The following is a 288358-nucleotide window of genomic DNA, read 5'->3' as shown; positions in this document are numbered from 1 at the left end:
TAGCTTGTGTGTGCAGCGTGACTGTCTGCAATTCTCTCGCCACACAGAGAGAGCCTGCATGGGGAGTGGGGGGTCACCGAGCCTGGGGCTTGTGTTTACTGTGTGTGTGTGTGCGTGTGTGTGAGCAACCCAGTCTCACATAAAAACGTACCCTGCCTACGTTGGTCCAAAGTGCAAAAACGTAGAGGGGCTACAATATTAGCCCTTGAAACGTATATGGGTGATTCTTCAATTAAGGGAGTTTTTCTGTCCCCAGGGTAGATTTTCAAGAAAAAAAGATTTTTTAGAAAAAACAATTATTGCATTTGTTAAGGTTAGGTTATAGCAGCTATGAAAAAATTAACTGTGTCTCAATGATGACATTTTAATACTTTTTCAGTGTGTTGAAAATTGAAATGTGCAAGAATTTCACTGTTTTGGGTTTGTCCCCAACCCAGACTTTTTGACATCCCCTCTATAATTGGAGCTTAACAAGCGAATTTCGGGAGCAGGACCACGCCTCAACCACGCCTCCTCCGGCACCACGCCTCTTCCGGCAAACCTTCAAATACCAGCCTAACCCTCAGATCATCTTCGCTCTCGTCTCTGCAGCACGTTCGCTCTCGTTCTCCGAACCAGAACCGCAAGCATGACAACACTACTACACGCTCGTATCTCAGATCGTTACTCACCCGTTCAGGCATGGATCTCGTGTCATTATCGCCATCGGATGAGACTTTTTTGCAGGGGATCATCAGCAAACACTAGCTGATCAAGATCCGAGAAAAAACTTTCAGCCATGCCTGAAGCGCCGCTGGTGCGCAATCCACCGATCCCGGCGTCGCCTCGCTCCGGCGGGGTCCTCGACGGCCGGCATGGATCTCGTGTCGATCACCATCGGACAACGATCAGCTTGCACGGGATCATCAGCAAACACCAGCTGATCGGGATCCCGAGGAGAGAAAAACTTCAGCCGTCGCCCGAAGCGCCGCTCTCCCGGGCGGCCGCGGGGCCGCCCGAGCCCAGTCTCCTCAGCGGTCCGCATCCGGTCCATGTCTCCTCAACATCCGGATCGTCGCCGCGGGGTCCCGACTCCTCTCCGGGTCTCCTCGCCTTCAACCCGAGAGCGCAGGTTGCGCCGTCGGCTGCCGCTCTGGCTGCGGTTCATTCTTCCGCTGTGCACGTGTTTCTCTAACCCTTTTTTCTCTCTCTCAGCCACGCGCGGAGCCCGCGGCTCCAGCGACACACACTCAGAAACGAGCTGTCCATCCAGTCCGATCCATCTCTCCTGAACATCCGGTATTGCGGCAGCCCGCCATGGCGTCCTCCCTGTCTCCTCCCTCGCCGTCGACCGCGGTCTCGCCACGCCCGGCGGGGGCCCCGACGGCCCGCCTTCTACAGGTGCTTCACCTGCTCTCTTCCGGATGACGTCATCACGCCAACTCCGACGGCGCGCCGTGACGTCGACCCCCAGTTCTCGCACTCAGAAGATTTCCAGTGGCCAGCCGCGGTACTGCGCGCAAAAAAAAAAAAAAAAAAAATGTAAATGTATCCCATGGGGCCCCGAAAGCTTTTCCCATAGACCGCAATAGTAAAAGAGAAGCGATCGTACAAACCGGACGTTGAGCATTACCTTTACTCACAAGGTCTTTTATTAACATTCTCGTTAAACATAATTTCCGAACAACGTTGCCTCATTGCAGGAACCTCACCTACATATGAGCGGTCTTTCACCTTAAGCCCTCCGCGTGGAAACATAAACGATTCCATCGTTACACTGCCCACCTCCAGCAAGTACAACAGCAAACTTCGGCCGGGCTTGCTAGCTCCCACCTCAGCCCACCCCCAGCAAGTACAACAGCTAACTTCGGCCGGGGTTGCTAGCACCGGGTTGCTAGCGCCCACCTCCAGCAAGTACAGCAGCGATCCGGCCGGGGTTGCTAGCACCGGGTTGCTAGCGCCCACCTCCAGCAAGTACAGCAGCGATCCGGCCGGGGTTGCTAGCACCGGGTTGCTAGCGCCCACCTCCAGCAAGTACAGCAGCGATCTGGCCGGGGTTGCTAGCACCGGGATGCTAGATCCCCCCCCCCAGTCCACCCCCGGCACCTACAACAACTAACTCAGCCAGGGTTATTAGCACCGGGATGCTAGAAACCCCCGCTATGCTCATTCAGCAGCCTCAACCGCCAGCGCTAGAAGGGGCTCTTGGCACCGGGTTGCCAGGATCCTCTGCTTCCCAGCTCCATCAGTCCCAACAGGTTACCTCGGTTGGGGGCCACCGACATCGTGATGTCGGTACCCGGCATCCCTCCCACCGCATTTCAACCCAGTTTCCTTCCTCAACCCGTTCCGGCCCCGCAGGCAACTACTCATTTCACCCCGTCCACAGCTAATCCCGCCGTCCGTCATCCCAACGCTTTCGCTTCCCGCCGTTCCCCAGTTCCGGCCAGTGCCTGGCCTCCCTCCCACCGCATTTCGGCCCGGTTTTCTTCCTCGACTCGTTCCGGCCCCGCGGGCAGCTGCTCGTTTCGCCCTGTCCGCGACTGGTCCCGTCGCCCGTCATCCCAACGCTTTCGCTTCCCGCACTTCTCCGGTTCCGGCCAAACCTGCGCAAACAAACCTACAACAGTTAACTTCGGGGCCGGGGTAACTAGCACCGGGTTGCTAGCCCCCCCCAGCCCACCCCCAGCACCTACAACAGCTAACTCAGCCGGGGCCACTAGCACCGGGATGCTAGCACCCCCCTCAGCCCACCCGCGGCAACTACAACAGCTAACTCAGCGGTGTTACTAGCACCGGGATGCTAGCACACCCCGCCATGTTTCGGAGGAGGTAAACTCCTCAGCCGCCGCCGTGCCCGAAACACCGCTCTCCTGAGCCCGACAGCCGCCCAGAAACTTCTGTCTCTTCAGTCGTCCACATTCCACCCGGTTCATCCCTTCTGAACATCCGGCATCACTGCAGCTCACCGTCTTCCAGCCTTTCCAGCCCACCTCCGCCATCGGAGGGAAGAGGACGCGGACAATCCGGATCAGCCCATAGCCGTCGTCGCAGGTCGGATTTCCACCCACACCAGCAATCTCCTCCTTCCCTCCCCAAGGTCCTTGGCACCGGGATGCCACTACAGCAGCTAGATCCGGCTGGGGTTTCTGGCACCGGGATGCCACTACAGCAGCTAGATCCGGCTGGGGTTTCTGGCACCGGGATGCCACTGCCCCCCCCAGCCCACCTCCACCAACTACAGCAGCTAGATCCGGCTGGGGTTTCTGGCACCGGGATGCCACTGCCCCCCTCAGCCCACCTCCACCAACTACAGCAGCTAGTTCCGGCCGGGGTTTATGGCACCGGGATGCCACTGCCCCCCTCAGCCCACCTCCAGCACCTACAACAGCTAACTTCAGCCGGGGTTACTGGCACCGGGATGCCACTGCCCCCCCCAGCCCACCTCCACCAACTACAGCCGCTAGATCCGGCCAGGGTTTCTGGCACCCTCTCTCATCGCCACCCGCTTCCGGGCTGGTGTACTTCAGCGTCCACTGGCGAGGTGCATACTACTTGCAGTCAGGCTCACCTTCGGCCGCAAGAGCAGCCCCTAACTTTTCGACACCTTCAGAGGCCCTCTGCTGGATCCTCTCCAACAACCACGGCATTCCTTCCTCGTCCATCTCTTGAATGATTCCTCATCGTTACCACTCTCTCATCGCCACCCGCTTCTGGCCTGGTCACCCTGACTTCCGTTTTCTCCGAACTCGGGGTTCCATTGTCCGCTGAGAAAACGGCGGGCCCCTCCACCTACCTCGAATTCCTCGGTATCACTCTCGATACGGATCTGTTTCAGGCTTCTCTTCCAACCGAAAAGCTCAACCGAATCGGTCTTCTTATTTCCTCTTAGCCCCAGGCTGCACCAAACGCCAACTCCTCTCCCTCCCGGGCCACCTCAATTTTGCCATGCGCATTATTCCCCAAGGGCGGGCCTTCACCTCCCACTTGCCATCCATCGCTTCCGCTGTTCCATCTCTGTCTCCCATCTCCCCAGACAACTCGAGCCGTGCCGAGCTTCGTTGTGGCTCAACCTCCTTGCCACCTGGAAGGGGACCACTTTCTTCATGATGACCAACTGGCTCACCCCCACGACATCAATCCATACACTGATGCTGCTCCTTCAATCGGTTTTGGGGGCTTACGATGGCAGGTGGTTCGCAGCAGGATGGCCCTCAGAGCGTGCAAACGAATACCACAACGTATCGACCGAACCATAGATCATCATCGTCATTGCCATCGTCATTGCCATCGTCATTTGCATCGTCATTGGCATCATCATCGTTATCGCCTTCGTCATCGCCTTCGTCATCGCCATCATCTTCATCACCTTCGTCATCGCCATCATCTTCGCCATCATCATTGGCATCGCCATCGTTATCGCCATCTTCATCGTCATCGCCATCATCATCGCCATCGTTATCGCCTTCGTCATCGCCATCATCATCATCGCCATCATCTTCGCCATCGTCATCGGCATCGTTATCACCATCGTCATCGTTATCGCCTTCGTCATCGCCTTCATCATCGCCATCATCATCGTCATCGTTATCGCCTTCGGCATCGTCATCGTTATCACCATCGTTATCGCCTTCGTCTTCGCCTTCGTCTACGCCTTCGTCTTCGCCTTCGTCATCGCCATCATCATCGCCATCATCATTCATCGCCATCGTTATCGCCTTTGCCTTCGTCATCGCCTTCGTCATCGCCATCATCATCATCATCGTCATCGCTATCATCATCGCCATCATCATTCATCGCCATCGTCATCTCTTCGCCACCATCATCGCCATCATCTTCATATCGATAAGTATCGACATAATTAATATAATATAAATATAAATATATAATAAAAAAGGACGCTCCAACTCCACATCCATCATGCCGTTCATGCGCCGTCTAGTCTGGCACTCAGCCATACATACATTTATCCTCCATGCAGCACATGTCCCCGGTCACTCCACCACCATCACCGACTCTCTTTCTCGTTTCTCATCCCCGAAGACCAATCACCCCTGAATACTTCGAGACCCTGGCCAACTACTTGTCTTCCTGGAAAACACAGAGCACATCTTCAACAGATCCTTGCGTCCGAGTCAGGACAGTCGTCACCAGTTCTGGTTTCACCATCGCTTCCGCCATATACTCCTTATCTGGCATCTCCCCAACGCACTACTCCGGTCACTCCTTAGGATTGGAGCCGCCACTTCAGCCTCCTGCTACGTATCCCAGAGCACCTCATACAGCCCATGGGCCGATGGTCCTCCCAACTATCATCGCTACATTTGCTCAGATCCGCTCAGTCTCATCTCCTTAAATAATCCACGGTTTTGGGGGTTCGTCGTTGCCCGGGCGCTGCGGCGGATTCCCTACCAGCTTCCCCACAACGCATCGACCGATCCATAGATCATCATCATCGCCATTGTCATCGTCATCGCCATCATCATCACCATCGTCATCGTCATCATCTTCGTATCAATAAATCATTTAAACGTATCCTGTTGATGGCGTGGTCCTTGCTAGTGAATTGGAGCTTAACAAGCGAATTTCGGGAGCAGGACCACGCCTCAACCACGCCTCCTCCGGCACCACGCCTCTTCCGGCAAACCTTCAAATACCAGCCTAACCCTCAGATCATCTTCGCTCTCGTCTCTGCACCCCTCCCCCCCACCCCTTTTCTCTTCTCCTTCTTCCCTCTCTTTCTCTACCTCATAGATTCCTAGGGGGTTCGTCGTTGCCCGGGCGCTGCGGCGGATTCCCTACCAGCTTCCCCACAACGCATCGACCGATCCATAGATCATCATCATCACCATCGTCATCGTCATCATCTTCGTATCAATAAATCATTTAAACGTATCCTGTTGATGGCGTGGTCCTTGCTAGTGAATAAAGCAATAAAAAGTGCCAAATTCGTTAAAACTTTACTTTGCATTTCCTTGTAACAACTTAAAAAGGCATTTTTCAAATTCATATAATTTATATTTGTTCAATTTGTAATTTATTTATAGCTAAATATCGCTGTCCCTCGTACATCTGTCATTACCATCACACTCAACATTTTAGAGAGCAATAAAGTTTTTACAAACAGTTACTTACATTGTTGCATGCAAATTAGATGCTCCAAAGGAACATTCCCAGACATGAGGCAGAAGCCTGATTTTTTGATGCTCACATATGTAAGTAATTTGATGTTTTATACACCCTGATCTGAGAGTAGGTTTATTAGGCGTCATTACCAAACAAGTCACTAGTTGAGTATTTTAAGTCATTAATAGGAAATTTCACTTTATTTACATATATTCAGTGTACAGTGTGCTTAGCTAACCAGTTAGCTTAGCTAGTCAAAAGAATTTGCCAACATTTTCTGCAAAGAGTGAGAATTGTCATTACCATCACGTGTCATTACCATCACAAAAGTGACTGTGATGGTAATGACTATCAGTGATGCTAATGACAATTTATCTGTTTATTACCTTATAACTAGAATATATTAGCTTAATTCACCATGCACTACTTTACTATGATACATCATTGAACAGTGACAAACCATAATTTACATAATTTTTGTTTGAAGATGTCAACATGGCCCCAGCTAAACCAGCTTAACGGTCAAAAAAATACAGAGACAAAATCAAGGAAGATCCTGAGAAATATCAGCAATACCTTGAAAGAGAAAAAGAGATACAAAAAAAGAAAAGAGACAGGAAAATTGAAAGCCATCTCACAATTTTCAAAGCGGGAACAAAGATGCAGGAGACGACAGTGGAAAGTTAACCAAAGAAACAGTAGGGCCAGTAATAATTCTGCAGTGTCTGTACAACCGCGCCGATGAGCCATCCAGTGTGATGTGGCTTCTACGAGCCAATAAGATTTGGCGCGTTTTCGTTACGTAACCAAAATGCAAACCACGCCCACAACTATAAAACCGTGTAACTGCATGCGAGCGTCCGACATCGCACTTCGCACTGCGTGACATCAGATGCTCTCTGTCCATCTCCCTCTAGCAGCTGCCACTTTATTGAGGTTTTTGTAGTGAAATGAGGAGGAATCATAGAGATAACTTCTCATTTCAACTAATTGGATCAGCCGTTCCTCATCCGTGACTGTTTCCTACAGCGCTTTCAACCGGCTTTCAATGCGAGCGACAGGAAGAAAATAGAAGCAGGGCGTCCAACAAATGTTCAGCTCAAAACGGCACGCTGCGTCGCTGCGGCCAGTTAGGACAGTCCAATAGAAAATAAAGCAATGGAATTGATTTTGTCGCTGACGCTCACTCGCATCGCATAAAGCCTGAATTATGGTTCCGCATTAAATCGACGCAGAGGCTACGGCGTAGGGTACGGCGTAGGGTACGGCGTAGCCTACGGTGCGCGTCTGATGCTTTGAAAAAAGCATCATAATATCAAAATGATCATGAAGTACAATCAAAGCTATGCTAAGATCTTTGTTCCTTACCAATTGATAAACCTTTTGAAATAGAAAAAACAGAGATTAAAGAACTTTTTCTTTTCAAAATTCCAAAAGTCAAAAGTGCCCCGAATTGAAGAATCACCCATAACTGTTACATTTTGAAACGTATAACTGTTACATTTTTCTGCCTATTCATTTTGCGTCCAAGTCACGTGACTTAAGATTCTGGCCGTGACAGCAACAAACATGGTGGATATTTTTCATTTTTGAGTGAAATAAATCAATATTTTGAGTTAGTTTCTGCATAGAAATATATTCATAATATTCACTCAGTGAATTTACATAACCACTTGCTTGCTCGTGGTTGCAACGTTTTTTCAGATCTCGTCAGAATAATGTAAAGCGGTAACGTTTTAAAAATGTGAAAAAGTAACATTTTGGTTGTTGGTGCTGTGAAAAAAATCTATATTTTGATGCTTCCTCGTTGTTGGGAATAATTTTCAGATCTCGCCAGAATAATAATTTGAAATTGCAACATTTTGGTGCTGGGATACGTGGCCGTGATATATACACGGCCACGTACAGTATGCCGGCGGGGATTCCCCCCCCAAACCAGATTTTGATAGCGGAGCGAGTCAGCCCACAGAAAGCAGTTTTATTTTGAAAACCAACCGGTTTTCTTGCATTCCAAAAGTCTGACTTCCGGCCCGCCAAAATAAAAGATACAGCCAGACAAATGAATGAAAAAATGAAAATAATCCCTCTGGGATCCCCCTATACGTCATAGTGGACACGTGACAGATGCCCCCGATCGTGTGCCGGTTAATATTTAAGATAGTTAAGTTAAGAGTAACTAAACTAAGTAGGGATGCTGTTATAATAATAATAATAATTAAAGCTGCAAGCAGCGATGAACGGGCCCTCGCACTCACGGCCACCACCCCCCATAAGCATATGAGAAACGATACCACCCACGACTTCCTATGTCAAACCATTCAAAAGTTATAGGAGAACAAAGGAACAAACAATTAGAAGAAGGGGCGGGGCTAATTCAGGCCAATGAAGGTCAAGGACTCCATACAGAATCTGATGACACCACCCACGACTCTCTATGTCAAACCATTCCAAAGTTATAGCAGAAAATCGGAACAACCAATCAGAGGAAGGGGCGGGGCTAATTAAGGCCAACAAAGCTTAAGAACTCATTACAGATTCCCATGACCCCACCCACGACTCCCTATGTCAAACCATTCCAAAGTTATAGCAGAAAATCGGGACAACCAATCAGAAGAAGGGGCGGGGCTAATTAAGGCCAACGAAGCTTAAGAACTCATTACAGATTCCCATGACACCACCCACGACTCCCTATGTCAAACCATTCCAAAGTTATAGCAGAAAAAAGGGACAACCAATCAGAAGAAGGGGCGGGGCTAATTCTGGCCAATGAAGGTCAATGACTCATTACAGAGTCCCATGACACCACCCAGGACTCTCTATGTCAAACCATTCCAATGTTATAGCAGAAAATCGGGACAACCAATCAGAAGAAGGGGCGGGGCTAATTAAGGCCAACGAAGCTTAAGGACTCATTACAGAGTCCCATGACACCACCCACAACTTCCTATGTCAAACCATTCAAAAGTTATGGCAGATAAAAGTATTCTAGGGGGCGCTGTTGAGCCGTTAGGCCACGCCCATTAATGCAAACCATGAAATATCAAATTTATCGCCAAGTCTGGCTTGCATGCAAAATTTTGTGACTTTTGGAGAACTATCAAATATGGACCAATCACATGAAGGGGGGGGCGCACCTTTTGGCGTCTAGCGTCGCCACGGTAACACTTTTGAAAGAGAAAAGTAATGCGTGTAGTCGCAGGATGTAGACGCACATTTTGATGTATAACACACCTGGGTGCACGTTACGGTTCGGGCTGAATTAACTGCCGAAGGAATGGCATAAATTTTGCCAAAATGACACAATTTATTCAAAATGGCCGACATCCTGTTCGGTTTCGGCCATGGCTCCAAGAGACTTTTCTTTAAGTTGTGCCATGATACAGGTGTGTAGCGATTTTCGTGCATGTACGTCAAACCGTATTGTGGGGCTTGAGGCACAAAGTTTTCCGGGGGGCGCTGTTGAGCCATTTTGCCACGCCCATTAATGCAAACCATGAAATATCAAATTTATCGCCAGGCCTGGCTTGCATGCCAAATTTGGTGCCTTTTGGGGAACTATCAAATATGGACCAATCAGATGAAGGGGGGGTGCGCTTTTTGGCTTCTAGCGTCGCCACGGTAACACTTTTGAAAGAGAAAAGTAATGCGTGTAGTCGCAGGATGGAGACGCACATTTTGATGTATAACACACCTGGGTTCACGATACGGTTCGGGCTGAATTAACTCTCGAAGGAATGGCATAAATTGCGCCAAAGTGACACGATTAATTCAAAATGGCCGACTTCCTGTTCGGTTTCGGGCATGACGCCAAGAGACTTTTCTTTAAGTTGTCCCATGATACAGGTGTGTACCGATTTTCGTGCATGTACGTCAAACCGTATCGTGGGGCTTGAGGCACAAAGTTTTCAAGGGGGCGCTGTTGAGCCATTTTACTACGCCCATTAATGCAAACTATTAAATATCAAATTTTTCGCCAGGCCTGACTTGGGTGCAAAATTTTGTGACTTTTTGGGCATGTTAAGGGGGGCAAAAAGGCCATCACTTTGTCAGAAGAAAAAAAATAATAATAATAATTAAAGCTGCAAGCAGCAATGAACGGGCCCTCGCACTCACGGCCACCGCCCCCCATAAGTATCAGAAATGACACCACCCACGACTTCCTAGGTCAAACCATTGAAAAGTTATAGCAGAAAAAAGGGACAACCAATCAGAAGAAGGGGCGGGGCTAATTCAGGCCAATGAAGGTCAAGGACTCCATACAGAATCTGATGACACCACCCACGACTTCCTATGTCAAACCATTCCAAAGTTATAGCAGAAAATCGGGAAAACCAATCAGAAGAAGGGGCGGGGCTAATTAAGGCCAACGAAGCTTAAGGACTCATTACAGAGTCCCATGACACCACCCACGACTTCCTATGTCAAACCATTCAAAAGTTATAGTAGAAAAAAGGGACAACCAATCAGAAGAAGGAGCGGGGCTAATTTAAGCCAATGAAGGTCAAGGGCTCCATACAGAATCGTATGACACCACCCAGGACTCTCTATGTCAAACCATTCCAAAGTTATAGCAGAAAATCGGGACAACCAATCAGAAGAAGGGGCGGGGCTAATTAAGGCCAACGAAGCTTAAGGACTCATTACAGAGTCCCATGACACCACCCACGACTTCCTATGTCAAACCATTCCAAAGTTATAGCAGAAAATCGGGACAACCAATCAGAAGAAGGGGCGGGGCTAATTAAGGCCAACGAAGCTTAAGAACTCATTACAGAGTCCCATGATACCACCCATGACTTCCTATGTCAAACCATTCAAAAGTTATAGCAGAAAAAAGGGACAACCAATCAGAAGAAGGGGCGGGGCTAATTAAGGCCAACGAAGCTTAAGGACTCATTACAGAGTCCCATGACACCACCCACAACTCTCTATGTCAAACCATTCAAATGTTATGGCAGAGAAAAGTATTCTAGGGGGCGCTGTTGAGCCGTTAGGCCACGCCCATTAATGCAAACCTGGAAATATCAAATGTATCGCCAAGTCTGGCTTGCATGCAAAATTTGGTGACTTTTGGAGAACTATCAAATATGGACCAATCACATGAAGGGGGGGCACGCCTTTTGGCGTCTAGCGTCGCCACGGTAACACTTTTGAAAGAGAAAAGTAATGCGTGGTGTCGCAGGATGTAGACGCACATTTTGATGTATAACACACCTGGGGGCACGTTACGGTTCGGGCTGAATTAACTGCCGAAGGAATGGCATAAATTTCGCCAAAATGACACAATGTATTCAAAATGGCCGACATCCTGTTCGGTTTCGGCCATGGCTCCAAGAGACTTTTCTTTAAGTTGTGCCATGATACAGGTGTGTAGCGATTTTCGTGCATGTACGTCAAACCGTATTGTGGGGCTTGAGGCACAAAGTTTTCAAGGGGGCGCTGTTGAGCCATTTTGCCACGCCCATTAATGTAAACCATGAAATATCAAATTTATCGCCAGGCCTGGCATGCATGCCAAATTTGGTGCCTTTTGGGGAACTATCAAATATGGACCAATCAGATGAAGGGGGGGTGCGCTTGTTGGCGTCTAGCGTCGCCACGGTAACACTTTTGAAAGAGAAAAGTAATGCGTGTAGTCGCAGGATGGAGACGCACATTTTGATGTATAACACATCTGGGTTCACGATACGGTTCGGGCTGAATTAACTCTCGAAGGAATGGCATATATTGCTCCAAAATTACGCAATTAATTCAGAATGTTCAAAATGGCCGACTTCCTGTTCGGTTTCGGCCATGGCGCCAAGAGACTTTTCTTTTAGTTGCAACATGATACAGGTGTGTACCGATTTTCGTTCATGTAGGTCAAACCGTATTATGGGGCTTGAGGCACAAAGTTTTTTCTGTCGAACCAATCAGATGAAGGGTGGGCGCGCTTTTTGGCGTCTAGCGTCGCCACGGTAACGCTTTTGAAAGAGAAAAGTAATGCGTGTTGTCGCAGGATGGAGACGCACATTTTAATGTATAACACACTTGGGGGCACGTTACGGTTCGGGCTGAATTAACTTTCGAAGGAATGGCATAAATTTCGCCAAAATGACACGACTAATTCAAAATGGCCGACATCCTGTTCGGTTTCGGGCATGACCCCAAGAGACTTTTGTTTAAGTTGTCCCATGATACAGGTGTGTACCGATTTTCGTGCATGTACGTCAAACCGTATCGTGGGGCTTGAGGCACAAAGTTTTCAAGGGGGCGCTGTTGAGCCATTTTGCCACGCCCATTAATGCAAACCTTTAAATATCAAATTTTTCGCCAGGCCTGACTAGGGTGCAAAATTTGGTGACTTTTTGGGCATGTTAAGGGGGGCAAAAAGGCCTTCACTTTGTCAGGAAAATAATAATAATAATTAAAGCTGCAAGCAGCGATGAACGGGCCCTCGCACTCACGGCCACCGCCCCCCATAAGCATATCAGAAATGACACCACCCACGAGTCTCTATGTCAAACCATTCAAAAGTTATAGCAGAAAAAAGGGACAACCAATCAGAAGAAGGGGCGGGGCTACTTCAGGCCAATGAAGGTCAAGGACTCCATAAAGAATCTGATGACCCCACCCACGACTCTCTATGTCAAACCATTCAAAAGTTATGGCAGAGAAAAGTATTCTAGGGGGCGCTGTTGAGCCATTTTGCCACGCCCATTAATGCAAACCATGTAATATCAAATTTATCACCAGGCCTGGCTTGCATGCAAAATTTGGTGACTTTTGGAGAACTATCAAATATGGACCAATCACATGAAGGGGGGCGCGCCTTTTGGCGTCTAGCGTCGCCACGGTAACACTTTTGAAAGAGAAAAGTAATGCGTGGTGTCGCAGGATGTAGACGCACATTTTGATGTATAACACACCTGGGTGCACATTACGGTTCGGACTGAATTAACTGCCGAAGGAATGGCATAAATTTCGCCAAAATGACACAATTTATTCAAAATGGCCGACATCCTGTTCGGTTTCGGCCATGGCTCCAAGAGACTTTTCTTTAAGTTCTGCCATGATACAGGTGTGTACCGATTTTCGTGCATGTACGTCAAACCGTATTGTGGGGCTTGAGGCACAAAGTTTTCCGGGGGGCGCTGTCGAGCCATTTTGCCACGCCCATTAATGCAAACCATGAAATATCAAATTTATCGCCAGGCCTGGCTTGCATGCCAAATTTGGTGCCTTTTGGGGAACTATCAAATATGGACCAATCAGATGAAGGGGGGGTGCGCTTGTTGGCGTCTAGCGTCGCCACGGTAACACTTTTGAAAGAGAAAAGTAATGCGTGTAGTCGCAGGATGGAGACGCTCATTTTGATGTATAACACATCTGGGTTTACGAAACGGTTCGGGCTGAATTAACTCTCGAAGGAATGGCATATATTGCTCCAAAATTACGCAATTAATTCAGAATGTTCAAAATGGCCGACTTCCTGTTCGGTTTCGGCCATGGCGCCAAGAGACTTTTCTTTAAGTTGCGACATGATACAGGTGTGTACCGATTTTCGTTCATGTACGTCAAACCGTATTATGGGGCTTGAGGCGCAAAGTTTTTTCTGTCTGAAAGAATCAGATGAAGGGTGGGCGCGCTTTTTGGCGTCTAGCGTCGCCACGGTAACGCTTTTGAAAGAGAAAAGTAATGCGTGGTGTCGGAGGATGGAGATGCACATTTTTATGTATAACACACCTGGGTGCACGTTACGGTTCGGGCTGAATTAACTTTCGAAGGAATGGCATAAATTTCGCCAAAATGACATGACTAATTCAAAATGGCCGACATCCTGTTCGGTTTCGGGCATGACCCCAAGAGACTTTTCTTTAAGTTGTCCCATGATACAGGTGTGTACCGATTTTCGTGCATGTACGTCAAACCGTATCGTGGGGCTTGAGGCACAAAGTTTTCAAGGGGGCGCTGTTGAGCCATTTTACCACGCCCATTAATGCAAACCATTAAATATCAAATTTTTCGCCAGGCCTGGCTTGGGTGCAAAATTTGGTGACTTTTTGGGCATGTTAAGGGGGGCAAAAAGGCCATCACTTTGTCAGAAGAAAAATAATAATAATTAAAGCTGCAAGCAGCGATGAACGGGCCCTCGCACTCACGGCCACCACCCCCCATAAGCATATCAGAAATGACACCACCCACGACTTCCTATGTCAAACCATTCAAAAGTTATAGCAGAAAAAAGGGACAACCAATCAGAAGAAGGGGCGGGGCTAATTAAGGCCAATGAAGGTCAAGGACTCCATACAGAATCTGATGACACCACCCATGACTCTCTATGTCAAACCATTCCAAAGTTATAGCAGAAAATCGGGACAACCAATCAGAAGAAGGGGCGGGGCCAATTAAGGCTTACGAAGCTTAAGAACTCATTACAGAATCTGATGACACCACCCACGACTCTCTATGTCAAACCATTCAAAAGTTATAGCAGAAAAAAGGGACAACCAATCAGAAGAAGGGGCGGGGCTAATTCTGGCCAATGAAGGTCAAGGACTCCATAAAGAATCTGATGACACCACCCAGGACTCTCTATGTCAAACCATTCCAATGTTATAGCAGAAAATCGGGACAACCAATCAGAAGAAGGGGCGGGGCTAATTAAGGCCAACGAAGCTTAAGGACTCATTACAGAGTCCCATGACACCACCCACAACTTCCTATGTCAAACCATTCAAAAGTTATGGCAGATAAAAGTATTCTAGGGGGGGCTGTTGAGCCGTTAGGCCACGCCCATTAATGCAAGCCATAAAATATCACATTTATTGCCAAGTCTGGCTTGCATGCAAAATTTGGTGACTTTTGGAGAACTATCAAATATGTACCAATCACATGAAGTGGGGGCGCGCCTTTTGGCGTCTAGCGTCGCCACGGTAACACTTTTGAAAGAGAAAAGTAATGCGTGGTGTCGCAGGATGTAGACGCACATTTTGATGTATAACACACCTGGGTGCACGTTACGGTTCGGGCTGAATTAACTGCCGAAGGAATGGCATAAATTTCGCCAAAATGACACAATTTATTCAAAATGGCCGACATCCTGTTCGGTTTCGGCCATGGCTCCAAGAGACTTTTCTTTAAGTTTTGCCATGATACAGGTGTGTAGCGATTTCCGTGCATGTACGTCAAACCGTATTGTGGGGCTTGAGGCACAAAGTTTTCCGGGGGGCGCTGTTGAGCCATTTTGCCACGCCCATTAATGCAAACCATGAAATATCAAATTTATCGGCAGGCCTGGCTTGGGTGCAAAATTTGGTGCCTTTTGGGGAACTATCAAATATGGACCAATCAGATGAAGGGGGGGTGCGCTTGTTGGCGTCTAGCGTCGCCACGGTAACCCTTTTGAAAGAGAAAAGTAATGCGTGTAGTCGCAGGATGGAGACGCACATTTTGATGTATAACATATCTGGGTTCACGATACGGTTCGGGCTGAATTAACTCTCGAAGGAATGGCATATATTGCTCCAAAATTACGCAATTAATTCAGAATGTTCAAAATGGTCGACTTCCTGTTCGGTTTCGGCCATGGTGCCAAGAGACTTTTCTTTTAGTTGCGACATGATACAGGAGTGTACCAATTTCCGTTCATGTACGTCAAACCGTATTATGGGGCTTGAGGCGCAAAGTTTTTTCTGTCTGAACCAACCAGATGAAGGGTGGGCGCGCTTTTTGGCGTCTAGCGTCGCCACTGTAACGCTTTTGAAAGAGAAAAGTAATGCGTGTGGTCGCAGGATGGAGACACACATTTTGATGTATAACACACCTGGGTGCACGTTACGGTTCGGGCTGAATTAACTGCCGAAGGAATGGCATAAATTGCGCCAAAGTGACACGATTAATTCAAAATTGCCGACTTCCTGTTCGGTTTCGGCCATGTCGCCAAGAGACTTTTCTTTAAGTTGTTTACTGATACAGGTGTGTACCGATTTTCGTGCATGTACGTCAAACCGTATCGTGGGGCTTGAGGCACAAAGTTTTCAAGGGGGCGCTGTTGAGCCATTTTACCACGCCCATTAATGCAAACCATTAAATATCAAATTTTTCGCCAGGCCTGACTTGGGTGCAAAATTTGGTGACTTTTTGGGCATGTTAAGGGGGGCAAAAAGGCCATCACTTTGTCAGAAGAAAAATAATAATAATTAAAGCTGCAAGCAGCGATGAACGGGCCCTCGCACTCACGGCCACCACCCCCATAAGCATATCAGAAAAGACACCACCCACGACTTCCTATGTCAAACCATTCAAAAGTTATAGCAGAAAAAAGGGACAACCAATCAGAAGAAGGGGCGGGGCTAATTCAGGCCAATGAAGCTCAAGGACTCCATAAAGAATCTGATGACCCCACCCAGGACTCTCTATGTCAAACCATTCCAATGTTATAGCAGAAAATCGGGACAACCAATCAGAAGAAGGGGCGGGGCTAATTAAGGCCAACGAAGCTTAAGAACTCATTACAGAGTCCCATGACACCACCCACGACTTCCTATGTCAAACCATTCCGAAGTTATAGCAGAAAATTGGGACAACCAATCAGAAGAAGGGGCGGGGCTAATTAAGGCTAACGAAGGTCAAGGACTCCATAAAGAATCTGATGACACTCCCCACGACTCTCTATGTCAAACTATTCCAAAGTTATAGCAGAAAATCGGGACAACCAATCGGAAGAAGGGGCGGGGCTAATTCAGGCCAATGAAGGTCAAGGACTCCATAAAGAATCTGATGACCCTACCCACGATTCTCTATGTCAAACCATTCAAAAGTTATGGCAGAGAAAAGTTTTCTAGGGGGCGCTGTTGAGCCGTTAGGCCACGCCCATAAATGCAAACCATGAAATATCAAATTTATCGCCAAGCCTGGCTTGCATGCCAAATTTGGTGCCTTTTGGAGAACTATCAAATATGGACCAATCAGATGAAGGGGCGGCGCGCTTTTTGGCGTCTAGCGTCGCCACGGGAACGCTTTTGACTGAGAAAAGTAATGCGTGTTGTCGCAGGATGGAGACGCACATTTTGATGTATAACACACCTGGGTGCACGTTACGGTTCGGGCTGAATTAACTGCCGAAGGAATGGCATAAATTTCGCCAAAATGACACGACTAATTCAAAATGGCTGACATCCTGTTCGGTTTCGGGCATGACGCCAAGAGACTTTTCTTTAAGTTGTGCCATGATACAGGTGTGTAGCGATTTTCGTGCATGTACGTCAAACCGTATTGTGGGGCTTGAGGCACAAAGTTTTCCGGGGGGCGCTGTTGAGCCATTTTGCCACGCCCATTAATGCAAACCATGAAATATCAAATTTTTCGCCAGGCCTGGCTTGCGTGCAAAATTTGGTGCCTTTTGGGGAACTATCAAATATGGACCAATCAGATGAAGGGGGGGTGCGCTTGTTGGCGTCTAGCGTCGCCAAGGTAACACTTTGGAAAGAGAAAAGTAATGCGTGTAGTCGCAGGATGGAGACGCACATTTTGATGTATAACACATCTGGGTTCACGATACGGTTCGGGCTGAATTAACTCTCGAAGGAATGGCATATATTGCTCCAAAATTACGCAATTAATTCAGAATGTTCAAAATGGCCGACTTCCTGTTCGGTTTCGGCCATGGCGCCAAGAGACATTTCTTTTAGTTGCGACATGATACAGGAGTGTACCAATTTTCGTTCATGTACGTCAAACCGTATTATGGGGCTTGAGGCGCAAAGTTTTTTCTGTCTGAACCAACCAGATGAAGGGTGGGCGCGCTTTTTGGCGTCTAGCGTCGCCACGGTAACGCTTTTGAAAGAGAAAAGTAATGCGTGTGGTCGCAGGAGGGAGACGCACATTTTGATGTATAATACACCTGGGTGCACGTTACGGTTCGGGCTGAATTAACTGCCGAAGGAATGGCATAAATTGCGCCAAAGTGACACGATTAATTCAAAATGGCCGACTTCCTGTTCGGTTTCGGGCATGACGTCAAGAGACTTTTCTTTAAGTTGTCCCATGATACAGGTGTGTACCGATTTTCGTGCATGTACGTCAAACCGTATCGTGGGGCTTGAGGCACAAAGTTTTCAAGGGGGCGCTGTTGAGCCATTTTGCCACGCCCATTAATGCAAACCATTAAATATCAAATTTTTCGCCAGGCCTGACTTGGGTGCAAAATTTGGTGACTTTTTGGGCATGTTAAGGGGGGCAAAAAGGCTATCACTTTGTCAGAAGAAAAATAATAATAATATTAATAATAATAAAAATTCCTGCAAATACAATAGGGCCTTCGCACTGCAAGTGCTCGGGCCCTAATAAAAATTCCTGCAAATACAATAGGGCCTTCGCACTGCAAGTGCTCGGGCCCTAATAATTAAAGCTGCAAGCAGCGATGAACGGGCCCTCGCACTCACGGCCACCACCCCCCATAAGCATATCAGAAATGACACCACCCACGACTTCCTATGTCAAACCATTCAAAAGTTATAGCAGAAAAAAGGGACAACCAATCAGAAGAAGGGGCGGGGCTAATTAAGGCCAATGAAGGTCAAGGACTCCATACAGAATCTGATGACACCACCCATGACTCTCTATGTCAAACCATTCCAAAGTTATAGCAGAAAATCGGGACAACCAATCAGAAGAAGGGGCGGGGCCAATTAAGGCTTACGAAGCTTAAGAACTCATTACAGAATCTGATGACACCACCCACGACTCTCTATGTCAAACCATTCAAAAGTTATAGCAGAAAAAAGGGACAACCAATCAGAAGAAGGGGCGGGGCTAATTCTGGCCAATGAAGGTCAAGGACTCCATAAAGAATCTGATGACACCACCCAGGACTCTCTATGTCAAACCATTCCAATGTTATAGCAGAAAATCGGGACAACCAATCAGAAGAAGGGGCGGGGCTAATTAAGGCCAACGAAGCTTAAGGACTCATTACAGAGTCCCATGACACCACCCACAACTTCCTATGTCAAACCATTCAAAAGTTATGGCAGATAAAAGTATTCTAGGGGGGGCTGTTGAGCCGTTAGGCCACGCCCATTAATGCAAGCCATAAAATATCACATTTATTGCCAAGTCTGGCTTGCATGCAAAATTTGGTGACTTTTGGAGAACTATCAAATATGTACCAATCACATGAAGTGGGGGCGCGCCTTTTGGCGTCTAGCGTCGCCACGGTAACACTTTTGAAAGAGAAAAGTAATGCGTGGTGTCGCAGGATGTAGACGCACATTTTGATGTATAACACACCTGGGTGCACGTTACGGTTCGGGCTGAATTAACTGCCGAAGGAATGGCATAAATTTCGCCAAAATGACACAATTTATTCAAAATGGCCGACATCCTGTTCGGTTTCGGCCATGGCTCCAAGAGACTTTTCTTTAAGTTTTGCCATGATACAGGTGTGTAGCGATTTCCGTGCATGTACGTCAAACCGTATTGTGGGGCTTGAGGCACAAAGTTTTCCGGGGGGCGCTGTTGAGCCATTTTGCCACGCCCATTAATGCAAACCATGAAATATCAAATTTATCGGCAGGCCTGGCTTGGGTGCAAAATTTGGTGCCTTTTGGGGAACTATCAAATATGGACCAATCAGATGAAGGGGGGGTGCGCTTGTTGGCGTCTAGCGTCGCCACGGTAACCCTTTTGAAAGAGAAAAGTAATGCGTGTAGTCGCAGGATGGAGACGCACATTTTGATGTATAACATATCTGGGTTCACGATACGGTTCGGGCTGAATTAACTCTCGAAGGAATGGCATATATTGCTCCAAAATTACGCAATTAATTCAGAATGTTCAAAATGGTCGACTTCCTGTTCGGTTTCGGCCATGGTGCCAAGAGACTTTTCTTTTAGTTGCGACATGATACAGGAGTGTACCAATTTCCGTTCATGTACGTCAAACCGTATTATGGAGCTTGAGGCGCAAAGTTTTTTCTGTCTGAACCAACCAGATGAAGGGTGGGCGCGCTTTTTGGCGTCTAGCGTCGCCACTGTAACGCTTTTGAAAGAGAAAAGTAATGCGTGTGGTCGCAGGATGGAGACACACATTTTGATGTATAACACACCTGGGTGCACGTTACGGTTCGGGCTGAATTAACTGCCGAAGGAATGGCATAAATTGCGCCAAAGTGACACGATTAATTCAAAATTGCCGACTTCCTGTTCGGTTTCGGCCATGTCGCCAAGAGACTTTTCTTTAAGTTGTTTACTGATACAGGTGTGTACCGATTTTCGTGCATGTACGTCAAACCGTATCGTGGGGCTTGAGGCACAAAGTTTTCAAGGGGGCGCTGTTGAGCCATTTTACCACGCCCATTAATGCAAACCATTAAATATCAAATTTTTCGCCAGGCCTGACTTGGGTGCAAAATTTGGTGACTTTTTGGGCATGTTAAGGGGGGCAAAAAGGCCATCACTTTGTCAGAAGAAAAATAATAATAATTAAAGCTGCAAGCAGCGATGAACGGGCCCTCGCACTCACAGCCACCGCCCCCCATAAGCATATCAGACATGACACCACCCACGACTTCCTATGTCAAACCATTCAAAAGTTATAGCAGAAAAAAGGGACAACCAATCAGAAGAAGGGGCGGGGCTAATTCAAGCCAATGAAGGTCAAGGACTCCATACAGAGTCTGATGACACCACCCACGACTCTCTATGTCAAACCATTCAAAAGTTATAGCAGGAAATAGGGACAACCAATCAAAAGAAGGGGTGGGGCTAATTTTCACTAATTATGGTCAAGGACTCAATACCGAGTCCCATGACACCACCCACGACTCTTTATGTCATACCATTCAAAAGTTATGGCAGAGAAAAGTCTTCCAGGTGGCGCTGTTGAGCCATTTTGCCACGCCCATTAATGCAAACCATGAAATATCAAATTTATTGCCAGGCCTGGCTTGCATGCAAAATTTGATGACTTTTGGAGAACTATCAAATATGGACCAATCAGATGAAGGGGGGCGCGCTTTTTGGCGTCTAGCGTCGCCACGGTAACACTTTTGAAAGAGAAAAGTAATGCGTGTAGTCGCTGGGTGGAGACGCACATTTTGATGTATAACACACCTGGGTGCACGTTACGGTTTGGGCGGTATTAATTGCCGAAGGAATGGCATAAATTGCGCCAAAATTACACAATTAATTCAAAATGGCCGACATCCTGTTCGGTTTCGGCCATGGCGCCAAGAGACTTTTCTTTAAGTTGCGACATGATACAGGTGTGTACCGATTTTCGTGCATGTACGTCAAACCGTATTGTGGGGCTTGAGGCCCAAAGTTTTCCAGGTGGCGCTGTTGAGCCATTTTGCCACGCCCATTAATGCAAACCATTAAATATCAAATTTATCGCCAGACCTGGCTTGCATGCCAAATTTGGTGCCTTTTGAGGAACTATCAAATATGGACCAATCAGATGAAAGGGGGGGGCGCGCTTTTTGGCGTCTAGCGTTGCCACGGTAACACTTTTGAAAGAGAAAAGTAATGCACGTAGTCGCAGGATGGAGACGCATATTTTAATGTATAACACACCTGGGTGCACGTTACGGTTCGGGCCGTATTAATTCTCGAAGGAATGGCATATATTGCTCCAAAATTACGTGATTAATTCAGAATGTTCAAAATGGCCGACTTCCTGTTCGGTTTCGGCCATAGCGCCAAGAGACTTTTCTTTAAGTTGCGACATGATACAGGTGTGTACCGATTTTCGTTCATGTACGTCAAACCGTATTATGGGGCTTGAGGCGCAAAGTTTTTTCTGTCTGAACGAATCAGATGAAGGGTGGGGCACGCTTTTTGGCGTCTAGCATCGCCACGGTAACGCTTTTGAAAGAGAAAAGTAATGCGTGTTGTCGCAGGATGGAGACGCACATTTTGATGTATAACACACTTGGGGGCACGTTACGGTTCGGGCCGTATTAACTGCCGAAGGAATGGCATAAATTGCGCCAAAGTGACACGATTAATTCAAAATGGCCGACTTCCTGTTCGGTTTCGGCCATGTCGCCAAGAGACTTTTCTTTAAGTTGTGTACTGATACAGGTGTGTAGCGATTTTCGTGCATGTACGTCAAACCGTATTGTGGGGCTTGAGGCACAAAGTTTTCCGGGGGGCGCTGTTGAGCCATTTTGGCACGCCCATTAATGTAAACCATTAAATATCAAATTTTTCGCCAGGCCTGACTTGCATGCAAAATTTGGTGACTTTTTGGGCACGTTTAGGGGGGCAAAAAGGCCCTCCTTTCGTCAGAAGAAAGAAAGAAAGAAAGAAAGAAAGAAAAATTCCTACAGATACAATAGGGCCTTCGCACTGAAGGTGCTCGGGCCCTAATAAAAATTCCTGCAAATACAATAGGGCCTTCGCACTGCAAGTGCTCGGGCCCTAATAAAAATTCCTACAGATACAATAGGGCCTTCGCACTGAAGGTGCTCGGGCCCTAATAATAAAAATTCCTGCAAATACAATAGGGCCTTCGCACTGCAAGTGCTCGGGCCCTAATAATAATAATAATAATAATAATAATAATAATAATAATAATAATAAATAATTTGAATTAATTATTAATTATATATCAGACTTAACCTCCAGAAATTAATTAATAGGGATGGCACTTCACTGTTCTGGTGTCTAAACCGTGCAGTATAAAGTAAACAAATTTTGGCATAAATAAAACAAAAAAAAGTCACAAGCTCAAAAAGTTGTATTTTTCTACAATACTGCAATAGTTCGGCTTTTTGTCCAGCGCTTTAAAAGCTGAGGGAAGTTAGTGAACCAGGTTGCCATCTGTGATCCCGTTTTCCACGCATATTAGCATATATAGCAGTGCGTCGTTGACTAAGTACAGGCGGAGTTGTCAAGTAATGCGTGAAAAACGCTGACAATAGCAAACCTGGCAACCACTAATATTGAGTTTTTTTAGCCACTTACCCAAAAACGCGGTCCGATTAATTTTCCATGGATGATTGCAATTACTGTAGAAACAGTATATACTTTATCTAGACTTTAGGTCTTGAATGTGTTAACAAACACTATACTTTTGAATCTAAACTATTCATCAGTCCGACCATCTCTTCTTCTTAGATTTTCAGATTTAGATTTATTTATTTGCACAGTTAAACATTACACAAATAAAAGTACCAACTTTACAAATTAAAGTGCAGGAAGAGGCGAAAAACGTTACCGCTTTACATTATTCTGACGAGATCTGAAAAAACGTTGCAACCACGAGCAAGCAAGTGGTTATGTAAATTCACTGAGTGAATATTATGAATATATTTCTATGCAGAAACTAACTCAAAATATTGATTTATTTCACTCAAAAATGAAAAATATCCACCATGTTTGTTGCTGTCACGGCCAGAATCTTAAAAGTCACGTGACTTGGACGCAAAATGAATAGGCAGAAAAATGTAACAGTTATACGTTTCAAAATGTAACAGTTATACGTTTCAAGGGCTAATATTGTAGCCCCTCTACGTTTTTGCACTTTGGACCAACGTAGGCAGGGTACGTTTTTCGTTTTTATGTGAGACTGGGTTGCTCACACACACGCACACACACACACACAGTAAACACAAGCCCCAGGCTCGGTGACCCCCCACTCCCCATGCAGGCTCTCTCTGTGCGGCGAGAGAATTGCAGACAGTCACGCTGCACACACAAGCTACGGTGCTGCTCATGCATGCAAAGTTTAACAAAATAATGGTCGCGGTAACTGCGCACATTATGGTCCATTAATATTTAAAAAGTATTAAATAAAATCTTTTCTTTTTTTTTCTTTTTTTTTTTTTAATATATATAATTTGCCTGGGGTCCGCCGGTCCGGACAGAGGAGGCCGGCGGTCCGCGACCGGATCGCGGTCCGCCAGTTGAGGATTAATGGACTATAATCTCGGGACCCCCCACCCCCTCCCCCATTAGCCATGCAAATGAAACAACAATATGGCTGCCATTTTCTAAAATGGCTACAGGCAAAAGACGAGAGGTTTATATGGTTTTTGACCTGGATTGTGATTATATAATTAGATTTTGATTGTTTTGGTATCAAATTATACAATTTTCTGTATCACATTTTTTTCTAATCGTCACAATTGCAGGCACACAGCTGTGTGCACTGGAGGCCAAAACAGTAGCACTGGCATCTTCCGCAACATTCCTTTTTGCACTTGCCCTTCGTGAGTTGTTCACAGCTCTGGGCAATTGGTGGGAGTGTCATCCACACTACTTGCCAAGTGGCATCTTTTCCTTGCCACCCCCAGTTGGCAGGGTTCTCTGCATGCATCTGGCATACAGTTGCCTGACTCCAGACACAAGCAGCTTGATAAGTGGCACGCTTCACATGCTGTGCAAGAGATAACCTTGAAGGTGGAATGGCATCGTATGACCTCTGCTTCCGTGCAAACAGGTCAAATCTTGCATTATCTACCCCATCAACCGTGCCGTTCTTGTCATACATAGTACATACAAGACTGGTTCTCATGTTTGAAGAACTCTAGAAGATCACATTCACGGGATTGACATGATATGAAGAGCTGGGAAAAGAGGCGACAGTCATCCTTTAGCACTAGGACAAGAAGATGCAAGTGCTAAAGGATGACTGTATAGTACACAATAAAATGTATAGGCCTATGAGATGTTGGCTTATGAATATGAGTAATAACTTAAAATTTGTGCATTGACCAATGTTACTCCTGCCCAACATTGTTTTCATTGATCAACTATTTGACCTCTTTTCAAGATCCTAAGCTTTATAGTAGGCCACAAAGACAATTGAGCCCCGAGTCATATCACCCCGTTTGTTTTTCATAATGACTAAGTTGTACAGTTAAGCAGTGCAGTGTATATTAGTCTACATATATGGCAATCATTAATGAGAAGTGTTTTGAAAAAGACAAAGGCTAATGCTTTAATTGTCCAAATCAAAAGCTTTATTTTATATATACTATAGCAATTGATCGATTTTACGTCATATTTTTACTAATTCATGCTTTTGTGAGGAAAGCGATTCAACCGGAAGTGCACTCGCGATTTTATTTTGAAACGTATCCCGTGCATTTCCTGTCCTGATAGTGACGGTGGCTTGAGAGTAGCCTGCGGTGGTAGCGGCCTGACAGTGGAGGCGTCCTGACAGTGGAGCATGCACCGGAAGCGACCTCACAGTGGAGGCCTGCAGCCAGGACCTCTTGCATTATTTTGGGCTGACAGCACCACATACATAAGCTCGTCCGAGCAGTTCTCCTGTCACTTGCATTATGTGGACGCTGATTTGTGTCAACAAAGTGTCTTTCTGGGATATTACAGTGCACCAGACTCAACATCAGACACTTTGTTCAGGTGCATCTGACATTTATATATTATAGGCTAATAGACCTATGTAATATGTGTGACTTAAATTGGATCTAAAGTTAAGATTATTACATTGCATGTTTATCCTGTTCTGGATCGTGGTTTTACGCACAGCTTTTATGCATTAATTGTTGCTCTGTGCCAGTATACGATGACTGCTTATAGTTTATGACTAAGTTGTGCCCTTCCGCCCCTCAGGTAGGTGTCATTTGATGTGGTTTGTGACTTCTTTCATGGTCACCTACACAGAAGTCCATACACACAAATAAATCAAAACATGGGGGCATCTTGAATCACATGAAAGGTGCAGCCGTTGAGAGAATCATAACAAACTTTTTGTTGAGTTGTTTACACAGCAGCGACTGCAGCCAAAGTTTATAGAAATGCAACCTGTGGAACTAGTCCTTTCTTACTTAGCAAGATGGAGAGAGCCTATTCAGTGCACGACGCTTTGGACATAGTGATGGAGTCTGATTTTGATCGCGAGCAAGAGGAATCTGACACAGAGAACACAGATACTACAGATGAGGAACTGGTGTCTGAATCCTCTTCTGAGAGCTTGGATGTGTCCTCTGACAGTGAGGAAGATGAGACAGCAGCGGCCACGGGATGGACTTCCAGAAGTGGGGAAATTCAGTGGGCCCCCACCAACACCGAGACACAGCAATATACTCCTGCAGCCACTGGAATGGTACAGGGACCTACCCGTTACGCCACCGCCATAATCAGCAGCTGGTCGACAGCTTCAATTTGTACATCACAGATGATATGGATAATCTGGATAAGGTATGTACCATTACGCATACACATTACACATATATAAACCTTACACTGTAGATTCAGATTACTTTATTCATTCCAAAAGGGATTATTTAATTTTTATGACTTATTTTATTTTGAATTCATGTGCTGTCTGAGATGTTTACTATTGCAACTGTATTTGTGTATGATGAGGAAACACATTTTTATTCACTTTTGTCATTAGGGCCCGAGCACTTGCAGTGCGAAGGCCCTATTGTATCTGTAGGAATTTTTTCTTTCTTTCTTTCTTTTTCTTCTGACGAAAGGAGGGCCTTTTTTCCCCCCTAAACGTCCCCAAAAAGTCACCAAATTTTGCATGCAAGTCAGGCCTGGCAAAAAATTTGATATTTAATGGTTTGCATTAATGGGCGTGGCAAAATGGCTCAACAGCGCCCCCTTGAAAACTTTGTGCCTCAAGCCCCACAATACGGTTTGACGTACATGCACGAAAATCGCCACACACCTGTATGGCACAACTTAAAGAAAAGTCTCTTGGAGCCATGGCCGAAACCGAACAGGATGTCAGCCATTTTGAATAAATTGTGTCATTTTGGCGAAATTTATGCCATTCCTTCGGCAGTTAATTCAGCCCAAACCGTAACGTGCACCCAGGTGTGTTATACATCAAAATGTGCGTCTACTTCCTGCGACACCACGCATTACTTTTCTCTTTCAAAAGTGTTACCGTGGCGACGCTAGACGCCAAAAGGCGCGCCCCCCCCTTCATGTGATTGGTCCATATTTGATAGTTCTCCAAAAGTCACCAACTTTTGCATGCAAGCCAGACTTGGCGATAAATTTGATATTTCATGGTTTGCATTAATGGGCGTGGCCTAACGGCTCAACAGCGCCCCCTAGAATACTATTATCTGCCATAACTTTTGAATGGTTTGACATAGGAAGTTGTGGGTGGTGTCATGGGACTCTCTAATGAGTCCTTAAGCTTCGTTGGCCTTAATTAGCCCCGCCCCTTCTTCTGATTGGTTGTCCCGATTTTCTGCTATAACATTGTAATGGTTTGACATAGAGAGTCCTGGGTGGTGTCATCAGATTCTTTATGGAGTCCTTGACCTTCATTGGCCAGAATTAGCCCCGCCTCTCCTTCTGATTGGTTGTCCCTTTTTTCTGCTATAACTTTTTAATGGTTTGACATAGGAAGTCGTGGGTGGTGTCATGGGACTTTGTACTGAGTTCTTAAGCTTCGTTGGCCTTAATTAGCCCCGCCCCTTCTTCTGATTGGTTGTCCCGATTTTCTGCTATAACTTTGGAATGGTTTAACATAGAGAGTCGTGGGTGGTGTCATCAGATTCTGTATGGAGTCCTTGACCTTCATTGGCCTGAATTAGCCCTGCCCCTTCTTGTCATTGGTTGTCCCTTTTTTCTGCTATAACATTTTAATTGTTTGACATAGGAAGTCGTGGGTGGTGTCATGGGACTCTGTAATGAGTCCTTGACCTTCATTGGCCTGAATTAGCCCCGCCCCTTCTTCTGATTGGTTGTTCCTTTTTTCTGCTATAACTTTTGAATGGTTTGACATAGGAAGTCGTGGGTGGTGTCTTTTCTGATATGCTTATGGGGGGCGGTGGCCGTGAGTGCGAGGGCCCGTTCATCGCTGCTTGCAGCTTTAATTGGTCTTGTTTTTTTCCTTCCTTATACAGGTTGTCGGCACCTACAGCTGCAGGAGGATGACCAAACGATGGCCCCTCGTACTCTTCTTCAATCTGCTGGATGTCAGTGCCTACAACGCTTTCATCCTTTGGACCACCGTGGATCCCTCATGGCAACGGGGAAAAGGTTACCGGAGCGTTCATTGGGGAGCTGGGGAAGACTCTTGTGGCTCCACAAATGGCAAGGAGACGCCACCTTCCCCGCACACCAGCTGCTGCAGCCTTGGTGTTGGATGCTCAACTCCAAGAAGGCCCAGGTCCAAGTGCAAGCCCATCCCCACACACCACCCAGAGGAGGAGGCAGTGTGTGTTGTGCACCAGCAAGAAACAAGTCTACTCCACCTGCAGCAAGTGCGACAGTCCCATCTGCAAGGAGCACTACCAAATTGTTTGCAGCTCCTGCTTCACCTGAACTGACACACACACACACACACACACACACACACACACACACACACACCGTTGGCGAAATCGCATACTGTACTACTAATACGTATTGATTTTGCCAAAATGTAGTACGCAGCTTTACCTTATATTAAGGTCGAGGGTGGGCTCGTTGGAAAGCTAGAAACGAAATGCGTTTGGAGTAAGCAAGTTCCAAAGCTCTGGGACCTTCCTATCAAAAGTTATTAAAAAAAAAAAAAGTTTTCCCATGATCCTTTGCTCCAATCGCAAAAACGACACCGTGAGCGAGGTAGTCATAAGCCTTATTAAAGTATTTTATATATAGAGTATAAAAGTGGAAACCCCACAGACAGGGCTCATTCTTCCCTTGACCACCAAAGGGACAACATCTCTCATACACTAACTTGCCTGCTTCATACAACACCACACTAACTTACCACACTTATTTGACTCTCCCCTATCATCTCCTCCACTAATATAGCTGGCTACCTTGCAACACCACCATGACAAGGCAGTATTGGCCCAACGACCTGGACATTGTGGGAAACATCAACAATGATGCCCTGCTCGAGTTTGTAAACTCATACAATTCAATGTCCCACTTCCTACATGCCAACTTCCGCATGCCAGTTCATGCAACGGAGGTGTTGGAGCCCGGTCTTCATCTGAACTTAAGCTATGATTTAGATGGGGTAATGATGGAGTTAGACGCCATGAAGGGGATACTGGGTGGCATCCAACATCTTAAAAATGCCACAGCTGAGGTCACCTACGCTGACCAAGCAATACCAGTATCTCAAGAAGCATATCCCCCTTCATCAGTGCTCACCAGAGGGGCTGGTTGCATTAAAAAATGCTGTCGGTCGCAATATTGCAGATGTTGATGGGGGCTATGTCTTGTCTCTTGTAGTCCTCCCTAAGAGCCTTACAAACCCGGATGTCACCTTAAAGAACGCCGCAACATACAGGGTACTTGCTACCTCGGTGCTGCAAAAGGTCTTTGACCACTTCAAAGACCAGTTGCAGGGGTTGCCGGTGAAGGACATGTGTCGGCTGACCGTCCAGTGTCAGGGGTCCACTGACACGTCCAACTACAGGTTTCTGAGAATGGATGTCAATTCCATTCTATGCCTCCTGGACTTGGCGGTCGACAAGTCCAATGAGGGGGACTCATTGAAGGTTGTGGTGACTTTGGGAACTTTTGGACAGAAGGGTGACGAGGTGCTGGATGTCTCTGACATTGTGGATCCCAGCTGCATCACGGCCATCTCTGTCCACCTGGCCATGACTCTTAGAGCAAAAAGTCAAGACACCAGCTTGCTCTTTGCCAGGCATGGGCTGGATGGCCTGGTGGGGAGCAGGGGGTCACTCTTTTCATGCATGGGTATGCATGAGGGAGTGAGCTTCAAATCAGTCAAATCCGAATAATTTGAGGATGGATGTGAGCCAGGACCTGATGCGTGTTTTTTTCCGATCAGGGCCTGGTCACCTTCATACAGTTGTATACAGACACGCCCCACAGCCACTACACCCAGCCATTCAAGCACCCAGTGAGCGGGTTGCTTGTGACATGTGGGCTCAGCCACCCTCAGCACCAGCCAGTGGTGTACTTGAGGGCAGCCCAGTACATGAAACGGCCTGTGGGCACCGAGAACCGCGAAGGATTATGGGTATTGTAGGACTTCCGCGTTCAGGACACTACTGCGCATGCTTCTATCGTCAGCAATGCTAGTGCGCCTGCTCTACTGACACTCGCAGAGCAAACACGTTGCCGTTTGAACAACAGCGCGGATCGCAGAGGTGCAAGTATGGAAAACTTGGCGCCAAGTTAAAAGGCGTGCGGAGACGGGCCCAAAATAATGTGGAACCAGATACGGAAGAGATGCCCGTCGATTTAACTAGTTGTGAGTAACTTGTTTCCTTTCGATGTCACCATGTACAGTCTAGACGATAGATTCATTCAATAATGAACTTTACTTTCTATTAGGTGTGCCCATTGCCCCTACAAAAACTACTGGCAGACAAAAAAATTGCAGATCAGTTGGAAATGTGCAAGCTGAAGGCAGATTGGCAACAGAAGAATATTGATGAGTTGACCAAGGAGAGAGATTATCTGAAAGAACAGTTGGCTGCAGGTAAGTCAGAAGACACAGTATGTAATAAAATTAGAGTAGCCTCTATACAGTTGGGTCCAGAGTAATTATAGTGTTGTATGCCTTTTTCATTCAATTTTATTTTGTTTTCTTTTCAATTCATTATTTGCAGTTAGTTTCCAGAGTGGGTTTGTTCATTTCAGTTTGGTTATTGTTTAACTTTAGTTAGTTTAGTATTTATTCATTTGAGTGGTGTTAATTATATTCTGTGAACTAATTCTATGTTCTCTCAATTGCAGCCCAAAACCCAAACCAGGTGGTGGTACAAAAAAATACTTAAACTGTTCAATAAAGGAGGGACCATGTCTGCTGCTTTCAGCCGGTTCAGCGTGGACCGCAACACAGTGGTGGCCAATGCTCCAATAGCGGAGCGAGACTTTTGACACTGAACATTTTTTAGGAGAGGTGATTTATTAGGTTTTCACACCTGCTCAGATTTTTTTTTTTTTTTTTATAAAGATTTTATTTATTTATTTTTGGCACTTTGTTTACATGTTTACAGTACAAGAATGTTTATTTTATTTCCCTTTCATGTTTATAGGATTCCAGATTGTTTATTATTTATTTTCATTCAGTACGAAAATGTTTATTTTGTTTTTAAACTGCAAGGGCAGTTCATTGTTGCAATAAAAATTGACATTTTCTATATCACTGCTTCTTTCTCATTTATAAATGCCTTATAAGGCATAGATAGTCCTCACTTTAGATGGGCTCTCGTGAAACACTTAACTAATGAGTAGTAACTGCCTTAATAAATCGTTCATTGAGTATGAATAAGTGTTTATAAAACATGTATTAACACTTTAACCATGTACGCATAAATATACATACAAATGGTTCGTATATAATTTACTTAGACATTCTAAATGATCTTATGAACCATTAACAGACATATAATACTTATTTATAAATGGTGAACCTATCATTTACTAAGTATGAGAATCCAGCTATACAAATGATAAATTCATGATCAATTAAGCATTTTACTAATACTTAATAGTGTATAGTTGTAAGGTTTATAACTGTGTTTATTAATGCTTAGTAATGTATGAATAATATTTTGCTAATGATGAATTCATGATGAATTCATGATCAATTCATGATGAATTCATGATCAATTAAGCATTTACTGATGCTTAACTGATGTAGTCGAGGCCAGTGACCTAGGTTCTACCTCTGCAGATGTTGATTTCCTTGCTAGTAACACTGCTGATTTGTTGCATTCAGCTTTAGATGAAGTTGCTCCTTTGAAAAGGAGGGTTTCTAGCCACAGGAGCTTAACTCCCTGGTATAATTCAGATATCCGCATGTTGAAACAAAACGTGCGTAAGATGGAAAGGAAGTGGTACTCTTGTAGGTCTGTAGACTCTTATTGTGAATGGAAAGATATTCTAATAGTATATAAAAAAGCCATTCGCAAAGCCAGAACAGCTTATTATTCAACGTTGATAGAGGATAATAAAAGTAACCCACGTTTTCTGTTCAGCACTGTAGCCAGGCTGACAAAGAGTCACAACTCTGTTGAGCCGTGCATTCCTGCAGCTCTCAGTAGTGAAGACTTTATGAGCTTCTTTAACAGTAAAATCACGAGAATTAGAGAAGAAATCAACCAGCCGGTTGTAGGTGTTTCATCAGCTTTAGCGACTTCCCTACGCTCTGACTTATCTCTAGACTGTTTTGATCCTATAGACCTCCCTGAGCTGACCTCACTCGTCAATAGAGCTAAGTCAACCACATGTGTTAGACCCCATCCCGACTCGACTATTCAAACATATTTTTTCTCTTATTGGTACGACAATACTGGACCAAATTAACCTATCCCTAAGTTTAGGATATGTACCACAGGTTTTCAAAGTCGCAGTAATTAAACCTTTACTTAAAAAACCTTCTCTTGACCCAGACACCTTAGCTAATTATAGACCAATTTCCAACCTTCCATTTGTATCTAAAATTCTGGAAAAGGCAGTTTCAAGCCAGTTATGTGACTATTTGTATAGAAATGATCTGTTTGAAGTCTTTCAGTCAGGGTTCAGAATGCATCATAGCACAGAGACAGCACTGGTTCGAGTTACGAATGACCTCCTTATGGCCTCAGATAAGGGATTAGTTTCCATACTGGTTCTACTGGACCTCAGTGCTGCTTTTGACACTATAGATCATGGCATTTTACTGCACAGGTTAGAGCATGTTGTTGGGATTAAAGGGACAGCTCTAGGTTGGTTTAAATCATATCTATCTGACAGGTTCCAGTTTGTTCATGTACATGAGGTTTCTTCAGAACAGTCAAGGGTCTGTTATGGTGTTCCGCAGGGTTCAGTGCTAGGGCCAATCTTGTTCAGTTTATACATGCAGCCATTGGGAAGTATAATCCAGAATCACGGCATACACTTTCATTGTTATGCTGATGATACGCAGCTCTACTTGTCTATGAAGCCGGATGAAACAGAACCGTTAGTTAAACTTCAGGCATGTCTTAGGGACATCAAGGACTGGATGTCCAGAAATTTCCTGCTTCTAAATTCAGATAAAACAGAGGTTATCATTCTTGGTCCAGAGCATCTTAGGAAGGGACTAGATGGTGTTGCGATGGCTTCCAGTGCAACTGTGAGAAACCTTGGTGTTATTTTCGATCAGGATTTGTCGTTTAAACCATATGTCAATCAGGTTTGTAAAATAGCCTTTTTCCATCTCCGTAATATTGCAAAGATTAGGAAAATCCTCTTGCAGAGTGATGCAGAAAAACTAGTTCATGCGTTTGTATCTTCTAGACTAGATTACTGTAATGTGTTGTTAGCAGGATGTCCAAGTAATTTGCTGAATAGGCTCCAGCTGATCCAGAATGCAGCAGCACGAGTGCTGACAGGAATCAGCAGGAGAGACCACGTCTCTCCAGTGTTAGCGTCGCTCCATTGGTTACCCGTAAAATTCAGAATCCAATTTAAAATTTTATTACTGGGCTTCCGGTTGGTGAGCAGATGGAGTAGACGTGTTTCGTGAGTGCTCCCATGAGTGCCAAACTTTTTAAACCACCAAGCCCTCAAACTTTCAAACTTTTTCCTTTAAAAAGGATTCCCTGTTGCTGTTTTTCTTTTTTTTTGTCTCGAACGAGCCCACTTACCTCCGAGATGGCTTCGAAGAGCGGCAAGTCGGGCAAGAAGGACGATGCTGGGGCTGTCTTAACCCTGGCGGCCATTACCACGCTGCTGGAGGAACACCGAGCTGCCCTGGCCGCCGAGTTCAAAAATACTTTCAGTCAGCTCGACTCCAAACTCGACCAAACGCGGCTCGCGGTCGAGGACCATGGCCAACGGGTTTCGTCCCTTGAACTCGCCACAGAAGACCTCAGCCAGCGAGTTACGGACCTTGAAGGCATCTGCTTGACTTTATGGGATGATAATGCTCGGCTAAAAGCTAAGGTCTTAGATTTGGAAAGCTGAAGCAGAAGGCAGAACATCCGTATCCTGGGCTTACCGGAGTCGACCGAGAGCGGGTCTCCTGCGGCTTTCTTCTCCAAGCTGCTGTGTGAGGTGTTCGGGAATGATACGCTGCCGTCACCGCCAGAAATAGACAGAGCGCACCGCTCGCTCGCCGCCAAGCCGGCCCCCGGACAGAGACCGCGTCCGGTCATCCTCCGCCTTCACCGGTACCAGATCAAGGATCTCCTCATCAGGGAAGCGCGCCGGAGAGGAAAGTTGGAATATCGGGGCCACCCCATCCGGGTCCTGGAGGATTACAGCCCCGAAGTTGCCAGCCAACGAGCGGAATACAGCGGAGTCATGTCGGAGCTTTACCAGCTGGGTCTGAGGCCGGCTCTGCTCTTCCCCGCCCGGCTCACGCTGTCCGGGGGAGCCAGGAAGTGGATCGGCTCCGTGGATGAGGCGCGCAAATTCATCACGAGTCGCAGCAAAACTTCAAACCCGCCGTAACGGGACTGTTGGAGGCTTTCACGGCTCCGCCTGCAGCCCGGTGCGGCTCACTGACGCTCACGGACTGACTTTTTTTCTCTCTCTTTTTTTTTACGTGAGCCACATTATTCCTGAGGGGAGGGTGAGTACCCCGCGACAACCAGTATTTTCTCTGTTGTTAGTTTGACTGCCCCTTTGCAAATATTATTAATTTGCAGTTCTTTTTGGCTATTTGAGGGAAGGGGAAAAATAAGTGGTGAAGAGGGAGAGAAAAAAAAAAAAAAAAGTTTTTCCGATTTACCTATAAGTTTTGTAATAATTGTAAGCTGTTAACCTTACTTTTACGCTGCTTAAGTCGGACGTTTTATATTTTATATTTTTGTACAAATATTTCTGGGCTCATATCGGGACTTCCAGGTCAAGATTTGAGAGGGTATTTCTTTTTTTTATTTATATCTACACGTTTTAAGGTGCTAATATGTATACACCCATGATACGGGAGCAAAAGCTATTAGTGTGTGGGATAGGAAGATGCGTTATTGCACTTTGTTTGTTTTGAAGAGCTTGCTGCTTTTTTTTTATTTTTCTATAGCAGCTGTCTTAGTGGGGGTGGGTGGGTCGGGGGGATATGTCACTGCCAGAAACTTTGCATTAACTCTTTTCAACTCATTACTTAATGTGGGTCACATTCAACCTCCTTTCCGTTTTCTTTTTTTTTGCCTAGGTCATTGTGCTCACCTAATTTTTCTTCTTAGATATTATGAGTAGATACTTGAAGTTGGTGAGCTGGAATGTTAAGGGTCTGAATCACCCTGTTAAAAGGAAAAGGATCTTCTCACATCTAAAACACCTTAAAACAGAAATAGCCTTTCTACAAGAAACTCATATTCGCAGTTCTGATAATAGCCGCCTGTTCCCGAGGTGGTCAGGGCAGAGATTTCATATGGCGTTATATTTATGTCATTAAAGGAGCGAGCGATAACACATGTGCACGCGCGCATATTTCTTTGCGCGAGTGAATTATTTCGTGTCACGCGCGCAGATTTCAATAGCCGCGCGCACTTGTTTGATGTTCGCGCATATATTCAGCAACCGAGTGGAGCAGAGGGAAGTGCGAGCGAGTAAAAAACGCTGCTTTGCGCGCGCTGGATTGCTCCTGCTCTCCTTCTCTCTCCCCCTGTGCTCTCGCAGATGGAGTTCTGCTCGCTCGAAGCAAAGAGTTTTGACAGTTTGGGGGCGGAGACCAAGGATAACCCCCGGCCCTCTTATGATTGGTCATTTTCCAGCCCCCCCCCCCCACATGACATCTATTACTTTCTCTATCTATCCATCCATCTATCCATCCATCCATCTATCTATCTATCTATCTATCTATCTATCTATCTATCTATCTATATGTATGTGTGTATATATATATATATATGAGATTGATCAATACAATTTTTAGAATATATCTTTATCAAGAATAAATCACATTGTCAATCATTTCATGGAAAGAGGTAAAAAATATTGTATTCCAACTTTACACACACACATAGATGGATGGATGGATGGATGGATGGATGGATGGATGGATGGATGGATGGATGGATGGATGGATGGATGGATGGATGGATGGATGGATGGATGGATGGATGGATGGATGGATGGATGGATGGATGGATGGATGGATGGATGGATGGATGGATGGATGGATGGATGGATGGATGGATGGATGGATGGATGGATGGATGGATGGATGGATGGATGGATGGATGGATAGATAGATAGATAGATAGATAGATAGATAGATAGATAGATAGATAGATAGATAGATAGATAGATAGATAGATAGATAGATAGATAGATAGATAGATAGATAGATAGATAGATAGATAGATAGATAGATAGAGAAAGTGATAGATGTCATGTGGGGGGGGGGGCTGGAAAATGACCAATCATAAGAGGGCCGGGGGTCATCCTTGGTCTCCGCCCCCAAACTGTCAAAACTCTTTGCTTCGAGCGAGCAGAACTCCATCCATGAGAGCACAGGGGGAGAGAGAGGGAGAGCAGGAGCAATCCAGCGCGCGCAAAGCAGCGTTTTTTACTCGCTCGCACCTCCCTCTGCTCCACTCGGTTGCTGAATATGTGCGCGAACATCAAACAAGTGCGCGCGGCTATTGAAATCTGCGCGCGTGACACGAAATAATTCACTCGCGCAAAGAAATATGCGCGCGTGCACATGTGTTATCGCTCGCTCCTTTAATGACATAAATATAACGCCATAATTTCACTCCTCCTTTCAAGCTAAGGCCCGAGGAGTTTCAGTTCTGATCAGTCAGGATGTTTCATTTGAGCAGCACAATGTGATTTCTGACAAGTTTGGTCGCTACGTGATCGTTTCTGGGAAATTATTCAATACATTGGTCGTACTTGTGAACGTTTATGCCCCTAATTCAGATGATGCAGTCTTTTTTGAACGACTGTTTTCACTGCTCCCTGACCTTAATACATATTCTCTCATACTGGGTGGTGATTTTAATTGCTGGCTCGACCCAGTCCTAGACCGATCCTCTACCAACCCCGGCACAGCAAGTAAGTCAGCCCGTCTTATTCAGGCGTTCCTTTCTGACTACGGTGTTTGTGATGTGTGGCGTTCTTTACATCCATGTGACAGAGAATACTCCTTTTTCTCACAAGTGCACCACACATACTCGAGGATTGATTATTTTTTTATTGATAATCAACTGATTCCCCTGGTTCATTCCTGTGCTTATCAGAGCATTGTCATTTCCGACCACGCTCCTGTGGTTCTAACCATGTCCCTTCCTGACCTACCTCAGAGAGACAGACAGTGGCGATTCAATTCATCTCTGCTGTCGGACACAAATTTTGTTAAATCAATGGAAACGGAAATAGCCTTTTTCCTATCCACGAATATGACTCCAGGAATGTCTAGTCTAACTGTCTGGGATTCCCTCAAGGCTTATCTCCGGGGACAGATTATATCCTACACTGCTAGGGTGAGGCAAAAATCTTATAGGGAGCGATCAGACCTTGCCCGCCAAATCAAAGAGGTCGATGAAGAATATTCTCGGACTAAATCCCCAGATCTTTACAAAAAGCGGCTAGAACTTAAAACTAAATTTGACCTGCTTACCACTCACCCAATTGAACAGTCACTTCTGAAAAGTAAAACCAGGTTTTATGTTTATGGAGACAAATCTGACAAATTATTAGCCAACCAACTTAAAGGCTCTAAGGCTAAACAAAATATTTCTAAGATTCGATTACCAAATGGCCATGTAACTACAGACCACTTACTCATAAATGGAGCATTCAGGGACTTTTATACCCAGCTATACACCTCGGAATCTCAGACTGATCGAGATGAGATTGCAGACTTTTTAAATAGTCTTAGTATTCCCAGTCTTTCACCAGATCTAAGGAAGACATTAGAAGAACCGATATCCCTGATAGAAATTACTCGAGCCATTTCTTCACTGCAGTCGGGTAAATGTCCTGGCCCTGATGGCTTCCCGGCGGAATTTCTAAAGAAATTTTCTACTCTGCTTTCCCCATTGCTATCTACAGTTCTTTCAGAATCCTTCAGCCACGGTTCCCTCCCTCCTTCTTTTTCTGGGGCCTGCATCACCCTCATAGCTAAAAAAGGGAAGGATCCTACTGAATGCGCCTCCTACAGGCCCATCTCCCTCTTAAACACAGATGCTAAAATCCTAGCTAAAGTCCTAGCCCATAGGCTGGAGAATGCCCTCCCCACAATTATATCTGAAGACCAAACTGGCTTCATTAAAGGTAGGCAGTCTTACTTCAACACAAGGCGACTGTTCAATATTATCTACTCTGCCTCTGAGGCTATCCCTGAATGCGTTGTCTCTCTGGATGCGGAGAAAGCATTTGATCGCGTCCAATGGGATTATCTCTTTGCTGTGCTGGACAGGTTTGGTTTTGGTCCGAATTTTGCTCTGTGGATTAAACTTCTCTATTTACACCCAACAGCCTCAATTCGTACTAACTCTCAACGGTCAAAACCATTTAATCTGCATCGTGGAACCCGTCAGGGGTGCCCCCTTAGTCCCATGCTTTTTGACATGGCTATCGAACCGCTTGCCACAGCGTTCCGATCTTGTGAGGATGTGTCCGGTATCTGGAGAGGTGGCAGGGAACATAAGGTCTCGCTTTATGCCGATGACCTCTTGCTTTTCATCTTTCACCCTCTGGCCTCATTACCCCCTGCGCTGTCACTTCTCAGTCAGTTTTGGAAACTCTCAGGCTATAAACTGAATCTCAGCAAAAGTGAGCTTTTCCCTACCAATCTCGAATCGCATGCTTTAGACCTTTCCAATTTTCACTTTAAAATCGTAAATGACAAATTCTCCTATTTAGGCATATCTGTGACAAGGAAACACAAAGACCTGCTCCAAGAGAATCTTATCTCATTGTTAAATGAGACCAAACAAACCCTTACACAATGGTCACCCCTGTCAATGTCTCTTGTGGGTCGCATCAATTCAGTTAAAATGACCATTTTACCTAAATTTTTGTACCTTTTCCAGACCTTACCACTCTTTATTCCTGGTTCTTTTTTTCAGTCCCTTGACTCAGTTATATCTTCATACCTATGGCGGGGTAAACGGCCACGTTTGAACAAAACTCACCTTCAAAAAATTAAGTCTGCAGGTGGTCTGGCCCTCCCAAACTTTCGTTATTATTATTGGGCTGCTAACCTGCGCTGCCTTGCATTCTGGTCCTTCTACTGCGACGGCGCTGACCGCCCTGACTGGGTGGCGATGGAGTTACATCCAACTGATGACCTGTCAATTCCTGCCCTACTCGGCTCCTCACTTCCACTTCCTTCACTTAAATCAATCAAAAACCCAGTGGTTAAACATTCTCTTAGAATTTGGGCCCAATTTAGGAAGTTTTTTGGTTTTCACAGCTTCTCTCTTCTTAGCCCCATTGCATCAAATCACTCTTTCAAACCATCCCTTGAGGACCCCACCTTCCAGGAATGGCACAGGAGGGGTATGATTCGTTTTAGAGATATGTTCATAGACGGCACCGTGGCATCTTTTGAGCAGTTAAGTAGTAAATTCCGCCTTCCAAAATCACATTTCTTTAGGTATCTTCAGGCTAGACATTTTGTTCATTCCCAGACACCCAGCCCTGGTGCATCGATAGGCTTGACCAAAGTTGACAAAGTTCTTGCCACAGACCCATTCAAAAAGGGGCTCATTTCGTCTTTCTATGGCATGTTGCTGGATCTTAGGAGTGCCCCTACAGATAAACTCAAAGCAGCATGGGAGCAGGACTTAGGGCTTCCCTTATCAGAGGATACCTGGGAGTCCATACTCAAACTGGTTAATACAACCTCCCTGTGCGCACGTCACTGCTTAATTCAGTTTAAAGTGGTACACAGGGCTCATATTTCCAAAGCAAAGTTATCCTCCATGTACCCAGAAATTAGTCCATACTGTGTAAGATGTAAGGTAGCAGAAGCCTCTCTCATCCACATGTACTGGTCCTGCCCATGTTACTATTTTATATTTTTTCATACTGTTTAATTAGGGCCCGAGCACCTTCAGTGCGAAGGCCCTATTGTATCTGTAGGAATTTTTTTTTTTCTTTCTTTTTTCTTCTGACGAAAGGAGGGCCTTTTTGCCCCCCTAAACGTGCCCAAAAAGTCACCAAATTTTGCATGCAAGTCAGGCCTGGCGAAAAATTTGATATTTAATGGTTTGCATTAATGGGCGTGCCAAAATGGCTCAACAGCGCCCCCCGGAAAACTTTGTGCCTCAAGCCCCAGAATGCGGTATGTTGTACACGCACGAAAATCGTTACACACCTGTATCATGGCGCAACTGAAAGAAAAGTCTCTTGGCGTCATGCCCGAAACCGAACAGGAAGTCGGCCATTTTGAATTAGTTGTGTCATTTTGGCGAAATTTATGCCATTCCTTCGAAAGTTAATTCAGCCCGAACCGTAACGTGCACCCAAGTGTGTTATACATCAAAATGTGCGTCTCCATCCTGCGACTACACGCATTACTTTTCTCTTTCAAAAGCGTTACCGTGGCGACGCTAGACGCCAAAAAGCGCGGCCACCCTTCATCTGGTTGGTTCAGACAGAAAAAACTTTGCGCCTCAAGCCCCATAATACGGTTTGACGTACATGAACGAAAATCGGTACACACCTGTATCATGTCGCAACTAAAAGAAAAGTCTCTTGGCGCCATGGCCGAAACCGAACAGGAAGTCGGCCATTTTGAACATTCTGAATTAATTGCGTAATTTTGGAGCAATATATGCCATTCCTTCGAGAGTTAATTCAGCCCGAACCGTATCGTGAACCCAGATGTGTTATACATCAAAATGTGCGTCTCCATCCTGCGACTACACGCATTACTTTTCTCTTTCAAAAGTGTTACCGTGGCGACGCTAGACGCCAACAAGCGGACCCCCCCTTCATCTGATTGGTCCATATTTGATAGTTCCCCAAAAGGCACCAAATTTGGCATGGAAGCCAGGCCTGGCGATAAATTTGATATTTCATGGTTTACATTAATGGGCGTGGCAAAATGGCTCAACAGCGCCCCCTAGAAAGCTTTGTGCCTCAAGCCCCACAATACGGTTTGACGTACATGCACGAAAATCGCTACACACCTGTATCATGTCACAACTAAAAGAAAAGTCTCTTGGCGCCATGGCCGAAACCGAACAGGAAGTCGGCCATTTTGAATAAATTGTGTCATTTTGGCAAAATTTATGCCATTCCTTCGGCAGTTAATTCAGCCCGAACCGTAACGTGCACCCAAGTGTGTTATACATCAAAATGTGCGTCTACATCCTGCGACACCACGCATTACTTTTCTCTTTCAAAAGTGTTACCGTGGCGACGCTAGACGCCAAAAGGTGTGTCCCCCCTTCATGTGATTGGTCCATTTTGATAGTTCTCCAAAAGTCACCAAATTTTGCATGCAAGCCAGACTTGGCGATAAATTTGATATTTCATGGTTTGCATTAATGGGCATGGCCTAACGGCTCAACAGCGCCCCCTAGAATACTTTTATCTGCCATAACTTTTGAATGGTTTGACATAGGAAGTCGTGGGTGGTGTCATGGGACTCTGTAATGAGTCCTTAAGCTTCGTTGGCCTTAATTAGCCCCGCCCCTTCTTCTGATTGGTTGTCCCGATTTTCTGCTATACCATTGGAATGGTTTGACATAGGGAGTCCTGGGTGGGGTCATCAGATTCTTTATGGAGTCCTTGACCTTCATTGGCCTTAATTAGCCCCGCCCCTTCTTCTGATTGGTTGTCCCTTTTTTCTGCTATAACTTTTGAATGGTTTGATATAGGAAGTCGTGGGTGGTCTCGTTTCTGATATGCTTATGGGGGGCGGTGGCCGTGAGTGCGAGGGCCCGTTCATCGCTGCTTGCAGCTTTAATTGTTTTTTATATTTTGTACACTGGTGTATGCTATGATTAACATGCCCATGCCTACTCAAAATATTTGTAATTGACATGCAGCATTTCACCTTTTTTTACTTTGTGAAAATTTCAATAAAAAGATCTTGAATTAAAAAAAAAAATGTTATTACTTGCGTATAAAGCCCAAAACGGCTTAGCTCCGCATTATTTGCAAGACCTGATAGTGCCTTATGTTCCTGTCAGAGCTGTCCGTTCTCAGAGTGCAGGTTTACTCGTAGTTCCTAGAGTATCCAAATGTAGATTTGGAGGGCGGGCGTTCTGCTATCAGGCACCACTACTATGGAACCAACTTCCAATCTGGGTTAAGGGGGCTGACACCACCTCCACCTTTAAAACTAAACTTAAAACATTTCTGTTTAGTAAAGCCTATAGTTAGTGTTTAGTAAACCTCTAGCTGGTGTTGGTAAATCTCTAGGTAGTGTAAACTTTAGTGTGTCAGAGTCGCTCCTGTAGTTTCTTGTGCTGGCCCCCCCTTCTCCTCCCTTTTCTCTCTTTTGTCCATGTTGCAGCATCCTTTGCCGGACACCGGAACCTGCAGGTGGTCGTGGTTGGCTTGTAGCTTGCATTACGGAGCACAAGTCTTTCCCCGACCCTGCACCCCAACCTGGGACTTGCTGATTGGGCCGGAGCTTCGGGAGCTGCGTGCTGGCCTGCGGTCCCCACCCCTGGTCATCCCGTTGCTGGCCCCCCCTTCTCCTCCCTTTTCTCTCTTTTGTCCTGCAGGTGGTCGTGGGTGGCTGTAGCTTGCATTACGGAGCACAAGTCTTTTCCTGACCCTGCACCCCAACCTGGGACTTGCTGATTGGGCCGGAGCTTCGGGAGCTGCGTGCTGGCCTGCGGTCCCCACCCCCGGTCATCCCGTTGCTGCTTCCACCTGCCTGCTGTGCTGTTGCCGTCCCTGACCCACCAGTCTGGCCCTCGGCAGGAGGGTCCCCCCTGATGAGCCTGGTCCTGCTCAAGGTTTCTTCCCTCCTAAAGGGGAGTTTTTCCTTGCCACTGTTTGGCTTAAGGTTTTTCTCCCACCAGGGGAGTTTTTACCTGCCATTGTTTATGTAATAACTGCTCGGGGGTCATGTTCTGGGTATGGGTCTCTGTAAAGCGTCTAGAGACAACTCTGTTGTATTAGACGCTATATAAATAAAATTGAATTGAAAAAACTTAACTAATGCTTAATAGTGTGTAGTTATTATAAAGTGCTACCATGAAATTCAATAGACTGATATGTTAATTTTATTTATTATTCATTTTATTATTCATTTGTCTGATGTACAGACAGAGCAGCAGCGCTGCTTCTGGGGTTCCAGTAAAAACATGAAGCTTCACTTTATATTCAGACAAACCAAATGTTGCAGCTACAACTGTTAGATTTCATCTATTAAACCAAAATTTATCTTCCTAAATTATTTATTTCAGCCACAGAGCTGCAGGTCAGTTCGTTGGATCACTTTTTCCCCGGGACGACGGTGCAGGTTGACCCGGCGATCACGTCTGTACTCCGGCCGTGAGCTGCTGCTGCTCCCGAGCTGACGGCTCTTCTCATCCCCGAAAACATCCCAGAACATTTATTAACAGGCGTTATTTGGATAAACCGAGCCCAGGTCGGAGATCTAAACGGTTACTTTTATGCCTGAAAAAATATTAAAACTTAATAAAGTGGCATATTAACAGCGCTACAGCGGAAATTAAAACAGCTTTTAGCTCTGGGCTTCCGCTGTCGTTTTGGTGCGAAATGCATTCTGGGATACTTGGCTGCTACTGCTGTGTGAACGGTCTGTTGGAGCGGTACTGAATCGTTCATTTAGTATCCAGTATATAGTACATACTGATGCAGTATGTAGCATGTAGTACATTAGTATGCGATTTCGGATACAGCCACAGTCTCTCTCTTTCTCTGACACACAATTTTGTTGTTATTGAATGTTATTTAGTCAGTTTTGATGTTCCTGGCACACTGTTCCTCTCTGAAGCACTGTTCATTGCTTCACTACTGGATAAAAAAGTATGTGTGTGTATGCATTTTTAAATGCATAAAAAATAATAATGCATGAAAATCAATGTTGCTGCTCTGTGTTTTCTGTGTTTTTCATCTAAAAACATGGCATCATGGCAAAAACCTGGCATTTAAAAGGTTAAAATCTTTAAGAAATCATGAATATTTGATATCAATAATTAGGTCAGATGTAAGTGAAGAAATTAGCTCAATGAAAGTAGAATATAATAATAATGTATAGTATATTTTATAGCTACCGTGTGAAGTGCGCATTTTTTGCGCTGAGGGTAGGGTTGCCAACCGTCCCGATTTAGGCGGGACATCACGCATTTGAGCCAAAATGAGCGCATCCCGCACGGGACGCTCTTTGTCCCGCCGCAGCGGCCGCACGGGTAAAGGGAGGATGCATATATTTTGGCCAGCTGAATCCTAAGGGCACTAGGACCGCTCAGTATGCAGTGCTCACGTGCGTGTGATTCAGTCTCTGGGTGTGTGTATGGGCGTGCGCGCGGTGTGGGTGTGCTGCGTTGGTTTGTGAGGAAGTGAAACGCATGCCAATATTTATATCTAGTCTCGCACGGAAAAATGAGCGCTGCTGCAGGAGCGCTCATTTCTTTCTTCTCAATCAGTCAGGACCAATCTGTCACAGACACCCCTGCTTCCCAATGATGGACACTTAAATCTTAAGGAGAGACAGAGATAGGGAGAAGGCAGACACTGTCCGCGGTGCTGTTGTGTGTGTGTGTGTGTGCAGTGTTGGGTGTAACGCGTTACAAAGTAACGCGTTACTGTAACGAGATTACATTCGCCAGTAACGCAGTAATGTAACGCGTTACAGTTGTAATTTGGGTAATCCAGTTATAGTTACTCTAAGACAAGAAAAAATACGTTACATTAGTTACTTTAAGCTTTTCAGCTACATGTAGAACGGGAGAACAGAAAAGAAAATCAAACTTGCCTTTCATGCGTCTTCACGTGTTGCGCTGCAACACTTGTCTGACTTGAGGCTGATTTATGGTTCCGCGTTAAATCGACGCAGAGCCTACGGCGTAGGGTACGCGGCGATACACACCGCACGGTGCGCGTCGCCGCATACCCTACGCCGTAAGTTCTGCGTTGGGCTTTAACGTGATCTTACGGGATTTTACGGGATTTTACGGGACTTCTGGTGCTGATCTGGGCACTGCAGTAATAAAGTTCCAACTAAAGGACTGTCTCAGAAAATTAGAATATTGTGATAAAGTTCTTTATTTTCTGTAATGCAATTAAAAAAAAAAAAATATATCATAGATTCTGGATTCATTACAAATCAACTGAAATATTGCAAGCCTTTTATTATTTTAATATTGCTGATTATGCTTTACAGTTTAAGATTAAGATTCCCAGAATATTCAAATTTTTATATTTGAGTTTTCTTAAGTTGTAAACCATGATCAGCAATATTAAAATAATAAAAGGCTTGCAATATTTCAGTTGATTTGTAATGAATCCAGAATGGATGACATTTTTAGGGCCCGAGCACTTGCAGTGCGAAGGCCCTATTGTATTTGCAGGAATTTTTATTATTAGGGCCCGAGCACCTTCAGTGCGAAGGCCCTATTGTATCTGTAGGAATTTTTATTATTATTAGGGCCCGAGCACTTGCAGTGCGAAGGCCCTATTGTATCTGTAGGAATTTTTTTTCTTTTTTCTTCTGACGAAAGGAGGGCCTTTTTGCCCCCCTAAACGTCCCCAAAAAGTCACCAAATTTTGCATGCAAGGCAGGCCTGGCGAAAAATTTGATATTTAATGGTTTGCATTAATGGGCGTGGCCTAATGGCTCAACAGCGCCCCCTTGAAAACTTTGTGCCTCAAGCCCCACAATACGGTTTGTCGTACATGCACGAAAATCGGTACACACCTGTATCATGGCGCAACTTAAACAAAAGTCTCTTGGGGTCATGCCCGAAACCGAACAGGATGTCGGCCATTTTGAATTAAACGTGTCATTTTGGCGAAATGTATGCCATTCCTTTGGCAGTTAATTCAGCCCGAACCGTAACGTGCACCCAGGTGTGTTATACATAAAAATGTGCGTCTCCATCCTGGGACAACACGCATTACTTTTCTCTTTCAAAAGCATTACCGTGGCGACGCTAGACGCCAAAAGGCGCGCCCCCCCTTCATGTGATTGGTCCATATTTGATAATTCTCCAAAAGTCACCAAATTTTGCATGCAAGCCAGGCCTGGCGATAAATTTGATATTTCATGGTTTGCATTAATGGGCGTGGCCTAACGGCTCAACAGCGCCCCCTAGAATACTTTTCTCTGCCATAACTTTTGAATGGTTTGACATAGAGAGTTGTGGGTGGTGTCATGGGACTCTGTAATGAGTCCTTAAGCTTCGTTGGCCTTAATTAGCCCCGCCCCTTCTTCTGATTGGTTGTCCCGATTTTCTGCTATAACTTTGGAATGGTTTGACATAGAGAGTCCTGGGTGGTGTCATAAGATTCTGTATGGAGTCCTTGACCTTCATTGGCCTGAATTAGCCCCGCCCCTTTTTCTGATTGGTTGTCCCTATTTCCTGCTATAACTTTTGAATGTTTTGACATAGAGAGTAGTGGGTGGTGTCATCAGATTCTGTATGGAGTCCTTGACCTTCATTGGCCTGAACTAGCCCCGCCCCTTCTTCTGATTGGTTGTCCCTTTTTTCTGCTATAACTTTTGAATGGTTTGACATAGGAAGTCGTGGGTGCTGTCATTTCTGATATGCTTATGGGGGGCGGTGGCCGTGAGTGCGAGGGCCCGTTCATTGCTGCTTGCAGTTTTAATTGTTTTTGTAATTGCATTACAGAAAATCACAATATTCAAATTTTCTGAGACAGTCCTGTATATGTTGTTCATTGGCAATCGAGTTATGGTGCCGCTCAGGTCAGGTGATATTGCGGAGTAATCCAAAAGTAATGTAACTAGTAATGTAACTAGTTACTTTCAGCAACCAGTAACTAAGTAGTGTAACGGATTACTTTTTTTTAAAGTAACTAGTAATATGTAATGGATTACTTTTTTGAGTAACTACCCCAACACTGTGTGTGTGTGTGTGTGTGTGTGTGTGTGTGTGTGTGTGTGTGTTTGCTTTCAGTGTTATATATTGCACCTTGTTGATTTGTTGTTCAGAAGATTTTGCAATTCTGATTTTGCACTTTTTTTGTTGGGAAAAAAAAGAAATGTTAAGTTACTGTAAAGTTAGTAAGTTTCAAATAAGTAGGCTAGGCAATAACCTAAAACTGTTTGCACAACATGGTTGCACTAGTGGGCCTACGATTTAATTGATTATTGCTGTTACACTGTTTACATTGTTTTAAACTGTTAAAACACAAAAAAATGAGACAGCAATTGTCATCTTCTTATTTTGCACATTGTGCCACCGGGAAGAGAAGCTCAGCCGTCGCTAGGCAACCGCAAACCGCCGACAGCCGCACTATTCAACATCATTACGTTAACTTTTACATTAAATTAACCTAGATTAAGGCGGTCAGAAATAGATATTTCACCTACAATAAATTCAGTTAAGCTGGAGGAACCAGACACGAAACAACAGGTGCGCGTTGCGTCTTCAGAGGTAAGATTTATGGCACTTTTTCATTTCATTTCATTTCGTCAGACTAACGGCTGCCATCACGCGTTTTCGCCCCATCGTTGAACTCCGGGACACTTGTCATGTGTCTGCAAGCAATTTGTACCAGGACATTAATACAAACGACATTAACTGGCAACACACTGTGTCTAAACTTGTCAAGACAAATGAACAAAGCAGCTGAAGAGATCCAGAAGCTAACAATAGGGAGTTAAACTGTTGGCTGGGAATTGGTTGGTGAAAGTGATTAAAAAAAGATAAGAACAAAAGTTGTATTTTATTTAAATTTGTTTTCAACAAAGCAGGCTAATTTTAAATGTGAACAACCCATAAAAGAAGCTGCAGCCGAACCAGGACAGTCCTCTGAATCTTTTGATGATTGTTGTTCTGTTTAATCTCCAGTTTGTTTTGCTCCTGTGAAGCACAGCATTATTCTTTTACGTTGTTTTCACTGGTTGTTAGTCTGATGCTGCCATGGCAACCAACGGTCGCCAGTAGATGGCAGCATTGGACCGTTGGTTGGACCGTTATTCGGCAAGACGCTCTTAGCAACGGTAACGCGATCCAGGGAGAGAGCGTTTAACACCTCAGAGCCTCAAGATTGCCTTTAAAGCATCGTTGGTATGTTTTTAATTGCATTTGTGGATGATTTTAATGCTGAGAAATATTCGGGTTATTATTATATGGTTATAAATGTTACATAATCCACATCATTTCTCTGTTAAGGTAAATAATAACCTGACGTCACTCTGACGTTACTCTGACGGACTGTATATAATTTAAGTAGGGTTGCCAACCGTCTCGATTTAGGCGGGACATCACGCATTTGAGCCAAAATGAGCGCATCCCGCACGGGACGCTCTTTGTCCCGCCGCAGCGGCCGCACGGGTAAAGGGAGGATGCATATATTTTGGCCAGCTGAATCCTAAGGGCACTAGGACCGCTCAGTATGCAGTGCTCACGTGCTTATGTGCGTGTGATTCAGTCTCTGGGTGTGTGTATGGGCGTGCGCGCGGTGTGGGTGTGCTGCGTTGGTTTGTGAGGAAGTGAAACGCGTGCCAATATTTACATCTAGTCTCGCACGGAAAAATGAGCGCTGCTGCAAGAGCGCTCATTTCTTTCTTCTCAATCAGTCAGGACCAATCTGTCACAGACACCCCTGCTTCCCAATGATGGACACTTAAATCTTAAGGAGAGACAGAGATAGGGAGAAGGCAGACACTGTCCGCGGTGCTGTTGTGTGTGTGTGTGTGTGTGTGTGTGTGTGTGTGTGTGTGTGTGTGTGTGTGTGTGTGTGTGTGTTGCTTTCAGTGTTATATATTGCACCTTGTTGATTTGTTGTTCAGAAGATTTTGCAATTCTGATTTTGCACTTTTTTTGTTGGGAAAAAAAAGAAATGTTAAGTTACTGTAAAGTTAGTAAGTTTCAAATAAGTAGGCTAGGCAATAACCTAAAACTGTTTGCACAACATGGTTGCACTAGTGGGCCTACGATTTAATTGATATTCCTGTTACACTGTTTACATTGTTTTAAACTGTTAAAACACAAAAAAATGAGACAGCAATTGTCATCTTCTTATTTTGCACATTGTGCCAAAAATAAATACATACTTGAACTATAAGTGTCTCACATGTATACCTCAAATACAAAACTGATCAAACTGATCATGAGTTGTTATTACAATCTTGTTACTGAAAGTGTATTTAGTGTAATACAGTAGCCTAATGTGTTTGTATAGTCTGTTATAGGTATTGTGCCAAAATGCTGTTATTTATGCGTTTTTGACCCCCAAAAACCCCAAAAATGAGTTGCGAGCAGCCGGGAGGTGTCCCTCATTTGCAAATCTGGATGTTGGCAACCCTAGCTGAGGGGTCAAAGTGTGAGTATTTGACACTGTACAAAAAAAAATCCATCCATCCATTATCAATACCCGCTTTATCCCTTGCGGGGTCACGGGGGTCTGCTGGAGCCTATCCCAGCTCATTTCAGGTGAGAGGCAGGGGTTACACCCTGGACAGGTCACCAGTCCATCGCAGGGCCACATATTAACACACAAACCATGCACACTCACGCTCACACCTACGGGCAATTTAGAACCATCAATTAACCTAATAGCATGTTTTTGGACTGTGGGAGGAAGCCGGATTACCCGGAGAGAACCCACGCAAGCACGGGGAGAACATGCAAACTCCACACAGAAAGGCTCTATCGGGCTTGGGAGTCGACCCTGGCAGTGTCAAATCACTTCCTCCTTCTAAGCAAGACACTTGAGCTGTGTTCCAAATCGCCCCCTATACCCTATATAGTGCACTACATAGGGTGCACGCCATTTTGTAGTGCTGTTCCAATTCTCTTCACTACTTTTCGTCCACTACCTCATTCACTATAAAATACCCACAATGCACCGCAAAAGTTAGTGTACAAGCCATGTACCCTACTTTTTACTCCCGTATACCACAATGCAATGCGGTCATGTTTTGTCCGAGGAGAAGAAGAAAAAAGAAGAAGAAAAAAGAAGAAGAAAAAATGGCAGCTGAACAGGAGGCGGGGGAGCGCTTTACTTACTTATAAATGTAAGTAACGTTAACGTACCCACATGTACTATAGTGGCGTGTTTATATAAACCCTTTAACAATGAGCATTTACAGAGTAGCCTGTGTCATTAACAGTAAGCATTTGTAGAGAGTAGTCTGTTTGTAACTGTCAGCTAACGCTACGTTATAATGTTATGTTTGTGTGTGTGTGTGTGTGTGTGTGTGTGTGTGTGCGCGTGTTCTCTTCACAATTTGCGACTTGTTATAAAAGTATATGCTTGTCTGTCATTTTCTAAGGGACAGATGATGATGTGGAGGGCCTGATAAAGCTGCGTATGCAGCATAACAGGCTGTTCTCGGGGCGGCGTAACGCAGCGTTTCATGGATGGGAGTAAGCGAACACATTTCAGTGATAGCATTATGTTTTTCCTTAGTGGATTTTATTTTGTCATATTATGCTAGTCCTAACCTCGAATTACCTGTGTAAATATGTGCATTGTACTCTGTAAATCGTGCCAAAAGATGTAGGGAAATCTAACAATTATGAGGTTGATATGATGTTATTAAACCATGTACATCCGCTTACCCTGTTTATAAGCATCTGAGAAAAAGCCATGGCATAAAATGTCATGCTTAATTAAATTACACTTGCATGGGAGCCCCTATGGTGTGCAGACGTTTTTCTTATTTTTCGTTGACATGATGTTATACAATTTAAACAGTAACACGTAGGTATATTTGATATTATATTTGATGGATGCATGAAATTAATACTTGTCTTTAATTTCTTAGGGTTGTCTTAAAAGAAATGGGGCTGGAGGGGGTGATATGCCCAGCCAGGGCTGGGAAGAAATGGGAAAATTTAAAAAAAACGTACAAGGTAAGATTTGTCTCTTTTGTAAAAAACATTCTTAACTTGTAATACGTTTGCTTTTCTAAGTATACTCCCATAATTTTAAGGAACTCAAGAAGCCGCCAACTGGCCAGAGCACAGAGTCGGGGGAAGACACAGCGGCCTCCTGGAAGTGGTACCCCCTAATGGACGAGGCACTTGGCGGGAGGCCGTCCATCCGGCCTCCTGTCCTTGTTGCCTCGGCCTGGGGGGAGAGTTCCAGGGCAGCTGCAGTGTCCTCCCCCGATGCCCAGGAAGCAGGGCCAGGAGAGAGAGAAAGGCCAGGAGAGAGAGAGGGGCCAGGAGAGAGAGAGGGGCCAGGAGAGAGAGAGGGGCCAGGAGAGAGTCCCCAGCGCAAGAGGCAGAGGACAGACCCTGTCCTCGAGTTCCTACGAGCAGAGAGTGCCAGGGCAGAGGAGAGGGCCATCAGGGAGGAAGAGAGGGAGGAGAGACTGTTGTCTCTACTTGAGAAAATTAGTGAAAAAATGTAGATGATCAATAAATGAATTGTATGTATTGACCTGTAAGTAAGATGTGTCTGTGTATATATAAAGAAAGAAAAGGGTTACCAACAAAAACATTTTTTATTTTACAAATAATTGAAGAAGGTAACTAGATAGATGAAGAAATAAAACTAGATCAATAGTAAATAAATAAATAATTCTCTAACAGTAAATCCTAACCCTAACTGATTGCAAAATCTAACATATATGTATATAAATAAATAAATGATTCTCTAACATACTAAATCCTAACCTTAACTGATTGCAAAATCTAACATATATATATCTATAAATAAATAAATGATTCTGTAACATACTAAATCCTAACCCTAAATGATTGTAATGTTTAACATAACATACTAAATCCTAACTTTAAATGATTGTAATGTCTAACCTATATATATATATATACAATATTTACAAATAATCATGATGCTCCAGGGCTGCCACTGGGCCATCAGGAGCAGAAACGGCTGCAGCCATCCTCTCCCGGATGCGATCCCCACTTTGCTGGTCCTGGTGGTGATGTGGCTCCCCAGCATCTTCACCAGGCCAGTCATCTGCTGGCTCCACAATGTCGCCGTTGGCCAGGCAGATGTTGTGGAGCATGGCACAACAGGCGATGATCTGAGGTGCAAAACAGGGTTTCACCTCTAGCGCCTTAAAAAAAATGGCCCTCCAGCGAGTCTTCATGCTGCCAAAAGACCGCTCGATGATGGACCTGGCTTTGGCGTGGTGGTGGTTGAACCGCCTTGCTGTAGCCAGGTGGACTGGCTCTTTGTATGGTGTGATGAGGGTGATGGGGGCAGACAGACAGGGGTACCCACCATCCCCAAGGATAAAAAATCCTTGGGGTGGATACCGCTGCTCTGTGTAGAGAGGGCTGTTTTTGAGGACCCTGGAGTCATGAACAGACCCTGGGTAGCCTGCAAAAATATCCAGGTACCTCCCTTTGTGGTCACAGATGGCCTGGAGCTGTATGGATGGGAACAGCTTCCTGTTGATGTAACACAGGCCATCAACGGATGGTGGTTTAATCCGTATTTGGCACCCATCAATGCTGCCCACTACCCTGGAGAATGCAGGGGAGCCTGAGAGACGGGCAAACCCGTTCCCTATCTCCTCCAGCTCATTAATGGATGGTAGACAGATAACTCTTGGTAGGATTTTTAAAAGCTTTCCCGACATGTTGTGAACCATGTTAAAAATGGTTGTGCGAGGGATGTCGAAGCTCCTCGAGACTACCCGGTACGAGGTGGCACTGGCAAGCCAGAACACAAACACCAGCACCTCCAGGTAGTGGCCCCATCCGTGGTCTTGCTGGCTTCTTGTTATAGCAACCAGGTTGTCCAGGGAAGCTCTGGTCAGCCGATAATCTGGCTTCAGATCTGCCTCCTCATCCAAATACACTCGGATGACTGGCATGTGGATGTTTAGGCGGCAGTACGTCTGTGGTTCCAGCTAAAATTATTAAAAAATATATTATTATTGTTATTACATTTCACATATTAAAAAAAGTAACATAATTTAAATGATGAGGACACTAAAACCATTTTGTTCATTCTAAAAAACACAGGTTTGTAAGGAAGAAGCCCTTCAAAGGCCCAGTCTACAACTGGAGGGAGCTCAAATAACAAAAAGTTTTGCAGGGTGAGTAATACAATAGTGATCTGTAGTGCCACAGATCTCTCTTTCTGTTATACTTTATTCATTGGTGATATCCAGTTAGTGCAAACCTAAAGTGATAAGTACACGCCTGTGATATTCTGTTTCTATTTTCCTCACAAATGTGTATTGTGTTTTACAGTTGCTGTCATCTCCAGCTCCCTCCAGAATGATTCCCTTGGGTGGGGAAGACTGTTCTTAAGACCTTTTTTATTGAAGCTTTTTTCAAAGTAATAAATAATGAATTAAAAATTGTTATTGAATTCATATTTGTCTTTCCTGGTTGAAATGTTACTTTTTTTTATGAGTTTAAGTTTGTTTTAAGGTATATGAATACAGGATGCTGCAGGTATTTTAGATGATTTATGAGTTCATTGCTTACATTATTTATTACTATTCAATGGTGATTCATTACGCTTACATTTTTTTTATTTATTTGTTTTAAAATGTTGCAATGGAAAGCAGAAATGATATATTCAAATGTACAGTTACTCACAAGCCAATTCCCTGTCAGGATATGAGAAACCATTAAACACTCCTAACAAGCTGAAATTACAGAAGTATTTTTGCAAGTACTCGAACAAATTAATTAATGATAACCGCAGTTGGTGATTAATGTAATAACTGGTTAATTAGTAAATTAATTTAACTTGTGTTAAATATAAATACATTGGTAATTTGAGACTTTTATAACTTTGAGTTGATGTAACTGGAGTTATTAAATGAAATTCGAGGACATTTCAATGTTATTCAATGGATACTTAACTAAATAAATCAAAACGTTCAAAGTGACACTAGGGGGCAGCCCATACCTGCTAGCATGTCAGCTAACATTTCTTTCGGTTATTTACCAGTGGACGTTGGCGAATCAACAAATTGGGTTGTAAATAGAGAAGTCCCGATCGATCGGCCTCCCGATCGATCGGGCCCGATCACGTCATTTTCAAAATATCTGAATCGGCAAAAAAAATATCGGGAAATATTTATTTATTAAATATGTAGCAAACTGTTTAGTGTTGGCTCCAAATGTGGTTCTGTTATTGAAGGAGGGGGAGTGTTTTGTCCTGTCCTTGTGACGTAGTTCCCTTTGTTCTGGGGGGGGCGGAAAAGAAAAATAAAGAAGCGGTGGCTGGGTTTATATTGACGATGTCTGGAGTATGGAAACATTTCAAAGTAGAGAGCGAAGGCAGCCCAACAGCCAAATGCAATTATTGCAGGGGGGAAATTCCGCGTGGAGGACAAAACAGGGCTTCATTTAATACAACAAACCTTATTCGCCACCTGAAGAGCAAACATAAAGACGAACACAGTCAGTATGTTGCAGCAACAGGGGCAGCGGCTGCACTGAGACAACCGACTCTTAAACCGACTTTTAAAAAGAAGGAACCGCTGGCCGCGGACAGTGAAAGGTCCAGAACCATAACAGCCGCGATAGCTGAATTCATGGCGTTGGATGATCAGCCGCTCTCTGTGGTTGCGAACGTGGGGTTTCGCCGGCTCATGGAGATCTTGGAGCCACGTTATGTGTTGCCTTCTCGTCACCATTTTACCAAAACGGCTCTGCCTGCCGCTCAGAAAAGGCTACGCGACCACATGCAAGACAAGGTAAAAGATGTACCTGCTTTAGGATTTACCACAGACATATGGAGTTCTTCTGTGTGTCCAATGTCACTCCTTAGCTTCACGGCACAGTGGATCGACCCCAGTTTTAATTTACAACGTGTGACGTTGCACACTCAGGATTTCAGAGGGTCTCACACGGCAGAACGTATTGGAGAGGCGATCGAGGGGATGCTTAACAGTTGGGGGATAGATAAGTCAAGGGTCCATGTGATTGTGCGAGACAACGCGCGTAATATGAAGAAAGCCATGGATGATATGGAGGTAAAGAGTGTGGGCTGTCTCGCACACACACTCCAGCTTGCAGTGCACGAGGGTCTACTGTCTCAGCGCAGCGTCATTGACACTCTGGCCACCGCGAGGAAGATTATTGGCCTTTTCAAACATTCCCCGTTGGCCTACTCCCGTCTGGAAGATATCCAGCGTGATCTGAAGATGGACGTCAAGCGTCTACAGCAGGATGTGCAAGTGAGATGGAACAGCAGCCTCTATATGTTGCAGAGCATCCTGGAGCAAAAGCGGGCACTGTTGCTTTATGCAGGTTCCTATAACCTCCCAGCCAACACTGACAGCCAGTCAGTGGACCCTGATGGAGAAGACAGCTGAGGTGCTGGTTCCATTTGAAGAACTCACAAAGGATGTGAGCAAGGCCACTGCATCTGCAGCTGATGTCATCCCGGCAATAACAGGTTATTTTATTTGTTATAATAATTATTATTTGCACTTGAACATTTTAACTTAGTAATACTACAATTAAGAGAATATTTTATTTTAATAAAATTATTTTACTTAACCACTTGAAGTTGATATGGGTACCCGGAGTCCCTCGGGGCTCAATACTAGTGTATTTTCTGTTTTCTGCTATTGTCAGGAAAGCTTCTGCTGAAAATAGCTGATCTACAAACTCGCAACGTGACGCATCACGTTGTGAGCTTGCCTATCTGCAATTTTCAGCAGTTTTCTCACAATATTCATGCTGGGGTTCAAGAGGTTAAACCATCAATTCATTTAATTCATTCAAACAGCCCTCCGACGTCTGCTGTCTCAGGAAAAGACCACTGACCAAGGGGTCAAAACAATGAAGAGCACGCTCCTAGCCGCAGTGGAGACCCGCTTTGCTGCTATAGAGGAGGAGCCACTGTACAGCATCGCCACTCTGGTGGATCCAAGATACAAAGACAGGCAAGTACAGTAAACCACTGTACTATTGAATGCAATAATTCATTATTCAAGGCAATTTCTATTCATCTATTAAGTTAAATGTAGGTCTGTTGTGGTCTTAATGGTTATATTTGTGTTATAGTTGTAAGGAAATGTATCTGACTAACCGTTGTGCTCAGCTCATTAGTTGACTAGTTGTGGTAATTTTTACATTTATCTATTTTTAGATACTTCAGCCAGTCTGACAACCTGAGGACTGCCAAGGATAAGCTCATCCAGGAGGTAGCGAAGATGGAGGAGAGAGCAGCCACTGCTAGTGAAGAACCAGAGGCAGCAGTAGCAGAGCCTACGGGCAAGAAGAAACGCAAAGAAGGAAGCAGCAGCCTGGGCAGCATCTTGGACGAGATCTTGGAGGAGAATACACTAGAGGTCCAGTCTGTGAGTACGTCAGCTGAAGTCCAGGTACAGACCTATCTCTTAGAGCAAACCATCAAAAGGAAATGCAATCCTCTACAACCGTGATTCCCAACCCCCGGTCCCCGGACCGGTACCGGTCCGTAGAGCCGTTACTACCGGGCCGTGGAATGGCTTGTGTTCCGATCATAATTAGGGCTGCAACGATTCGTCGACGTTGTCAACAAAAAAGCGATAATCAAAATTGTCACCAGACGTTTTTTTTTCCAATGGAGTGAGGCATCTCACTTCACTTCACCTCATACAATCTCTGCCCAGAGCCGCGCTGCAGGACGTCTCAGCGGAGCCTTTTTTTTTTTTTTTTTTTTTTTTGCGCCCTCCCAGCGCAGCTGCGGGTAACAAAACTTCAAATGTTCGGGAGCATTTTAGCCTGGATACGGCGAATAAAAGAACACTTGCAAGTAGGGTTGCCACCCGTACCGTAAAATACGGAATTGTCCTTTATTTGAGAAGAAAATGTTGCGATTTGTCCCGTATTTTCATTAACGCCCCATACACACGTCTGTCACACACACACATCAACACTAAATTGATCAATAATAACACAAATAAAACACAGGAAACATTAAGGCCAGCAAAATCTTTGTGACGGACCTGCTGCGTCTGTGCCCAGATCTTTCTATGTGCCAGACAGCGCTGCGGGGAGGAATCGGGCTTCACTTCCAGGTAGGGGTTGGGAATTGGAATTAAAAGTTCCGTATTGAACCAATACGGACATATATTATGCCAGGCCCGGTTCTACGAGGGTGCATAAGCAAGCATTGCACCCTCAGTTTGTGTTTGCGTGCTCAGTTGAAAAGACTAAAAGAAAAAGAAAAGAAAAAATCGTTAAGCCTGATTTATGGTTCCGCGTTAAATCGACCGCACCGTACGTTCGCGTCTCCGCGTATCCTACCCCGTAAACTCTGCGTCGGTGCAACGCGAAACCATAAATCAGCCAGTGTCCGTCACTCATCTCCGTGCAGCAGTTACCTGCAGCAGCAAGACGCTGCTCTAGTTATGGCTCACAGTTTATGAAAGCCCCAAATAAAAAAATAATTAGAGAATATTTTATGAAATCAATAAACAATTCCATCATCAAAATTATAACATAGGTTCAAAATATCATGCTTTGCATGTAATTAGACTAGGTAATATATTAGTTTCACCTTTTAAGTTGAATTATTGAAATAAATTAACTTTTACACCAAATTCTAGTTGAATTATTGAAATAGATTAACTTTTACACCATTCTAGTTGAATTATTGAAATAAGTTAACTTTTACACCATATTCTAGTTGAATTATTGAAATAAGTTAACTTTTACACCATATTCTAGTTGAATTATTGAAATAAGTTAACTTTTACACCATATTCTTCACCTGAAGCATTTTTTTGTCATATAATTTCAGCCAAAACTTGTATAAATCGAAATGTGTTTCTTTGAGTGGCAGCCCTGTCATGGCTTGGCGGACAATAAGTTCTGGTACCCGACTGGACTGAACAGCGCCATGCACAGGTGCTGTATGCAGGTTAGGTTCAGTCAGCTGCAGAGATGAGCGGACCTCAGCAAACCTCCATGAGCCGTTTCTTTACTGGTTGTTCGAGTAAAAGAAATGGTGATGAACAAGTGGAAAATCCTACCAAAAAGAAAAGCAAAAGCTTTAATCGCAAGTACGACATTATGTATATAAAATACGGATTTGTTGCAATTGGCGATTTGGAGGCGCCAAACCCACTATGTTTTTTATCAGGAGAAACGCTCAGCAACGAAGCAATGAACCCATCCAAGCTTCAAAGACACTTAAATACAAAACATCCTTCTCTCAAAGACAAACCAGTGGATTTTTTCGAAAGGAAAAAACGTGAGTTAGATTTGCAGAAGCAAGTTTTAAAGGCCACAACATCAGCTAACGTCGCTGCAACGAGGGCTTCATATCTCGTTGCTCACCGGATTGCAAAAGCTAAAAAGCCCTTTTCAATTGGAGAGGAGCTAATACTGCCCGCTGCAAAAGACATCTGCCTCGAACTTTTGGGGGAAAAAGCAGCTGGCAAAGTGTCGCAGCGGTCTGGCAATTGAAATAGGCTGTTATTTTCGTAAAATGAGTCGCCACCTGTTGGTGGATAAATATATGCACCTGAAACCATTGTAAAGTTAGTAAAACAATGATAGCCTGCATTTTAAAATGCATTGTTTTTTTCTAAAATGTTTATTAAAATTGACATAAATTGTCAACCGGTCCCTGAGCTTTTTGTTTATACTTCTGCTGGTCCTCGGCACAAAAAAGGTTGGGAACCCCTGCTCTACAATACTGGAAAGAAAATGCTAAAAGGTTCCCCCCACTGGCTAATGTTGCAGCCAAGTTTCTCTGTGCCCCCTGCACCTCTGTGGACAGTGAGAGACTCTTTAGTGCGGTTTCCAATGTCCTTGATGAAAAAAGGAACCGGCTCTCAGCTGAGAATGTAGAGATGCTAATCTTCCTAAAGAAAAATCTCCACTTAAATTTGCCTGAATATAACGGTGAGAGTGAGAGTGGGAGTGGAGATGAGAGTGGAGACGAAGAGAAGTAGGAGGTAGAAACCTTCCCTTGAAAAAGTATATCCCATGTTTACATGTTCTGTTTGAACTGTTGTATATGTTCATGTTGCATTAAGCTGCTGCACTAAGGCTAAGCCAAAATTTATTTTATTCTTTTATGTGATTGAGTTTTTGACTGAATGTCATTCAACTTTTATACCTAGTACATAGGTAAACTACCTCTTTTGAAGATAATTTATTTTTGTTATTGCACTATTCTGCACTTGATTTGTTTTATATATTTTGTGGGCACCAGTGCTGATAAGCTTTATTGTTTTGATGGGTACAGTGAAAAGATGTCCATGTTGGAGAGAAATAAATAAAAAGAAACTTGGGACAATTTAATTGAGTTTTATTCCCCTTTTTTTTTCTTAATGCATTGCCAAAATGTATCTGATCGGGAAGAATTATCGGAAATGATCGGAATTGTATCGAGAGCAAAAAAAGTGATCGGATCGGGAAATATCGGGATCGGCAGATACTCAAACTCAAATGATCGGGATCGGATCGGGAGCAAAAAAACGTGATCGGGACAACCCTAGTTGTAAACCCCTCAGAAGCCTCTGTCTTTGCCTCCGCCGGTGCCTGACAAGCAGGAGTTGAGCAAAAAGCACCCAAACCACCACAGGAATCATTTTTCTTTCAGATTCTTTCAACCGTCGGTTAAATGTCAGTAGCTGTCAGTCAGAGCTGTCAGTCAGTAGCTAACGGTAGGTTGCACGTACTAAATAGGTTTTAGTGCAATGTCGTGAGCAGTTATAGCTGAGGATTGGAACACACAACAGTAGTTGACAAAAGCACACTTCTACACCATTAATTTTCAACAATTTATTGACAGAAGTATCAGATCCCGGAGATGTTCGGAGTGTTTACATGTTGCATGTAAAAAAAAAAAAAAAAATGTTGCATGTCGCGTCCGCTACGTCACAGGAACATCCGTACGTTGTAGTGTCCGAAATCTCCTCTGGTCATCCCCTACGTAGTGCACTATGTAGTGCACTATGTAGTGTACACTATGTAGGGAGTAGGGAGTGAGTGAACGAGTGGACGATTTGGAACACAGCTATTGAGGGAGAAATGGAGAAATGCACAAAGGACACACAGAAAAAAGGCTACAAAGGTGCCACTGTCGTTTATTGTTCAGTGTTGTTCTGTTAATTCATTCATACACACTAATTTTTAAGTTCATTCATGATTGATGTGATTAATGTATGAATTTTACATTATTATTGAACCATTATATGAAGTTCATATGTAGCCTGTTTCCACAGTTGTTGTTTTTGTATTGAATACAACACTTTTTGAATTGACATATTGTGGTGTGGTGTTTAGTTCTAAACATGTGAACTACAATGTTCTGTAACTGTACAGCACTTTGATGGAAAGTGCTCTATAAATTAAAATTATTATTTCTATTATTACAAAACAAATTTTAAATGTCATGATTGATGTGATTAATGTATGAATTTGACATTCTAATTAACTGTTTGCTACAAAGGTGTCACTGTCATTCATAGCTCAGTGTTGTTCTGTTAATTCATTCATACACACTATTTTTTATGTTCATTCATGATTGATGTGATTAATGTATGAATTTTACATTATTATTGAACCATTATTTGGAATTCATATGTAGCCTGTTTCCACAGTTGATTTGATTTTGTATTGAATACATATAAAACACTTTTTGAATTGACATATTGTGGTGTGGTGCAGTTTATCATGTGTGTGACAATCATGTCATTTGGTGTGACACTCATGTCATTTGGTGTGATGTTCACAATTTTGAAAAAAAAACCCAGCTTTGTTAGTGATAAATCATGAAAATATCAATAGAACACAAGGGAATTAGTATCAGCAAGACTCTCAAGCATTTTCTTACAGTTGTCAAAAGGTTTACCAGAATTAATCTAAAGTATCTTGAAATATTGAGGAGTGATGTCCTCCTTTACATGATGGTATAGAAAAATAAACCAAAATATACAAAATTCTCACAAGGAAATGTTAAATATCAAAGCAGTAATGATTAAAATGTTTGATGAATTGAATTAGAAAAAATATAAGTACTCCATTTTCATTTTATATTAAATAACTTTCACGTCACACCGCATGACAGTTTAAGGCACAGATATAGCGAATTCATGAAAAAAATGCATATTTCAACACTAATCTAAAAGAACACATATATATTTGGAAAGTTAAGAGTTATAACAACACAAAAAAATAATTTTCAGGGATAATATTTGAAGTTTTTGAAAAAATACTTTTTTGGCTTATTCGTCAACTACCCATATATACCCTCCTGGAGCTCCGTCACCGGATCTTGGGTTACTGAAAATTGGTTTTAAATAAAAAGTGTTAAAATGAAATCACCAATGAATAAAAAAATAAATAACAAAAATGCTTAATAAAAATAATATTAATAAATAAAACGATTTTTTTTATGAAATAAACAGAAAGATGTTTTTAAATCGAAATAAGCAACTAAGGAAGGTGTTCCAAATGTAAAGGTTTGGACCGTCTCTGGGTCTTCCTCAGGCCTGAAACAGTAAAACTGTGAACAGGTTGCTAGAGAGAGAGATGTCGTCGCTCCGAATGCCAGAAGCAGATTGAGCCTCCTGGTGGCTCCGCCTTTTATACCCTCTGTTTTTAACCGTCTTTACCGGCTGTTTTACCAGGAACTTTACACATAAATGATTTAGTGTCTTCTTAACCCCTTGAAAACTGGATAAAAAATTGTTATTTTATTATTTTAAACCTTAAATAAAATTAATGTAATGTTTATTTTAATTACTAATTTCAAAATAAAGAACTTTAAACCTTGTTTTTTAAATAAAACTAATTAAAAAAAAATAGTGCCATACCTTTTTTAAGATTAAAATCTTTTTAATCCTGTTTTTAAATTAAATAAATCTAAGACTTCAATTTTAGACGAATGGGATTAAGGTTAGGGTTAGGAAAAGGAACCTGTCCCCCATAGACAGGAGGTGTACGGTCTGTCCGGGCAGCTCCCAATGACGCTTGTTCAGTCATTCATCACCATTAGGATATTTTTATATAATGAAAAAATAATTAGGAAAACGAAAAAAGTGATTAAAAATACATAAAACAAATGTGTGCCAACTCAAATAAATGTGTGCGTTCAGAGTCCTTTCAGAGTTCTTTTCAGGCAAAGGCACAAAGAAACACTGGCTCAGAGCTGTGAAGCACGTCTGCACTGTCCGAGAGCAGAATGAATATAACATATATTAATATAATAATATATTAATGTAAGCTCCTCCTGCTCTATTTATACCCTCCTGCTGCTCCGTCACCGGATCTTGGGTTACTGAAAATTGGTTTTAAATATTAAAGTCAAGTAAAATACAATTTGAAAAAAAAAATCTATTTTAAGGTTTTCTAAAAGGTGATTTTGTAATATCTATTGTCTATGAAATTTTTATTGACTGAGATTTTTTTTGTTTGTATTTATCCAGAATTGAAAAGAAAAGAAAATCAACTGAGTTTCAATGTATTCTGTTGTTTTAATATGAATTTGTTTTAACCATGAATGTGTAGGGTTAGGATTAGGGTCAGGGTTAGGGTTAGGGTTGGTTAGGTGAAGGAAAATAAACCAGTCCTGCCGAAAGAGGACTACTTTCTGACTTTCCCTTACGTCCTTCTAATTAGTGCTTTTTTCTTGTCTTTTTGTCCCATTATTTTTTCTTTCTCTTGGGTTCGTGCACGACGTTTCGTCTTATTTTAGCCTTTATCAGGTGTCTCTGCCTGTATTTCTTCCTTTAATTTAGTTAGGCACCCCCTGTTCTTTTCCCTTAATTTCTGTCTGTTATTGGGTTTGGGTTGATGTGCTTCAGTTCTTAAAAGAACCTTCTTCAGGCTTGTAGGGTTTTGGAAGGTTTGAGAGCAGCTGAGAGGTCCATGCTTGGTTTCTGTCAGTGTTGCCAACTCCTCAGTAAGGAAAGTAGCTATTGGCTCTCCCAAAAGTCGCTAGAAGTCGCTAAATGACGTCATCGCCTAATTAGCATAAGTGGCAATTTGCATATAACTGTAATGGACGCTGTAGGAGAGAGGAATAACATCGTGGGAGAGACAAAAGTGAATAAAAAACACCCTAAATATGTTTAGAACTACAAATGTACAAAAATAATTTCAACATTAACAACATTTACTGACTTTAATGCTTTGTCTAGATCCACATTACACACATCAGTTTTGTCCTGTATTGTTAAATGTTATAACAGCAAATTTAATCAAAAGATTGTTATGTAGGGTGAAATTGCTAGCTCTAAAACCAACCCTCCTCCTTTATCCGGGCTCCGGACCGGCAAAGTGACCCAAAAGAAAAAAGAAACGTTTACATTTACATCCCGCTCTGCAAGCCAGCGGCGGCTTTGCGTAAGCGCATTTCATTTGCAGTCTGGACGCGGAGTGGTGAGGGTCTCCTCTCTGCTCTGCTCTGCCCACCAGATAAGTCTCCAATAACACCAGAAAAAGTCGCTAGATTTGTCGCTAGTCGCTTTTTTGAAAAAAAAGTCGCTATGGGGTCTGAAAAGTCGTTAAATCTAGCGACAAAGTCGCTAAGTTGGCAACGCTGGTTGCTGAGTTTTTTGCTCTCCGTTTTATATACTCCTCCCCTGCTCCGGAGGGGGAGGGGGGAGCGTCCGGTTGGTCCGGAAAAAAAAATAAATAAAAAAATGAAATAAAGAATAAAAGGAAGCCCGGTCATGATGGATTATTTTAGCCTTCCAGGTGTCTGTTGCGGTTATTCCTGTTTCAATCATCCCGGTTAGGGTTAGGGTTTGAGGTCAGGGGTTAGGGTTAGGGTTAGAGGTTGAGGTCAGGGGTTAGGGGTTAGGGGTCAGAGGTTAAGGTTAGGGGTAAGGGAAAGGAAACCCTTTGTTGGAATATCAAGTTGGTCGCCCCCATTAGAAGGGAGATACCTGACTGGGATCCAAATTTCAACTGGAATGATGCCGTCACCCCGAGGCTCTGGACCGATCTCCCCCCATCTCCACGTTCTCTGGACTCCATCGATGCTTTTAAGAACAAACTTACAACCCCCCTGGTTCTCCGAGCTTTCAAACATCAGTAGTGAGACGGTTGTTTTATGACCTTCATTTTGATGTTATGTACTTTTATTCTAGAAGCTTTTATCGGTATTGTCTTGTTTTTATCGTATTTCTATTTTCATTGTAGTGTTTTGTGTTAGTTTTGTGTTAAAAACACTCTCAGTAGGGACATGGAATGTCACCTCGCTGGTGGGGGGAGGAGCCGGAGCTTGTGCGGGAGGTTGAGAGATACCGACTAGAGCAGGGGTCAGCAACCCAAATTGTTGAAAGAGCCATATTGGACCAAAAACACAAAAAACAAATATGTCTGGAGCCGCAAAAAATGAAAAGTCTTGTATAAACCTTAGAATGAAGGCAACACATGCTGCATGTATCTATATTAGTTAGAACTGGGTCCTCGGCTGCAAATGTAGCATGCTAATGTCTTTCACATGACTCTTTTTGTTATTGGACAATTTCTCACTACAAGGCAAACATTCAGGCGATGAATGCAAATTATTCGCTCCAAGAAACGTTGAATCCTCTACGGAAGAGTATTAGGGCCATGCGGGAGAAAAAATATTTGAGAGAGGAAGTTTTTTTTTTGCACTTTGAGAAATAAGTCGAAATGTCAAGAAAAAAGTTGAAATGTCGAGATTAATGTTGAAATACAATTTCAAGAATTAAAGCTGCAAGCAGTGTTGATCGGGCCTTCGCACTCATGGCCACCGCCCTGCCTCCAGGTCCCCCCAAAAAGAGAATATTCAAAATACGATTGATAGATGTAAAAAAAAAAAAACTTAAATAACTGGCTGCAAAGGGGCTTAACGTTGTTTGGTAGAACATTGTTAACCAAAATTTAATCATTATCCAGGTTAATCTATCCAGCATACTCTCTTGCAATCCCACCAAGGATTATAAAATAAATTAATAGAATAAATCTTAATTTCATATGGAAAAATAAACATCACTATTAGGGATGCACCGATCTGATATTTGGTATCTGTATCGGCATCGATATTGAAAAAAAAATAGATTGGGTATCGGTAACAATGGGCCGATCCATAGGAACAGATCTATTCAATTCTAATTCTATGTGTGCTCTGTGAGTATCGTCACGCGCTAGTCACGTAATGTCAGCACGGAATATGGAATATGGAATATTTTCACATTACCTCAGCCAGCATTTGCAAAGTTAGTGTTTCGAGAGGAGGAAGTAAAATGTTTTTACTTTTAAGTTTAACAGCACACTGGATGGTTTAAAGCTTCGTGCCACACAGTGCAATTCTAAATACAACCGTTATCTTATTTCTAAAGATAAAGGAAGCTCTGAAAACCTTAACAAACAATGGTTTAATATAGAACCTAGGAAATCCGCTTTAAAGGAGCCGTCTGTAAGAAATGGCCAAAACTGGTACTGCAGTCACTTTCAAAATATTGTTGAGCGGCGTGTACCCTCCCCCTCTTCCCCCCCGACCAAGTTACCAGGTAGGCTGCAGAATGCAGCAGGAACGTAGGCTGCCATGGCAAGTCCTACACCCATCCATCCATCCATTGTCCACCGCATTATCCGAGTCCGGGTCGCGGGGGCAGCAGTCGGAGCAGGGATCCCCAGACTTCCCTCTCCCCGGACACTTCCTCCAGCTCTTCCGGGGGGGACTCCAAGGCGTTCCCAGGCCAGCCGAGTGACGTAGTCACTCCAGCGTGTCCTGGGTCTTCCTCGGGGCCTCCTCCCGCTGGGACATGCCCGGAACACCTCACGAGGGAGGCGTCCAGGGGGCATCCTATACAGGTGCCCGAGCCACCTCAGCTGGCTCCTCTCGATGTGGAGGAGCAGCGGCTCTACTCCGAGCTCCTCCCGGGTGACAGAGCTCCTCACCCTATCTCTAAGGGAGCGCCCCGCCACCCTGCGGAGGAAACTCATTTCGGCCGCTTGTATCCGGGATCCCGTTCTTTCGGTCATGACCCAGAGTTCATGACCATAGGTGAGGGTGGGAACGTAGATCGACCGGTAAATCGAGAGCTTTGCCTTTCGGCTCAGCTCCTTCTTTACCACGACGGACCGATACAATGACCGCATTACTGCGGCCGCCGCACCGATCCGCCTGTCGATCTCGCGCTCCGTTCTCCCCTCACTCGTGAACAAGACCCCAAGATACTTAAACTCCTCCACCTGAGGCAGGAACTCTCCCCCGACCTGGAGAGTGCAAGCCACCTTTTTCAGGTCGAGAACCATGGCCTGAGACTTAGAGGTGCTGATTCTCATCCCAGCTGCTTCACACTCGGCTGCAAACCGCCCCAGTGCATGCTGAAGGTCCTGGCTCGAGGGAGCCAACAAGACCACATCATCTGCAAAAAGCAGAGATGAAATCAAGTGGCTCCCGAACCGTACCCCCTCCGGCACTTGGCTGCGCCTAGAAATTCTGTCCATAAAAATAATGAACAGAACCGGTGACAAAGGGCAGCCCTGCCGGAGTCCAACACGCACCGGGAACAGGTCTGACTTACTGCCGGCAATGCGAACCAAGCTCCTGCTCCGGTCATACAGGGACCGTACAGCCCTCAGCACAGGGCCTCCGACCCCATACTCTCGGAGCACCCCCCACAGGATGCCACGTGGGACACGGTCGAAAGCCTTCTCCAAGTCCACAAAACACATGTGGACTGGTTGGGCAAACTCCCATGCGCCCTCGAGCACCCTGCAGAGGGTGTAGAGCTGGTCCAGCGTTCCACAGCCAGGGCGAAAACCGCATTGTTCCTCTTGAATCCGAGGTTCGACTATCGGCCGAATTCTCCTCTCCAGCACCCTGGAATAGACTTTCCCCGGGAGGCTGAGGAGTGTGATTCCCCGGTATAGTAGTTGGAACACACCCTCCCTTTTTGAAGAGAGGGACCACCACCCCGGTCTGCCAGTCCAGAGGCACTGTCCCCGACTGCCACGCGATGCTGCAGAGGCGTGTCAGCCACGACAGCCCCGCAACATCCAGAGACTTGAGGTACTCAGGGCGGATCTCATCCACCCCCGGTGCCTTGCCACTGAGGAGCTTCCGAACTACCTCAGTGACTTCAGCTTGGGTGATGAATGAATCAACCTCTGAATCCTCAGCCTCTGCTTCCTCGATGGAAGGCGTGTCAGTGGGATTGAGGAGATCCTCGAAGTATTCCTTCCACCGCCCGACGATGTCCCCAGTCGAGGTCAACAGCTCCCCTCCTCCACTGTAAACAGTGTTGGCGGAGCACTGCTTCCCCCTCCTGAGGCGCCGGATGGTTTGCCAGAATTTCCTCGAGGCTGACCGGTAGTCCTCCTCCATGGCCTCCCCGAACTTTTCCCAGACCCGAGTTTTTGCTTCCGCGACCGCCCGGGCTGCAGTCCGCTTGGCCTGCCGGTACCCGTCAGCTGCCTCGGGAGTCCGCCGAGCTAGCCAGGCTCGGTAGGACTCCTTCTTCAGCTTGACGGCATCCCTTACTTCCGGTGTCCACCACGGGGTTCGGGGATTGCCGCTGCTACAGGCGCAGGAGACCTTACGGCCGCAGCTCCGGACGGCCGCGTCAACAATGGAAGTGGAGAACATGGTCCATTCGGACTCAATGTCTCCGGCCTCCCTCGGAATCCGGTCAAAGCTCTCCCGGAGGTGGGAGTTGAAGACCTCCCTGACAGGGGAATCTGCCAGACGTTCCCAGCAGACCCTCACGATACGCTTGGGTCTTCCAGGTCTGACCAGCTTCCTCCCCTGCCAGCGGATCCAACTCACCACCAGGTGGTGATCAGTTGACAGCTCAGCCCCTCTCTTCAACAGAGTGTCCAAGACATACGGCCGGAGGTCAGATGACACGACTACAAAGTCGATCATTGACCTCCGGCCTAGGGTGTCCTGGTGCCACGTGCACTGATGGACAGTTATGCTCGAACATGGTGTTCGTTATGGACAGACTGTGGCTAGCACAGAAGTCCAATAACAAAACACCGCTCGGGTTCAGATCGGGGAGGCCGTTCCTCCCAATCACACCTCTCCAGGTAACACTGTCGCTGCCCACGTGAGCGTTGAAGTCCCCCAACAGAATGATGGAGTCCCCAGTTGGGGCACTTTCCAGCACCCCTCCCAGGGCCTCCAGGAAGCCCGGGTACTCTGCACTGCCGTTCGGCCCGTAGGCCGAAACGACAGTGAGAGACCTATCCCCGACCCGAAGGCGCAGGGAAGCGACCCTCTCGTTAAGTGGGGAGAACTCCAACACATGGCGGCTGAGCTGGGGAGCTATGAGCAAGCCCACACCAGCTCGCCGCCTCTCACCATGGGCAACTCCAGAGTGGAAGAGAGTCCAACCTCTCTCAAGGAGTTGGGTTCCAGAGCCCAGGCTGTGCGTGGAGGTGAGCCCGACTATCTCTAGTCGATACCTCTCAGCCTCCCGCACAAGCTCAGGCTCTTTCCCCCCCAGCGAGGTGACATTCCATGTCCCTAAAGCCAGAGTCGTCGTCCGGGGATTGGGTCGCCGGGGCCCCCGCCCACAGCTGCCACCCAAATCACACGGCACCTTCCCCTTATGAACCCTCCCGCGGGTGGTGGGCCTACGGGAGGGCGGGCCCACGTCGCTCGTTCGGGCTGCGCCCGGCCGGGTCCCGTGGGCCAAGACCCGGCCACCAGACGCTCACCTGCGAGCCCCGACCCCAGGCCTGGCTCCAGGGTGGGGCCCCGGTAACGCCAGTCCGGGCAACGTACACTTCCTTGCTGTTTTCTTCTTCATAAGGGGCTTTGAACCGCTCTTTGTCTGACCCGTCACCTAAGACCTGTTTGCCTTGGGAGACCCTACCAGGGGCATTAAGCCCCGGACAACATAGCTCCTAGGATCATTCGGGTGCTCAAACCCCTCCACCACGGTAAGGTGGCGGTTCAAGGAGGGGTCCTACACAGTACGTTTATTTTCTGTATTTAATGCTTTATGAAAGATCTTTTGCGAAGTAATAATGTACTGCAAAATTTACGAATGGTGATTAGCCAAACAGAATCGTAAATGTTACCACATTTCAGTCGGAGCATAAGTTTTCAGTTAGTTACCCTGTTAAAAATGTCTTTATTAGGCTAGTGTTGCGATGTAAAGCTTTTTATGAACGCATTTGAAAAATCCATGCAAATTCTAATTTTGGGCTATGCAGTAATTTAGTGTTTGGTTGGAAACACTATAGGCTCATATCGATGGTAACTTTTTGTAATGTCGACAATACCACATGTAAAGTCGAGGGTAATTTTCCTAAAATACATCAGTCATGTAATGTCTACACGTCATGTAATGAAAAATTACATGACGTGTAGAATTTGAATCAAAAACACGTCCAAAAGTTCCATGTATGTGGACCAAATTATGCGCTTTTGGTATTGAGGATGTTGCAGTGGAATTACGCCTGATACTTCCAAACTAACACTAAATTATTGCACAGGCTAAAAGATAGAATATGCTTAGAATACACGTTTATGTCAAGGTAGCCTAGCACTTGTACCTGATGATCTTTGCTTGTACTGCTCTCACTTGTTTCAGCCTGATTTAGACCTCACTTTTAAGGTACCCTCTCTTGAGGCTGATGAGAGCTGGGCAGGTGAGAGGAGGCGGAGCAGACCCAGGAAAAGAAGAGGGAGAGGGACAAGAGAGGGTGCAGGTCTTGGTCCAGGAGACAAAGCAGAGAGGAAAGAATCTAGAGGGAGGAGATGGACCAGCTGGCAGAGACCAGAGAACTGAGAGAGAGAGTGCAGATCATGTTTCAGGTGGAAGAGGAGAGAGGGCAGGCCCTGCACCAGATGACCGAGGCCAAAGAGGTGGAAGAGGTCAGAAAGGTGGAAGAGGACAAAGAGGAGGAAGAGGCGAAAGAGGTGGAAGACGACAGAGTGCAGGTCCTGGTGGTGGAGGTAATTCAGGTCCCAGTGCTGGAGGTGGTGGCAGAGGAAGGAAAAGGAGAGGAGGCAGAGATGCAGAGGAAGAGGGCAGAGTTCAGGTGCTCCGAAATGACCGTCGAGTACAGACAGAGGTTTGTTTCCAGAGTAGGCTATACTAAACATTTGATAGGCAGCAGTAAAATTATGACTTGTAATATCACCATCTGTATCTATGTCAGCATCTTATGTAGTTTTAATCAAATGTAAATGCCAAATGCTATTTTGTGGTTTGTTCAGAATCAGAATCAGAATCAGAAAGGGGTTTATTGCCAAGTTTTCACACGAGGAATTTGTTATGGGGATTGGTGCAACACAATACAAATATAAAAACAAATATATAAGAGATAAAATAAAATAGAATGAAATGTATACACAATAAAAAGTATAGACAGTAAAATAAAATGTAGACCGGAAATGTACAAAATGAGGTTTTAAAGTGCCGGGTGAGTCTGTACAAAAGTGACTTAGCAACTTAGGATAGGTAAAAAGTATAGACAGAAATGTACAATGAGGTTTGTAAAGTGCCGGATATGAGTCTGTGCAAAAGTTACAGGATTGGAGTTTTTACGTTAATGTAACGTAGAGTGGGATGGGGGGGCAGTCCGTGGTAGTCGGGGGGGGGGGGAGGGGGGACCGGGGCCTTGTTGATGAGAAAGGCTGCAGACGGGAAAAAACTGTTCTTGTGGCGTGAGGTTTTGGTCCTGATGGACCGCAGCCTCCTGCCAGAGGGAAGAGTCTGAAACAGTTTGTGTCCGGGGTGGGAGGTTTTAACTTAGGAACTCATTCAAAACATGAGTGAAATGGGGCTACGAGCACTCGCAACCCGGATCTTCTCCCGGAACCCTGGATTGGTTTTTGATACCCTGCCTCCATTGGATAGCACCACTCTCCCACCTGCAGCTGCTCTTCCACGGTGTACCTGTGGGAACTGCAGGGAGATGGCCACAGATGCAGAAAGGAAATGCTGTGGCCAGGGGCCTGAGCACTGCATAAGCAAATTGCCTCATTTTGAGCTTTACTGCTTGGAAGATGGCTATTTGCGTATACACAGATTCTACAGGAATGATGTGTTGGTGGTAGCAGAAGTTACAGAGCCAGGTGATGATAATAGGCAGTTTAGATATGCTGCTTATCGCCAGTACACCTTTTGGCAGCATGGATCACTGGGCCAGGGTAACCGTCGTGTTATCCCCAGCTGCTGCATTTGGAGAATAAGGGACAAATACCCTGACCCTCAAGGCCAGTACAATGGCTTTCTACCCACAATTTGAACAAACTTTACCAACTCCAGTTTACTTGAAGTTACTTGTTGTATATACTTTGTTTTTACAAATTGTTTGTTTTGTTCCAAGTTTGTAAAGAGACTTCTTCCTTGTTCAATAAAAAAAGTTTATTTATAATAACAATGCTTTGCTTTTTACGATATAGAGGAACAGTAAAAAATAAATAAATAAATAAAACGAGGTATAAACAGTATAAATAGTATAAATAACTATTGAGCAATTAGCTGCTCTGTACTGTGGAAACTTTATGAAATGGTTTAAAAGCAGCCTGTGGCAGAAAATGGAAATGACAAGGGCTGAGAGGCTCTGGAAACGGGTTTCACTGGTCTTCACTCTGGAATGCTGACACTGAGGAGAGCAAAATAAAAACAGAAATTAGATTATTTTAAAAATAAATGTAATATACATTACATCTAACTTGGTGTGTATTTAGCCGCAGATGCAAAAGAAATAAACTGGTATTCTACCTACCAAGACCTCTCCTGACTTGGGTGCGAGGAGTTCCTCCTTGGTTGGTGCCGGCACAGGGGGAAGAGGGCCGTACTTTCTGGGGTCATCAGGCCGAAGACTCCTCCGCCTGGGCATTCCCTTGCCAGTTAGCCTATTTTGCTAAATCTTTGTTTGCAGTTCTGGGATGTAGCCATAGGTCTTCGATGTCTTTTTGGTGTACAGCATATACCTTTGGGCATTTTTCTTGTACAGCCTCCTGTACCTAAAATAAAAGCAGAGAAAATAGATTGTTTACATTCCAAGGGGCCATGTTTTACAGTCAGTGTTTCCCCTACCATTGAGCCCCCCCCCCCCCCCCCCCCGCCAGGCCTAAAAAAAAAGAAATATGCCAAAAATAAGCGGCATATCCATTCATTCATAAATCAATGATCATTTACGTTTAGGAGCGCCTGTGCAGCGCTGTTCTGCAATGTGAGTTAACCTGCTTCGTTGCCTAGTAACGATGTGAGTACCGCTGCTGAGAGAATTAATGCGACTTTGACGTCACTTGAGAGCGACCGTTGTCATAATACTGCGCTGGCGGGGGCGGGAGTCATTCGGAAGCGATCGGAAAAGGTCAAGGCAAACATGGAGGATAGCGGCGACGGAGCTAATCAGTGGAGGGACAGTGAGGTCTTGGAACTTATAAGTATTTGGGGGGACACTACTATACAAGCTAAATTAGAGGGGTCTTATCGTAACCGGTCCGTTTTTGAGAGCATATCAAAAGAAATGTGCGAGCGCTGCTACAGAAAGACGTGCCTGCAGTGCCAGAGGAAAATAAAGAGCCTGAAAGCTAAGTTCAAAGAAGCTAACCCTGCATTCACACTGAAAGCGTCACGGGCGTCCCGACACCAGCATCTCGCCGCTTGGTGCATTCACACTGAAAGCGTCAGTGCCTGCAGCGGGGCGGGAGTGGGCGGGTTGTGGGCGGGGTTTCAAGCTGCGCTGCAGAATTGGAGGGAAACAGGTGCATAGAGCTTATATATGTATTGTTCACATCTTCGGTTTCCTCTTTCACCATGGATCACACTTTAGGAAAGCTTCTTTGTATTTCAGCAGTTTATTCGCTGAGTAAACGCAGGGCCCAGCGCCGTCGGTCCTTCTGGGTCCACAAAGTGCTGCAAACCCGTGAACTCCACAGAGAATTTCATCATCTGATTTCGGAGCTACGTTTTGACGATGCTTGGTTTCAGCGTTATTTCCGACTGAACAAGAGTGAGTTTGATGCTCTCCTTAACAAGGTTGGTCCGCGGATCAACCGGATGGACACCACTTATCGGCGAGCCATCGGTCCCGCTGAACGGCTGGCAGTCTGTCTGCGGTGAGCACCGCTGACACACACACCACACACTGGGTAGTAGCCAATTTGGTCATATTATTTAAACTGTGTTTTCTGATTAATAAACACGGTGTTTCACATTAACAGTTCAGGTAAAAACGGCAGTTAAATCTGCAAAAATGTCAGTTTGCTGGATATTAATTCCTGAAAAAAGAACTTTAGTGCACAGCTATGCTCGTGTATGCATGTGAATGAGTTTGTTGACATTAGTAAAATTAATGCATTGATGATGAATCTAATCTGTAGATTACAGACCAGACAGTATGTATGGGATTGAAAATAAAAGATAGTAATAAAAAAAAATAAAGTAATAATAAAGCGCACCTGAGCAGCACCTGGGCAGCACCTGAGCAGCACCTGAGCAGCACCTGAGGCTACCATCAGCCAGCCAGCAGCAGCAGAGGCTACCACCAGCCAGCCAGCAGCACCTGAGGCTACCACCAGCCAGCCAGCAGCACCTGAGGCTACCACCAGGCCAGCAGCAGCGGCTACCACCAGGCCAGCAGCATCAGCGGCGGCTACCACCAGGCCAGCAGCAGCGGCTACCACCAGGCCAGCAGCAGTGGCTACCACCAGGCCAGCAGCATCAGCGGCGGCTTCCACCAGGCCAGCAGCAGCAGCGGCGGCTACCACCAGGCCAGCAGCAACGCGGCTTCCACCAGACCAACCTACAATCAGTCCCCCATTTTATTGGGGGTCTGCGGGTACGTCTCGCTCTGTTGATGCTACATCCCTTCCGTTAGCTCGCTAACACTGCGCATCTGGAACGTGGGGAGCTGTGTGTTGTTTAGCCTACTTGGGCAGTCTAACCAGCCAAGCTCTTATCCCCAGAAACGCCTGCCCGGACCAAAGGATGACAAAGACAACAGTAGCCCAGGGTTTGACAAAGCCACTGGATCGCAATGGCAAAGGAGCATCGGCTGGGAAGGCAACTTGTCAACTATGCCATATCCCGGAGGGCAAAGAATCCAAGGTACTGGTCTGTAAGCGCTGCAAGAAGCATTATTGCATATCATGCCTAAAGAAAGATGAAGATGAATATGCAGTGTTGCGGAAACAAGGCTCTGGCGTTATGTGGTTTTGTCAGGACTGTGAGGAGGGCGTAGAGAAATGTATCGCTGCGGAACAGATGATTGAGGAGAAATGCCAGATAATCACCCAGCAGTTCAAAGAGCAAATGAGTGAATGGGAGGCAAAGCTGGAGGTTAAATGTGACGAGAAGAGGGTCATCAAGCTTATACAGGAGAGTCTGAAGTCTACGACGCAGGACGGAGTAAGTTATGCCGAAGTAGTGCGCAATGGTGAGCCAAAGGAACAATCTATTACATTCAACAATGTCCTAACGGAGCTAGACGAGAGGAAATCAAGGGAGAGAAATATCGTGGTGTTTGGTATGGATGACCAGGACTTGGATGATGCAGAGGAGCGACAAAGGTTGGATCTGGACTTTGTGAAGGAAATGTTCAAAACGTGTAAGGTGCGAACGACTACAGCCTCGTTTGTGCGAGCGAGCAGGCTGGGGAAATTCGTAAGGAGTGAGGACGCAGAGGAGAGAAGGAGGAGAGGGAGACTTCTGCTGCTCACATTGCAGAACATGGAACTTAAGACCAACTTGTTCAAGAACATCTCTTTGCTGCACCAAAACGACAAGTTCAAGAAGACCAGTGTAGCAAATGACCTCACAAAGGCGGAGAGGGAAAAGGAGAGGGAGTTATATGAAGAGGCAAAGGAGAAACAGAAGAAGTCGTTATCATGGTCATATCTTCAGAGTCCGTGGCCCCCCCTGGGCTAGGCGGGTGGTGAAGATGTCAAAATCTAATGAGTGACTGCCCGCTACATCCAAGGTGCATAGGGTCAGCAGAACACCTGCATTAGAAAACATTACATGCATGTATACAAATGCTGATCAGTTGTTTAACAAAATGCATGAGCTCACTGCCCGTTTGAAATCCATGGCTCTCATACATATTATGGGGATTACTGAGGTCAAGCCTAAAAGCAAGAAACAAAAATTGAACCCAGGAGACTTTAGTCTGGATGATACTAATGAGTATAATATGTTTTCAAGGAACATTGAGAATGATATTGGTAGAGGCCTGCTGCTATACACACACAAATCCCTAGAGGTCACTGAAGTAACATTCAGGACTGAATTTCAAGAAAGCATGTTTGTTGAGATTAAGGGCCCGATTTACTAAGATCCTAAATAAAGAGTACTAAATTGCGTGTGCACTGAAAAAGTTTGCGCGTGCAGTTGTTGCGTGGTTTGCGGGTGATCAACTAAGATTGCGTGCGCAATTGATAACAGGTGCAAACCGCAGTATTTAAATGAGGTGTTGCGCGTCTTACGTTTGCGCCATGGAGAGTCTGGATGGAAAGCACAGTCACAAGTCACAAGCGCAAAATGAAATTGAACGAGTTGGAGTTAGAGATATTAGTGGAAGAGGCAAATAAATACATTCATGAACTACAGCAAAGAAATTTAAACATTACCAAAAGAAACGCAATATCAGAGAAAACCTGCGATAGAATAAATGCAGTTGGTAACACAAAAAACAGAAAAACGTCTGGTTTTTCATATTTCAATTTTAGGCACAGATCAAAAATACGAAATAGAAAAACGGGCCACAGGACCGAATTTGATTTTAATATTGAATTGGTCGGGTTTGCGTGAGCCGGCGGTGCTCGGCATGATCTGAGGAGAAAAAGACAATTCAGACACAGAGCTGGAGAGCGCTTTGATTCATCTATTTATGAGTTAAGTTTTTATTCAGATGTCCACAGTATATTGCAAATATTATATATTATATAGCAAACACTGACAGTAAATGTGTGACAGACGGGACCATCATATGGCCGAAAGAAGAGAAGTGTTCAGAACAGCGCACAGCGCACACTACAGGCTGATTTATGGTTCCGCGTCACACCAACGCAGAACCGACGGCGTAGGCTAAACGCGGCGACGCACCCCGCCCGCGACCCTACGCATCGGCTACGCCGTCAATTTAACGCGGAACCATAATTCAGGCGAAGCTGCAGTCTCTGCGCTGATCCTGACACAGCGGGTCGGAGCGGATTTGGTCATGATGTTCAACCTGTGTTTTGTGATTAATAAGCACGGGTTTTAATTAAATGTAATTTACGAAGGATGATTTCACGTTCAATAAGATAAGTAATCAATAAAATACAAAGTTTTGGCACAAAGGCTTGGCCTGCTTGTGGGCGAGTGGAGGGGGGCACAATAAAATAAGGTGGCAAAGATATAAGGCAAAGAACTAAAGAAAAAGTGGCCTTTAATAAAACTTGTGCAACCATTTTTAAAATAGCATGCAGCAGAATAAAGACTCTCTCTCTGCGTATTCTTTGATTTTGGATGTCGCCTCCTTGCCACAATAACGGCAGCAGCAGATTAGCACCTTCCTTTCGAACGTATTAAATACAGACGCAATCACAATACGCGCAATTACTTTCAGGCTTGGTAAATCTAATTGCGCGTGGTAAATGGAGCAATTTGCATCTTCCCCTCCCAGTATTTAGCGCTCTCTGGCGGTTACGCCCCATATTGATTATTCATCAGGGCAAAAGTACTAACTGAATTGCGTGTGCAATTTTGCGCATTTCAGAGACGCAGTCCTCTTTGCACGCTGTTAGTAGATCAGCTGGCACTTTGGTTTGCGGGTGCTGTCAAGTTTGCACACGTTTTAACACACGCAAACCTTTAGTAAATCGGGCCCTAAGTGTGATAAACAAGAGGCTATGCTAGTGGGTTTAATCTATAGGTCTGACAGTGGGACTGAAGACAACAATAATAATCTATTGGCTCTAATGGAGGAGGTTGTAAATAGAAAGTATGTTCATAAATTAATCATGGGAGATTTTAATATGCCAACTATAGACGAATCCGGCGACCGGTTTGTGTGCGCCGCCATCTTGCGGCGGCGCCATTGCTGCGGTGGCAGGTGTCAATCTGCCACCGCAGCGCTGTTATTGTAACCTGACGCTCTACAGCATCATTATAGCTGGATTGATGATGTTAGACAGTGGCCTTCCATAAATAATGAAGGTATCTTAAATTAATGCTGATGTTAATTTATAAATAATGATTTGTTTGAGCGATAAGCAGGAAAGAATAGAGGAATAGGGAGATAAGGGAGTGTATGATTAAACACTGTAATATAGCTCTCTCCACCTCCTCTCCTTACGAGGCACGTCTGCACAATTAAATATTACCTGTGTATGTTTTGTTTAATTTTAGGTATCCAAGAATATTTTATTGATCGCCTGGCGTCCGATGACGAAAAAAAACGCAATTACAGGTCTCTAATTGAAGGGCAGAACTATCTCAGCTCCGGATGATACAGAATACATACATACATAACCCCAATCTGCAGATAAAACTAGTTTGTTGAGGAAAAAATATTAACTCTATTTGTAGCTGCAGAAGAAAAAAATAATCTCACGAGGAAAACAAAAATATTGCTCATGTCTCGGAGCCTCTTCAGCATAAAAAAAAAGAAAAGAGAAGTAAGAGTAATAAAAAAGATGTACTGTATGTTGTACTATTATACTAATTTATTGAAACACATGGCGAGTCAAACATCTACCAAAGCAGCTGTCAAACACTAAACAAGGTAGTAAGACGTGGGTTGTGCAGAACTGCGGCAGTAAATCCTCATCGGAGCTCCACTAGTAGTGATTTCATATGGATCAAACCGTTAATAAATCATTATTTTCTCCATATACCGCTCCCTGGCTTCCTTGTTTAAGGTATCCAGGTAAATTCCAGTTCCTTTCCAGCAGTTTAACATCTTTTTTTTGCGTTCCGTCTGTTCACTTGGTGAAACAGAAAAGTGGTTTTGACAGTCCGTCCCGTCTTCATTCACTATCAAAACAAATGCACGTGACGGGACAGGAGTTTTCCGATGATACAAATACATTAAGAGAGCCTGGCAGGGAGCGGAGTAATAGATCCATACGTATATATGTCTATGGGCTGGAGCGGAGGAGCGGAGCCGCCACCGCAGTAATGGCGGCCCGCTCGACTTCCGGGTTTCGCCGGATTCGTCTATAGATTGGGATCTGTCTGATGTGAAGGTCAATAATCTGACATCACTAGACAATAGGTTTTTGAACCGTATACAGAATGAGCTGTTAACCCAACATGTATTGGAGCCAACAAGATGGAGGGGGAAGGACACACCATATGTGTTAGACCTGATAATCACAAATAATGAAAATATGGTCGAGGACATTCTGTATTTAAGCCCCCTAGGCAAAAGTGATCATAGTGTTCTGTTGTTTCAGGTAATCTGTTACACAAAGATCTTGTTAACGGAGCACGTAAGAAAAAACTATAATAAAGGAAACTACGAAGCTGCATGCACTGAGTTAGGAGCTTATGATTGGACGCAGAACCTTAGTAATAAGGATGTTGACACAAAATGGAGACTAATAAAGGGTAAACTGTTAGAAATGGAGGATAAGTATGTACCAAACAGTAAAACCAGGCCTAAGAACAAGCTCTATAAATTCCCTCTTGATAATACTACAAAAGATTTAATCAAAGAAAAGAACAAACTAGCAAGGAAGGCAATTAAAAATAAAAACCCTGAGATTCAACAGGAGTATAGGAGGGTGAGAAATGCAGTGAGACTGAGGACACGCTACTTGAGGAGGACTCACGAAGGGGATCTTGCAAAGGAGGCAAAGCTGAAACCAAAGGTATTATGGAACTACATTAATAAGAGGACTAAGATTAGAACAACAGTAGGGAACCTATATAAAGACCAGAATAACATCAAATCCCTTAAAACGGAGATTGATTCAGAAAAAGCTGATATTCTGTCGGACTATTTTAGTAGTGTATTTGTGGAAGAACCGGATGGGCAGGAACCTGAACTACCGAAAATAGAAGTTGAACAAGTAGAACTACCTATAATAAGTGTGGAAGACACTAAGAAGCTTTTATTGAATATTAACACTAACAAATCACAGGGGCCGGACAAGGTACACCCTAGAATACTGAAGGAACTAGCTGAAGTAATTGCTGAACCTCTAACAGCGCTATTTAATAGCTCGCTAGATGCAGCGGCTCTGCCATCAGAGTGGAGGGGAGGCAGAAATTAGTGCAATTTTCAAAAAAGGATGTAAGGCATTAGCAGGAAATTACAGACCAGTCAGCCTGACGTCAGTAATATGTAAATCGATGGAAAAACTAATAAGGACGAACATAGTTGAGCATATGAAATCTAATAAGCTTTTTAGTAATAAACAGTACGGGTTTATATCTGGTAGATCAACTACACTTCAACTCCTTACAGTTCTCGAAAAATGGTCAGCAGCTGTAGAAGGAGGTCAGTCAGTGGACTGTATATATATGGATTTCCAAAAAGCGTTCGACACGGTTCCCCACAGAAGACTCATAGCGAAACTGAAGGCTTATGGTATTGATGGGAGAGTCGTAGACTGGGTAAGGGACTTTTTAAGGGATAGGAGACAGCGGGTAGTGGTAAATGGAGCAGCCTCACAGTGGAGACGAGTGACGTCGGGAGTTCCACAAGGCTCCGTGTTAGGCCCTGTGCTCTTCGTCATTTATATAAACGATCTACCCAGTTCAGTGAAATCAGATGTATATGTTTTTGCAGATGACACAAAAGTATTCAGAATCATCACAAATGACTCCGACAGAGTTGAACTCCAATCAGATCTTGACAGGGTGAGTACCTGGAGTGATACTTGGTTACTGAGACTGAACCCTGAAAAGTGTAAGCATCTAAATATTACAAAAAAAGGTAACAGTAATGTAAACTATAAAATTGGAGACATAGTGGTCAAACAAATACAGGAGGAAAAGGACTTGGGGGTCACGATTGACGGTACATTAGAATTCCAAACCCACATCTCAGATAAGGTCAAGAAGGCCAATTCCATGTTGGCTATAATAAAAAGAACATTTTTAGATCTTAATAGTGAAGTGCTGTTACCATTATATAAAGCTCTGGTGAGGTCTCATTTAGAATATGCTACCTCTGTTTGGAGCCGTTACAAAGTTAAATACATTGAAAAAATTGAGGGTGTTCAGAGAAGAGCTACGAAACTAGTCCCAGGTCTGAAAGGGTTGTCCTATGAAAAGAGACTAAGAGCTCTGAAACTGCCAACCCTTGTATACAGGAGACACAGAGGGGACATGATCGAAGTATACAAGCTTGTACATGAGATATATGATGCCACAGCTGAACCTATTGTTCAGTTCTGGACCAGTACATATGAACTGAGAGGAAACTCTTTGAAGTTGTTCCCACAAAAGTGTCACTCAGAGAAGAGGAGGAACTTTTTCACATTGCGCGTGGTCAAAGAGTGGAATGAACTTCCAGAGGAAGTCGTGCAGGCCCAGTCTGTGAACTCTTTCAAGAACAGACTGGATAGGTTCTGGTCAAACAAAGACTTTTTGTACGATTTTAGAGCCGATAGGTGATGCAAAATTGAATTAATTAATCTGTGTGTGATTTTATGAAATATTTTGAATGTAAATTTTACTCCTATGTATTTATTGTAAGTTATTCTTGATACCGATGTAAAGGACACATGTCCTGTATCAGTGAATTTATTAAACTTTATTAAACTTTAATAAAATAAAAATATTAATAAATAATATAATAATAAGGCTGCCTGAGTATGGCATGTTACATAATCAATATATTCTCATTCAACAGATACCTTGCAACTGGGGATTCGTTTCGCACAATAGCATGCAGCTACCGTGTTGGGCTTTCCACAGTGTGCAGTATTGTGGCAGAAGTATCAAGGGCAATATGGGATTGCCTGGTGGAAGACTACATGCCTGTTCCATCCACCGAAGATTGGAGGGCCATTTCAGCTGACTTCTTCCAACGCTGGAACTTTCCAAACTGTCTGGGGTCGATAGACGGAAAGCATGTAGTGATCCAGGCTCCAAGGAACTCTGGATCACTCTTCTACAACTACAAGGGGACATTCTCTATTGTCCTCTTGGCAGTTGTGGATGCTAAATACTGCTTCCGTGTGATCGATGTCGGTGGTTATGGGAGGACCAGCGATGGAGGGACCCTGGCAAACTCCACCTTTGGTCAGGCACTGATAGATGGAAGGCTTCAAATCCGTGAAGACGCCCTGCTTCCAGGAGCTGAGCACTTGGGACCACAACCCCATGTGTTTGTTGCAGATGAAGCCTTTCCCCTCCGCAGGGACCTGATGAGGCCTTTTCCCGGAGCCAACCTCTGTCCCGGGAAAAGGGTCTTCAACTACAAGCTGTCTCGAGCAAGGATGATTGTGGAGAATACCTTTGGTGTTCTGTCCTCTCAGTGGCGCATGTACCGGCGGGTCATCAATATGAGCCCTGAAAATGTGGAGGCATGTGTGAAGGCTACCTGTATCCTTCATAATTTCATCAGGAGAAACAGCAGGACCAGGAGGGAACCAGTGCCAGGACCAGGACCAGGACCAGGACCAGGACCAGGACCAGGAGGGAACCAGTGCCAGCGTCAGAGGAAGATGTCTCAGTGCTGCAGGGCTTGAGAAGAGCAGGGAGCAACAATGCTGCGCGGGAGGCCATCCGTGTAGGGAGGTCTACGCTTCCACTTTTCAGCTGAGGGTGCAGTAGCATGGCAGCCCAGGGAATGATCTTCCACCAAAGGTTCTTTTAAGAACCATCCCACAAAAGGTTCTTTTAAGAACCAACCACATTAAACTAAGCAGCATATTTTCCTATTTGTGTTGGCAATTGTTTTGGTTCCTCATTTGTGGTTCAGAAATATTGTTCACACCATAATGTAGTTTAGCATTGTTATTATTAACATGAATACAAGATTATTACCACAGCTATGTACGGAACATTTTGTCTTCTACATGCTTATATTGTCTCATTAATTAATTTACTCACTCTTCCATTACTCAGGTGCTGTATTGACTAAAATAAATTATATTTGCTGTTACCACATGCCTGAAAAAAGGAAGCATTCAGTGTTGAACATAAAACTATTTATTTAAACATTATAACCTGAACTTTGTGAAAAAAAATGTATAAACAAAACAAAAAAAAAAAACATTAGCCCTGCAGCTCTTTTGCCTGTTGGCAGGTTTCTTCGTAGATCATCCGGTGGAGTTCAAACTTTACCCGGTTCTTTCTTTCCACATTTAGGGCCTTGAAGTCATGGAGTACGCCTTCGAAAAAAAAGCTTGTCGGGGTCCGGGGGGGCTGAGGTGCTGGCTGCTGCCTGCTGGCTCACCACCTTCTCCACAGCTCCCATAAGCTGCTTTTCAAAGGGTGAAAGGCCCTCAGCTGGCCTTTTCTGGGCCCTAGACCTGCCCCTGGAGGCAGATGCTGTGGCTGATGGGCTTTCGGACTCTGGAGGTGCAGGTTCCGGAGGTACAGGCTCCAGAAAGAGGGTGAAAGTCTCCTCATCCTCTCCATCTGGCTCTGTCACCTGGCTGGTGCTGGCAGCATCATCCTCTCCCTCCACCTGGCTATCACTCATAGCTCTGTCCTCCAGGAAGGGGTCGAGGAAGCTCATTATTCGGCTGTACTTCCATGGCCGGTGGACTTCTGCCTCTGCTCCGCTCCTACTCCTTTCCTTCTCTCTTTTCTTCTCCTTCCTATATGTGTCCCTGACGCTCTTCCACCTCCTCCTACAGTCGTCCACTATTCACAACACACAGAAAAATAAATACCTGTCCATCTGCATATATACAGTATAAGATTATGTGTCAAGTATAGGGTTGCCACCTTTCGGAAATAGAAATAAAAGGGAGAACCGATTTCAGGAGCGCAGGCGCCAAAAAAAGGGACATCCCCAAAGCTTCTAAAATGCATAGAAATGTATGTATTTTATGTGAAAAAACAAAACACTTTGATTTAAAGTTTAAAGTGCTTTAATAGCACTGTACAGACAGACAACCATACTAGCAACTGAAATAGCCTCCTATGCTATGTATGTCCACATCAGTCCAGATTTTTTATTTTTTATTTGGGGTTTTCATAAAATGTGAGCCATAATCACCAAAATTATAACGAATAAAGGCTTGAAATATCTCACTTGGAGTGTAGTGGGAAATAATATATTTGTGTCTGTGTCTGTATTGGTTCAATACAGAACGCAACTTTTAATTCCCAATTATGGAACAATTACGTATTTCAAGGGACGGGTGGCAACCCCAGTCAAGCACAATCACAAGGAGATTTATTTGATATGTAGACCTACATTAATCTACACTTATTTCGTTTTTTTTCCTTCAGCCCTTCACTCACCAGATATGCCAACAGTCTCTTGAGACTTTTTTCCAAGCCTCGGTTTTCTTTTTGACATCTCTATACATGAATAGAGTGACATCATACAGCTCTGGGAATCCATATACAGCGATCACCAATTTTTCCTCCATCTTCTGCGCTTTTCTATTGTCTTTTTCCCGCTTTGGGCAAGGCTTCTCGCTTCGGGAATCCCGGTCTGTGATTGGACCCTGCCTCAGTGCGGGAATCCCGGTCTGTGATTGGACGACGCCTCGGCGTCGCCACTGCTCATTTGCATAAAGTTCAGATTTTTCAACTTTAAATTGACGCGCCGCGCCCGCCGCCCCGCCGCTCCCGCCGCCTCTTGACGCCCGTTTTTCATAGACAATGAATGGCAGCTAGACGCCTATGACGCCCATGACGCTTTCAGTGTGAACGGGGGTAAGGATTCAAATCGGCGGAGCAGTCGTGGTCGCATAACCTGCCCGTTTTACGAGCTGGACCGTGTGTTAGGCGATAAACCCAGCTGTCAGCCGCTAGAGCTGCTTGATAGCTCTGTCGACACAGGCGAAGAGGAGCCTGAAACCCCGGAGAGCAGTAGTGAGGGAAATTAAGTCAGGTTTTTAGGAGAATCGTTCACTTTGTGAGACAAGCACCAAATTTTGCATGAACATTGCCGAGTACCTACTTATGCAGAAAAGCCCGTTAGCCACCTGAAAATCCAAGATGGCGGCCGTTTTTCAAGATGGCTGTCTTATGAAAGCTAAAACCAGGTTGTCAGTGTAGAACTTGAATTGCTGAACATATTTTATCCATCCATCCATCCATCGTCCGCCGCTTATCCGTTCCCGGGTCACGGGGGCAGCAGTCTCAACAGAGATGCCCAGACTTCCTTCCCCCCAGACACTTCCTCCAGCTCCTCCGAGGGGAGTCCGAGGCGTTCCCAGGCCAGCCGAGAGACATAGTCTCTCCAGCGTGTCCTGGGTCTTCCCCGGGGTCTCCTCCCGTTGGGACATGCCTGGAACACCTCCCTAGGGAGGAGGGACATGCCTGGAACACCTCCCTAGGGAGGAGGGACATGCCTGGAACACCTCCCTAGGGAGGAGGGACATTTCTGGAACACCTCCCTAGGGAGGAGGGACATGCCTGGAACTCCTCCCTAGAGAGGAGGGACATGCCTGGAACTCCTCCCTAGGGAGGAGGGACATGCCTGGAACACCTCCCTAGGGAGGATCCAGGAGGATCCGGTACAGATGCCCAAGCCACATGTGAAGGAGCAGCGGCTCAACTCCAACTCCTCCCGGGTGACCGAACTCCTCACCCTATCTCTAAGGGAGCGTCCAGCCACCCTGCGGAGGAAACTCATCTCTAAGGGAGCGTCCAGCCGCCCTGCGGAGGAAACTCATCTCTAAGGGAGCGTCCAGCCACCCTGCGGAGGAAACTCATCTTGCCCGCTTGTATCTGCGATCTTGTCCTTTCGGTCACTACCCAAAGTTCATGACCATAGGTGAGGGTAGGTGCGTAGATTGACCGGTAAATCGAGAGCTTCGCCTTTCGAGTCAGCTCCTTACCGGTACACCGACCGCATAACTGCGGACGCTGCACCGATCCGTCTGTCAATCTCACGCTCCATCGTTCCCTCACTCGTGAACAAGATCCCGAGATACTTGAACTCCTCCACCTGAGGCAGGACTTCTCCACCCACCTGGAGAAGGCACGCCACCCTTTCCCGATGGAGAACCATGGCCTTGGTTTTGGGGGTGCTGATTCTCATCCCTGCCGCGTCGCACTCGGCCTCAAACCGCCCAAGCACATGCTGAAGGTCCCGGTCCGATGAAGCCAACAGGACAACGTCATCCGCAAAAAGCAGAGAAGAAATCCTGTGGTTCCCAAACCGGATCCCCTCCGGCCCCTGGCTAAAAATTATGAACAGGACCAGTGACAAAGGGCAGCCCTGCCGGAGTCCAACGTGCACCGGGAACAAGTCTGATCTACTGCCGGCAATGCGAACCAGACTCCTGCTCCGATCATACAGAGACCGGACAGCCCTTAATAGAGGGCCCCGGACTCCATATTCACTGACCCCCCACAGAATGACACGAGGGACATGGCCAAATGCCTTCTCCAGATCCATAAAGCACATGTAGACTGGTTGGGCAAATTCCCATGAACCCTCGAGCACCCTGCGGAGGGTGTAGAGCTGGTCCAGTGTTCCACGACCGGGACGAAAACCGCATTGTTCCTCCTGGATCCTGGATCCCTGGCGTAGACTTTCCCCGGGAGGCTGAGAAGTGTGATCCCCCTGTAGTTGGAACACACTCTCCGGTCCCCCTTTTTAAACAGAGGGACCACCACCCCGGTTTGCCACCCCAGCGGTACTGTCCCCTTCCTCCATGCAATGTCGCAGAGGCGTGTCAACCAAGACAGCCCCACGACATCCAGAGACTTGAGGTACTCAGGGCGAATCTCATCCACCCCCGGTGCCACTGAGGAGCTTACGAACCACCTCAGTGACCCACCCCGGGCATCCCGCTGCTGCTTCCACATGCCTGCTGTGTGCTGCTGATGTCGCCGACCCTCCCAGTCTGGCCCTCGGCAGGAGGGCCCCCCCTTATGAGCCTGGTCCAGCTCAAGGTTTCTTCCCTCCTAAAGGGGAGTTTTTACCTGCCATTGTTTATGTAATAAGTGCTCAGGGGTCATGTTCTGGGTCTCTGGAAAGCGTCTAGAGACAACATCTGTTGTATTCGACGCTATACAAATAAAATTGAATTGAATTGGATGACACTCCCACCAATTGCCCAGAGCTGTGAACAACTCACAAAGTGCAAGTGCAAAAAGGAATGTTGCGGAAGATGCAAGTGCTACCGTTTTGGCCTCCACCGCACACAGCTGTGTGCCTGCAATTGTGATGATTAGAAAAAATGTGATACAGAAATTGGAGGAGGGAGGGACTATAATTTGATGCCAAAACAATCAAAATCTAATTATATAATCACAATCCAGGTCAAAAACCATAGGCTATAAACTGTCTTTTGCCTGCAGCGATTTTGGAAAATGGCAGCCATATTGTTGTTTTATTTGCATGGCTAATAGGGCAGGGGGTGGGGGGTCCCAAGATTATAGTCTGATGTCAGAATAATCAAAATTGGATTTTCCAATCACATTCCAGGTCAAAAAACATATAAAAACGGCTTTTGTGGCAGCCATTTTGGAAAACGGCAGCCATATTGTTTTTTTTTTGGGTGGCTAACAGGCTTTTTTGAAAAAGTAGACCTAGAACATACAAAATTTGGCGCTTGTCTCACAAAGTGAACGATCGTTTCACTACTGTGCCTGGCTACAGAGCTGACACTCCGGGGAGCGGAGCTACCTTTAGCCCAACATGGAGCTCTGAATTTGATGATGAAACAGGTAAGTGAACTAGCTGTCTCTCAGCTGTCCAACTAAATAAGCCATTATTATTTATTATTTAGCGATAAGCGAGTAATCACAGAGTAGTAACTTACTGTGATTAATCTGTTAAAAAGGTAATACGGGCACTGAGTCACTCCCATCGACATCTGGAGAAAGCTCATCATCGGTACCTGCTACAGAGACCAGTGGAAAGGAGTCAACAGCCACCAAGTTCTCTGGAAGTAAGAAACCTAAAGTTGTGAAATCACTAATAAACTGTTGATTGTTGAGCTGAATGCTTAACCCCCCCCCCCCCCCCTTCAAAAATGTGTGTTCCTACAGTTGAATGTTTGAGCTTCACTGTGCAGAATGATTATGCAGAGTCTGTTTTCACATTCATCTGCTGAAAGTTAAAATTTTCTCTGAGCTAAATTAAAATCAGATATTAATAGAGTGGGCCATGAACATTATTTGTGACATCACAGATAGATTGGAGCTAATACTGATCAGATATTCAACTTACATAAGTATGATGTGGAAACTTGAAGCCTCCAGTGTACAAACATTGAGAGTGGACTTTACAGTGAAGTAGGAAATATCGTGTGTCCAGCAGTTAAACTTAAATATTTGCGTAGTATATATTCTGGATTTTTTAATGATGAAGGATATGTGATTCCAATGATTTTAACAAGATAATTGAACTTTTTGTGGAAAAATCATATCAGACACATTATTTTTCAAAGTAGAGTGTTTGATATACATCTTAATACATGTCTAGGGGGATCCTTACCTGATCCCTCCATCACTGTTTTGTACACTACTGTATTCTTTTATTACTGCACTGTATCACTGCATCCTGTCTATTTATTTCTAACTTCCATTGCATACCTAAGTATTTATTTTTGTAATTCTGCTAGCTTTTACCAATTCTGCTACAGTAGCTTTTACCAAACACAACAACCCTTGAAGTCTTCGCTGAAAAGATCAGCACTGCCCTCAACACAGACAACACTGATCTTCACTTGAAGATGCAAGCAGCACAACATGAGCATGAGCTCAAACTGTTCTCAATGTTCACACAGTTTCTTGAAAGGTCAAACCAATCCACACGTCCACCTTTCTACCAGGCACCAGTCCAACATCAACGCCTTTACAACCCAAGTCAACAGCTGCCTCAACACTCCTTCCATAACTTCACCATGGCCCCTCCACAGCCCATGGCTTCACCTCAGTTTCCGTCATTCCCCGAGACATCCAACCAGCCTCAGTCTTCCTACAAGATCTGGCTCAACCTCTACCCTTCACCATACCAGCCTGCACCCTTCATTCAGGCCTCAGCACATCCTCCATTCCACCGACCTCCAGAGGATGAGGAAAACTAAATCACTAGTTTTCATAATCACAATATTGTGAAATGTTTTCAGTATTGCAGAAGGATAAAGTTTTGCTCAGTTATTTTACCTTGAAGTATTGATGTTGCTCTGTAATGTTATTACACCTGCAATAATAAGAGTTGCACTATGTAAACATGTTAAATTTAAACATTTAATTTTGAACATGAGTTAGCCATTCCAGAGCAGAACTGAGGGACAAGCAGGATTTCTAAAAATATATGTAATCCCTTCTATGGAGAACTATTTATTTATTTATTTTTTTTTCGTAACAGAACACAATTTCTTTGTGACAAATTGTTTAGTATATTTTATTTTCCACAATGATCGCAGGTGTGGTCATGAACTTTGGGTAGTGACCGAAAGGACAAGATCGCGGATACAAGCGGCCGAGATGAGTTTCCTCCGCAGGGTGGCTGGACGCTCCCTTAGAGATAGGGTGAGGAGTTCGGTCACCCGGGAGGAGCTCGTAGTCGAGCCGCTACTCCTCCACATTGAGAGGAGTCAGCTGAGGTGGCTTGGGCATCTGTACCGGATGCCTCCTGGACGCCTCCCTAGGGAGGTGTTCCAGGCATGTCCCACCGGGAGGAGACCCCGGGGAAGACCCAGGACACGCTGGAGAGACTATGTCTCTCGGCTGGCCTGGGAACGCCTCGGACTCCCCCCGGAAGAGCTGGAGGAAGTGTCTGGGGTGAGGGAAGTCTGGGCATCCCTGCTGAGGCTGCTGCCCCCGCGACCCGGTAACGGATAAAGCGGGAGAAGATGAGTGAGTGAGTGAGTGAGTGAGTGATCGCAGGTGTACATGAACACTTATTCTTTGCGGTAAAGTTGTAAATACAGAGCATTGTTACAGTTTTTATGTTGACTGTTTACATTAAAGAAAAAAAAAATCATTACTCATTTCTATATTTTTTTTTTTCTGAGCCACTAAAGAAGGGATAAAGAGCTGCATGTGGCTCCAGAGCCGCAGGTTGCCTACCCTTGAACTGAGGGAAAATAGTGGTTTTGTGGCTCAACGTTGGCTGTAAAAAAGTTCTGTCAGCGCCTCTCTGACCCTCATTGGCTGAACATCTTGTGCAGCCCCTCCTTCTGCCCCTCTGTCGTCCTGAAGAACAGCTTCACCAGGTTCCTCGTAGGCCTCACCGTGCTTCTCGCACACGTTGTGAAGAGTGCAGCATGCACTCATGACGGTGGGGACAGAAGAGATGTCCACATCTAGGCGTTTCCCCAGGCACCTCCACCGCCCCTTTAGTCGGCCGAACGCGCACTCAACAGTCATTCTGGCCCTGCTGTGGCGCTCATTAAAGTATCTTTGCGCATCTGTCAGGGCCCTTGCGTCAGTGTACCCTTTGAGCAGCCAGCTTCGCAGGGGGTAAGCAGGGTCACCGAGCAGCATGATTGGTATTTGGACGCCGTTGATCTCTTCGGAGTCCTTAGATGATGGAAATATAAAATGAGTTTAATTTATTTACCAGGGATATTATAATGTGTAAGTCTACCCATTTCTATTCACCCTATATTGTCACAAACTGCAACGTTAAAGTGACATTATGTGCTTTGTCTCCAAATAGAGGAGAGGGGTTGTGTTTCAGAAAAAACTCACTGGTGGAAAAAGCTCCCCTCTCTCTGCCATTGCGTAGATATGGGAATTCTTGAGAACCATGGCATCGTGGACACTTCCAGGCCATCCAGTGTACATGTTGGTGAAACTGTTGAGGGGACATGGAATGAATTGATCATTTCATACTTAGACCAATGCAAACAATTATGAAAATAAGTATATCAATGATTAATGTTTGAGGCAATAGTGCACTATGATATAACATTTAAGTAATTTTGGCCAAATGTTCTACTATCAATGAATGTAAAAACAAAAACAAAGAAGCATCTAGATCTGGGGTCCGCAACCAGCGGACTCCGGTCCGGATGCGGACCCAAATGCCATCCCATCCGGACCCTGAATGAATCGTTAAAATATTTTTAATTTTGACGAGAGAATTTATTTTAAGCCGGAGCGTTACTTTTCCCCTATCTGACACAACCGTGCCTTTAACGGCACTGCAAATAGCAAGGATTGGAAGCTACAAACCAATCGCATGCGAGTCATAGTACACATGGTTCAACTAGCCAATCACATCGCTCTGAGATACTTAGCTTCTCGGAGCTACTTAGCTTGAGCGAAGTATCTGGGAGCGAGCAAACTGAAACCGAGGTTTGGAGGCAGGCACAGACATCCACGCAGTGTGATAAATGAAAGAGAAGGTGGCGAACGAAAAGCGATTGAAGCGAGAAACACAGTGAGAAGATACAGGAAGACAGGTCGTGAGTTACAGGCAGAAGAGGGCAAACACTATGGCACTTTCAAAAAAGAGAAAAGTAGACGCCGAAAATCGAGCGTTCAACACGGAATGGACTGATTCATACATGTTCATTCTTCCTGCCGGGCGCACGAAACCAGTGTGCCTCATATGCTCCGAATCCGTGGCACTTATTAAAAGTGCCAATGTCAAGCGTCACTATGAGACTACCCATACGAAAAAGAAATACATAAAACTTATAAAAGGATGAATACAAAAGTCTTATACAAAACCCTTACTGTCAGAAACACATATGGCTATGAAAATTTTATGTGGTACATATCACAAAAGTGGCCCATTTCATATTTCCCTCATGTAAAGCACACATCTACATGAACTGACTAAGTAAATTATACAGTGACATATACTTTCAGTACATGACAGATGTAAATTTTAGAATATGTTATATAACGTTTTAATATTATTCCTATATGATAAAACACCATTACAACCAGATTTGTGCATGTAACACACATGAAATGTATATAAAAACAACGCAGTCTTCATATGGTTTTGATAAGATTTTGATATTAGAAAGAAAAAGTATATACATGTTATACACATGTACACACTAGTTTTTGTATGTGTTTGTCTGACATATAATACATGCTTCTTATATGTGAAGCATATGTTTTTCATGAGTAATATTGTGTTGTTCATATATGATAGGCCACCATTACTGATAGATATGTGTATGTAACACAGATAAAATGTATATAGAAACTATGAGGTTTTTATATGGTTTTGATAAGATTTTGAAAGGAAATTATATATGAGTAATACATATTTACACACTGATGTTTCCTATATGTGTCACATATATGTACAATATATGCTTTGTATGAGTATCATTGTGTGATTAAAGAGCAATACACAGGGATTTTTACCAAATTTATTTGAAACCTCTACTGACAAATAGTTCCCTTGCACTTCTACTAACTGTATCTACTATTACTGATCCTATCAAAAACATGATGGTTAGGCATGTCGTTATGAAAAAAAAAAAAAAGTTCAACATCAATGGCAGACGTTGCAGCTTTCTGCCATTCCCACAGTTTAGGAGATAAAGTGCCATTTTAAGTGGTGTAATGAACTCATTCATACCGTCCATAACTGTACGTAATATTTATGAACTGAACTGTGATATTAAGAACAAAACATACATTTCAATGTTCTCATTTCTGTTGCTTAACTTTATTCCGCATCTCTGTTATCTTCCCATTGATGCTGCTCCCTATCAGCGACAGAGGGGTACCCGGCCATCTCTCCAGAGTTGCATCTTTAACAAACAAACCCAAAGAATGCATAAGTTAGTAGGCTATACTTGACATTCACAGCAGAAATCAGTATCATAACAGCTATTGATAACACTGAACCTACTGTAGATGGCATCAACTTTGGGCTTCTCAAGGGGGAGACGAGCCTCTCCCTTCCCCTTGTTGGTTCCCCGAAGATTACTGACTAGAAGCACTTCAGGGGGAATACAACTGGGGAATACAGCTGTAAGCAGTTGTCTTACAAATGTTGTACATGAATTTGCATTAACTGCGTAAGCCCATGCAAGCTTATCCACCATGACACCGCTGCCTTTGAAGATCTCAACCTTTAAAGGAAGAAAAAGGACAGGTGTTAAACAAAGGGCTTAGGATATGAAAAAACTATATAACTTGGTAAATGTATGTATGATTTTGTATATAAAATCAGAATGTAATGGCCTTTAAAAAGGGCTTCCACTAACACAACCTATTTGTCTTATATAATGTGTTAATACTGGGCACAGAAAGAAAACACATAAAAGGAGTGCACGCACACACACACACACACACACTATACATACAGTATAATCACGATTGCCCTAGACATTACAAGCATGCCTGTATTGAGCCAAATCAAGGCCAAAAGTTTTGCTAATTTGAAAATAAAATTTGAACCTGAAAATTCTTTTTTACAATTTCAATTTTATTTTTTTCAGTATCAGATCTTTTTTTCAGTTTCAAATCTTTTTATTTCAGTTTCAAATCTTTTTTTCAGTTTCAAATCTTTTTTTTTCAGTTTCACGTCTTTTTTTTTCAGTTTCACTTCTTTTTTTTTCAGTTTCAAATTTTTTTTTCAGGTTCAGACTTTTGGCCCCGATCTGGCGTGGGGGGCGTGGCATCATGAGTGACAGCAGAACAGAGAAGGCGGGGGACTTTCCTCAGTCATGTTGCCTTCAGGAAACGTAGGTTGCAGTTATCAGTAGAAGTATGATTCAACACTATATACACACCATATTCACGTGATTGGCAGTGGAAAAAAATGATATAAGTGACACATTTCTGTTTAAAAAGCTGTTTTAGACCGTACTTGGTAGTATGTGGAAGTGGGAAATGTCAAACTTTAAAGTGTGGCTGTTGAACTGTACAGTCTGGCATAGATTTTTGCTTTTATACTGCGATTGGTGCCAAGTACGGTCTACAGAAGCAAGTATGCTTCTGTAGAGACAACATATACTTACTGATATAGTTGGATAAATAAAGTATATGTGCCGAACTCATAACAAGCATCCTAAACAATTCTCTATCATGTATTAATTTCAAAAAAGAAAATCACCTTTGATGACTGGGAGCTGGCTGAAGGGGAACTAGACTGTGTTGAAACAGTAGATGAGGGGCTGGAGGTGGGCTGAGTGAAATAGGGAAGACACTGTGAAGGACAGTCCTCTGATCCGGGCGTCCTGGGAGAGGCAGGCTGGCATATAATCTTCTTCATGCCAAAAATGAGTCCTGGCACATCTAGACACAATGACAGAATAAATACAGGTAAACAGAATTAGCTATCACTGATCCTTAAGAAAAAATGTTCTACAACCAGTACATAATAAACAAGATACCTTGAAGAACCAAGTCTTTCCACTTTTGGCATTCTTTCTCCAAGTCTATGTTTTTCTGGGTCAAAGCAGAGACAGTTTTTTTCAGGTTGTTGATGTCATCTGATGAAGTTTGTGGTATCCCACCATATATCTTCAGAAATCAGAAATCAGAAACTCATTTGCAGGATCAGTCTGGGAGACTTTTAACCTCTGGTCAAAACAGAAGCTAGAATTAATTAAATAGAGGCTGCTGCAATAATTGCAACATGCACAAACAGAATCAATAACTAACATGTGAATCATGTGAATCAAGAATGTACATCCGCATCAGCTTTGAAAAACTTCAATGAGTGATAGTGAGTGTGCCACAAACACTCCACATGTATGTGCATAGCTTTAAAGTGCAAATACGGTGTAAATCGATTAACTGGCCTGCTGGAGGTTTCCATTACTGGAATGATGCTGTCCCACATCACTGGAATGACATGATCAATATAACCTGATGGCAAATTCACACTACCTTATCTGTTTGTTGAGGAACTTCCGTGTCTGTGTCATCTGATTCTTCCCCATACTTCTGGGGGGGCACCGAGATCCTCTTTGTTTGTGGGGCTGGCTTATTGCTTTTTGTTAGCTCATTCAATTTTCGTGTGACCTCATAACGAGAACCTAGAGAGGGAAAGACAGTCACATACAAAATAAGGACACAACATGATTTTACAATGACACCATGATAATGACATCTCTGAACTGTAAACTGCAAATCTATCTGTAATGGCAGAATTTTATCATGGGTACAATGACAAATGTGACCCTCCACGGCAAAACGAGTCGCTTTAGTAAAATTTACAAAATGAAGTTATTGTACTCACATGGACGGCCATAAACTAAGCTTTCCAACGATATGTATATCGTGTGGTGGAATCTGATTTCATACTGCAGTGTTACTTTATTTTGAAGGTATTACACAAACTATCGCTAAGATAACCGCATTCAAAGTTGACATGGTTCTCCTGTCACGATATTCCAGAAGAGGAAAAAAATACCTTTTTAAGCGGCGTGAACAACAGGAATGACTACTAATGTGTTGAATCTTCACCGGGTTTAACAGTCAAAACGTATGTTTTTCCGTGGAATTTCTTCACAATATGAAACTGTAGACTGAATACTGTCGAATTATGCGAAAACGGGAAATTCAACATTTTAACCCGGAAGTTTGTTTATTGTGGATTTTCTCAAAATAGCATCGTGCGACAAGCGACTGGTTTTGCCGTGGAGGGTCACAAATGTCTATTAAAAATGTATATTAAAGAGTATAATGTGTATTAACACCTACTGATTAAATAATAGTCTGTATCTTACCAGTCACAAACTTCACATTAGCTGCATAATGAGGATAACCTCCTTGTGGCCTCTTCCCACGTCGCCACTCAACTGAAGCGAGATACGGGCTTAAAGGAAGCCCATCAGGGCCCATTTTTGTGTCATCATAGCCAATGATGGCATCAGTTTTGACATCACTTAACTTGCCATTGTCATCACCTTCTGACCATTGTACCACAGCAAACTTCCTGGCTGGTGTTTCTGCCACTAAAAGAATGGAGGAAAAATGAAGAAAGGATATATGAATAAGCAGATAGATACGGTAGTACATATTTTATCAGCATGTTCACACCAATACCTGTAGTGAAATAATAATAATAATAAATAAATAACTTTATTTATCCGTTAGGAACTTCATTTGTGGAAAAGCATCAGCATCATTGCGTGTACAGATAACATATGCAACAGGACAGTACAGAAACAAACCAAACAATCAATAAAGCAACATACATTGGGCAATCACAAATACTGCTGGACTTGGATGCTGTAAACCATAGCATAGATAAAATACGAGAGAGAGAGATAAAAAAAAAAAAAAAAAAAAAAAAAATATAAGTCCCCCGTTAAGTGCGTGATAAATACAATGATTTTTTTTTTTTAAATATGTATAAAAGCGGGTACAAAAGTGAATAGGTAAGATCAGCTGTTTAGTGCACAGGTAGTGCATGGTTTTGGTCTGTTTTTGTCTACTTGTTATCAGATTAGGCAATTTAGACCATGTAGTATTTTTTTATTTTTTTTAAGTGGTTGATTTTCAGGGCACACAGACCTTTCAGTTGCCATTTCCTAAAACTACATAAGAAATACTTGCCTACTGCAAGGCCACTTGCTGTTACCAGTACTACTAAGAAATTGGACTGTTGCTTAAAGGAGCATGAGGCTCCTTTAAAGAAATGAGACTCTCTAGCGCCACCCTTCACCACGACGGCCGTTGGGGGTACTGCAGCCAACAGTGAAGCCGACACGGGAGAACGGGGAGAACGCACATGCAGCGTCATTTGACATCACATCCGCAGCCCAGCGCGGGAAATTCCGGCCCGGAATTGTAGCACATTTTGCAGCACACAGCCTGTTCAAGGCAACGGAGAGATACGCTAGAGGGCTCATTCTTTTTGGTTTGGAACGCTTCATCTGATATTATTACTAGAAAACTTAAAACGTATACAAATTGTTTTCATAAATCCTGCCTCAAGCTCCTTTAATGTGCCCCAAATATCAACAAACTTTTCTTTTATGAAGCGCTAGTAGGTGAATAGGCTCTGTGCGCAGAGAATGAAAAGTCCCAGAATGTCGTTTGTCTCAGGATAGAACTTACGAGTTCTAAAGAAAATATCACCAAGAAAATGTGATACCTAGGCCTACTTCTGTTTTGACTAGGTTGTTTACAAGGTGTGATTGGTCAAGAAGACTGCAAACCCGTGCAATTGTTTGCGCGAATTATGGGTGCGACTTCCGGTGCTGCCGGAACCGGCGTTTGTTTACATGCTGAGTGAACGCGTTAACCCTCTTTCTCCGAGCGTAAACATGTGGGAACACCATCTATCACAGCTAAAACGGGACAATATAATCTTACCTCTGCCTACTGCTATTGAGGGATGGGATTATTAACTCGATTATTAACTCGGTTGCTTCAGACGGTGAAGCGATGAACAATCTTAAAAGCTCTGAAGCGTATCAGTATCTGCATAGTAATAAGGTCGGTCGCGTTTTATTAAAAGAGATGGGACACAGTCTTATGTACCTTAAAGCAGACATAGAGCCCAGCCAAAGCCTGTGGTGACCCACATCACCAAGCCTGGGTTTTAGTTTCCACGACAGGGGAAATACAAACAGCAGGGTGTTCATGTATCGCAGGGCAAGGCAGATCTTGCAGCCACGCGGCTGCAGTACTGTGGAAGGTAAATGTTGATTGTTGTGGTGGTGTTAATAATCATTTTCATTGCATTTTGTAACGACCGTGTGCAACTATTGTTTTATATTAGTGAGGTCTGCTCCAACTGCCAGCTCCTTTAAATCAGGGTTAAAAATATTACTGTTTACTCAAGCTGGAGTTGAAGGGGGGGGGGGGGGGGGTCTTTGGCATCCCCCCCTGGAATAAAAACGGTCCAAATCATCCCCTCCCCCCAAAATAAAAACAATAAAAAATTGTGTTCAACTAAGCCCAGCTCAGGTGGAGAAGTTGCCCGAAGAGACCCAGGTACAGAGTGCATCACAACTGTGGCATGATGCCAGGAAACTGCGGCTGATTGCGAGCACGGCAAAGAGAGTGCCCAAACGGAGCACTACTAACCCACAAAAATTCATAAAAGAACACCTGCACCCCACCTTCACAGGCAATACTGCAACTAAGTTGCAGCTGGAAAAGAAAATGAGGTCAAAGCCATACAGCTCATGGAGGCTCAAGGGCACACTGTGGAGCGGCGAGGCCTGGTGGTGTGTCCTGACCATCCCTGGTTTGGAGCAAGCCCAGATGGAATTTTGGACTCAGCACAGCTCCTAGAGATCAAGTGTCCCTTCAAGAGCACCATGTCACTTGCAGAGTTTCTTTGTCGGCCAAATGGTGACATCAGATGCTCAGAAGATTGGGACGTATCTCATTCTTCCCAATGGGAAAAGTGGATACTACCTCCAGGTGGGTAAATATTGTTACTTATAATCTATGAACTAATGTGACAGGTACTTGTGAACCGTCAAACAAACTGTAAGCCATATTTTATATTTATTCTTTCAAGTCCAGCTGACAATGATGTGCCTGGGGCTGCAGAGCTGCAAGCTTGTTATGTGGACACCAACTGAGCACATGGAGTTCGAAATTCCGTTTGACAAAGACTTTACAGATACACACATGAAACACCTCCAGAATTTCTACTTTTCACACATGCTACCAACATTGGCAGATGAGTTTGAGATGAAGAAGATGCAGCTCTGCCCCAAATATCTGGATATCTTGAAAATAGAGTAAGAGTAAGGAAATAACAGTGTGTTATACAGGACTGTCTCTGATAATTAGAATGTTGTGATAAAGTCCTTTATTTTCTGTAATGCAAAAATGTCATACATTCTGGATTCATTACAAATCAACTGAAATATATTATAGGGCAGCACGGTGGCTTAGTGGTTAGCACTGTTGCCTCACAGCAAGAAGGTCCCCGGTTCGACTCCCAGGCCCGGCAGGGCCCTTTCTTTGTGGAGTTTGCATGTTCTCCCTGTGCTTGCGTGGGTTCTCTCCGTGTACTCCGGCTTCCTCCCACAGTCCAAAAACATGCATATTGGTTTAGTTGGTGAATTTAAATTGCCCGTAGGTGTGAGCATGGTTTGTGTGTTTATATGTGGCCCTGTGATGGACTGGTGACCTCTCACCTGAAAATAGCTGGGATAGGCTCCGGCAGACAGTATTTTGCAGAGTGATGCAGACTCGCTTTTGTATACAGGGATTCTACTCCTTGAGTTTCAGACACTGGTATCCTGCCTACAACCATTTGCTCCTGCTTCATCATCAACGCCTGTTGTGGACCAAATCCTAATGACTTGTGGCAAGGCTGGGGATGGTGTACTCATTCCACACATGATGGTGGGCCCTTTTGAATAGGTGTGGTCCTCCATCACTGGGTCTGACCACTGTGTTTGGGCATCACACAGCTTTGGTGTTGAGCACAGTTCCTCTTTCTGATCCATCTCGTCAGGCTCACCTGAGGGGAGCAATACAGTACACAATTATTAAGATAAGATATGATACATTAGGGTTTTCCCCATCATTATAACCAGTACTCGAGTTGTAAAAATAAAATCAGGGGAGATGGTGGATTTTATCATATGAGGACAGATAATTTTTGCTGATTACAAATAATATAATATATTACAAATAATAGCACTGACCAAAACACCTGCAGAAATACTGCAGAAATGACATAGCAGCAGTTAAATGCAGCCTTCTGTAAGCTTGAAATATCCACTGGGCTTACATCAAATACATCAAAACACAACAATAAAAAACACTTTTCTGAACTTATCAATATGACTCTGTCCTTCAGGAAAAGGTTGTCATTACTTGACAAATAATCATACCTGATGTTCCCGGGACATTCCTGTCGAAGCCGTCGGAGGATTCGGCATCTCTTCTCCAGGGGTTTGTCGTATCCCAGCCACAACGTGGGATGCGGGTTTTCCTCAGTTGGCCTTTTGTCGACAAAGTGAAACGAACATACATACAGCGTTTTGGGTGGCTTCTTTAAGTTCAGATCTTTCAGCCACATTCTTTTTGATTCCTCATCTGTAGGTAGGCGATGAAAACTGTACCGCTTCTCACAGGAACACTCTCTCTTTGTTTTGGGTGCATGTTCAACACACTGTTGTTGAAGCCACAGATTTAGCTTGGTTTGGTTGTTAGTACAGTCACGAACAGCGCAACACGTACCCGACCTCCGCAAGGACATTTTAGTAAACGCAATGGTTGTTAAATCTCTTCTAAAATGAAACAAATTGCTTTCAATGGTTTTACGCAACTTCCAGCGTCTCACCGGAAGTTTCACCCATAACCGATTCTACAGTAGAGCCTCCAGGAATAAGGTGGATAAAGACTGGAAGCCACTGGGCATAGTTATGATGGTCGAGAGCAAAGAACAGAGGAACAAGCTTCTGCAGGGTTGTGACCATGAGTTCGATCTTCCGTTCGCGATGTGTTTTTTTACTGTGTTCATCATAAAAGGTTAAAATTGTCCAAGGTCTTGGTGTTTCTCTGGCATGGGAGGGTGGGCTTGGAGCATTTGGAGACAGAGAAAGGACTGTTCACTCAAGCTCAATTACACCTCAAACACGCTTTTTGTAATGCTGTGTGACATCGGAATAACCACTGCCTCAATTGAAAAAACATTGTGTTCTTCTTTATCTGTATTTAAACATTAGACATTTTTGCTAATTTCAGCTAGCTGTTTATTTTGTGTGCGCACAGTCACATGTTTTACTACTCACTGTATCTGTATTCGTCTACCAGTGGCTTACTGTTGTTATACTGCCACCTATCTGTGACACCTCTGTCACAGATAGGTGCACCTTTCTTGGAGGGACAGGCCCCGACGCTCTACGCCCAACGTCACTAATTTGAGCGTGCACTTCTACAACACAGACGCGGGCAAAAATATCAGTAGGCTCATAATTTGTCTCTGCTGAACAATAACTATGGATGGCGATAGAGTGACTCTGTGGCGCGGGACCACAAGTGTCAATGTTCGGCACACGGACTTGACGACGACCAACATTGCACAGATTTTTAAGGTAATTCTTATATTTTATTCTCATTACAGTTGCTGTAGCCTAATTAGCCTATATGACAAAGCCCCTGAATCAAATCAATAACATCTTATTTAATGATTGTTTCAAAATGGTTAAGGAAGAATTAATAATTATATTCAGAGAATAATCAAAAAGTAATCAAATTTAATTAATTATATTATTTTGATAAAGTAATTGAAATAGTTACATAGCTATTAACATGTCAAGAGAGTAACTTGTAATTGTAACCAATTTCATTTACAAAGTAATCTTCCCAACACTGGCCAAAAATGTAATCAAAGGGAATCTTTTAATGTCCTACTTGATTTATCTTGGGAAAAAAACACTTTTTTGTAACCTAAAAGTCTTTCATAGTGACAATTAATAGCTTCTATTTATAGCTTTGAGCCTGGCATTAGCTAGTGGTCAGGGTAAAAAGCATATAAAAAAACCACCCCCTACCTACCTAACTACATATTTATTTACTCTTCACCTGTTTATTGCACCCAGTTGACACACAGAAAGAGAAAAGTTGTGATTCTGCCACAAACAGACAAATGCAATGTGATACCAGCCAGTAACACATTCACTCCAACATGACGGCCAGGTATACCATTAAGGAGCTGGGGGGACAGTGAGGGAATAGAAAACAAATATGGAAGTGGGACTGTGCATGCATGACAGTGTATCGAACTTCAAAATGTCATTGTTTTCCTTCAGCTGATCCCATCCACCATCTACTTGGTTAAGGACAGTGGGGATATCTTCCTGCCAAGCCCCACAGGCTTTTTGGATGGCTACGACATCCTCGGTAGATGTGAGGTCTGTGGGGATGAGGAACGATCCACCTCAGTCTCAGAGGCGATAGGTAGGGCCAAAGCAAATGACTATTGCCTTTGATGAATCTGTCTGTTATTATCTTTATTATTCTCAATTGTTTTGTCTACATCTTCATGATATATTCAATTTACTGTTTTAGAGGAACAAAGACACTATATTCACTTCTAAGTAGCTTATTTATATCAACATGCTTGATCTAAGCAGTTTGCCACTAATCTCATTAAAAAAAAATATATTTCAGCTCCTCCTCCAAGACAGACAGCCTTCGCCTTCATGGCAAGACAATCTACTTGTACTGGGCATGCTGGACCCCCCCATCCCACGTCCTGCTAAACTTTTCACCAGGTTCGAAACCACGGAATCTTTTTTTGTTGTTTTTCACTTACAGGAAATGAACAACAAAAACTGATAACCCTTTTATGAATAACCAACAAAACATTCTTATCATTACCATATCTGTGTCTCTCTCCCCTTTCTGTCTTTGCATTGAAAGGAACATATTACTTGGAAGGGTGGAGAGAGGCAGCGTAGTTGTCGACAGCGCATCACTGATTGTGGAGTTCAGCCAGGCTGACACCACAATGCCAGCAATGGCCGAAAAGGTCAGAAGGGAGCTGAGGAGTGATGCCGAAATTGTTCTGTGCGATGGCCACGGGAACAAGCTGTTGGAGTCCAGTGGAACAACTGGTATGTTGTGTTATGATTTAGCTTTGGCGCAATGCCTTGTAACTTAGACTTCCAATACAGGAGGAACTAGAGATTCAACTGCTGCCTCCTGACTCCAGGTCCTTCGCCAATATGCCAAAGGCAATGTGCCACTCCTGTCACACCAGCTATCCGTTACAGATCCTAATGCTGCATGTTGAAACATGTAAGCCTTCAGATACTGCACAGGAGGTATGTACAGACCCATTGTATGGATTCTGTATGGAAAATTCTCTCTGAACACCTTGACCATTCATGACAAAAAGCAAACATAAAAATGTCAATCTAACCCCATAGGAGTCACTTTTCCCCCCTGACACTTTGCACCATTAAGCTGGAATACAATGTTTAAAGAGAACTAAGGCTCATCATTACAGGTTGGATTTAGTAATAACTTTTATAGTGGCCAATTCCACCTGATATTATTTGGATTTTTAAGGTATTTAAGCTATATTTTCAATGAGGCTGTATTAATTAATGAACAGTTTATGCAAAAACATCTGCTGAAAGATGAATAACAACAGATATATGCAATCAAGCAAGATCAATATTGGCATCACATCACAATACCCTTATTATTGTCTTTTAAAGCTGATGTACTTTCTATTTTTTCATTCCTCTTGACAGCCTACGGAGGAAGATGTTATTGTGTCCTCATACACAGGAGGTATGTTATGTCCTGCGTGAGTGTATTGAGGTATTATTGTCTCCACCTTTCATGTTAAACATTTAAGTGGTTCCAGTTGCAGACAGTGTGCCCAATCTGTGGGCAGAATTTTCCTCCCAGTGAGCTGGAGGCACATGCGAGCGAGTGTGAAGAGAGGTAATGGAATCTTTTAGCACAATTTAGAAAATAGATATTGTAGCATTTTAGTTTTGGATATCCCTCGAAGCATCTGTCTTCCCACCAATGGATTGATGTATTGACCAGTTGGATTTAATACTTTGAAATTGACTGAGTTGTTACCATAAGGGCTGACTGTGCTGGTCGTCATATACATTGGCTTTCAACACTACACACGTTTTTTTGGCTATTTCTTTGGTTGTGTCACTGTTGCCATAAGATTTTTATTGATCAGTAAATGACCATAACAAAATTACTTTCTCTCAAAAAGTCCACCTTCAAACTTTAACTTTTATATGTGACTTATGTACTGTATGCATTTTACACCTTTTTACATTTGAGGTCAGAGGATATGGTTTCACTCTCAACTTCATACTTGCATTTTGTCATTTCAGCAATGATGAGTTATTTCCTTCAACATCAAAACAGAGGATGAGTATTTCTAGGTGTGTACGCTTCTATAGTCGCCTTCAACAGTCAAACTAAGGCTATCAAACTTTTTGGGCCAAGTATCTCTTATGTCAAAGAATCCAGAATCCAAGAAACCTGTAAGCTATTACCCTACAGAAGCAACAAAAACGTCTATGACATAAATGTGCAAATACTTACACACAATAGAAAGCTTAAGTCACATACATGTACACATACACAACACACAGTTTGAAAACCTCTGACCTAAAGGAATAAACACAGACAACATATGCTTTCCAGAATCACACTGTCTAACAGGCATTTATTTCTCCCTCAGCCTTGATGACGTACTGCAGACCATCTCCGCTGCTGTGAACAAAGAGGAAGAATCTCCTCTCACTGTGTCAAGATCCCATGTGGTGGAGCGGGGGCTTGCTCAATGGAAGCGACAAAAGAAGGCATTGCCTACCAGTCAGTTAAAGATCAACTTCATAGGGGAGATGGGCCTTGATACAGGGGCACTGCGGAAGGAGTTCCTCACAGGTACACATATTTGAAATATGACTTAAAATACATCTAAAAAAAGTTGCAGTAGAAGTGACAGTAGTTACATGAATGGACTGATTCTTTGTGTTAAAAGAGATGGTTGCAGGCATAGAGCGGAAGCTGTTTGAGGGTGACCAGACTGGAAAATGTCCCAAATATTCCATGTTGGATCTTGATCAAACAAATTTCAGGTATACCATCCTTACATACAGTGAGGTCCATAAGTCTAAGTCATCAAACAAGATTTTGTTTACATGTTATCATGGCAATGATTTTTATGTTCAGTAGGCTAAATGTTGTGGCTTGTGATCTTTACACAGTATGTCGTAGTCTTAAGGACATGACTATGTTACTACTAAATTATTCTGTAGGCTATCTTATCTCATAAACTAATTTGTTTGATCTCACCTTCTTCCACCAGTGTCATAGACGACTCCACCGTCTCCAACATGGAGGAGCTGGTCCTGCAGCAGAGCAGCTGCCAACCAGAACCCAAGCTCTCCAGGACCTGGGCCACTTTGCCATGGCCAATAAGCTAACAACAATCACCTTGACAGATGAGGAGGTGGCGTCTGTCAAGGCCACATTCAAATGTGTAATCTGCAGAGGTGTGTAAGATAAAACATAAAAGAGGTTGTTTAAGATTTTGGCAAATTATTCTACTACAATAACCTCTATATCCAAATTGCGAATTTCCCCATTGTGGGACTAATGAAGGAATATCTTATCTTATCTTATCTTATCTATAGTCACATGAGTAGGTTAATTTCCTGTTATTATCAGTATGTGTTGTTGTGTTCACTGAACAGCTCACGTCTGTTCCACAGATTTTAAAACAACAGACTGATAATTAAAGTGTCTGTTGTACCTACTGATATAACAATAGGGATTAAGGGGATAGATGAATTTCCTATATTTTGAGGCATCCCTGCATGAATTTGTGTATTGTCTATGAAATATGTAATAAGCCCTGTAATGCAATAACGAGATTTCAGTGAATATTGACATGAAGATACTGATATACAATTTTCATTCTTCTTCTTCTTCTTGCAGATCTAATGAAGGAGCCTGTAGTGGGTGCATGCTGCCGCAGCCTCATTGGTTGCAGAACATGCATTGATGAGTGGGTGACTCATGAGCCCAGTTGCCCCAAATGCAGGGATGGGGAATTTCGGAAGAAAAGCTTCATCCTGACCGGCATTGAAGACACTCTGAATATTTTCAAAGACACTATTAGGGGATAAATAGTTTTTTTCTTAAATTTTTTTGGTTCATAATAGTTCATGTTTTATTTGGTTGTTTGGTTATTTTTGTTAATCTGTTCAATTTATTTGTGTTCATATTAATAAATTAGAATTTGTTTGCACTCTTTTGTTTACTGAGTACTCTGTTTCCTGAATGGTTGTTTGGGTTGAAGTGCTAGTTGTATTGGTTTAACACATCCCACGCACACATACTGTACATACAGTTTTGTTTAAACACATTCAAACCATTGAAATGATTCTCTACTTTGTCAATACACCTGCAACCTTTTGGCTGTTTTCAAATTGGCAAAATGTAAGGTCACATTACAGGGTCGGACATATTAACGTTATGTCAGGGTGTATTTTACTGCAATCTGTAGCAATCCACGGGCCGGCCCAACTGTGAGGAGGACCACCGCATTATCCGTCCAGAGTCCTGGCGAAGAACAGACACCAAACTGAAGACCTACCACTCTTGTATGGAGAGCCTGCTGGCATACGGTATGGCAGTATGGTATGGGACCTGCACTGAGGCCACCAGGAACAGACTTCAGGGGGGAATCAAAGTAGCACAGAAGATTGCCGGGTGGCCTCTTCCCTCCTTGTCGAACTTTGGCACCTCCCGCTGCCTCAGCAGGGCACAGAATATAATTTAGGACGGACAGATCCCATCTAGGTTCTGAAATGTTTGACCTGTTGCCCTCTGGCAGTTGCTACAGGTGCATCACAGCATTCACAAACATACTTAAAAACAGTTTCTTCCCCAGAGCTATAATCACCCTCATCTCTAATATGCACTGACACAAATGTACACACACATGCAATATATTGAACTGTGAATGCTGCTAAAATGATGTTTATTGCTTTGTATTTGTGTTTTTGCACTTGTCGAGCCACATTGTCATGGGAAGCTCCAGCCCCTACCCCCTACAGGGCTTTGAACTGGACTCAAGACCTTTTGTTGTGACTCCAGTTTCCTACCCCATGTGAAGGTCCCGACACCTCGGAAGTTGGCTCAAACAGACAACTGGACTCAACACCTTTTGTTGTGACTCCAGCTTCCTACCCCCGTGCAGATCCCGACACCTCGGAAGTTGGTTCAAACAGATTTGAATCACGAGAGCACCCTATGGGGTGATTTGGAGGTCTGTGACAGTCATGGCAAATGTCTGATAATGACATTTGGCCCGAGACACATCCGACTGTAAATTACTTTTTGTCTCTCGCCTGATTTGTGTATTCTTGCTTTAACTTCTTGTATAAAAAGCTTGTTTCAATTTCACTCGGTGTCAGCCCACCGAACGAGACACTGTCTGTATCGGTCTGCTGAACGCCGGCTAGAATAAAATCTCTCATCCCACAGCGGACTCTTGAACTGGACTTTGTAATATTCTTCAACACACTTTAAAGCCTCCAGAGATGCATAACGGTAATAAAGACTATTCTATTGTCGTCTATTCTGAGCAGCCTAGTCTGGCTTAAAAACGAGCACATACACAATGACAAAAACATATTACGCCTGTATCAGACTCATTTACTAGACACACACAGACCATGTCGATTGATCCTCGTGCCCTGACACTGATCAGCTGTGTATCCCCTCTCTACCTGTCTACAATCCCCCGTCTACCTGTCTGTCTATAAACTATGCCATGTTTTTCCTTCCTCAGCATTGCAACATAACAAACTGTGATATGAATCAATCCGAAATAATGAGAGATTAATCAAGAAAACCTTGCAAATTCATGCAAAAATAATGTCATGGAAATGCTACTTCTGTGGCAGTCTAATACAACGTTGACCATTGTTAACATGCATAAACTAAACTTCGGTAGGCTATCTCTGTGGCATCTGCCCCAGAGAGCGGCATCAGCCGTGGCATCTCTGTGGCAGTCTGATCAGCTGTATCATCTGTCTACCTGTCACTAATCATCACCTGTCTACCTATCACTAATCATCACCTGTCTAAAAGGAGGCGCGGAGAAATTAAGGGAAAAAAAAGGCAAGCTCTTCAGGCAGATACTGCCAAATGTGTGAAATTAACACAGATGTTTGGTGGAGCAGGAGCTTCTACATCGGCAGCATCAGTGTCCGCCGGTGCTCTGGCATAATGGCGGGGGTGGCCGTGGCCGTCAGGTGGAGGAGAGACCCGTGGCTGCTCGTGGAGGGGGATTTGAACGGAAGGTAAGAAAGCGACAACTGCAGTCTACCTGCTGGGTCAGATATAAACCATAGCTGTGTTCGAAATCATCCACTCGTTCACTCACTCCCTACTCCCTACATAGTGTACACTACATAGTGCACTACATAGGGGATGACCAGAGGAGATTTCGGACACTACAACGTACATTTTTTTAACGTGTTTGCGTCAGTAAATGCGCCAGATGTTCCTGTGGCGTAGCGGACGCAGCATGTAAACACTCCGAACAGCTCCGGGATCTGATACTTCTGTGTCAATAAATTGTTGAAAATGAATGGTGTAGAAGTGTGCTTTTGTCAACTACTGTTGTGTGTTCCAATCCTCAGCTATAACTGCTCACGACATTGCACGAGCTAAAACCTATTTAGCACGTGCAACCTACCGTAAGCAACGGTACCGTTAGCTACTGGCTGCTGGCATTTAACCGACGATTGCTTTGATACATCTAAGAAATATGATTCCTGTGGTTGTTTGGGTGCTTTTTGCACAACTCCTGCTTCTCAGGCACCGGCGGAGGCAAAGACAAAGGCTTCTTAGGGGTTTACAACCCAATTTGTTGATTCGCCAATGTCCACTGGTAAATAACCGAAAGAAATGTTAGCTGACATGCTAGCTGGTATGGGCTGACCCCTATTGTCACTTTGAACGTTTTGATTTATTTAGTTAAGTATCCATTGAATAACATTGAAATGTCCTCACCATCTGTGACCACACAGGGAGGTACCTGGACATTTTTGCAGGCTACCCAGGGTCTGTTCATGACTCCAGGGTCCTCAAAAACAGCCCTCTGTATACAGAGCAGCGGTATCCACCCCAAGGGTTTTTTATCCTTGGGGATGGTGGGTACCCCTGTCTGTCTGCCCCCATCGCCCTCATCACGCCATACAAAGAGCCAGTCCACCTGGCTACAGCAAGGCGTTTCAATCACCACCACGCCAAAGCCAGGTCCATCGTCGAGCGCTCTTTCGGGAGTATGAAGACTCGCTGGAGGGCCATTTTCTTCAAGGTGCTAGAGGTGAAACCATCTTTTTCACCTCAAGTAGTCGCCTGTTGTGCCATGCTCCACAACATCTGCCTCGCCAACGGCGACATTGTGGAGCCAGCAGATGACTGGCCTGGTGAAGATGCTGGGGAGCCACATCACCACCAGGACCAGCAAAGTGGGGAGTGCATCCGGGAGAGAATGGCAGCAGCTGTCTCTGCTCCTGATGGCCCGGTGGCAGCCCTGGAGCATCACGATTATTTATAAGAAGAGAAACAATTTGTAAATATTGTATATATATGTTAGACATTACAATCATTTAGGGTTAGGATTTACTGTGTTAGAGAATCATTTATTTATTGATATACATGTTAGATTTTGCAATCAGTTATGGTTAGGATTTACTATGTTAGAAAATTATTTACTTATTGATATGTTAGATTTTGCAATCAGTTAGGGTTAGGATTTACTGTTAGAGAATTATTTATTTATTTACTGTTGATCTACTTTTATTTATTCATCTATCTAATTACCTTCTTGAATTATTTGTAAAATAAAAAATGTTTTTGTTGGTAACCCTTTTCTTTCTTTAAATATACACAGACACGTCTTACTTACAGGTCAATACATGTATTTTATTTATTTATTAATTATTTTCTTTTTTTCATCTACATTTTTTCTGCTATTTTCTGAAGTAGAGACAACAGTCTCTCCTCCCTCTCTTCCTCCCTAATGGCCCTCTCCTGTCGCTCCCGGCTTAACTCTCCGACGCCGCTGTGAGCGTATGGCTGGGTTGGAGGAGGTTGGGAGGAGGAGCGGAGCAATGATTGACAGGAAAGGGGGAAAAGGAAGCGCAAACAAACACTGTCATAAAAAGCCAGGAATGGAGTACTAGAGTGAAGTTTTTCTTGTTACACTCTTTTAGACACATTTGAGGGATGTTGGCCAAGACTTTTAATAGTGTTAAAAGCATGTTAAAAATTATGTCACAATAGATTTTTTTTTTTTTTCGGGCTCTAGTGGCCCTTTATTGAGATGCAGACTGGAAAGGGGTAGAGAGAGAACGGGGAAGACACGCAGCAAAGGTGCGCGGGCTGGATTCGAACCCACGACCGCTGCAGGAGGAGGACTGTAGTATCTCAGTATATGAGCCGCCGCTTAACCCACTGCGCCACCGAGCGGCCCAATGTCACAATACCTTTAAGAACTTTTTTGGAGAATATGACTTCTTCTCTTCTTTCGTCTTAAAGGTATTGTGACATCATTTTTAACCCCTTTCCTGTCAATCATTGCTCCGCTCCTCCTCCAAACCTCCTCCAACCCAACCATACGCTCACAGCGGCGTCGGAGAGTTAAGCCGGGAGCGACAGGCGAAGCACGGAAAAGCAGCAGGGCGAACCACAGCAAACAATCATAAAAATAAAGGCTTGCAAGCAGCAGTGTCCCCTTATCTTAAGTACAGTCAGTGGCCGCGGGTCTTCTTAGCAGTTGTCCTCCCGGTGATGAGAACAAAAGAGGCTCTAAACAGCTCCGTGTTAAGCTTGATTTATGGTTTCGCGTTAAATCGACGCAGAGCCTACACCGTAGGGTGCAGCATACGGTGCGCGTCGCCGCGTAACCCTACGCCGTAGGCTCTGCGTCGGTGTAACGCGGCCCATAAATCAGCCTTTATGGTGCGCTGGAGAGGAGAGGAGGCAGGGAGCTGGGTGGAGGGGGCGGTGATTTAGCGGAGCGTGACGTCACGCTCCGCCACCAAACCAGATGAGCCGTTTTTGCATAGTTATGCGGAAAATCCCAGAAAGCACACAATACACTGAATGTTAAAAGTTCGTTGTTTTTTGGGTGTAATTGATGTCAAGACACCCAACAAAACACAAAAAATTAAGAAAAATGTGTTTTTCATGTCACAATACCTTTAAGACTGAACTTAAGAAGATTTTTTTTCTTAAGAATGTTTTGTGAATCCGGCCCCTGTTGTCTATTTTTTAGTCATTGAACCTGGAGTCTGTAAATAAAGATATACGTTCATGCAGTCAATAAATCAAGTCAAAAGTCAAAAGTGAGAAACATGAGGTCATTACAGGTAGGAAGTAAATAGAGACAAAGCATGACATTTACACACACTTAGCATTTTCTGGTTTTACAGATTTCCTTTGGGTGATGTGAAGAGGCTGCGACACTGGTTGGACAATGTGAGGCGGAAGTCTTGGGCACCAAATAAAAACTCCAGGCTGTGTGCACTGCACTTTGAAGAGGAGTGCTTTGTTTTGAGCGGTGGAGGAAAGTTCCTCTCTTCAACAGCTGTGCCCACAATTTTTGACTACTCACTAGAAGGTAAGGGATTGTCAGCCCCCCACAAGGTAAGTGCAAGACAGACACATGTCACTGATCACGGTTACGCACAAAAACACACACCAAATGTGGCAGAGGTCTTGGATAAAGACAGTGTCATTGTGATACAGGATTCATCCAAAAGCCAGATTGATCAATATCCTGAACTCCAATCGCTGAGGATTATGCATGGCCCCCTATAGTATTTTGAAATGTGTGTCTGTATGTATTTATGTTATATGTTTTATGTTTAAATGTAATGTTGGAACCTGTACCAAGAAGCTGTACTGAGACCAAATTCCACCAGCCTGGCTGTGTGGTCATTAATAAATTATTATTATTATTATTGTGTCTGATGTCCTGCATCACAATTACGCTGAAAAACCGGTAGAATGTTTTACAGAGGAAATTGATGAGCCAAATCATGATACAAGTGCATCAGTGGAAACTACAACCACAGAGCACAACTATATGCTGAGGGAATCCCCAAAATCATTAAAACGTAAATTTCAGTCTCAATTTTTTTTCAATGGAGGAGAAATTAGACATTTGTCGAAAAAAATTGAAACTGGAAAAAGAAAAAAACAAAAAGACTCAGGCAAAGAGTAGATTCCCTGGCAGAGGTCATCAGCACCCTGAAACAGAAAAGCCTGATTTCTTCTGGATGTGCAGAAATGTTAGAGAATTTCTTTGGTGGACTTCCTAAGGAAATCCTCACCAAAGTGGAGCATGGAAAGAGGTTCAAAGTATCAGATGAATTGCAATCATTTGCAATGACTCTGCACTTCTATTCCGCCAAAGCTTATGCTTATGTGCGTGAATGTTTTGACCTTGCTTTGCCCCATCCTCGTACCATCCGGACCTGGTACAGCAACCTCTCTGCAGACCCAGGATTTACCAAGGCATCATTTTCTGCATTACAGGCTAATGTAGAGGACAGGAAAAAAGAGGGCAAGGAAACAATTTGTGCCTTGATGATGCATGAAATGGCCATCAGAAAGCATGTGGAATATTCTGCAGGGAAATTCCAGGGATATGTAGATCTTGGCTGTGGCACAGTTGATGACAGCTTGCCACCAGCAAGAGATGCATTGGTTATTATGGCTGTTGCTGTTGATCAATCCCTGTGGCATATTTCTTAGTCGATGCACTGACTGGGGAGGAGCGCGCAAACATCATCAACGAATGCCTCCAACGACTTCACATTGCTGGGGTACGTACAGTGTCTTTGACATGCGACGGACCATCTTGTCATTTTGCCATGTTAAGAGCACTAGGTGCTGATTTAAATGTAAATTCAATGAGGCCCTCATTTCCTCATCCTGCTGATACCTCTCAAGTTGTTCATGTGGTTTTGGATGTGTGCCACATGATGAAGCTGCTCAGGAACACACTGGCAGATGCAGCTTTACTACAAACGCCATCAGGTACAATCAAGTGGCAGTACATTGTGGAGTTCAAACAAACTTCAAGAGGCAGAAGGACTGAGATTAGGAAACAAACTGAAGATGGCACACATACGGTGGGAGAAACAGAAGATGAAGGTAAGACTTGCAACTCAAGTTTTCAGCAGCAGTGTGGCCGATGCTCTGGAGTACTGCAACAAACACCTGCATTTGCCGCAGTTCAGAGGATGTGAAGAAACAGTGGACTTCTTGAGAACCATTGATGCTGCTTTTGATGTTCTCAACAGCAGGAACCCTCTGGGGAAGGGATACAAAGCCCCAATGAGAACATCAAACCAAGAGCGAACAGAAAAAATCCTGCTGAAAGCAGAAAAACTGCTAGTGGATCTCAAAGATGCCAAAGGAGTACCTGTACATGATGGGAAGCGACGGACATGCATCATTGGCTTCATCGCCAGTTCAAGAAGTGTGCGAAACATCTTCCATGACCTGGTGGAAAAGCCAGATGCCCCATGTCGTTATCTCCTTACGTACAAGCTCAGCCAAGATCACCTGGAGCTTTTCTTCTCCACTGTCAGAGCACGTGGTGGATTCAACAACAATCCCACTTCCACACAATTCACTGCTGCTTACAAGCGTCTTCTGGTTAAGCATCACGTCAAGATTGGACCAGGAAACTGTCTCCTTTTGGATGACACTAACAACTTGGGTGTAACACCTGCATCAGTAAACACCATGCGTAGGTTTGACCTGAACCCTGTTGAACTACCCCAGTCTGACCACGATTACCCACTCTGTCCAAATGTTGAAGCAGTCTCTGAATACAAAGAGGCTGTTATCAGTTACATTGCAGGCTTTGTGGTGAAAAAGATCAAGGAAAAACACCACTGTATTCCTTGCAACGATGCCCTAACCAGTGACTCCGCCGTCCATCCCTTCCTTCTCTTGAAGAATCGAGGAGGTTTGCAGAAGCCATCAGCAGGCATCATTGCTGTCTGCACAGAGTCAGAGCGTTGTTTTCAAAGTATTTTGAGAAGAACCTCTGGCAAGCTTCTCCAGGGACGTGGCTTAGCATCAGATGTTACCAAGGAAGTGCTAAGCTACAGTGCTGAGAAAACTCTCTTCCCAGGGCTGCATGACCACATGTTTGAAACCACTGTTGAAGACAATCATGTGCACTACTTGGTGAAAATTGCATCCTCCATTTACTGCACCATCAGACTCCACCATTTGGCAAAGCGAGAGACTGAGAAATTGAAAAAAGACATTGTTAGACATAAATTTACCAAACTGATCCATTTTCACCATCAGTAGTGTGCTTGAATTAGGACTGCAGTGTATATACAAGTTACAAGTCATTTATCTTCTTAATCACCTAAATGTTTGTGACTGTTCAAGTCAACAATCTGTCTGAAGAAATATCATGTATCAAGTTAATTTGTTGTATTAGCAACTCAGAAAATCAGATTGTGCTGGAACTAACAAACTTTGCATTTAGCGCCACACGTTACACCTCACTGTGTGTTGTGTGTGAATCCAATAAAGTTCAAATATCAGAAGAATCAGAATCAGATTTATTTGCCTGTACAGACATACAAGGAACTTGCCTCCGGTTTACGTACTCACTTGTACACACATAAGAAAGACATGGAAATAGCAACAAGAACTGAGCAATAACATAAAATGGAGAACAGGAACAAGTACAAACATAGATAGCTGGTGGGTTCAGGTGGTCAGTCTGTAGTGCAAAAAAAAGAGGTAGTAGTGCAATGGGATAAATAATAAAAACTGGATAAATAATACATGTGTGTGTGTGTATATATATATGTATATATTAGGGGTGTAACAGTATTTGTATTCGTCCCGTCCCGTCGGTACGGGCGTCACGGTTCGGTGCACGCAGTCATACGGCGAATACGTCTGACTGAGTTAAAAAAAAAAAAAAAAAAATCAATCATCGTTTTTTTCCCCCTTATAAATATCAACAGTCACGTTCCATTACAAACCTAAATGTGTGCTAGTCTGTGCATATCAATAAATATATGTGCAATTCATATATCATCATAAATTGTAGGCTATAATAACGATAAAATGTTCTAATTCTTAATTTACAACTGTCCTGAACGCATGGGGGCCGCGAGCCAACGCGGATTGGGTGTAAAGCCTGATGTATGGTTCTGCGTTAAAACGACGCAGAGCATTCGCCGTAGGGTACGGCGAGGTTATGCGGCGACGCGCAACCTTCGCCGTAGGCGCTGCGTTGGTGTAACGCGGTACCATAAATCAGCCTTAACAGTCACAGCAAATTTGCCGTGAAGGAGATTAGCGCTAAAGTTTAAAAGAGGACTAAATTTGTACAAAGTTTTGAATGTTACCCCGTTTTCCACGTTACCTGGATTATTTTGGGTTATGGAAGAGTCAACTGCCATTGGTGAGTGAGTGTAACCTTCATAAATAATTTATTTATCAGAATGTTGTGTAGCTTTGACCAGCTGCCTATTTGAATGAGCTTTGTGTTGTTGTCAACTAGACTAGAGTCTATTCTCTGTTATAGAGCTCAGAAATGATGTTATAGACCGCTGTGTCTATCTATCTAAATATATGGCGTAATTTTACACCAGTTATGTTTTTTTTGTATTTAAGCTGTATCAAAGATGGAACTGAGTCAGTCCGTGACTATCTGAGTTTTCAGCGCCATGTGATTGACAGCTGTCAGGCCTGTGTGTGTGTGTGTGTGTGTGTGTGTGTGTGTGTGTGTGTGTGTGTTCTTCTGAACAAGTTTGTGTCTTTACTCTGCTTTCTGCAGCATAGGCTTATAGGCTTGGCTCAATAAAAGTGAGAATAAATGTAGTTTGATGGGCAGGATGAGGTGTTGTTGAACGTTAAAATGACTATCATAAGGGCCCATGGAGAATGCTCCGCCCCCAGACGGCTCTGCCCATATGCAGCAGTAGAGGAGCCCGGGTTCAAGTATTTATTAAAAGTGCTCGAGCCTCGTTACAATGTCCCATCCCGCGCTCACATAAAAAAACATAAAAAATTAAAAACACTAATGCACAAGTTAAATGTTTTATTCTATTTATTTTACACTTTAATAAGAGATGCTTTTTAGTTTTGTAGCCAATTGAACAAACTTTAACTTTCAAATGCTATGATCAAAATAAAGGAAGAAAAAACTCGTCTTATACATTTGGGACTTTTTGTATTTTTTTTTCTGTTGTACTGAACCCGTACCGAACCGTGACCCCTAAACCGAGGTACGTACCGAACCGTGACTTGTGTGTACCGTGACACCCCTAATATTAATATATATATATATATATATATATATATATATATATATATATATATATATATATATATATATATATATATATATATATATATATATATATATATATACATACATACATACATACATACATACATACACACACACACACACACACACACACACACACACACACACACACACACACACACACACACACACACACACACACACACACACACACACACACACACACACACACACACACACACACACACACACACACACACACAGTGTCTGTCCTGTTTGGTGGCTGAACCAAACCAGACAATCAGGGAAGTGCAGAGTAAAACTGGATCAGCAGCTCCAGATGTAGGTTGACCTTCCTGTGCCGGCGCAGGAAACGCATGCTCTGCTGGGCCTTTTTGATAACGCTATCCATGTTTGATGTGGTGGGTGCTGGGAGATAGTGGTTCCCAAGAATCTGAATGCATCTTCAGTAGCCACAAGTGATGGGGGGCTCCTCCAAAAGTCCACTATCATCTCTGAAGTCAATGGCCGGGTTTCCCAGATCAGTTAAGTAGTTCTTAACAGCGAAAGACTTCTTTCAAACCTTCTTAAGGAGCCTGTGAAAGAAAATCGCGTTTCCCAGAGTCGCTCTTAGCTTAAGTATCTCTTTCATTAAGAAGGAAATGAAAGATGCTGCTGACCCAGTCTTTACAACCATCTTAGTGAACAAAGACTCACAGATCCAGCCGCGTCAGGCAAATCAATATCACACCAAGTAATGAGATATTAAAACAATGCACCCCGCACAAATTTTGATCTATTTTATACTTTAGATTTATATTGTTTAGCATTTATTGGTGACAGCAAAGGGGAAAAAAAAAGAAAAATAAGGAATAACAAGTGTGTTCCTGTATATGCTTTATGCTTTACGCACAAATAAAACGATCATCATGAATATCATTTATTTGATAATTTGGCTGCTATACAGCATGTTCTCGCTGCAAATCAACCGCATCGCCGTGCGCGAAGCAGAACTGTTTTTATGAACGCATTGGTGCGTCAGCACTTCAATCCCCTGGACGTGCTGTCGGACCGGGCTGTCAGGCAGCCGTGACACCTGCGCCGTGCCCGAGCCCGAGCGCTCTATGTGATGACAGGGAAGCAGCAGCTGAAGAACGAGATCCTTTGATGAATCGTTCATTACAGTCTCAAATATAATCAATGGTGTCGGTTTATATTAAAGAATATTTTTGCCCAGAAGAAAAAAGAGCGAAGACAACGACCCATAACTATTTTCTTCTCTTGAAAAAACCCACCTGCCGACTCGCGCTGTATACAGCGCGAGTCGGGATGCCGCATCATTCAGAAGAGGAGGAATAGCCTACGTGCGAGGCGGGGATGATCTCTGCAATCTGAAGCCCTCTATAATTGTAAAAAGAATTTTCACTTGACGGTCAGTGTGTGGTACATGTTATAGTTTAGCATTTTGTTTTATGATAGAATACTAAACGGCAGTCCTTGCAGAAGACGGAAGGGATCATCAAGGCTGGTTCATTATCCCAAGGTGCAGAGGATGCTGTGGCCCCACTTCCTCCTTGGGTTGTGAAGAGTGGTTTCGACATGGGTGCATCTGAGGAACAGTTAGCAGCCCTGCAGTTGAAAGAGCTGTTTGTGCTCCACGTGAAAGGAGGTGCCCAAAGTTTTATGGCGATCAAGACTCACTTGATGGCATTGGTCTGGAGGATTGGCTGGAGGAAGCTGAAGCCTGTCTGGAAGGGCGCCTATTCTCTAACAGTTTAAACACTGGCACCTCCAGGGATGACTGTGTGTGTGGAGTACAGTTTAAACACTGGCACCTCCAGGGACGACTGTGTGTGGAGTACAGTTTAAACACTGGCACCTCCAGGGACGAGTGTATGAGTGGGGTACAGTTTAAACACTGGCACCTCCAGGGACGAGTGTATGAGTGGGGTACAGTTTAAACACTGGCACCTCCAGGGACAACCTGCTGTAAGGGCAGGATGGACAACCTGCTGTAAGGGCAGGATGGACAACCTGCTGTAAGGGCAGGATGGACAACCTGCTGTAAGGGCAGGATGGACAACCTGCTGTAAGGGCAGGATGGACAACCTGCTGTAAGGGCAGGGCATCCAGGAAGTGGTACACACTCATGGATGAGTCACTGGGCCAGGGGCCGAGCATTTTGCCCCCGGTTACCATCGACTCATCCAACCAGGATGTGGTGGTGGTCTCTCCTCCCTCAACCAGGGAACCCCCCCAGGTGGATGAGGATGGTCCCCCTGCCAAGAGGAGGAGGGAGCCGGACGTGGTCCGGCTGTTTGAAAGGATGGCAGAGAAGGATGAGGAGAGAGAGGAGAATGCAGTAGACAGACAACAGCTGATGGAGAGAGAGAGGATGGAGAGGGAGGAGAAAATGGAGAGGGAGAGGATGGACAGAGAGGAGAAGAGGGAGAGAGAATGGGTTGAGAGGAGGGAGAAGGAAAATGCAGAAAGGGAGGAGAGGAGGGAGAAGGAAAATGCAGAAAGGGAGGAGAGGAGACAGAAACAGATGATGGAAATGTTCGAGAAAATGTTGAAAAAATGATTGAAGAAAAAAATAATAAAGAAAAAAATAAAGAAATACAAGCAATTGAAGTGTGGTTTGTGCTCTGAACCTTGTAATCAAAGAAGAACAGATATTGCAGGGACACAAAAGAACAGACATGACACAAAAGAACAGATGTTGCAGGAACTATGTACAAGAAATGTCAAACGATAGAACAATTCTTTTTTACTTAATTATTTACAGAAACATGACCAATATAGTCATGCTCCTGCAGTGCAGGAATGGCAGCACCAGGAGCAGAAATCTCTGCAGCCATCCTGTTCTGGAGGTTTTCCCCAGGCCTTTGGTCTTCTGGCTGGTCGTCCCCGTCATCGTTCAGGACTTGTTCCTCCTCATCTGGCTCCACCATGTCACCGGTAGGGGTGGGCGGTACACCAGTGTCATAGTCATCACCCGTGTGACACTGCGCCACGACATGGATTTTGCAATACCGTCAATACCATAATAAATCAATTATAAAATAATAAGCCTAAATAAGGCATTACATTTTCTTCAAACGTTCAGCTGTGGTCTGAATACCTGTCCTTATATACTACAGGCTATATCTTGTTGCAAATAAAAAAATAAAACATATTTGTATGAGCTTTGCAGCTGGTAAAAAGGGAGTGTCCATTAAATTAGCGTGAGGAGCACTTAACCTGGGCAATCAATAAAGAAACGACTGGTGAAACATCATAAAAAAAAGATCGAGATACAAGCAACCTGTTTCATCACTTAAAAAACACGCACGCCGTGAATATGAAGAGGCAACCCGGGCCAAAACGAGCGCAAGTGGGACCAGCAGCTGGTCCCAAGACTAAACAGCTTTCACTGCAGGCATCGTTTACTGCTGCTACACCTTACGACAAGAGTAGTAAGAAATGCAGGGCTTAAAGTATTCCGGCACCGTGCCGGATCTCCGGCGTACAGAGTTTTTTTTCTCGGCGTGCGAGTTTGACTGCTTTAAAAAAAAAAAAAAAAAAAAAAAAAGTTTGAGTCAATCGAGTTCGTCTACCAATGGAATGAGAGGAAAGCAGCTCTGGCTCAACCAAACTAACACTAGCCAATCAGAAGTGGAGCTGGGCGGGTCTTTGACGGCAGCAGGGCGCAGAGCGCTGTTTCAACCTGCTGGAATACCAGTCACCGACTTCAAGATGGAGAAAAAATTAATGAATGTCGGTTTATAAGACAAAGAATCTTTTTGCCCAGAAGAAAAAAAGAGTGACAAAAAAATACCCATAACCATGTTCTTCTCTCGAAAAAACACACCTGTACCGCGGGCTTTAGAAGAAAAAGACGCTACAGCGCGAGTCGGGATGCAGCGGCTCAGAAGAGCAGTGAGATACGTGCGAGGCCGTGCTGATCTCCGCAATTTGAAGCTTTGTATAATAATTGTAAAAAAAAAAAAAAGGGTTGCTACTATGCGGATATCACTTATCACTTTTTGGAACGTAACCCCCACAAAAACAACGACAGACAGACAGACACAGACAGACACTATATATCGCAAAGGACATGGTGCCCATTCAAACCATGGAGAGAGATGGCTTTAGACATGTGGTTCACACTCTGGACTCAAGATACCAGCTGCCTGGTCGGAAATTTTTTAGCCAGAAGTGTCTGCCAGAGCTGTACACGGAGTAAAAGTACACATTATTACACTGTTCTTGTGTTACTAAACTGCTAATTTTTGTTTTGTTGTACACTGTTAAGTAAGATCTTTAGTTTTTTTGCCAAATAAATATGTTGAGAATGCATAATACTCTCCCATGTCTCTTTTTGATAAAGATACCTACCATTTACTTACCGGTATTATATTATAAAAATATTAACCTTATTCACATAAAGGGACAGGAAAGGCTACTCCTCCCAAAACGTACCAAAAAATACCGTGATATTATACCGTCACCGTTCAAAAGATGAAAAATACCGTGATATTAATTTTAGGTCATATCGCCCACCCCTAGTCACCGGTGCCGACACATATGTTGTGCAGGAAGGCACATGAGGACACCACCAGCGGCACAAAAGTAGGTTTAACCTATAAGAATAAAGAGATGTGTCATGTAACTGCACGTTATTAATCCTCAGTCATTTTCAATCCTTGTTAATTAGATAGATAGCCTTTATTGTCCCATGGGGGCATTCGTCTTCACAGTCTGTCAAAGACAATACATACACCAACATTCACAATAAAACACTTGCACTTCGTGAGTTGTTCACAGCTCTGGGCAATTGGTGGGAGAGTCATCCACACTACTTGCCAAGTGGCATCTTTTCCTTGCCACCTCCAGTTGGTAGGGCTCTCTGCATGCATTTGGCATACAGTTGCCTGATTCCAGACACAGGCAGCTTGATAAGTGGCACGCTTCACATGCTGTGCAAGAGATGACTTTGAAGGTGGAATGTCATCGTATGACCTCTGCTTCCGTGCAAACAGGTCAAATCTTGCATTATCGACCCCATCAGCCGTGCCATTCTTGTCAAACATAGTACATACAAACTTCTCAAGCATGCTGAGATCTGCGTCACAAATAACTGGTGGGTATTGACTGAGATTCTGGAAAACAGGGGACACTTCAGGCAACACTTCCCAGGTTTGCCATGCTGTCTTTTTTCCTTTTCCACGGAAGGCTGGAACGACATCGCATCCAGTGAAAGCGTGGAAGAAAAGGATGCCATTGGACTTTTCAGGGCCTAAATTGTTGACTAAATTGTGAACTGGCAACCACCTGATAGACTTTGCGAAAACACTGATTGCAATGGCAAGGATATCTGTGTCACAGGCCTTGATCAACACAGATGTGTTATTTTTCTCAACTGCATGTAGGGCATGCAGGAATATTCTGGTATCGGCCTCTTCGTGATTGCAAGGACATAATCCCTCAGTTGTGTTGCAAAGAGCATCTTCTCCTTTGGTCACAATTACTATATTGTCCGGACACAATGTCACAATTTTGTCAGCTAAAAATCCAAATAGCTCAGTCTTGTTTGAATTGTCTCGTAGGAAGCTTTTCCAATTAGGTGGTACTTTATTTTTGTCTGTGACTCTTTGTCTACCCCCTTTTCCTCGCTTGGATCGGGTTTCTGTCTTCAGACTGGAATCCAAGTAGACGTCAAAGACGATGTCTGTCCTGTGATATTTTGACGAGTAGGCCTTTATCTTGGGAACAACATCTTGGACAGCATAGTCTTCAAATGTCTTTCATGTCTTTGGAGACAATGAATAAACAAGAGCAGACCCATCAATGATGATGGCATCACATTTAGGTTCTGTGTCTGGAGGAGAAATACCGGTTTCCAGAATGTTGTTATTTTGCTACATTCTTTCTGAGAGTTTCTTCTATGCCACTTCCATCATCCAATCGGGACAGGTTGAATCTGATTGCCAGCTGGTTAATTTCTTTAAAGAGTGGTACATTTGTGGCATCATCAAATAACCATCATTTTCAGGATTACATGCATAATGAGTTGGAGGGGATTTTAACTCTTCCTTTTTATCAGTCTGACAGAGACAACACTTTCTCCAGACAGTTTGATCTGCAGAATTTAGTGGATTAGAAGTGGACATTTTTAATACATTTAGGACGTTTATGCTGAGAGAGGCGGAATCCTTTTACCAACTTGATAAAAGGACTCAAAAGACACTCAACAGGTTTTAATGGTGGGGGAAAGGGGGAATGGAGCCGGCAAAAATCTTAACCGTGGACAAGCAAATGGTCAATGAACGAAGGCAAAGGTACAGTCAAAGGGCTGGGCAAAATCTAAAAAACGGTGCAAATGCAAAGGTCAGTATGAATTCAAAAAGTTCAAAAACGCTGGAGAGCTTGGAGTACACACACAAGGCAATCTGGCAAAGACTGGTGTGAGACTGGGGCTTAAATACTGCTGGCATGATTGCCAGTGATTGTATGCAGGTGTTCACACTTTACAGGCAGGGAGCAGAACCAGACACACCCACACCCAGGCCAGACTGTGACACTGTAAGCACTTTCAGTGGTTCTCAAACTTTTTTGACCGTGACCCAAAAGATAAATTTGAAGATTGCACGGGACCCAAAATAATGAAAACAGCAGATCTACAAGCTCACAGCGTGTCACATCGCATTATGAGCTTGTAGATCGGCGATCATCATAAACATTTTTTATAAATGTTTTTTTTTTAGATTTTAATCCGGTTTAAATTTAGAAACTTCATTTCCGATCGAATTGCAACAGAAAACAGATAATATTAGTCAAAATTGGCCCACCATCTTGAAAACTGGAAGCCATATTTCATTTGTATTGACATCATAGAATTTGTTATGCCAAAACACATGCATTTGCATAAAGAGATCATTAAAATATGTTCAGCAATTCAAGTTCTACACTGAGACAGCCATCTTGAAAAACGTAAAAAAAAAACGAAAAACATCTTGGATTTTCAGGTGGCTAACCGGCTTTTCTGCATAAGTAGGTACTAGGCAATGTTCATGCTAAATTTGGTGCTTGTCTCACAAAGTGAATGATTCTCCTAAAAACCTGACTTAATTTCCCTCACTAGTAAAATGTTTTTACTTTTAAGTTTAACAGCACACTGGATGGATGAAAGCTTTGTGCCACACAGTGCAATTCTAAACACAACCTTTATCTTATTTCTAAAGATAAAGGAAGCTCTGAAAACCTTAACAAACCATGGTTTACTATAGAACCTAGGAAATCCACTTTAAAGAAAAACAAGCTCTATAAATGAAGGTTATCCCTCTTTAAATAATTTTGAACCACTAAAGCCTTTGGAGGTACTTGATATTATTAAGAACCTTAAAACTTCTTCTGCTGGCCATGATGAAATTACAGCCTATCTGATCAAAAAAGTCACACCTACAATTATTGTTCCTTTAATGTGTATTTTTTCTTTGTCACTTGAATCTGGTATTATCCCACAAGATTTAAAACTTGCCAGGGTCATCCCACTGTTGATGCTAATGATCCATCTGTATTTTCAAATTATCGTCCTATATCAATTCTCCCTTGCTTTTTTAAGATACTTGAGAGGTTGGTATACCAGAATTCCGAAGCATCTCGATGCCAACAGCATTTTGTATAAGCATCAATATAGTTTTAGAAAAAAAATCGTTCTACCTATATGGCTCTCTTGCATCTTAGAGAAAAGATTTTATCTGCTTTTGAGAAAAATGAATACGCTTTAGGAATTTTCTTAGATTTATCAAAAGCTTTTGACACAGTTAATTATGGAATTTTATTATCAAAAATGTCTTGTTATGGTTTTAAAAATAAAGTTTGCAATGGGTTGAAAACTATTTGCGCAACAGAGAGCAATATGTCATTTCTAATTGTCACAGCAGGATGTTCTAAAATGTGGAGTTCCACAAGGGTCCATTTTGGGTCCATTGTTGTTTTTGATATACATCAATGATTTACCTAAAGCATCTAGTATTTTGTCACCTATCTTATTTGCTGATGACACCAATTTTCTTGTTACTGACACTAACCCTGACTCAATCATTGATAAGGCAAATTCAGGGCTCATTCACTGTGCTCAGTGATTTCAATTAAACAAACTATCAGTTAATGTTACAAAGTCTAATTTCACCATCTTTAAGAATAAAAATACGAATTATAATTCAGCAAATGCTAAAATTTATATTATAAGTATCAAACAGGAATCCTGATGTATAAAGTCATATGCTCTCCATTAACTTTACCCAGACATTTTCATAATTATTTTGAGTTTAATTCTTATTATCATTCATACTCCACAAGAAGAAGGAATGATTTGCATATCCCCTTCTGCAGAACCGCAGTTGCTAAATTTTCATTTATGTATCAAGGTGTTGTGCTGTGGAACAGTTTAAAACATCTAAGTGAAACATGCTCAACATTATCTGCATTCAAAAGAAAGCTGAAAAAAAAGTTTATAGATTTTTTATATATCTGTGTTTTTCATTCACCATTATTCAAATATATTTCTAAGCTATTTAATTGTATTCTGAAGAATCGTATAACTCTGAGTTATCAGTTACACTGTATACGCCTATGTATTGTGCTTATATGGTTTTGTGAATTATTGTTTTTAGGAGGGGGGGAGTCGCATATAAGCCCTTCTGGTTTTTTATGACCTCTCCTGCTCATCTTTTCTTAACTTTTTGCATCTGTGCAATGTTCCCCCCTCGGTAGTCAGGAATTTCTTATTTTCCCCACACACAGGCCGCTAGCATTAGCATTAGCACACAGCTCTGTATCTCAATTACAACATATATTCGCAAAACGTTTGTCAGATCAACTTGTACCAAACAATCTGGCAAACGACAATAAACTCTATTATGTACACTAATATAGTATATTTAAAAGTATATTTACCAGTGATAGAGAATAGTAGACATGTCTCCCAGTTTCCTTCACGGCAGGAGATGACTTCTTCTACGTCCTAAGAACCGTGACTATCCTGTACCACCAACGCGATGCGCCACCTAGCGGCTTGGGTGTGAAATAGCAGGGGAAAAAAAAAACACTGCTGCTTTCCTCGCTTAGCGAATTATCACCGTAAGGACATGCCATACATCACCAAAAAGCTCTCGTTCTCTGCTTTCAGAAACAATTTTTTGAATTGCATCTATGGTTAAGGAGTTACGACGGATAATCTGGTTTGTGATTGGACGGCCGTACTGCGGAAGTTCCGGTTGCAATGCATGATGGGATATGCAGTTTCAACGGTCTTGCTTAAATCTCGACTATATGACAAATGTATGTTTGCTAAGTGTATGTTAAAGCTACGTTGCTGAAATCCACAGGAGGTTTTACATCACAATAAAAAACATCTTTACAACGTTTGAAGTTAATTGGACATGGCATGACCAATTTATGTTAGAGTTATGATTTATTTGGATATAAGTTCACTCACTCATCTCACTCATCTTCTCCCGCTTATCCGTTACCGGGTCGCGGGGGCAGCAGCCTCAGCAGGGATGCCCAGACTTCCCTCACCCCAGACACCTCCTCCAGCTCTTCCGGGGGGAGTCCGAGGCGTTCCCAGGCCAGCCGAGAGACATAGTCTCTCCAGCGTGTCCTGGGTCTTCCCCGGGGTCTCCTCCCGGTGGGACATGCCTGGAACACCTCCCTAGGGAGGCGTCCAGGAGGCATCCGGTACAGATGCCCAAGCCACCTCAGCTGACTCCTCTCAATGTGGAGGAGTAGCGAGTAGGAGTAGTAGGATATAAGTTCCTAATTTGAAAAAAACAGAGTGACAGATTCCTCAGACACCATGTGTTAAGAGTGTAAGATTTTTTTTGTCCTGTCGAAGGGCATCTCATACTGAATTTACACTGTCCTAAGACAAAGCACTTATTTTTTAAGATTATTTTTCCGGAAATCCAGACTTCCGAGTCAATGGCAAATGATGTATGGAGGATTTTTTGTGTCAAAATTAAATAAATAAATACATCATTAATTAATTAAAATGGGAATGAAATATATCATTAATTAATTAAATGTGTCATTAATTAATTAAAATTAGAATGAAATATGTCATTAATTAATTAAAATACAATTCATTTTAAGTAAAAATATATATTTATTATTTCAGCATTTAATTAATTAATGACACATTTAATTAATGATTTCGTGTTGCGTGTGAATCATGAAATGTAAAACTGCATTTAATTAATTAATGACACATTTAATTAATGATTTCGTGTTGCTGAATCATGAAATGTAAATGTAAAACTGTCAGTTTCACTCGTCAAACTCAGTGGGCGGATTCCAAACACCTCATTGGTTCCCCTGCACATCAAGTCAAGGCAAATCGAATCCACATAATGGATTGTTGCAGGGCTTGTGGACACATTCCGATAAACTAGGTGGCGCTATTCACCTCTATGTTGGTTTGGATACTCTACTCCAAAATTTTTACTCTACTCCAAAATTTTTACTCTACTCCAAAATGTTATTGGCAACCACTGAAACCTTGGTCCTTCAACCATAAATGTTGAAACAGCAAGGTGTACAAAATGTCAAAATCCTGCCCAGAGCTGCTGAGAGAAGCAGCGAGTTTAATTGAAGAAGCTCTGAGCAGAACTCCTCCAGCTCCAGCGGCTCCGTCACAGCAGATACCTGCTGCTGCATCACGCAACTCTCTACAACACGCAACTCACAGCTGTCATGTTTAGAAAGGATCCTCTTCTACCTCCAGTTTCAGACCAAAGCAGTGGATTCCACTAGATTTGCGTTAGCTCCGCCCACTGAGTTTGACGAGTGAAACTGACAGTTTTACATTTACATTTCATGATTCAGCAACACGAAATCGTTAATTAAATGTGTCATTAATTAATTAAATGCAGTTTTACATTTCATGATTCACACGCAACACGAAATCAATAATTAAATTTGTCATTAATTAATTAAATGCTGAAATAATGAATATATTTTTTTACTTAAAATGTTGTATTTTAATTAATTAATTAATTAATTAATTAATGACATATTTCATTCTAATTTTAATTAATTAATGACACATTTAATTAATTAATGATACATTTCATTCCCAATTTAATAAATTAATGATGTATTTATTTATTTAATTTTGGCTCAAAAAATCCTCCGTAATGATGGTGCCTACGTTTAAGTTTGAAATACGACACAGTCAATAAGGACCTTTATGACAATAATATGTGTGGATTTTATTGTGATTGGATGAACGAAACAGGAAATAAGAGCACATAATGTGATGAAAAATGTATACCTGACCAAGTGGTGGCGCTATAGACCCTTTTTCTGTTTGTAAACAATGATGACGTAGAACGTATGTGCGCGCATTTTGGCAACGGAAGTATGGCGGAGATGAACAGCTTGTCAAGCTATGCAAGGGGATTATCAACTAAAGATCGGGAATTTTACCTTAACAAGTTGACTTTGACAAATGTTGTCCGACTTCCAGATCTGTGTTCTATTAATGAGTGGGTTGAAGACGTTAGCAAGTGGCCAAATGGGTTGTCGTCCCAGGGCGGTCCCTCCCCCCTCACGGCGGAGCTGCGGAGCCTCCAACCCGGACTGAGAGGGTCATGAGCGGCCAGCGGATCCACGAGCTCCCGGAGCGGCTCCCGGAGGATCCGGAGCGGCCCCCCGAGGTTCTTGAGCGGCCCCAGAGGTTCTGGAGCGGCCCCCGGAGGACCCGGAGCGACCCACGGAGGTTCTGGAGCGGCTCTGGAGGTTGTGGAGCGGCTCCCGGGGGTTCTGGAGCGGCTCCGGCCGGCCCTGGAGAGCCTGCAGCGGCGGGCGGAGCGGGTGTGCGGGGTCCCCCCCGGGAACGGAGACCGGGTCTGGGGACCCCGCCGGCTTCTCCGACCGCTTCCTCCTCAAGTTCCTGCGGGCCAGAGACTTCAATGTCCCGCTGTCCCTGAAGGTACGAGCCGCCGCAGGAGCACCGGTTGCTCTGAAATGGTTGTGATCCTGTCGGAATCCTATAAAACTTTAGTCCGCCGGTGGAATAGCTATTCGTACAACCGTATACGCAACAACCAGACATGTTGATGCTGGGAACAGTTTGTTAAATGCTTGCTTTCAGTCAGAACTGCTGGAGAACAACGCCACTTCTGTTGCCAAGATGCGCGCGCAACATTATGTGACGTAGGCTGAAAAAGGGTCTATGGAGTTCATCCAAGGTTGTCATATCCACTTGTTCAGAATGGAAGCCTGATTAAATGCACAGATTTTGAGTCAAAGTATGTGCAAGTTAGAACAACTTTTATGTTCATAGCGAGACACCGAAATTTAACTACCTCTAACGGCGACGCCCTTTGATAAAAAGTTACAGTTTTCACCGCCAGTCATCGTCAATGTCTTACCTACTGTGTGACCAGGTTTGAGATGCATCAGCCCATCTCACTTGGAGCACGGATGCATAGTACAAGAAATGACAATTCCTGGTGCCAACAGGTGGCGCTACAACCGATCCTGAATATTCCACCATAGATGTCTTCAGGCTAAGTCTACAATCATGCACATTTATTTTCAACCAGACCAAATAATGTATTACTGAGTTACAGCCAATTGGTGTTTCATGGCGAGCCTTAAAAATGACCTCAAACTTCGCCGGATCATTACGGTGTAGCCCTCTGGTAAAAACTTAAAAGCTTCGGAATTTAGCATCGGCCAAGTGTCTAGATTGTACAAACGAAGTTATGAGCCAATCCGATAAAATCTCTAGGAGTAGTTCAAATATCTATCAAATATCGACCAATCAGAAAAAGGGGGGGGGGGTCTAAATCATGCCAATGAAGGTCAAGTACTCAAAACCGAGTCAGATGACACCACCCACATGTCTTTATCACAACCCGTTCAAAAGTTATGGCAGAGAATAGGGACTACCAAATATTGACCAATCAGAAAAAGGGGCCGGGCTAATTTGCACCAATTATGTTCAAGGACTCAAAACCGAGTCTGATGACACCACCCACGACTCTTTATGTCAAACCATTCAAAAGTTATGGCAGAAAGTAGGAACTATCAAATATGGACCAATCAGATGAAGGGGGGGGGGGGGTGCTTTTTGGCGTCTATCGTCGCCACGGTAACGCTTTTGACTGAGAAAAGTAATGCCCATCGTCACAGGATCGAGACGCACAATTTTATGTATAACACATCTGGATGCACGTTACGGTTCGGGCGAAGAAACGGCCGAAGAAATGGCATAAATTGCGCCAAAAATTTTTTTTTTTTTTTTTTTTTTAAAGATTTTTTTGGGCTCTAGTGGCCCTTTATTGGAGATGCAGACTGGAAAGGGGTAGAGAGAGAGAATGGGGAAGACACGCAGCAAAGGTGCGCGGGCTGGATTCAAACCCGCGACCGCTGCAGGAGGACTGTAGCCTCAGTATATGGCCCGCTGCTTAACCCACTGCGCCACCGAGCGGCCCAAATTGCGCCAAAATTACACGATTAATTCAAAATGGCCGACTTGATACAGGTGTACACGTCAAACCGTATTGTGGGGCTTGAGGCACAAAGTTTTCTAGGGGGCGCTGTTGAGCCATTAGGCCACGCCCATTAATGCAAACCATTAAATATCCAATTTTTCGCCAGGCCTGGCATGCGTGCAAAATTTGGTGACTTGGGGCACGTTTAGGGGGGCAAAAAGGCCCTCCTTTCATCGGAAAAATAAAAACAAGGAAAAAAAAAATTCCTACAGATACAATAGGGCCTTCGCACTGTCAGTGCTCGGGCCCTAATAGTAATAATAATAATAATAAACGCTACAGATACAATAGGGTCCTCGCACCCTCAGTGCTCGGGCCCTAATTTACTGTATTTGGCGAGAATTGATCATTGCTTTATTGGGTCAAAATTATTTAAAGAGGGATAACCTTCATTTATGAACATACAACAATATTATTTAAATATTGTTGTATGTTTGTTTGTCTTTTTTAATGGACCTGAGTCTAAATAAAAAGATTGATTGATTTATAGTTAGAAGGAGAACCATGAACATTTTCAATATGTTTTGCAAGACGTGGACCCAAATTTATAAAGAAATCATTGAATTTATTAGCAATTTGTGTATGCTCTGTTATCATTAATGCACCCTACACATTACATTACCTCAGCCAGCACATGTGACTGCAACTTGCAATATTTGCAAAGTCAGTGTTTCGAGAGGAGGTAGTAAAATGTTTTTACTTTTAAGTTTAACAGCACACTGGATGGATGAAAGCTTTGTGCCACACAGTGCAATTCTAAACACAACTTTTATCTTATTTCTAAAGATAAAGGAAGCTCTGAAAACCTTAACAAACCATGGTTTACTATAGAACTTAGGAAATCCGCTTTAAAGAAAAACAAGCTATATAAAAAGGTATTTACAAAGTCTTAGTCCTTTAAATTGTGCTACATACAAAAATTATAGGAATAAATACAACCACCTTATTAGAAATAAATAAATAAATGATTTGCACTGTGTGGCACGAAGCTTTCATCCATCCAGTGTGCTGTTAAACTTAAAAGTAAAAACATTTTACTACCTCCTCTCGAAACACTGATTTTGCAAATATTGCAAGTTGCAGTCGCATGTGCTGGCTGAGGTAATGTGAAAAAATTCCATATCGCAGATCCTTTAGCTCGCTCCATTTTGAAAAGTGTAGACTTCCGCACGGCGTGCTGACATTACGTGACTAGCGCGTGACGACACTCACAGAGCACACATAGATTTAGAATTGAATAGATCTGCTCCTATGGATCGGCCCATTGTTACCGATACCCAATCTAGAGTTTTTTTCAATATCGATGTCGATACAGATACCAAATATCAGATCGGTGCATCCCTAATAGTGATGTTTATTTTTCCATATGAAATTAACATTTATTATATTAATTTCTTTTATAATCCTTGGTGGGATTGCAAGAGAGTATGCTGAATAGATTAACCTGGATAATGATTCAATTTTGGTTAACAATGTTCTACCAAACAACGTTAAGCCCCTTTGCAGCCAGTTATTTACATGTATGTTTTTTTTTTTTACATTTATCGTATTTTGAATATTCTCTTTTTAATGGGACCAGGAGGGAGGGCGGTGGCCATGAGTGCGAGGGCCCGATCAACGCTGCTTGCAGCTTTAAGTTTACCTGAAATCTAAAATCACTATCACATCAATTATGACTGGAAACAACAAATCAAATCATTTAGTAGCTTAGTAGTAGTTTTCAGCAAGGGCTTTTTGATCAAAGGTTGTGTTCTCTGCTGCCTTAGACCCACTGAAATGAAACTGAAATCTGATGTAATGTTTTAATGAGCAAACGTCTTTGTACAAAGGTTTACTGGAACCTTCAATTCAATTCAATTCAATTCAATTCAATTGAACAGGTGATCACCGCGAGCGGTATCCTCATTCCTCTTTATAAAAAATGCATATACTTCAATTTAAAAGTGTGGTTTGATGACATTTCTAGCGAGAAATATGCATTTTTTCCCCACAATCTCTCTTCAGTGAGTGTATATCATGCATGGTTTATCAATTATTAAGAAGCATTAAGAAGCATTAAGAGCAGCAGCGAACGCACCACGAGATGTTGTAGTATCGCGAGAAGCTACGAGACAGCAGAATCCAACATGGCGAGGTAATACTCTCGTTTTCAATAAATGCTTTAAAAACGATTATATACTCAGATTAAAATAACGAAAGGGTAGTTTATAGGCAGATTATATAGTTACGAACCCAGCCTGGAGCAAAGCGAATCTTTAGACGCATCCATAGACGAGTATTTTGAGAGATTTGTCATGGTGAAGAAGTCCGGGGGCGCGTCCTCCACGCCGAAGAGTTCACGACCTGAGGATTCCCCTGGAGCAATATCTCCTCCAGGAAATACCACCGAGGACATTCTGAGGTCTATCGACACCCGTTTGGCCTCCCATGACGCCCGTTTATCCCTGGTGGAAGTCCTGCACAAGGAATTCCAGTCATTAAGAGAAGCGGTGGAATATGGTAACCAGCAGGTGGAAAAATTGATGGCTGAAAACACCAGTCTGAAGGAGTCGGTGAAATCTATGTCAGAGGATTTTAGCCGGCTCCAGAATGAGAATAAATCTTTAAAGGAGGCCGTTTTAGACCTTCAATCGCGGTCCATGAGGGACAACCTGGTATTCTCAGGGATCCCGGAGAAACCTGATGAAGATCCTGAACAATCCGTCCAGGAGTTCATCCGGAACCACCTGAAGCTTCCAGAAGACCTGGCGAACTCCATCACATTTCACCGCGTCCATCGCCTAGGAGGAAGAAGATCCGAAGCCCAGAGACCCAGGCCCATTGTTGCTAAATTCGAACACTACAAACACAAAGAGCAGGTTCGGAGGCGTGGACCACAGCTACGCGGACTGCCGTTCTCCGTGAACGACCAGTTCCCCCGGGAGATCCTGGACCGTCGCCGAGTCCTCTTCCCGGTCCGGAGGAGGCTCATGACGGAGGGAGCTCGTGCTGTCATCACCGTGGACAAGCTGTACGTGAACAGACAACTGTACCGCGACTCCAACATCACGCCCTGGCTCTTCTGAAAAGGATGAGTACAAAATTTACTTTCTTTTCCTCTCTTTCTTTCTCACTAACTGGTGATTAGGTTAGATATAGTTTCATAAAACATTCTCGGTATATATTAAGGTATTAATTATTCTTGCTCTGCTAGTCTCGGTAAGTTATAGGCTCACACTGGTGATTGCCTTTCTCTCTCTTTTTTTTAATTATTTTCTCTATTTTTTTTCTATTATGTTTAGAATTATCTCCCTCCCCCCCACTTCACTCCCTTTCCCCTTTTTTTTTCTTTTATCCCTCTATGTCCCACTCTGCTGCACTTTCTTTCTCAGTTTGGTAAATTGGTACAAACACACATTTCACACATTTAGAATAACATGGCACACACACATACAACAGCTTCTCATGCAACATTACCACTTACATATAATGTTACTTTCAATGATTGGATTATGGATAAATTAAAGTTTGTCACCTGGAATGTAAACAGAGCCGGGAACACTTTAAAGAGATTAAAACTTCTGAACCAGATACAAACTATGCAAGCAGACATTGTCCTACTGCAAGAAACTCATTTAGTTAAAGCTTCAGCAGATGCATTGGCCACGGCACACTTTCCGCATGTTTTCTCCGCCTGTTACAACGCCTGTTACAACTCCAGACAAAGAGGGCTAGCAATTTCACTGTAAAGGACACACACATTGACTCAGAGGGTAGATATTTAATTTTAGTCTTGCAAATTCAAAGCTTGAATTTATGTATTTCTAATGTATATGGTCCAAATGTTGATGACTCCTTGTTTTTTCACTCTTTTTTCACCTCACTTTCTGCTCACCTAGACAACACAGTCATCATCGGAGGAGACTTCAACATGGTTCTGGACCCTGGAGTGGACAGGCTCAGTAATGCAGGCGGACACAGGAGTTGGCAGTCAGCAAGTATTGTTAAGCAATACATGAATGATCTGGGTCTTCGCGATACATGGCGCTCTTTACACCCAACCCTTAGGAACTACACTTTTTTCTCAGCCGTTCATCACTCATACTCTAGGTTAGATTATTTTTTAGTCTGTAGCTCTCTGATGAGAGATATCTCAGAATCACAAATTCACCCAATCATTATTAGCGATCACGCACCTGTTTCTTTCACTCTGGGGAAGAGGGGGAGCGTATCATCCTCCAAAATTTGGAGATTTAATACATCATTGCTCAAAGACCCCGACCTTACTAATTTTTTTAAGAAAGAATGGGATATATTTTTACAAAATAACGACCAGCCGGAAATATCAGCGAGCGTTCTATGGGAAGCAGGAAAAGCAGTAATGCGAGGCAAAATAATTTCCTTTTCCTCAAATAAGAAAAAAAAAAAGACAACTTAAAAACAAAAGAATTAGAATGTGAAATAAAGACGCTAGAGGAGGCCTTCCAGACCTCTGCAGACGAACGTATCCTTAACAGAATAAGGAAAACTAAAATAGAATTAAATAAAATAATTGACGCAAAAACACAGTTTTCTAGTACAAAGGCTTCGCCTGGAAAACTTTGCACATGCTAACAGATCGGGAAAATACTTAGCCAATCAACTAAAAATAAACAAAGAAAAAACAACCATAACATCCATTAAGGACCAGTCAGGGGAAGTTACACATGATCCCTGTTTAATAAATTCAGTCTTTAGAGACTTTTACTATAAATTATACTCGTCACAAATTGAACCATCTGATCAATCCATTAATGAGTTTCTTGGAGACATTAATCTGCCGAAGTTACATCAGGAACAGGTTACGAATTTAGACTCACCGCTCTCAATAGGAGAACTTGAAGCTCTTCAACATATGCCCAATAATAAAGCCCCGGGCCCAGATGGTTTCCCAGCTGAATTTTATAAGGAATTCTGGAGCATATTAGCACCAACATTTTATAAAATGATTCTAAATGCTAGGGAGAATAAAAGCTTACCCTTAAATATGAACTCTGCTAATATTAGTCTTTTATTAAAACCGGACAAAGATCCCTTGCTCCCATCGAGCTACCGCCCAATTTCATTGATAAATGTAGACCTTAAAATAATTAGCAAGGCCCTTACTGAACGTCTGAAAAGAGTCACCCCTTCTATTATACATCCGGATCAAACAGGCTTCATTAAAGGTAGACATTCCTCTACTAATATTCGCAGATTATTAAATATTATAGACTATTCGAGTATCAATAAACAGGAGACTACTATTATATCCTTAGATGCGGAAAAAGCATTTGATAAGGTAAATTGGAAGTTTCTATTGGCAACTTTGCATAAATTTGGATTTGGCGAATCTTTCATTGACTGGATAAAAATATTATACAGCTCTCCCAAGGCACGTGTAAGGACAAATGATCAAATCTCTACAAGTTTTACCTTGCAAAGAGGCACTAGACAGGGTTGCCCTCTCTCTCCCTCATTATTTGCAATATTTATTGAACCTTTAGCAGCAGCTATTAGACAAAATCAAAATATTAAAGGTATACAATGCAAAATATTAGAGCACAAAATAAGTCTTTATGCGGATGACGTACTCCTCTTCCTCCAGAACTCACGATCTTCACTATCACAGACAATTGCACTTATAGAGGGATTTTCATCTCTGTCTGATTATTCTATTAATTGGTCTAAATCCACTGTTTTGTGTGTTAACTGCAATTTTAGGAATATAACCAATACTCAATTACAATCAGGGAACATTAGATATTTAGGCATAAACATCTCCCCTAGGCTGTCAGAGTTAATAAAATTAAATCATGTTCAGCTTATAAAGAAAATAGAAGATGATCTTTCCAGATGGAGCTCTCTCCCCATCTCGCTCATGGGTAGAATAGCCACCATTAAAATGATGGTTTTACCAAAAGTAAATTATTTTTTCTCAATGATACCATGCAAACCCCCTCTTTCCTGGTTTAAATCATTGGACTCATATGTTTCAAAATTTCTGTGGAAAAATAAAACTCCACGTATTAGTTTAAAGACATTGCAAAAATCCAAAGAATATGGAGGTTTAGAGTTACCTAATTTTCAGTATTACTTCATAGCCAATAAATTACAGTATATTGTAAAATGGTCAAAAGATCATCCTTTAGATAGTCAATGGCTGGACTCAGAGCAAGTGTTTTGTAATGAACTAGAAATCTCAGAGTTACCATTCATTAGTCAAAGTATCAAACATCATCAATGTTTCAAAAGCATTAATATTAGCACAACTTTATCAGCTTGGTGGGAATTTCTTAAAGTAGCTAAAATTTCACTTTTTCCATGTGACCGTACACCCATATGGAACAACCCAGACATCGTGAAAAATGATAAAAAGATGGTTAATTTCGTTCAATGGAGAGATCAAGGAATACGGTATTTACAGCACGTAATTGTAGGAGGACAGTTTGTACCTTTCAATACACTTATTGTTCAATACGGAGTTAGCAGGAATAAATTTTTAGAGTATCAACAACTTAAGGCCATAATAAATAAAACATACAAAATTAGCCAATTAGATTTACAACTTCCCGCTAAGATAACAGATTTATTGAATCTAAGCACTTTAAAGTTGTTATCAAAACTCTAAAGGTTAGTGTCTAAACTGGACGATTCAGTCTCTCTCCCGATCTCCAAGTGGGAGGCGGATCTCTCTCTGAATACCGACCAGTTTTCTTGGTCATAAATATGCTTAAATACGTTTACTATGACTAAAAACCCAAACTTACAACTTATACAGTACAAAGTTCTTCATAGAATACATTATACTGGACAAAGGATGTTCCAGATGGGCTTTGTCACCTCTAATATCTGTTCACAGTGCACAGAGAACACTCCTGATAATTATATGCATGCTTTATGGTTCTGTACACCGGTACAGAGGTTCTGGAAGGAGATTTGTGAGGATTTATCCACATGGATCAACCACAGAATCCCAGTGTGCCCCACGGTATGTATATTAGGTCACCTGGGAGACACTCAAATAGAACCTAATTGGACACACCGGGTTCTCACTGCCTTATGTATCGCAAAGAAAACCATTCTAGTAAATTGGAAACAAAAATCCAGTTTATGTATCAACCATTTTAGGAATCTTTTATCAGATCATATTAGTAGTGAGATAATGTCTGCCTCCACTGAACAACATTCGGCTGAATTGCACTCTCTGTGGTCCCCGATTATTGGCTTCGTTACCTAGTGGGGGCGGGGGGGGGGTGATCTCGTAGCCCTTGGGGTTGGGGGTCGGCTTGGGGGGTTTGGGGCGCGGGCCTCCGGTGGCCCCTGGGGGGCGGTGGGGGGGGGCCGCAGGGCCCTGTCCCTGGCCGGTGGGGGCCTTGGGGGCCTATGGGGGGGGGTTGCCTCATGGCGATGGGGGGGGGTGGCTGGGGGGGCTCGGGCGGGGGGCTGTGGCTTGGGCGTCTCCGGGTCTCCCGGGGGGGGGCTGGGCCGTGGACGGGGGGGTCCCACTCGGAGGGCCCGGCCCTGCCTGGGTGGGGGGGTGGCTGTCTGCGCTGGGGGGGCATTGCTGCCTTGGTCCTCCGTCGCTGGGCGGGGACCGAGTGCCCCTGCGGATGTGGGGACTCCGTGACCCTTGGGGTGTCCGCCGGGGTGGCCTCGGGGGGGGGGGGGGGGCCGGGTCCGGGGATCGGGCCTCCCCTGACCGGGGGGTGCACGGGCGGGCACGGCGGCGGGGGTGGCACCATTCCCAGGTGTCTATGTCTTATGTTGTCAGTATGAATGGGAGGATGTTGGACCGTTTCCCCCTCCGTCTGGGGGCTCCGGGGGCGCCCGTGGAGGTACGGTGGGGCCCTGGCCCGGCTCGGAGGGCCGGCCCCCGTCTACTGGATGGCCGGTGGGGGGACGCGGGTGTCTTATCAGGGCCGGCTTTGCTGGTCCTGCCTCCTGGCTTCGGCCTCCGCTCCCCCTCCTTCCCCCCCTACACGATTCATACGCACATAGGCGAAGGGCGGGGGGTCCGGGTCGTGGGGGGCATTGTCCCGCGTGGCCCGGCACTCCCCGCCTCACGGTTTTAACAGCAAAATAGACACTGCACATTCAACACTTAATAAATACATTTGACAAGGACACGTAGTTCGGGAGGGGGGGGGGTCGGTGTCAAATCGATACTTGGCCCTCCCCCCTCCCTGTTTTTATGGCATTAATCACATGCACTCAACACCAGGGGCGGGAGGGGGTCCCACATCACCCGCGTTCCCTCACCGGCCTGGGATAGGTGGGTCGGGATACCCGGGCCTGGCGGGGCTCGCCGTGCAGCCTGGGGCGCCTTCTGGCGGTGCTGGACCCCTCCGGGGAGGGGGACACGGTGCGTGATTGTGTGTCTGTGTCGGTGAGAATGCGGTATGGAAGGATCCTGCCATGGAGGATTCGGGCCTCCATTGGCAGGACATCAAAACTTAATAATTTATCATTATTATATTATACAAAGATGGTTATTATTATTATTATTATTATTAGTATTATTATTATGTATAGTATATCATATTATTATTAGTATAGATATCGGATAGGTGAATGGATGAATGAATGGGATGCCTGGGTCTGGGGCCCTCCGTTGTCGGGCCTGCACGGGTGCCGCCTTGTTGGGGGGTTCCCTCTCTCCGGGCCCGTCTCCGGTCCCCCCCGCTGCCTCTGCGGCGGGGCGCCCCTCTGGTCTTGGAGGGCCACTTCGTGGGGGGCGGGTGCGCCTGCCCGCGTCGGTGGCCAGGGCGGCTCTATCTCTCCGGGCAGGCGGGCCCCCTGCCGGGTGGGGGTCGTTGGCCTGAAGAGTGAGGGCCTCCTGGCCGCGTGTCCGGCCCGGACCGGGTGGCCGGGGATTGCCTGGGTCGCGGTCCGCCGCCGCGGGATCCCTGGCTGCTTCTTCCCGCGCCGTGGGGGCCCCACCGTGGGGGCCCCCTCGGCCGCCGCCGGAGGGGGGGGGGGGGTCCTCGCAGGCGGTGGGTTGCCTCCCTCCTACTTCTCCCCTCTGTGGGGTTGCCGGTGGCCTGGGTTCCGGGCTCTTCCGTGTCGGCCTCTGGTCTCGCGGGTGGCGGGGTTGCTCCCCCCCCTCCCCCACTATAGATACACTTCAGGTGGAACTTTGTTTGGTTTATTACACACACACACACACACACACACACACACACACACACACACACACACACACACACACACACACACACACACACACATAGTCACTTAGTCACACGCATATATACACACACACACACACACACACACACATGATCATATACATACACACACACACACATAGACATACACACTGGCTTGTTCACCTGCATGCCGGCTCTCTAGTTTTTGGGTTTAGGTAGCGGTATCGATAGCTTAGCTCAGACTGCAATCAGATCTCAAGATTTAGGTCGATTGCTGTTATTGTTTTGGTTGGCTCCGTGCCGGTTTCGTGCTTTGTTTGTGGTTTTTTGTTGCAGGTTTCCAGAGCTTGACGTGTGTTTCCGTGTATTCCTGCTTCCTGGATTGGCAGTTGATGTCGTCACCCCCCCCCCCCCCAAAAAAAAAAAAAAAAATCACTGGGTTTGTATGTGTATATTTATGTATGTGTACGCATATGTATGCGTATATATATGTATATATATTAAGTATAGTAATAATGCACATATATATACTTTTGGTTTCTACCATCATGGTATCAATCATTAATATGCGTGCAGACAAGGGAAAAAAAAAAAAAAAAAGGCATTTTTCCACTTCGGATTTGGCCAGAGTGAAATGGGGATGTTCGGCACCAACAAACGACAGCAGCCTTTTAAAAAAATATAATTTTAGTTTAATGCATTGCATGCATGCGTTTACAATTCCTATATATTCTACAACTGTACTCGTTGTCTGACATTTTTGGGAGATGTATACCGTATTTTATGGACTATAAGCCGCACCTGCATATAAGCCGCATCCGCTCTATTTTTTTAAAATAATTTAAAAAAAGATATACAAGCCGCACCTGCATATAAGCCGCATCCGCTCTAGTTAAAAAAAAAAAGATATGCAAGCCGCAGATATTTCTGTTGTTAGATTAGATATTTACTACATGTACAGAAGGATTTTGAACTGTAAATGATGTACATGTTTGTACCTAAATAGATCCTTTCCTAACAGTGTCTTTTAACACGGCAGCAACTATAAAACTAGAACCAAGAGAAAATAACCAGTATTTATTCATCTATTTATCTGTTTGAAATCTGCTTCTACCTACTTCTATCTGCTAAAGAAGAAGTAGCGTATTCTTCTTTGCATTTATTCTCTCTTAGTTTTGTAGTAATTTTAATTCCGGTTAGAGCGCCCCGAGAGGTGGAAGAAAAATCCACAGAATAGTATTTGTATATTTGTATAAGCCGCATGGCTGAAAACCTATGAAAAAAATGTCGGCTTATAGTCCAGAAAATACGTTATATATATTTTAAACTTAATTAGGGAATTAGTAGCCGTCGTCCCGCTGTATCCCCCCCACCTTTCCGCTTTATACCCCCGATGCGTCCACAAAGGACGCTTTGTCAGGACCGATTGGCAGGACCCATTTGCGTTGATGACTGACGCTCAAGGTCTCCTTTCGCGTTTTCTTCCGACGCATGGGGATCTCCCAATCTACCAACGTAATCCCCTCTGCGGCATTACTTGACGCCCAGAGCAATTGATCACCATGACAACCAAAGACCCAGAAATAGTTTTTTCGATATTTGCAATGTTATCCAAAACAGAAACACCAGTCTATTTTTTAATTGCATAACATCAGTGGTATAATTCACTGAGAACCAATATTGATGTTTTCCCATTCGATTCTCAGAAACAAGGAGTTTCATGATCAACTTACATGAACTACACTACCCACAATTCCTCAAAAGATCAGAAAATGAATATAAAAAACGTTTTCACATAATTCATCTTGACATAAAATAAAACTAAAACACAAATCGGTTAAAATTCATAATAAATTGAGCTAATATTGTTTAATTTCAGTTCGCTGTGAGTGATAGGTCAACTGCTCCTTTCAAGCTCGGTAATTGGTCGCTTTTTTTTTTTAATGCATCTGCGTCTGAGTCGGTACGTGGGGAGAGGCAGAGTTACACACCGGGCCCAGGTAAGTGGCCAGAAACACTCATCATTTAAATGTAAAATGTACAAGTTATTCACCTTTTTTTTTGTTTGGCTAACTTAGCAAAGGTTAGTTTACAATGTCAGTGTACAATGAATTATGTAGTAGTAAAGTTCTGCCCTGTGTTCAAGTGCATTTATAATTTAATAGTATATTTTGTACAACAGCGCCCCCTTTTGGCCCCGTAGCAGCGTTAACTGTAAAGCAGAGTCATTTCCTCAGAAGTAACGAGGCCAAGAAGAGAGCACATGGTGCCTGTTTCTCCTGCTGCAATTTATCTTTAACATTGTTGCCTTGGACACTATTTGTCCATGAGTATTTTGTTTTGTTGATTTTTAGATATGACTTGCATATTATATTTGCTGAAAGTTTGTTTTGCTGCAAATTCAGTCTAAGAGTGATTTAATTGATGGCTATCATAGCTTTGTCCTATGACCTTAGTTACATTTCTTAGCCATGTCAGTGCAATGTATATTGTTTAGATTCTGATTTGTGTTTGCGTCTTGTTCTTTATTACAGTTTTACAGTAAATTGTGGATCTTCAATAAACATGCAAGAAAAGTGCCTTGTTTTTATTGGAGGACTTCACACTGTTCGCTAACTGTCAAGCTTTGAATAAGGCCTACAGTATAAGTAACCTAAATATTAGCTCTAAAGTAGCTTTTACTTTTCCGGTGCAGCGCAGTAGAACTCCTCAACTAATAGAAATGACTGATGGATATGAATAGGCGTGACAAAAATATCTTGTGAAAGTGGTAAAGTTTGCCCTGCAATGTGAAAAACAGGTGGCAGTGTAGCTTAAAGGAGCTTGAGGCTCCTTTTAAGAAATGAGACTCTCTAGCGCCACCCTTCACCACGACGGCCGTCGGGGGTACTGCAGCCAACAGCGAAGCCGGCACGGGAGAACGGGGAGAACGTGCATGCAGCGTCATGTGACGTCACATCCGCAGCCCAGCGCGGGAAATTCGGGACCGAATTGCAGCACATTTTGCAGCACACAGCCTGTTCAAGGCAACGGAGAGATACACTAGAGGGCTCATTCTCTTGGGTTTGGAACGCTTCATCTGACATTATTACTAGAAAACTTAAAACGTATACGAATTTTTTTCATAAATTCTGCCTCAATCCGGCCTCAAGCTCCTTTAAGCCCAGTATGAGAAACCGTTGCAGTAGAAAAAAATCTTATCTTGTAATAAAATGAATGAGAGTACATGACTGATTCCACCGAATGGGTGCCATTTGCTTGTTGTAACTCTTCCAAATTAAACTTTCATTTTCTATTCAATACATGCATCGGTCAATCTCAGGTAGCTTTATTTTTATTTTATTTTTTACAAGGTTTCTAAGCCGAAGCAATGCAAAAAATGACATATTTTTTAATTATTATTATTCAATTAATTAGATTATTATTATTAAATTAAATTATTATTTTAATTTATTATTATTTAAATAATTTTAATAATTATATTTTATGGTAAAGTGTATAGTTAGAGAGTGGGGAAGAGTAGCAAATGCTATTTTTTCAGTGTTCTAGGTAGTTTTTATTGATGTTTTTAATTATATATCTTAAATTTGCAATTAGGTCAACGTACAAGACATTATGCTTAATAATTAAATCTATTTTATAGTTATTTTTGTGCACATTTATACATGTAATTTCCTGGGGACAGAAATGGCACTGATTCGGCGGAATGACTCATGTATAACACATTGTGTTGTTATATGTTAGTATAGTATATTGGTGTGTTGAACAGGAAATGTCGTTTTAACATTGTGATGTAAATCGGCAAAGAAATAGCATTGTCATGTGTTAAATTATAATTTCCCAAAACTTCACTTGTCATCTTTGTATGAGTTCATGTTAATAGTGTGCATGAACAAATACTATTACATACTATGCCCGATATTGACTGGATGAAATATTTTTTTAATTTCACTTCATTTGAAATAGGATCTCATGAACAAAAGTATGTACTTGTGATTTTATCCATTAGTTAATACTGTAATCACCTTACAGCAAAGATATCTAATTGTTATATTTCACTTTCATATGCAGAATGACAAAGTCCCGTGCCAAAGTTTGCAGCTCCTGCCAGGCCCCAAATTCCCTTGGGAAAAAAAATTGCTCTGCTTGTTTAAGCCCCTTTCCAGCAGACGCCAAATTTTTTTAAAAACAGGAGGAGCTCAAAAAAAATGAGTGGGCATCGGCAACAAAAAGTTGCCGGAATTCCAGCAGGACCATAAAGTTGCCCAGCTATCTGTGAGTTTTAATGATTCCGATTTAACAAAGGATGTGGATTCTCAGACAACTACATAATGATTTTATTTGTCAGTCAATGTTGTTCTTTAGTTAATATGAAACCTACCTTACTACCTTACGGCTGTAACAAACCATGATTTGTTATTATTGATCAATATGATTGTTACACGTTAACTTAATATTATGTACTGTATACACAAATATTACAATATGCACAAAGCCAACAATAGATGCTAATAGCCAAGCAAATAAATCAACTTCACATACGTGAAAGCAAAGAAGTTTCTCTTGAGCTGTTGCTGATTAGCCCTACTCCTGTCATGCCAAGATGTAGCAAATAATTTTCTTGTAATTCTTGCAGGTATTTAAACTGAATGTGCTGGGATATTGCCCATTGCTGTTCATGGGTCGTCAGGGAGGATTTCTGCTGACCTCATCCATCATGTGGCACAGGCACGGATGGGGTGGTGAAAGACATCCTCCAAAAGATGGGGAAGTTATATGAACACCTGCTGAAAAGTGAGATCATCCTATCCAAAATGAATGTGTCACACTTTACTGTCCTATATAGTGTAGATTTTCATTGACTCAACACATGTAAATATACAGGTTTCCCATTGCAACATTTAAAACCTTGTCCACCTTCAGCCTTTTTAGAAATTACAACTTCTGTTGTAGCCTGTTAATCAATGACTGTCTTTCCATTCACGTGTCAATCAAATACCGAAATTTAGTGAGAAAAATGTATGCAAAAATATGATGTGATTGAACATGTAAACCTTATGCTTATACTACTATTTTACAGTTTTCATGATTTCTTTTTCTTTTTGTATTACATTTTGCATTTTTGCTGGATGCATAGTTATCGTGGATTTTAATGGTATTTTCATTGATGATGATGGAATATAATAAATTAACCAAGTTGTTAAAGTTAAAGCCATTTACAAAATCAATTCACTGGTAGTTGTCTAAGTTCTGTCCTGAAATCAAATTGAGAAGAATATTATGTTTACATTTTTTAATTATTTGTTATTTTGTCTGCAATATTTGCAGAGTTGTTGCAAGCACCGATGGCAACTCCTCCTCCTCCTCCTCCCCCCCCCCCCCCCCCCCCCCCCCCCCCCCCCCCCCCCCGCCCCCCCTCATGCTGCTCCCAGAATGGACTGCGCCCCAACCCCGATGGACACTCAGCCTGGACCAGGACCAGAAGAATTCCTTCTGGAACTTCAGCCTGTTGATCATCCAGGCATCTCTGCTCTATCCTCCTCCTCCCTCTCCTCCCTGCCTCCTCCTTCTCTCTCCTTTCAGCCTCCTCCATCTCTAGTCTCCTTCTTGCCTCTTCCTCCTCCATCTTCCCTCTCCTCCCTGCCTCCTCCTCCATTTTCTCTCTCCTTCCTGCCTCCTCTTCCATCTTCCCTCTCCTCCCTGCCTCATCCTCCATCTTCTCTCTCCTCTCATCTGCCTCCTCCATCTCCAGTCTCCTCTCTGTGTCCTGCACTCTCTTCCAAAAAAAAAAAAAAAAAACTCACAGGTTATATTTCCTCTGTACTACTTCTACATGAATATAGTGAAATTATTTTGTAATTGTTAGGCTGCTAGTTCAGAACACTTATTTATGTGTTATTACTGTCTTTTTTTCTAGAATGCAGAAAACACAAATACCAGAAGGTGTTCCTGTACGAAAGGGCTCTGGACAAACGAGTGCTAAACGTAAGTATTTTTTCACTTATTCCTATTGATTTGCTTTTAGGTTTACGGCATTTGTGATTTTACAGCACAGGAAAATAAAAGAGTATTCCTTTTTGTCTCCCAAGACAAAACAATCTAAAGATGTGGTCATATAAGAAGCTGATTTGCTAGTACAGCAGCTGATACATCTGTATCCTCATTCAGATGGCAAAAGTCTTAATAGGTTGCCTGTTGTCCGTCAGTATCCTTTGGCCTTTTGCGATATTCAGTTCAAGCCTATTCTATTTAAAATTACCCACAGCAGAACCTTTCTGCCCAGTACCATTTAGACAGACTGACAGACTGACTGACTGACAACTGGTAGAAGATCTCCAACATCTTGCTGCACACGTTGAAGGATCTTCCTCAGGAAATAGAGTCTGCTCACCCGCTTCCTGTACACAGTCTCAGTTAGATTTCCAGTCCATGGAGTCCAATTAGGAGGGATACCTGACTGTTGTTTTTCAGGATACTTTCAATTTACTTACTTCCTATATATGCCTGTAAAGGAACCATGAACTTGCTCCACCTTAGTTCAGATCTAATTTATTCAGTATTTTTTTTTCTGTTTTGTTTTGGAAGCTGCTATTATAGCATTTTAAGCCATTTCATGGGATGCATAGGCTTGAGAAATGTCTCTAAAATAAATATTTGTTTCTTTTTTAAATAAGAAACTTTTTTAATAACTTACAGGCAAAGGCAGAGGTAAAGATTAGGTGGACACCATGCCCGAAATGGTAAGTTTTTCCCAAATAAAGGCAATTCAGTGGGGTCCATCTATATAAAGCTAAGCACTATCAAAGACTTATTCTGGAGTAATATAGCTTTATTTATTCAAATGATTGGTGTACTGTATTTCTTTCTTTTTTTTTTTTACCTTGTCTGCACACATATTAATGATTGATACCATGACGGTAGAAACCAAAGGGGTATATATGTGCATTATTACTATATTTTAATTTTTTTTGTGGGGTGGGGGTGGTGGAGTGGGGTGGTGGGGGTGACGACATCCATTGCCAATCCAGGAAGCACACGTCAGGCACTGGAAATCTGCAACAAAAAAACCACAAACAAAACACGAAACCGGCACGGAGCCAACCAAAACATGAACAGCAATCGACCTAAATCTTGAGATCTGATCGCAGTCTGAGCTAAGCTAGCGCTACCTAACCCCAAAAACTACAGAGCAAGCATGCAGGTGAACAAGCCAGTGTGTATGTCTATGTGTGTGTATGCGTGTATGTATATGATCATGTGTGTGTGTGTGTGTGTGTGTGTGTATATGTGTGTTCGTACGTGTACGTGTGTGTGTGTGTGTGTGTGTGTGTGTGTGTGTGTGTGTGTGTGTGTGTGTGTGTGTGTGTGTGTGTGTGTGTGTGTGTGTAATAAACCAAACAAAGCTCCACCTGAAGTGTATCTATGGTGTACTGTATTTTTTTTTTTAATACTCTTTTTATTGGTTTTTCAAATTTATAGGTACAAACATTAGAACAGAGCAAAATGAAATATAACAAAACATAAAAATAAAATTAAAAGAAAAAAAAAAAAATCCCACCCCAAATCAACAGAAAGCGCTGCGCAGCACATATGCATAAAATGAATAAGTAAAATAGGAAAATTAAGAGACAGGTAAATGAAGAGCACATACATGGGATAAGTGAAAGAAAGAATAGGCAGTCCTCATCCTTCAGGGGCAGAAGCTGAGTTAAGGCTTCTGTAAGAAGGAGTGCAATGGTTCCCAGATCCTCCAAAACCTATCCGATTTGCGATGAAGGTCATGGGTCAACTTCTCGAGAGGAATAAGAGCAGAAATCTGTGATATCCACATGTCGACTGTAGGGACCTGGGGAGTGGACCACCGCAGCAAGATACATTTTTTAGCCAGGAACAAAAGAATTACCAGCAGAGATTTGGTGTCCGTGTCCAAAAAATTGTCTGGAGCAACACGGTTGAGTAAAAAGAAAGAAGGAGTCAGCGAGAGCTGTTTACCAGTGACCTCCTGGATTACAGAGTGAACCCCCTTCCAGAAAATCTGGATGTGGTCACATGACCAAAACAAATGGATAAATGTACCTTTGTGTGTCTTACATTTATAACAGAGGTTGGAAGTGTCAGGGAACATTTTCTGGAGGCGAACAGGAGTGTAATAAGTCCTGTGGAAAAATTTAAAGTTCTGTTCATATATAGAGATTGAGGTACATTTAGGAAAAGTCCCGCTGCAGATCTTGTCCCAGTCTCCAGGATTAAACGTCACCTCCAGATCACGCTCCCACAACAGCTTCAAAGAGTTATAAGCTGAAGAGTCAGAGTAAACCAGAGAAGTATAAATCTTGGAAATCAGTCCTTTAGGAGATTTTGACAGAACTATAGTGTTTTCCAGTTCTGACAGTCCCATGCGAATCCCGCCTGACTTCAGGAGAGAACCTATAAAGTGACGGATTTGGAGATACTTATAAAAATCTTTGTGGGGAATATTAAAATCAGCCCTGATTTCCTCAAATGACTTAACTGAGTCAGAGACCAACAAGTCTGTAAAGCTGGACAGGCCCTTAAATGTCCACTCCATCAAACCAATACTTCGTATCTGTGCTGGTAAATCTGGATTGAGAGCCAGGGGGGAACAGAAAGAGATGGCAGGGGGAATATTTAGGTATTTCTTCACATCGCGCCAAGCCAACAGTGTGTTATAAATAATTATGTTATCCTTGAGATGATTTAACTGATCTATAGTATTAATAAAAGGAAGAGAGTTCAGCCTTCTGGGATAACAAAAAAGGGATTCAAGACCCAACCATAGGGAATCCTTCCTGTTCATAAACCAATTTGACAATGTTTTAAGTTGTGCTGACCAATAATATAATTGTAGATTGGGCAGGGACAAGCCTCCCAGGTCCTTTGGCTTGGTAAGTAAAGAGAACTTAACTCTCGGATGTTTGTTATTCCAAATATAGCGAGAGATATGGGAATTTAGTGACTTAAAAAAGGCAGGAGTCAAATAGCACGGGAGATTTTGGAATAAATAGTTCAATCGAGGAAGAATATTCATTTTTATAGTGTTGATTCTCCCAAGAAGAGAAGTTGGGAGGGAGGCCCATTTTGCCAGATCATTCTTAACCTTTTGAATTAGAGGCGAATAATTATTTTCAAACAGATTGTTTAAGTCAGGGGTGACAAAGATACCTAAATATTTAAAACCCCTCCTCGACAGTTGAAAAGGAGACTGAATCGGCATATCCTGGGGGACATTGAAGGGCGTAGCAACTGATTTCCCTAGGTTAATCTTATAACCTGACAAAGCACTGAATGTGGCTATAGAATTCATAGATAGAATTGATTTCTCAGGTTTATTGAGATATAAAAGGACATCATCAGCAAATAAGGAAATAATGTGGTTTTCTTCATCTAACCTAACTCCAGATATATCAGGATGAACTCTGATGACCTCAGCCAAAGGTTCAATGAACAATATAAATAATAAAGGTGATAGGGGGCACCCCTGTCTGCAGCCCCTGCGCACTGGGAAGCCATCAGATAGCAGGCCGTTAGTGTTAACTGTGGCTATTGGGTCTGAGTAGAAGGTCTTAATTATATTAATGAAGTTAGAGCCCAGACCAAATTTTTCCAATAACGGAAACAAAAAAGACCATTGCACTCGGTCAAAAGCCTTCTCGGCATCAAGGGAGACTATCAGAGCCGGATTTTTATGAGTGTTAAAGTACTGAACAATATTAAGAGCACGGCGTACATTATCTGTGCCATATCTCGATTTGACGAACCCTGCCTGATCTGGGTTTATTATTTTCGGAAGGATGGTTTCCAATCTCCGAGCCAGTACTTTTGCAATGATTTTGTAGTCCACGTTGAGGAGATTAATAGGCCTAAATGATGAACAATCCAATGGGTTCTTATCTTTTTTCAAAAGAAGACTAATAGAAGCATATCTCCAAGAGGGGGGGATGCCGTCTTTCAGAATACCATTGATGGCCGGCATAAAAATTGGATGTATATCTGGCCAGAACTTCTTAAAAAATTCCAATGGAAACCCATCTGGGCCTGGACACTTCCCATTTGGCATAGATTGAATTGCAGCCCAGACCTCCTCCTGCGTGAATGGAGCATCTAAACTGGAGCGATCCTCCTCTGCAATAGTAGGCAAAGAAATATTATTTAAATAAGAAGCGATAGCCACGGCGTCAGTCTGCTCCGCGCTATACAGGGATTTATAGAAATCCCGGAATGTGCTATTAACAGTCACTGGGTCACATGTGACATCCCCACTCTGTGTTCTTGTTAATTGAACGATCGTTATTTTGATTTTTTAATTGGTGGGCAAGCAGACGACTGGACTTGTTACCAAATTCATAATATTTCTGTTTTGTGTACAGAAGAAGCTTATGGACATGACGAGTATGATCCATATTAAGTTCAGTCTTAACAGCCACTAGTGCCTTTAAGTTTGCTGGCGTTGGTGATTGTTTATGTATTTGCTCCAATCTAGTCACTTCTCTTTCAAGATTTTTTCTGTTTTCCTCTAAGGTTTTTTTCTGGTGAGAGCAATAAGAAATAAGGTGTCCACGTAAGGTGGCTTTAGCTGCATCCCAAATTGTAGCAGAGGACACCGGAGAGCTTCTATTATCGAGCCAAAATTGTGATAAGTTGTTCCGGACAAAGGTGCAGAAAGAGTCGTTATTCAAAGATGACGTGTTGAATCTCCAGGTGGGGGTTCTAGGAATATTAAATACCGGGTTAATGTACAGATGTACCGGAGCATGGTCTGATAAAACAATAGAGTCCATACAACAGGTTTGAACAGAATGTAAAAAGTTTTTGGGAATAAAAAAATAGTCTAGTCTAGAATACGAATTGTGGGGATGTGAATAAAACGTGTAGTCCCTCACTTTAGGATTCAGGTGTCGCCATATATCTATCAATCCGGTATCGGTGCATAAGTTTTTAAGGACGGTAGATGACCTTGGGTTAGATACGTTTGCAGAGGAGGATTTATCCAGAGATGCATTCATTATACAATTAAAATCACCGGCTAAGAAGCCCAGGCCATTGCAATGATGATTAAACATCAAGATCATTTGTGACATAAACTGGGGTGAATCAGTATTTGGGGCATAAACATTGAGAATAGTTATGTGCTGTTTAAGAATCGAACCTCTAATCAAAATAAATCTGCCTTCTGAATCTTTTTCTTCATGTTCCAAGATGAAAGGAAGTTTCTTATTTATAAGAATAGCTGTGCCTTTCTTATTCTGTGAATGGGAGGAAAAGTAAACCTGGCCTACCCAGTCCCTCTTAAGTTTCAGATGTTCTGTATCACATAGCTTTGTTTCCTGGAGTAATGCTATATCCGATTTTTCTTTTTTCAAATATGTTAAAATCTTCTTCCTTTTAATTACATGGCCCAATCCTTGGACATTCCAAGTGGTAAGTTTAAGTGAACCAGACATGAGAGCCACAAAACACGAAAGTAACTGAGTAACAGGTACTGAATGAAGAGGAATTAATCAAAGTGCAAACAATTATATGAAAGAATGAACCTGGGCTCCAGACGTTTAACAATAGGAAAATAAAATGCAAAAAATCTGAACAGCAGCGCTTACCCTCCCCTATCCTGTCCCCAAACGACAGGAAAAAAAACCCCCAAAAGAAGTCACTGGGCAATCTAAGCATAGTCCAAATCCTAATTTAACAGTTAGATCACAGTAACAACTAAGACACCCGAAACAGTGTCCATACTCCAGGCTAAATGATGAACACCACTGAGAAACACCCCCGAACAATGAATTTCCAGATTATGACTTGGACCACAGCATTTGTGCAAGGTGTACGTAGACCGCAAATAATGACATATGAGCTATTAAAGTTAACTCCAAAATGTAAGTGCTGTACTTGTAAAAAAATAAAAATCATGTAGAAGAAAAGGCACTGCAAAATGTGGGATCAGACTGAATACTTTGCAAAATTAACAGTTTTTAAGTATCCCGTGTTTTAAAGAGTGAAAAAGTGAGGGAGAAGAAAAAAAAAAAAAGAAAAAGAAAAATATCCCTCCCTGTATTAAAAGTCACTTATTTCCAAGGGGAAGAACTGCAGATTACAAATTAAATCAGCACCGTTGTGTAGATAATTCTCTTAGAGTCCATGTGGTGGTCGCACACACAAAAATTACAAAAAAAAACAAAAAAAAAAGGCACAATGCTCAGTGGGGGCTCAGTGTAGATGTAACGTCCGTCTTTCTCCGTTATAAGTGATAGCATAAGAAATGAAAAAAGAAAAAATACCTCACTTTAAGGTGTCCAGGAATGCAGCCGCAGCTTCGGGGGTGTCAAAAAGGCGAATTTGCCCTTCGTGGAGACACCGGAGGCGCGCCGGGTAAGCAAAACCACGGTATTTATTATGACGCGCCAGCGCCTTCCCCACGGTGTCAAACTCTCGCCGCCTCCGCAGGACCCCCGCAGACAGATCGGGGTAGAACCGTAGCTGGGAGCCACCATGGGGGATGTCGCGTTTCTTCATCGCTGCTCTGAGCACCGCTTCTCTTTGGGAGTAACGCAGAAACCGGACCAGGACGCTTCTCGGGGGCTTATCGGGAGCCGGGGCGGGAGCCAGGGCTCGGTGGGCGCGTTCGATCTCCAGCGCGGGGTAGTCAGCAGGCAGGCCGACCAAAGTCGGTAATGATGTCTGGAGGAAGTCCGCAAGGGGGATGTTGCCCTCCGTTTTCTGTGGAAGGTTGATAATCTTCAGGTTTTTACGTCGGCCACGGTTCTCTAGGTCATCAATTTTAAGTTGCAGTTGCTCCACTGTTTTTTCCAAGGCGGCTATGCCGGCGCCGTGAGCGCCGTGGGAGTCCTCCGCAGCGGAGACCCTCTCCTCAGCCTCTTCCATGCGCTTTTCCAGGTCCATCACTCGGTTAGAAAGAGCCGACAACGAGCTCTCCACCGATGTGACAGATACTTTTATTTCGTTTAGCGCACCGTCAATGGTATCCAGGCGAGCGCCGACTGATTGATCCATGTTGTTCACCCGGGAGGCCACAGACTTTATTTCAGTTAAAATCTGTTCCATAGCTGCTTGGTTAGTCGGTGCCAGCTCCGGAGAGCTAGCATGAGCTAGTTTAGCCTCGTCCGGTACACGTGCAGCCGGTTGTTCGGCGATTTTCATCTTAGTTGCGGAAGGCGACGGTGAAAAAATAGAATAGTCCTCGGCGCGCTGCTTTCTAGGCATCTCTCAGATATGATTCGGGTGATGACAGTGAGTTTACTTGGAGAAAGTTACGGATTTATCTGAAGCCTGGAGTGGAGAAAAGTCTCAAGCGTCCATCTTGATCCGGATCACGTGACCACCCCCCCGGTGTACTGTATTTAATAAGAAACATACCATCATCCAATTTGATATCAGTCAAGCTAATCTGTTTACCTCCAATTTTGGCTTTTTCTTTTCTTTTCAATTTCCTGCAGTGGTAAGGTGTGGGCTGACACATGGGAGCCAGCACAGCAGTACGGCAGTCCTACATGGGTAACTGCTGTTTCCTTCTCTTTAGTATATTTAGTTCAGAATGCCATTTTAAAATCGGAACTTGGATTGTGATTGTGATTGATTGTGTTTTCTTTTTTTTGTGTTACAGGCCTTGGTGTGTGTTGTCCTGTGTTGTCCTCCTCTGAAAAATGTTGCTTTTAGTTCTGATCTGCATTTTACACATTTGGTTTTGCCTTAATTGTTGTTGTTGTTGTTAGTTAATTCTTGTTGATTGTAACAGTTTGTTACTTATTATTTTATGTTTATAATTGGCAGGCACTTTTTTATAATTGGCACTTTATTTTATTTGAGACTATATGTGTTAACTGAAGCAGTTTTGAAAATGTGTTTGTTAAATGTTCAAGTTCATCATAAAAGTTCAAAATAAATGATTCAATACACATTTCAGCCAGTGTCAATCTCTGTTTCACTCTCTAACTGTGGCTTAAGTACATAAAACATCCATGAATCTGATCAATAATATCCCACAGAATGTATTCCCAGAACTTGATATCTTGATATGTGGTCTACTTCTCATAGTTTTATATATTGTGACGGCCTGCCCCTCTCCCTCCTGATTGGCCATTCTGCTTCCTGGATGGAAGTTGTGGCAGGTCGTCAGCCCAATTGGCCTCACCTGTGTGTGTGTGTGTGTGTGAGCCAGTGTATTTAGGGACTCTAGCCTCGCAGTCTTTCTCTTGCTTGCTCTTGCTCTCTCTTGCTGCTTCCAGATTTGGGGCTTGGTTCTGGGTTCTTTCCTCCTGCATACAACACTTGCACCCAGCACACTTCACTCACCCACACACAGCATACATGACTGACACTCTACATTTAAACCTACATATACTTTTGGTTTATTTTGATGTAATTTTTACTTTAATAAATTACATTTTTGAATTTGGTGACTCATGTGTGGACTCCCTCTTTGTCACTAACTGGCCCAATGTGTGACTATATATATATATATATATATATATATATATATATATATATATATATATGTATGTATGTATACCGTATATATGTATTAATATGTATATACCAATAGCAGCACCTCTGATATTTTCTTCCTGCCTCATACCATGCCCCAAGTAAATCCACAATAGTTGGACTTCTCAAATCTGGATTCAATCATGTTTTGGATTTTTTTAATTTGTGAAAATCCAAAATGGTCCCAGACATCTGGGTACTGAAATATTTCATACGATCAGTCATGACTCGTTATTACAGCGCTGCCTTCTAAACCATTTATTACACATGGATACAATAAAACACGTTATAAAATAATCCCATTTGATCCACATCAGCACACTCTCCTAACGGACACAGTGATGAGCTAGTGGCACAGAAATCGTATCTTTAAGCCATAAAAACATGGACTTTGCTGTGCTTCAAAGTGCATTAGATCCAAATATGTGATGCAATACTGCTCTAGGGACACTTCTAAATAGCTGGGAGTAATTCTTCCCAACTCTGACGCTAGGACTGAGTCCAGACTGGGAAGAGTTGAGCCCTGCAGCTCCAAACATGGAGGAAGAATCCTGCTGTTTGACGGGAACATCTGCACAGATGAAACCAGAGCTGCTGCACGGGGCACAGAGGTATTTATTGATACGTCACACATACAGATATCACTTCTTTATTTCATCTCAGACATGCAAGTTCACATTATAAAAGAAACTGAAGTCCCATGATAAAAACCAAACACTTGAGACTTCTATGAAACAGCTCAAATCTACAGTAAAAACAACGAATGGAAGGCACATGTACATGGCGAGTCAATCTTTTCTCCAGATGCGGCTGATATTTAGGGGATCCATTCCATCCCTTCCCTTGCAGAGAAACATCTCCTGGGTTTACTGGTCGGCTGCAGTGACCAGTTCGAACCACTGGCGGAGTGCGTCGCTCAGGGTCTCGGGCAGGGCGTTGACGTCTCGCAGGATGACGTAGAAGGGGAAGGGGAACTCGTCCATGTAGGAGCGGATCTCCGGCAGCTCCCCCGGCCCCTTGAACACGGGCACCTTGATGTCCAGGATGGAGTCCTGCAGCACAGCAGCGGGTTAGCTCTTTCCCAAGTGGGAATCTAGAACATAGATAGGGCCAGTCCCAATCCCCCCCCTAGTCCTACTTTTCAGTCCTACCCCTACATTTTGCATGTTCCCGTGAGGGTAGTGGTGTCCCAATTCCTCTTTGCATGTAGGGTTAGTGGGGAAAACGAGGGCTAGTGTGTATGAATCTAGCCCTTGAGGGCGAGGGATTTCAGATACTGACTCGCTGACCGAGGGCTAGAAAAACTTCCCAGAATGCTTTATGTCATCATTTTCAGACTGAATCAAACAAAAAAACATGGCGGACATTTCTCATTTTTAGTGAATAAAATCAATATTATGAGTTAGTTTCTGCATAAAAATGTGTTTTGATTACATTTCTAGCGAGAAATATATATTTTACTTTCATAATATTCACTCAGTGAATGTACATAATCACTCGCTTGCTTGTTTTTTCAGATGTCGCCAGAATAAAGGCTGATTTATGGTTCTGCGTTACACCAACGCAGAGCCTACGGCGTAGGCTCTGCATCGATTTAACGCAGAACCATAAATCGCCGGCGGCTCTTCTCATCTCCGAAACATCGGGCAGGCGTTATTTGGATAAACTGAGTCCAGGTTGGGGATCTTAACGGTTACTTTTACGCCTGAAAAAATATTAAAACTTAATAAAGTGGCATATTAACAGCGCTACAGCGGAAATTAAAACAGCTTTTAGCTCTGGGCTTCCTGATACGGTGTGACGTTTGTGCAAACGTAACTACGCAGTCACTTACGTACCCGAACGTAAACCACGCAGTGACGTAGTGGTGTCCCAATCCCTAGGGAAGATTACAAGGGCCCTACCTATTTTTAGGGCTAGTGGTAGTGGGTGAGGGCTAGTGGTAGAAAGTAGGGGGTGTATTGGGATTGGCCCAAAGTCTACTTGTGCTTCTCTTACCCGTGAGTTGGGGTTGTCCAGGACGACAAAGATCACAAAGACGTTGGCTGCCCGTGCCGCCCGCACGGCCGCCATCACGCGCTCCTTCCCCTCCAGGAAGAGGCCCCGGCCGTCAGACACGATGACCAGCAGCTGCGCCGTCTCTGCTCAGGGCAGCCAAGACGGTTAGAAACATGAACAGTACACAGATCTGCAGTTTTGAGCTAAGAAACTAAACAGCTAGTATTCAGTTATTAGAGCCCAACCTTTTTTGTCACAGAAATCTGATATGAAAGCCAAAATTTTGAGAAAAAAGTCTGAATTTAAAGCATCTTTTCCTCAAAATACTGGCATGAAAGTGATAATTCTTTTATCCAAGTTACAACTTTTTCCTGAAACAACCCCCACCTTTTTTTCCTTTTTCAGTCCAGCGGGTTATTGGAGAATATTTACAGGACTGTCTCAGAAAATTAGAATATTGTGATAAAGTTCTTTATTTTCTGTAATGCAATTAAAAAAAAACAAAAATGTCATACATTCTGGATTCATTACAAATGAACTGAAATATTGCAAGCCTTTTATTATTTTAATATTGCTGATTATGGCTTACAGTTTAAGATTAAGATTCCCAGAATATTCTAATTTTTTTAGATAGGATATTTGAGTTTTCTTAAGCTGTAAGCCATGATCAGCAATATTAAAATAATAAAAGGTTTGCAATATTTCAGTTGATTTGTAATGAATCCAGAATGTATTACATTTTTGCATTACAGAAAATAAAGGACTTTATCACAATATTCTAATTTTCTGAGACAGTCCTGTAAGGAGCTTTTCTTACTTTGTATATGTATGTAATTTTCATTTTCATAGATGTCTAAGTTCCCAAACCAGGTTATTTGGCTGGTAAAGGGTTCATGCAGGAAGTAGAGGTGATAAGAGTCAAATGAGTGCCAGAAAAAGCCACAGCAGCAGCCTAAGGACAAGAAAAGGTTGCTAGTTCATGGACATGACAGACAGCAGGACAGCAGGACAACTCTGGGCTCAGAGACACGCAGGTCCAGTCTGGAAGTGGGACCTTTCCAGGTTCCATCATCGTGGCTACAGCTGACGCCAACAACCCAACCAGATGAGCCACAGTGCTGGACGCGAGGGGTGTGGTTGATTAAATACCAAACAGACAACTAAAGCTGGCGTTTCCATGGAGACGGAGCAGAAGGTTTTACCTGCATTCGCAGAGCCAGGAATCTGCTGACGTGCAGAGACAAACATTTTCGTCGAGGTCTCCAAAAACTAGAGAAGACAGAGAAGGAGGAGTTTGAGGGGGAGGTGATGACTGCAGCGTCCCGCCAGAGCGCAGGACCAACACGGACACACGAACAGAACTTCAAACCCAGGCCAGAGCAGCTCTCACCTGGGCGATCCGGGTCTTCTTCTGCTGGAACTGGCAGAGCCGCAGGATGCGAGCGCCGGACTGCTCGTTGAACTGATGCTGGAAGGGATGAAGCAGCTGCACCTGCTCCCCGAAGCTGCACACAGGAGAGGACCGTCAGGACATTCAGGACATTCAGGACCACCGGTCGGGTGCAGCCACAAAAGACCTCTCTAAGCTTCAAATTGCTCAGAATAAAAGCTGCAAGGCTCACATTGTGCTGTCCATCAGGGGTGAGACAGAGTACTGAAAGTTTGCATGCCAGTCTCTCATGGCTCAGAGTCCAGGAGAGGTTGGCTTGTAACTTAATGGTTTTTTTTTCAGAAACATCTTTTACAGCAAACAACCAAACTGTCTGTATTCACAACAACATGATGTAAGAGATCAACATAGTTACAATACCAGGCTACTAGAGGTTCTTTAGTGAAACCAAAACCCAGAACAGATTCAGTCCGGAGGTCTAGAATATATCGGGCTCTTTCCGTGTGGAACAAGTTGCCAATTCTGATTATTGAAGCACCGACTAAGGCAAGTTTTAAAAAACTGTTTAGAAAACACATTAATTTGAATCCACATGTTATCTTAATCTGAAAGAATTAGATGGATATAGTTTAATGTATTGTGATGTTTAGTTTTAGTGTACTTTAGTTTGTTTTAATTTGAAGCCTATACCGTTTGTTTTTATGTTTTGCATTGTTTTTTTATGTTTGCCTTACTTGCTTTTAGGTTTTGTCAGACATGTTATCTACTGTGTTTATGTGATGTTTTGTTGATTTATTGTGCCTTATGTGATGTTTTGTTGTGTGTGGACCCCAGGAAGAGTAGCTGCCACTCTGGTGGCAGCTAATGGGGATCCAATTAAATAAACTAATAAACATCGGGACCCGATGGGACCCATCAGGACCCATCAGGCCCAGCTCAGCTCAGACCCCCCCGGTCTCACCTGCACACGGACACCTGTCCCACCTCCAGCAGCGTGAGCGCGCTGACGATCACAGACAGGGACTCGAACGCCAGCTGCAACACAGAGCACGGGCTTTAACACAAGCTCAGTCAACATTTACATCAGTTCCATGTCGGCAAATGTCCAGTCTTTATACCTCAACCCAAACAACATTTTTAGATACATTAATCAAACAAACAATTATTATTGATGTGTCTGTGTGGATAAATAAGATGAAGAACTATAACTACATTTACTATCAACAAAACCAGAGCCGTCTGGGAGATTTGCGAGGCCCTGTGCGAAATGGCTCGGGGGGGCCCTTGAAATTTTGGGTTTTTTTGGGTAGGATCGGGTGTCTATATACGCAATTTTAACTCTCCAATTAGCAAAATACTGGATACTTTCCCCTGCCTCATCATCATTTGACTTGCCTCGACGGAGGGCCCCACGGCTGCTTGAGACCCGGTCGGATTGGTGATTTTTCTAACAAATTTATCAAACAAGCCTTTCAGAGAGGCATTAAACTCTTCCATTTTCTTTAGTTTTTTTCTTTTTTCATCCCGATGGAAATTTCCTGAATCTGTCTCGTTCTCTCGACATTGTGTGACAGTTTGTTCCAACTACACCCGTCTGGATCAGAGCACCTTGTGTCTGCGCTTGGTCTGACTCAGTTGTATTGAACAACAGACACGCGTCATCATTGCACATATATTTATTGATATGCACAGACTAGTACACATTTAGGTCTGTAATGGAACGTGACTGTTGATATTTATAAGGGAAAAAACGAAAAAAAAAAAACGTTTTTTTTTTTTTTTTTTTTTTTTTCAAAAACGGCCCATAGCGCGAGGCCCCTTGGGGCGCGAGGCCCCGTGCGGTCGCACGGTTCGCACACCCCTTGCGGCGGCTCTGAACAAAACATGGATAAAAGGGTTGGGACATCAGCGGCTGGTTTATCAATACTGGTCTATCGGAATAAAGTCCTGTTTCAAAAGAGAAATATCCAGTGATCTGTGGACTGGTTTTCAGAAAAGTCCCACTGATGAAGAGGAGGGAACCTGGCACACGAGACCACGGTGACGTTAGAACGGCTGCAGCAGGCCAGCGTTGAGCAGAAATACTGCCCCTTCTCCCCCCTGGACCTGGGGGGACGGGGCCCTGCAGGGCCAGGACCAGCTCTTGTAGAGGTATTGGTGTTTTTATATATATATGTAATCATTTGGTTGGAATCTAACATTGGAAACTTTTCACTTCAGAATGATCTGTATAGAACTTTAAGATGAGGGAGGAAAAAAAGACAGAATGAGTGTGTGTGTTTCTCTCACGAGGCAGATGGCCCCAGAGAAGCACACACACGCACACAAGTAGTACTAAAACAGCTATCGCTGATAAAGATGAGCGCAGATTTATGACTATGAGGCCGCAGTATGAGGAGAAGTAGGTGTAACTGCTTTTGACAATGCGACCATTGAGATGTGGAGCCGGAGGAAGGGAATATGAAAAAACACTATCTGATCAAGACGTGTGAGACAGGAAAGTATTGGAGCGTAATGGGCGTCAGATAATAAAGGAGAGGTGAATTTGGCTGCAGAAGACATACAGATGCGGGGCCAAATGTCGACAGATAGGAACAGAAAGTCATATGTATGCACTAAATTGTACACATATACCAGTGATGTCATAAATATAAGGTCTGTTGGGTTTGAATTGAAGGCAGAACCTGTCTGATGGGAGGCCTAGATGAGACAGATTGCGCATAACGGAGAAAGACTGGTGAAGTTGGGGGGCGGCCCCTGCTTTTTGAACATTATAAAAGAGGAGTAAAAATCTACAAGTTTTCAGAGTTTTGTTGGTTTCCGGAACCCTGCTCTCCTGTGTTGGTACAAATTGTAATTCTTGCAATAAAGACCTTCGCAGTATTTGAACGGAACGCCAGCCGAAACCTGACTCCGGTGTTTTTCTTCAGTCCATGGATGAAGGTGTAATTACTTATAGGAAAAACTTAGTTTATGTAGGGGTCCCGAAAAGGATTGTCTACACTCACCTGCTTGGAGTGGTTGTCCACCATGCTGGACGAGTCGTCCACGGCCAGGCAGATCTGGTAGTTCCTCTTGCTGGGCTTGGTCCTCCTCAGCCAGATCTTATCCTTCCGGAACTGACTGGCGATGTACGGGATGACTTTCCTCATGTTCAGACGCTTCCCTGTGCGGTAGTCGCCTCTGAGGAGACGCAGACGCAGCCGTCACCACAAGCCCCCGTCTCTCAAACCCCGGGGGAAACCTGCTGATCAGTCAGGGTGTCAGGGTGTCAGGGTGTCAGGGTGCGGGTCCTCCCTTACCTGAGCTTGGCGGCCTGCGTGGGCTCCAGGATGAGGCGCAGCTGCTCACACAGCTGCTGGGAGAGAGGCCCGCCCAGAGCCTGGTACTGGTGCCACATGGACGCCGCCGCGCTCTCCTGGGACACAAGACCAGAGCAGAGCGGGACGCTCCGTTACATGACCTGGACTAAACCCATCCAGTCCTACGTGAGACCTGCCACTCACTGGGACCACATTCAAACATACAGAAAACATCAAGGACCGTCACGTCGCCCGGACCGGCGTCACCGGGGCCCTCCCTGGAGCCAGGCCTGGGGTTGGGGCTCGTAGGCGAGCGCCTGGTGGCCGGGTCTTTGCCCGTGGGACCCGGCCGGGCTCAGCCTGAACTGATTGTATTAAGGTGCGGGTATGGTTCTGCGTCACACACACGCAGAGCACACGGCGCACCCGTGACGCCGTCACGAATCGTTCAGAGTTCTCCGTCTCTCCATTTGGTCGCGGTGCAGTACCCCCCGCGGCCACTAGTTAGCGATCTTTTTCTGAATGGTTTATCCGACTTTTTCCGGTCACAGTAAATCAAAGAAATAAGGACAACTATTGTGCAAAAAACAAAAACAAAAAAAATCACATATAAACGAAGAAAAAAGCCCTGGAAGTTCACTACTGATTCAAACCGGAAACCGGAAATGCTTCGCTTTCAAACGAACCAATCACAGCCCTCTCGGTCTGCGTGTGGTCGGCGTCTCCTCGACGCGTAGTTACAATTTTCGTGAGGTGCACGTCTGTGACGGCGCATGTGACGGCGTGTCCTCTGCGTGTACAAAAACCACACGCCGTAGGCACGGCGTCGTTTTGACGCAGAACCATAATTCAGCCTTAAGTCAGTTTCAGTCTAATTAATGATTGAGGCAGGACTCTGGTTCCGACTCGGGTTCAGAGTTTGTTCATGGGTTTATTCTTCCCACTGCTGCCTAGTCCTCTGTGGCACTGAGGGATGAATCCTGAATGCACACTCTATTGGAATTAATCTGACCAGATAAATGACCGTGAACTGGAATAAACTGGACTGGACTGATTGAAGTCGTCTGCTTTCTGTGTAAAGTACCATGAGATAACTTTTGCTGATGCCAAGGAAGTGAATGAAATGGAAAAGAGAGCTGAAGCCCACTGGTGTTTGTGTTCCACAGATGCGGTCCTGGTGGTGGTTTGCTCCATGTTCATCCGAATTAACTCAATCTGCTTTGAACTGTGGATTTCCATGACAGACTCGCTCACTCACTGAGCAAAGGGCCTATTTCTACATTATTAAAGCGGTTGGCTGCAGTAGTTTGGACTTTCTTGAACCTAATTTAGTCAAATTAGGCTTCAATTATTCAAGCACATTCAAGTTAAGCAGTTATCTAGGGTAAACAGCTCGTATGCTGCATGGAAAAACACAAAGCCAAAAATACGTGTATGTGCGTGTGTATGAGATTTACACATGTGCTGCACATACGTGTATTCCTTATTTTGTGGTTGTGAGAGTAGCTGGAACAGAAACTTTGATCCCGAGTTGGTCTCACCTCCTCCTGAGTGCCTGGAGCCAGTTTATGAAAGGCCTCCAGCTGGAGCTCCATCTCTCTCCTCATCTCCTCCGGGTCTCTCTCCTCTTTCTGCAGGAACACATTCAGGCTTCAGTGCATCGGACACAAACTGTAGCAAACCCAGGCGTGGAGCCTGATACCCCCCAGACGGAGGAACAGACGGAGGAACAGACAGATCTACCTGCAGGGCATCTTGCAGCAGCTCTGGAACCGTGTGAATTGTGGATTCTGTGCTTCTCTCTGCTCGGTTGTCTTCTCTGGATTGTTGTTGGTCCTTCCGCCTCTCGTCTTCCTCTTCCTCCTCTCCCTGCATCTGCACATCCAGTTCTCCACTATCCACACCTGAACAACAGCAGCAACAGGGCCACGCAGGTGAATGAGCAGCTGATGGGAGGCAGATCTTTAAATATGTCTACTAAATAAATGTCTTTGGGAAATGAAAACAAAAATGTCATACAGAGTAACGACCTGAAAAAGACCTGATAGTCCTGGGATAAATCTTCTTTAACTCTACAGGACTGTCTCAGAAGATTAGAATATTGTGATAAAGTTCTTTATGTTCTGTAATGCAATTAAAAAAACTAAAATGTCATACATTCTGGATTCATTACAAATCAACTGAAATATTGCAAGCCTTTTATTATTTTAATATTGCTGATCATGGCTTACAGTTTAAGAAAACTCAAATATCCTATATCAAAAAAGTAGAATATTCTGGGAATCTTAATCTTAAACTGTAAACCATGATGAGCAATATTAAAATAATAAAAGGCTTGCAATATTTCAGTTGATTTGTAATGAATCCAGAATGTATGACATTTTTGTTTTTTTTAAATTGCATTACAGAAAATAAAGAACTTTATCACAATATTCTAATTTTCAGAGACAGTCCTGTATATTTGGTTTGTTAAAACGTAGACATGTCTTAATTCAGCCGGAGTGCAGTTTGTGTTGGTGCTAAATTGTATTTCTTTGTATGTATTTCCACAAATGGTTGCGTTGCTTTCTGTATCATTTAAGAGCAACAGCTGTAAATACGCCCCTCTGGATGACTGTTAGCTCAACGGCCTCATGGTTTAGTAAAGATTCAGACTCTGTTAGCTGCTACAAATGTGAAAGTGACACTTTAACGTGGATTTAAAACAGGGGAGTTGGGCTGCAGGAACAAGACCCTTCATGGGGTTTGAGCTGAACATATCAGAGGTTGGGAATGCTACATGTAGACTACAGGAAAACCCTGCTGCTGCATCTGTTCTCATACACAAGGAGAAGCACATTCTGACACCTTTCTTTGAGCTTTTGTTAGAGTCCAACTGCTCAGGTTTCAGCTCCTGGATCTCGGCAGCATGGAGCTCTTCCTCCTGCTCCTCCGTCTCCATGGCAACATCATCACTCTGCTCTTCGCTCTGGTCTTTCTGGGGCTCTGCTGCTTTCTGCTGGTCTTGATTGGCAACATCTGCAAACAAAGCCAACATTCATTCTGATCTGGAATCACATTCAAAACCAGAGCTGGGTAGTAACGAGTTACATTTACTCCGTTACATTTACTTGACTAAGTTTTGGGAAATGTTGTACTTTTAGGACTAGTTTTGAATCACTGTACTTTTTACTTTTACTTTTACTTAGTAGTAGTAGTTAGTAGATTTGTGAAGAAGAAACTGTTCCTCTTACTCCGCTACATTAGGCTACGTTGAGCTGTTACTTTTCTTTTATCCCTTTTATCCGCGTACGCATCAATCTCATGACATCACTGGGTGATTCTTTGGGAAAAATGTTTGTTTTTGCATGTTTTGTCACATTTACACAGACTCAAACACACACAGAGTTTCTATGAGTTCATGTTTGTTCTAGTTCTGGTTAAAAAAGAAAAGTACAAAGGCTTGAAATGTTGTGCTACTTATGCTTAATTTATTTTTTTATTTATTAAATTACTTGAATTTACTTTAAAATTATTTTAATTTAAGCTATTTTTTATTAATTTTAATTTATTTTATTATTTTATTGATTTAATTTGCCTGAAGATGATTATTTTGTACTTTTGTCTGTTTGAATGGTTGTTAAAGAAATAACTCAGACGTTACTCAACAGTTACTCAGTACTTGAGTAGTTTTTTCACCAAGTACTTTTTTACTTTTACTCAAGTCATTATTTGGATGACTACTTTTTACTTCTACTTGAGTCATATTATTCTGAAGTAACAGTACTTTTACTTGAGTACAATTTTTGGCTACTCTACCACCTCTGTTAAAAACAACCAGGTAAATAATAGGACATCTAATCCCCCAGTGTCTCCGTCCTTACCGTAGGTCTGAGTGTCGTAGGCCGCCTCTCCCTGCTTGATGTGCTCGTACAGATCAGACTCCTGCTTGGCGCCGCTCTGCTGTTCCTCGCTGCGATCCTCGCTGCTCTCCACCGTGCGCAGGCGCTTGTTAATGCGCTCGTTGTAGTCGCCCGTGGAGCGCTCGTTGTCCGCCTGCCCGGGCTTCCTCTTGAAGCTCTGGATGTGCAGCAGACGAGAGAGAGGTGTGAGGACTCAGACTGGACTGAAGGAGGAGGAGGCCGGCCAGAGGAAGGGGGGGTTAGCCGTACCTGGGTCTTGCTCTGAGCTTGTGTGTGTGCAGCCATGCGTGCTGTAAGCTGGGACTGGTGGCCCTCTGATTGGCTGGCGTCAGCGGCTCCGCTGCCGTGCTCCTAGTGGAGCGGGGAGGAACAGATACAACTGTGTGAGACACAAAAGCCTAGAGACTCTAGCCATCCATGTGGTCTGGCCTGAGACCCGGTATGTGTCCTTGGACAAAGACGCTATAAACTGAATAAATGTAAGTACAGGACTGTCTCAGAAAATTAGAACATTGTGATTTTCTGTAATGAAATTACAAAAACTAAAATGTCACACATTCTGGATTCATTACAAATCAACTGAAATATTGCAAGCCTTTTATTATTTTAATATTGCTGATTGTTGGAGCCAAAATACTTTGATTTCGTTTTATTTATTTAAACTGAATATTGAATTGTCACCCCCTTTATGGTGACGTCATGTTTAGCCTGTCAATCAGCCATGGTGGGTGGTTGTCCTGGTAACCATTATAAGCCACCTGGGTGGTGATTGCACGCAGGTGCGACAGGGGGAAGACAAACAGTTTTTGACCGTGCAAGACGTGCAACCGTGCAAGACAGAGAGTGGCGTTCTGTCATAAGTTATTTGAGTTTTTGAGTTTAAATATATAAATATATAAATATAAAAATATATTTAGAGTTTAAATAGTGGAATTACTTTTGCTTTGACTACTGCTGAATACGGAATAAATGGATTGGCATATCCGACCCGGATCCTAAGTCTGAGCGTTTGAATCAATTGAAGCACGCGTCCAAACAAAACCAACCCTGTTGCCCTGCAGTATAGCCTATTGGTACAGGCTCTACACTGATCACGGCTTACAGCTTAAGAAAACTCAAATATCCTATCTCAAAAAATTAGAATATTCTGGGAATCTTAATCTTAAACTGTAAGCCATAATCAGCAATATTAAAATAATAAAAGGCTTGCAATATTTCAGTTGATTTGTAATGAATCCAGAATGTATGACATTTTTTTTTTTTTAATTGCATTACAGAAAATAAAGAACTTTATCACAATATTCTAATTTTCTGAGACAGTCCTGTTAAACATGTCCTCGTGAGCGTGAGCGTCACCTCTTTGGCCTGGTCTCTCTCCGACGCGTCGCCCGCCAGCTCCACGGCCGTGTCGCTCTGAACGTTCTCCTCTCCCGTCTGGCCGTCGGTGGCGTGCTCCTTCCTCTCAGCCGCGTCGGGCTGCTCCTCATTCTCCCCCTGCTCCTCCTGGAAACACAGCAGCAGTTACAGGAAGTTAGTTCAGTAATCCCTGGCTGTAACGCGGTTCACCTTTCAACAACGACCGATAACTATGTTCTTCTCTGGAAAAAAACACTCCTGCACCGCGGCTTTAGGAGAAAAAGAGGCTACAGAGCGAGTCAGGATGCAGCAGCATCAGAAGAGCAGGGAAATTGAGTTGTTTAGCGTGACGTCATTTCTAGGCCGACGTCACGTCCGGGTCCGACCCGGTTTACAGGCATAGCAGGCACCGTTGTAAACAACATGTTTGAACCCGTGAATCTCTTAACTATAACCTCCTTTTTCAGAAAGGAACCATTGAGGGTTAAAAAGGGTCTTAACGCTTTCAACTCGAATAGAGTTATTACAGTTAATACAGAGTTAATACAGTTCCATTGCTTTATTTTTTATTGCACTGTCCATACTGGTTGCGAGCTGGATTTCTGTCGGGCGCCCTGTTTCTATTTTCTTCCTGTCGCTGGCGTTAAAAGCTCTGTAGGAAACAGTCATTTCAATACAAGAACCTCAATAAAGTGTCAGCTGCTAGAGGGAGATCGCCAGGGAGGAAGGTTCTGATAAGATAATAAGATATAATAATAAGAATCTTATTAGGGCTTAATTTGTGTCAGATTCTGCTGGAACAAGATCCGGCACCTCCTTTTACCCATATTCCCTTGGTGTTTGTTTCTCATTGAAGTTCATAGATCGCCTGATTGTCTATTTCGGATGCATCATGCTGCGCTCTCTCCCCGATCTGCTGCGCTGCGCGTCCCCGTGACGTCTCCATCACCAGCGGTTTCCCAAATAAAACTCAGCCTGGATCATTTCTCGTGTCCTCTGCTTTTTCCCCACATCCCAGTAACGATCTGACATGCTGACATGTTTGCTGCATTTAACACCACGAACACGCCGCTCATTCCACGCTGTTTGCTGTTTGATTGCGTCACCACACGCAGATTAATTGTTGGTTTTTTTCCCCACTTACAGGACCTTTTCTCTCCCTCCCGATGTTCCGGGACCTTATAATAATAATAAGATAGTATTTCTTTCTGCCACTTTATTGAGGTTTTTGTAGTGAAATGAGGAGGAATCTTAGAGATAACTTCTCATTTCAACTAACTGGATCAGCCGTTCCTCATCCATGACTGTTTCCTACAGTGTTTTCAACCAGCTTTCAACGCGAGTGACAGGAAGAAAATAGAAGAACATTTAAATATCACAATGTCAAGCTTGTTTTCTGTTTAGAAAGTACAAACGTAGGAAGATTACAAGTAAGCACCCATCTTTTACTTGTCTCTTTACTTTTTTTTATTTTAGGAGTTTCTTTCAGGAGCGCACGGGCGGCTGCTGCGGTGAATAAAGGCTGATTTATGGTGTAACGTGGAACCATAAGTCAGCCTTTTAAAAAGCGAGTTTCAGCTATGGATCCCCTTGGGTCTGAAATAAAGATTTAATAATAATAATAATAATAATCAAAAGAACGTGGGGGCCGGTAACGCGTTCAGTGTGGACAGAGCGCGTCCGATGCCACGCAGAGCGACGCTCGCGTGCAGTTATGACAAGGTGTAAGTGTTAAGTAGCCTAATGTAAGTTAAGTAAGTTAAGTTAATGTAGTGTAAGTTATTAATGTAAGTGGCAGGAAAGCGCTGCTTTAGTCTCAGATCTGTTGAAACAGAGAGGTACACAGCACTGTCACAACATCTGTCTGGCCCCGGAAATGACTGACGAGGACGCGCGTGACGTAGGCACTAAACAGGTCAATACACACCAGTCACAATTTGTCCTACTGTACTTTTTGTATTTTTCATTTTCTCCCGTTCAAATCCAATTAATCGGGTCTCGGTTGGGCTGATCTGCAATTTGAAGCCTTGTATAATTATTGTAAAAAAAAAAAAAAAAAAAAAAAAAAAAAAAAAAGGTTGCTACTTCGCGGATTTCACCTATCACTGGTTCTTTTTGGAACGTAACCCCCGTGAAAAACCAGGGATTACTGTATAACATCAACATAGCACAAACTCGCTATACACATGATGAAAATCAGACTTGGTTTCACAACATACTGTAGTATTAATACTTTACATCCTCACCTGTGGTTTCTCTCCTCTGTCATTCGGTACAGGAACATCCTCCTCTCTTCCCGTTTCCTCTCCTCTGTCCTTTTCGTCCTCCTTTTCTTCCTGGGGGTCTGCTGGCTCCTCTGAGCCCTGGTTCTTCTCCGCCTCCTCCTCCTTCTCTTCAGTTCTGGGCTCCTGATCTTCACCGGGCCGCTCCTCCTCCTCCTTCTCCTGCTCCCCCTGCTCCTCCTCCCCTCCATCCTTCCCCTCCTGCTCCTTCACCTCCTGCTCCATAGCTTGCTCATCAATGTTGAGTGGATTCTCCTCTGAAATGTTGAAGCAATAATTAACTAACTGAGCTGGGGGACAATATATTCCACAATGAGAGAAATCAGGTTATTTCAAGATGTGACAGATTTGATTAACTTTGTAGCACAAATATAAAAACTGAAAAGAAAAAAAATCTGCCATTTAAGCAAAAATATACAAAAGTTTGCAGTTTTTTTTCCATCAAACTAAATGTGACTATCACAAATAAAAATCACTGAATTATATAAAAACTGGAACAAAAGGCTCAATGGGGCTGAAAGGATTCATATTGGAAAACTGTTTGCTCAAGCTCTAGAAAAAAATCTCATCATAACAGTTAAGTGTTTTTACTAGTAATATACAGGACTGTCTCAGAAAATTAGAATATTGTGATAAAGTTCTTTATTTTCTGTAATGCAATTAAAAAAACAAAAATGTCATACATTCTGGATTCATTACAAATCAACTGAAATATTGCAAGCCTTTTATTATTTTAATATTGCTGATCATCGATATTAAAATAATAAAAGGCTTGCAATATTTCAGTTGATTTCTAATGAATCCAGAATGTATGACTTTTTTTTTTTTTTTTTTTTTTTAAATTGCATTACAGAAAATAAAGGACTTTATCACAATATTCTAATTTTCTGAGACAGTCCTGTACATACACACACACAGACAGTCTCACCATCGCCCTCCTCCTCCTCCCCCTCGTCTCCGGCCTCGGCCTGCTGGTCCAGGTTCAGGTCCTCGGGCAGATCCATGGCCTCGGGCTCGGGTCTCTTATCCTGCTGACCGTGGTAGGGGTCCACCTCGTTCTCATCGAACTCCCTCTGAGAAGCAGCGAGAGCACAGAGCAGACATCTGTGAGAACACTGCACACCTCAGTCAGGATCGGAGCCAGCATTTGTTTCTTCATATTATTGATCCCCATGTTCGGATTCCCGCTCGGATAATCAGTCGGGATTTCTTTTTTTTCGTTATATTTTATTAACATACAAGTACAAACAGCGACAAAAGACGACATCAGTTACAATGATATGTATCTAGGTGTGTGTGTGTGTGTGTGTAAATAATATAATGAAAGTAGATAAATAGCTTTAGAATATTAATTTGAAAATAAACAAATAAATAGCACGACTCAAGGCTGATTTATGGTTCCGCGTTAAATCGACGCAGAACCTACGGCGTAAGCTCTGTGTCGATTAAATGCGGAACCATAAATCAGGCTTCCCAGCGTGACTCCACTGTCTGCCGGTGCGTGCCCGGCTCGTCGCAGCGCGCAGCTCCTCGCCACGCCGACTCCGCGCTCATATATTTAATACATTTATAAAGCCCATATATTTATAAAGTCCCGCCTTGCCGAGCCCTAACACTGAGGTCAAGGTAGATTTAGGTTACACGCGGACAGTGGTGTAAAGTAACGAACTACAAGTACTTCGTTATTTTACTTAAGTAAGATTTTTGAGAATTTGTACTTTTATTGATACTTTCATTTTTCTGTACTTTTACTTTTACTTCGTTACATTTTCAAGGAAATAATCGTACTTTTAATCCGCTATATTTAAAATTGGACACGTCGTTACTCGCTACAAATTAAAGAACAGCACAGCGGGGGCTGATTTATGGTTCCGCGTTACACCGGCGCAGAGCTACAGCGTAGGGTACGCGGCGACGCACACTCCACGCCGTAGCCTACGGCGTAAGGTGTGCGTCGATTTTAACGCGGAACCATGAGGAGGACGGGAAGGAAGGGGGGCGCGTGAATATACCGAGAAGGAGCCGCAGCTCCCGGGAGAGTTGCGGCGCAGAGGCGGAACGTAAGGCCGGAGGAACCGCCGTCGCGTCGAGTACCGAGGAGGACTGAAGCCTGAATTATGGTTCCGCGTTAAATCGACGCAGAGCCTCGCCGTAGGGTACGTTGGTGTAACGCGGAACCATAAATCAGCTCTGAGCGGCAGCCGACGCGTGTCCAGGCGCACCATTCTTTGATTCCACCCCTTCTAAGGTGGTTTTGGCATTTAAAAGTTCAAAAGTCTCATCCTTTATCAGCGGGGGTTGCTTAATGTTGTCACTGCATACTACAGGCTGGGGGTGGACCTGTCAGCGGGGCCAATGGGGTACAGCAGCAGTGATGAGCAAAGGGAGAAATTAAAATGGGGTAATGGAAACAAACGCTAAAGGGGTCAGAATAATATCACCATTATTTAGAGTTGTAAGCAAATTCTTGGATTCTTCATTTCTTTGCAATCCTTTTGAAAATAATTTTGTACTTTGAATTTTGTACTTTGTACTTTGTACTTTTTACTTTTGTACTTAAGTACATTTTAACCCATGTACTTTTTGTACTTTATTATATTTAAGTTTAGGTACTTTTATACTTGTACTTAAGTAATTTTCTTAATGGGTACTTTTTACTTTTACTTAAGTAATTTTCAAGCAGAAAATTTGTACTTTTACTTAAGTACAATATTTTTGTACTTTTTCCACCTCTGCACGCGGACACGTGGCTCTGTTGACTTTTTTTCCCTGCCGGCAACGTGACCAGATCACGTGACTGGTCAAATCGCAGCCTTTGCGGTTAGAAAATCTTGTTTTATCACATCGCGATATTATCGCAAATGCAATTCATCGTTCAGCCCTAAACCCAGCCCAGTAAACATTACCTCATCGCCTTGTTCATGGATCTTCTCTTCCTCCTCGTCACACATTTCCTCATCTCGGTCCTGGTGTTTCTTCTCTTTGTTGGGGTCTGCTGCATCCAGGTTGTCATCTTTGGCCACCAGCTGTGATTCACTCTGAGAGGACCAGTACGTGAGACTCTGTTCCTACGTCACATATGAAGTTCTACCTCCTCTGGGAGTGGTGTTGTGTAGGTACCTGATCCATGCCCTGTCCAGACTCCTCCTCCTTGGTGCTTCCTTCCTCCTCCTCATCCTCTTCATCATCCCCCCACATCCTCTCATCCAGAGTGTCTGTCTGACCTTCTCCCAGGTCTCCCATCTTCTTGTCCAGTTCCTCTTCATCCTCTTTATCCGATTCCTCTTCACCTGCAAATGATGACAGAAGAAGAGGCGTGATGAAGGTCCCGCAGACGGGTTGAGCGCTACCGTAACGTCTCCAGGTTAAACTCACCTGGTTCGTTCTCATCGCCGTCGTGCATCTGACCGTCAAAGTCTTCAGACATTTCAATGGCGTTGTCTTCGGATTTGATCTTTTCTTTATCCTGCTGCTCTTCCTTTTCCTGACCTTCCTGGAAAGTATCCTCCACCTGCACGGAGAAGAGGTCGTCATTTTCCTGAGAAAGGACAGTCTGCAGGATATTCCCTGCAGCTTTGATGCAGATAGCATCTCCAAACAAGGACAATCGCACAAGAAAGGGAGCAGCAACCCTGCCACTTGCTGTGGAGCCAGTTAACAGTCGTCTGGGGGTTTCTTTGCTACTTTCACATTAGAAATCATGACAACATGAGCAAAAATGACTACAAGGTAGGAATGAGCATTTATTATGAATTTTAACAGTAGATTTTAGTTAAATACGACCTTTTTGAGCTTCAAAACAGTAACAAATTAAAATTGCTTTGCTCCATAAGCAGAGGTGGGTAGTAATGAGTTACATTTACTCACTTACATTTACTTGAGTAAGTTTTGGGAAATTTTGTACTTTTAGGAGTAGTTTTGAATAACTATATTTTTTACTTGAGTAGATTTGTGAAGAAGAAACTGTTCCTCTTACTCCGCTACATTAGGCTACGTTGAGCTGTTACTTTTCTTTTATCCCTTTTATCCGCGTACGCGTCAATCTCATGACATCACTGGGTGATTCTTTGGGAAAAATGTTTGTTTTTGCATGTTTTGTCACATTTACACAGACTCAAACACACACAGAGTTTCTATGAGTTCATGTTTGTTCTAGTTCTGCCTGGTTAAAAAAGAAAAGTACAAAGGCTTGAAATTTTGTGCTACTTGTGCTTAATTTATTTTTTTATTCTGTTATTATCTTATTTATTAAAGTACTTGAATTTACTTTAAGATGATTTTAATTTAAGCTATTTTTTATTAATTATAATTTATTTTATTATTTCATTGCTTTAATTTGCCTGAAGATGATTATTTTGTACCTTTGTCTGTTTGAATGGTTGTGTTAATAAAATAACTCAGACGTTACTCAACAGTTACTCAGTACTTGAGTAGTTTTTTCACCAAGTACTTTTTTACTTTTACTCAAGTAATTATTTGGATGACTACTCTTTACTTCTACTTGAGTCATATTATTCTGAAGTAACAGTACTTTTACTTGAGTACAATTTTTGGCTCCTCTACCAGCTCTGTCCATACGTGTTGCACCATGCTGGTGGTTAGCATCCCCACAACCCATTTAACAGGCTTTTTCTGTGTTGTTTTGGTTTTATTTCACCCAGGTGCCATGATTTCCTCCCACAGTCCAGAGACAAGCGTGTTAGGATGTTATTCTAGATGACAACAGGTGTGAGTTTAAACTAAACATCCTCTCTGATGTGTTTCATGGATGGATGCTCTCCGTGTGCAGTCAGCCACTTTCCTGACTATGTGACAAGAGGATGCATTTTCAGCCGTGTGTGGGGTTGTAATCTGCACCTTCAACAGGGATTTAAGGTCTTAATCACCTGATCTTCATTCTCAATCTTGTCACTGACGTCTTTGGTGCCGTCACCCTCTCCGATACCTCCACCTTCGTAGTCGTGGAACTCCGTGGCCCCTTCTCCGTCTCCCCCGGCCATCAGCTCCTGGGGCAGGCAGAAGCCCTGCAGACGACAGCACAGCAACCCGTCAGTGCCGTCCTTTCCTCATCACTGTGATGGGAGCAGGCCGCTCTTCTCGTGCACGTACCTTCTGTGCCAGCTCGGTGAAGATGCTGGCCAGGACAGACAGCAGTTTCCCCGTGGTCCTGTGTGCTCCGAGTGACACGGCCAGCTGGTACCGGACCAGGTCGGAGTAAAGCTCCAGCAGAGGTCCCAGACGCACCAGCATCCTGCACGCCCAGTTGATGTCCTGAACACACCGAGCAGCAGAGACGTTACAGCCACTGTCCTTTCAACCACAGCTATTTACATTAGGGGTGTAACGATACACTAATCTCACGATACGGTACGATACACCATATTGAGGTCACGATTACGATACGATATTATAGCAGTATTTTTTTAACAACCTTGAATGAGGAACATATGACTGGAAAAAATGGTCTTTTATTTGAAAGACACAAAATACAAAACAATACTGTGTGTTTGCCCTATTGTTACAGTTTGTAATGCTTTATAACTGTTTAAGTTTTAAAGAGAAAGCCAGGCCAACCATTTTCCACAAACTGAACTAAAAGTAAATGTCAGGTTTGCATTATGCATCTTCAGTTTCATACAAGTACAAATATTTAGACACAAACTGAATAGTTTCTCTCATGTATGATTTCACTTTTTTCTTTTCCAGAAATTTAACAACTAAAATTAAATAAATAAATAAAAGTAAATATTTTACATCATAAAAAAGATCATGCTCACCTTATAAGTGTAAGAGGAGATTTATTTTTGTTAAGAAGGTTATTTTGGTAATTCAGGGTTCATTATTTTATAAATATATTCTTTATATTCTGATGTAAATCCGGGACTATAATGACACTAGTCAGTTTATCTGTAGTGATTAGTCTGTTTTAGATTGGGCGGAGTGATACGCCACAGTACGGCACTAGGTGCTGTGTTGATGTTCTAAAATCCTACACTGTTGAGGGACATTAAAGTACACTGGAACTCAGCAGAAGTTTTCCCGTGTTTATCCTACTCACCACCCCAAAAAGGTTTAATTTAATAAGGTAAGGCTTAACTCTACACCAGCCTTACATCAGTAAAAGTTCAGAGCTCAAAAGCTGCAAGAGTCCCGTGATCGGGACCAAAACGGTACTAGTTTCTTCTGAGCGGAGGAAGATTTTGTTCCGCGGGTCGAGGCGCGGTCGGCACAAATACGCTGTTACTAGTCAACACAATAGATTAATACTAATAACCCAATAACGCGATACAGTTCGTCACCTCCACGACACGTATCGTGACGTTTTTGTATCGTGAAATTTCATGGCACGATATATTGTTACACCCCTAATTTACATCAAATCAAAGCTTATTTAGACGAGACAATGCATATTAATGAACACTACATTAAGCAGTGTAAATACAACGGATTTTAGCAGAAATGCTAGTTTCCACCCGCAGTCCCCACAGCAAACATAAAAACTATTCAGTCAAACAAGGGAACAAACATAAAACATACATAGTAGCAAAATAGATTTAGCAGCATTTAACAGCAGTATGGATTGTATCTAAAGTGACTTGAGCAAAAAAATGCATATTACGATAATGAAATACCAGCGATGGTAATATTATGGTACTGAGAGTATCCAAGTTGTGTGACATACAAAGTGCGTGTTGCATTGCACATATTAGTGGATCTGACAGCAGAACCAGGACACCCAGCCCTGCCTTCAGGCAACAGTAAGATACTCATACATGACAGTACAGAGGGAAACAAAACCCCACGAGTCTTGGACTTGACAGACATGAATGTGAATGTAGACACGCATAGCCTTTTTTTGAACATTTCAAAAATACAGCTTAAATGTTGCTGTCCAGTAAAGTGATTGAGATGTGTTAGTACCTGAAGCTGTGGGGGCTGGCAGGAGTCTCTGTGTGTCCTCAGACGGGTCAGCAGCCCCCCCAGCCCCGACCCAACGCCCTCCACAGACAGAGACACCACCGTGGCCTCAATGTCCTCCTGCAGGAGTCTGGTGAGGTGGCCCGGCTTCAGCAGGTCGTTCTCCTCACCAGCACCGTCTGAAACATCCCAGAGAAGGAAAACAAAGAAGCATGGATGAGCTTTCAATCTTTGGGGGCACCTTTTTTCATTTTATTATAGTCTTCTGGAGTGGGAGCTCCTGGAATTCTTAGTGGGTGCTACTGTTGGTGATACTGGTAGAAACCATGTTTCATATATAGAGGGAACGTGCATGACGTCACAGATGTGACTTCACAGCGGGTTACGCCCACTGAACGGCAGAAAGACTGAGTGTCAGAAAGACTGAGTGGCAGAAACACTGAGTGAAAGAAAGACTGAGTGTCAGAAAGACTGAGTGTCAGAAAGACTGAGTGTCAGAAAGACTGAGTGTCAGAAAGACTGAGTGGCAGCGAAAACTTTCAGTTTGAGCAACTGGAAAACATCTAAAATGGGAAAGAGCTGTTGTGCGATCGACTGTACTCATAGATTTAACAAGAAATCGTAGTTATCGTTTTACAGACTGCCAAAAAATAAGCTTAAGAGAGACAAATGGATCTCTGCAATTCACAGAAACAACTGGATTCCAGACACCGAAACGTGGATTTGAGGTTCCCATTTTGTATCAGGTAATGTTGGATTTTTGGGTAGCTAACGTTAAACGGTCAAATCATAAAGTTTGGTGTCCTCATCACTTTAATTTCTACAACAAATCCTGCCTTGAAGTCGGACCAAGTGTCAAGACTTTTGTTTGCCTTCAAGCTTTGCTTCGTGTATTTCCCCGGAGTAGAAATTAAGTTCATATAAATATCAGGAAACTGGATTCCTGATATTTACAAATATTAACGTCCATGGACCACTGGTTCTTGGTAACTGTACCAAATATTAATGTCCATGGACCACTGGTTCTTGGGGAAACTGTACTGGTCACTGTCAAGTCAAACTGACGCTAATTTAAGCCGAAAATGGGCTGAGTAAGGGGACTGGTCCAGTGGAGAAGTGACGTTAATGCAGACATGCAGGTACATGGCTGAACGTGGATGAAATGGCCCTAGAAGAGGCGGGAGCGCTGGCTGGCATGGCTCCATGCTGATTGGACACCAGAGGAGCTCAAAATGTCTAATCAGTCATGACGCCTGTCACAGAGTGTTTTCCTAGCGGTGCTGCTCCGCCTGGTCGCCGTCGGCAACAGATGACCGAGATGCTCAAGCAGGAAACAACATGTCATCTTTATCTTATTTGCTCCATAAGGCTGAGATTGTCTGTCTGAACCTAGTGGAGAAACAGACGACTTAATGGAAAGGTTTTTGCACAATTAGCAGAGCAAACTTCAGAGAACTGCTGTTTTAAGTAGAATCAGTTTCAGATGTGTCGTTGGCAGCAGTTTGATGCTCCGTTACTGGAAGGCCTGCTGAGCTGCAGAACAGTCCGCTCATCAGTGAGCTTGTTTTGTTCATGGATGCAGTTCCTGCACGCTGGGAAAATTCCTGAAGCTGCTGCTACACTGTTGGATATAGAGCTGCTGAAGTCTCCAGTAACTGAGCCGAGAGTGGAGGGTTTGAGGTTGTTCTGCACACCCGTCCTGCAGAGACCTGCTGGCTCTCACCTGTCCTCTCATCTCCCTGCTGCTCCTTCTCCCTTCTTTTCACGAGAGTCTGGACGGCACACAGGACCGTGTTGATGCTGGCCTCCAGGTCGGCAGAAAACCCCGTACGGAAAGCTGACTGGTCATCTAGAAAGAAAATCAGGAGATCAAATGTTGTTCCATGGCTCCACATGTTGTACCTCTCCTCATTCATGTCTCACATATGTCATACTGTATCACCTGCTGGGGGCAGGCTGGTGACTCTACTCTGAAACCTTTGGAGTCTTTATATATACACATTTTAAAACATTAGACAAAAAGCCAATTCGCTACCATCATTGTAGAATACTTGAGAAACACAACCTATTAAGCTTTGAGAATTTTAGGTCATTTGCCAATTTGTGCATGGTTTATAAAATTGTAAATTGTTTGGCCCCACAGCCATTGTGTGACTTTGTTCACACTCGCTCGTTAAGCTCCATCAGGTCCACTAGGATATCCTCAATACTGGATTGCACTATACCATTTCGCCGCACTGTAACGGGGCAATCAGCTTTTCTGTAAGAGCCACAAACCAGTGGAATACCTTACCTGATACTGTAAGGAGCAGTAGCTCTCTCAGAGTCTTTAAAGCCAACCTGAAAAATCTGTTAAAAGCTGCTCAGCTCTGTAACCATTAACTTGGGCTCTCTTCTGGGTGTGTGTATGTGGGATAAGGGGTGGGTGCGTGGGTGGGGGGCGTGTCGGGGTGGGGGGGATTGCACGCAGATGTGTGCAGCCATGTTGTTTTAAATTGTGTTTTAAATATCCGTGTATTTCTCTTGTTATTGTATTACCTGTTACTGTATTTTTTTTATTGTGACTTGCCAAGGGACTGCAGATGCAAATTAGCTTAAAGCTATAATCTGGTACAGTGCATCAGATGGCAACATTTATGTTTTAACTGTAAACTGTCCCTTTTTAAATAAAATTGAATTGAATTGAATTCCCGTTAGCCATCAGAGATCCTGTTGGGTTTCATACCTGTGTGCGGGGGTCCCAGGGAGAGCAGCTGGGTCTTCCAGGCGGTGAACTCCGTGATACAAGGCTCCACCTGTGTCCGGACGTAGCGCAGGCTCTGTGGAACAGTGGGCTGGCTGTCGGCGCTGCCCGCACACACCGTGGCCGTGAACAGCTGCTCCATCCAGGGCATCTGAGCCGCCACGGCTCCCAGCCGCTCCAGCGCTGAAGAGCACGTGCTGAAATCACTCCTGCCATTTAAAACATCTTTAGTGTTTGTTCTTTTGGCATTTTTTTTATTTTTCAAACGTGGGACTATTGGTGCTTTTCCACTAGTACCTACTCAACCCGACTCGCCTCGGTTTGGTTCTTTCCCACTAGGGGTCTAATGTGCAGAGTAGATACTTTTCTATATCTATTCTGCCGAGGTTCTAAGCTGCTGAGTTGGATGTATCTGACATCATCACACTACAGACCACTGATTGGTCGGGGGGTTGGAGTCAGACGTCTGAGTCAGGAGGAGGAAATCAGAGAAAGAGACTCTGACGGATTCTTGTTCATTTTATTGCAACGGCAGCAAAAGTCTGTTTCATGATCCAACTCTGGATGCAGATGTTCATAAACCTGGTGCTGAGGAGAGAATTAAAAAGGGATGTAGACGGGTGATAAGGAACGACCAGATCTACCAGGAGCTCTGTCTCTTCATAGCTGCTCACGGCTCCAGCTGACCTTTCAGCAGCCGAGACTAGGGGTGGGTTAAAAATATAGATATATCGATATTTTATCGATATGCATGTGTAGGAACGATTATCGATACATAAATCCAAGTATCGATTAAAAAAAAAAAAATTTTTTTTTTTTTTTTTAAAATCCCGATTTTTCCCCCCATTTTATCACCCAGTGCTCCTACCTAAGTCAGTCCTGGGCATTGCTCCATCTACCAACCCCGGGAGGCCCTGCACTGAGCTCATCCCTCCTTACTTGAGGAGTGAGCAGGCTGCTTCTTTTCATCAGGCAGGGTGGGGTTTCTCTGGCCGGACGTGGCGCGTGGAAGGATCATGTTATTCCCTTATTGTAACCAGAATATCGATATCGAATCGTATCGTATCGGATATCGTATCGTCTTGGCACCTAGTGTATCGGAATCGTATCGTATCGGGAGGTCAGTGATGATACCCAGCTCTAGCCGAGACAAACAAACAAAAAAAAAAAAAAAAGCGTCACCACTTGAAGCTTCGCTCACTCTCATTTTTTAACTTGATATCAAACACAAGTCACAGATCCAGCAGCACATCTACAGGACTGTCTCAGAAAATTAGAATATTGTGATAAAGTCCTTTATTTTCTGTAATGCAAAAATGTCATACATTCTGGATTCATTACAAATCACTCACTCACTCACTCATCTTCTCCCGCTTATCCGTTACCGGGTCGCGGGGGCAGCAGCCTCAGCAGGGATGCCCAGACTTCCCTCACCCCAGACACCTCCTCCAGCTCTTCCGGGGGGAGTCCGAGGCGTTCCCAGGCCAGCCGAGAGACATAGTCTCTCCAGCGTGTCCTGGGTCTTCCCCGGGGTCTCCTCCCGGTGGGACATGCCTGGAACACCTCCCTAGGAAGGCGTCCAGGAGGCATCCGGTACAGATGCCCAAGCCACCTCAGCTGACTCCTCTCAATGTGGAGGAGTAGCGGCTCGACTCCGAGCTCCTCCCGGGTGACCAAACTCCTCACCCTATCTCTAAGGGAGCGTCCAGCCACCCTGCGGAGGAAACTCATCTCGGCCGCTTGTATCCGCGATCTTGTCCTTTCGGTCACTACCCAAAGTTCGTGACCATAGGTGAGGGTAGGGGCGTAGATTGACCGGTAAATCGAGAGCTTCGCCTTTCGACTCAGCTCCCTCTTTACCACGACGGTCCAGTACATCGACCGCATTACTGCGGACGCTGCACCGATCCGCCTGTCAATCTCACGCTCCATTGTTCCCTCACTCGTGAACAAGATCCCGAGATACTTGAACTCCTCCACCTGAGGCAGGACTTCTCCACCCACCCGGAGAAGGCATGCCACCCTTTTCCGGTCGAGAACCATGGCCTCGGTCTTGGAAGTGCTGATTCTCATCCCTGCCGCGTCGCACTCGGCCGCAAACCGCCCCAGCACATGCTGGAGGTCCCGGTCTGATGAAGCCAACAGGACAACATCATCTGCAAAAAGCAGAGATGAAATCCTGAGGTTCCCAAACCGGATCCCCTCCGGCCCCTGGCTGCGCCTAGAAATCCTGTCCATAAAGATTATGAACAGGACCGGTGACAAAGGGCAGCCCTGCCGGAGTCCAACATGCACCGGGAACAAGTCTGACTTACTGCCGGCAATGCGAACCAGACTCCTGCTTCGATCATACAGAGACCGGACAGCCCTTAGTAGAGGGCCCCGGACTCCATACTCACTCAGCACCCCCCACAGAATGGCACGAGGGACACGGTCAAATGCCTTTTCCAGATCCACAAAACACATGTAGACTGGTTGGGCAAATTCCCATGAACCCTCGAGCACCCTGCGGAGGGTATAGAGCTGGTCCAGTGTTCCACGACCGGGACGAAAACCGCATTGTTCCTCCTGAATCCGAGGTTCGACTATCGGCCGTAATCTCCTCTCCAGTACCCTGGCGTAGACTTTCCCCGGGAGGCTGAGAAGTGTGATCCCCCTGTAGTTGGAACACACTCTCCGGTCCCCCTTTTTAAACAGAGGGACCACCACCCCGGTTTGCCACCCCAGCGGTACTGTCCCCTTCCTCCATGCAATGTCGCACAGGCGTGTCAGCCAAGACAGCCCTACGACATCCAGAGACTTGAGGTACTCAGGGCGAATCTCATCCACCCCCGGTGCCCGGCCACCGAGGAGCTTACGAACCACCTCGGTGACCTCGGCTTGGGTGATGGATGAGCACGCCTCCGAGCCCCAACCCTCTGCTTCCTCAGTGGAAGGCATGTCAGTCGGGTTAAGGAGATCCTCAAAGTATTCCTTCCACCGTCCGACAATGTCCCCAGTCGAGGTCAACAGCTCCCCACCAGCACCATAAATGGTGCCGGCAGAGTACTGCTTCCCCCTTCTGAGGCGCCGAACGGTCCTCCAGAATTTCCTCGAGGCCGACCGAAAGTCCTCCTCCATGGCCTCCCCGAACTCCTCCCAGACCCGAGTTTTTGCCTCCAAGACTGCCCGAGCCGCGGCCCGCTTGGCCTGCCGGTACCTATCTACTGCGTCAGGAGTCCCACCGGCCAACATAGCCCGGTAGGACTCCTTCTTCAGTCTGACGGCATCCTGTACTTCCGGTGTCCACCACCGGGTTCTAGGATTGCCGCCACGACAGGCACCGGAGACCTTGCGTCCACAGCTTCGAGCCGCCGCGTTGACAATGGAGGCAGAGAACATGGTCCACTCGGACTCGATGTCCCCCGCCTCCCCCGGGATCCGAGAGAAGCTCTCCCGGAGGTGGGAGTTGAAGATGTCCCTGACAGAGGGCTCAGCCAGACGTTCCCAACAGACCCTCACAATCCGTTTGGGTCTGCCCGGTCTGTCCAACTTCCTCCTCCGCCAGCGCATCCAACTCACCACCAGGTGGTGATCAGTTGACAGCTCAGCCCCTCTCTTCACCCGAGTGTCCAAGACATGCGGCCGAAGGTCATTACAAATCAACTGAAATATTGCAAGCCTTTTATTATTTTAATATTGCTGATCATGGTTTACAGTTTAAGAAAACTCAAATATCCTATCTCAAAAAATTTGAATATTCTGTGAATCTTAATCTTAAACTGTAAGCCATAATCAGCAATATTAAAATAATAAAAGGCTTGCAATATTTCAGTTGATTTGTAATGAATCCAGAATGTATGACATTTTTGTTTTTTTAATTGCATTACAGAAAATAAAGAACTTTATCACAATATTCTAATTTTCTGAGACAGTCCTGTATATCATCTCCTCCAGGTTCTACATCTTTAGTGTTGTTGTCTTCTCCGTTTAGATACACAATCAAATACGTCACAGCAGCTTCTCCAACCTCCTACTTCTGATCTGGGTATTGAAAAGAAACGAGGGCAAGGTGAGTAGAGTCGGGCTGAGTCGTTACTAGTCTAAAAGCAGCATAAGTTTTACCATGTGTGGAGGACTCTGCGATTGTCCTGCTGGCTCATGGATCCCAGCTCCTCCTTCAGGCTCCGGGTCTGCTGCAGCGTCTGAGCGACGGCCTGGTGCAGCCGGCTCCACGCCGCGTCTCCCCTCCTCATGGCACAGCCGGGAGGCTGGCGCTGGGCCGGCAGGGGGGACGGGCACCTCAGGGTGTGCTGGCTGCAGCTGCCGTCCTGCTCCGTCTGCTGGGGGGCTTCAGGGCAGCACTGCAGCAGCCAGGCCAGCTGCTGCAGCAGGGCGGCACACTGGCCGGCCAGGGCGTGGCCTCGGCTCACCCAGTCCTGCAGGGACTGCTGAGGGGGCAGCGTGCAGCCCGGGCCCTCGCCGCTGCTCTGCACGTGCTCTTTCACGTCCAGGACGTTGCTCGTTAGCCTCCTGAATCACGGGATGAAGTGACAGAAGACAACAGGAAATGTTGAAGTCTTGTATCAGCCTTAGAATGAAGGCAACACATGCTGTATGTTTCTATATTAGTTAGAACTGGGGGAAGATTTTTTTTTCCATTATACACTTTGAGAAAAAAGTCGAAATGTCGAGAAAAAAGTAAAAATGTCGAGAAAAAAGTTGAAATGTCGAGAAAAAAGTAAAAATGTCAAGAAAAAAGTAAAAATGTTGAGAAAAAAGTAAAAATGTCGAGAAAAAAGTAAAAATGTCGAGAAAAAAGTATAAATGTTGAGAAAAAAATAAAAAACGACGAGAAAAAAGTAAAAATGTCGAGAAAAAAGTAAAAGTCGAGAAAAAAGTATAAATGTTGAGAAAAAAGTATAAATGTTGAGAAAAAAGTTGAAATGTCGAGAAAAAAGTAAAAATGTCGAGAAAAAAGTCAAAAGTTTAGAAAAAAGTCGAAATGTTGAGAAAAAAGTCAAAAAGTTGAGAAAAAAGTCAAAATTTCGAGAAAAAAGTTGAAATGTTGAGAAAAGGATAAAAATGAAAAAAGAAGAAAAAAAAGAAGAAAAAAAGAAAAAAAGGAAAAAAAAGATCAAACATTTTTGAAAAAGCTCCAGGAGCCACTAGGGTGGCGCTAAAGAGCCACATGCGGCGCTAGAGCCGCGGGTTGCCGACCCCTGCAGTAGACTAACATCATTAATCCAGTTCCAAACAAAGGTACCTGGTTTTCTTCAGATCATCTAATCTCTTTATTGATCACATCCATTATAAGTACGTGAACCTATGGACTATCTTCTCCATTTTTTCTCATCATATCTCATAGCCATAATTTTTGTCCATCGTTCTTGTAGTTTGTTGTGCTGGCCCCCTTCTTTCTCTTCTGTGCATGTTTGCAGGCCGGAGCTTCAGGAGCTGCGTGCTGACCTGCAGTCCCCCCCTCTGTGATCATCTTCAGGGTAGTTGCTAGGAATTCTGGGCCCCCTTAAAGAATATTGCCGTGGGCCCTTTTTTTTTTGTTGTTGTTTTTGGCTACTCAAATGTCACACTAACACATCTTTACAAGACCACATTGAACACATCATGATAACGTAACGGACGTTCGTTTGATGCTCATAATTACTGATTAGGCTAAAAAAAAAAAAAAAAAAAAAAAAAATGACTGATTAGGTTTGAATGCATCATAATACAATCCACTGCAGACAGAGACAGTCACTGTAGTAGCAACGTTATTAGTAACGTTCAGTTATCGACCTTTTTTGATTCATGACTGGTCCAGTCTTGAGTGTAGCCCAGCTGGATGACAGCTTAGTTTCAACCAGGGCCGGTTGTATAAAATGATGACTAGGCTGCATCTCAGATCAGAGGGGGTGCACATGCCTGGCACGTTATTCAACACTAAATTATGCATTTTCCCATAATTTCAAGCAGAATGATACTAGCAACTAGATGGAAGCTGAACTCTGTAAAAGCCCTTCGGGCTTTGTTTCCTCCATGCACTGTTTAAAAAAATGTTTTGCTAAATAAATAAATGAAATGAAATGAAAATTCTCCTTCACAGTTTTCTACATCCTCTTGGCATTTCCCGCGGATATCAAGGGCAACAGGTTCAAGAACATTTCCAAGGTGAGCTACCTGAGGGAGATCCAGTGCTCGGTGAGCGCGGCCAGCCGGCGCCTCTGCCGGAGGAGCAGCTTGAACAGGTGAGCTGCAAAACCTCTGCAGCGGTCAATGTTCCCCACACCCAGCTCCTACACACACACAAACAAACATCAGGCTGCAGGGCTAACGTGCAGGGAGCAGAACAGCTCTCTCTGGTAGGAAATGTTTGCGTGCGGGTGCATGTTGGCAGCGCTGCAGGCGGAGCCACTCACCTTGGCAGCGTTCTGCAGGGCCGTCTTCAGGGCCGTCCTCCTGGCCCACGAGCGGTAGAAATACTTCTGACATCCGTCCCATGCCGTCAATAACTCCGTAAATAACCTGCAGCAACAATCATTCAGAGAAAACAACATCTCAGAGGTGGAAAAAAATGATTACTTGTCCGTACAAAAGGATATTGACCTCACAGGTGATTTTAATAATAAATACATAAATAAATAAGAGGCAGCAGTTGATGAGAGTACAGTAATCCCTGGTTTTTCGCGGGGGTTACGTTCCAAAAAGAACCCGTGATAAGTGAAATCTGCAAAGTAGCAACCTTTTATTTTTTTTTTTACAATTATTATACAAAGCGGGAGAAAACGGGAAAAAATGAAAAATGATTATGAAAAAAAAAATACAATAAGTACAGTAGGACAAATAGTGACTGGTGTGTATTTCCCTGCTCTTCTGATGCTGCTGCATCCTGACTCTGTAGCGTCTTTTTCTCCTAAACCCGCGGTGCAGGGGTGTTTTTTCCAGAGAAGAACATAGTTATGGGTCGTTGTTGTCGTTTTTTTTTCTTCTTCTAAACCAGGGGTCGGCAACCCGCGGCTCTAGAGCCGCATGCAGCTCTTTAGCTGCATGCGGCTCCTGGCTCTAGTGGCTCCTGGAGCTTTTTCAAAAATGTTTGACCTTTTTTTTCTTTTTTTCTCTTTTTTTTCTTCTTTTTTTCTCTCGAAATTTTGACTTTTTTCTCGACATTTTGACTTTTTTCTCGACATTTAAATTTTTCTATCAACATTTCAACTTTTTTCACGAATCTTTGACTTTTTTCTCAACATTTCAATTTTTTTCTCGACATTTCAACTTTTTTCTCAAGATTGTACTTGTACTAGTACAAGATTGTACTTCTCAAGATTGTTTTTGGTCCAATATGACTTTTCAACATTTTGGGTTGCAGACCCCTGTTCTAAACCGACATGCCACCATGGATTATATCTGAGACTGTAATGAACGATTCATCAAAGGTCCCGTTCTTGAGCTGCTGCTGAAGCTCATTGGCCGTTCTCAGCTTGTTGCTAAGCAACCAACGTTATTGACACAGGAAGTGAAGAAGCGGCGAGACTGTTTAGCCAATCAGAATGCAGAACACGATGCACAATGCAAATCCGTGAAGCAGCGAGGCGTGAAAGGTGAACCGCGTTGTAGCCAGGGATTACTGTACTTATCAAGGCAGGGGTCAGGGCATGAGTGAGTGTTTACGTTTTCTCCGCTGGGTCCTGGTTCCCCGCAGCAGACAGAGCCGGCAGCATCTCCAGCGGCGGCATACAGAGAGTCTTCACCGGGTCAGCTATCCTGTTCCACGTCAGGCCTTTCCGGTACGACAGGCCTGAGCGGGAAACGCATGGAGTTGATACAGATGTAGGATTACGGTGGAGAGGAACAGAACATGTGAACGGAGGGAAACGTACCGATCTCAGAGAGCATCTTGAACAGGTCAGACAGCGCTCTCTGCTTCTGCTGCAGGATGTGCTTCACCTCCGTCTTCTGCTTGTCTTTATCTGCTGTGGTGTCTATGGTGAGAGTCTGCAGCTCCTGCAGGTTGCTGATAATTTCACCTTAGGAAAAATAAGAAAAAAGATCAGTATGTGAAGCAAAGTGAGGTGAGGCAGCCCTGGGATGTAATCCTGACTATTAAACACAAATGAACAAATCTCTTTCTTAACCTGGTTAACGAAGCTTGGCCTACTAGAGCAGGGGTCGGCAACACAAAATGGTGAAAGAGCCATATTGGACCAAAAACACAAAAAAACGAATATGTCTGGAGCTGCAATAAAAAAAAAAAAAAAGAAAAAAAGTCTTGTATAAGCCTTAGAATGAAGGCAAATGGCGAAAGGTGAAATGTCGAGAAAAAAGTTGAAATGTCAAAAAAAAAAAATCGAAATGTCGAGAAAAAAGTCGAAATGTCAAGAAAAAAGTCGAAATGTCGAGATTAATGTTGAAGTAGAATTTCGAGAAAAAAGTCAAAATTTCGAGAAAAAAGTCGAAATGTCGAGATTAAAAAGGAAAACAAAATAGGAAGAAAACAAGAGGAAAAAAGGAAAAAACAAGAAGAAATAAAAAAAGGTAAAAAAAAGGTCATACATTTTCTAAAAAGCTCCAGGAGCCACTAGGGCGGCGCTAAAGAGCCTCATGCGGCTCTAGAGCTGCGGGTTGCCGACCCCTGTACTAGACGATATAATCAAGCCTGTATGTCTGGCAGGGATGAACCGGGAACAGCTGAGCAGCTGGAATCACATGTCAGGTCAAATGGGACAATGTCCCGCCCCCCCGCAATATCCAGCGGCTGATCTCTGCTTGCACACGGAGAAACAGAGAGGGATGTCATGCAGGGGTCCCTGTCCCAACCTGCAGACACAGGCCTCTCAAAATGACCTTTTGGAATACAAATGGGTTTTCAGGTGAGTTTAAAAGTGGACAGTGAAGGTCGAGGACAGGTAATTCCAGTTTTTTTTGTGTTTTTTTTAGCTCAGTTCAAGTGTAGAAACCATCATGAAATGTATTATTGATTAAATACACTTCAGGTTCAGTACTTTTACATCATCGCTCAGTACAAACACACTAATGCACACAACAACCACAAGACACACACACACACACACACACACACACACACACACACACACACACACACACACACACACACACACACACACACACACACACACACACACACACACACACACACACACACACACACACACACACACACACACACACACACACACACACACACACACACACACACACACACACAGCTCAGTTCAAGTGTAGAAACCATCATGAAATGTATTAATGATTAAATACACTTCAGGTTCAGTACTTTTACATCATCGCTCCAGGTAATTCCACAGTAATGGAGCAGACAGAGACGGTCCTGTCCCCCCCCCCGGAGCTTCCTCCCAGACCTCAGTACCTGCAGTCCCTGCAGTCCCTGAGCTCTACAACACACGGACCAGGGGAGTGAAGCCAGTGTGTTACGCGTCGACGCGTACCACACGCCGTAGGCACGGCGTCGTTTTGACGCGGAACCATAACTCAAGCTTTAGTTGGCTTATGCGTTGGGCCGGCTCTGGTCGTACCTGTGAAGCAGTCCAGGTCCTCCACCAGCTCGGGCAGCGGGTCTTTCTTCAGCAGCTGGCAGCACATCTTCTTCATCCTCCTGGACAGGACCGGCAGACGGGCCTGCAGAGACGCTGCTGCTGCTTCAGCGCCGTCTCCCGGCTCCTCACTCTGGAATTAAAACGGTCAGAAAACAGCCCGCTGGTGAGAAGCTGGTTCTTCCTGAGCTCAGGAGTGGCAGCAGTGAGAGGCCCGTGGGCGTTTCTCAGACCTGAACTTGTAGATCTCTGCCCTTCCCGGGCAGCGTGTCCTTCAGCACGCGATGGACCCGATGAACCGGAGTCTCCTTGGGGTCCAGGTCCACGCCGTCCAAACCTGCGCTGCTTCCTTGCTCTACCAGAGCAGTCACGCTGGGACCATTCAGAGCCTCCTCAAACTTCTTGACGAACTTGAAGAGAGTGCTGAAAGAGAAGCAGCGGTTAGCCACGGCTCTGTTTGCACCAGTGATCAGATCCTGGGAACCTCACGTACCGGTGGGTCTTCTCCACCGACTGCTTGATGGACCAGAAACTGACGTCGTTCCATTTGGAGATCTTGACAAAGTCCTGCAAACAGGAATGTCCCCCCAGTGGACGTCATTAAGGAGCCGCTCATGAAGCATGGCATGTTTATGTGTAAGCTGCAGCGGTTACGGGTGTGGCGGAGGAGAGGGGTTCATACCTTCAGCTCCTTCTCGATGGGCTGCCTGAGCTGACTGACTTTAGTCTGGACGGCTTCAGAGAACTGGCTGTAGTACTTGTGAAGGTTCCACAGCAGGCTGGACAGAGACTCTGCAAAGCAAGTGCATGTTACCAACCAAAGGCCTTTCAGCTGCTCCACCCCGTCCCAGGTAAAGATGCGGTAGAGCTGCATCTGTGCGGTACTCAGTGAAGGAAACAGCATGATACGTGAACTTCCCACTCTGACCTCTTTCACCCAACATTTTAAATCATGAATATTGGAGGAACAACACTGTTATCACAACCAGGCTTAAACTGGTGTAGTTTGTTTTAATGTTAATTATCTGTTTTAATTCGTAAGTACTAGGGCAATGTGCAATGCAACACACACTTTGTATGTCACATAACTTGGATACTCTCAGTACCATAATATTACCATCGCTGGTATTTCATTATCATAATATGCATTTTTTTATTCAAGTCACTTTAAACTCAAGTCACTTTAGATACAATCCATACTGCTTTTAAATGCTGCTAAATCTATTTTGCTACTATGTATGTTTTATGTTTGTTCCCTTGTTTGATTGTATTGTTTGACTGAATAGTTTTTATGTTTTCTGTGGGGACTGCGGGTGGAAACTAGCATTTCTGCTAAAACCCGGTGTATTTACACTGCTTACATATGCATTGTCCCTTCTATAACATTTTTTTTTAAAAAGAGACAGAAACTTGTTTTTTGAGTGACTTCACTGCGAGTTCAGCCATCAGTAGCTACCGCAGAACCGGGTCTTCACATGCACACCAACAGGGAGAACTAAGAAACGCTGAAACATAACTGGCATTCACGGCAGAGTCTCTTCAAAGTCTGAATGCTGATGACAAGGTTGCGATGCTAACATGAAGTTGCTAAACGCAACTGCTAAGCAGAAAGTGACCAGCTCATCGAGTGCTGGGATTACCCTCACATATGTGAGGGTATGATAGATTAACTAATTTGAGGGTATTTAAAGTAAAAAATTCAAACTTTCTAACAGATGAATGATGTGGTTTTATATCAGAATGTCAGAATTTTTGTTTTTTTCCCCCTCAAATGGCCCTAATGAGGCGTCATATACCGTATATAAGACGACCCTGATTATAAGACGACCCCCTCTTTTTCAAGACTCAAGTTTGAAAAAAGACTTTTTGAACACCAAATTAAATTTTTATACAGAAAAAATAATTACAGTACATCTGAAACAAATGATTATAACAACATGTTCAAGAGAAAAGCATGTTATTTTGCCTCGTTCAAGTCATCATCTTGAAGTTTGCATCATAACTTCTCCTCAGCTGCCGGTTTACCTGCCGATCTTCCACCCACTTTTTCTCCAGATTGTCGCTACATTTTTCCATTTTCTGTTATCTCTTCTCTTATTTTCTTCTCTTTTCTTTCTTACCGCTCTTTTTTATTTTTCTTCTTTGTGCTACCGCTATTTTTATTTTTCTTCTTCGTGACAGGGGTTCGCTTTGGTCTGGGGAGTTAAGTTCAGCATTCGCTTTAAAGATATCTGGCACCATCTGGTGTTGTGAGTGGGTATACAGGACTGCCTCAGAAAATTTGAATATTGTGATTTTCTGTAATGCAATTACAAAAACAAAAATGTCATACATTCTGGATTCATTACAAATCAACTGAAATATTGCAAGCCTTTTATTATTTTAATATTGCTGATCAGGTTTACAGCTTAAGAAAAGTCAAATATCCTATCTTTTTTTAATTGCATTACAGAAAATAAAGAACTTTATCACAATTTTCTAATTTTCTGAGACAGTCCTGTAATGTCTAGACCCCGAATGTAGGACGACCCCCACTTTTTCAGTCTTATTTCAATGCAAAAAACACCGTCTTATATTGGGGCCAATATGGTAAAGAGGATAAACAATGTAGAAGTAGTGTTTGGTATGGGTGGGAGTCTGCGGCTGTGGGTTGGGTTGGTCATCCTTTAGCAGCGTTGCAGGGTCAGTAGGCGTGAGCGGAGTAAGTTCTGCGCTGAACGGGACAGAGCGGGTTCTAACCTTGTCCGGGCCGGCCCGGCACCAGCAGCAGGTGGCAGTGGAAGGCCAGCAGCATCCGCAGACGGGTGTGGAACTGGCCCAGGCTGGAGCCCTCCACGAAGGCCTGCAGGGTGGAGGACACGGAGGACAGAGACAGCAGCTCCACCTCCTCACCTGCACACGACAACAGCTACTCTCAGACACCGGCAAGATTCCTCAACTTTTATTTCTTCATGCTCAGCTAAACTAAAAGTACATTTTTTTTTTTATCATAAAATGTGCCATGTTTATTGTACAACTTACCATTTTAACCCTTGTGCTGTCTTTGGGTCAAGGAAGGAGGAAGGAAGGAAGGAAGAAAAGAAGGAAGGAAGGGAGAAAAGAAGGAAGGAAGGGAGAAAAGAAGGAAGGAAGGAAGGAAGGAAGGAAGGAAGGAAGGAAGGAAGGAAGGAAGGAAGGAAGGAAGGAAGGAAGGAAGGAAGGAAGGAAGGAAGGAAGGAAGGAAGGAAGGAAATAAGGAAGGAATGGCAAAAAGAAGCAAGGATGGGAGGAAAGAAGGAAGGGAAAAAAGAAGGAAGAAAGGGAGAAAAGAAGGAAGGAAAGAAGGGAGGAAAGAAGGAAGGAAGGGAGGAAAGAAGGAAGGAAGGGAAAAAAGAAGGAAGGAAGGGAGAAAAGAAGGAAGGAAAGAAGGGAGGAAAGAAGGGAGGAAAGAAGGAAGGAAGGGAGAAAAGAAGGAAGGAAGGGAGGAAAGAAGGGAGGGAGAGAAGGAAGGAAGGAAGGAAGGGAAGAAGGAAGGAAGGAAGGAATTGAGAAAAGAAGGAAGGAAGGGAAAAAAGAAGGAAGGAAAGAAGGGAGGAAGGGAGAAAAGAAGGAAGGGAGGAAAGAAGGGAGGAAAGAAGGAAGGAAGGAAAGAAGGGAGGAAATAAGGGAGGGAAGAAGGAAGGGAGGGAGAAAAGAAGGAAGGAAGGGAGAAAGGAAGGAAGGAAAGAAGGGAGGAAAGAAGGAAGGAAGGGAGGAAAGAAGGAAGGAAGGGAGAAAAGAAGGAAGGAAAGAAGGGAGAAAAGAAGGAAGGAAGGGAGGAAGGGAAGAAGGAAGGAAGGAAGGAATTGAGAAAAGAAGGAAGGAAGGGAAAAAAGAAGGAAGGAAAGAAGGGAGGAAGGGAGAAAAGAAGGAAGGGAGGAAAGAAGGGAGGAAAGAAGGAAGGAAATAAGGGAGGGAAGAAGGAAGGGAGGGAGAAAAGAAGGAAGGAAGGAAAGAAGGAAGGAAGGAAAGAAGGGAGGAAAGAAGGCAGGAAGGAAGGAATTGAGAAAAGAAGGAAGGAAGGGAAAAAAGAAGAAAGGAAGGGAGGAAAGAAGGAAGGAAGGGAGAAAAAAAAGGAAGGAAGGGAGAAAAGAAGGGAGGAAAGAAGGAAGGAAGGGAAAAAAGAAGGAAGGAAGGGAGAAAAGAAGGGAAAAAAGAAAGAAGGGAAAAAACAAGGAAAGAATGTATGAGGGGAGAAAAGAAGGAAGGAAGGAAGGAAGGAAAGAAGGGAAAAAAGAAGGAAGGAAGGGAGAAGGAAGTAGAGAGCAGGAGGAAGGAAGGACAGGAGAATGAGGTGATTTTGACCCAAAGACAGTACCAGGGTTAAAACCCTTCTAAACATTGACTAGTCTGTGGTTGATTCCGCTGCGTTTACCTGCAGCAGCTTCCCCGCTCTGCTCCTGCAGATACCGCTCCACCAGCTGGTACAGGGAGAACCAGTGCTTGGTCGACTTCTCCGTGTGGCGCTTCAGGGCGTTGTCCAGACTGTTGGACCAGCAGCTAGCACACAGAGAGACATGTGTGTTACACTCAGCTCCAGAGAGGACTGAAGCTGCTGGAGAAGCTGCTCATTCCTCCCCGTCAGCCCTGATGGGGCGACGGCAGGAGCAGGAACGTTCTCCTCACCTCAGCTCCAGCTTGCGCCACTGGATGATGAGCTGCGTGACGGGTTCCAGGTCCTTCCGCAGAGACACGGAGCGGCTGGCGTTGTTCTCCCAGTCCTAATGAGAGCAGCAGGGGGGGAAAGAGCAAAATGTCCAGCAAATGTCAGAGTTGGAAACTTTCCAAGGTAATTGACAAAAACTGGAAATGTTTTTGTAGTTGAACATATGCGCAGGTGTGTTGACGGACGGCAGGACGGCCCCAGATCTGACCTGAGCTTTGCAGAGAACGATCTCCAGACCGTTGAGGAACTTGGCCAGTGGGCTGGCCAGGCTGAAGGTGGAGATCCTCTCCATCACCACCAGCAGCTGGGAGCACACGCACACACACACGCACGCACGCACGCACACGCACACACACACACACACACACACACACAGGGTTACACTTCAGAAAAAGAAAGATCAACGTTTCATCCTACAGACCCATGAAACGACTCATTGTTTTATGCAGTAATCCCTGGCTACAACGCGGTTCACCTTTCACGTCTCGCTGCTTCACGGATTTGCATTGTGCATCGTGTTCTGCATTCTGATTGGCTAAACAGTCTCCCCGCTTCTTCACTTCCTGCGTCAATAACGTTGGTTGCTTAGCAACAATGCTGAGAACAGCCAATGAGCTTCAGCAGCAGCTCAAGAACGTTGATGAATCATTACAGTCTTAGATATAATCCATGGTGGCATGTCGGTTTATAAGAATCTTGTTGCCCAGAAGAAAAAAGAGCGACAACAATGACCCATAACTATGTTCTTATCTGGAAAAAACACTCCTGCACCGTGGGCTTTAGAAGAAAAAGACGCTACAGAGCGAGTCAGGATGCAGCGGCATCAGGAGAGCAGTGAAATACACGCCACTCACAATTTGTCCTACTGTACTTATTGTATTTTTTTTCATAATCATTTTTCATTTTCTCCAATCGGGTCGTGGTTGGGCTGATCTCCACAATTTGAAGCCTTATATAATAATTGTAAAAAAAAAAAAAAAGGTTGCTACTTTGCAGATTTCACTTATCACTGGTTCTTTTTGGAACGTAACCCCGAGAAAAACCAGGGATTAGTGTATTTCAAACAACAAACATGTTTTTATGTACTCAAATCCTGATAGCAGGTGTTAGAAAATAACCTCCTGTGGGCCCTGATCCTGAGGGGGAGTTTTTAGCTGCCATTGTTTATGTTTGCTCTTCTTCCGGCTCTCGGCGAAGGCGGACACTTTTCTGCTCTCTCCCTTATCTGCCTGCCCTGCTACTGCTTTGTTTGTCTCATCTTCAGAGTCTCTTCTTTTTCACTCCTCTGAAACTCTACAATCATGGAATTGATTAACTGGTCTCTCAGCACAATTGACCAAATTTTTGCGACCAGAAGACGTAAGGGAGCCCTCTTGCCCCGATGGGACATTTTTTTCTGGATACACAATGGATTCCTACAAATACTGGAAGCCTTTGTGCCTCAAGATCCTGTCTGTCGAGGATGTTGAAGATGCCTTCATAATTATATTTATGATAGCAGGATTTCTCCTGATCATCCTCCTGATCGGAGGAGGGGGATTACTTGTCTACCGACAAACGCATAAGACGTCGACAGCTGTTTTGGCTGTTTCAGAGCTGCCGGACGCGGCTGAAGGGTCAAGCAAGGCGATCAACGCTCTGACTTTAACGTTGGGGGAGCAAGGCCGCAATCTGGATGCGATTCTCGAACAGAATCGCAGGCTAGCGGTGGTCTTTGAGCTCATTGGCAAGATGGATAACACCCTGGAGAAGTTGGAAGCTCGGCTTGGCGGGAAGTGATCACAAATTCTTCTGATTGAAGTCGCCATTGATGAACCAGAAACTGAAGCCAGATGGAAAATTACTGGGCTGCCTGTTTTCAATAAAATTGTTGATTCTATAATCTGGCCTTGACAGAGCGGTCCTGGCCGATCGCTCCGGTCACAATCTTCCTGGTGGAATGTAAACATGGTGACTCTGCCCCCACTAGCCCTCCCCTCTCCCACGAACACCTGTGGATCCCTGTCTCAGAACTGTACCGAGCCGCCTGATAACATCAAGGACATTTGGCTGAGAGCAGCTCTGGGCGAAGGTTCACGGACGGACTCATCGCTTCACAGACAGACACTCACTGATAAACACACACAATTCCCTCAATGCCTTCCTCTGCTCCTCCCTCTTATCAGCCCCCCAACAGTCTCCGGGTTTCGAGCGCCAGACGGCGATCACTTGGATGTACTGTGCGGGGACCCCCCTCAAAAACAGTTTTCTAAGCTGACCTAATAAACTTGATTCTGATTCTGATTCTAATAATTGCTCAGGGGTTTATGTTCTGGGTCTCTGGAAAGCGTCTAGAGACGACTTCTGTTGTATTAGACGCTATACAAATAAAACTGAATTGAATAGAGATGTAGATCATTGTTCCGTGGCTCTCCCAGAAGATCACTCACCTGCAGGAGGGCGGGATGCTCGGGCCAGTCCTGCAGCCTCTGCTTCACCGCCGCGCTCAGCCGCTCCAGCACAGGCAGGCAGAGCCGCGCCTCGCTCATGTTGGGGTGCTGGTAAAAGTCAGACGGCCCTTCCGAGGTGACGGACAGACCGTCCGGACCTCCCGAGCCCTGCACCGTGTTCTGGAGGAGGGTGGAGAGCAGGAGCCCGCTCCCTGTCAGCTGCTGGTCCATCTCTGAATCTGTGGAAGGAAACGGTCACGTACACGTCCATGTTTGACATTTGTGACAGTCATCAAAGTTACTCACCGATCAGATGATAGAAGCGCGACATCACGGGGGAAGCAATCTGATAGGAGGACACCAGGGCTCTGATGTGCTCTGTACTACGCTGGGCAGGGGCCGAACTCTGGTACCAGAGAGACCCAGCGTATCCCAGACACAAGCTCTGGTGCACCTGGGTCAGCGTGTTCATGGCACACCAGGACAGAGTCCCCTGACCAGCAGCTTCCTGCTGGCCCTGGTCCTCCTCCTCCTCCTCCGGCCCGGGGTCAGGACCCTCCAGACTGGGCTGGGACATTATATCTGCAAAGTCCTGGAGGAAGTGGAGACATCAGGCAGACATGAGGACATCTACCCAAAGGATGGACTTCTATGATGTGTGCCTGGACCATCGGTCCAGGAGGGAGACCAGGGGACACCAAACACCCCCCTAAACCTCACTTTTAACACACCGGCTAGGCAGCTTTAGTGCTGCCCTAGTGGCTCCTGGAGCTTTTTCCGATAATGTTTGACCTTTTTTTCCCCTTTTTTTCTTCTTTTTTTCCTTCTTTTCTTTCTTTATCGAAATTTCGACTTTTTTCTCGACATTTCAACTTTTTTCTCGACATTTCAACTTTTTTCTCAACATTTCGACGATTTCATCGACATTTCGACTTTTTTCTCGACATTGACTTTTTTCTCAGGATTGTACTTCAACATTAATCTCAACATTTCAACTTTTTTCTCGACATTTCAACATTTCATTTTTCTCGAAGTGCATAATGAAAAAAAAATCTCCCCCCAGTTCTAACTAATATAGAAACATGCAGCATGTGTTGCCTTCATTCTAAGGCTGATACAAGACTTTTCATTTTTTGCGGCTCCAGACATATTTGTTTTTTGTGTTTTTGGTCCAATATGGCTCTTTCAACATTTTGGGTTGCCGACCCCTGGTTTAGGTATTTAGACTTGACACTCCTACATCTATTAAGGCTCCTAAAACCAGCACCATGACGATTAGGGGCCCCTGAGCAGCAGCTTGGTGTCTCCGGTCCAGGGTGAATACCTTGCTGAAGTAACTAGTGGCGCTTTTGCATTAGTCTCACTTCTCCCCGGTTCTACCCGCTATGGCCCCATTTTGCGCTTTCGCACTAGGGCTGAGACGGGTAAAGCCGCTCCAAGTCGATACTTTTTTCTGTAACCATTTCAGCCAGGTTCTTAGCGGGCTGAGAAGGGACTATTTCTGACGTCACCACCTCCTCGCCACCGATTGGTCGGGGGGCGGGGCCGTCACCACCCTCCTCGCCTCTGATTGGTCGGGGGGCGGGGCCGTCAGACGTTTGAATCAGGAAGCGGGAGTCAGAGCGAGGCGACTCGCGGCTTGCAGCGATTTTATTATGAAGCGCAAAACGTCTGTTTGGTGATCCAACTCTGAGGTGCAGATGTTCATAAACCTGGTGGCTGAGGAGAAAAAATTTAAAAAGGGATGTAGACGGGCTGTTTTACTCTCAGCCGCTCGCGGCTCCAGCTGATTTCTGATCAGCGGCGACATGAACAAAGCGGTTGCGCAATCGAGTACGTCACAGCAGCTTCACCCAAACCTGCCCACTTCTCACCTGGCAATGCGAAAACACACGGGTGGAACCGTGCCGTACCGCGCCGAGCGGAGCCGGGCTGAACCGATACTAGTGCAAAAGTGGCATAGGTGAATACCTTGCTGAAGTGAGGGAACTGGCGTCTGAACTCCTCCTCCTCCTGCTCGGCTTCGGTCAGGCCCGAGCCGTGCAGCTGGCTGCGGCTGCGGTACAGACTGGCCTCCATCTGCTCCTGTTCCCTCTTCCGTTTCTCCTGCTCATCCCAGTCGTTCACCAGAGCCTGGGCAGTCAGGACAAGAACAACACTTCAGGGTTAACATCTGAAAAAGTCAGCCTGTATAGACTACTATCGCCCCATCTCCACAATCTGTTTACCCTACAACTGGCATAGAACCTTAAATTCCACAACCGAACAATACATATGATCTGGTTTTGCTGCAGGCCATTCCATCTTCACTCTCCCCTCCCATCCTCCTTCTCTTTCCCCCATTATAGCACTTTAACTTGAAACCCTCAGCACTTTAATCGTAACCAGCACTTTAACTTACTCTGGCACTTTACCACCTAAACTTTTAACTGCTTAATGTGAAACTATGTGTGTAATGTATTCACTATTGTAATATATGTAAATGTCTAAGATGGTGTTAGTATGAAGATTGATGTGTCAGGTTGTTCTCCTGTTCCTTCTATATTAAATAGAAGCAAAATAACAAGAACAGAAACTTTTTGCACGCTTTATTTGTATTTGTTCTAACTTGTTGTTTAACTTTTGTCTTTCTTTTATATTTTTAGCCGGGGGACTGCCAATGGAAACTAGCTCTGGAGCTAAAATTGGGTGCATTTGCATTTTTAATTTTAAATGTATATGAATGTACACTGTCCCTTCTCAAATAAACTGAATTGAATTGAATCGTTATACGGTGGAAATCACTGCCAACAGGAGGCAGAAAGTGAGAAAGTGCTGACCTGGCAGATGTGCCTGAAGAGGCTGCAGGACTCCGGGCTGAAGCGGCCCGTGGACAGGACGTGGCACTGCAGGTACAGCAGAGCGTTGAGCAGCAGCGTGGAGGACGGGGGGATCACGTGACCCGGGTCCTGCGGGGGCAGCAGCTTGGCCAGGCTGCCCAGAACCTCCATGCAGGCGCTGGAGCAGAGGAAGTCGGCCTGGGCCAGGTGGGAGGGGGAGGCGGGCGACACCGAGGGGAAGGCCAGCAGGCAGCCCACCAGCCGGGGCAGGCCGGGGACGGGGGTGAGGGCGGCAGACACCTGGGAGGCCAGCAGCCTCATGCCGTAGCGCAGCTGCAGGATGCCGGTGCGGATGGGGCCCACCACGTCCGGGTACAGCGGGTAGTCCTCCACCAGCTTGAGGCAGAAGCGCTGCTGGGAGTTCTGCCACACGGCCTCCTCCTTCAGCAGCGCCCGGACGGCTGCCGGGGGTCTGGAGGAGCCCTGGAGGCCCCGGGGGGCCTGCAGGGCCTGCTGCAGCCGGGCCTGCAGCTCCTGCACGGCCGACGCCTGGCCCACGCTGCCCAGGTAGTGCTGCAGGTCCTGGAAGAGCCGGCCGTAGCCGGCCTGCTGGGGCCGGTGGGCCTGCTTCCTGGACAGCTCTGAGATCTGCTGCTGCAGCTGCCGCTCACGGATCCACACGTACCTGCACACACACGGACGCACGGACACACGGACACTCATCAGTACATCATTCTCACACTTTTTACTGTCTTTGGCCCAATCCCAATGTTCACCCTACTTACTACCACTAGCTTACACTCGCTTACCGGCAGTGCGCCTTATAATGCAGTGCGCCTTATATATGATGATTACGGTCATTTCTGTTACTGTAGTCAGGGGGATTGTGGGTACTGTAGTTGGTGTCGCCGAAGTAACGGCGCTAAAAACGTCAGGAATCAGCACAGACGTTCAAGACAACAGCAGCGACGCTGACTCACATAATGGAGACTTTGACGAGACGGAGCAAAGCTGGTTTTTATTTTGTAAATAAAGTTTGACATACAGTACTTTTCTTCTTGTTTTTTGTTTTTTTGGCATTTGCTGTAGGATTTTGTAGCATTTCCTGTAGTGCAGCTCCATCAGGTAGATACGTAACTCAACCCCAGCCACTATATTACGGTATTTTACCAGATATTTAGTGCGCCTTATAATGCGGTGCGCCTTATAGTGTTGACAATACGGTAATTGTTTTTAATTTTTCTCTTTTATTTTTATTGTATTATTCTTTTTATATGGTTGTTGTACATTCGGCATCATTGTAAATGAGGGCTTGCTCTCAAGGATTTCTCCGAATTCAAATAAAGGTTGATGAGGGGCATTATCGGCCGATACCGATCGATGGATCGATGGATCGGTGCATCTCTACTGCTGTTAATGTAAGACACATCTCAACACAAGTTCAGAGCCTTGATGAGTCGTTTCCACCAAAGATCGGACGACCGAGAGAACTCAAAGTTTGACTCTGATGTTTTTGACAGTAATCACTTTGGGTTATTTATGAGCCAACAAATGCAAATGTCATACTGGGTGTTAAGTAAATGCAAAATCTAGCTCTATGGAAAGAAACACTTAAAACACTGGTTTATGCTAAGTTTCCCTCTAAGTGTTACGGTTTGAGGCTTGCAGTTGCAGAGCTTGGTGAGAGTGCTGGGCTCTGACCTGATCCGAGGGTGCTGGAAGCCGTCGGTGGTGCTGCTCTCCTCCAGCTCTGACCCGGTCGTCAGCTGAGACGACAGGCTCCGCGCTCGCCATTCCTCCTGCAGAAGAGCCAGCTGCAGCACAGAACAAGAGGTCACAGGCTTCTCCAAACAACCGCCTTCCAGTATTCTACAAACTTTCTCTGTGCTCTAAATCATTTCCAATTAATTGACCCTAAAAGTAAGAAACATTGAAATTCATAGTGCTATCAACAGTACTCGAGTTGTAAAAAGAAATCAGGGGGGATGGTGGATTTTCTCATATGGGGACAGATAATTTGTGCTGATTACAAATAATATAATATATTACAAATAATAGCAGTGACCAAAACAGCTGCAGAAATACTGCAGGAATGACATAGCAGCAGTTAAATGCAGCCTTCTGTAAGCTTTAAATATCCACTGGGCTTACATCAAGTACATCAAAACTAGGCCTGTGTTGAAAAAAAAAACGATTTTCCGATTCTAAATCGATTCTCATATTAATTCCTAAAAATCGATTCTTATGTCTAAAGATCGATTTATTTTTTTTCATCATTTTCGCCAGGTGAACTTTAATCCCAGTAGTCGGACACACAGTTTGTCATGACACTTCTGAAAAATGCCAGCTGCTTCATGGCAATATGTGTGCGTGGTGACAGAATAAATTAGACAAGCTAAAATGATTTGTTTACTGCATGAGCTGTTGCAATTTCTTTCTTTTTTGCACTTTAAATGGATATTGAAAGGCCTGTTTGAGTTATTTATTTCTTATTTCACAATAATTATTGTGAAATTATTATTTCACTAGTTATTTTACAGTCATATAATTATTTTTTAAATAACACTAAGCCAAATCAATATCGAATCGGATCGAATCATGATAATCGATTCTGAATATTAAGAATCGGAATCAATTCTTGACATTTGAATCGATACCCAGCCAATAATAAAAAACTGTTTTCTGAACTTATCAATATGACTCTGTCCTTCACAGGATAAGTAAAATGGATCACTGCAAAAACTCACAATCTTAACAAGAATATTTGTCTTATTTCTAGTTAAAATGTCTCATTTTAGTAAAACAAATCTCATTACACTTAAAACAAGACTCATCACTGGAAAAACCAACAATTTTCATCTGTTTCAAGTAGATTTTCACTTAAAATAAGTAGAAAAATCTGCCAGTGAAACAAGATTTTTTTGCTTGTAATGAGAAGATAAATCTTGTTCCACTGGCAGATTTTTCTACTTATTTCAAGTGAAAATTTACTTGAAACAGGTGAAAATTGTCAAATAAGTTATTTTTCTGGTGTTATTTTTCTGGTGATGACTCTAAATGTTGAAATAGCAGTAAAACCACATTCATTGATGAAATGACATAAGGGATGGAAAGGAGGGATGGCAGTTTTACAGGGGGGATGCCATCCCCCCTCATCTCCCCTCAACTCCAGGACTGGCTATCAAATGATATATATATATTTTTTTTTTTTAAAGATTTTTTTGGGCTCTAGTGGCCCTTTATTCAAGCTGCAGATATGAAAGGGGTAGAGAGAGAGATCGGGGATGACACGCAGCAAAGGTGCACAGGCCGGGATTCGAACCTGCGACCGCTGCAGGAGGAGCCTCAGTATATGAGCCGCTGCTTAACCCACTGCGCCACCGAGCGGCCCATATCAAATGATATTAAATGTATTTATTGAACTGTCGCAGGCAGCACTGAAGAAACCTTTCATAATGACGTTAATTCAAAGAGAAATGGGTACCTCCTGCTGAGCATAGCTGAGTTTGTAGGCCCTCTTCACAGCGGGGTCAAAGATGGTCTGTGGGGTCCAGGTCCTGATCTGCACCAGGCCCATGTTCACCCAGAACACCCCCGAGGGGGCCGGGGGGCCGGAGCCCTGCAGCTTGCTCTGCACGTACTGCTGCAGGCCGGCGGTGCAGGCTCCCAGCAGGCCCTCGGGGAGCAGGTGGGGGGGCAGGAAGTCTCTGAAGACGGTCTGGATCTCCTGAGCGGCGATGCGAGGGTCTGCGTCCTCCACCAGGCTCTCGCAGCTCTCCATGTAGCCCTCCTGCAGGCCGGGGGGCAGCAGGTCGGTCATGCTCTGCAGCTGCCGCCGCAGCACCGCTCCCTGCAGACGGAAGTCTGTACGCCTGGAGACACGGGAACGCTGTGAGCGGGTGGAAACGAGCAGATATCCAGGTGGAGAGCGTTTCACATCCTGCCGTACCTGAAGTCGGCCAGAGCGGGGAGGGCCATGTTGTCCCACAGCACGGCAGAGAGTTCCTGCAGCTGCTGCAGCCGCTCCCTCCACCCGCCCAGCCGCACCTGGGACAGGGAGAGCAGGGCCACCCCGGCCGGCTCCCATCCAGCAGCAGCAGCACTGCTGCTCAGAACTCCCAGCATGCACCGGGACCACACCGCTTTACTCAGGAGAGCTGGACCCTGGAAAAGAGACCCGGATGAAAACACACGCGCAGGCAGGTGCTCACTCACTTGCAGGCGCTCGCACGCACACGTTAAGGCGCTCACACGCACGCAGGTGCTCACACAAACACACACACACACACACATGCAGGTTCAGACAGTAGACGGTACCATGGTATTTCCTCCATGAGGGACTGTTAGATGTTCCCGGGTCTCTCCACTAACGGGGTCCCATCTCAGCCAGCGCTCAGGGTCGGAGGTCACGCCGCAGGTCCAGAGAGCAGCCAGAGCCTCCGACAGCAGCTCACACCACACCAGCTGCAGCTCCTCAGCCAGCTGCAGCACAAAACACATACAGTCATACACACATATCACACATATCACTGTACTTTACACACTATTTTCTAGGGGTGTTCTAGGGGTGTAACGATACACTAATCTCACGATACGGTACGATACACGATATTGAGGTCACGATAACGATACGATATTATAGCAGTATTTTTTTAACAACCTTGCATGAGGAACATATGACTGGAAAAAAATTTCTTTTATTTGAAAGACTCAAAATACAAAACAATGCTGTGCGTTTGCCATATTGTTACAGTTTGTAATGCTTTATAACTGTTTAAGTTTTAAAGAGAAAGCCAGGCCAAACATTTTACACAAACTGAACTAAAAGTAAATGTCAGGTTTGCATTATGCATCTTCAGTTTCATACAAGTACACATATTCTGCCACAAACTGAATAATTTCTCTCATGTATGATTTGACTTTTTTCTTTCTAATTTAACAACTAAAATTAAATAAATAAATAAAAGTAAATAAATACATACAATTTTACATCATAAAAAAGATTGATTCATGCTCACCTTAAGTGTGAGAGGAGATTTATTTTTGTTAAGGTTATTTTGGTAATTCAGGGTTCATTATTTTATAAATATATTGTTTATATTCTGATGTAAATCAGGGACTATAATGACACTAGTCAGTTTATCTGTAGTGATTAGTCTGTTTTAGATTGGGCGGAGTGATACGCCACAGTACGGCACTAGGTGCTGTGTTGATGTTCTAAAATCCTACACTGTTGAGGGACATTAAAGTACACTGGAACTCAGCAGAAGTTGTCCCCGTGTTTATCCTACTCACCACCCCAAAAAGGTTTAATTTAATAAGGTAAGGCTTAACTCTACACCAGCCTTACATCAGTAAAAGTTCATAGCTCAAAATGGGACCACAAAACGGGACTAGTTTCTACTGAGCGGAGTAAGATTTTGGTCCGCGGGTCGAGGTGCGGTCGCGGCCGCAGTCGCGGTCAGATGCGCGTTTCTAGTCAACACAATAGATTCATATTAATAACACAATATCGCGATACACTTTGTCACCTCCACGACACGTATCGTGACGTTTTTGTATCGCGAAATTTCGTGGCACGATATATTGTTACACCCCTACTATTTTCACACACTTGGAACCCTCCGGCTTTAACAACGATGCGGCTAATTTATGGATTTTTACGGGCTAATGAGCTTAAAGCCAATCACCGACACCTGCGGCCTAAAGACAAGTACTGCTTATACATGTAGAAAATCTGCTTTCTTTTTAAATGTAGAGGGTGCGGTTATAATCAGGTGTGCTCAATAGTATGTGCTGCATGTGGCTTCCAGACCATAAATACATGGGCATAAAGTGAAGTGTCTGATTATTATTAGCTACCAAAGAAAAAGAAGAAAAGAGAAAGAACTAGGTGAACTACATGAATAGAGACATATATGTATATAAATGTGTGGCAGGGTGCAGGATTGGGGCGTGGTCTGCAGGGGAGAGAGGGAGTGCAGGTGTCGCACAGGTGACGCGGCTGGAACAGCTGACGGTGCACATGTGTGTCTAATCACTCTCTGTGTATTTCAGTAGGTGTGCGGGCCCTGGAGACGGGACGAGAACGGAAGCAGAGCAGAGCGCGAGCAAAGCCCTGCTGGAAGGTGCAAGAGTTACCTCCAAAAGGAGAATTAACGTGGCAAATAAAGACGTTTCTGCACTGATCCCTGTATCCGCTGTCCTGTCTGTGACCCCCGTAGCAGCGAGACTTGCTACAAAATGAATGAATGCTGTGATTGGTCAATCTAATTGGCCAGATTTACTGCCGACATTTATAGCATGAATCCATGATTTCAGAGATAAAAAAAAGAGCCATTTATTGCAAGATCTTTAGATTTTTGTCATATTGGTACTGCACATGTTTATGTTCCTGTCCTCCACGTAGTCTCTGACAGGTCCGGTGTCCTGCAGGTCTCTGATGTTTCCCTGACATAAATGACTGCCGTTACCAGACTCCTGCTGATGAGGACCGGTACTTAGAATCAGGTGTGATGATGAAAGGAAGGTTTGTGGAATTAAACTGTGGAATGGTTTGAATTTGGAGTTAAAATAATTTACAAACATAAAACAATTTAAGAAGAAATATAAAGAAATAGTTTATTTGAGGTATAAAAGTGAAGACTGTGTTTAAAGATCACCAGCTGTGTGTTCTGCTATTTTGTCTTTGTATGATTATATACTTAGATATACGTATTATATTTATATCATAGTTATATTACATTTATATCATAGTTATATTATATTTATATCATAATTATATCATAGTTATATTTATTATAGAGCTTACATCTGGTTTTAAACAGGTTATTTTTGTAAAAATGATATATATTTAAACAAATGAGTGTATAGTATAAAAAGTAAATACAGACAAATAATTAATGTATAGTTGTGGAAAGGGGGTGGGATTAAATAAGTTTATACTTCCTCCCACTTCTTTTCCAACATGCAACTGAAATATGTGTTTTGTTGTTTTTTTTCTTTATGTGGTGGAATGTCCACCTGGATTTGTTTTCTTGACTTTTTTTCTTGTTTTTTACAGTACATGTTCGAAATAAACAAAACGAACGAACGAACGAACGAACGAACGAACGAACGAACGAACGAATGAACGAACGGAAGCATGTAAAACATGCCGACGGTGGACCTGTGGCAGTGGAGTTGAAGCCCCAGGAACCCCCCACCCCCCGGCCCCACCAACCCGGTCACTGCTGAGCAGGAACCACAGACACTGCAGCAGGCCAACGTTCATGGGGGTGGACTGCAGGCAGTAACGCAGGTGTCTGGACAGCTCCCGACGTAGGACGTTCTCAGACTCCTGGTCCCTGCAAGGTCAGCGGGAAACGCTCAGCATCAAGTCCAACAACTTCAACTTGTTTTATGTGCAGAGGAATGAGAGTGTTACCCCGGAGAGAGAGCCAGGTACAGCAGGTCTGTGCTGAGTCTCAGCTGGTTGAGCACGGCCAGCTTCTCCATCAGGGGCCAGAGCTGGGCCCGGTGACCCAGCTGCAGCAGCTCCTCTCTGGACATGAGGGCTCTGGGCGGCTCGTCCCCCTCTGACGGGGGACAGGCCTGCAGCAGCCCTTTGGAGGTCATGTGACGGTGCTGCTGCTCCACACTGGACACCAACTTCTCCAACACTCCTAGTGGAAACATGGACTTTAATGTGATACTTGAATTGAAATTTTATTTCAAACATGAAATAGTAGTGAAAACAAAACAACAATAATAGTGATGCACCGATTGTTCGGTAACCGAAATTGTTCGGCCGAAAATGGCAAAAAAAACACTTTCGGTGTTCGGTGGAATAAGTGGGAAAAAAAACGAACAATTTATAACGGCGTTGTAATATAAGGAAATAGACTGGCCGCTCCGTAACTGTTGCGCACCACATAAATAGTTGGCCAACCAAAAACTAACCACATAAGAATTTTACCAACATTCACCAGGAGGTGGAACCAAAACAACATAAATCAATCTATTACAGGTGCGTTTAGATGAGGAAATCAAACGTGGAAGAGCGTGGAGTGAAGTGGTGCAAACATGTCAGCAGTGTGGAAGTATTTTAGAGTGGCAAAGTATAATACAAGAATGGCTGTTTGCAATGAATGTTCTGCTCAAATATCTAGAGGGGGCACATCTGCAAAGTCTTTCAGCACTACAAGTTTGATTTATCATTTGAAATGATAAAAAACCCTGAGCGCTTTAATGCATTTTTATTGTTTTAAGGCCTATGTTACAATGTTCAGTCAGTTAAGCCTAACGTAAGCTCAAAGATGGCCAAAAAATGTATTTTGCTAATTTATTTATTTTAAGTTATTGTTCTTTGCTAGTATAATGTCTGCTGGAATATTTAAGAAATGCTGGGAAATTAAAAAATGTTCAGTTTTTTATGTTCAACAAATGTTTTCTACCTTGTAATTTTGTAAAAGATTTTTTTCTTTTAAAAGCATGCCTAAATCAAATTTATTTGATTTATGCAATGGTGAAAAAATTGGCAAAATAAATGAAAAACTGCGAAGAACCATGTTCGGTATTGTTCGGTATTCGGCCAAGTGTTTCTTATTATTTTCGGTTTCGGCCACAAATTTTCATTTCGGTGCATCACTAGACAATAATCAATAATAAATACATTTAAGACAAAAATATAAATAAAAACATGCATCCATCATAATGAACATGCTCGAAAAGGAGTAGAAAGAAGTAAAAACGTATGAAATTCTACCCTCTAAACTCTATTTCATTATAATCAAAATTAATTTCATTTCTATACGAAAAACAAAAGCTATCCACACACACACGGGTTCAGGGAGAGGTCACCGTTAGGAGCTCACCAGATTTCTGCGGGTCCAGCTGGTTGTTGGCCAACAGCACGAGCCCCATCGCTTCTAACAGGCTTTCTTTGATGTCCAGCTCAAGGGCGGCACCCCGGATTCTAACCAGCTCCTGCTTCCAGGGATCCAGAGAGTGATCCAGCCGCAGGTCGCTGGCGTCCAGAGCTGTGCTCAAGAGCTTGAGGCGGGACGCACACTCGGCCACCGTCTCCAGCTGATGGAGAAAAGGGTTAGATCTCAGATCAGACCATGTTCCTCTGCCCGTTAGGATGTAGCAGCTTTGCCTCTGCAGGAGGAAGGGGCAGTTAATGATGATTATCAGCCGCTCTTTGCTTTGAGTTTGGGTTTGCCAGCGCCAGCGCTGAGGAACACAGCAACACACCCTTATTTAGCTCATTTAAATGATCAATTTTTTCTATTAATATGTTTCAAACATGCCTGTTTATGTTTAAGTTCATTCATTCCAAACAAGACATTCAACAAGACAGGCACTTTTCATATTTTTTTCTGTTATCATCAGATATTCATTCTTATTCAGTTAGAGGTCGGAAGAACTTTCATTTACTTCTTTGTCTTTTACCTCCAGTCACAAATCCTTTATCAAATGTCATGGCCCTCAACTCTGGAACTGTTTAGATCGGTCTCTTAAGTTTGCATCATCCTTAAAAATGTTTAGGACCAGCTAGGTGGGGAATCTCTTATCTAGGCTAAATTAATAGGCTGCTGCTATTCTAATTGAAATGAAATTGCCATTTTATGGATATTTTTCGTTTGTGTGTTTATTGTGTTTTTCTTCTTTCTTTTACTTTTACTTTTTCCTTTCTTTTCTTTTTCAATTGATTGATTTGTTTTTGTGATTTTGTATTGAGGGGGAGGATTTTTATAAGCCCTTCGGGCTTCTTTTCCTCTCCTGCACAATTATTTGTCCTTGTATTGTTAAAAGGAACCCTGCATATTAAGACATGTAGGTCTTAAAAGATAAATGTTGGTATCAATTATAACAATGTGATATAAAAAACCTTTTTGATGTCTTCGTTTTTATAAAATTTGAAAATATAATTTAACTCGTAGGTCGCCATTGTTGTAGTGATTCTGGGTAGTGACGTCAGACGGTGGCTCCTGCTAACCCCCGTACACTGTTCTGACACCCAGAAACAGATGAAAACACAGCTAAACAGGTGACGGCGCACCAGAAACACAGATCAAAACACAGCCAAACATTAAGGTGACGGCGCACCTACAAAAAAGTGAAAAAAAAAAAAAAAAAAAAGTGCCGCACCATAAAGCATGAACTATAAAAACACCATAAAACTCAGATAGACTAACCGACCACACGTTTAAACTAGCAGATAGCCGATGCTACAATAAAAACCCCAGCCAGATCTGGCGTCATTAAATTAAATAAAGATGTTCTTGCCTATTTGAAGCGAAGTCTGGGCCTCCCGTTTCGTCAAAGTCCCGGGCCAGTCCCCTCAGCCGCTGGTCTGTCATCACCCAGCACCGAGGCCGGTTTTAGGGGGGGGCAGGGGTGGGCTATGCCCACCCAAACGTGCATATTGCCCACCGGCGTCTCCATCCCGGCGGCGGCAGCGAGAGCGGAGAGCGGAGAGCGGGTGGCGGAGCGCTGCGGGCTGTAGAGCCCCGGCTACGCCATCTACGCCGTAGGCTACGCAGGCTACGGCGTAGGCTACGCAGGCTACGCAGGCTACGCAGGCTACGCAGGCTACGCAGGAGCCTAATGCACTGGTAAGATGCGCACGACTTTGATCATTTTTGCAGATCTCCCGTGCATCACAGAACTTTGATCCAGTTTGCCTGAACCGAGACGTCTTATGGGCTCCCTCGTCAGCCTCCACGGCCGGGAGATGCTGCTCAACTATGTTTTAGATACCTGTCCCAGTTAAACTAACGGGGCTCATCTTCCCAGAGCCACCGCACTACGTCATCGCCCCCAGAATGCATTGCGCAGGTAAAACATGGCGCCTCCCGCAGGTCAAAATATGTAATAAACATTGTAGATTTTTAAAGCAATTAGATTATTTTATGTGTTTCTAACAACATATTTTAGTATAAGAGAACAATTGTGGCTAATTAGGGACTACATGTCTTAATATGCAGGGTTCCTTTTAATAGAATTACTTTTTTATCATTGTCCATATGAATAAAATAAATAAATAAATAAAATAAAATAAACACCGAGAAGAAGAGAGCCAGCTGTTCCCCGACACTCCCAATACCCCCACAAGCCCACGGTTGCTCGTTAACAAGGATGAAAAAAAGCTGGTTGTTAAAGACAAGACTGTTAGGAATGGTCACCTTGAAGGGCAGAGCTTTCCCCAGGGTTTTCTGGATGCCCTTGAGAGCCGAGGCCACAGACACGGGTGTGGACAGAACCGTCTGCATGGCTGCTGACACCGCCTCCAACTCCTGGTGACCTCTTTAAAGAAACGCAGCCACAGTCAGGAATATACCAGCTCAAGAGACTGGAGTACTGCTGCCATGCAAACAAAAGTAATATATGACAAATACCAAGCATCTCTGAAAAAGTAACTGTTGTATGTTCAATTCAATAATCAAAAACTGTGAGAAGTTACAAAGTATGGAAAGAGGCATTTACTCAAACGTTGTATTTGTCTCTCCTAGCAGCAGCTGGGGGAGGCGGGAGATGAGGTGCTTCTGCACCCACTGCCAGTGCAGCGACAGCACCGACACGCCCGGGGCATCAGGAGGAACCGCGCCACACACGGCCCAGAAACGGTCCAGCCACTGCAGCAGCTGCAGGATCTGCAGCACAAGCACAAGAACAGAGGAGTGAGGAGAGCGTCGTGCAGGCCCTGCCATCGCCCGCACACCCGAGTCTTGGTTATCCAAAGGTTCGTGGAGGGGATTGATCGCCTGCACCGGAACAAGTGATCACACTTGACAGCATGAAAGGTGTGTTGTATTCACTCCTTCAAAAGGCAACTTAACACCTATTTATTTGTGAAGGCTTTTGCCTAATTGTCTTGGGGCTGTTATGACAATGTGTTGTCTCGGCCTTTTAAACTTAAATTTGTATCTTTTAGCTGTGTTTTGTTTTTATTGTAACTGTGAAGCGCTCTGTGACCATAGTCTGTGAAGGGCGCTGTACAAATAAAATGTACTTACTTACTTGCTTAACTTTGAGTCACATTTATTTATAACTGAAAGGAGATTTCACATGTAGCAAATGTTATAGCAGCATTAATAGTAATTAGAGGAGCAGCCAGCTGTAGTAGCCGTAGCAACAGTAGTAATACAAGAGCAAGTAGCAACAATTATTTTCATCGTCATTCTAAATAACTTGTAAAATTGTGACAAATTAACTGTTATTTTCAGTTTTACTACTTTCAATTCTTTATCCTACTCTTCTACACTGTGATTCTGTGTGTGTGTGTGTGTGTGTGTGTGTGTGTGTGTGTGTGTGTGTGTGTGTGTGTGTGTGTACAGAATAATATTAAATATGAAAACAATGTTCATTAACTTGGAATGAGCTTGACTAGCATCGAGCCTGATCGTGCAGCGGAACCACCGTAAACAAAGATGCAAGGAGGTTTTAAAGTTAAGCTCACCAGGTATCTAAGGTTAATAGTTAATAACAAATTTAGCGTGTAATTTACAATTTGTCCAAATATTCTTCATGAAAGATTTATGAAGAATGTGTATTGTCCTCCCTACCTTACTATTCACCATCCCAACCATCGTTCAGCCTGATGTCTGTCAGCTCGGATTCACTGGCGAGTGACTCAGTTACTGATAAGTTAATGTTGTTGATACAGATAAGAGGATTGTAGGAAGGTGAGCGGGGTCCCACTCTTCTGTTTCAGGACCCAACTGCCTTCATCCAAAGGGAACTAAGAGCACCCTGAACTCTGAACGCTGCATTGTAATGAGTGGTCAGGGAGGAGGTTTGAGTGCGACTGGTAACCATGACGACGGCAGTGGTGGAAAGAGATTCAGCAGGAGCTCTGACCTCAAACATGATGTGATCGGAGATGTGGGGCTGTCCACTCTGCACGGCCCGGAGGATGAAGGAGTCCCACAGGTCGAGGAAGGTCCGGAGGTGCATGAGGACGGGATGAGGCAGCTGGCCGATGTCCACCGTCCCTGGAAACAAGCAGGTCTTTTTAACTAAACTGTACAGTTGAGGACAAATATTCTCAAAGGCTTCAAAACAAGGGCCTGGACTCCCTTTTCTCTGTTCTTGAGGACACTTCCCCTTTAATCTATCAGTTCAGATATGCTGCTGTATAAGCTGCTGAAGACATGCTAATCGATCATTGACCTCCAATCACTCATGTGGACCTTTAGAAACTTTCCTCCACCGGGCGGAGGTTAGGAACAGGTGAAAAGGGTGTCCAGTTGGGTCGCTTCAAGGCTTAGAGAGTCCCTGGATGACGGGGTCTACACGGCGTATCAGGAATCCCTAAGTTACTGTCCTGCAGCTACCAGGGCGTGCTTACCTTTACTGAAGGCGGTAGCGACTCTCAGGGCACAGCTGGGGGCAGACAGGTTACTGGCAGAACTGCAGATCACAGACCTCGCCTCTCTGTCCATCACCAACGCAATCCTACCACACAAACCAGGCTGTTAGCGGCTGCTTTCATACCACTGTCCTTCACATATTCAATACACAACCGCTTTAAACGGGACCCATTATGAAAAACAGGTTTTTTTTGCTTTAACATATACTATAAAGTGGTCTCCCCTCACCCTGCCAACTCAGAGAAGAAGTAAAGCGACGAAATTCTGCAGGGTCTGGAAATCTGCTCCCGTCGTGAGTCACAACAGGAGCAGATTTCCACAGGTCGGCCTCCGCTGCTGAAACTACGCCCACAACTAACTCCGCCGGCTGGAGCGTCCGCCATTGTTTGGAAGTGGTGGCTGTTTCCACAGCGAGGGACAGTTTTTGCATCGACACCTACTCTCATAAAAGGATCAGTGCCCACAGTACAGACCCGGCAACTGCACACGAGTCAGCGGTAAGTGACGTTATTTTTTTTCTGTCATTCATATTTGTCTACAAGTATGATCTTTGCATGGGCTAAGTATTTAGCTTAGCTCTGGAGCACCGGAGCCCCGGACCGGGACTCCTCACCGGACCGGACCGGTGAGCAGCTCTGGAGGCTCCAGTGTTCCCTAACGGAGTGTTAGGGAACACTGGAGCTCTATTAGTAACACATTTTTCGTCTGTTTATGGTTTCAGATCTTCCAAGCACCTGAAGCTTCAACGACACCTTCAGAAGACGCACAGTCCTTCCTTGAGCCAGCAATAGTGCATACATGTTATTTATATAAAACTTATGTTATTTTTTTTTTTTTAACAATAAAGTTGCCATTTGTGAAAATTCAGTGTTGTGATTTATTTACAGTTAACAGGATTAATTTGTCTTGTAACATAAGAAATGAAAGGATGAGGAATCGGAGTAAATAACTGTGGTGTACATGTTTAAAATTAAATTAAATCCTCCTGTGTGAAGACGAGGTGACGAAAGGTTGATTTATGGTTCCACGTTACACCAACGCAGAGCCTACGGCGTAGGGTACACGTCCATTTAACGCAGAACCGTAAATCAGGCTTTAAGATCCGTTTACAGCGTGTAACTGAATGAGAGCGTCCGACTATCAGGTCGAGCTGTGTGACATCGGACGCTCTCTGTCCACACTGAAACTGTTAAACTCTCTCTGTCCACACTGAAACCGTTAAACTCTCTCTGTCCACACTGAAACTGTTAAACTCTCTGTCCACACTGAAACCGTTAAACTCTCTCTGTCCACACTGAAACTGTTAAACTCTCTCTGTCCACACTGAAACTGTTAAACTCTCTCTGTCCACACTGAAACCGTTAAACTCTCTCTGTCCACACTGAAACCGTTAAACTCTCTCTGTCCACACTGAAACTGTTACACTCTCTCTGTCCACACTGAAACCGTTAAACTCTCTGTCCACACTGAAACCGTTAAACTCTCTCTGTCCACACTGGAACTGTTAAACTCTCTCTGTCCACACTGAAACTGTTAAACTCTCTGTCCACACTGAAACTGTTAAACTCTCTCTGTCCACACTGAAACTGTTAAACTCTCTCTGTCCACACTGAAACCGTTAAACTCTCTCTGTCCATACTGAAACTGTTAAACTCTCTGTCCACACTGAAACCGTTAAACTCTCTCTGTCCACACTGAAACCGTTAAACTCTCTCTGTCCACACTGAAACTGTTAAACTCTCTCTGTCCACACTGAAACTGTTAAACTCTCTCTGTCCACACTGAAACCGTTAAACTCTCTCTGTCCACACTGAAACTGTTACACTCTCTGTCCACACTGAAACCGTTAAACTCTCTGTCCACACTGAAACCGTTAAACTCTCTCTGTCCACACTGGAACTGTTAAACTCTCTCTGTCCACACTGAAACTGTTAAACTCTCTGTCCACACTGAAACTGTTAAACTCTCTCTGTCCACACTGAAACCATTAAACTCTCTCTGTCCACACTGAAACTGTTAAACTCTCTCTGTCCACACTGAAACTGTTAAACTCTCTCTGTCCATACTGAAACCGTTACACTCTCTCTGTCCACACTGAAACCGTTAAACTCTCTGTCCACACTGAAACCGTTACACTCTCTCTGTCCACACTGAAACTGTTAAACTCTCTCTGTCCACACTGAAACCGTTAAACTCTCTCTGTCCACACTGAAACCGTTAAACTCTCTCTGTCCACACTGAAACTGTTACACTCTCTCTGTCCACACTGAAACTGTTAAACTCTCTCTGTCCACACTGAAACCGTTAAACTCTCTCTGTCCACACTGAAACTGTTACACTCTCTCTGTCCACACTGAAACCGTTAAACTCTCTCTGTCCACACTGAAACCGTTAAACTCTCTCTGTCCACACTGAAACCGTTAAACTCTCTCTGTCCACACTGAAACCGTTAAACTCTCTCTGTCCACACTGAAACTGTTACACTCTCTGTCCACACTGAAACTGTTAAACTCTCTCTGTCCACACTGAAACCGTTAAACTCTCTCTGTCCATACTGAAACTGTTAAACTCTCTGTCCACACTGAAACCGTTAAACTCTCTCTGTCCACACTGAAACCGTTAAACTCTCTCTGTCCACACTGAAACTGTTAAACTCTCTCTGTCCACACTGAAACTGTTAAACTCTCTCTGTCCACACTGAAACCGTTAAACTCTCTCTGTCCACACTGAAACCGTTAAACTCTCTCTGTCCACACTGAAACTGTTACACTCTCTCTGTCCACACTGAAACCGTTAAACTCTCTGTCCACACTGGAACTGTTAAACTCTCTCTGTCCACACTGAAACTGTTAAACTCTCTGTCCACACTGAAACTGTTAAACTCTCTGTCCACACTGAAACCGTTAAACTCTCTCTGTCCACACTGAAACCGTTAAACTCTCTCTGTCCACACTGAAACCGTTAAACTCTCTCTGTCCACACTGAAACTGTTAAACTCTCTCTGTCCACACTGAAACTGTTAAACTCTCTCTGTCCACACTGAAACCGTTAAACTCTCTCTGTCCACACTGAAACCGTTAAACTCTCTCTGTCCACACTGAAACTGTTACACTCTCTCTGTCCACACTGAAACCGTTAAACTCTCTGTCCACACTGAAACCGTTAAACTCTCTCTGTCCACACTGAAACCGTTAAACTCTCTCTGTCCACACTGAAACTGTTACACTCTCTCTGTCCACACTGAAACTGTTAAACTCTCTCTGTCCACACTGAAACCGTTAAACTCTCTCTGTCCACACTGAAACTGTTACACTCTCTCTGTCCACACTGAAACCGTTAAACTCTCTCTGTCCACACTGAAACCGTTAAACTCTCTCTGTCCACACTGAAACCGTTAAACTCTCTCTGTCCACACTGAAACCGTTAAACTCTCTCTGTCCACACTGAAACCGTTAAACTCTCTCTGTCCACACTGAAACCGTTAAACTCTCTCTGTCCACACTGAAACCGTTAAACTCTCTCTGTCCACACTGAAAACGTTAAACTCTCTGTCCCACAGGCTGAATTTCTGATTTATGTAGAAAAAACAAGCTTTAGATTGTTTTTAAGACATTCAAGGCCTGTTTAAAATATACATTAAATGCCATAATAGGTCCCCTTTAAGGGAAAATAAAAGTTGCTAAACAAAGATCAGACGAGTTAAAATAACATTTGAATAATAAAAGGTACATATAAAGTCCATCTACCTGTTAGCGACTGCATTCAGAGCCTCCAGGAACTCCATGTATCTTTCTTCATCCTCAAAGTTGCACTTGTTGGCTAAAATATCCAAGTACTGCTTGTTCCAGCGCATGTCCACCAAAATCCTGTATTCATCTGGCAGCAGAGGATTGGTTTTTTAATTTATTAAAATTGCAACGTTGGAATTCCTGTGGTTAGTATTTGGTAGAACTGTTGTGAGACTTTTGGGAACCTCCAGATACTGTGACACGCTTGTGGGGGGCGAACCAAAACACTGCAGCTACATTGAAGAGTTTAAAGTCCCACCAGATTCTACCAAATACATGCCACGTCCTCCCTAAAGAGGAAGAGAGTCCCAGCTTACCGATGCTGTGGGGCTGGAGCAGGCCGGCCAGAGACCTGCCCTTGGTAGCCAGCTTGCTGCTCAGCGCTGCCTTCAGAGCTCGGTTTCCTGCTTCCACCTGGACCAGCGCTGAATCTGACAAACACATGCAGGAATAAAACAACTGCTGCTCCAAAAGAGACGTCTTTACACCTAGTAGTAGAAAAACTAACATACATTCTAAGAGGTAAAGTTGAAGAATTTAATGACATGTGGTCACCCTTTTTACATTTTATGGACAATCTGCCCAATGATTGTCATGAACAAAGATTAGAAGACAGTTAATTACGGAAGAGTATTAGGGCCATGCAGGAGAAAAAATATTTGTGAGGGAAGATTTTTTTTTATTGTGCACTTCGAGAAAAAAGTCGAAATGTCGAGGAAAAAGTCGACATGTCGAGATTAATGTTGAAAAACAATTTAAAGAATAAAGTCGAAATTTCCCTTTTTCTTGACATTTCGACTTTTTTCTCGAAGTGCACAATAAAAAAAAATCTTCCTCCTCTAAAATATTATTTTTATTTTTCTCCTGCCAGGCCCTAATACTCTTCCGTAGTTAATTGCTGTTTATTCTCAATACCCCTTTTCTTGTGACTTTGCTGTTCTTATACAGGAAATGGGCTAATTGTAATTGACAAATGTATTCTATCGTATGTGTATTTATACCTGCATCTTTTTTTTTTTCCTTGAGTTAAGTCGTTTTATTTTTTTTTATTCTTTACTTTTGATTATTCTTACTATTTATTTTATGTATTCACATATTTTCTGTCGAGCACTTTTGCTGAGGACCTTGTGGGGGGGTTGTTTTTGGGCTTGTTGTTATGAATGTTTTGTATGTTGGTTATTTGAGAGAAAATCAATAAACAGAATTTGTAGAAAACAAAAAAAAAAGCAAAAAAAAAAGGCAGTTCTGCTCGTGTGTGTGAAGCAGGGCCTGTCCCGGACCAACCTGGGGCGTGTTTGTAGCTCTTCCCCAGGTGGGACAGCCAGCTGCTGCGCAGGACCCAGTCTCCGTGTGAAGCCCTCTCCGTCACCAGCTTCACTGCCGTGGGGATGAGTCTCAGGGCGTCTCCGTCCTCCAGATCCACCACCCCTCCGGAGAACGCCGGGCCGTCGTGGGCCGCGCTGCTCTGCATGGCCCGCCGCAGGTCGGTCAGGCTCAGGGGACGACTCCTGCAGAGATGCAGCTCAGGTCAAACCACAGCGGCCAGACTTCATGCATCTTTTCAGAAATGCAATTTATGCAATTTGCAGTGTTGCCTTCTATCTCCAAGTTTAAAAGACAACTAAAAAATAATCTTTTACTAACCTATATATAATATAAAATGCTTCTTCATGGACTGGTGGGATGTATGTGTGTGACTGTATGTGTATGTAATGTCCCAGAGTCCTTACCGTGTTCCCTGCAGGCTGAGGGTGTTGAGACAGAACAGCAGGACCTGTCCGTCCCGGAGGACGGAGGAGAAGCAGGAGTCCTCGGTGCAGAAGAGGGCGGAGGGCAGGCCGTCGGGCCAGACTCCGGCACACAGCAGTCCGTTGCCCCAGTCCTCCGTATCCAGGACCGCCAGGTGCTGCTCGATGACCTGCTGAGCTTGCTGGGGGGAGAACGTGCTCATGGTTAGTTCCTCAGGGGGAAGAACATCTGTACTGGTCTAGTTTTGAGGGAGTGTAGCACCCTATAATGTAATAATTTCCTGAAAATGTAATAACATTTGCACTTAACTCATTCGAAAATGTAATAAAATCCAATATTGTAATAACTTCAGCAATAATGTTATAAAATATCCTGACTGATATTGTAATAACATTTTTACCAATAATGTAATACCTTATTACATTATTGGGAATTTATTACATTTTCAGGTGGGTCTTTTTTTTCAAAACTGCTAATGTAATACTTGACAGATAATGTAATATATATGTTCATTTTCAGTCCAGAGATCTACATTTTGTGTTTTAAGTATCTAAGAATGTTATATACGCTGGATTTGAAACCCCAGAAAGACTATTGGGTTAAATTGCAGACTTTGAGTACCATGTAATAAATTCCCAATAATGTAATAAGGTATTACATTATCAGTAAAAATGTTATTACAATATCCATCAGGATATCTTATTACATTATTGGTGAAGTTATTACATTATTGGGTTTTATTACATTTTCGATTGAGCTAAGTGCAAATTTTATTACATTTTCAGGCATTATTACATTTTCAGGAAATTATTACATTATACAGTGCTACAGGGAGGAAGGACATTTGGCCCAGTCTTTGCAGAACTGTTGTAATTCAGCCACACAGTAGTGACCGTAGCATTGATCATATCCGGGTTTGATACCTTCTGGCTGGCCGTGGATCTCTGGCAGGAAGAGTAGGCCTCTCCGCAGGCGTGCTGCAGGGCACTGGGTAGATCCACCCCCCTCTGGAGCTGGCAGGACAGCAGGGTGGCAGCGTGGAGGAGGGAAGCCACCGAGGAGGCCGGGGAATCTGGGGGACAGAGGTCAGAGTGGAAATACTGTAGACCAGGGGTCTGCAACCCCGCTACTCCAGATCTACTGTCCTGCATGTTTTAGACCGGGGGTCCCCAACCTTTTCTGTACCAGGACCGGTTTAATGTCTGACAATATTTTCACAGCCCAATCTAAAGGTGTAGCTGATAAAAACTAAATAAAATGACAAGATCTGCATTAAAAACTGTGGTATTTTCTCTATAGTAATAATAATAATAATAATAATAATAATAATAATAATAATAAAAACATCATTTTCGAAAAAATAAAATGAAATAATGGAAATTGTGAATTACTTTAATATGAGTATTTCTATAAATGTGTTTTTATGTTTTTTTTCTCATTAAAATTATTTAAAGCCAGGCTTTTATTTTATTTGTTATTTATTAAGGAGACTGATATTTAGTGCTTTTATTTTGAAGGCGTCTCGCCGAGACCTTGTAAACATCCGGCGCTTCAGACTTTAACGGTAAAAGTTTAACGGCGGTAGAAAGTGTGTCTGAAAGACTAAACTAGTGTCTTGAATGCTAAAGTGGAGCCTAACTGACACAAAAATCACCTGCTGATGAAGATTTGTGCAAATGTTATGCCGTATTTATGTCCAGCTTGAGTTTGGTTACTCATGTATTGTATGTATTGTATGCTGTTATTACCGAGCAGCTGTGTTGGTCTGTATTTAAGTTAAATTAAACTTATATGAATATAGAAAGACTAACCCTATTTTATTTTATTCCTTTATAGCTCTTAAGGTGTGTTTGCAGTGTATTTACATCCAAGGAATAAAAACATTGTGAACCATCAGTTTGAGAGTCAACCATCATCAGTCGGGGCTACAGAAATTATTTTTTCCTTCTGTGCGGCCCGGTACCAAATGACCCGGGGGCCGGGTGTTGGGGACCACTGTTTTAGACGCTGCTCTGCTTCAACACACCGTGATACAAGGAGCTGTGTCTAATGAGGCTCAGGAGGATCAGGTGTGCTGAGGCCAGAAACTAGGCCTGTGTTGAAAAAATCGATTTTCTGATTCAAAATCGATTCTCATATTAATTCCTAAAAATCGATTTGTATGTCTAAAGATCGATTTTTCTTTTTTTTTTCTTTATCTTTTTTTCATCATTACATTACAACTTTTGATATTTTTTTGTTTATGCCCAAAAAAGGAATGTTTTGTTGGACACAAGAATAACTGGTGTCATGTTTTTGCCTTTAAATATATAAAGGTATGGAAACATTACAGTTATAATTACATAAATTGTCTATATTTCATTACTTTATATACTGTCCTGGTATATGTGCATAAAATGCTAAAAACCAAATTCTCAAAAATTAAAAACCAAAATAGGATCTGAAAAAGGGAAATGGAATGTGGGAAAAAATAAAACCGATTTCATACGGCCTCTGTTTGCTGCCCTGGATCTGTTCATATCAGTCATATAATTCATGCAACAGCTCAAAAAACAGTTTTAATAACACTAACCCAAATCAATATCAGAATCGAATCGAATCAAATCTTGATAATCGATTCTGAATCTTAAGTATCGTAATCGAATCGATTCTTGACATTTGAATGCCCAGCCCTACTGGAAACATCCAGAACATGCAGGACAGGGGGGCCCGAGGACCAGGGACCTGCTGAAGACAGACTAATATCCATTATAACTTACCCCAGATGGCAGCTTTGATGCCTTTATGGATTTGGATCAGCAGTTTACACACACAGTCCCCCGTCACCCCGGCCGTGTGGAGCAGGGTCTTCAGGTCCAGCGAGTCCCACACCCCGTCATGTTCCCCGGGGATGTAGATCTCCACTCCTCTGTTCCTCATGGCTCTGGACAGCTCCCCGTGCACGGGATCCATGGTCAGGAACAACCTGCAGAGCCCCACGGGCATCAGTACAGAGGTCTCTCTGACCCAACTACCACTGAATAAGGCCGGAATTATTAGCATTACAAACCTGAAGTTAGGGTGTGGGGTGATCTGGGGGGTTTTTCCGTCTATGACACCCCGCTCGTTGATGGTGAGGGATCCGTTGGGCTCAAGCAGAGCGTTGAGGCGATCCAGGACGGAAGCGCTGAGGATATAATAGAGGAGAAGTGTAAGCAACTACACCTCTGTTCACTTCTTACATTATATTTATATGAGCTGACAGGAGATGATGATGCCAATATGTGCAGATCTCTTGTGAGAAAAAAACAAATGCATAAAGAAGCATAGAAAGATACGGAAGAGTATTAGAGCCATGCAGGAGAAAAAATATTTGAGAGGGGAAGATTTTTTTTTATTGTGCACTTTGAGAAAAAAGTCGAAATGTGGAGAAAAAAGTTGAAATGTCGAGATTAATGTTGAAATACAATTTCAAGAATAAAGTCGAAAGTTCACCTTTTTTCCTCGACATTTCAACTTTTTTCTCGAGATTGTACTTCAACATTAATCTCGACATTTCAACTTTTTTCTCCACATTTCGACTTTTTTCTCGACATTTCGACTTTTTTCTCAAAGTGCATAATGAAAAAAAAAATCTTCCTCCTCTAAAATATTATTTTTATTTTTCTCCTGCCTGGCCCTGATACTCTTCCGTAGAAAGAGATGAGAACACTTGCTGTATCCCACCTGCAGAAGTTGACGTTGTCCATGAGCAGCCAGTCCCCGGCCTGCAGGGCTTGGACCAGCATGCCGTCCAGCCACTCGAAGCCCCCGTTGGTCCAGCCGTCCTCCAGCTGAGCCAGACGCTCCTTCAGCAGGGTAAAGTCCTTCTGGAGCTTGGACATGTCTAAAGAACAATACAGGAAACGCTTACAGGACAAACACTCTAAATCAATGTACATCAGCAGTAGGGGTGTAACGATACAATAATCTCACGATACGGTACGATACACGATATTGAGGTCACGATAACGATACGATATTATAGCAGTATTTATTTAACAACCTTGAATGAGGAACATATGACTGGAAAAAATTGTCTTTTATTTGAAAGACACAAAATACAAAACAATGCTGTGCGTTTGCCCTATTGTTCCAGTTTGTAATGCTTTATAACTGTTTAAGTTTTAAAGAGAAAGCCAGGCCAACCATTTTCCACAAACTGAACTAAAAGTAAATGTCAGGTTTACATTATGCATCTTCAGTTTCATACAAGTACAAATATTTTGCCACAAACTGAATAGTTTCTCTCATGTATGATCTGACTTTTTTCTTTTCCAGAAATTTAACAACTAAAATTAAATAAATAAATAAAAGTAAATATTTTACATCATAAAAAAGATCATGCTCACCTTATAAGTGTAAGAGGAGATTTATTTTTGTTAAGAAGGTTATTTTGGTAATTCAGGGTTGATTATTATATAGTCTGTTTTAGATTGGGCGGAGTGATACGCCACAGTACGGCACTAGGTGCTGTGTTGATGTTCTAAAATCCTACGCTGTTGAGGGACATTAAAGTACACTGGAACTCAGCAGAAGTTTCCCCGTGTTTATCCTACTCACCACCCCAAAAAGGTTTAATTTAATAAGGTAAGGCTTAACTCTACACCAGCCTTACATCAGTAAAAGTTCAGAGTTCAAAACCCTGATAGAGTCCCGTGATCGGGACCAAAACGGTACTAGTTTCTTCTGAGCGGAGGAAGATTTTGGTCCGCGGGTCGAGGCGCGGTCGGATGCGCGTTACTAGTCAACACAATATATTTATATTATTAACCCAATATCCTGATACAGTTTGTCACCTCCACGACACGTATCGTGATGTTTTTGTATCGCGAAATTTCGTGGCACGATATATAGTTACACCCCTAATCAGCAGTGATCCTGCGGTCGTCATGGTTACCGGTGAGCACTTTGAGCTTGGTGTTGAGCTTCTGCAGCAGCAGGATGATGACCTCCAGCCTGTTCAGGGCCTCCGAGCCCACGCTCCCCCCTGATCCCTGCAGGCCTTTCTCCTTCAGCCACTGGCAGAACAGGCCCCACGTGTGCAGCAGGAACTCCGTGTCCTGCAGGCCGACGTCCAGCGACATCAGCCCCCGCCGGGTTACCATGGCAACCATGTAGTCCACGCTCTCCAGCACCTGCTGCCACGGTCTCATGATGTCAACCTGGAATGAGGGAAAAGAGGCAGAGACTGATGTACCGTCAAAAAAATTCCCCACGGTAAGAATTTGTCATCTCGAAAAAGAGAAAGAAAGAGAGAGAGAGAAAGAAAGAAAGAAAGAGAGATCCTGGGGGATCGCTTCTCGTCCAGAGTCTTGTCAGGGCCTTTTTAGCAGCAACAGTCAATATTTTGAAGAGGTAGATGTCTCTCTTTTCAATTACTTCAACAGGGAACTTAACATCATTTTCAGTTATTTATTTATCATTAGTATTTTTTTCGTTGAATTGTGTAATGTTCTGTCCTTAAATCAAGAAAAACAGGAGGTAGACTGTATATCTTTTTCTCATTTCATCGAGTTAGTATTTTTATGTTGTCAAATATCCTATACAGGACTGTCTCAGGAAATTAGAATATTGTGATTTTCTGTAATGCAATTACAAAAACAAAAAAGTCATACATTCTGGATTCATTACAAATCAACTGAAATATTGCAAGCCTTTTATTATTTTAATATTGCTGATCATGGCTTACAGCTTAAGAAAACTCCAATATCCTATCTAAAAAAATGTGAATATTCTGGGAATCTTAATCTTAAACTGTAATGACTGAATGTATGACATTTTTTATTTATTTTTTTAACTTGCATTACAGAAAATAAAGAACTTTACCACAATATTCTAATTTTCTGAGACAGTCCTGTATATATTGTAGATTGCCTTACAGAAATAATATGATACTCAATGTAAATGTGTAATTGATTCCTGTTCTACTGGGACTTACCCCCTAATAAAAATATTTAAAAAAAGAAATCAAAAGAAAAGAAATCCCACTGGCACTGGAAGGTGCGTGGTCGTCATGGTTACCTGCTCGAAGCCTCCCAGCAGCTCCGTGGTGTCCATGGCGCTGTTCATGGCCATAACCCGGAGCCGGTGTCCTGTCAGCAGAGCCAGCAGTCTCACCAGGCTGGTCTTCCCGCTCCCCGTGGGCCCCACCAGGATGCTCATCCAGCCCATCTCCACACACTTCATCAGGGACTCCAGGGGCCGCAGGGCCTGGTGGGTGACGGACAGGGGGGGGTCCAGGGCCACCGGGGCTCCCCCGCCGCGGTGCAGCACGGAGAAGCCCACCTAACAACAAACCACGGTCAGCAACATCCCTCAGCCGCAGCTTTGAGCTGACAGATTTGGTTTTTGTGGACAAACCTGCACGTTGAGAGGAGTGATGTGAAACTCTCTGGAGCCCAAGTACGGCTCAAAGTCTTCTCCAAACACCTTCCTGAACAACAGCAGCACCTGAGAGGAACCGGGGGACAATCACAGGTTTTTATGTGCTTTGATGTACATTAACTAAATAATATACAGACTTGGCTTTTCATATGTATGATAAACAATATTTCTGGTTGTTCTGCATTCGGAGGACAGCCATGGTCTGAAATATGAGCACACCTTCTGGCAGTTAAAAAGGCCTCTTGATGAGTTACTTTTAATAGCACCGATCTCTTGGCCTCGTTTGAATTTAACTAAAATCTTGTTCAAAATTGCTAGATTTGCTGAAGACGGAGAGGTGGAGTTGAAAGTGTCCTTGCAGAGACAAAACTGAAGCACACTGCCACAGAACAAGAGGACAAACTCCATGATAGTTTGCGTGGAAGATTTTAATTCGATATTTTAGGACACTTCAAAGTAAGTACAAATGTGATCTAAATTCAAATTGTTGGAGAAAATGTGGGGAGCAGATAGCACACCACAGTCATGTATTTTGGTCATGTAAGTGAATTTTGGGAAAACTCTGTCAGAGAATTGGAGAATATTTTTGGTGTTTCTTTTGATAAAAATTCACTGGTGTTATTACTTGGAAAAACACCAGAAGAAATCAAGAGGAAAGATACTCACTTGTTTTTTAGTTTTAAGAGTAACATTAATGAAACAAATTACAAGAAATTGGTTAAAGGATCATTTAATTAATTCTAAATGGAAGGATCTTGTAAATGACATATATGGAATGGAAAAAATAACAATGGGACTTAGCAATCAAGTTTATATTTTTGAAGAAAGATGGGAAAAATGGGTGATACACAACAAACAATAGCCCTAATGACTCATAACATGATTTTTGTGTATGTTTTGTCTCCGAATACGTCTATACTTCTGTCCATGTAGTGTATATAAGGAATCCTCTGAATAAAATCCTATTTGTATTGACAAAATTATATATATGTATAATGTTTTTAATTTTGTTTGATGTTTTTTGTGTGTGTGTGTGTGTGTGTGTGTGTGTGTGTGTGTGTGTTTTGTTGTTTATTTTATTCTGTTGTTGTCCTTTTATTTTCTAAAAAATGCTAATTAAAAAAAAAAAAAAAAAAAAAAAATGAACAACTTGTGTTGAGGTAAAGTTCTCCCTGGTTTACCTGCGCCTTATCGGCCTCGCTCCTCATCCTGTCGGCGTACAGCACCACCACGTGCTGGCCCGGGTTGAAGAACCCCGGGGACTGGTCGCTCTGCATGAGCTGGCACCAGCGGAACATGTCGCGCAGGTTGAACTCCCAGGGGCTTCCTCTCTGCCCCCACTGCCTCTCCACACACACCTCCTGCACCAGCTGGAGAAACACGCAGAAGTGTTTTCAGAAAGGAGCTGAAGGATGTGGAGATGCTAAAAGAGCCCGTGCACACAGACCCCCCCACCCCCACCAGACTACAAATTCTGGACAGAGACAATGAAATTAACACGTTCTTCAACAGGTTCCATTCAGAAACAATCCCAGCATCCTCCTCTCCAGCCAAACCCCACCCTCCCTTGACCCACTACTAAAGGTGGCTGCTTCTGTTCTGGGGCTGATTCTGCTAAATAAAATGAAGATTTTTTTTTTGTCTAAGTTTAGTTTAAGATTAAGATTCCCAGAATATTCTAATTTTTTGAGATAGTATATTTGAGTTTTCTTCAGCTCTAAGCCATGATCAGCAATATTAAAATAATAAAAGGCTTGTAATATTTCAGTTGATTTGTAATGAATCCAGAATGTATGACATTTTTGTTTTTGTAATTGCATTACAGAAAATCACAATATTCTAATATTCTGAGACAGTCCTGTAAAGTTTTTTTTTTTTTTTTTTAAATTAATAAATTAATTATAAATAATTATTCATAAATTAAACATCTTGAGCAATGCCTGAGACTGGATTTACTAGCCGAGCTGGGATGAGTAGAGCCGAGTAGGTACTAGCACATACACCTCAGTTCTTCCAGTGGGCTCATTGTACTGGAAAATAAACCTACCCTGTTACTGAACTCCACCATTTTGGCAATGATTTCCTTATCAATATTTGGAAAAATAGAATCTCCGATGAACTCCATGTCTTTGCTGGTGAGCTGGTCCACGAAAACCTGGGAAAGAAAAGGGTCAAACATATTTATTATCAATAAACGGGAGGGGGGGTGTATAATGAATTGCATTTTGGACTTTTTTTTTCATTTTAAAAAGGAGGTGTCGATATGAGTGTATCTCAAGTCAAGTTAATTAGGTGTTTATTGTCATTCAATTATTTACGCAGTGAAATTCAACAACATTCCTCCAGGACCTTAACTGTGCAGCACAGAGGAGCAGGAGACTGCACCATGCACACAGGACACTCGGGGGCACAAACAGAAAAACAAGTGGTGCAAAATCTTGAACAATAAATAACATTGTACTGCCCATAAAGACCTTTTTATAACTCACGGGGGACTTTTTGAATGAAAAAGACATCAACAAGCACACCTTAAAGCTGCATGAACTGGTCCTCACCTGAGTGAAGCGGTTGAGGAAGGACTTGGGTAATCCCTTCCTCCCCCCGCCCTGAGTAAACGGGTTCTGGCAGCCAAAGATCTTGGTCTTCTCATGCTGGACCTGGAAGCTCATGCCCAGCTCAGGGATGTAGAGCTCTGCTCTGTGATCGAAGCAGGCGTTCAAACCCTCCAGCACCGACTGGGAGGCCAGGTTCAGCTGCACAAGGAGCACATGTACATCACAATCAGACGAATCAAGGATTAGGACCATGAAGGAGAAAAATATTTGAGAGGGGAAGATTTTTTTTTTTATTGTGCACTTCGAGAAAAAAGTAAAAATGTCGAGAAAAAAGTCGAAATGTCGAGATTAATGTTGAAATACAATTTCAAGAATAAGGTGGAAATTTACGACGGAGTATTAGGGCCAAACTAAGACCAAAAAAAACAGGAAATTACGAGAATAAAGTCATAATAGAATAAAGTCGTAATATTACGAGAATAAAGTTGTAATATTAAATATATTATAAATATAACTTCACACGATGCTCAATATTCCTCATTTTAACACAGGGAGAAGATGCTCTTCCTGTTAAAGTTCTCATAAATTATATCCTCATAATATTACGACTTTATTCTCGTAATAATACGACTTTATTTATTTTACGACTTTATTCTCGCAACATTATGATTTTATTCTCGTAATTTCCAATTTTCTTTTTTGTCTTAGTTTGGCCCTAATACTCCGTCGTGGAAATTTCGTGAATAAAGTTGGAATACAATTTTGTGAAATAAAGTTGAAATGTCTCCTCTCCATCAAATCCAGTTAGCAGACTGACAGCTATGCAGCAGCAGCCGTAACTAACTAACTAACTAACTAACTAACTAACTAACTAACTAACATCCTTGGAGTGGAACGTTAAGGGAACGTTTCTGCAGTTATGCAACTGCATATGTGTTTCAAATCAATATCGTCATCAAATTTTGACTTTTTTCTCGACATTTTGACTTTTTTATCGAAATTATACTTGAACATTAATCTCAACATTTCGACTTCAATTTCAAGAATAAAGTCGAAATGTCGATATTAATGTTGAAATACAATTTCAAGAATAAAGTCGAAATTTCACCTTTTTTCTCAACATTTCAACTTTTATCTCGAAGAGCATAATGAAAAAAAAAATCTTCCTCCTCTAAACTATTATTTTTATTCTTCTCCTGCCTGGCCCTAATACTCCTCCGTAGAATCACACGTGTATCACACTTGTTTTTGACAAAGGCTGTATGAGAAAGACACTGGTTTGGTTCCTACCTCGTCCAGGACCACCCAGTGTCCGGCCTTGAAAGCAGCCAGCAGGGGGCCGTCCCGCCACGCAAACTCTCCTCCCTTCCCTCCCTCCACGGGGAGGTCTGTCCCAAACAGGTCCGTCACATCCTGCCGGAGAGCACACAGCGTCAGCTCAGAGTCTCTGGTGTCATCATGGACCATAAATTAAATTGGAAGATGCATATTAATCATGTCAAATCTAAATTAGCTAAATCAATAGCCATATTATATAAGGTAAAAGATATGTTGAACCAACATGCTTTGTATATTTTGTATTGCATGTTTTTTCCATACATTACATACTGTTTAGAAATATGGGGGAGTGCATATTTTACCCATACTAAACCGATCTTTATTCTTCAAAAAAGAGCGGTAAGGATTATCACAAAATCAAATTATAGAGAACCATCAAATGAATTATTTATTAAATTAAGGGCATTTAAATTCTTGGATTTAGTGGAATACAAAATAGCACTGATAATGTACAAAGTGTTCAACAGATTGTTACCTAGTAAAATTGTAAGCATGTTTAAAATAAGGATAAGTAGATATGAGCTTCGAGGGAATCGTATGATTGAAAAACCAAAGTCTAGGACTAAAATTAAAGATCAATGTATTACTGTAAGGGGAGTAAATATATGGAATGCACTTGATGATAAATTGAAGATGTGCCAGTCGATTTATGCTTTCAAACGTTTGTTTAAGTTTAATGTGTTTGAAAAATATGAGGGATCCAGTAGATGAAACTATTACGGAATTATGTTTTGGGATTGTGTAAACAATATGATTTATTTTTTTATATTATGTTTTGTATGTTTGATCTGAATAAGTTGATCATGTGAGAAGGGTAGGCGTAAATAAGCAATAGCTTCAGCCTATTCCTTTTCGGTTAGGTCTCGTTTGTTTTTTTATGTGAACTAATGCTTTCAGTGGTGACTACATTATGAATGACCTGACCGAAATAAATATATTTTCATTCATTCATTTGTTTCTTCCATAGAGAGCTGGAGAGAAGCAGGCTTACCGTCTGCTCCGACAGGTTGATCCTGACCAGGTGGTTCCCCGAGGCCTTGGCCAGCGCGGCCACCAGGCTGGTCTTCCCCACCCCGGGGGAGCCCTCCAGCAGCACCGGCCTCTGCAGCTTCAGGGCCCGCAGCAGCCGCTGGGCGTTCACCGCCGTGGTGCCCGCTGCCATGGCGTAGTCCGACAGGCTGCGGCTCGCAGTCACCGGCCCTAAAGAGACGTGAAGTTGTGACAAGCTCAGCTCACAACTAGAAGCAAGGGCTTTGTTGAAATCCATCTCATGAAAGGGAAGAATATTGTTTCCCTGTTAGTGATCACTACAGGACTGTCTCAGAAAATTAGAATATTGGGATAAAGTTCTTTATTTTCTGTAATGCAATTAAAAAAACTAAAATGTCATACATTCTGGATTCATTACAAATCAACTGAAATATTGCAAGCCTTTTATTATTTTAATATTGCTGATCATGGCTTACAGTTTAAGATTAAGATTCACAGAATATTCTAATTTTTTGAGATAGGATATTTGAGTTTTCTACAGAAAAGTTTGAGTTATTTACAGAAAATAAAAGGACTTTATCACAATATTCTAATTTTCTGAGACAGTCCTGTATGTCTTCGGTGACGAGTGGGACTGAAAAATTAGTACAAGTTACACAAATAAAGAAAGAAGAATGTTGATTTTACAGCGTATATCAGGGGTCACAAACTATATTTGCCAGAGGGCCAGAATTTTACCAGTCACCTTGGGGGCCGGACCCTCAAATAAAATTTTTATAAAAATCAAATTTTGGCATAACATTATTATTTGATGTTTATTGTTTATATTTTTTCCATTTCATTACAAAACTGAGGCATTTTCAGCCTTTATGAGTCAGTCTTCTATCACCTAGAGCCAGTGGTGGACAGTAACGGAGTAAATTTACTTGAGTACTGTACTTAAGTACATATCCAGAGGATTTGTACTTTACTTGAGTATTAGATTTATTTGGTACTTATTACTCTTACTTGAATACATTTCCAAAACAAATATTTTTACTTTTACTCGAGTATATTTCTAGGAAGGCTGAAAAGTACTCGTTACTTTCAGATCTGCTCTTTTTTCTTCTTCCCTAAAATCCTATTGGACACAAGCTGTTTTTGTCAAAGGAGGAGACCTATCACAGTGCACGCTCTCAGACAGACATGGGGAGACAGTTTGTTACGCTCTATATTGCTATATTGTACTGGTACATGTCCTTCATGTAAAGTGTAAAGTTAAGTGACTTCAACATTGAGTTATTGAAAGCAGAGATGTAGTTTTTTGTAAAGCAGTGGTCTTTGAGGGGGATCCAGACTTAGTTGGATGGTGCAGGTTCATTTGGTTTCAGTTCATGATTGTTAATAAACTCTGCATCATGTGCTGTCCTCTTATGATCCCATTCATTTGATTTGTTTTTGGTGTTTCTGCAGGTTTTATATAACATTGTGGTTCTAAAAGCAGCACATCAGTGCAGCTGGTTTCAAAGAGTTAATTCTCAGAAACAAGAGTTAAAAGATACTTAAATTAATTTAGAAAAAATATAGTAATTTACTGATGTGGAAAATAAGAAATTTACTCTTACTCTTACTCTTACTTTTACTTAAAGTAAATTTAAAAGCATTTACTTTTGGATACTTAAGTACCTTTAAAAGCAAGTACTTTTCTACTCTTACTCGAGTAATATTTTGACTGAGCTACTTTTACTTGTAACGGAGTAAATTTTGACCAGTAGTATTTGTACTCTTACCGTACTCAAGTACTGGGGTCTAGTAGGGTCCACCTCTGCCTAGGTCCTAGAGCACAGTCTCACCAGGAGTGAGAGAGAGATTTTGCCTCAACTCAATTAAGTCAACTTTATTTATTGAGCACTTGAAAAACTAACACCATGGAAGTGATGGGAAAAGTCCTCTTAACAGGTAAAATGGCTCTCAAAGGCCATGAAACGAAAAGCTGATGTGGAAAACAGATCCTTTAACGATGACTGGACTGAAGAGTACACATTTATCATGCCAACCTTCCCAAATGCATCACCTGTTTGCCTCATTTGCAACTAAACTGTTGCAAAAGAATATAATCTGTGCCATCACCACAATACTAAACACAAACTGGATGACTGTGGTTTATCTCACCTCTGGCTCTCTCAAACATGTAATAACACTGACTGGTTGAAACTAACTGTTGAGCAAAGGTTGAAAGATCATTTCCTGCAAAAATGGCAAAGTGAACTCTATAGGGCGACATTATGTGATATTTATGTAGAGATTAAGCAAGAGTTTAACCTAGAACAGTATTTATTATGTCAAAATCTAAAGTATAGACAGGCCATTTGTAATTTTAGGATGAATAACAGCATAATAATACCAAAAGTCACTGGAAGGTATAAATCTCTGGATAGAAGTCAGAGATTCTGTAACTCTGTAACGTCAACCGTATTGGAGGTGAGTTTCATATTTTGTTTGAATGTAAAAATGTAAATATAATGAATCTCAGACAAAAATACTTACCAAAGTATTATACAAACCAAACATCTATGTTTAAAATTGATTTTGTTACTTCAATCTAATAAGTTAAATGTTATTTATAAATTAGGCGCCTTTTTGAAGAATGTCTTTCCTCTGTTTAAATGATTTTTATTTTTTTTCTTTGCCAAATTGAGTATTTTAGTTGAACATGTACAGCCTGCCACTTGCTACAAATTAACAAATGTTTGTGTTTTTGTGCTCCATACCATGTGATCATGGTCGTGAGTTAAAATAAATGATGAATGGATTGATTGATTGATTGATTGATTGGTTGATTGATTGACAAATTTCAAGGATTCATATCCTAAGCTGTCAGAGGCCCGTCAGAGAAGAATCCAGTTCCAGTTCATGATCACTGGCGTATATTGTTGATGGTGTGGGAAGTGAAGCACACCGAGATCACAGCCCTGTCAGTCAAGCCCCGGGGCAGAGAAGGAAGAACATTGTTTTTAGAGTGAAGGATTCATCTAACGTCCTACCCAGGGCGATGTAGAAGGGGTCGATGCCAAAGAAGTCGTCCCCCCACTGAGGTTCACGCGGCATCCTGCTATCATACACTCTGAGGGCGTCCAGCATCTCCTGGTCCAGTTTGGTCATTTTACTCAGACTCTGCTGCAGGAAGCCCAGGCACATCCGCCGAGCCAGGAGAGCAGTGTCTGCACACGACGCTGTGGTTCCTGCAGAGACCAGAGTCAACGTGTCACACACTTTCACTGAAGAACACACTCTCTGTCGTGACCCGTCACTGTATCATTATATACCTTCAGTATATATGTATATGTATAATGGTCCATACATAATAAATATGTATGATATCATTTCAACTTGTATAATAAGTGCAATAGGGCAGGGGTTCTTAACCTTTCTGACCTTGGGGCCCAATTTTTTCAGTACAGAGTGGCCCGGGGCCCGTTAAATATTAACACTGTATAGCAGGGGTATTCAACTTTAAGAGGTCCGTTTAGAGAAAATGTACTCAAGCGAATGTCCAAAACATCATTATATATATATATATATATATATATATATATATATATATATATATATATATATATATATATATATTCATGTAGCCTCATAGTTATACCAACATCTGCATCTGACTGTTATATTAAAAAAGTACATATTTGCCCATTAACATGTGTAACTTCAATTACACATATTTTTTTCTCTTAAAAATAAAATAGATTTTATTTTATTTTTCAAATGCTATCTTATTTTATTTCTTCACCAGCAGTTTGCATTTCCCCTTTTCTTTGTTAATTGTCTCAACACATTTTTATAATAAATGAATATAAACACATCTTAACAATTGAACAGTTTTGCAGTTTGTCTTTCTTCCCCTTAATCTTATGCCCTCACTTTCTGTCGTTCAGTGAGAGAACTGAGCTCTAATTTCTCCTGCCAGGACTTTAAATCTGGTCTGGATGGTGTCAGGTTCTCATGCACATGTGAAGGTGCTCATTGGTGAGCCTGGAACGATATTTAGTTTTAATTATGTTCATTGTGGAGACGTGTCACTTTCCGATGCTTTTGCGAGCCCGAACAACAGTCCAGCCCACACATCTACATCTACAATCCTTCAGCAGTAACGTCGGAGCCGCCCGAGCGGCACCGACCTCCCCGGCCGCGCGGACGCGTCAGGATAAATGATCACGCCGCGCTCGCTCTGGGCGCAGACCCAAGTAATCGATCCCTGATCCTGGCGGATCTAAACGTACTCTGTGCAAAATGAAGGATTTTCTCTATAAATACACACCATTTCTCTTACTATTACACGTACAGCTAGCTGAGTGTCTTCTCCTCATTTGGTCGGGAGTTGCTATGCAGTCCCGCGGCCCCCGCGGCCCACATGTACAAAACTGATTTTTTTTTCGCGGCCCACTAGATGGCGCTCGCGGCCCACACTTGGGCCGCGGCCCTATGGTTAAGAATCACTGCAATAGGGCAAACGCAATATGCATCAGCACTTTACAACTCTGAGCACTAAAAGTAATTAAAATGCAAAAAAAAAATGCAAGAAATCAATGTGCAATATGCATTATCCCTTTATACATCTGAGCATTGGAGCACTTTAAAGAAATAATGGGACGATTTGTAATCTGCATTAACACTTTAAATCTCTTGCACTTAAGCACTTAGCACTTTAACCCTTGTACTGTCTTCGGGTCAAGGAAGGAGGAAGGAAGGAAGGAAGGAAGGAAGGAAGGAATGAAGGAAGGAAGGAAGGAAGGAAGGAAGGAAGGAAGGAAGGAAGGAAGGAAGGAAGGAAGGAAGGAAGGAAGGGAGAAAAGAAGGATGGAAGGAAGGGTGAAAAGAAGGAAGGGAGAAAAGGAGGGAGAAAAGAAGGAAGGGAGGAAGGGGAAAAAAGAAGGAAGGATGGGAGGAAAGTGGGAAGGGAGGAAGGAAGGAAGGAAGGAAGGAAGGAAGGAAGGAAGGAAGGAAGGAAGGAAGGAAGGAAGGAAGGAAGGAAGGAAGGAAGGGAGAAAAGAAGGAAGGAAGGGAGAAAAGAGGAAGGAAGGGAGGAAGAGGAAAAAAGAAGGAAGGAAGGGAGGAAGGGAGGACAGAAGGAAGGAAGAGAGAAAAGAAGGAAGGAAGGAAGGAAGGAAGGAAGGAAGGAAGGAAGGAAGGAAGGAAGGAAGGAAGGAAGAAAAGAGGAAGGAAGGGAGGGAGGAAAGTGGGAAGGGAGGAAGGAAAGGAGAAAAGAGAAAGGGAGAAGGAAGGAGAGTAGGAGGAAAGAAGGAACAGGAGAATGAGGTCATTTTGACCCGAAGACAGTACAAGGGTTAAACATGACGGTCACTTAATTACTGGTATCAATTGTAACATGTTTATATTTCTTATTGATTTTATCTAGCTTAGTCGTGTCTTTAAATGTTCTCTTCCTTGTTTGCTGGTGTCCGATTTTATGTCTCATGTTTGGCATTGATTTGCCGCAGGGACGAATGGTTGGAAATAAGCCTATGGCTATAACCATGCATGTTTACACCGTGTTCATCAACATGTACAGTCCCTGTCATCAAATAAATGAATACATTGAACCGTGTTGGTGGAGAGAGGCTGCTGCTCACCTGAGCCGATCCCGTCCACGTAGACCAGACAGGCAGCGTGGATGAAGGCGGTGACGGTGTCCAGTCTGAGGTTCCACTCCTCCTCCTCGTCCTCCGGCCCCCCCATGGTCATGAACCCGTCCTCGTCCCGCTCACACACCACGTTCAGGAAGCTGACCCACGACAGGATGTCCCTGACGCTCAGGATGCAGCGCCGGCCGAAGTCCTGCTGGGTCAGCCACTCCACGAAGTCCAGCATCAGCTCCGCGATGTCGCCGCCTAAAATTCAGAACAGTTTCACTGAGTCAGCACCACTGTTTGATATGAGAGAAGGATCTGGGACTGGTAGAAAACTAGTCTTTCTAGGTTACCACCCGACTCATTTTGAGCAGGAATTAGAATTAGAATTAATTAAAGAATAGCCCTTTGAGATGTAACATCTCATTTTCAAGGGGGTCCCAAGAAAACACACAACATTACAAATAAATCACATTACAGTACAGACATACATGACATAAAACACCCCTACACACATAAGTCGAGTTACAAAATAGACTAATTAAATAACCGAAACAATGAGATAAATAACATAACAGAGAGAAAAAAATTAAAAATAAATAAATAGAAAAAAGGACAAAAAAAATACATAAATAAATTAAAAACATAGGCAATTTGTTTTAAGATGAGAATATAATGCCAACTTAAAACAATGAAAAGAGGTAATCATTCCAATCTGATGGAGTTTTAAAATAAAATGATCTTTTACCAACCTCTTTTGAAATTCTAGGAACAAAGAAAAAAGGAAAATGCATATGTCTGAGTGAGTATGGAGAGTTATATAGAATCATGAGTTCTTTTTAAATATGGAAAACAGTGAAAACAAACACATTTAAAAAGAAACTGAAGCCAGTGAAATTGCCGTCTAGATTTGGGTTGAAACCAGTTCAATGAATCAAACATAAAACAATGACGTTCTGAAAGGACAACATAACACAAATCTACATAATGAATTAAATAATACAGTCAGAGGTTTAAGATGGGTATCTGGAGTATTTTGATAAACAATATCTGCATAATCAACACGTGGTAGTATGAGTTGAGAAATGAACCTTTTTCTGACAGGAAGTGTGAAACAGTTGATTGAACGGTAAAGTGAAGCTTTTTTAACAGTATAATCAATGTGAGGTTTAAAGGTAAGTTCCGGGTCAATCCAAAGTCCAAGATATTTGAATGTTTCAACTTTATCAACAAGAGATCCATCAAAAAAATAAATATGAAAATCAGATGAACGGGATCGGAGGTGGACCCAACATGAACTTATCTTACCATCGAGGGAGAGGCCTGAGCGCAGGTTGTGCTGGATGACCTGCAGCAGGTCGCTGCGGCTGTTGCTCTGGGGACACCAGATCTCTGTGAAGCGGTTCCTGAGGGCGGGAGAGAGCTGGAGAACACACGGAAGCAGAGAGAAGAGTCAGGCCCCAATGTCACATTTCTGTGCTGCTTACTGCTAGTTCACAACCAAACTGTTGTTTTAATAGGCATCTTAAACTACAGTACATTTGAAATTTAGCAAAACTAAATGTGGATGTATTTCAAAAAGACATGTACAGGTTATTTCTAAGAACGGGTCCCTGAGTAGAACCACGCTGTCATGTCAGCACTTTGACTTCCCCGCTCTCGCTGTATCATCCTCCACGTGTTACACACCTCCTTCTTTCCAAAGTCTCCTCCGGGGTTCATGGTGGCCACCAGGCGGAAGCCTGCGGCGGCTTTGATCAGCTCCACGTCGTCGTCGTCTCCGCTCCCCTTCTCCGCCAGCACCAGGGACTGTTCCGTCTCCAGAACACTGACGGCAAACAACACAGGCTTCACTCATCATTTATTCATCCGTACTGGTTTTTTTATGGGTTTTCTGGATTGGTTTGCTCTCCGTTTGTTGCCCACACAACGGTACAACGTATGTCAACATTTCCAAGTGAAGGGATTAACGGGAACTACCCAGCGTGTAACGCGGTGCATGTTGGATTCCGGCAGGGCTGCCCTTTGTCACCGGTCCTGTTCATAACTTTTATGGACAGGATTTCTAGGCGCAGCCAGGGGCCGGAGGGGATACGGTTTGGGAACCACAGGATTTCATCTCTGCTTTTTGCAGATGATGTTGTCCTGTTGGCTTCATCAGACCGGGACCTTCAGCATGTGCTGGGGCGGTTTGCGGCCGAGTGCGACGCGGCAGGGATGAGAATCAGCACCTCCAAAACCGAGGCCATGGTTCTCCACCGGGAAAGGGTGGCATGCCTTCTCCGGGTGGGTGGAGAAGTCCTGCCTCAGGTGGAGGAGTTCAAGTATCTCAGGGTCTTGTTCACGAGTGAGGGAATGATGGAGCGGGAGATTGACAGACGGATCGGTGCAGCGTCCGCAGTTATGCGGTCGATGGACCGGACCGTCGTGGTGAAGAAGGAGCTGAGTCGAAAGGCGAAGCCCTCGATTTACCGGTCAATCTATGCACCTACCCTCACCTATGGACATGAACTTTGGGTAGTGACCGAAAGGACAAGATCGTGGATACAAGCGGCCGAGATGAGTTTCCTCCGCAGGGTGGCTGGACGCTCCCTTAGAGATAGGGTGAGGAGTTCGGTCACCCGGGAGGAGCTCGGAGTCGATGCTCCTTCACATTGAGAGGGAGGTGTTCCAGGTATGTCCCTCCTCCCTAGGGAGGTGTTCCAGGCATGTCCCCCCTCCCTAGGGAGGTGTTCCAGGCATGTCCCTCCTCCCTAGGGAGGTGTTCCAGGCATGTCCCTCCTCCCTAGGGAGGTGTTCCAGGCATGTCCCTCCTCCCTAGGGAGGTGTTCCAGGCATGTCCCACCTCCCTAGGGAGGTGTTCCAGGCATGTCCCTCCTCTCTAGGGAGGTGTTCCAGGCATGTCCCTCCTCCCTAGGGAGGTGTTCCAGGCATGTCCCTCCTCCCTAGGGAGGTGTTCCAGGCATGTCCCTCCTCCCTAGGGAGGTGTTCCAGGCATGTCCCACCTCCCTAGGGAGGTGTTCCAGGCATGTCCCTCCTCTCTAGGGAGGTGTTCCAGGCATGTCCCTCCTCCCTAGGGAGGTGTTCCAGGCATGTCCCTCCTCCCTAGGGAGGTGTTCCAGGCATGTCCCTCCTCCCTAGGGAGGTGTTCCAGGCATGTCCCTCTGGGAGGAGACCCCGGGGAAGACCCAGGACACATGTCTCTCGGCTGCCTGGGAACGTCTCGGAAGAGCTGGAGGAAGTGTCTGGGGTGAAGGAAGTATGGGAATCCCTGCTGAGGCTGCTGCCCCCGTGACCCGGGAACGGATAAGCGGAAGAAGATGAGTGAGTGAGTGAGTGAGTGAGTGAGTGAGTGAGTGAGTGAGTGAGTGAGTGAGTGAGTGAGTGAGTGAGTGAGTGAGTGGATTAACGGGCCCAGATGTTGGGAAAAAAGCCCTTTTCATAATGATTTTTTATTTTATAAAAAGGGATGAGATGAATAAGACCAGATGAACATACATAAATCCCCCCCCCCACAATGCTTTTATTGATTCTAATTAATGGTCCTCATTAGCTTGTCACCAATACAAGGTCTGCACAACTCTGTTGATGACACAGGCCCTTGTATCTCGTTGTGTGCAGCCAATCAACTGAGTGGCTGCTTCCCCGCAGCCCACACCCAATCCTCCACCCTGCCACATAGTGGTAGTAGTAGCAGCAATAGTACTAGCAGTAATACTAGTACTATTAATAGTAGTACTACTAGTAGTAGTAGGAGCAGTAGATGTCACCTGATCTATCTGCATCTAATGTGAGACATTTTGGGATGTGGCTGGGATATGCACACGGCTACGGCTCAGGCGTTTTCCTGCACGTTTGTACCTGTTGAGTCTCTCCAGCACCGAGTCGTCTGCCAGGGAGATCTCGTCCATGAGGAACACTCCCCCCTCCTTCATGGCCAGCACCAGGGGGCCGTCGTGCCACTGGAACAGCCGGCCGTCATCCCCGTCCGTCTACAAACACACACGTGCACCAAGAGCAAAGCTCAGTCCATGTCGGGGAAAAGATCAAGAAAAGCCGGAACTACCCAGCGTGTAACGCTGTGTCTCTAACAGTCCCGTACCTGCAGAGCAGGTAACGTGAAACCTGTAAGATTATTATCAAAAAATACAATCTATTAAGTTTTGACAGTTTTGTAGGCTTCTCATTTTTAAAACTTATTTTCAAATGTGTGAATAACCTTTGCCCCAGAAATACTCAGCAGTAATGGTAGGATAGCAAAACGCAGAACAACATTTGGACAGTCATCCTTCTCGGTAATAGGTACCAGATTATGGAATACACTGAACCTGAAATCAACATACTGACAGAGCTCAAGGTTTTTAGCACACAAATAAAACAATGGCTGAAACTGAAACAAGCTTGTGAACATTGACTTTAACATACCGTACCACTGTATTATTTTAGTTTTCTGTCCTTTTGTCTGGTTTGTGTTTTTGCCTCTTGTCTTTGTATTATCTTTATTCTGTTTTGCATGTTTTGTATTTTAATGGTTTTGTACTGTTTTAACTCTGCTTTCGAATTCTGTATGTATGACATCTGTTTTGTGTTTTTTTATGAAACAATGTTTGATACATTTGTCCCTGTTCAATAAAGGTAATAATAATCCCCCCCCCCGTACCTGCTGAGCGTGTCTAACGGGGCGCAGCCCCCCCAGGAAGTCGGACGTCTCCGTGTGCAGGTGACAGTTGACGGAGAAGAATCTCTGGCCACACAGGGCAGCAAACAGCTGGCAGATGGTGGTCTTTCCACATCTGGGGAGGGAACGGTACCAGTAACACGAGTAGCACAACAGATTGAACATTAAACAAGGTTAAAACTAACAAAAACACCACCACCAACTAAATAATGAGGAGGTTATAAGATTGACACGTCTATGTCAGTCAAACGCGGGATGTTGTATCTCCGCAGATCAAGCAAGACAACAGAAATGAGTGAACGGAGCAGCAACACGGCGTCTGAAACTCGTGGCTGTAGTGTGGGCTGTAGTGTGGGTGGGTGACATCACAACGTACCCCGTGTCTCCGACCAGCAGGACCGACTCCCCGAACCGCAGCGCCCGTCCCACCAGCACGGCCAGCCGGGTCATGCCCTGCGTCCACACCACGTGCCTGAACTCCTCCGGCACCCCGGCGATGCTGTCCACGTGGGGACCTGCAAGCACAGACACACCAGCTCAACACTGGGCTAAAGGCTGAATTATGCTTCTGCGTCAAAATGACGCCGTGCCTACGGCGTCTGGTTTTCGTCGACGCAGACGACACGCTGTCACCTGCGCCGTCACTGACGTGCACCTCCTGAAAATTGTAACTACGCGTCGAGGAGACGCCGTCCACACGCAGACCGAGAGGGCTGTGATTGGTTCGTTTGAAAGCGAAGCATTTCCGGTTTCCGGTTTGAAGCAGTAGTGAACTTCCAGGGCTCTTTTCTTCGTTTATGTGTGATTTTTTTTGTTTTTGTTTTTTGCACAATAGTTGTCCTTATTTCTTTGATTTACTGTGACCGGAAAAAGTCGGATAAACCATTCAGAAAAAGATCGCTAACTAGTGGCCGCGGGGGGTACTGCACCGCGACCAAATGGAGAGACGGAGAAGTCAGAAGGGTTCAGCACGGCATCACGGCTGCGGCGTGTGCTCTGCGTTGGTGTGACGCAGAAGCATATTTCAGCCTTTACAGGGAAGATAAGTGGCTGGCGTTTCAGAAACTCCTTTTATAGGTTTCTCCAACGGCATCGTTTGTTTGTTTTCTGCACCAAACTGACAGAAAAGTGTGTTATCATGTATTATTTGCCCTGCTGTGGTCTTTCCTCATCACACTTCATGTGTACGACACGATAAGGTCCGTGTGGAATGAATCCTGTGATCACACTAAAGCAGGGATTGTCTACCGGTGGTCCGCGGCCCTCTGGTGGTCCGTGGCGGTATTGCAGGTGGTCCGTGAAATTGTAAATGGAAAACAATAATTTAAAATTAAAAAAAAATATATTTATTCTTTAGACTCAATTTATTTTCCATTTACTATTCATTTTTGTGAATAATTTACCCATCCAAATTATGTCAAATGAGTGAGTGTGAACTTTGTAATATTATGAGCCCTCTTGGCTTCCTATATGACTGTAAAAAAAATGTATGTAAATGAATGTAAAAAAAAAAAAAGAGCCGTGTTGGACCAAAAACACAAAAAACAAATATGTCTGGGGCCGCAAAAAATGTATAAAGTCTTGTATAAGCCTTAGAATGAAGGCAACACATGCTGCTTGTAGCTATATTAGTTATAACTGGGGGAAGATTTATTTTTTCATTATGCACTTCGAGAAAAAAGTCGAAATGTCGAGAAAAAAGTCGAAATGTCAAGATTAATGTTGAAGTACAATCTTGAAAAAAAGTCAAAATGTCGAGAAAAAAGTCGAAATGTCGAAAAAAAAGTCAAAATGTCGAGATTAAAAAGGAAAGGAAAAAAAGAGAAAAAAGAAAAAAAATAAGAAAAAAGAAAAAAAAAGAAGCAAAAAAAAGAGAAAAAAGAGGATGAGTTGGAGGCGGTCGCTGTCCCTTCCTACTCACTGAACTGGCTGGTGAGTTGTTTCTTAGAGAACAGGCTCTCCGGCCTCACGGTCCTCTTGAAGTGTCTCTGCAGGGTGGACAGGATGACGGCCTCCTCCTCAGGCTTCCTCACTCGTCCTGCCAGCAGCATGTACCCTGAGGAAGCAGGACACACTTTAAACAGACCTGAGCTGACACGGTGGCGGCGGCGGTTCTGGAGGGGGGTCTGCTGAGCTCACCATCGTCTGCTAGATGCTGCAGCCAGTCCCGAGATGTTTCAGCCTGCTCCTCCAGCCGGTAGCGGTCCGCCCAGCGGAACAGGTCTCTCAGTGTGATGAAGCCGTGTTTCCCCGCAAACACAGAAGATCCTTTACGTAGTGACTGTGTGAGGGGGGGGGGGGACAAACGTTTATTTGGTATCTGGTGTGAGGAAAGGCCGGTCAGTAAGAGCAGTGGGGGGGCCGGGCTACCTGCAGGTCCTGCATGACTCTGACCAGCTTGGAGCAGTAGGACGGGGGCAGGCTGCAGCGCTGGTGCAGGATGGTCTCCAGCTCCGCGCTGGGCAGCTCGTCGAAGTGCAGCTCCACGAAGCGGTTCCTGAAGGCCCTGGACAGAACCTGACGGAGAGAAGAGAAACCCCTTCAGACTGCTGCTGCACACCAGGAACCTCACACACAAGTAGGGCTGGGGATCCATTCAAATGTCAAGAATCGATTCGATTCTTAAGATTCAGAATCGATTATCAAGATTTGATTTGATTTGATTCTGATATTGATTTGGGTTAGTGTTATTAAAACTGTTTTTTGAGCTGTTGCATTAATTATATGCCTGTAGTTCTGCAAAATATTACTACTAGTATTATATTGAGATTAAACAGCAAGTATTGCAGCTAATGATGCTGTAAGGACCAATCAGCTCCCAGAATGCTGATAGAACTGCTTTCAGAAACATCGTGGGGGAGAATTACCAAACAGATCCAGGGAGGACACAGAGACGGATGAAATCGGTTTATTTTTTCCCACATTCCGTTTTTATTTGTTCCATTTTCGGTCTATTTTTGTTTTTAATTTTTGAGCATTTGGTTTTTAGCATTTTTTGCAAATGTAACCCCAAGACAGTATATAAAGTAATGAAATATAGACAATTTATACAATTATAACCTAACACTTTAATGTTTTCATACCTTTAAATATATTTAAAGGCAAAAACATGGCACTAGTTATTCTCGTGTCCAACAAAACATTCTTTTTTTGGGGATGAACAAAAAAAATAACCAAAAGTTGTAATGTAATGATGAAAAAAATAAATAAATACATAAATAAAAATAAAAAAAACACCAAAAAAATAAAAAAATAAAAACGATCTTTAATAATAATAATAATAATAATTCATTTTATTTGGAGGCGCCTTTCACGACACCCAAGGTCACCTTACAGAATAAAAACACAAGAAATACAATTAAAAATACAATAAACATCCATACAAGCAACAAGACAAATAATAAACAGTAGACAAACAAACTGGTGGGAAGTAGTGCGTGATGTCCGGTTATAGTGAATGGGCAAGTTTGAACAGGTGGGTTTTGAGTTGTGTTTTGAATGTGGTGATGGAGTCTATTTGTTTTATGTGTGGGGGGAGGGAGTTCCAGAGTCTGGGTGCCGAGCAGCTGAAAGCTCGGGCACCCATGCTGTTAAGGTGTGAGGTGGGAGTGTAAAGAAGTCCAGCAGAGGTTGAGCGGAGGGTGCGGGAGGGGGTGTAATCTTGCAATAGGTCACAGAGGTAAGTGGGGGCTAGGTTGTGAAGGGCTTTGTGGGTGAGGAGGAGGTTTTTGTAAATGATACGGTATTGGACTGGGAGCCAGTGGAGTTGGATGAGGACGGGGGTGATGTGATCAGATGACTTGGTGCGGGTGATGGTCCGGGCGGCCGAGTTCTGTATGAGTTGCAGTTTGTCGGTGAGTTTGGTTGGGAGGCCAGTGAGGAGGGCGTTGCAGTAATCAATACGGGATGTGATGAATGAGTGGACCAGGATTTCTGTGCTGGATTGGGACAGTACTGGACGGAGTCTGGAGATGTTGCGGAGGTGGAAGAAGGCAGTCCGGGTGATGTTATGGATGTGAGGTGCAAATGAAAGTGTGCTGTCCAAAATGACGCCGAGGCTCTTGACGTGGGGGGAAAAGGGTACCGGGAAGCCGTCGATGATGATGGGAGGGGCGGGAGAGGGTTGTGACTTGGTGAGGGTGGATTTGGAGCCGATGAGAAGAGCCTCAGTTTTATTGCCGTTGAGAGAAGAGCCTCAGTTTTATTGCCGTTGACTTTAGACATATGAATCGATTTTTAGGAATTAATATGAGAATCGATTTAGAATTGGGAAATCGATTTTTTTCAACACAGGCCTAAACTAACTCTTTTTAATCTGTACATGCTGCCCCTTGGGGACGTCATCAGGAGACACGGCATCAGCTTCCATAGCTACGCTGACGATACGCAACTGTACATCGCTGTGTCTCCTGATGACACTGGGCCAATCGATGCCCTTTTTAATTGTATTTTAGACATCAAGTCATGGATGGCAGCAAACTTCCTACAGCTCAACCAGGGCAAAACAGAGATTTTACTCATCGCTCCAGAGAGAGCGAGAGAAACTTTTACCAAAGTTACAGGATTTCGAACTCTCAAAATCAGTTAGAAATGTGGGCGTTCTCCAACAGTTGAAGATTGGATTAAAGTTGTTCAAGATATTTTTAAAATGGAGACGCTAACTTTTTTTTAAGACAGGAACAGAACAAGTTTGATAATCTCTGGGAAAACTGGATAAGCTTTATCACAACATCAAATTATATTACTGATTGATTGATACATAATTAAAACAAACCCCAGTTCCTAACTCCACTCACTTCAGTTCATCTGTTTGTTTTCATGTTTTCCTTCTTTTCTTTTCTTAATAAGAGTCATACTTGCATGCAATATTCTACTGTTTCACAATTATATGTTGTTTTATTATTGCCAGTACAGTTATCAACCAAGGGTTTTGTTCACAAATATATATGAAGGCCAAACAGTTTACATGAGGTAAAAGAAAGAATGAAGGAAGGAAAGGAGAAAACAAGGAAAGAATGTACGAGGGGAGAAAAGAAAGAAGGAAAGGAGTAAAGAAGGAAGGAAAGAAGGGAGGAAGGGAGAAAAGAGGAAGGGAGTAGGAAGGAAAGAGCAGGAGTAAGGAAGGACAGGAGAATGAGGTCATTTTGACCCAAAGACAGTACCAGGGTTAAACAGTCTGGGATCAAACTCCAACCTTTCTGCCCCCGTAGAGTCCAGGGGGGTTCTGGGTTGCAAACAGCATGAATCTGGGGTGAGCCTTGATCACTTCCTGCGTCTCGGCCACAAAAAGCTCCCGATTGTCATCCAACAATCTGTTGAGAGCCTCCAGCACGTCGGTGGGGGCCAGGTTCAGCTCGTCCAGGATGATCCAGTAGCCTTTCCTCATGGCATCGATCAGAACTCCTGGACATTTAAACAGAAACACGTCAGACAGAGGAGGAGGTGAAGTCCGGTTTAGGAATGAGCTGCTTATACATGTGCATTCAGCAGAGGTGGTAGTAACGAGTTACATTTACTCCGTTACATTTACTTGAGTAAGTTTTGGGAAATGTTGTACTTTTAGGAGTAGTTTTGAATCACTATACTTTTTACTTTTACTTGAGTAGATTTGTGAAGAAGAAACTGTTCCTCTTACTCCGCTACATTAGGCTACGTTGAGCTGTTACTTTTCTTTTATCCCTTTTATCCACGTACGCGTCAATCTCATGACATCACTGGGTGATTCTTTGGGAAAAATGTTTGTTTTTGCATGTTTTGTCACATTTACACAGACTCAAACACACACAGAGTTTCTATGAGTTCATGTTTGTTCTAGTTCTGGTTAAAAAAGAAAAGTACAAAGGCTTGAAATTTTGTGCTACTTATGCTTAATTTATTTTTTTATTTATTAAATTACTTGAATTTACTTTAAAATTATTTTAATTTAAGCTTTTTTTTATTAATTTTAATTTATTTTATTATTTTATTGATTTAATTTGCCTGAAGATGATTATTTTGTACTTTTGTCTGTTTGAATGGTTGTGTTAAAAAAATAAATCAGACGTTACTCAACAGTTACTCAGTACTTGATTAGTTTTTTCACCAAGTACTTTTTTACTTTTACTCAAGATATTATTTGCATGACTACTTTTTACTTCTACTTGAGTCATATTATTCTGAAGTAACAGTACTTTTACTTGAGTATAATTTTTGGCTCCTCTACCAGCTCTGGCATTCAGTACAATTAACTGTATTTTCCTCGGCAACATGAATACTCAGGAGAGATATTATTCAATTAATTCATTAGAAATAAGAAGGATATTCAATGATTCCCAAGGAGAACGTCAGGATTTTTTAATCCTGTGACACTGGTTCCTTGCTCATGTTATGTAAAAAAAAAAAAAACAGAACCAAACAAACAGAAGAAACATACATGCTGTATCAAAGTACAGCTCAGGCCTCGTTCACAGACTCAGCTCTAGTTAACTAGTCTAACTGACTAGGAATTGGGATTGATTCAAATATGGTGGCTGGTTGTTTTTCTTTACGCTTTAACATTACATCACCCACACACCCCGGGGGTTAAGACACAATAGACTGTTCTATAGCTGTATTTGGTGTCGTACCGCAGGACAGCTGCCCCACTCATGGCAGAAACATGACAGCCGTTGCCATGTTACCAGCTAGAAGGCTCATACTGCTTAAATGGAAAGACAGATCTCCTCAAACTTTCAGTCAACGGATCAGAATCTTCTGCACCATCTGACTTTAGAAAAGATCCGATATGTTACAAAAGGCTGTGGCCTCAACTTCTATTCTACAGGACTGTCTCAGAAAATTAGAATATTGTGATAAAGTTCTTTATTTTCTGTAATGCAATTAAAAAAACAAAAATGTCATACATTCTTGATTCATTACAAATCAACTGAAATATTGCAAGCCTTTTATTATTTTAATATTGCTGATTATGGCTTACAGTTTAAGATTAAGATTCCCAGAATATTCTAATTTTTTTAGATAGGATATTTGAGTTTTCTTAAACTGTAAGCCATGATCAGCAATATTAAAATAATAAAAGGCTTGAAATATTTCAGTTGATTTCTAATGAATCCAGAATGTATGACATTTTTGTGTTTGCATTACAGAAAATCACAATATTCTAATTTTCTGAGACACTCCTGTATATGGAAACCAGTTCTAGATCAGGTTGAAAAAATAGATACCTCAGACATTTCCAATGTATAGATATGACTAAGGATACCGATACTGGTATCGGGCCGATACTGCTCTCATATACTCGTACTCGCAAAAAATTCTCCGATACCAGGCACCGATACCACTGCATTGTTGTTGTTGTTACTGATGAGTGACTCTAGGGGGAGATGATGAGCTGCAGTCAGCGTGGTGGTGAGAAGAGAGTGATACATGAGTGAGACTGGCAGCGCCGTTTCAGACAACATAGCAACAATTAATGCAGCGGGACGTCAGCAGTGTGGACATATTTCAGAATAAGGGACAGAAGCAAGGCAGACTGAAGCTACTGCTGCTAAGGTGTCAAGAGGAGGGAAGGAGAATACGTTGTTTAATACCAGCATACAATACTGTACCAAATATTAATGTCCATGGACCACTGGTTCTTGGTAACTGTACCAAATATTAATGTCCATGGACCACTGGTTCTTGGTAACTGTACCAAATATTAATGTCCATGGACCACTGGTTCTTGGTAACTGTACCAAATATTAAAGTCCATGGACCACTGGTTCTTGGTAACTGTACCAAATATTAATGTCCATGGACCACTGGTTCTTGGTAACTGTACCAAATATTAATGTCCATGGACCACTGGTTCTTGGTAACTGTACCAAATATTAATGTCCATGGACCACTGGTTCTTGGGGTAACTGTACCAAATATTAATGTCCATGGACCACTGGTTCTTGGTAACTGTACCAAATATTAATGTCCATGGACCACTGGTTCTTGGGGTAACTGTACGGGTCACTGTCAAGTCCAACTGATGCTAATTTAACCCTTGTACTGTCTTCGGGTCAAAATGACCTAATTCCCCTGTTCCTTCTTTCCTCCTGCTCTCTCCTTCCTTCTCCCATCCTCTTTTTCTTTCTTTCTTTCTTTCTTTCTTTCTTTCTTTCTTTCTTTCTTTCTTTCTTTCTTTCTTTCTTTCTTTCTTTCTTTCTTTCTTTCTTTCTTTCTTTCTTTCTTTCTTTCTTTCTTTCTTTCTTTCTTTCTTTCTTTCTCTCTCTCCTTCCTTCCTTCCTTCCTTCCTTCCTTCCTTCCTTCCTTCCTTCCTTCCTTCCTTCCTTCCTTCCTTCCTTCCTTCCTTCCTTCCTTCCTTCCTTCCTTCCTTCCTTCCTTCCTTCCTTCCTTCCTTCCTTCCTTCCTTCCTTCCTTCCTTCCTTCCTTCCTTCCTTCCTTCCTTCCTTCCCCCGTAGACAGCACAAGGGTAAAGCTGATAATCATCTGTTATCCCGTCTTCTCCACTACTTTACAGCTGTTTTTGCAGCTGTTTTACCACTCAGTGCAGTAAGGGGGCTGGTCCAGTGGGGAAGTGACATCAATGCAGACCTTCTATAAAAATACTCTGAACTAAAGAAAGCCTGGCCTCTGCTACGGATGTGAAGCCGCTCGTACCCTCTCTGAACACCAGCTTGCCCCGCTGGTCTGAGGAGTAGCAGCCGATGTACTCCTGGATGTCCGTGTGCTCGTGGTTGTTGATCCTCATGCACTGGTTCCCCGTGGCCGCCGCCAGCCAGCGGATCAGGCTGGTTTTCCCCACCGACGTCTCCCCCTGGATCAGCACCGGGTGAGTCCTGCGGGTCAGAGCATTACAGAGAGAGGCTGATGGGAGGGCAGACGATCGACCGGTCATCAGCTCGTAACCGCCGTGTACCAGAGTGTACCAACCTAACCTAAAGGGATATTGAGTGAACAGAAGGGGCTGCTGGGTCATGGGCCGGCTGGTGCTCACACACACATAACTACACTGGGAGGCTGGGAGGTTGAGTCATTAAAACCCTTCTGCAAGCCAAATAAACTCATACAAAAACAGTTTTAACAATTCAATGACAAGTCTTATGACATTAATATTCTCCTTTTCCTTTTAACCCTTGTGCTGTCTTCGGTTCAAGGAAGGAGGAAGAGAAGAAGGGAGGAAGGAAGGAAGGAAGGAAGGAAGGAAGGAAGGAAGGAAGGAAGGAAGGAAGGAAGGAAGGAAGGAAGGAAGGAAGGAAGGAAGGAAGGAAGGAAGGAAGGAAGGAAGGAAGGAAAGAGAGAGCAGGAAAAAAGAAGGAAGGAAGGAAGGAAGGAAGGAAGGAAGGAAGGAAGGAAGGAAGGGAAGAAGGAAGGAAGGAAGGAGAGAGCAGGAAAGAAGGAAGGAAGGAGGGAAGAAGGAAGGAGAGAGCAGGAAAAAAGAAGGAAGGAAGGAAGGAAGGAAGGAAGGAGGAAGGGAAGAAGGAAGGAGAGAGCAGGAAAGAAGGAAGGAAGGAAGGAAGCAAGGAAGGAAGCAAGCAAGGAAGGAAGGAAGGAAAGAGGAAGGGAAGAAGGAAGGAAGGAAGGAAGGAAGGAAGGAAGGAAGGAAGGTAGGAAGGAAGGAAGGAAGGAAGAAAAGAAGGAAGGGAAGAAGGAAGGAAGGAAGGAGAGAGCAGGAAGAAAGAAGGAAGGAAGGAGGAAGGGAAGAAGGAAGGAGAAAGCAGGAAAGAAGGAAGGAAGGAAGCAAGGAAGGAAGGAAGGAAAGAGGAAGGGAAGAAGGAAGGAAGGAAGGAAGGAAGGAAGGAAGGAAGGAAGGAAGGAAGGAGAAAAAATAAGGAAGGAAGGAAGGAAGGAAGGAAGGAAGGAAGGAAGGAAGGAAGGAAGGAAGGAAGGAAGGAAGGAAGGAAGGAAGAAAAGAAGGAAGGGAAGAAGGAAGGAAGGAAGGAGAGAGCAGGAAAAACGAAGGAAGAAAGGAAGGAAGGAAGGAAGGAAGAAAAGAAGGAAGGGAAGAAGGAAGGAAGGAAAGAGAGAGCAGGAAAAAAGAAGGAAGGAAGGAAGGAAGGAAGGAAGGAAGGAAGGAAGAAGGAAGGAGAGAGCAGGAAAGAAGGAAGGAAGGAGGGAAGAAGGAAGGAGAGAGCAGGAAAAAAAGAAGGAAGGAAGGAAGGAAGGAAGGAAGGAAGGAAGGAAGGAAGGAAGGAAGGAGGAAGGGAAGAAGGAAGGAGAGAGCAGGAAAGAAGGAAGGAAGGAAGGAAGCAAGGAAGGAAGCAAGGAAGGAAGGAAGGAAGGGAAGAAGGAAGGAAAGAGCCGGAAAGAAGGAAGGAAGGAAGCAAGGAAGGAAGGAAGGAGAGAGCAGGAAAGAAGGAAGGAAGGAAGGAAGCAAGGAAGGAAGCAAGGAAGGAAGCAAGGAAGGAAGGAAGGAAGGAAGGAAGGAAGGAAGAAAAATAAGGAAGGAAGGGAGAAAAGAGGAAGGGAAGAAGGAAGGAAGGAAGGAAGGAAGGAAGGAAGGAAGGAAGGAAGGAAGGAAGGAAAGAAGGAAGGAGGAACGGAAGGAAGGAAGGAAGGAAGGAAGGAAGGAAGGAAGGAAGGAAGGAAAGAAGGAAGGAGGAACGGAAGGAAGGAAGGAAGGAAGGAAGGAAGGAAGGAAGGAAGGAAGGAAGGAAGGAAGGAAGGAAAGAAGGAAGGAGGAACGGAAGGAAGACAAGAGGAAGGGGAGAAGGAAGGGAAGAAGGAAGGAGAGAGCAGGAGGAAAGAAGGAACAGGAGAATGAGGTCATTCTGACCCAAAGACAGTACCAGGGTTAAACACATTAACCACAAAACTGGGAGAATAACTGCACTCTATTGGCTAAAATATACTAAATGGTACTGGGATACTTTTCCAATGGTGATATTGTTAACCCAGCTTGTATTCTACTCTGTCAGTCATCACGATACACACAGAAACCAGGTCCAGGTTGGGCCCGTCTGCAGAGAGAGCCCTGTCCTCAGGTTTTTCCAACACTCTGGGATCTATTTGTGGCTCAGTGGTTTGGACTGTCCTGAACGGAACCCTGAAAGGGACATAAAAGCTTCCTGTCTTGCAGGTCACTGACTGCACTGTTGACTCCTTTCCAAAGAGAAACCATTAGTGAACATGAAGAGCCAGACAGAGGACAGGACAGGCCGGGACGGTCCTCCTACCCTGCAGAGGCCACCCTGGTGAGGTCTCGGAGGTTGAGCTTGACGGAGCTGGTGAGGATGTATGTGGGGTCCAGGGCTGGCTCCATCTCCCCCTGGGGGACCCAGTAGCCCTCCAGCTGCACACAGGCCCGGCTGGACGGGGCCGGGATGGGCTGCAGGAAGCACAACAGTTGATTACAATATGAATGACAATTGATTCAATATTGACATTCAGTCAAACACTAAAGTTTCAAGAAATGGAGAGAAGCAAACCAAGTCAGAAAAAGCTCTAACCTGTTTGAGACACTTGGTGTTTCCCATCAGGATGTGCTGACACACCAGTTTCTGGACCAGAGGGTGAGAGCTCCTGTCCAGCTGGGTCAAGAAGCTCAGGCAGAAGCCCTGGGGGTGGAGGGGACGGACACATCAATACAATTACACTTATGGATAAAGAACAGGGGCTTCTCTCTCAGGTCATCAAACCTCCGTGACTACATTTACATGCAGTCAAAATTCGGGTTATTGCTAATATTCCGGTTACTGAAACATTCGGAATATTCCGTTTACATGGTAATTAATCATTGGGGATATCTGGATCAAACCAGCGACGCACGGAGAACATCATGATGTAATTAGCGTCATTTCCGCTTCCTCTTCATGTATCCAAATTCAAAACAAATGCTGCTTCGCGCAACTTTTCTCTCACCTTCTTGTAAATCTTCTATCCCGGTACTTTCTACCGTCTACAAATGCAGAAATGTTCATATCCTTCATTCCATTTATGAAGTGATTAGTCTCCTCCTGGTCTTGTTTCTCCGTGTTTATAAGAACTTCCTGGACTCAAAAGACCAGGATTCCTTGTGAACAGAGCATGAGCAGAAAACAAATTCATGTTCCGTTTGATGGGGATATCCCGTTGCATGCGGCTCTAGAGCCGCATGCAACTCTTTAGCGCCGCCCTAGTGGCTCCTGGAGCTTTTTCGAAAATGTTTGACATTTTTTTTTCCTTTTTTCTTCTTTTTTTCTCTTTTAATTGTTCTCTTTTTTTCCTTTGCTTTTTAATCTCGACATCTCAAATTTTTTCTCGACATTTCGACTTTTTTCTCGACATTTCGACTTTTTTCTCAACATTCCGACTTTTTTCTTGAGATTGTACTTCAACATTAATCTCGCCATTTTGACTTTTTTCTCGACATTTTGACTTTTCTCTTGAAATTTTGACTCTTTTCTCCACATTTCGCCTTTTTTCTCGACATTTCGCCTTTCACCATTTGCCTTCATTCTAAGGCTTATACAAGACTTTTCATTTTTTGCGGCTCCAGACATATTTGTTTTTTGTGTTTTTGGTCCAATATGGCTCTTTCAACTTTTTGGGTTGCCGACCCCTGCGTTAGACTATACATGACCGAATATTTGGGTTTTTAAAAGGAGTAACCCAGGGGCAAATTCGGTTATTCAAAGGAGTTATTTATGTTTACACGGCCGTGCAAAACCGGGTTATTGCTAATATTGGGGTTTTAAAAGGGTTATTGATGCATGGAATGGCAGTCAGTGATGTAACATAAAGGCGTCCCTCTCCAGCCCGGCGTCCTACCTCGTAGAGCGAGCGCTGCACGCTGTGACAGGGGTTTGATGCCACGTATTTCAGAGCCCGGCACAGAGTCCGGAGGCTGTAGTGGGGCCGGTGGCCCGTCCCGTCCACCAGCTGGGAGCTGGCGGCCTTACGCACCGCCAGGTAAAAGCTGCAGGGAGACACATTAGAGCCGGAATAAAGCAGCTTTTGGAGCATTTCCAAACAGAGTAAACTTACTCCTGCAGTGGAAACAGTACTACTCAGTAAGCATGGGGGGCGTTTGCTTAGATTTGGGTCTTAGATATGCAGACACACTTTCTCTGGAAAATGCAGTTTTTGTAACATGATTGGAGAATATCTGTAATCCAGCAAGTTAGGGTTAACATGGCCCTGGGTGATCAATAATATTCTGCTGACCTTATAATTCCAGAGATGATATTTCTGTGAGGATTCAAGCACTTGAGGTAGTCTGAGACGAGGATCCTCAGGTCTCCCTCGTTCTCCAGCTCGTCCACGTACAGCTCAGTAAACCTGGAAGATGCACAAACACAAACAGGTTCACATGTGAAGCGCGCTGCATTTAGAATACGTGTAATTCCCTGTGTGGAAGAAACACCACGGTGCCTACCGTTCCCAGGAAAAGAGTCCTTCACAAAACTAACCACTGGTGTAAACCATACCATTCTGGTTGCAGAGGAACTAAACATCAACATAAGCCAGCAGTGCCGGCACGTGTGTTTGACAAGCACCAAACCCAGTTTGTATCATTGATTTGGGAGTTTTCACCCCAACGTTTTGCCTCATGCGTTGGTTGAAGTCATCTGTTTTTGCATAAACTTTCAAGTAAAGCCCTGCGCGGGACTGTTTTCTTCAGCTCGCTCCCGCTGAATTTCTGACCATTACCACCATTTTTTTTTTTTTTTATTTATTTATGTTTTTGTTTTTTTTCAGTATTAGATTACAACTTTTGCTTTTTTTTTTGTTTATCCCCAAAAAAGGAATGTTTTGTTGGACACGAGAATAACTGGTGCCATGTTTTTGCCTTTAAATATGTTTAAAGGTATGAAAACATTAAAGTGTTAGGTTATAATTGCATAAATTGTCTATATTTCTTTACTTTATATACTGTCTTGGGGTTACATTTGCAAAAAATGCTAAAAACCAAATTCTCAAAAATTAAAAACCAAAATAGACCAAAAATGGAACAAATAAAAACGGAATGTGGGAAAAAATAAAACCGATTTGATCCGTCTCTGTTTCCTCCCTGGATCTGTTTGATAATTGTGACCCACGATGTTTCTGAAAGCAGTTCTATCAGCATTCTGGGAGCTGATTGGTCCTTACAGCATCATTAGCTGCAATACTTGCTGTTGAATCTCAATATAATACTAGTAGTAATATTTTGCAGAACTACAGTCATATAATTCATGCAACAGCTCAAAAAACAGTTTTAATAACAGTAACCCAAATCAATATCGGAATCGAATCAAATCTTGATAATCGATTCTGAATCTTAAGAATCGGAATCGAATCGGTTCTTGATATTTGAAATCGATCCCCACCCATAGTCCCAATCCCTCGTCTCTCTCTCAAGATGCTCCACAGACACTAAACACAGTTTCTCCAAATATCTGACCTGCCTTGTCTTTGTTTTGTAAAGACCTTGTTTGAGATTATTTTCTACATCATTGTTTTCCATCTTGTCGCTAGACTACATCCCGATCCTGCAGTGTTTTTTTAGCCGCACGCAGCAAAGTTCAAACCTCCTGCTCCCGCCAGATCTGCGTTGGTTCCCGCGGGACCCGGGGGGACCCGATCCCAACGCAGCCCTCGACTTTCAAGCACCAGCGTAAACTAAGAGGAACATTCATGGATCAGTCTGTCACGGTTCCCTTGAGGTGGAGATTTGAGCTTCGTCTCACCTGTTCCTGAGACCCAGAGGAAGGTTCCTCTTCCCGACATCCGTGGCTGGATTCATGCAAGCAAAGAGACGGAAGTCAGGGTGCCGGACCAGGGGCTCTGTTGAAGAAACCACAAAACACATCACGTCAGTCTAATCAACATAGGCAGTGATAGTTAAAAGCTAAATCCATATACGAGGAAGCAGGGTGGGGGATGGAAGGTGTATTTAAAAAAAAAAGTTCCACTAATGCACATCCCAACCCAGCCTGGTGAGTAAAAGCAGCTCTCACCAGTGTCCCCACGATCCAGCAGCACCAGAGATCCTCCACTTCCTTCCAGGAGTCCACTCAGACACTCCAGGGTCTCGGCTGCCGCCAGGTTGATCTCGTCCAGCAGGATCCAGTGGCCCTTCTTCACCGCCTGAGCCAGAGTCCCCTGAGGAACACAAAGGTCAGAGCAGCTGAGCACGTGGACGCATGAACGGGGCGAGCACACATCCGCACGTAGTTTCTGATGTCCTTACTTCCACAAAAGCAAACAGCATGGCCGTCTCACAGGCCTGGATCTGCTGCTGGGTTTGACTCAGCTTCAGAGCCAGCACCTCCCACTGCTCCCGCAGCAACACCACTGCACGAGAAAGAGAAGAAGAAGTCAGGATTTCATCACACCACAAGCACAAGTTCGCTCATCAATGTTTCATCTGCTACTACGTACCATTGGATTTCTCCTGCAGCTCCTTGGTGAGAGCAGACTTGCAGACGTGGTCCATGAGCTTGAGCAGGTCCTGCCAGCGCTTCCCCCTGAAGCAGGTCTGCACGTGGCCCAGGAAGGTCAGGTTCTGCTTCCTGGAGTACGTCTGGGAGAACAGGTCCTCGAAGGCCTCGCGCAGCGGGAGCAGGATCTGCTTGGTGTCCACGGGTTTGTATCTGCAAGAGACAACGGCTGTGAAAAACACACGTGCCCTCCCCCAGCACACACCAGACCACACGAGTGCTGCTCTGGCACCACAAAAAGGGCTGGAATTTAAAAAAATTAACAATTTGGGGGTGTACAAGCATCATGTGCAAAGGTTAGTGCTTTTGCACCATCATCTTGTCATGGAAAAACAACAATAGACAAGATTAATAACAGGTTGTCGGTATTCTTCTCCAACTCAAGTTTAGCAATATTTAGTACGGTGGCCGAGACCCGCCATTGCTGAAAATAAAAGTAACGCCGCAAACAGAAACAAACGCCGCTGCAAATTAAAGAAACGCTTTGCAAATAAAATAAAATGCCACTGCAAATAAAAGAAACGCTGCAAATAAAAAAGCGAAGTGAATTCCCGGTGAGAGGAGAAGAACTTCTGTTGTGGCTTTTTTTATTTGCGTCATTTTTTTATTTTATTTGCAGCAGGGTTTATTTATATTTTCAGCGTTTCTTTTATTTGCAGCGGCGTTTCTTTTTGTTTGCAGCGTTTCTTTTATTTGCAGTGGCGTTTGTTTCTGTTTGCAGCGTTACTTTTATTTTCAGCAATGGCGGGTCTCGGCCACCGTAATTTAACGCTCTTCTCAAAAACAATACTTAAACCAACCAACAATTATTAGGACCTTTAACTTATAAAGAACCAAGCAAGGTGAGGCAGCGTTCAGTTATTCTGCTCCTCACCGGTGGAACAAACTTCCTGTAGACCTGAGGTCTGCTCCAACTGTAGATCCTTTAAATCAGGCCTAAAAACATTACTGTTTATTCAAGCGTACTCCTAAATTAAATACTTGCTGTACTCTACTGCCCTTGTTTTTAACAACTTGTGCTTTTTATTATTTTACCTCTTTTCTTATCATTTTATTTCATTTTATTTGTTATTTACTGTTTAATTGTGTCTTGCTGCTTTTAATGTTGATGTAAAGCACTTTGAATTACCGTGTGTTGAATTGTGCTATACAAAAAAACTTGCCTTGCCTATTTACCTGAATTTCATTACTGCCATTACTTTCTGTATTTTTTTAAGTTCCTGTTAACACCTTTAACCACTAAAGAACATGAGATATGAACCAGAAATATATACGTTAACAATTTAACAGACCCCCATACACATGCAAGTCTTCGTCATGATGTTGTTTCTTTTCGATGCTGAGGTATTTTTTGCACCTTGACACTGTGTATTTATACACAGTGTGCAGATCCTTTTTTCCCTCCTCTATCCCAGTGTTACTCTCATTTGGAAAAATGTGCGCCTTATAACAACTATGTCGCCAACGGTGTTAACTGTATTCAAATGTTGTCATTAAAGTCTGATTCTGAGTAGTATGAACACTCAAATCTGGCCCAGATGGGATTTTTTTAATCATTTTATCTGGGCCACTCCCATATGTGGTTCTGAATCAGACCCAAGCCTGATTTTTTTTCAATGCGGCCGCAGTGTGAATCTGGACATTTGTCACTATTTATCCCTGCCGTAGTTCCAATCGTTGGCTTTGCCCTCTTTCTTATTGTTCTTCTGCCCGTGCGGGTCAGTTCTGAACTACAAACAGTTCACACTGGAATCTGATATAGGCCACGTTTTAAAAGATGATGTGAACAGCCAAACAAAAAAAATCGTATCTGAGGAAAATATCCAATTGGAGCTTTAAGACTTGCAGTGTCTTAATGCTTCACTACTTCTCCGGGACATTTCAGACTTAAATTATCTCCACAAAATCCAATATGAGTGTTTATCTGGATATAGTTGGTGTCACTCACCCTCCAAGCAGATCGGCGGTGTCACTTTGCTGGTTCATGTTCACGACCCGCAACCTGTGCCCTGCATTCAACAAAGAGGAACATTTCAACCTCAAGCCGTCACAGGTGGAACGCTGAGGTGGAGGTGGAGCCGGGTATTTACAAAAACAGATATTTCCCCCTCTACGTTTAAAAAAATATCCTCGTTTACGAGAACCTGCATAAATATGCTGTTAAGGTGCTATGAGCATCCATACCTGCAGAAGCGTAAAGTCATGCTAGCTAATCAGAATCCTGGAAAAAAAACGTCAACAAATGACACGTGTGAAGCCTGAATAATATGGTTCCGCGTTAAATCGACGGCGTAGCCTACATACGGTGCGGGTCGCCGCGTACCCTACGCCGTAGACTCTGCGTTGGTGTAACACGGAACCATAAATCAGCCTTGACTGAGAAGTTACTTCCAAGACGGAACGACAGTCTTTCGTTTGGAGTGACAGAGAAGTGGAGTTACTTTTAAGTGTGACGTTAGAATATAAAACAGGTAAAATACCAGAAAATATTGACGGTGGCCAAACAAATTGTAAACACAGGTCACACACATGATGCTGGTGACGTTTCTGTTGAATAATGTGACGTTCTGAAGACTAAATGTCGGCTTCCCTCCGTTTACAAGCAAACGTGAAGACAGAGTTTTTGAAAATCTCCACTTTGGCCGGAGTTTTCAGAAATGATGGTTTTTGGTGACTTTGAGCTTCGTTTTTTTGGTAAAAGAATAGGGGTGTAACAATATATCGTGCCACGAAATTTCGCGATACAAAAACGTCACAATACGTGTCGTGGAGGTGACAAAGTGTATCGCGATATTGGGTTATTAATATTAATCTATTGTGTTGACTAGAAACGCGCACCTCGACCCGCGGACCAGAATCTTCCTCCACTCAGAAGAAACTAGTCCAGTTTTGTGGTCCCGTTTTGAGCTCTGAACTTTTACTTATGTAAGGCTGGTGTAGAGTTAAGCCTTACCTTATTAAATTAAACCTTTTTGGGGCCGTGAGTAGGACAAACACGGGGACAACTTCTGCTGTGTACCAGTGTACTTTAATGTCCCTCAACAGTGTAGGATTTTAGAACATCAACACAGCACCTAGTGCTGTATCACTCCGCCCAATCTAAAACATATTAACTACAGATAAACTGACTAGTGTCATTATAGTCCCTGATTTACATCAGAATATAAAGAATATATTTATAAAATAATGAACCCTGAATTACCAAAATAAACTTAACAAAAATACATCTCTTACACTTCTAATGTGAGCATGAATCAATCTTTTTTATGATGTAAAATTGTATTTATTTACTTTTATTTATTTATTTATTTAATTTTAGTTGTTAAATTAGAAAGAAAAAAGTTAAATCATACATGAGAGAAACTATTCAGTTTGTGGCAAAATATTTGTACTTGTATGAAACTGAAGATGCAAAATGCAAACCTGACATTTACTTTTAGTTCAGTTTGTGGAAAATGGTTGGCCTGGCTTTCTCTTTAAAACTTAAACAGTTATAAAGCATTACAAACTGTAACAATAGAGTAAACACACAGCATTGTTTTGTATTTTGTGTCTTTCAAATAAAAGACCATTTTTTCCAGTCATATGTTCCTCATTCAAGGTTGTTAAAAAAATACTGCTATAATATCGTATCGTTATCGTGACCTCAATATCGTGTATCGTACCGTATCGTGAGATTAGTGTATCGTTACACCCCTATAAAAGAACAGCCAAGACGAATGAAAACGCCACCGTTTTTGCTCCGTGTAAACGGGGCCTCAGAGAGAGGCTGGAGGGAAACGGAGCTCACTGCCACTCATTTGCTCCTTCTGTATGATCCAACCGGGTCTCACCTGTAACTCTGGCCAGGTGCTGCACGGTGGAGGTCTTCCCCGCCCCCGTCTCTCCCACCAGGAGCACGGGCTCTCCCTTGGCCACGCAGACGGCCAGCTGCTCCAGCAGGACAGCAGAAGGTCTCGTGGCAGCAAACGTTTGGGTGTCCCTTTCATCAGGAAAAAAAAAAAAACAGCTTGCAGTCAAACTAGCACCTTTAATCAATCATTTCATATTCAGTAATCCCTGGCTATAACGCGGTTCACCTTTCACGTCTCGCTGCTTCACGGATTTACATTGTGCATCATTCTGCATTCTGATTGGCTAAACGGTCTCCCCGCTTCTTCACTTCCTGTGTCAATAACGTTGGTTGCTTAGCAACAAGCTGAGAACGGCCAATGAGCTTCAGCAGCAGCTCAAGAACGGGACCTTTGATGAATCGTTCATTACAGTCTCAGATATAATCCATGGTGGCATGTCTGTTTAGAAGAATCTTTATGCCCAGAAGAAAAAAGAGCGACAACAACGACCCATAACTATGTTCTTCTCTGGAAAAAACACACCTGCACGCGGCTTTAAGGTGCGGGTATGCTTCTGCGTCACACACACGCAGAGCACACGGCGCACCCGTGACGCCGTCACGAATCGTTCAGAGTTCTCCGTCTCTCCATTTGGTCGCGGTGCAGTACCCCCCGCGGCCACTAGTTAGCGATCTTTTTCTGAATGGTTTATCCGACTTTTTCCGGTCACAGTAAATCAAAGAAATAAGGACAACTATTGTGCAAAAAACAAAAACAAAAAAAATCACATATAAACGAAGAAAAAAGCCCTGGAAGTTCACTACTGATTCAAACCGGAAACCGGAAATGCTTCGCTTTCAAACGAACCAATCACAGCCCTCTCGGTCTGCGTGTGGTCGGCGTCTCCTCGACGCGTAGTTACAATTTTCGGGAGGTGCACGTCAGTGACGGCGCATGTGACGGCGTGTCCTCTGCGTGTACAAAAACCACACGCCGTAGACACGGCGTCGTTTTGACGCAGAACCATAATTCAGCCTTTAGGAGAAAAAGACGAGTCAGGATGCTCGTATAGTGTGAGCAGACGGAGCTTCAGAGCATCGGGTCGTACAGTGTGAGAACATAAATCGTGGGCTGTGAACTTTTGAACTCAGCGATCTAGTCGTGCAGTGTGAGATGGGGCTGAATCAAACCATTTAAAATATCACCATGTCTGCCCAGCTTAACCATCAGGTTCTCTACAGGCCTCGTGTGAAGCCAACACAACCACGGATCAACTTTCAGTGTCTCACAGGTCCACACCGTGTTTTCAAAGAAGATCTCAAATGTTCCAACAACTCCTACACCCGCCTCTCGTGGAAACAACTCTAAAAGTTTTCTGTATCATTAAAAATTAATCCAGTGTGATGATGTAATCGAGGTCTGAACTTTGACTGAACCGTCCAAGCCCATCGATTCTTTTCTTCACCAATGATTGTTGTACGTCTGCTGATGTGTTCTGGATGACTGTGCTATTGTATGACCCGGTTTCAGCCCAGCTGTCGCTGCAGGACAGATGGAAGAATACTAAAATAATACCTAGACAAGTTCTCTGTCAACTCCGACTGCGAGATAGCCGAGTCCTGTGGCAGCAAAGCAACAAGCTGGACACACTTAATGAACAGGGCTGAATTACAATGAAGCCCATTAGAAATGGAATTGAATTAAATCACTTGATTTAATTGAAATATTGCGTTATAAATAAAACTACAATGGGACTTTTGTTGTGTTTATGTTAAACTTGAATTTCCTTGTAAAGTACTTGAATATCACGTTGCTGTAAATTTGTGCAACACAAATAACTTTATTTCTCTTGAACTGAAAGTCCTGCTGTCATGGAGGCCCTGGCGTTTGTTCACATGCAACTTTAGAAGCCTAACCCTGCGTTCACACTGAAAGCGTCAAAAATCTCCCGACGCCAGCATCTCTCTGTTTGGTGCGTTCACACTGAAAGCGGCATGTACTGTTGAGCCTGCAGTGGGCGGGGCTAACGCTACAGTGGGTGGGGCTAAAGCTGCAGTGGGCGGGGCTAACGCTACAGTGGGTGGGGCTAAAGCTGCAGTGGGCGGGGCTAACGCTACAGTGGGCGGGGCTAAAGCTGCGCTGCAGAAGTGGAGGGAACAGTGGGAACAGCCTACACATACACCGTACACATCTTAATTTTCCTATTTCACCATAGATCACACTTTGGGACGCCTTCTTTATATTTTAGCGTTATTTCCGCGTAGATAAGAGTGACTTTGATGCTCCTTAACAAGTTTGGTCCGTGGATCAACATCTACCGCCAGAGCCGTTGCTCCCGGTGAACCATAAATCCGCCTAGGCTGATTTATGGTTCCGCGTCACACCAACGCATAACCGACGGCGTAGGGTACGCGGCGACGCACACCGTACCGCGACCCTACGCTCTCGATTTAACGCGGAACCATAATTCAGTTCAGTTCATAATTCAGTGTAGCGATTTTCGTGCATGTACGTCAAACCGCATCGTGGGGCTTGAGGCACAAAGTTTTCCGGGGGGCGCTGTTGATCTGCTGATGATGATGACATGTCAGTAACAAGAGTGTCTTACAAGAGCAGCATATTACAGGGCTTATTATGAAAAAAAAAAAAGGTAAAACATGGAACTGTATTTTCTTTTACCAGTTTTCTGTAATCAGTCTTCATTTGGACAGAAAGTCACTGCACTGCGATGCAACAGCCTACTTGACGTTTCTTTTCACTGCTTACTGCTGTTGGGCTGCAGTTTGTTTGCGGTGAACACTGACACACCGGGTCGGAGCGGATTTGGTCATGATGTTTAACCTGTGTTTTGTGATTAATAAGCACGGGTTTTAATTATTTTTCGTTGGATCAATGTAGCAAATAAAATCGTTGGGACCATCCAGCTCCTCAACCATCCTCAGTTCAGGTAAAAACAGCAGTCAAATCAGCAAAAATGTCAGTTTGCTGGATAAAATATATTAATTCCTGATAAAATAAGTTTGTTAGTGCACAGCTCTGCTCCTGTACGCATGTGAATCAGTGTACGTTTGTGTCTACATGAAAGTACAATCTGCATTGAGACTTCTCGCTTCGGTAATCCCGGTATGTGATTGGACGCTGCCTCGGCAGCGCCGCTGCTCACTTGCATAAAGTTGAGATTTTTCAACTTCAAATTGACGCGACGCCCCCGCCGGTCCTGCCGCTCCTCGACACGCGTTTTCATAGACAATGAATGGCAGCCGGCTGCCTATGACGCCCGTGACGCTTTCAGTGTGAACACAGGGTAAGTCATGCTGCCATGTTGCCTTCAGAGAAGAGACTCTTTCCCATCAACCCCAACGACAATCTTTACTTGTTCTGTCCTTTTCTACTTGCACTCTCATGAACAGAATAACTGAGGCCTGTTAAGTCTAAAGCCTGGGATAAACTTGCTGTTGGTGCTTGCATTCACGTCCGTTCGCGTCCGTTCTCGTGCACCACCAACCGCAACGTTGCTCACGTAGTACGCAGCTGGTACCGGACTGGGACCAGCGCCACTCGCGGCCAGAGCGAGAACTGCAGGTGGCTACGCGTTCAGTGTATTTTTGAGAACGTGCACATCAATGCGTCACATGAAAGCAGGATACGCGTGGCGGCCATGATGCGTACGCGTTCTGAACTGCAAGTATATCCCAGGCTTAAGAAGCAGCTCCAGCTTCTAGTAGATTCCCTTGCAAGTGCACAGTCCGACGTTGGAGGAACCTGCTGAGACGTCCACTCTGGGACGACTGCTCACTATCCTGAATATGTTCACATTCAGATTTCTGACAGGTCTTTACTCAGTAATACCCAGTAGAGAAACACACGGTTTTAAATAGAAAAGCCACATCTGCAGCTGAGGTTGGTCAACAACAGTCAGAATATCTTCAGCATATACGAGTGGATGTCAGGGTGCAAGATATACAATCCAAAGTGTGATAAACAGATTCAATTTGATTAATGTTGAGATTTACATGCAGATTTTACATTTTTTTGAGGTGGAGTAATATGCAGTTATCTATAAAAGGTTAAACATCAGTGTCTTGATGATGCATCCTAATGTTCCGGTGTTGTTTTCAGTAGGAAATACTGCACACACCGATGGCTCAAACACAGTGTGTGTGCAGGACAAAGGCCGGCCCCTCTCATATCGACCTTAGGAGAAGATCAATGTGAATATTTGGACCCGTCCTGGTAGCCGAGCCATTACAAGACTGTGTTTACCACCGAATTCTAATCAATTTGATGTTTATTCAATTTACCAGCAGGCGTACGTTCAGGTCTAATCAGTGAACGCATGTCAACACAGCAACAACCTCCTCCGTACGGTGTAAACGGGGGGCAGGATGTCCCACTTACACACTCAGATGCACGGCCTCCGTCTGTTTCCGCGTGAGCGTCACCCGGCCCACCGAGGTCTGCAGCTCCGCCAGAGAGATGCCCGGCTGGTACATCTGGCAGAAGTGCTGGGCCTGGAAAACAAACACAGAACAAACAGACAAAGGTTTGAGTCTAATTCCCTCTTCTAACGTTCAGATCTACCGTTTAGCCGGGTACCTTTTCTCTGGAGATGTTGAGTTTGCTCCCAATGACCTCGGCCAGCCGCAGTCGACTGGCAGGACAGGACAGCATGGCTGTGAAGCAGTCCAGAGCCTGGGAGGGGGGGGGGGGGGGGGGGGCACAATAACATCATACATGCAGCATTTACTCTCCTTCAAACAAACACTCCATATGTGTGTGTGTGTGTGTGTTAGGGCTGGGCGATATATCGAGATTTTAATATATATCGATATATTTTCAAACGCGATACGGTACGACAATATCGTTTATATCGATATAGCTTATTTTGCAACAAATTGACTGAACATCAACGCTGACCCCTCTCGCAGTGGGAACATTGTAACATGCCACAGGGCATCACTGAAACCTGACAATGTTTTCCTGGCACAAAATCTGTAAAATGTACAGTAGTTGACTTGTAATTATTTGAGATTTACATGTTTTATTTGAGAATTGAACAAATGTTTTGTTATTTGCACAACTGTCAACCTCAGTGGAAAAGTCTGCCTGTTACTGGTAGTTTTGTTTTATTTTATTCAATAAGCATTTTTATTCTATATATGCAGGCAGTTTATTTTTATTTCATTTGTTTTATACATTTTGATATTGTGCAGACCTCTGTTAATAAAGGTACCTGTGTGACATTTGGCACGAGGCTTTGTATTAAAACTGACTGTTTTTTTAAGGGTTTGCCTCAGAAAAAAATGAAGCTAACAGAGATGCTATGCTATAATGCTTTGGGGGAAACCCCAATTATGGCACAGAAAAAATATCAATATATATCGAGTATCGCCATTCAGCTAGAAAATATCGAGATATGACTTTTGGTCCATATCGCCCAGCCCTGGTTATAACAGCTGTCTCCAATGGGTTTATAAATCAGTTTTTAGCAAATATGAATGAATTAATAAAGTTTATTCAGTCATGACAACACAAAAACAACACAACACCAAAAAACATTGTGCACAGCATTAACATTTCACACAAAACCAATAATCATGTGTTGAACAATGACTGAAAAGGCAGAAGCTGACTGCTTATAAAAGCCTATCCTACATTATCAACTTTCTTTTTTTGGCTACCGACCTCCAGAAAACCAAAAAGAGAAGAGAAAAGCAAAGAAACAACAGAAAAGCAAAGAAACATTAACAGATAGTCAATCCATTTTCTTAAAAACCAAAAGAGAATGTCATGTTTTTAAATGTATGTTGGCATCATTGCAGGATTTAACTCCAGTAATGGAGACACATCTCCTTTTCATACCTTTTTTTAGCTTTTTGTACAGGGAAATTGCAGACACCTCTAAGATTGTAACGAGTCTCCTGAATTGAAAAGAACCTCTGTATTGAGTCAGGGAGCATTTTTGATTTTGCTCTGAACATAATTTGCATGATTTTATAATAGAACCAATCATAAAATTTCATAACATGAGCATTTAGAAAAAGTGGCTCTGTGTGAGCGTAGTAATCAGCCTTATCCAGCTACTGTACTTTGATGTTGTATGTAACTATTTCCTAGTTGGTGCGTATGAAAGTTATCCCTTTAGTCCAGTGGTTCCCAAACTGGGGGGCGTGCCCCCTAGGGGGGTCGCGGCGCTATTGCAGGGGGGGGGACGATTAATTAGATTAATTTAAAAATAAATAAATTAAGATTTGCATGATATTAAGATTTATAAGACCTGCTGCTTCAGGTCCCACAACTACCCGGTGCTACTGAGGTAGATGCATGTGGTAATCTCTCATCTCAACCCGGTTTGAGAGGATCTGTAACATGAACAAGCCCACCACTCACTGAAAAGGTGTGGGGATTAAAGCTGACATTTTTGCAGAGCAATTGTTGAAATTTTGATTATTTGTTTAGCTGCTGCTGGTTTTTTTTTCTCAGGGAGCTGGTTATTTTTGGAAAAAAATATGTTGAAAGTAATGCATACTGTATTGTACAGTAAAAAGGAAAAAAAAAAAAAAGAAATGTGTTGCACACATGAAGCAAGCCCACTCACATCACTGAAAAGATGTGGGGATTAAATGTGTAATTTTTGTGAGCAAATGTTCAAATTTAGGCTCCTGTTTTGTTATTGTTTCAATCTCTGGTCAGGTTGAAAATCTATTTTTACAGAGATGGACAGTTTTTTCGCACATATGTTCAATAGAAATTAATTGCAGTCGCATTTGAATGCAAAAGATGTGTGTGTCTGTGTTGGGGTCGGGTGAGGGGGCTCGAAAATTCGGTTACGTACAAAAGGGGGGGGCTGGCAAAAAAAGTTTGGGAACCACTGCTTTAGTCATTTACTTATAAAAAAACAGCAACAAAAAAAACCCCACTAACCTCTTGGAAGACGTGTTGTGCTGTGGCTGATGATGTGCCGTCAAATTCTACACTGATCCTCGTGCACCACTTCAGCAGGTCCCTGTGCAGGGACGACAGAGACATCAATCAAGGACACAAACGGAGGACAGTGAGCACGTCGTCTCTGGGTATCAGCAATCCAGCGGCGGATACTGAGGAGCTGCACATGGACGCGAGGACAGTAATGCTCTCAGACGGGGAGGAACTGGATGAAATGACCCTGAGGAACTCTGGGAAGGAAATTGTTGCAGCCAAACAGTAATGAACAGTAACATTATTTTTACATTTGACCTTCAGCGTGACTGAATTAGACGTTACTTTCAGTTCACGAGCATCAGAACCAACCCAAAACACAATTGCAGAATCGTTCAGTGCTCAAGCTAATCAATAGGGGTGTAACGATACACTAATCTCACGATACGGTACGATACACGATATTGAGGTCACGATAACGATACGATATTATAGCAGTATTTATTTAACAACCTTGAATGAGGAACATATGACTGGAAAAAATGGTCTTTTATTTGAAAGACACAAAATACAAAACAATGCTGTGTGTTTGCCCTATTGTTACAGTTTGTAATGCTTTATAACTGTTTAAGTTTTAAAGAGAAAGCCAGGCCAACCATTTTCCACAAACTGAACTAAAAGTAAATGTCAGGTTTGCATTATGATCTTCAGTTTCATACAAGTAAAAATATTTTGCCACAAACTGAATAGTTTCTCTCATGTATGACTTGACTTTTTTCTTTTCCAGAAATTTAACAACTAAAATTGAATAAATAAATACAAGTAAATAAATACAATTTTACATCATAAAAAAGATTGATTCATGCTCACCTTATAAGTGTAAAAGGAGATTTATTTTTGTTAAGAAGGTTATTTTGGTAATTCAGGGTTCATTATTTCATAAATATATTCTTTATATTCTGTAAATCAGGGACTATAATTACACTAGTCAGTTTATCAGTTGTTAGTATGTTTTAGATTGGGCGGAGTGATACAGCACTAGGTGTTGTGTTGATGTTCTGAAATCCTACACTGTTGAGCGGACATTGAAGTACACGCAAACTCACGCAGAAGTTGTCCCGTGTTTATCCTACTCACGACCCCGAAACGGTTTAATTTAATAAGGTAAGGCTTAACTCTACACCAGACTTAAATAAGTAAAGGTTCAGACCTCAAAACGGGACCGCAAAACGGGACTACTTTCTTCTGAGCGGAGTAAGATTTTGGGCCGCGACCGCGGTCGCGGTCGGATGCGCGTTACTAGTAAACACAATATATTAATATTAATAACCCAATATCGCGATACAGGTTGTCACCTCCACGACACGTATTGTGACGTTTTTGTATCGCGAAATTTCGTGGCACGACATATTGTTACACCCCTACTAATCAATAATCCATTAAACATCGTAGCACCAAAAAAAGAGCTAATTACATTCAGGGAGGCGAAGCTTCAGCCTGTCTAATCTAACCTGAGTGAGGTGGGGATATTTAAAGGCTAGAAAGCTTCCTGTTGCCATGACACCGGGGTCGCACCTTCCCATCCCCATGTTCACAACATGGTGTGTACTTGTACAGTCTCAGCCTGAATCCCTGCTGGTGCAGGGACCTGACCACCTGACTGTCACACACTGACATCCAGTAGCGGAGCCAGAGGGGGGTGAGGGGGCGGTCGCCACGGGGCCCACAAGCTCATAGGGCCCAATGAGAGGGCCCCGTTTTGTGTGATACGTTCATATATAATCGTAAATTGTAGGCTATAATAACAATAAAATGTGCATTGTGCGGCCAGTGTAGGCTAATTCCTACTTTACAACTGTCCTGAACGCATCAGGGCTGTGAGCCAACGCTGATTGGCTGTAACAGTTAGAGCCAATTTGCCGACTCGGCAAATTTGCTGCCATGAAGGAGATGAGCGCTAAACTTTAAAAGAGGACTAAGCATGTACAAAGTTTGGACTGTTACCCTGTTTTCCACGTTACCTGGATTATTTTGGGTTATGGCAGAGTCAACTACTATTGGTGAGTCAGTGTAACCTTCTTAAATAATTTCTTTATCAGAATGTTGTGCAGCATTGACCACCTGCCTATTAGAATGTTCTTTGTGTTGTTGTCAACGAGACTAGAGTCTATTCTCTGTTCTAGAGCTCAGAAATGATGTTATAGACCGCTGTGTCTATATCTATCTAAATAGATTGTGTAATTTTAGTCCAGTTATGGTTTTTTTTTGTATTTAAGCTGTATCAAAGATGGAACTGAGTCTCTGTGTGTGTGTGTGTGTGTGTGTGTGTGTGTTTGTGTGTGTGTGTGTGTGTGTGTGTGTGTGTGTTTTCTTCTGAACAAGTTTGTGACTTTACTCTGCTTTCTGCAGCATAGTCCTATAGGCTTGGCTCAATAAAAGTGAGATGAAATGTCATATCATTCATGCAACAGCTCAAAATACAGTTACAATATCGGATCGAATCAAATCTTGATAATCGATTCTGAATTAAATCGGTTCTTGACATTTGAATGGATCCCCAGCCCTGGTCTATAGCAGTCTTTCAAGGTACAGAAACTGCTCATACTGATGCTGATTTACACCACATGTTCTGCACACGTGCTAAAGAGGAGCACAGAATATGAAACACACCCAGTTACCTGATCACTCGTCTTTCCATTTATCAATCAAATAATTGGTGCAATTATACAGCTTTAATGTGAATGTTGTTGCGGTCCTGTGGGCTTAGCGCCTGCTGCCCGCGCTGCTGGGCCCGCGCTGCTGGGCCCGCGCTGCTGGGCCCGCGCCGCTGGGCCCGCGCCGCTCGGCCCGCGCCGCTGGGCCCGCGCCGCTGGGCCCGCGCCGCTGGGCCCGCGCCGCTGGGCCCGCGCCGCTGGGCCCGCGCTGCTGGGCCCGCGCCGCTCGGCCCGCTCCGACTTTCATTTACGTGAAAACTAGAGCAACCAAGTTGTTCCACCCGAACGTCTCCAGCAGGTTGACAGTTTGACTTTAACCCTCGTACTGTCTTTGGGTCAAAATGACCTCATTCTCCTGTCCTTCTTTCCTCCTGCTCTCTCCTTCCTTCTCCCTTTCTCTTTTCTCCTTTCCTTCCTTCTTTGCTTGTTTTCTCCCTTCCTTCCTTCTTTCCTCCTGCTCTCTCCTTCCTCTTTTCTCCCTTCCTTCTGCTCTCTCCTTCCTTCTTCCCTTCCTCTTTTCTACCTTCCTTCCTTCTTTGCTTGTTTTCTGGGGTATTGTGTTAGTGTAACAGCTGTGCTGAGCGGCTTCACCTCAGGGACAGAGCTCTCCCCTCCAGCAGGGTTCTATCTAGGGTAGGGCTGTTCGATTTTGCCCAAAAATAAAATCTCGATTTTTTTCTCTCAAAATCCGATTTTCGATTACGATTATTTTGTGAATTGACAAAAGGCAAAGAAATGATTTTAAATATGCTGTTTTTTTATTGAACATTTGCCCCATTGGGCTTTAAGTGCAAACTTTGCTCTTATTAAACCAAAAATGAATGAATAAAGTGCAAAACTCTGTAAAATAAGTTGAAAAAAAGTTGAAAAAAATATAATAAAATATAAAGTTTTAACTCTGAAAAAAATAATCAGCAAATCAGCACTTGCAAACATACAGTAAGTTATATTTCCAATTAAATAAAACAAGACATTTTCTAATTAAACTAAACTGGGTCTTTGCATGCTAAATAATAATGCAACCCATGAAGGAGGTAGAGGTGTGTAATGTCAGTCATTACATTTGCTATTCACATTTGCAAGTTTTTTGCAAGGAACACGAGCCGGTCTACCGCATCTGGCTTGAGGGATGCCCGGTGGCAAGTTACAACACCCCCTCCTACACTAAAGAGCCTCTCCCATGGGGCACTTGTCGCAGGTATTGAGAGGTATTTCCATCAATCATTAATATGGTATCAATCATTAATATGTGTGCAGACAAGGTTAAAAAAAAAAAAAAAAAAAAAAAAAATGTTTTTTTTTTTTTTTTTTTGAAAAATCGATTTTACGATTTTCATGTTTTAACATCGTTCTAATTACATAATCGCGATTACGATTTAAAATCGTTTAATCGAACAGCCCTAATCTGGGGTGTTGTGTTAGCTTAACAGATGTTTCACCTCAGGGACAGAGCTCTCCCCTCCAGCAGGGTGGTTTTGTCCTGGGCCTCGTGTCCCTGGTTGTCGTCGGGGGCCTGGGGACGGCTGGTGTCCAGGTCCGAGTGTCTCTCCCCGGTCAGCTGGCAGTAGATGTCTAGCAGACGCTCCGACACCACGGTCAGCCTGGGATACCTGCTGACCAGCACCTGCAAGCAGAGGCACGGGGTTGGCTCACACATGTGGGAGGAGGCACTTTGGAGCATACAAGGGTTATGCTACAGAAGACAGACGGGGTTTAGTGTCTGTGGAGCATCTTGGAAGAGAGACGAGGGATTGGAACCAGCAGTCGGTCAGCAGCATTCTCTTCCTCCACAGCAATGTGATGGCCAAGTGGTTAGTTTGTTAAATTAATTTGTTTCATTCATTAACTTTGTTTATTTTATGTTATTTATTAGTGTTATTTGAGCCACTCACAGCTACTCTCGTCGCTATAACCTCAATCACAGCATTGAAAGGCGAAATAGCTTATGCAATGATGACAATGATGCATGTAACTTTCAGTCAGGTGACCTATGAACTGTCAATTATCCATCAAGCTCCACAATGATCATGTTAACATTAAATCAGGTAGATTTGTCTAGGACGGGGGTCGGCAACCCGCGGCTAAAGAGCCGCATGCGGCTATAGAGCCGCATGCGGCTCTTTAGCGCCGCCGTAGTGGCTCCTGGAGCTTTTTCAAAAATGTTTGACCTTTTTTTTTCTTCTTTTTTTCCCTCTTTTTTCCTTCTTTTTTTATATTTTTTCTCCTTTTTTCTTGTTTTTTTTTTTCTTTTTTTTCCTTTTTCTTTTCCTTTTTAATCTCGACATTCTGACTTTTTTCTCAACATTTCGACTTTTTTCTCGAGCATATACATTCTGTAACTAACAAAATCTCTAGATCCCTTGGTATCATCAGAAGAATCAGAGGTTTGGTCCATCAGGCTTGTCTCGTTACTCTTTATTACAGTTTAATTTATCCTTATCTCATTTATGGCAACATTGTTTGGGCGAGTACATATTCATCAAATTTACAAATTACTCATTACTCAAAAGAAGTTTGTAAGAATAGCTACTTCTGCCTCCTATTTGGCCCCATCTGCCCCTTTGTTTAAAAAATTTAATTTATTATCCATCTATGATATTAACATACTCCAATCAGGTGCTTTCATTTACAAATGCACATATCTTGCAAATATGCTTCCAAGTACTTTCAAAGATTTTTTTAAGACCAATTCGCAAATTCATAACTATAATACCAGACAATTTGAGGATCTCCATTCTTCATTCAGTCGTACCAATAGCACTCAGTTCTCCATCAAAGACAGAGGTGCCTCATTCTGGAACTCTCATATACTTATCGCAAAATCTTCACTGTCTATTAGTAGTTTTAAACAGAGATTGAAGACCAGCCTTATTGACCAAGCGTCTAGAAGTGCTTCCACTTAATGTGGACTCACTTCTGCACGTGCACACCGAGAAATTGTCTGTTTATATCCATCTTTTTGGAACGCTGTTTTTTTTTGTTTGTTTTTTTTGTTCTTGCTATTATTTCAATACAATGTATTTTTCCTGGTGAGAACTTTGAATAAGCCCATTTAGGGCTTCCTTTCTCACCTGCACATATTTTCATGCTTTTTATGTTCATTTAAACTTTTGTACCGTTTTTTATGTTGTGCAAATAAAAAATAAATAAAAAAAAAAAAAAAAAAAAGAGAGATTTTGACTTTTTTTCTTGACATTTTGACTTTCTTCTCGAAGTGCATAATGAAAAAAAAATCTTCCCCCAGTTCTAACTATTATAGATACATGCAGCATGTGCTGTCTTCCTTCTAAGGCTTATACAACACTTTTCATTTTTTGCGGCTCCAGACATATTTGTTTTTTGTGTTTTTGGTCCAATATGGCTCTTTCAACATTTTGGGTTGCCGACCCCTGAGCTAGGTCAACATTTCTCTTGCGGGACGGGAGAAGACACTAAATCAATGCATCTCTATTATTGTGCTGCATGAATTCTCAAGAGTTTTGCGGATACAGGTGGGAGTGGAACACACACGTTGCGGGCAATAATGGTCAGAAATTCAGCGGGAGCGGGCAGGAACGGGATGAAGAAAACAGTCCCGCTATAGCAGGGCTCTAGTTCAGGGCCCGTCCCGCTGGAAGGGCAGGCTGGAGGGAGAGGCCGGCCTGGGCTACTGCCCTGCTGAGGCTACTGCCCAGCAACCCCACCTCGGATAAGTGGAGGAACATGGATGGATGGATGGATGGTAGATTTGGACTTTTCAGCACAAAAGAGCCTCAGTAAACTATATAAAGTTTTGAAACAGGGGAAGGATATGTCTTCTTTAAACAACAGTGAGGAAGAGAATGTAAACTGACCTTCTTGAGCTCCTCTCGTGTCATGTTGCCCATCTGCAGCTTGGTCCAGTACTTGTCCAGGAGTGCTGCGTGGGAGTTCTGCGGCTTGTGCCAACTGCCCCCACTGTAGTACATCCTGAAACACACGCACATTCCACATGACTGTCTGACAACAGACAAGCTGACATTCAATGGAAATTCTTGATGTCCATCATTTCATGATTTATTGCATAAATAAAAGAGCTAAGTTTCACTTTTAACACCAGCTTACTGTGAGTAAGCTGGTGTTAAAAGTCCATTAATAGTAGGGGTGTAACGATACAATAATCTCACGATACGGTACGATACACCATATTGAGGTCACGATAACGATACGATATTATAGCAGTATTTTTTTAACAACCTTGAATGAGGAACAAGTGGAAAAAATGGTCTTTTATTTGAGACACAAAATACAAAACAATGCTGTGCGTTTGCCCTATTGTTACAGTTTGTAATGCTTTATAACTGTTTAAGTTTTAAAGAGAAAGCCAGGCCAACCATTTTCCACAAACTGAACTAAAAGTAAATGTCAGGTTTGCATTATGATCTTCAGTTTCATACAAGTACAAATATTTAACCACAAACTGAATAGTTTCTCTCATGTGTGATTTGACTTTTTTCTTTTCCAGAAATTTAACAACTAAAATTAAATAAATAAATAAAAGTAAATAAATACATACAATTTTACATCATAAAAAAGATTGATTCATGCTCACCTTATAAGTGTAAGAGGAGATTTATTTTTGTTAAGGTTATTTTGGTAATTCAGGGTTGATTATTTTATAAATATATTCTTTATATTCTGATGTAAATCAGGGACTATAATGACACTAGTCAGTTTATCTGTAGTGATTAGTCTGTTTTAGATTGGGCGGAGTGATACGCCGCAGTACGGCACTAGGTGCTGTGTTGATGTTCTAAAATCCTACACTGTTGAGGGACATTAAAGTACACTGGAACTCAGCAGAAGTTGTCCCCGTGTTTATCCTACTCACGACCCAAAAAGGTTTAATTTAATAAGGTAAGGCTTAACTCTACACCAGCCTTACATAAGTAAAAGTTCAGAGCTCAAAACCTGCAAGAGTCCCGTGATCGGGACCAAAACGGAACTAGTTTCTTCTGAGCGGAGGAAGATTTTGGTCCGCGGGTCGAGGCGCGGCCGTTACTAATCAACACAATATATTAATAACCCAATATCGCGATACAGTTCGTCACCTCCACGACACGTATCGTGACATTTTTGTATCGCGAAATTTCGTGGCACGATATATTGTTACACCCCTAATTAATAGACACCATCAGGGCTCTAAAAGTAAATCAATAAACTAGAGAAAAGGACGGCAGACAGAAGTGGACACGTGTTTCATCCCAACAGTTGGTGGAGACTACTGAAGTCTTTTCCACATTTTCCCACGTTTCATCTTCAGTCCTACTTGCATTAATCGAGAATGTTTGATGTAAAGAACAAGGCATTTGATGCTAGCAAATATAAAATACGTCTTCGTGGACAGTTGTAAGCAGCCGCAACGTTTTTATCCTCATCCTCAGGTTCTTAACAGAGTGCTGTATGTAGACTAGGGTTGCACGGTATACCGGTACCAGTATAGTACCGCGGTACTAGAGTTTTGAAAACGGTACTATACCAGCATTTAAAAACAAACGGTACTTTTATATATTTTTTCTATGCAAACGAATTGGTAAATTGGAGCCTGTCTCTTTAAGCACGGCGAGGTCCGCGAGTGTGACGTAGTTGCAGAAGCAGAGCCGCCTCCCCCTCCCACTCGCATGCGGAGGAGAGAGAAACGAGAAGTCGCGTGTTATTAGACAGACAGAGCGGGTTGAAATAAAATTGAAATAAAAAGAGATGGCAGCTGCAGAAAAGCCCGTACTTTTGGACAAAATGGGGGCCCGAAGTACGGTGTGGAAATATTTCGGGTTCAAACCGAGCGATAAGGGCGAACCACTGAACCAGACGCACCGCAGTGCAAGCGCTGCTACAACGCGTGTCTCGCAAAAGGAGGCAACACTTCAAACTTGTCCAAACGTTTAAAGGACAACCACGCGGACTTGTTCCACGACTTCAGTCAAGAAAGACAGCTGATAACTTTGTTCACCAGTTCACTGCACTGTCATGTCAATGAAAGAGGCACAGAGCCTCTCCCAGCCCCGTAGTAAACCTACAGCAGCCTATACAGAGAGTTAAAACATGTCCATGGTTAATTTTTTAAAATATAAAAAAAAATAAAATTACATTCTTAAAATATTTAAATAAACCACAGACTAGAATATAACTTTAATATATTTTTTATATTTTAATATTATTTAATGTTTCATATATATTATAAACCATTAAGGCAATGAATTATATTAATTAATATTATATATTAAAACACACTTTTGTAAAACATTCCACTAGCCTACAATATCTAATCCTATCCTAGAGGACTGTCTCAGAAAATTAGAATATTGTGATAAAGTTCTTTATTTTCTGTAATGCAATTAAAAAAACAAAAATGTCATACATTCTGGATTCATTACAAATCAACTGAAATATTACAAGCCTTTTATTATTTTAATATTGCTGATTATGGTTTACAGTTTAAGATTAAGATTCCCAGAATATTCAAATTTTTTGAGATAGGATTTTTGAGTTTTCTTAAGCTGTAAGTCATGATCATAATATTAAAATAATAAAAGGCTTGCAATATTTCAGTTGATTTGTAATGAATCCAGAATGTATGACATTTTTGTTTTTGTAATTGCATTACAGAAAATCACAATATTCTAATTTTCTGAGACAGTCCTGTAGATAATAGAATTATCCTCAATTTATTTTTCTAGTTATGCCCATTTAATGTTTCATGTGGCCTATAGTTTCAAAACACAAACCTTTTGAACAATGAGAACAAGTAAAATAAAGCAATGGAATTCAAATTAAAATGACCATGTTAATTAAAATACTGTACCCCCTCCCTCCCCCAATTACAGAAGTCCAGTGCTCCTGGCTCAGAGAGGGTGACACCACCCACTCAGAAGCAGGAGTTTTTGCTGCTACAGTATTTTATTTAACATCGTGACTTTAATTTGAATGGCATTGCTTTATTTTACTTGTTCACACTGTTCTAAAGGTTTGAACATTTTAATATCCCATGCCAATTATTTATTTTATTTATTGTTGTTATTGTTCCCAAAGTCTGCTTTAAAATAAAGGAAAATATTGACATTGAGAGAGTTCCACCTTTTTACAAAAAGTATCGAAAAGTATCGAAAAGTATCGAAATACATATTGGTATCGGTATCGAAACAGAAATTTGGTATCGTGACAACCCTAATGTAGACTCAACCAAATACAAGAGTAAACAGTTATCCTCTGGTGATCTTGTTAGTGCACTCTGAATGGAAAGAGTCACTTTAAAATGTCGCTGTGTTCTTACCTTCTGGTTGCAAAGAACTGAAATCCAGGAGCAACATCAACGCAATCCTCCCGTCCTGGAATCATCAACTTTTTATTCTCCATCAAGGGCAGCAGCACCGATATCTGACAAGAGAGGATCGGCTTAACTTTGGTTGGTGGGCGTGTTACAGTAATCCCTGGTTTTTCTCGGGGTTACGTTCCAAAAAGACCCGTGATAAGTGAAATCCGCCAAGTAGTAACCTTTTTTTTTTTTTTTTTTTTACAATTATTATACAAGGCTTCAAATTGTGGAGTTCAGCCCCACCGAGACCCGATTAATTGATTGGAGAAAATGAAAAATGATTATGAAAAAAAATGCAATAAGTACAGTAGGACAGATTGTGACTGGTGTGTATTTCCCTGCTCTTCTGATGCTGCTGCATCCTGACTCGCTCTGTATTTTTACCAGAGAAGAACATAGTTATGGGTCGTTGTTGTCGCTCTTTTTTCTTCTGGGTAAAAAGATTCTTCTAGCCCAGGGCTCGGCAACCCGCGGCTCCAGAGCCGCATGCAGCTCTTTAGGGCCGCCCTAGTGGCTCCTGGAGCTTTTTCAAAAATGTTTGACCCTTTTTCTCTTTTTTTCTTCTTCTTTTTTCCTTTTTTCCTCTTTTTTCTTCCTTTTTCCTTTCCTTTTTAATCTCGACATTTCAACTTTTTTCTCGCAATTTTGACTATTTCCTCGTCATTTAGACTTTTTTCTCAACATTTCAACTTTTTTCCTCGACATTTCGACTTTTTTCTCAAACTTGTACTCCAACATTAATCTTGACATTTCAACTTTTTTCTCAACATTGACTTTTTTTTCGTCATTTTGACCTTTTTCTCGTCATTTCGACTTTTTTCTCAACATTTAAACTTTTTTCTCGACATTTCGACTTTTTTTTCTCAAAATTGTACTTCAACATTAATCTTGACATTTCGACTTTTTTCTCAACATTTCGACTGGTCTAAACCGACATGCCACCATGGATTATATCTGAGGCCCCGTTTACACGGGGCAAAAACGGAGGCGTTTTCATGCGTTTTGGCCGTTCGTTTACACCAAAACGGAGGTCAAAGTCACCAAAAACGATCATTTCTGAAAACTCCGGCCAAAGTGGAGATTTTCAAAAACTCCGTCTTCACGTTTGCGTCTAAACAGACAAAACGGAGGAAAACGGAGATTTACGTCACATTATGCAACAGAAACGTCACCAGCAGCGTCATGAGTGCGACCTGTGTTTACAATTTGTTTGGCCACCGTCAATATTTTATTTTATTTTACCTGTTTTAAAATCTCTCAGACGCTCGTTCCGTCTTGGAAGTAAAGCCTGAATTATGGTCCCGCGTTAAATCGACGCAGAGCCTACGGCGTAGGGTACGCGGCGATGCGCCGTAGGCTACGCCGTCGATTTTACGCGGAACCATAAATCTGCCTTTATTCACCCGCCCGAGACTCGCCTTTTATTCGCCCCACCAACCGCCCGTGCGCTCTTAAAAGAAACTCCTAAAAGAACTCCTAGACAAGGCGGCAAGAAGAAAATAGAAGCAGGTCTAACGTCCGACCAAAGTGGGGAAAAAACGAACAAAATAACAGCGTGTGGTGACGCAATCAAACAGCGAACAGCTGGAGTGAGCGGCGTGTTCGTGGTGTTAAAGCAGCAAACATGTCATTACTGGGATGTGGGGGAAAAGCAGAGGACACGAGAAATGATCAAATAGGTACCAGATCTTGTTGGATCCGGCACAAATTAAGCCCTAATAAGATTAAGATAAGATGATGAGATGATAATTCTTATTATATCTTATTATTTTATCAGAACCTTCCAGCTCTTTGGCGATCTCCCTCCAGCAGCTGCCACTTTATTGAGGTTCTTGTATTGAAATGACTGTTTCCTACAGCGCTTTCAACTTTTTTTTCAACTTTCAACCGGCTTTCAAAGCGAGCGACAGGAAGAAAAGAAAATAGAAGCAGGGCGTGCGACAAAAGTCCAGCTCAAAACGGCGCCGCGTCGCTCGCAACCAGTGTAGACAGTGCAAATAAAAAATAAAGCTCGCTCGCATGCAGTGTGGACATGGTGTAACGCGGAACCATAAATCAGCCTTAACTGGAAGTTACACGTGTCATTTGTTGATGTTTTTCCAGGATTCTGATTGGCTGGCATGACGTTACCAGCGTTTTCATGCGAGTCCGTGTAAACGAGGATATTTTTGAAAACGGAGAGGGAAAAATATCCGTTTTTGTAAATACCCGGCTACGTGTAAACGTGGCCTGAGACTGTAATGAACGATTCATCAAAGGTCCCGTTCTTGAGCTGCTGCTGAAGCTCATTGGTCGTTCTCAGCTTGTTGCTAAGCAACCAACGTTATTGACACAGGAAGTGAAGAACCGGGGAGACTGTTTAGCCAATCAGAATGCAGAACACGATGCACAATGCAAATCCGTGAAGCAGCGATACGTGAAAGGTGAACCGCGTTATAGCCAGGGATTAATGTATTGGAAAAATTAATAACAGTTTAAAAGGATTATAAAAAAGAAAAAAGATCGGCTCGGACTAAAAAGTGTTCCCAATAATTTCCACCCAGGTTGGACTCACCACATCCAAAGGAGCGTGATCAATGTCCTCCAGGAGGATCCACTGGCCTTTGCAGACGGCCTGTGTGAGCGTCCCTGGCTGCCACACGAACTTCCCTGGAACGTCCGTACAGCGGTACATCCCCAGCAGCATCTGGGAGCGGAGAGACACATGTTTATCTCCTATTCAGCTTCAGACCATGCTGAATAGACACTTCAGTGACTTAGACCAGAAGAGCTGGACCAGGTCACCCCCCCAAAGATGATGCTGAGATGGTTTTCAACCACATGGTAGTTCTTTACACAGTAACCTGCACTTCTGCACATTTCCTGTCTATTCTGACCAAGTTGTGTGTATGTATATATATATATATGTCATATCCAAAAAGTGCATGTGTATATATGCATGTATATGTATGTGTGTATATATATATATATATATATATATATATATATATATATATATATATATTAGGGGTGTAACGATACACTAATCTCACGATACGGTACGATACACGATATTGAGGTCACGATAACGATACGATACATTATTTTTTTAACAACCTTGAATGAGGTAGTCATGAGGAAATTTTCTTTTATTTGAAAGACACAAAATACAAAATAATGCTGTGCATTTGCCCTATTGTTACAGTTTGTAATGCTTTATAACTGTACTTTACTTTATAAAGTAAATAAATACATACAATTTTACATCATAAAAAAGATTGATTCATGCTCAACTTATAAGGGTAAGAGGAGATTTATTTTTGTTAAGAAGGTTATTTTGGTAATTCAGGGTTCATTATTTTAGAAATATATTCTTTATATTCTATAAATCAGGGACTATAATGACACCAGTCAGTTTCTGTAGTGATTAGTATGTTTTAGATTGGGCGGAGTGATACAGCACTAGGTGCTGTGTTGATGTTCTAAAATCCTACGCTGTTGAGGGACATTAAAGTACACTGGAACTTAGCAGAAGTTGTCCCCGTGTTTATCCTACTCACCACCCCAAAAAGGTTTAATTTAATAAGGTAAGGCTTAACTCTACACCAGACTTACATAAGTAAAGGTTCAGACCTCAAAACGGGACCGCAAAACGGGACTATTTATTCTGAGCGGAGGAAGATTTTGGTCCGCGCGGTCCGGCCGCGGTCGTGGTCGGATGCGCGTTACTAGTCAACACAGTAGATTAATATTAATAACCCAATATCGCGATACACTCTGTCACCTCCACGACACGTATTGTGACATTTTTGTATCGCGAAATTTCGTGGCACGATATATTGTTACACCCCTAATATATATATATATATGTGTATGTTATATATAGATATCTTTTGTTTTTTAAATTTTGATTATAATGAAATAGAGTTTAGGGGGTAAGATTTAATACATTTTTACTTCTTCCTACTCCTTTTCGAGCATGTTCATTATGATGGATGCATGTTTTTTCTTATTTACATTTATGTATTATTGATTATTATTGTTTGGTTTTGTTTTCACTACTGTTTCATGTTCAAAATAAAATTTCAATTCTAAAAATTCAATTCAAATTCCAGATATCCCCATTAGCTTCCACACACATGGGAAGCTTTCCAGCTCTGAAAATGAGCAGAACTTTGCACCGCTAACGGATTCCCCGCACTGGAAACTCCCTGACTTGTTTCGGGGAGCTGCGAGATCGGCCTGTTAGGGCCAATCCCAATGTTCACCCTACTCACTACCACTAGCCCTCACTCACTACCACTAGCCCTAAAAATGAAGCCACTTGGGTAGGGGCCTTGTAATGTTCCCTAGGGATTGGGACACCACTTGCTACGTCACTGCGTGGTTTACGTTCGGGTACGTAAGCGGTTACTTTTTCAGGCGTAAAAGTAGGGTTGCAAAATTCCGGGAATTTTCAAAGTTGGAAACTTTCCATGGGAATTAACGGGAATATATGGGAATTAACGGGAATATATGGGAATTAACGGGAATAAATAAGAAATTTACAGAACTGAAGGTTGGCCCTTAACAGGGAACTTAAATATAGTTGGGGGAAATATATTGTAGCATAGTCTTGGCTAAAACAACCAGATTTAATGCAAGTACACTCCTCAATCACATGCACACAGAATATTGCTTACTGCAGGGCTATTGAGGCCACGCCCCCTACATGCACTGTGCATTCCTCCATCACATGCACAGGTGATTTCTTGAAGCCTGGAGGCCACACATTTGAGCTCAAAGCACAAGACTATTGAAGCCACACATTTGAGCCCACGGACTATATAAAGTCAAGTAAATTTTGATAATATTATGGGGTAAATATATTTGATCTATAATGGTATTAATGTTTAACTTGCATTACTTTTTGATTGGGTGGGGGAGTGGGGTGAGTTAGTATTTACTCAACATTCATGTTTTTGTTGTTCATTAAAATAATTGTTCATACAAGAATAAAAACTAAAGTTCTACTCAAATAAATCTGTTGAAATGTCATGTTTTTGTATTATCTTGCATGGATATCTGCTTATGACAAAATAAATATTTACATTTATGTTTGGATATGATACAGTTTGTTTAAATTACCCCCAATTTCCAGTTAATTCCCATAAATCCCCATAAATTCCCATAATTCCCATGGAAAGTTTCCAATTTGGAATATTTCCAAAATTCCCCAGCTTAACTTCCCATGGAAAGTTTCCGGAAAGTTTCCGGAAATTTACCGGAAATTTTCCACCCCTTTGCAACCCTACGTAAAAGTAACCGTTAAGATCCCCAACCTGGGCTCAAATAAATAACGCCTGTTAAGAAAATTTCTCCGATGTTTTCGGGGGATGAGAAGAGCCGCCGGCGATTTATGGTTCCGCGTTAAATCGACGCAGAGCCTACGGCGTAGGTTACGCGGCACCACGCACCGCACGGCGCGGCGTACCCTACGCCGTAAGCTCTGCGTTGGTGTAACGCGGAACCATAAATCAGCCTTTATTCTGGCGAGATTTGAAAAGACTTTGCAACAACGGGCAAACGAGTGATTATGTACATTCACTGAGTGAATATTATGAAAATAAAATATATATTTCTCGCTAGAAATGTAATCAAAACACATTTTCATGCAGAAACTAACTCAAAATATTGATTTTATTCAGTAAAAATGAGAAATGTCCGCCATGTTTGTTTGTTTGATTCAGTCTGCAAATGATGACGTAAAGCATTCTGGGAAATTTTCTCTGGCCCTCAGTCAGTGAGTCAGAATCTGAAATCCCTCGCTGTTAAGGGCTAGATTCATACACACTAGCCCTCGTTTAGGCCACTCCCCCTAGATGCAAAGAGGAATTGGGACACCACTACCCTCACGGGAACGCGCACAATTTAGGGGTAGAGCTGAAAAGTAGGACTAGGGGGGGATTGGGACTGGGCCTTGGTGTCTCACCTTGCTGTCGGTCTGATCCCCGAGCTGGACCTTGAAAAGCTCTGCAGCTTTTGTGTGTCCGGTGACGGCGGCCAGAAACTCCACCAGGGCGGTTTTCCCACAGCCGATGGGGCCCTCGAGCAGCACGGCCTTCTGGGCCGCCACGGCCAGAGCCAGCCTCCTCAGATTGTGGCAGGTGGAGCCTACGAGCACCAGGTCTGCCGGGTTCACCTGAACACAAACAACAGCGTTAGAGGCCGGAGCAAAACAGAGCAGCAACCGTGTTTCCATGACAACGACTGCATACCTGTTCGGTCTGTCTGGGAACTATTCTGGGCAGTACGACACCGCAAACTGCCACGACGTTGGGGGACAGGTCCTCCGACACCACCTGGCCCCTGGTGAACCTTTTCCCCGTGTCCTGGTGCCACTTCACTGAGCCCTGATTGGCCAACACCAGGGCTTTCTCTGCCTCCGCCTGCTGACTCTCCTCCACGGCTCTGAGGGGGAGAGAATCACGTACAGCTCCGTCACCACGGAGACGCTGAAGCTCCCATCGCTTGACAACATCACACTATCAAGCAACCCAATGAGTAATGACTGAATCTGACAAATATAGGTCGGCAACCCGCGGCTCTAGAGCCGCATGCGGCTCCTTAGCGCCGCCCTAGTGGCTCCTGGAGCTTTTTCTAAAAATTTTCACCTTTTTTTTCTTCTTTTTTCCCCTTTCTTTGCTTCTTTTCTCTTTTTTTCTTCCTTTTTAAATATAAACATTTCGACTTTTTTCTCGACATTTAAACTTTTTTCTCGACATTTTTCTCAACATTTCGACTTTTTTCTCGACATTTTTTTCAACATTTCGACTTTTTTCTCGACATTTCGATTTTTTTCTCAACATTTCGACTTTTTTCTTGAGATTGTACTTCAACATTAATCTCGACATTTAAACTTTTTTCTCGACATTTTTCTCAACATTTCGACTTTTTTCTCAACATTTCGACTTTTTTCTCGACATTTCGATTTTTTTCTCAACATTTCGACTTTTTTCTTGAGATGGTACTTCAACATTAATCTCGACATTTAAACTTTTTTCTCAACATTTTTCTCAACATTTCGACTTTTTTCTCGAGATTGTACTTCAACATTAATCTCGACATTTCGACTTTTTTCTTGACATTTCGACTTTTTTCTCAAAATTTTGACTATTTCGTCAACATTTTGACTTTTTTCTTGAGATTGTACTTCAACATTAATCTCGACATTTAAACTTTTTTCTTGACATTTTGACCTTTTTCTCGACATTTCGACTAATATGTAAGGCTTAAACAAGACTTTTCATTTTTTGCGGCTCCAGACATATTTGTTTTTTGGGTTTTTGGTCCAATATGGCTCTTTCAACATTTTGGGTTGCCGACCCCTGGTATAGGTCCTAAAATTAGCTCGCACATATGGAATACAGTTACTTAATGTTATCTCTTACACTTTCACTACTTTGACAAGTTGAAAAGGCTGATTTATACTGAATGAGGGAGTACAGTCACTTTAAACAGAAAGATCCTAGTCAGAACCGTTAAAGTGGCTTCACATTGGCAGGAAGACTAAATCATATTTTTCCTGATATTAAGACATGACTAAAAAATAAATGAAGCAAAAAACAAATACAGATGCATACTTAATTTTCATGCGAAGGATCTCGTCGTTTGTCAGCACCTTCCTCAGGAAGATGATCTTCTGATTATCAGTCATGTGAGAGACGAGTGCTAAGCACTGGGCGGTGAACCTGTGGACACAGGGAGGGAAGAATGAAGTCAAACAAGAGCAAAACAGCTGAAGACTGCACAAGGATGGCATGTTCTGTTAGATGTCAATGCTGGACTTGACAAATGAAAACAACATTCTTATCAATAGCCATCAAATGATGAGAAATCAAATAGTCAAATATCAAGACACATATCTGGTTTAACCCTTGTGCTGTCTTCAAGTCAAGGGGGGGAGGAAGGGAAAAGGGAGGGAGGAAGGAAGGAAGGAAGGAAGGAAGGAAGGAAGGAAGGAAGGAAGGAAGGAAGGAAGGAAGGAAGGAAGGAAGGAAGGAAGGAAGGAAGGAAGGAAGGAAGGAAGGAGAGAGCAGGAGGAGAAGAAGGAAGGAAGGAAGGAAGGAAGGAAGGAAGGAAGGAAGGAAGGAAGGAAGGAAGGAAGGAAGGAAGGAAGGAAGGAAGGAAGGAGAGAGCAGGAGGAAAGAAGGAAAGAAGGAAGGAAGGAAGGAAGGAAGGAAGGAAGGAAGGAAGGAAGGAAGGAAGGAAGGAAGGAGAGAGCAGGAGGAAAGAAGGAAGGAAGGAAGGAAGGAAGGAAGGAAGGAAGGAAGGAAGGAAGGAAGGAAGGAAGGAAGGAAGGAGAGAGCAGGAGGAAAGAAGGAAAGAAGGAAGGAAGGAAGGAAGGAAGGAAGGAAGGAAGGAAGGAAGGAGAGAGCAGGAGGAAAGAAGGAAAGAAGGAAGGAAGGAAGGAAGGAGAGAGCAGGAGGAAGGAAGGAAGGAAGGAAGGAAGGAAGGAGAGAGCAGGAGGAAAGAAGGAAGGAAGGAAGGAAGGAAGGAAGGAAGGAAGGAAGGAGAGAGCAGGAGGAAAGAAGGAAGGAAGGAAGGAAGGAAGGAAGGAAGGAAGGAAGGAAGGAAGGAAGGAAGGAAGGAAGGAAGGAAGGAAGGAAGGAAGGAAGGAAGGAAGAAAAGAAGGAAGGAAGGGAGAAAAGAAGGAAGGAAGGAAGGGAGGAAGGAAGGAAGGAAGGAAGGAAGGAAGGAAGGAAGGAAGGAAAAAGGGGAGAAAAGAAGGATGGAAGGAAAGAGGAAGGGAAAATGAAGGAGAGAGCAGGAGGAAAGAAGGAAGGAAGGGAAAAAAGAAGGGAAAAAAGAAGGAAGGAAAGACGGAAGGAAGGAAGGAAGGAAGGAAGGAAGGAAGGAAGGAAGGAAGGAAGGAAGGAAGGAAGGAAGGAAGGAAGGAAGGAAGGAAGGAAGGAAGGAAGAAAAAAAAGGAAGGGAGAAAAGAAGGATGGTAGGTAGGAAGGAAGGGAGAAGGAAGGAGAGAGCAGGAGGAAAGAAGGAAGGAAGGGAAAAAAGAAGGAAGGAAAGAAGGAAGGAAGGAAGGAAAGAAGGAAGGAAGGAAAGAAAGAAAGAAGGATGGAAGGAAGGAAGGTAGGAAGGAAGGAAAGAGGAAGGGAAAAGGAAGGAGAGAGCAGGAGGAAAGAAGGAAGGAAGGGAAAAAAGAAGGAAGGAAAGAAGGAAGGAAGGAAGGAAGGAAAGAAGGAAGGAAGGAAAGAAGGATGGAAGGAAGGAAGGTAGGAAGGAAGGAAAGAAGGAAGGAAGGAAAGAAGGTAGGAAGGAAGGAAAGGGGAAGGGAAAAGGAAGGAGAGAGCAGGAGGACAGAAGGAAGGAAGGGAAAAAAGAAGGAAGGAAAGAAGGAAGGAATGAAGGAAAGGAAGGAAGGAAGGAAATCAATTTTGACCACCAATGATAAAAAATCTCCTTGTCAATTATTATCCAACAAAAAAAACCTCCAGAAATGCAAGATGCTGAGGAGTTGAGTGCTCGACTGAAAACAATACATAATTACTAATATTATTATTATTTCAAAGTCAAAACTCTTCTTTTTTTTAATTCCCATGTGGTCAAGGAGTTGTTCCCCTCAATGCATATCCAACACTAAAGCAGCTACGTACCCTCGGACCATGACGTCACTGGTCTGCAGCTGGGACACGCAGGGACTCCAGTCCCACAGCATTCGATATTGGGCACAATCACTCTGCAGAAAACACAGCGCAGCGCCCATGAGGTCGCGCAGCTTCATCCTTCTGGGGCCATACTGGACGGCTGACGCCTCTTCACTTGTGAAGAAGAGCCTCTGGAACACGGGGGGCGCGTTGCTGAAGTACCGGGCAGCAAACCTGACGCAGAGAAGCAATGCAATTATTAGCAGGGGTTTGGAAATGAAAGCACAAGTTCCAATAGAGAGGGAATGACGCCACAGATGCGACTTCACAGCGGGTTACGTCCACTGAGTGTCAGAAAGACTGAGTGGCAGAAAGACTGAGTGGCAGAAAGACTGAGTGGCAGAAAGACTGAGTGGCAGAAAGACTGAGTGGCAGCGTAAACTTTCAGTTTGAGCAACTGGAAAACATCTAAAATGGGAAAGAGCTGTTGTGCGATCGACTGTACTCATAGATTTAGCAAGAAATCTGAGTTATCGTTTTACAGACTGACGAAAAATAAGCTTAAGAGAGACAAATGGGGGGGGGGGCACAGTGACGCAGCAGGTAGTGCAGCCGTCTCACAGCAGTTCGATTCCCGCCGGGGACGCTGTGGGTGCTGAAGTGCGTGTTAGTTCCCCCATGACTTCAGTGCCCACACCCTGGGTGGGGTTGGTGAAAGGATCTTTCTGTGTGGAGTTTGCATGTTCTCCCTGTGTTCCCCATGGTAGCTAATGTGAGCTACCCTCACAAAAACATGCACACAGTCCTGGGCTCTACTGCCCCCTCTGGCCAACCGGGGCACCAGATGGGGTGGGGAGGATCTGGCTGGAATAATGTGATCCTTCCACGCGCTACGTCCGGCCGGAGAAACCCCACCCTGTCTGGTGAAAAGAAGCTGCTGCTCACTCCTCAGGTTAAGGAGGAGACCTGAGCTCAGTGCAGGGCCCTCCCGGGGTTGGTAGAGGATGGCAATGCCCAGAACTGTCACTTAGGTAGGAGCACGGGGTGGTAAAAATGGGAAAAAAACCGGGATAAAAATATTAAAAAAAGAAAAAAAAAAAAAAAAAAAAAGGAGAGACAAATGGATCGCTGCAATTCTCAGAAACAACTGGATTCCAGGCACCGAAACGTGGATTTGCGGTTCCCATTTTGTATAAGGTATCGTGGCCAAATATTAATGTCCATGGACCACTGGTTCTTGGTAACTGTACCAAATATTAATGTCCATGGACCACTGGTTCTTGGGGTAACTGTACCAAATATTAATGTCCATGGACCACTGGTTCTTGGTAACTGTACCAAATATTAATGTCCATGGACCACTGGTTCTTGGTAACTGTACCAAATATTAATGTCCATGAACCACTGGTTCTTGGTAACTGTACCAAATATTAATGTCCATGGACCACTGGTTCTTGGTAACTGTACCAAATATTAATGTCCATGGACCACTGGTTCTTGGTAACTGTACCAAATATTAATGTCCATGGACCACTGGTTCTTGGTAACTGTACCAAATATTAATGTCCATGGACCACTGGTTCTTGGTAACTGTACCAAATATTAATGTCCATGGACCACTGGTTCTTGGTAACTGTACCAAATATTAATGTCCATGGACCACTGGTTCTTGGGGTAACTGTACGGTCACTGGCACGTCCAACTGATGCTAATTTAAGCCGATAATCTGCTGTTATCCCGTCTTCTCCACTAGTTGCAGCTGTTTTTGCCACTCAGTGTGAGTAAGGGGGCGTAGGGGGAAGTGACGTCAATGCATACCCTCTTTTGTGTGATAAGAAATGAGGGAAAATATGATAACCATCACAAAATTTGGAATTTTGTAGAGCATGAAAAAGAAAGAAAAAAAATCCCTTTTTGTGCATCATTGAAGTTCGTCATGTCTCTTCACAACGGTCGCTACATGGTTGGGACCACGGTGAACTTACGCGGGTGCGTCAGGGCTGATGCTGAGGAGTTTGCTGAGGGCCACGCACAGCCGCTCGTGAAGGTCGTGGTTAATCCTGCCTTCCACTTTCACCCTCTCAGCGTTCCGCTCCAGGAGATCCAGAACCAGCGGCCGCAGGTGTCGTGCCACCAGCAAAGTGTAATCCTTTTCTAAAAGAAGCTGAGCCAAACACTCCAGAATACATTGTCGGTCCTTCTGACTCCATATCTGAGGGAGGAAAAATGACAAACTTGAAAAAAAGAAGCCACTTCCCACTTCTGTGCTCTCTTGAAAACATTTAGAGCAGGGGTCCCCCACCCTGGTCCAGCAGGATTGAGATGTTCCCTGCTTTTACACATGACCACCTTCGCCTTAAAGAATAGAACTACTTCCATAATGCGTGTACAATGTATCAGGTGGTCTCAGGTTTGAATCCCAAATTAACTCAACTCATCCCAATCTCTGTTCCCCTGCACACACACAAAGCTAGACATAAACACCTTATTATAGGGAAAAAACTTATGGGAACAAGTGTGAGTGTTGTGTGTCGGGGAAACACAGATCTGGAACGAGTTGAATGATGAGCCTTAAAAAGTCACAGTCCATCTCCATATTCAAATGCCAGTTAAAGAAACAATTGTTAAGCTCATGTACACTTCGGGATCACAAAATGTTTCATGTTAAGTGTTTGTAATATGATATATTGTAATGTAAGTGGTAGTCTAGTATAATGTGCATGTTGTATTGTTAAGTGTGTATACTGGACTGTCTCAGAAAATTAGAATATTGTGATAAAGTTATATTTTCTGTAATGCAATTAAAAAAAAATGTCATACATTCTGGATTCATTACAAATCAACTGAAATATTGCAAGCCTTTTATTATTATTTTAATATAGCTGATTATGGCTTACAGTTTAAGATTAAGATTCCCAGAATCTTCAAATTGTTTTAGATAGGATATTTGAGTTTTCTTAAGCTGTAAGCCATGATCAGCAATATTAAAATAATAAAAGGCTTGAAATATTTCAGTTGATTTGTAATGAAATCAGAATGTATGACATTTTTGCATTACAGAAAATAAAGGACTTTATCACAATATTCTAATTTTCTGAGACAGTCCTGTAAATGTACACTTCGGGATCACAAAATGTTTCATGTTAAGTGTTTGTAATGTGATATATTGTAATGTAAGTGGTAGTCTAGTATAATGTGCATGTTGTATTGTTAAGTGTGTATACTGGACTGTCTCAGAAAATTAGAATATTGTGATAAAGTTCTTTATTTTCTGTAATGCAATTAAAAAAACAAAAATGTCATACATTCTGGATTCATTACAAATCAACTGAAATATTGCAAGCCTTTTATTATTTTAATATTGCTGATTATGGTTTACAGTTTGAGATTAAGATTCCCAGAATTTTTTTTTTTTTGAGATAGGATATTTGAGTTTTCTTAAGCTGTAAGCCATGATCAGCAATATTAAAATAATAAAAGGCTTGAAATATTTCAGTTGATTTGTAATGAATCCAGAATGTATGACATTTTTGCATTACAGAAAATAAAGAACTTTATCACAATATTCTAATTTTCTGCAACAGTCCTGTAAATGTACACTTTGGGATCACAAAATGTTTCATGTTAAGTGTTTGTAATGTGCATGTTGTATTGTTAAGTGTGTATATAAGTGCAAGTGTATGTATGTATTCCTGTCTACTGTATGTTAATTGGCTCCTACCATAAGCTTTTGATAGCTTCTCCAGGACACCAATTCACATGTGTGAGTGTGAATAAATCAAATCAAAATCAACCACCAATAATTAGAACCAGGAGTGTGATGGGATGCTGGATAGATGCTGTCTGGAGGAACCAGGGGTGGGATCCCCGCTTTACACCATATGGACGGGCCAACCAGTGGTAAATCCATTAATGAAAATCATCTCCCACTTGTATAGTGATCAGTGATGCCGATCATAGAAATAGTTTTCTCCATACCCATGTAAGCCCAGACAGGAGTATCTTACCTGTTTTGAGAGGTATTGGTTGAGGGGGTTGGGGCTCTGGCCAACGTGCCTGGAGATGGTGCTCAGAGATGACAGGCTCAGCTCTAAGTTCTCCATCTCAGAGACCAGGCGAGGCTCGTTACTGCCAAAAGGTAAGCTCGAAAAATGCGTGTTCAAATCCGATGCTGCTATTCAATAAAACTGTGGCATTCATAACGAACCGGTGCGTATGAAACGGCGTGACAACAGAGCCGCACGTTCCTCTCACTGGTGTTAGGATCCACATGTGAGCGAGGTGAGAGTGGTTCCGGGTCTTCCGGGTCGTTCCCGCCCCTTCCTGTCGCCTAGCCACCACGCGCTGCCTATTATTTTTATTTAATTTAATTTTTTTATTTTCATTTTTTAGAAAATGAAAGGACAACAACAGAATAAAATAAACAACAAAACACACACACATAAAAAACATTATACATTAACATGCCAATGCAGAGCGCGCAGAGCGACGTCGTCACACGGCGGCCATCTTGCCTCGGGGGAGCTCCCTCACTCATAACATTGTGTTTAATGGTGCATGTACTGCTTAAACAACCTTAACTTGCTCAATTTTCAACAGATTTTCAAACAGGTTGGTTTGTTATGAACGTTAGAGATGTAGTTATGACACTGCATACTTGTGAATAATTATAAACATTGACAAACGTACTTTTATATGAAATTAACAAGAAACAGATAGCTATGACATGGTAATTATATTAAATCAACATTTCAATAGTATTCTTAGTAATATTTATATTTACATTATAACATATATACATATATATATTATTACCTTATAACATGTATATATATATATATATATATATGTATTTATATTATGACATTATAACATGTTTATATATTATTACATTATGATGTATTTATATTATTACATTATAACATGTGTATTTAACATGTATATATGTGTGTGTGTTTATATATATATATATATATATATATATATATATATATATATATATATATATATATATGACATTATAACATGTATTTATATTATGTATATTATTATGACATTATAACATCTATATTATTACATTATAACATGTACATACATTATGACATTATAGCATGTATTTATATTATTACATTATAAAATGTATATATAAATATATATATATATATATATATATATATATATATATATTATTACATTATTACATGTGTGTATATATATTACATTATAACACGTATATATATATATATATATATATATATATATATATTACATTATAACGCGTATATATATATATATATATATATATATATATATATATATATATATATATATATATATATATATATATATATATATATATATATACCCCTCCTTGAACCGCCACCTTACTGTGGTGGAGGGGTTTGTGTGCCCGAGTGATCCTAGGAGCTATGTTGTCGAGGGCACTTACGCCCCTGGCCAGACTAAGAGCGGTTCACAATGCTTGTCATGAAGAGGAAACATCGGAGGACCGTTACGTCGCCCGGATCGGCGTCACCGGGGCCCCGCCCTGGGTTGGGGCTCGTAGGCGAGCGCCTGGTGGCCGGGTCTTTGCCCGTGGGACCCGGCCGGGCTCAGCCCGAAACGGCGACGCGGGTCCGCCTTCCCGTAGGCCCACCACCCGCAGGAAGGACCATGGCAGGCCGGTGCAATGTGGGCTGGGTAGCAGTCGTGGCGGGGTGCCTCGACGACCCAATCCCTGGACCAAAACCCTCACAGTGGGGACATGGAATGTCACCTCGCTGGGGGGGAAGGAGCCGGAGCTTGTGCGTGAGGTTGAGAGATACCGGCTAGAGATAGTCGGGCTCACCTCCACTCATAGCTTGGGCTCTGGAACCCAGCTTCTTGAAAGGGGCTGGACCCTCCACTACTCTGGAGTTGCCCAGGGTGAGAGGCGGCGGGCTGGTGTGGGCTTGGTTTTAGCCCCCCAGCTCAGCCGCCATGTGTTGGAGTTCACCCCGGTGAACGAGAGGGTCGCTTCCCTGCGCCGGGAAACGGTATTTCACTGTTGTTTGTGCCTACGGGCCGAACAGCAGTGCGGAGTACCCGGCCTTCTTGGAGTCCCTGGGAGGGGTACTTGATAGTGCTCCAACTGGGGACTCCATTGTTCTACTGGGGGACTTCAACGCTCACGTGGGCAATGACAGTGATACCTGGAGAGGCGTGATTGGGAGGAACGGCCTCCCCGATCTGAACCCGAGCGGTGTTTTGTTGTTGGACTTCTGTGCTAGTCACAGTTTGTCCATAACGAACACCATGTTCAAGCATAAGGGTGTCCATCAGTGCACGTGGCACCAGGACACCCTAGGCCGGAGGTCAATGATCGACTTTGTTGTCGTTTCATCTGACCTTCGGCCGCATGTCTTGGACACTCGGGTGAAGAGAGGGGCTGAGCTGTCAACTGATCACCACCTGGTGGTGAGTTGGATGCGCTGGCGGAGGAGGAGGTTGGACAGACCGGGCAGACCCAAACGGATTGTGAGGGTCTGTTGGGAACGTCTGGCCGAGCCCTCTGTCAGGGACATCTTCAACTCCCACCTCCGGGAGAGCTTCTCTCAGATCCCGGGGGAGGCGGGGGACATCGAGTCCGAGTGGACCATGTTCTCTGCCTCCATTGTCGACGCGGCGGCTCGGAGTTGTGGTCGCAAGGTCTCCGGTGCCTGGCGTGGCGGCAATCCTAGAACCCGGTGGTGGACACCGGAAGTACAGGATGCCATCAGACTGAAGAAGGAGTCCTACCGGGCTATGTTGGCCTGTGGGACTCCTGACCCAGT

The 288358-nt window shown here is 43.4% G+C and overlaps 2 protein-coding genes across 2 annotated transcripts; both read right to left on the bottom strand.

The window, feature by feature from the left end:
* Positions 1-51846: 51846 nt before the first annotated feature.
* On the bottom strand, positions 51847-52854 carry LOC133418684 (putative nuclease HARBI1). Its single transcript, XM_061707508.1, has one exon. The coding sequence runs from the start codon at positions 52852-52854 to the stop codon at positions 51847-51849; it is 1008 nt and encodes a 335-aa protein (XP_061563492.1).
* Positions 52855-152137: 99283 nt separating this feature from the next.
* mdn1 (midasin AAA ATPase 1) lies at positions 152138-285809 on the bottom strand. Its single transcript, XM_061707359.1, has 102 exons — positions 285554-285809; positions 283532-283758; positions 281556-281780; positions 279525-279632; positions 278160-278352; positions 277874-278083; positions 274478-274609; positions 271882-271985; positions 268427-268541; positions 266033-266217; positions 261886-261967; positions 259558-259653; positions 259360-259472; positions 254962-255110; positions 253077-253137; positions 251070-251281; positions 250879-250982; positions 250646-250790; positions 250376-250472; positions 248871-248984; positions 248475-248622; positions 247175-247282; positions 246902-247053; positions 244386-244564; positions 240949-241157; positions 238125-238271; positions 237894-238035; positions 237676-237810; positions 236131-236269; positions 235737-235869; positions 234938-235068; positions 232766-232904; positions 232385-232499; positions 231080-231337; positions 228488-228685; positions 225466-225674; positions 224427-224549; positions 223137-223334; positions 222629-222736; positions 221763-221951; positions 220558-220647; positions 220219-220482; positions 219095-219359; positions 217882-218041; positions 217226-217342; positions 216936-217141; positions 215100-215248; positions 214158-214357; positions 213712-213935; positions 212745-212858; positions 212386-212515; positions 208618-208724; positions 208128-208261; positions 206754-206920; positions 206453-206573; positions 204137-204350; positions 202708-202945; positions 202504-202627; positions 199599-199763; positions 199231-199445; positions 198766-199153; positions 196983-197095; positions 195282-195966; positions 194434-194595; positions 192769-193054; positions 192463-192701; positions 190242-190337; positions 189994-190088; positions 189743-189867; positions 188089-188241; positions 186032-186141; positions 185843-185916; positions 185583-185772; positions 185332-185482; positions 183661-183807; positions 183452-183578; positions 182203-182308; positions 181964-182079; positions 179912-180319; positions 175790-176016; positions 174788-174913; positions 173068-173243; positions 171256-171417; positions 171033-171170; positions 169522-169657; positions 169267-169436; positions 169053-169184; positions 167075-167219; positions 166111-166403; positions 163865-164011; positions 162758-162859; positions 162470-162665; positions 161454-161624; positions 160350-160510; positions 160148-160237; positions 158607-158722; positions 158313-158487; positions 156266-156339; positions 155305-155419; positions 155117-155183; positions 153915-154057; positions 152138-152968 (listed from the first exon to the last, which is right to left on the bottom strand). The coding sequence occupies exons 1-102, from the start codon at positions 285647-285649 to the stop codon at positions 152783-152785; spliced, it is 16551 nt and encodes a 5516-aa protein (XP_061563343.1). The 5' UTR covers positions 285650-285809; the 3' UTR covers positions 152138-152782.
* Between the last annotated feature and the right edge of the window lie 2549 nt (positions 285810-288358).

The sequence above is a fragment of the Cololabis saira genome, chromosome 18 (genome assembly GCF_033807715.1).
Source record: "Cololabis saira isolate AMF1-May2022 chromosome 18, fColSai1.1, whole genome shotgun sequence".
Taxonomy (NCBI): Eukaryota; Metazoa; Chordata; class Actinopteri; order Beloniformes; family Belonidae; genus Cololabis; species Cololabis saira.
This window is presented reverse-complemented; position numbering and strand designations above follow the sequence as displayed.

Excerpts from the sequence above, each read along its gene's own strand:
- mdn1 (XM_061707359.1), bottom strand. The coding sequence starts at position 285,649 with ATGGAGAACTTAGAGCTGAGCCTGTCATCTCTGAGCACCATCTCCAGG. Across the intron at positions 271,986-274,477 it reads ATCACGCTCCTTTGGATGTG|ATATCGGTGCTGCTGCCCTT; the intron begins GTGAGTCCAACC and ends CTCTCTTGTCAG. Across the intron at positions 202,628-202,707 it reads TACCTGGCTCTCTCTCCGGG|GGACCAGGAGTCTGAGAACG; the intron begins GTAACACTCTCA and ends CTGACCTTGCAG.
- LOC133418684 (XM_061707508.1), bottom strand. The coding sequence starts at position 52,854 with ATGCCAGTCATCCGAGTGTATTTGGATGAGGAGGCAGATCTGAAGCCA.